The following is a 288358-nucleotide window of genomic DNA, read 5'->3' on the forward strand; positions in this document are numbered from 1 at the left end:
AAATAAGATTTGTTTGAAAAAAAGTAAATGTGAAGAAAGCTGCAACAGATTGCACTACTGAAAAATCCTAGGAGAACCAGAACTGCTGTTCCTTCAGAGAATGTGAGTGATGTTGAATGATTAATAACGTTTGGATAACATTAATTACAGTGATGTTATAAACGCTAGTATTCCAGTTGCCATAACAACCTGCTATATGTTGGTTTTCTAATGACATTTCAAACAAGTGCTGAAATGAACTGCCTCACTTCAGAACTTTGATTGCTGTCATTCAGTGATTTTTAAATTGAATTGTTTTGTTCTTAAAGAGTCGGAATATGTCACTGGCTTCAAAAGAATTCTCAAAATTATGGGGAGCAAATGATACACACATTCCTATACAATTATAGCGTACTCAAGAAAAAGAAATATATTTTTAATACAAAATTAATAGATTTTCTTGTGTGTGTACATGGGGAATAGGAGGGAGAAAAACAGAAGTAAAGGGGAAAGTGTACTGCAGACTTCTCAGACTTTATTCCCTTGGGGAATTACCTGACAATAACATTTTTATAGAAGAGCTTACTGTTATTTTATATTTCTAGTCTTTCTCCTTTCCTTTCACTCCCTTTTCTTCCTTCTGATGGATTCTTGGAACCGATGATGCTAATCAAGATGATGCATCCATGATGCAGATGATACATCTTGTAAGTTAGTAAAGTGACGTCATTTCCACATGGCTCTCTGACCTCTGTTCCGTCTCCTGACCAATCCCCTCCTTTCTTCTCAGGCACTACCCAGAGTATATATACTGCCAGAAGGGTTACTTGCTACTGGCTTATAGTATATTGAATTTTAATATCCCCAACCAAGAGAATATGTTAAGTACATACTGTGTCACTGACAAGAAGCAAAGCATGATTGTAATAGACATGCTTCTAAGTTCTCACTCAGTCCACAGCCTACTTTGCTTCTGCTGCATGTTGGGCACCCACCCACAAATAAGAACTGCTGGTTGAATCACAGGTGAGCACCAGAACCAATTCATCCATAGGCAAATGGATTAGATTATCTCTCTCTCTTTCTCCTCTCCTTTTCTCTCTTTTTTCTCTCTTTCTCCAAACTGAGCTAAGGTAAGAGTTGACCATTTGCAATGGTGTTTGCAGCAGAAGTGTGGTGTTCTGTGGAAAAACTGTGCTACAGGACTCTGAAGTAATAGTGTGCCCACTGCCTCCCCTACACACACACACACACACACACACACAACACATTCCCAGCAGCATTTCAGCCTGTACCCCGCATCTCAGGCAATGGAAATGGCCTCATTTCATGGAAAGCACATCGGAGTGCTCTATAAACCTTGATCCCATGATAATACCCTCTATGTAAGTGTTTATCCCTTGGCCAGGCATGCTGTTAGCATCCTTTCAACACTCCCTTCTCTTCCCTTGCATCTATTCTTAGAACTCACTCCACTTCACCCAGATATCCAAGGGCTTCCATTCTGCCATCCCCAAAGTTCCATCTGTAGAGGCTAATCAGTCTAGCTCAAGCTTTCATTAACCTCCTCAAACCACTGCAGGACCAGGGCCAGGGCTCAGAAAGCAGATGGCGGGGAAAGAGATGCCTTAAACAATAACATCAGCTGGAATTAACAAAGGTCATAGACATTGGGCTCATTCCTCACACAAGAAGCAAGTATGCTGACAACCTTTCCCTTTAAGTCTTCTCTGGATGCTTCTTTCAACCTGCTTTCACTGGGATATATGTGAACATTGTCCCCTGGCCCAATACCACATACCCATAAACGTATAGAAATCCCAGGTGAAAAGAATCTGCTAAATGTTTGAAGATGCATCATATGGGCAACCCCGGGCTTCAGGATTTAGAGCCCTCATAAAAGAGAAAATCCTCCAATCCTACTCCCCTCTCTCCAAGCTTGGGCTCCTGAAGAGAGGTTTTCTGGAGTCATTACACTGAAAGGAAAACCAGAAAATTAAAGTTTGCCACTGATCATGTGCAGCACTGGAATGAGCACTGAATTACTGGAGCACCCCTCACCCCTTTCTTTCTGGCAAACTCCTAATTTTACCTCAAAACTCTGCTTGGGCATCACCTCCTGATGAAGCCTTTGCTGAGTCCACCCTTCCAGCCACATTCTCACTGCCTCCTCTGGACCGCTTCGGCACTGCAGGACTTAGATTCTGCTGCAGGATCACAGTCTTGGCTGATCTCAGGTGATGTGGGTGATTGTAAGGACACTAAGGCAGTAAGGGAGCATAGGCCAGTCTAAGCAGTCCAGCTCTGTGGAGTCCTGAAATAATGTTAAGAAAGTGACAGTAAAAATAGATTTTCCGCCAAACCGGTTTGGCTCCGTGGGAAGCTGCCTAAGAGAGACTATCTGTTGGGTCAGTAAGTTGTAGCCCCTGTTGAGAGTATTATGATATTAGGCTTCCCCAGAGCCATGGTCAAGCCTAAAGATTGTGGCTTTTGGCTAAATTACAAATTCCTGGTTCATTCAATCATGCCTTAGTAACAGGGTTGCATGACAACTTATGAGCAATGAACAGTCGTTGCTACTTTGCTCAGAGGTAATTTGTACATACTTCCATTATTGCCTATGTCATAACATAGTCAAATTATTTCCCCACATACCCAGTCCCCTGAAAAAACTGTAATCCCAAGGCCAGTGACAGCATCTTTCATCTTTGCACCTCCAGCACATAGTTCAATACCTGGCACATGGTGGGCTCTCAAATAAAAGTCTGAAGTTCACTGACCTCAACCCAAATCTCTGCACCTGTAGGTATTTAATATGAATGAATGAATGAATGAATGGTGTGTGGGGAGCAATGGATTAGAAACTGTATGTGCTTAAAATCTCCAGATTGTAACACTTTTTTTTTAAGAATTAAAAATAAGCAGGAAATATAAAGCATCACAAAATATGGTCAAACTTAGTTTCAATAACTTTGGATGCCTAGCAATCTTCTAAGAGCCAAACGAAGGCAAAGTTGACTTCCTTCAGTTTTCCAGTGTGTGTCTCCACCTGCTGTTTATTCTGGAGAGCAGCCAAATCACATTATTTTTCCAATAGTGAGTTTTTCAAGCACATTTCCCTGGACAACCACAGCTCCACCTTAGGCACATGTATTTGCACATGTCTGCAATTACCACTAGAGGGCAGGCTTACACTTATTCCAGATGCACACCTAAGCCTCACATTGCAGCAAGCTGATCAAAAGTAAAAGAAGGAACCACTGGCTTCGTTTCTAAATGGAAAAATACATGTTGGGCATGTCCAGAATTGTATTTTGTCTTCCCTTAATTAGTTATGTGATCCTTCATCTCACCTTTCCTTTTGTTTTCTATTCCCTTTGGATTGTAACAAATAAACCTTTTTTTTAAAGAGACTTAACCCACAAAAATAAATCAAGATGAGGTAACACAACTAAGCACCGCATAATTTAGTTGATGAAGGTTCGAAAGCTGTGACTTCATTTGGGTTTTATATTTTTAAATAAAGATTTTTTTAAATTTTGATTTGCATAATTTTTCATATTTTCCAGACTGGCAACATGAGAAAGGGGAAAGGAGATTTGTTAGTCAGAAAGAAAGAAAAAACAAAGAGACTAAATGTATGTGTGTGTTTTTGTGTGTGTGTGTGTGTGTGTTTGTATGTGTGTGCACAGATGTGAGGGGGTATTTGTAGGGGTGGAGGAAGGGCAGAAAAGCAGATGTTGAGGGTTGAATGGTCACAGAAAGGTCACTGGCCCGTGAGCCCTACTGAACTCCACAAGTGGTGCTGACTCTAGCTCCAGCTAGGCAGCTACCCCTTTAGGAAGTGTTGGAGTAGTAACTCTGCTCACACCTCAGTTGCCTTGTCTGGAATGAAAGAAATGTATACTAGATGGTCTTCTATCTCAAAGATGAGCCTATGTAGAATGAGAGGAAACATGGGAGCAGGAGGAAGAATTCTGAGAATAACCCTTAAACAAAAACAAACAAACAAATCAACTATGAAGTTGGTAGCTTCTTCCAGCCAATCTAAGTGAAAAAGCAGTCCCTCATGCAGACTTCTCTTTGCAATATTTTCTCACACAGCCCAAGCCCTCAAACACTGAGCTGCCCTCTGTCCTGCTGTCTGAACGTCCAGGGATGATAGGTATTTGAGCACTCATGCAAAGGCACAGCAGTGGTGTGGTGGGTTAGTGTTGGTTGGAGCTATAGGGGGAAAATTTCCAGCCCCAAATGATAAACAACAAACATTTTCAATGCCTAGTGACTCATGCCTAGTTAGAGCAATGGTTAAAAGAAATATACTGCTCCTCTTACATGGCTGGTGTAAGCTCTGCTGCTTAAGTAATTGTTGGATTTTGATGACTTTTGGAAAAGGCCACTATCTTTCTGTATTATCTCCACAGTTGCAATTACTCTAATCTTGTAGCATCCTAATAATCAGTTGGGCTGTGAGTTCGGAGCAATTACTGCTCTCTGACATTGTAATAGCCAATTAATTACTACTTACAAAGCTTCAATTATTTTTTATCTTAATACTTCTGAGAGTTCTTGCCAGATAATCACTGAAGAAGGGTTTCCACCCCATTTGGTGATTCCCATAAAACTAGCCCTAGTTGAAATGTAAAAGATTGCTATTTTGCCTAGAATAAATATACCATCCTGTGTCACTTAACGACAGGGATACATTCTATGGAATGCCTCGTTAGGCGATTCTATCATTGTGTGAGCATCACAGAGCGCGCTTACACAAAGCTAGATGGTACAGACTACTAGACACCTAAGCTATGTGCTCCAGCCTATTTCCCCATAGGCTACAAGTCTGTACAGCAAGTTACTGTACTGAATATTATAGACAATTGCAACACAATGATAATTATTTGTATATCTAAATATATCTAAACAGAAAAGGTACAGTAAAAAAAATTATAAAATATGAAAAATGGTACACCTGCAGAAGACATTTAGCAGGAATCGAGCGTGAAGGACTACAAGTTTCTCTGATGGGTCAGTGACCACTATAAATGTTATAAACACTGTACACTTAGGCTACATTAAATTTACTAAAAATATTTTTCCCCCCTAGGATATATGCACCCCTATGTTCATAGCAGCACAATTTACAATAGCTAACATTTGGAAACAGCAACAGCAGATGAGTAGATTAAAAAACTGTAGTACATCTACACAATGGAATACTATGATGCTATAAAAAAGAAGGAACTTTTGCCATTTGCAATAGCATGGATGGAACTAGAGAGCATTATACTAAGGGAAATAAGCCAGTTGGAGAAAGATAAATATCACATGATCTCATTCATATGTGGGATATAATGATCAACATAATTTGATGAACAAGAATAGATCCAAGGACAAATGGTAGGAGAGGGGTTAGAGAGCAACCAAAAAACTTGTATGCATGCATATTAGCATCACCAATGGACAAAGGCGCTGGGGTGGTGGGGGCTTGCCCAGGGTGGAAATGGCTGTGAGGGAGGGGGAGGTCAATTGGGGAAAAAGAAAACATATGTAAAACTTTAGACAGTAAAAAAAGAAAACTTAATAGAAAAAAATATTTTTCTTTCTTTAATAATAAATTAACCTTAGCCCTAACCAGTTTGGCTCAGTGGATAGAGTTTTGGCCTGTGGACTCACATTGGGCTGAAGTTCACCAATAAAAGTAGGATATTTGAGATCATTATCAACAATAAACAAAATCTTAAAAGATTATATTATTCTCTAAACAGTATTTCTCTATTTCACTGGCATAGCAATTCAGGAGAGCATCTTGGAAAAGAAGCTGGGTCATCCATGATTTCTTATTGCTCCTGTAATACACTGGTAATGTGTTTATTAATATGCTTAAAGGCCCTGGAGTTCTCACTGTGTCAGATCACAAAGGATTTTAATTTTTAGTCTGCAGCACTGCTCCAAGCAAGACTGTTACCTCATTCTTAAAAGCCTTGAAACCTGGCATTTACTTGGCCTCCTTAAGGATAAAAATCCTTTCAGGTGTCCATTTCCAGAATAAGGAGCTTTCATCCAGGTTACATATTTGCTCTGGCAAGTAATTTTCCTTCACAGTCTATCTAGAGTTTCCAAAAATTCTTCAGCTGCCTTCACATCAGCATTTGAAGACTCACCACTCATTTTCACATTATGTAATGAATAATGATTCTTGAGTCATGTAAACTACCTAGAGCTAGCAGAAAATCAACATCATAATCCAGTTCAACTTTTTCTCTCAACATCACAAACTTTTTGCATGGTGCTGAGAAGGTTACACTTCTGTGTCTGGTCTTTAATCCAGATTATTAGAAGAATCTCCATTAATCTCATTCTCAAATCTTTGTAGTCTCATTGCCTCCATTAGGCAGATCCTTTGACTGCTTCCATCATTTTGTTCTTGTTTTTCCAGATTGTAGCTATGGTGGAATGGCACATGTCTGACTATCACTGATAACCATCACTGATTTTCCACCTCCGGAGCCCTTAATCATTTTTATTTTGTCCCAGACAAGTCACTCAATGTGGCCTCTTACTAGCATCATTAGCAGTGGACTTGGTATGCTTAGAGGCCATGATGAACAAAACAACAGGAGATAAAATCAAGCACAGAGAAAACGATCCAATCAAGAAGCACGATAAACATGAGATGTATAAGGCTGCTGTCAGCATAACATAACATACTGCTGTTACAATAAACATTTTTCTTAATAAGTATAAAAAGTATACTCTACATTAATGATACAAAAGTATGGTATAGTGAATACATAAACCAGTAACATAGTCATTTATTATCATGATCAAGTAAATGTATTGTACATAATTATATGTGCTATGTTTTTTTACCACTGGTAGTACAGTAGGGTTTTTTTTTCCACCACAAACATGTGAATAATGCATTATGCTGCAATGTTATGACAGCTATAATGTCAATAGGTGACAGAAATTTTTCATCTTCATTATAATCTTATGGGACCACCTTCCTATACGCAGTCTGTTGTTGACCGAAATATTATAAGTTTGTTACTTCTTCAATTTCAAATAGCCACCTCTAGGGGATGCTACTAAGTACTTCACTGGTAATTCTCAGATTCTGAGTCACAAAACACAGATTTATAGGCTGGATAGAATCAGAATCTTTAGGATATGAGATTTGGAAAGTTGTCTTTTTTTTAAATATATTTTTATTAACTTCAGAGAGGAAGGGAAAGGGAGAGAGAGAGATAGAAACATCAATGGTGAGAGAGAATCATGAATGGCTGCCTCCTACATGCCCCCTACTAGGGATTGAGCCCACAACCCAGGCATATGCCCTTGACTGGAATCAAACCAGGCACTCTTCAGTCCACAGGCCGATGCTCTATCCAGTAAACAAAACTGGCTAGGGCAGGAAATTTGTATTTTTAATACAATTCCTGAGTGAATTTAAGACAAGGTAAGTTAGACTATAATAATTAAACTCTTTTTTTTTAATATATTTTATTGATTTTGTACAGAGAGGAAGGGAGAGAGATAGTTAGAAACATCGATGAGAGAGAATCATCGATCAGCTGCCTCTTGCACACCCCCTACTGAGGATGTGCCCGCAACCAAGGTACATGCCCTTGACTGGAATCGAACCTGGGACCCTTCAGTCCGCAGGCCGACGCTCTATCCATTGAGCCAAACCGGTTTTGGCTGATAATCAAACTCTTTTTAACTGGTATAATTTCCCTAAACTCCTTCCACAAAAGAAAATCCTTGTTTAGAAAACAAAATAATTCTGATTACAAAAGGAAATGTGAACATCCACATGAAGTGTATCTATGCCAACCATTGTTCATACCTCTACTGATCACTTCCATCCTTTGGCCGCTAAGTTATTAGAATAGCTTCCTAACCAGGCTTCCATTTCACTGGAATCAAGTCTCCAGGTAGCAGCCAGAGCGATTTTTTTTTTTTTTAAATTCTGTCATCTCCCTCACCTGTTCAGAGGCCTCTAATTACTACCTATAACCCTCAGAATTAAATCCAAAATCTTATCGTGGGCTACAAGGCCCTTTGTGAACAGGCCCCTGACTGCCCCTTCAGTCAGCTCCCAGCACCAGTGGCCTTCCGCCCTTGCTGCTCTTCAACAAACCTCAGCTCTTGAGCCTGCTGTTCCAGAACCTCTGCTCCTCCACAGATCCTTATGGCTGGCTGCTTCCCTTTTTCTTTCAGGTGCTGATCAAATGTCATCTCAGAGAGGCTATTTCCCACCACCTTTCATTAGTTCTGCCAATTAGTGAAGCCAGAGAAGGACTAGGGTTCAGCAAGAGAGAGATTATTATAGGTCCTTTAATAGTTACAAAGTGAGAACACAGTGTATGTTTGTTAAATAAATTAATAGATAACTTTACCCTAAATCTAGGTACAAAGTGGAAAAATATTAAAATATGAAATCTAGGTGCAAATTGAGGCCCTAATATTTCATTATTTAATGGCTTTTTAACTAAGATTTCCATAACACTCAACTTCAACACAAGCAGCCCTTGTCTTGTTTCCTAGGAGTGATTTCAGTAGGAGTTCAGGGAGAGACACATCCTTCTATAAAGGCTTTTCAAACAGCAAGGTACTTACGAAGTTTAAACTGCATATTCAATATAATCACATGAATGTTTTTAATGTTTAATTAATAATACCTTTAATATAAAATAAATATAAAATATAAAATAAAGAAAACAGATTTCAACAAAATCATCTGGCACGGTCTAATCCTCCAATGTTAACAGGAGCCTTTTCATGTAGTTAAAGATGTTTGTACAGCCCTCTGGATCCACACTCCACTCTCATCTGCCTTGCTTCGTGGTCCAGGACACTGATTTTCATGGTCTGCATCATATGAGTTCCCTTGGCCTCTGTCTTATTTGCCAATTTGGCCAATAAGAATCATCAGCAAGAGATAAGAGGATGAGAGAAAAGAGAGGTGGGTTATTCATCCCCCAGCTCCCTCCTGTGGTCCTGCTTTCTGTGATCAAAGGAATGAGTGGAGTCAGGCAGTTCTGCTAACCTACAGTTCTTCTGGGTTCTAGGAACTGTCCCCTCCTCTTGCCTCTCAGGCCTGGGGGTGGCAATGAATTCCTGCAGTTGCGACCTCCAAGGTGTTTCCCTTAACCCTGCCTACACCTTTGTAAAAAGGCCCTTCATTAATCTTTCTTCCATCACACTATTTGCATGAGCAATCTTTCTACTACCAGGACTCAGAGTAACAGAGTTTTGTTGTTGTTGTCTCTTCCTAGAGTTAAACACATCTACACTGCCTAAGTGACTACATTTTAGCCCTTTTCTCCGATTGTCTCATTCCCCTAATTTCCTGAGCTATTCTCATCCACAGTTTCAATAATGCTGACCTATGCCTCTGCCCAAGCCAACACCCTCAGAAAGTCTTAGCATTTGGCAGCTCTACAGAAAATGTGTTGGCTTTTTTCTTTCAGAATACTTATATTTTAAGCATAGAGAGCTTTTAAAATGAATCAACTACTAGAGAGTCTTTAAAATGACTCTCCCACAGCACCTGTCATCCTATTTATTCACAACACCCCATACGCGACACTGCCTTAGGCAATACTGGTTGTGTGAGCATTTAACCAACAAATATCAGCAACTGGGAAGCCCAGAAATAGCAGCAGAGAGGACAAACAGGATGACTCAGTAAGCCTCTGAGTCAGACACAGGGACTGGCCTTCCTTCTTAATTATGGGGCTCTAGACCTATTGTCTCTGAAGTCACCCGAGTTTCATCTAATAATCAGACACGCAGTTTCCTTTGAAGATGTGCAACCTTCCTCCTTGTACCCACACTTAGAATTTAAAGTGTTTGGGCTGACAGGCCTCCTAGAAGAGTCCTTAGCAATTAACTAGTCAGAGATCAGCAGATGTCCCTGCTGTTGGCTGGTTCTAGTCCTGGCTTTGGCACTCTCAATTTGTGGGACCTCAAATATCTCACCTTGCTAAATGTATCCCCTCTACCTAGCTATAGGGCTGTCAGGAAAATTTAAATCAGTTTGGCCAACTATATGACATTGTGGAAAAGCAAAACTATAGACACAGGACAATGATCAGTGGTCGCCCAGAGGTCAGGGATGAACAGGTGAAGAACAAAGTGTTTTAGAGCAGTTAACCTATCCTGTATTTTATAATGGTGGACACATGACATCATAAATCTGTCAGAATTTTACAACCACCGAGTGAACCCTAATATAAACTATGAATTTTGTTTAATAATAATGTACCAATATTTTTTCAATAATTAAATAGATATACAACACTAATGAAAGCTGTTAATGACAGGAGAAACTGTGCAGGGGGAGGGTGTTTGAAAACCCATTGTACTTTCTCCACAATTTTTATGTAAATCTAAAACTCCTCTAAAGAATAAAGTCTTGCCCTGGCTGGTTTGGTTCAATGGATAGAGCATTGGCCTGTGGATCAAAGGGTCCAGAGTTGGATTCTGATCAAGGGCACATACCTTGGTGGCAGGCTCCTCCCCGGCACAGGCCGTGATCTGTGCTCACGCATGAGGCAACCAATCGATGTGTTTCTCTCACATCGATGTTTCTTTCCGTCTTTCCCTCTCTCTTCCACTCTCCCTAAAAATCAATGGAAAAACATCTTTGGGTGAGGATTAACAACAAAAATAAGTTAATTAATTTTTTAAAGAAGAATAAAGTCTTACTGTATGAGATCTAGGGGGAAAAGAAACCTCATAATACAAAGAACAAATTGGTGATTGCCAGAGGCAGGAGGCAGGGCAGCGGTTGGGCGAAATGGATAAAGGGAATCAACAAGTACAAACTTACAGTTATAAAGTAAGTAAATAATGAGGATGTAATGTACAGTGTGGTGACTATCCTATATAATAAAGAGGTAATATGCAAATTTACCCTCACCCCCTCACAAGATGGCTGCCTACAACCAGGCTGGCAGGGGGGTTAGTGAGGAATGACCAAACAACTGAACAAGCAGGCTGCGTGGGTTAACCAGGCCGGCCGGGGGGCAGTTGGGGGTGACAAGCTGACAGAGAAGGGCAGTTGGGGGTGATTACACTGGCAGGGGAGGCAGTGAGGGGCAGCTAGGCCAGCAGGGAGGGCAATTGGGGGTGACCAGACTGGCAGGGGGGCAGTAATGGGTGACCAGGCAGGCAGGCAGGTGAGCAATTAGGAGCCAGCAGTCCAGGATTGTGAGAGAGATGTCCAATCCAAAGGGTCCCAGATTGAATAGGGTGCAGGCTGGGCCAAGGGGATTTCCCCCTCATGCATGAGTTTCATGCACTGGGCCTCTAATTTATCTAGATATAGAATATGTAAATTAGCCAGGATGCTGTAATGTCACGACTGAACAGCAGGGACCTGAGCTGCATGGCACCTGGCTGGAGCGAGGGACCTCAGACTGAGACTCGTTGGAGCTTGAAAGGGGACCTCAGGCTGCATCCCTCGCCCAACGGGGCTGGGTGGGAGACATGAGACTGTGTCCCCACCCAGTGCCAGGCTGAGGGACCTGAGGCTGCACCTCCACACCCAGAATGGCTTGAAGAGGTTGGGACCAGGCAGGTCTGCATCTCACCCAATGGGGATGGGGCCTGCCAGGTCTGGTCCTCCTGCGTCTTCGAAGCGCATGTGGGTGATGGGTGGGAACTTGACTCTAGGTCCTGCAGCAAACTCCAGACTCTGACAGAAGGGAGATTTTAATATGCATTTTACTAATTTTCTTTCATCTCTGATACTTCTATTATAGAGAAAGGGCAAATATCAATATTAAAATATTTCCTCTAATTAATTACTGTCCAATGTGCATGAATTTTGTGCACTGGGCCACTAGTAGTTAATAATACTGTATTGCATATTTGAAAGTTGCTAAGAGAGTAAATCTTAAAAGTTCTCATCACAAGAAAAAAATTGTAACTATGTATGGTGACAAATATTAACTAAACTTGTGGTGATTATTTTGAAATATATGCAAATATGGAATCATTATGTCATACTTCTGAAATTAATATACTCTTAAAGAACTTACTTTTAAAAGTTTGTTCAGAGGTCCGCTGAGAATCTATTTCATATCACTTTTTCATTACCTGTTTATGCCTATGAAGCTGGTCAAGATAAGGGGGTTAGGGGGTGAGACATCCATGGCAATTTGTCTTCACTGCCAACCAAAAAGATTCTACAAAATCCAATGTCATGATACAGTGACTTCACCTTCATAGGACCATTCCTGTGAAAATTCTGCATCAAAACACCTCTTTTAAATTGTCCAGGAAATTTTATTGCAGAATATTCCTCAGCATTTGTTCTTTTAATTCTCTGCCATCCCATTCTCATACTGCCCGATATTTAGCAGTCACGTTTCATTAAGGACACATTTTTCAGAGGTGTGAAAGCTATGAGAATATTTAGGTCAGGATTAAGTTCAGTTAGGTTAGGAAGAAAAGTCTTTCCTCCTTTTAAGCCAGAGAATGCCTAAAATAGACAAGGCTTCTTACAGTGTTGTGGGGAAGGAGGAGCGGGGAGGATGGCTGTTGCTAGAGACTTACGAACATTATCTCTGATGCCCACCGTAAATAACACTGAAAGGTAGGTCTATCAATTATAGAGGAGGGAAGAGCATCACTGAGGTGACAGAACAGGGATTCCAAGTCAGGACAGAGGAAGTATCTGGCCTTGCCAAGTCACCAGCTAGCTAACCTCAGCCAACTTACTCTTTTTGATAATGGTGGCCAATTGCATTACCTCTCCTGGATAATACATGTTCTTTGACAAAAACCTTCAAAGCTTTTGACAAAGACCTTCAGTGTTCACTACATATAATTGCTAGAACTCTTTTCTAGGAGCTGCTATTAGGTTTGTTATGGGGGGCAGGGGGGGGGAAGAAAAAAAAAAAAGAGGTCCTATTGTCAAATAACTTGGAAATGCTACACACGAGGAACTCCTTTGTGAACAGTTCTGATGTATACTCACATGGTAAAGGCTCTGGGAAGCCTGCAGCTAAAAAAGCTACTTAACCTAGTTTAAGCCCAACATCTACTAAATGTACATGAACACTGGGCACTTCTCCTGATACGCTATTAAAATTTACTTTCCTCCAGCATGGGAAAAACTTGCTTTAAAAAATTAATTAAGCCGAAACCGGTTTGTCTCAGTGGATAGAGCATCGGTCTGTGGACTGAAGGGTCCCAGGTTTGATTCCGGTCAAGGGCATGTACATTGGTTGTGGGCACATCCCCAGTAGAGGGTATGCAGGAGGCAGCTGGTCGATGTCTCTCTCTCATCGATGTTTCTAGCTCTCTATCCCTCTTCCTTCCTCTCTGTAAAAAATCAATAAAATATATTGTTTAAAGTAATTAATGATGGAAGTTATAGCCACACTGATATGATTATGAAAGAACCATTTGGGGAAAACAATATCATGTCAGTAGCTTTCCCACCTATCAATAGATGAGTAGGATGTACTCTCCACAAGGTAAAAATAAATATATTGCTCACGTCCTATGACCATGATTCCCCTTGTTGTTGATTAGGTATTAAAAGCACTTTCGGGCCCTAACCAGTTTGGCTCAGTGGATAGAGTGTCGGCCTGCAGACTAAAGTGTCCCAGGTTCAATTCCGGTCAAGGGCATGCACCTTGGTTGCGGGCATATACTCAGTAGGGAGTGTGCAGGAGGCAGCTGATTGATGTTTCTATCTCATTAATGTTTCTAACTCTCTGTCCCTCTCCCTCTCTGTGAAAAATCAATTATATATATATATATATATATATATATATATATATATATATATATATATATATAAAAGTACTCTCAGCCAAGGAGCATTTAGAGGTTACCTCGAGATTCTGGGGTAATACTTAACTGTTGTCAACTGAAAAACAAAGGTGTTTGAAGAGAGGATAGAACAATCTGATGATAGGTAACAAAGGAAAACAAGCTGTGAATTTGACGTCTCTTGTCTTCCTCCCCTTCAGTATCTGAATATGTAGACAGAAGCATCTATGCACACATTTAGAGATCAACAAAGGAATAGATCATCCCTAATGGATGATACTTGAAATCTGAACCACTTTGAATACAAACAGGATACATACTATTTGCACAAATAAGGAAGACAAACAGACAAAGGGAAAGACTTCTTTGCTATATCTAACTATAAATGGGTGTGGAAGCTTAGATATTTGGAATCTAATAGTTGAGGTCACTTTTCAAAACTACTCCCAGTTTCAGAGACAGACTGTTTCAGTCACACAGTTTAGCTAAAAATGTGACTAAAGCAAGAAAGCAACCATTAGGTTTTTCAGAGAAAAAAACATAGATGCATGCCCCTGTGCAGAGTGGGCTCCACAGCTGTCCAGTCTTGGTGCAAGCCTTGTGGGGTGTGGGGCCAAGAGGGTAGGCTGCTATGGGCAGAATGAGGCTGGGCTGCACTGGAATGAGCCACTCCCTCAGAGAGTCTAAATGAGGATGAAGAATTTCTGAACCAACTAGAGACCCAAAGCCATCCAAGAATAGTAGTGGATGGGGCAGGGGCTTTTTAAGCTTCTTCCATAGCAATCCAGATTAGAATGCTATTACTAAGAAGGCCTTGGTTCCCTTGGAAGAGCTTTGGTTTCCAAGTGGCCTTGCTTGCACAAAGAGGCATTCAATAAAGTTTGTTGAATGAATGAGTATTAAGTTTGAATGTATAGAAGAACATTAGATCCCAAGCATGAGTTGCCACAGGACAGAGAGATATCTCAGAAGCCAGAGGTGATTCATGAGAACACGAAGGTACCCAGAGAAGGACAGTAGCCCTGTAGGAAGATGACCCTGCACAGTGGTTATGAACATGGGCTCCAAGCAAGATAGACAAGTTGAAATCAGCCTCACCACTTACTAGCTGTGTGATCTTGGGTAAGTGAATAACTTTGCTGAGCCTTAGTTTCCTCACTGTGAAGTGAAACTAGCTCATTTGGTGATTAAATACAATACACGTAATACAGCCCTAGCTGGGTAGCTCAGATGGTGGGAGCATTGTCCTGATACACCAAGGTTACAGGTTCAATCCATGATCAGGGCAAATTCAAGAATCAACCAATTAAGATGCATAAACAACTGGAACATCAAATAGATGTTTCCCTCTCTCAAATCAATAAATAAAACTTAATAATAGACATACCATACTTAGCTTTGTGCTAGCCACAAAGTAAGGGCTCGATATGGTATAGTTATTATAAGAGTCAAATTTCTCTCTAGGATTAGGTTAGGTGATACAAAAATTAATAAGCAGGTAGGAAATGAGGAAGCAGAGAAAGACAAATTCTCCTATGACTTGATTAAATGTCTATGGAAGAAGACAATCTCAGCAGGGTTGCATCAGGTAAACTGAGTGGGTCCCCTGGCTGTATTTGTGACAGAGTTTATGGCCTCAGCATGATATTGAACTGAGATGAGTGGAAGGTGTTGGAGAAATGTAAGGATGGGTATGACTGAATTTGGGGTGGGTGGTTTTGCTTTCCACGAATTGTTTGGTTTTTGGAGAATAAAAGTGCCAAACTGTGATTTATCATGAAACTAGCATTTTAATCATTTTAAATTTTCTGTTAGAGTTTTAAAAATAAGTTTCAGAAGTCTTCACTTTTTACAATATGTCCTTCAAAACAGGGTTAGAAAGCAGAAAGGAAGACACCAAATTCCTTCCACCAGGTGTTTGGAAAGACAAACTAGAGGTCCCCCTCCAAGCTTGGCTGTCCCTCATTTCCCAATATCCTTTGCTCCTGTCTGCCACTCAGACACCCACCACAGCACTTTCAAGCTCTAGGACAAAAAAGAAAAGCTTGAAGATATTTTTATAGAATACAGTTTTCAGATCAATGGAATGGTTTTGAATGCATTTGCTTGCTAAGGAGAATTTTTATGAGAGGGAAATAAAAGAGAAATTAGTTCAAATTTCCCAAGACAGATGTTTTAAAGAAATCCAAGCCTTCTAAAATGCTATCAGAAAGCTTTTCTATTCTGAGAATGAAACAAAATTGTTGTTAGTTAAATGCTTAATGTTTATTATCACTAGTATATTAGTTTTAGAGCAAATTTACACCACATTGATGTATATATCATTAGTGTCCCAAGTGTAGTCAAAGAAACAATAGGCCCATTTTATGGAAATAATTTTACTATTTTTTTTTATCAGTTTAGAAACTTATGCAGTCATGTATTTTTTTTAAATAATATTATTTTTTAAATAAAATGCAGGCAAAGTAATCTTTTATCTTTATTTTTATTTTTATTGAGTTGATGTGAGTGACTTTGGTTAAAAGACTTTCATGTAAGTGGACCCTCAAAGTTTAAACTCCTGCTGTTCAAAGATCAACTGTAGTTGTTAGAAGAGGCAACTCGACAGTCTGGAAATGGCATTAGACTTGAAATTTAAAAATGAGTGTAAACAAACAAACAAAATAAAAACAGACTCATAGATACAGAGAACAGACAGCTGTCAGAGGGGAGGAGTATTGGGGGTTTGGGTGAAATAGGTGAAGGGATTAAACAAACAAAAATGAAACACACACAAAAAAGCTCATGTAAAAAACAACCTCATGGATACAGACAACAGTATGATGATTAGCAGAGAGAATGGAGGTGGGGAGAGGTAGAAAAGGGTAAATGGGGAATAAGTGGAGACAGGAGACTTGACTTTGTGTGGTGAGAACAAAATACAATATATAGATGATGTATTATAGAATTGTACATGTGAAACCTATATAATTTTATTAACCAGTATACATTTATATCAGTTTGTTCTCTGACCTGAGAATTGAAAAGAACACTACATATTTCTTTCAGGGAACTTTAGAAACAACTGTTCTTTGTACAACCATTTTATAAAAAGAAAGCATGCCCAAATTTGATTTCATAATCTAAATTATGCTATGAAAAAGCCAAAGGTTAATTAGTAAATTTAAATTCTAATTACTGTATAAAAGTGAAAAGAAAAATGGAAACAATCTAAATGTCCACTGCAAAAACACAGTTTAATAAAATACAGCACAAAAATGTAATGCCATGCTATCTCCAAAATGGTCTTATGGAATTATTAATGTTATGGAAAGATGTGCAAGATATATTTGGTCATGAGAACATTACTCATATACATATGCTTAGAAAAAAAAAACCCTGAAAGTATATACACCAAAATGTTATAAGTCTTTGTAACATTGAATTTGAGTAACAAAATATTATTTTGCTTTTGCAATAAAAAGAGTTTTATAAAAATAAATACATACATTTAGTTTTTTTGACAACTGTTTTCCCTGGAGCTGCCATATTTTTTTCTAAGGCTATAATAAGCAACTAGACAGACCTGAAAGGTAAAAAAAAAAAAAAAAAAAAGCAAGCTCATTTTCTTAATTAGTTACCCTTGGCAATCATTATTTGAATTCGTTACCTCCCCCCAAACTCCAAACTGGCTCTTCCCCTGGATTCTTACTCATGATGAGTGGCACTACCCCGCTAGCTGCTCAAGAAGAATTTGTCTCCTTTAAGCCAAATCTAATTGCCCACATCTGTCTAATGGTTTCTCCACAATAGCTCCCAATTCCTAACCCTCTCTACCATCTTCTTGCCCCAGGACTGCAACAAGCACTACACTTAGCCATTCTGCCTCCGGTCTTGTCCTGACTTAGAGTAACCCACATTGCTGTCCTTTTCACGTCACTCTCTGCTTAAGATTCTTCCACAGCTCCCACCACCTTCAGGTGAAGAGATTTACAAAGCCCTTCAGATTTGGCCCTCACTTACCTCTCCAGCCTTCTTTCTCACTGCTTCTCTTAGTGCTTTCTGTCATAATGAGTTATCACTATCCTTTCAAAATGCAATGCTCTTTCACACCGTTCTTCCCTTGAACACAGGGATTCTTCCGCTTGGACCACTTTTCCTTGTTCCCTTCATTGATTCACTCTTTAGTCCTTCAAAATGTCCGACTATCTTCACTACCTTTTAAAGAACCTTCAGGCAATAAGCTTATGCAGGGGAGGTAAGCAACAAACCCGTCTCTTGTATCAGAAATCAGAGACTCTAGAGTCAAACCAGCCTACTTCTGTCTGCTGCCACTGCATGTCCAGACTGTATGCTTTGCTTCTCATCCGTAAATGAGGATGAGGCTCAGCTTCTCACCCATAAGTGAAGATAAAACGACAACCTTATAAAACTATTCTGAGATCAAATGTGATTATGTATATAAAAGGCAAATATGCTCACCCCATGATTTATCTAATTTTCTTTATATTTTATATTTTGATCTGTTTTTCTTTTTTTTTTTAAACATATTTTATTGATTTTTTACAGAGAGGAAGAGAGAGAGAGATAGAGAGTTAGAAACATCGATGAGAGAGAGTCATCGATCAGCTGCCTCTTGCACACCCCCTACTGGGGATGTGCCCGCAACCACGGTACATGTCCTTGACCGGAATCGAACCTGGGACCTTTCAGTCCCCAAGCCTACGCTCTATCCATTGAGCCAAACCGGTTTCAGCTTGATCTGTTTTTCTTAAGCCAACCATCTCAGTTCCTTTTTTAGCATGCTGCAGAACAGACGTAAATAAATGGATCCCAAGTTGTAAAATTCCTCAGACGGTGTTATCTCTGCCAGGAAGTCTTCCTTAACGGCCCCTACCCTCTGCCTGAGTCTCATTTAGATAATCTCCTATGTGTTCACCTATCATCTATGCACATCTCTATGACTGCAGGGCAAAATAATGACTTTCTTCTTTGGCCACCTTTTTCATTCCCTTTCCTTGCCGGAAAGGTTCATGTCTCACGATACGTGGCACCAGCAGATCCAGAGCAGTGCCTGACACATAACAAGCCCTCAATAAATGTTTGTTGAAGGAGCCGGGACCGGTTTGGCTCAGTGGACAGAGCGTCGGCCTGCAGACTGAAAGGTCCCGGGTTCGATTCCGGTCAAGGGCATGTACCTTGGTTGCGGGCACATCCCCAGTAGGGGGTGTGCAAGAGGCAGCTGATCGATGATTCTCTCTCATCGATGATTCTCTCTCATCGATGTTTCTAACTCTCTATCCCTCTCTCTTCCTCTCTGTAAAAAATCAATAAAATATATTTAAAAAAAATGTTTGTTGAAGGAATGAATAAATAGCCATTCACAACTCATGCATCTTACAACCCAATGAACTCTCTTAAGGCACTTCTGCAGGTAATTGTCTAGGACAATTTCGGAATTTTTAGAAATCTCAGAAGGGTTCCCCTCTCTCCTACCAAGGGATGGTGTGTTTCCAGTTGACCCTTGTGCTGTTTCTTGTTCATGCCATTAATCCAAAGAAGGCCTGCCTTTCCTTTTTGCCACTGAAAACATCTCCTCTTTCGTAAAGCCTTTTTCAAATTCTCCCAGTCCACTGCGATCTTTCATCCCTTGAACTCCTTTAACATCTAGATTCTATACCATTAATCCGACAATCAGCATATACTGCTAAGTAACCTCTTTCATATTGTTGTATTCGGCTGTTATGTCTTTTCAGTTTTATAGTTTAACTCTATTATGCTTATTTATATTTCTCCAACAAAAAAAATAGTGTATTCCTTGAAGTAGCTGCCAAGTGTTGCCCATCATGGCCTTTCATGTAGTGTTTTGCATACATGTGCTCACAGATGTTTCCTGGTTGACTTGAAGACAAAGAGACTCCATTTAAGAAGTTGTATTCTTTGTTTGCCATTTCCAAACAACCCTGACTCTCTGACCCTTTCCATCTATTCTCTTCATTTCTCTGCCTGTTCTCCCAGGGAAGCAAACACCTTTTAACTTTCTTATCAGGGCTCCTTTGCTATTTGGCTTCCACCTGGGTTCAGCCAATAGAAAGCACAGACTGGAGACCAATGGTAGGAGGACAGAGTGGTAGAGAATTGCTTTCCTTTGTCAGTTTTACAGTGTTAGAGTCCTTCCAAGGGCACAGCTTCTCTAGGGTTGCCCCTGTCTGTCTGAAGGCTCTGCCTCTCAACTGGGCTCCCATTATATCATTTCCTTCCTTTGCCTTTTCAGGCCTGGTGCTTCAATATGCTTTGTGGACTCCCTTAACCCTGCCTGCACTTTCGTAAATAGTCCCTTCATTAAAATCTCTTCAAAATCCCAGAGAGTGTGCCATTTCTTGCTAGGACCATGATTGATACAAGAGTTTTCAGTTTAGCTGGGGTAAAATTAGGGTAACCTTTTAAATCATCATTCAAACCAGGACACATTTGAGAGTGAAAGGAGGCACTATTAACAAATGTATCATGAAAAGAAATAATAATAATTGTATCATGTCCACAGGCATAATTCAGAACTGCCCCAGGAAGCCTGGAATGAATGGATCCGGGGGAAGAGAGACAACATTGTTCTAACAAAGAAAGAAAATATTTCTAAAAGATAGTATAAGTGCCCAAACAAAGGGGACATCTGTAATACTTTCAACAATAAAGATACATTAGAGGGGGAAAAGATAAGTGCCAAAGGATAGAAGATACTTTCAGAGCGATAGCCATTCCAAGACACATCATTTCTCCTGGGGAAGACATTTGCAATCAGCATGATGCTCAACACTCCTTCTCCAACTAAATGAAGTCACACAATCCATGTTTGCTTGGCCTGCTTTGTACATTTTCTCCAAGAAATTCCATTCTTAGTTTAGACCCCACCTTCACCCCTCACACAGCCAAACATAACTCTCACCATTTTGTTAGTTTAGCTCTGGGTTTTTAGGGAAAGCAGAATAACTTAAATCTTAGCCAATTAGTCTTTATAAAAAGCATCAAAAGCATTTCCAATTCAGCTATAAATCACTGTGAATGTCTAGTGTTTTTTATTCTTTTGACCATGTTTGAGCTTCAATTTGCAAAGATATCTGAGAAATAATTTATAGACATTCTTTACAAACTCAAACATTTTTACTAATAGCAGCATGAAGTATAAAAAGTAACCAAGAAATCTTTTTTTGTGTATGTGTGTATATTTTGCTTCTCTAAACAAAGGACTGGACAATTAACAAATACTCTGAAACTTTGTCTTAGAAAACCCTCAGCAAAGGAAATTTAGACTCATTGCTCTCCTACTTCTAGTTGATTCAAAGCCACTTGGCAAGGAAGTATTTCTAATCCTCATGTTGCTAGTAGAAGCAAGTTGCTATGAGGCCCAGTGTGTGACTTCGGGCTTGCCAAAACAATGCTTTGTTCAGGCATTTTCTACTAATGAGAATAGTTCATAAAAACACCCACACCCCTACCCAGGAGAAGGGAGACCATGTTGATTACTAGCAAGAATTTCTTTTTTTCTACTTCCCAAGCAGCCTGTTCCAGTTAGGGTTAGATCAGTGAAAGCTGGGTTGAAGGGTTCTGTAAGACAAAAGTAAACAGGAGAGGAAAGCAGTAACTGGAGATAAAAAGCAGGCACAAAAGTTTAAAGGAAACGAAACAGATCGATTCGAATAGGTGGGCATAAAGAGAAAAATAAAGTCAGCAAGAGATGTAAGAGATACCAAGCACATCGGCAGCCTCTTATACCACGCTGGCAGGCCATCAGATCTGAAAGGAGCAGTGTACAAAGAGCAATTTTAGCAGGATGCAAGGCTCAGGCATGAGACAAGAAAAAGCTGCAGTGTGACTTTAAGAGCAGAAAAATTAGAGTTAACTTAAGTGGTTTTACAGATCTGTTCCATTTCAGGCCCTATTCAAATTCTCAGCCTCCTGCTCACCTTTTCACCAGGAAGATCTCCAGCTGCTGTGAGGATGAAAACAGAAGCTTTCTTTGCCCTGGTATCCAGTACATGTAGTATTATGTTGGAGGAAAGAGAGTACTGGAATATCCCTGATGCAAATTTCTGGGTCCATATGGGGTGTAACATTCTATCAGCCTGTGAATTTTATAAACCACCCTAGGCCCAAAATTAATCCTTCAATTATGGGCCATTGCCTGCTGTGCTTAGCAAGCATTATGTGAAATGGATTATAACTAATTTTTCAAGGTCAGTAGATTTTATTTACCCATATGTTAACAATCAGTTTGAAGAGGCAGAAACTGTGTCAGCTACTCCATTATAAACATACACCTACTCAAAAGCCCCCATTAGAAACATCTACATTGGCTTTTCCTTTTAAAATTATATTAACAATTTTATATTACATATTCATTGTCTATATATAAATACTTTTATAACATGTTATATAGCTATAGAATTTATATTACAGTATAATATAAAATTACATAACATATTCCTATAAATACTATAATTTATATAAAATAATTTTAAATTATATATAAAATATGCATATAATAAATGTCATATAGTATAAAATTATATGAAAATAACTTTATAGTATTTATAATTTTGTGTTATACACATTTTTATGCAAAGCCTATATAGATGCTGTTAATATGTGTGAATGTGAATTTTAGTAACCTACCATTTCAATAGTTCATTGAAAAATAGTTATTTTAAAGAAAATTGTTAAGCCCCACCTCAGGATATGTTTTTCATTGCTTTTAGAGAAAGTGAGAGAGAGAGAGGAAGAGAGAGAAATCCATTTGAGACAGAAACATTGATCAGTTGCCTCCAGCACACACCCTGCCCAGAAATTAAATCTGAGACCTTTTGGTGTATAGAATGTTGCTCCAACCAACTATGGCTCACATTTTTTTTTTTTTAAATAACTTACTAGAGGTACAGTGTAGGAAATTCAAGCACGGGGAGGGGTGTGTCCCTCAGTCCAGCCTGCACCCTCTCCAATCTGGGACCCCTCAAGGGATGTTCGACTTTCCTCTCACAACCCAGGACTGCTGGATCCCATCCGCTTGCCTGCTTGCCTGCCTGCCTGATTGCCCCTAACTGCTTCTGCCTACCAGTCTGATCATCCCCTAACCACTCCCCTGCCACCCTGATTGATGCCTAACTGCTCTCCTGCCAACCCAATTGCCCCTAACTGCCCTCCCCTGAAGGCCTGATCACCCCTAACTGTCCTCCCCTGCATGCCTGGTCTCTACTAACTGCCCTCGCGTGCAGGCTTGGTCACCCCTAACTGTCCTCCCCTGCAGGCCTGGTCACCACTAATTGCCCTCCCCTGCAGGCTTGGTTCCCCCTAACTGTCCTCCCCTGCAGGCCTGGTCACCACTAATTGCCCTCCCCTGCAGGCTTGGTCCCCCCTAACTGCCCTTCCATGCAGGCCCAGTCACCCCCAACTTCCCTCCTCTGCCAGCCGGGTTACCCCAACTAGCTTCCCTTGGAGGCTTGGTCACCCCCAACTTCCCTCCTCTGCTGACCTGGTCACCCCTAACTGCCCTCCCTGCAGGTCTGACTGCCCCCAATTGCCCTCCCTTGCAGGCCTGGTCCTTTCCAACTGCCCTCCCCAGCTGGCCATCTTATGTCCATAGGAGGGTGGCCATCTTTGACCACATGGGAGCAGCTATCTTGTGTGTTGGAGTGATGGTCAATTTGCATATTACCTCTTTAGTATATAGGATTTGCATTCATCTTACAAACACAATTATGGAGGCTACTATGCAATAGGTACATATACAGCCCAGTGACTATTGCATAGTAGTTCAATTTGAGACAACTAGTTTCCTCACAATATGATAAATGCCTTGATAGATACGTACTCAGATGCCAAGGGAGAGATGTCTGGGAATACTTTTCCAAAGGTGGTCTCAGCAGAAGCTGAGTTTTTAAGGATAAGAAAGAGCTAGTTGATGAGAAGATGAGGGGAAGCTGAAAGGGTATTTGTGCAGAGGGTAGAGGGAACTATATATTGCTAAGCCACTAGCATGGCTCTGACTGATGCATTTATATCCAGGGCTCAGGACAGACATTGAAGAACGACTGCCAATGAGACTAGAGGCAAGGTCCATATCATTAAAGACCTTGCACACTAAACTGGCAGTCATAGGGAGATATTTATGAATTTATTTATTTATTTATTTATTTATTTTTTGCGAGCCAGCCAGGGTAGTCATGAGAGATGGTAGGGGAAGAAAATGATGAGTTTAAGGAGAAGACAATATTGGAGACTTTATAGCACCCATGGGAAAAGGGGGGAAAGACAATGGAAAGAGGTGAGGTGACTGAAGCTTTTTAGGAGGAATAATCTAAGGTCTTAGGACTGCTTGGATATGACAAACTAGTGAGGAGAAGAAATCTAGAACATCTCTCAGAATTCAGCCTAAGATCACAAGGTTAGTAGTCGTGCTATTCATACAGGGCTATTGAAGGATGAACAAGTTGTCACTGTTGATTATTTTCATTTTGGGGTATTTTGGAAGGAAGGCTGTGGAGATAAAAACATTCCACTAGCAATGTTTTGAGAAACTATGACTCTAGACCTCAGCAGCAAAGTCTGAACTGGAAATTCAAAACTGGACATAACTAGCATTTGAGTGATTATGAAGCCAATATAATAAGGTCATCTAAGAAAAGTGAGTATAGGACAGAATCTTGGGGTGCACCATCATAAGGCAGGAAACAAATACAGATTATAAAGTAGCATCTTTGAAATGAAACAGGGAAAAGGGCTCAAGGAGAGAGGGGCTTAGTGTGGCATATGCTACATTGAAATCAAGAAGGACAAAAAAAAAAAAAAGAAAAAGCGAGCATTGTTTTAGCAATGTATTTCAGTGTGTTGAAAAAAAAAATTAAGTTTCTGGTATACAATTAATAGATATATTATATTAATGTGGCAATTTAGTAGTGAAAATCATCACTGGACTTTAATTCAATAGATAATCAACTCTCAAAAATAGGATTGCTTTAAACAATTCATTTTATATGGCGTCACAGGTTGGGTTCTCTAGCAGCAGATGCTGAGAAATGCCAAGATAGAATCTGGGGTGTAAGATGTTTAAGAGAGATCAACACTGAAAGGAAGGAGAGGAAGGAAGACTGTGCCCTATAGTGAGACTTGCCCCTGAGAATGTGTCATACCAGCTGACATGCCTGGGCCTTTGTACCTCCACCTCACCCAGTCACTCATGGGGACTACCCCGGGCAGGGCATTGCATCAGGAGGTAGTTTCTGTAGCTGAGGCAGATTCTGAAGGAGCAAGCAGCTGAAGTGCTCTCTCATAGCGTGGCAACAAGTCCTTCCTTGAAAGGGTCTGGGCAGCACATTTTCATTCGAACCTCATGTGGCTTCAGCGTCTATGGTTAGAGGTAGCAGTTAAAGGATCCAACTATTGGTTCTTTACCCCATATCAGTATTATAAAGCTATTTTTCTGTCAATACAAATATGAAATAATTTTTCAGGTAAAAATATTAAATTATGGAACTACACAGTGGTTAGGTAAGAGTAAAAAACCGCATTGCTAGTATATAAAATATCCTAATCATATTTGCTTTTAGAATTAAGTCCTAGACATATTTTATACCTGAAAAGGTATAGAAAATAAATGAAGTATAATACAATAAGGCAATGAAGGTGTTCCAATAATATCTAAAACGAAGTTTAGGTTACATAGGTTGACAGGAACAAAATTTAATAAAAGCTTTTTCAAAAAGTGCTCCGTTATTGGACAGCCCTGAGGAAACAGAATGAGGTGATCGTATTTGGTTATATAGTGCATTTATAACATTTGACATCTCCTCCTTTGCAAAATAAATGTCCTCTGTGCCAGCTGCAATTAGGTGCTGAGATAAAGCTGCCTTAATATTCTGCATATTTGATCAGGGCTGCCAGCAGCTGTCAGTTCACTGGCTCTGTTCTCATGTACAATGAAAACATCAAAGACATCTGTGGCTTGCCCTAAAATTAGTGCCAGAATTGGCCTTCTCTCCTTTATTGTGTAACCATCTTGGCTGTTTGCATAGGTAACAAGGGAACCTCCAGATATGGTTGCTGGATCTGTGAAGGAAAACTTTGAAAGTGGCCAAATTGTCCTAGTGGCCAGCACAACGCTTCAGGGCATGGGGTTTGGAGTCACACAGACCTGGGATTCAGACTTCAGTTTTTACTTTTTACTTGTGACTTAAGGCATGTAATTTAAACTCTCTCAGCCACAATGTCTTTTTTTTTGTTGATAAAATGGGAATGATAATAAGACCTACTTCATAGGATTGCTTTGAAGAACAATAAAGAAAACCTATGTAAAGCACTTAGTGTATGCTCAGGGCTTAGCAAGCACCCACTAAGTGTTCGGAATATTAATTCTTTTATCTAGTGCCCTTCATAAGAAATAATAATTGTAGTGGCTTTAAAACATTCATTTTCTAGCTTCTGGTCAGGGTGGCAGAGTAGGTAAACCAGTGTGTGTGTGTGTGTGTGTGTGTGTGTGTGTGTGTGTGTGGTGTTCCAAAAAATGTAGACACACTTTAACATCTGATAGCTAAATTAATGTTTCTAACCCACTGGAATTAATAATAAGTAATGTATAATAAGTATAATACATTATTGGAATACCCTGTATATTTATGCATACACACAGATATTAGGATTTTAGTCTTAACTTCTAATTTTTTTCTCACTAGGATTTAATAAGTCCTCTGGCAGATATTGAGTAGGGATTAGTATTTGGTCTAGTTCTCTTTTCTCTTCTTTACTGGATAGTTTCTGCTGATAATTTCTTCTCTGCAGAAATAATTACTTACTTGAATTGTAGTGGCTAATGCCATTGTAGAGAAAATCAATCAATTCCTGCTTTGGGTTGTTTTATTTTTTTTTCATCTGAATTTTGAACAAATCCAAAGTCCTTGTCAATTGATTTATAATGACATTTCTGCAAATGTCTGTCCACAGTGGTGGGTGGTTTCTGTCTATTCACTTGGCCTCCCAGCTCTTAGTGCTCATTCTATTTAATAATCAATGGGAAAATATCCTCAGGTGATAATTAACAGCAAACATAGGTGTGATCAGTCCATATTATAAAATATTAGGGCTGTGATTAAAAAGAAAGGGTGTAGGGGAAGGGGGGGTGGGTTAGAGAGCAACCAAAGGACTTGTCTACATGCATATTAGCATAACCAATGGACACAGACACTGGAGCTGTGGGGGCTTGCCCGAAGTGGGAATGGCTGGGGGGGGGGGGTCAATTGGGGGAAAAGGAGACATATGTAAAACTTTAGACTATATTTAACCTAACTTTTTAATAAGCCAAATGCAAGAAAGGGGTAGCTATGTGTGTACTAATATGGAAGAATGCCCAAAACATAATCATGGGTGAAAAAAAGACAGTTGTATGATGATAAACCTGGTGTGGTACAATTTTTATTACTTATAACTGGAATATAAGTAGTCTAGCCTTGGGATAGGGTCTACTTAAAAAAATTAGTCCTGTTCACATAATGAAATACTATGCAATAAAAAAAATAAGCAGCTCTATATATATTAGTATAGAAATATCCACCCACACCAAGGGTCATTAAGAGAGAAATTCAAGACACTAATCAGTGGATTAAAATGGTAACATTTATATAAAATGAAAAATATGTGTATTCACATATATTTGTATGCACAAAGAAGATAAAAACCCAGATAATGTTTCAGGGAAGGAAAACTCTGTGGGTGGGATACAGGGAAACAAAACCTGGGTTAGGACAGGCACATATTTTGTAATGATTAACCTTTTGTACCTTTGAAAATTTGAATTGACTAGGCAAAGTTTTTTGTTTTTGTTTTTGTTTTAAACTTCAGTCCTGTAAAAGGAAAGGTTAGGCAATTAGAAGGAGAAGGAGGAAACCAAAACCTTTGTTGCAGACATGTTGACTTTGAGATTAGACACCCAAAGGGTGATGTCATGGAGCCGTTGGCCATATAAGTATGGATCTCAGGAGAGAAGTCTGGGCTAGAAATATAAATGTGGGAGTTTTCAGCATACAGATGATGTTTAAACTCAAGAGAATGGATGAAATGACCTAAAAAGAGTGTAAATAAAGGGAAAAAAGGGGGAAATGACCAAGCCCAAATTATTGCAAAATAATGCATGATCATGTCCAAATTTTGAAAATTGTCCAAAAGCACAAATAAGAAATAAAAATCATCTACAATCCCACTTTCTGGAAATTAAATCTATTGTAATTTTGTTATGTTTCCTTCCAGTCCTTTTTTCTCTGCATCTAAAAATATGTCATTATGAACCTCCTTGAGTAAAAATCATAGTACATATTTGGAAATAAAACACAATCTTTACTGGAGTGTCTTTCAGACCATTAAAAGAGCAATTTATATTCTGTAAAACATTTCTTTAAAATACCTTTTCCCTACTTCTCCTCAATCTCTCTCTCTCTCTCTCTCTCTCTCTCTCTCTCTCTCACACACACACACACACACACACACACACACACACACACACACACACCACAGCAGCATCAGCAACGATATGACAGAACTCGAGTTCACTGTTTTCCTGAATACCCCAGCCCTTCTTCTCCTTTGTATACAGGGCTCTGGAGGTTTTTTCCATCCCTCTTCCTGCCTCCTAAAATATATATATTCATAAACATGTTGCACTAGATATCTTCCAATTGCCCTTCCAATCCCCTTCCCTAGCCTGTTCTGTGGCCTAGGAGGCTGACCTAATAAAATGGTATCACCAGTCCCCTGGCTTCCTGTTGTGTCTGCCAGTGGAGACCCTTTGCAGGAAGTTAGAAGGGAGGAGGGTGAGGTCAAGTTATTTTTTGCCTTTGAATCCTCCATGCTGAGTTGTCAGCATGATTTCCAGCAGTAGTCCCCACTCCTTGCCACATGAGGTCTAGGGAAGGTAACAGCTCCCAGTTGTCATTAACCCAGGCATACTTCTGCATCTCTTGTTAGTGGCTTTAAACCTTGCTCACCCCTTCGTAAAGAGTTCCTTAATTAAGCACTTCTCAATGACCCAGCATGAGTTTGCCATCTGTTTCCTGCCTGGACCCTGACTGATGCAAACAACTCAGGCTCCTTTAAGTTCTCTTTTAACTCTTTTTAATTTTCTTCATCTCCACAACCAAAAGCCTGAGTTCTGAGGAGGCAATGACTCTTTGTTCATGATGGGGAGGTTGAGGAATGTATAGAAAATGTTGTGACTATTTCATGGTGGTTTATACCACATGAGACATTAGTATAGATCATATGAATACATTTTTATGTGCACAAAGAAAATCTGTAAGGAGTGGTTAATCCTAAGGAGTCAGGGATTGGGTAGAAAGGGGAAGGCAGGCTTTCACTTTTTTCTTTATGCATATTCTTGTTTGATTTTGACTTTAATAGGTAAGCACAACTTTTAAAAAACATTTATATTTTTAATTGTAAGGAACACAAAACAGGTTCTGAATCAATGGTTCTGGGGTAAGAATCAACGGTGCAGCAATGCACTGAAGCAACCACTCTTGCAGAGCCACTGTGCATTTTCCACTCCGGGGTCCTGGGTGATGGGGGCTGACATCCAGCCTATGATCTTCTCACCAACCTGACATTGATCCCTAACATTGACATTGAACCCTAAGTCCCTGGAAGAAGGAGTGACTTTTATTAACATGCATCTAAGTACCTTCAGACTGGTGCAGCCCACTCCTGTTTGTCTGGATCGGAGCTGATTTTTCTGCCACTTGTAAGTTGGCTGTTGTCTTCACTGCTTCTACTAGGACAGAAACTTGAACTTGAGGCTCAAATTAGATGTTCTTGATACCTGAATCTTGCCTATCCTTTTTCCTGACTCCACTCCCAAGCTGGGAGGCTCCACTTCCTGTCTGCATTCCCTGGGTCCGACTTAGACTAAGGTTGCTCAAATCCCTAGCCCTTAGCCTTGTTCTAGGATTCTCTACTAGAACAGATTTCTGCCCCCAATTTTCCTGTCTGGCTCATCCCATTGTCTCCTGAGCCTCAGTTTAGAAATTGTAATAATTCTCTTGGACCTTCTCTCCAGTGTTTAAATAGCTGTTTAAAAATCTGAATTTAACTTGATTTTCAATCCCCATTAATATTTGGTCTTTTTTTTTTTCTTGAGCAGCTTCCATTTGGAGATACATTGGAGTATTTTCTTATTTTCCTTGTTTTAATGGTCATGACATAATGTCACTAAATCATCTCTGCCATTTCTAGAATAGTCTCATCTAAAAAAAATATAGAATACTCTCATCTGCCCCAACCCTGCTTCAGCAACCTAACATTTTAATAAGCCATTTTATTTTGAGCTATGTTATAATTTCAAAGTAGTCATTGAGAATTATGTATATATTTTCCAAAATAAGGAAGTACCCCTTAATGTCTCTACTATAAAATAATACTTTTAGAAATGATAAATACTACATATGTATGTGGCTGCCTCCTAATTTGTGAAGGTTTCTAAAGAGAGCTGAGGTTCTGTCATGTTTTACAGTAATTCTCTGGCACAGTTCTATTTGACTGTCCCTAAAACAAAGGGGGTGATGGGCCAGGAACCAATCACACCTCTTCATCTGAGATTCACCTGCAAAAGTTGCCTCACCTCTTCTGGAAGCTCGATATCAAATAACAAACTAAGGCTCCATTCAACTTTGGTTCAGTAGACTCATATTCCATTATCTCTCCCTCCTACATAGGAGCAAGATTGAGTTACTCATTAATTTTAAAAGGGATTCTTAAGAAACACCAGGAAAGATTTGCTAGTGATGGGTGCTGACAACTGTGGAAATACTAACAAGGGAAGCCATAAAATCTCTTCCCTGGGAGACTTTATGGAAAGCAAAATCAAATGGGTGTTGTTGAGTAGCAGTATTAGGAGGAGGTGGGAAACTTGAAATAGATGGAGTGTCAACTGATTCTATAATTTTGTAGTAACAGATGGACAACTAATTAAAAACAAGAAGCAACAATCAATTGACAGAGTTGGCAGTTCCTGCATTCCCTGGTCCTTTAACCACAGATTTATGCTAACCACATTCTCACCTTCTTCAAGCTTAATAAAATTTCCACCTGTGTTGCAGTACAGTATTCACTATTATACAAATAGGAACTTGCTCTTTAATATCTGATAGAAACCTATTTACCTCCTCCCATGTACTTCCGACCTCTGGTAGCACATAAAGATTTTTGATGTGGGTAGAATGTAGGATGTGGCTCTTTATTACACAAGTTATTACTATTTATTACCCTCTGCTCAACCTTTATCCCTCTTGTATAGTAGAGTACAAGGCATAAATATAGCTTGCCCACGTCTCTTATTAAATCAAAACAGAATTCAGCTTGACACAAACAGCTTCCATAATTGACCTCTCCATATAACTTACTGTATTAATCACATGCTAGTAATTACATCACTGGATGGCAATCAAATTGTTGCCATCCAGTAGACATAGCTGCAATCTTTATCTTTACCTGTGAAATCAAATATTTTTTTCACTTACCGGTACATGTTTTATAGGTTTACCATTATCAGTATGCTCCTACAGCTAACTTCCCCCAGCCAGAATTTTCTAGAAAAAAAAAAAAAGAAATACAAAGAAGTAGAAAACACCTGCAAAGACCCCATGAGCAGAGGCGAAGTGTTTGAACAGGAAACTATGGGGTCCTTGATACCCAAAATATGGTTACGAAGTAGGAGAACAGGCTCCAAATGGGCATATGCCCTTGGTCCTGTGAGCTTCCCTCGCTATGGAGAGTGGTAAGCCACATGAGGGTCAGAATGGAGGCCTGAGCCCCATTTCTAAGGGAAATGTCAATGGTGGAGATGTAATTTCCTAATTTATTTTACTAACCAGAGATGCTGTGTTGGACGCATTTGTTTCTGAATTACTCCTCTGCATTAAGTTTTCCCCCCAAGAACAATGGAAATAACTTAATTTGCTTTGTAGTGTAGCTTTTCCCAAAACAGAGGCACTATCTGTTACTTTCAGAGGTAAGTTTAAGCTTCATTCCTTAGAAAATAAAAAATGCCTACAACTATGAAATTGCAAATTTTTACAGCTGCCACACCCATTAAGTTTTCTCCCCAAACTGCCATTTTAAACACCCCTTTATACCACAACACTCTCTTGCCTAAACTTGAAATCTTTTGAAATTAACCTTGATTTAAGAGTGGTAAGTGCAGGATATTATTATCTATCTTTGATGACATAAAGAGTTGATACTGCCCAGATGGTATGGCTCAGTGATTAAGCGACAACCTATAAACCAGGTAGTCACTGTTCGATGCTTGGTCAGGGCACAGGCTTGGGTTAGGGGCTTGATCCCCAGAGTGGGGTGTGTAGGAGGCAGCCAATCAATGATTATCATCATTGATGTTTCAATCTCTTTCTCCCTCTCCTCTCTTCTCTGAAATCAATAAAAATATATTAAATTTTTTAAAAAGAGTTGATACACATGCCCAGTCTTTATACCAAAAGACATTTTCAAGATGGAAGGTCTTGAAATATGAAACTATTTCCAACTCATCAATAATACCCACAAACTTTTCCCTGTTAAGTAGGATAAACATTTCCAGAGTGAAGGCTCTAGTTCACTGCTTCCTTGATAACGCCATTGCCTAGGCCCCTGGGCATTTTCTCTTAGTGAATGGCACTATGGTGGCCACACATGGAGTTGTCTGCCCAGACCCCCTTTTCTGGGAATTGATCTCTAGCCCCTGGATTGTTTCCCAGAAGCCAAGTCTGTGTTATATAACCCTGCAGCCCTGGCAACAGTTTCTTGGACTGGGGGTACTGACTCCAAGTGGGTCAGCTTGACTCTCTTAGAATTAGAGAGCAAGAGAGAATGTCTCTCTATGTAGCTGAACCTGAAATATGCAAATTTGGAGCCTGTGGGCCAGCCATGAATTGTCTGTCCCCTGTAGGTTGTCAGACAAGGAGAAGTGAAACTTAGGTTTAGAGAAGAGATATGCTTCCTGCATTCCTACAACAGTTACATTCCTGGCTTTGAATTCTGTGGGTCGCCCCTGGAAGTCTTACAATAAATTGTTTTGGGGGGCTTAAGTTAACTCATAAGAGTTTTGTTACTTTCAACTATTCTTTTTTTTTTTTTACCTGCAGCTGTTCTACCTGGAAGGGCACCTCTAGTGATGATGCACTTGCTTGCCTTGACTCCACTCTCTACACCCCAACCCAAACAGTCAAGAAGTCCAATCCATTTTAACTCTTTATTCAGTCATCTGCTCCTCTCTATTGTCATTTATACATCTTAATTCAAGGTACAAAACTTGAAGTCATATAGACCTAAGTTCAAGCCCCAGTCCTGTCATCTACTACTAAGTGTGTGACATTAAGTTTCTAAACCTTCCTAAAATGGTGATTAAAAATAGTATTTATCTCATGACATAGCTGTAAGGATTGAAAATAGTGCATATAACAAAATGGGACTGGGATCAAACGTGCAACCCAGGTACATGCCCTTAACTAGAAAAAAACCCACAACACTTTGGTGGACAAGCTGGTGCTCTAACCTCTGAGAAACACCAGCCAGGTCTCCATGTTTATTTTAATGACTAAAATAACGTACATAAAAAAGGACTTTTGCTTTATTACACTATATCTAAAGTTAATTTCATTTGATTCAGGTCTTCAAAAGGTAGGAAAATATTTATATTTATAAAGGACCTGTTGTATCAGTTACTCAGCTTTTTACATACATGTTTTATTTAATTTTGATGTCTTGGAAGTTATAAAAATGAGTTACACTGTAAGAAAATATTTTATTTTAAATAAAAATTCAGATGATAAAAATCTCAAAATATTGAAAAACATGTGCTGGATGTTAACAGATAAGCATCATGTTTAATAACTAAATATAATTTGCTTCAATCCCGAAGGAGAAGTAAAGTTCATCTCATTCTTTAAAAACTTGACTAGTAGGCAAGTCACTTGGCCTAAGTAAAGAGAATATAATTTTTCCTACACAGTGTTTTATGTTGAGTTCTGAGAATGCCTGTGCAACCATTTGTATCTTATTTCCCCCCCCCCCAAAAAAAGTTTGAGGGTGCAATTTTATTGTAGTAGTAAAATAAAGACTCAGGAATATTTTAAAATAGAAAAATATCTTTAGTTGAGCATTTTGATTATATTGCAACTACTGGTATTTCTTAATCCTATTTCCCCCATCAGTGTACATTTTCTGTTAAAATTGAGAGTCAAAGAAAGTCACACTTCTGGTTCCTTCTGATAGTGTGAACCCAAAATAGCAGTCAATGAAGGCAAACATCTGTGAAGGCTTAGTCAGAGCATTTACTAGCTAGTGATACCTCCTAAAGTGCCATTATTTTTATTCTCAGGAAAAAAATTTACATGCTTCTTTAGCATCTTGACTAACAACTTCTAACAACCAAAGCAATCTTCTAGGCAAAAAATGTGTGCAGAAAAATAACTCCCTCCTAAAAAATTGAAGTGGGAGATAATGCATACATCCAAAGGAATGTATGGAAATACAGTAGTATTTCAATAAAAATTGGATATAAAAATCAGATTTTCAAATTCAAAACATTTTAAGGCAAAGACCTACTTTCACTGAATATAATCATATGTATTAATATAAGTGGTGTTTTCATGAGGTAAATGTCACTAGTTAAATATGACATATTAATATTTAAATTAATCAGCAATCCACTGCTGTGAAAAAGTTATTTCTTAAAAAAGTTTTGCAGATCGTCCTAAAATATTGAGGGAAAGCATTGACTGTTCCATCACAGCTTCCAGCAATGTCACAATGCCCATGCTATCCATTCATTTATCCACCATTAAACATGATGGTATTCACCCTAGCCAGGTAGCTTAATTGGTTGGAGCATTGTCTTGGACACCAAAAGGTTATGGGGTCAATGCATACAGGAGGCAACCGATCAATGTTTTTCTCTCATATCAATTTTTTTCTCTTTCTCTTCCTTCCTCTCTCTCTAAAAATCAATAAAAACATATCAAAAGGTAAGAATTAAAAAATAATAATAAGAAGAAAAACAAACAAACATTACAGTATTCTGGGAAGGGTCCATAGACTTTATCAGAGTGTCAAAAGGGCTACACACACACACACACACACACACACACACACAATGTTAAGAACCCAAGGATAAAAGAATGTATTATTCTGGTCTATTTACATTTATTCAATTAAAAATATTTATTAGAACTTACTTTGTTCCATGAATAAAGTCCTAATCAAAAATATTTTGAATGAATTTGGTGTAAAGAGTTTAGAAAGGAAACACAGAACATAGTAAAGTATTCATTTAAACCACAATATAAATGGTACAAAAATAGTGACACAAGGAAAGCCATAAATTTAGCTACAAATCCATTTGAAGGATTTCTTAGCACTATGTAATTTGTTACTGCTAAGCTCTGACTACTATATAATCAGGCTGACAAATGACTAATACTGGGCAGGTCCAAACAAGTAAATTCTAGTTCTGTTTGGGATTCTGTCTCCCCATCTTTGTGCAGTCTTATAAGTTAATGGTCCTACCTCCTGTTGGGTTGTCTGTCCCTCTGTTTGTCTGAAAAAGCTTTCTAATTTTTCTCTTCTAAACTACAAAGACTGGATGGTTTAATCATCCAGAAGCCTAGAGCACATTTACTTTGTTTATGGAACATTTTACAATACTATATTCACGAGAGTAGAAAACAGATTTTAGAAAATGTGTGGCATTTTGATAATAATATATCTGAAAAGAAAGATAGAAAAATGTAAATCTGCCAAAATTCATAGAACTCACTTTTAGGAGTTGACCACTGATTATTTAAAAGAAATAGGATCGTAATTATAATGGAAAGTAAACATTGGTATTAATGAGTTTGAATCGAGAAAATTATATCAAAATTTGAACTTCAAAGCAGAAACCAAGTGAATGAATGACAAGTCTGCAGATGAAAGCTAACCCTTGATTGAAAGAGCTAATGGCACAATACCTAGTCCCAGCAATGTGAAAAGGCATGAAGCCCAGAAACATAGTAGCCAACAGAAAAAAGGAACAAGCCAACTCAACAGACAGTGGAGGTGGTTGGCATATGCTTTCTCCTCCCTCAGCCCACACAAAGGCAGGAATGAGCAGAGAACACCAGTGCAGCTGAGATCAATGTTATCTTCAGTGGTCTAAAAAATAGTGACCGCAGTATGTGATAAGTAATACAATGTTTACCTTTGGGGACATTGAAGAAGTGATCTAAGAATAGTCTTCGTTCTTTCCAGTCCCCCACTACACACACGCATAAAACATCCCTACTACTCAGAACCCATTCACCTAATAGTAACTTCAAGTTTGAATGTCCCTTCTCTGACAGTAGGAGTCAAGGTCTGTGGAAGGAGATTAAGTCATAAAAGCAGAGCCCCTATACATGGAATTAGTAGCTTTATAAAAGAGGCCCAAGAAATATCCATTGCCCCTTCTGCCATGTAAGGTTACAGCAAAAAGGCAGACATCTAAGAAGCCAACTTTCACCAGATACCAAATTTGCCAGCACCTTTATCTTGGGCTTGCCAGCCTTCAGAACTCCGAGAAATAAATTTCTGTTGTTTATAAGCTACTCAAACTCTGGCATTTTTGTTATAGCAGCCTCAATAGACTAAGTTACATTTCAGAGATTATTACTTCACTCTGATCATAATTTCTCTTTCTTTTAAAAACTAAATCAGGAACATATTCCTCTACACTTTTACATTCAATAGTTTTGTTTTATATTTTATCATAATAACATTTGTAATGACGGTCTTTACACCTTTTAGAGATGCTTTCTTTTGGGCCAAAGTACACAAAACAAAAAAGAGTAAGTAGCATCAAAAAGCGTTCAAATTTAACATAGGCATTACACTCCCAGCTGCTGATGTCAGTTGTCAATTATTAGCAAATCTACTACTGTTGTCATCAAAATCTTGGAAAGAGGTAGGTGTTGTAAAGGCCACATGAACCCCCCTTCATGGCTAAATAATGGAGTTAACTCTGTAATCTATAGTTTATCTCTTCAGAAACCTTCCTCAACATGTCAACAAAGGAGATTAAAATATTAATTAAACCCTTTTCATTAGATGTAGCCATGAAGACAATGCTTTCATGTTAGCCAGGATAATTTATAATAATAAAAATGTAATATGCTAATCAGACCAGACAGCCAAAGGATCTTCCAGGCATCCAAAGCCACAGAGGCAAGCCACGAGGCTGCGAGGGCTGAGCCCCTTGCATGAATTTCTTGCATTGGGCCTCTAGTGTTGTAATAAAATGAATAGGATATGAGAAATGTTACCCTATCTCAGAGCAAGATTCCAACCAGGCATGATCAATTGGTCTCCACACACCTACAATAATGCACATAGCAGGTCAGAAATGTTTGTTGAGTTGGTGAATAAATGAATAATTTTCAAGGAGAATTTTGCAGATAGTCACTGTTCAGGACCCTCAATTCCAAAAACAGTTTGTAAATAATTCTTTGATAGTAGATTCACTGTGTATTATATATTCTATATTATCTAATAAGAAAAAAAATTGGTCAGGTATTTTTAGGAAGTACCCTAAACCAGTCCTTTTATAGTTTATATTTATTAGCATTTTTATACACACACTCACACACACACACACCTCTAAATATTAGGATGCCTTAATAAATGATTCTCTCTCATCATTGATATTTCAATCTCTCTCCCCCTCCCTTCCTCTGTGAAATCAATAAAAATATATATTTTAAATAAATAAATAAATAAATAAATAAATAGATAAATAAATAAATATCATGATGCCTTATTTTCCAGGTAAACCCTGTGATTTCTGTTTCAAAGAGATGGTCATTGAAAAGAGTGATGTTCCCTGAAATAGGAAACTTAGAAAAGCAAACCTGAAATTCTCAAGTGTGGTTGGTGATTCAGGACAGCTTGCTGGGTTACATGGCAGGGTACAGTTACTTCTAACAGGAACTGTCTGTTCTCAAGTACAATTCATTGCAACTGAGTTGTTGGAAACTTTGTTTTGTTTCATATTACCAGCTTCTGAAAGAGGTCAGTATTTGTGAGGTTTCAAGAAGTTTCCTCTGAAGTCAGCACTCCAATAAAACATGAACTAGATTGACTCAGCATCCATGGAATTGGCCTGAGGACTTATTTCTGTAGCTCTGAAATCTGAGGGGGCTTTCCTCTCCTGGGCAAGTTCCCACTTTTTCACCATTTATCTTAAGTTAGTAAAGGTGATCTAAATGTCATCATGTGATTAGAAAGGTAGTCATGAGACTATGATTGAGTATGATTCCAACCAATGATTTTTTATTGAAAACAATTTTTTTAATACTTGTAAGTTTTAAGCTTTAAAAATTAAAAAATAGGTGAACTGAAAGAGTTTTATTATGAGTTTTAATCTCAGAACTACTTTAAAGGAGTAATAATTAAGCTTTTGAGAATATATCTGGGCTCTCAAAATTCTAAATGCTCTTGTTCTCTAAAAGGATTAGTTTTCTCATTTTTCTAATAAGCAAAATTATAAGAGCATCTAAAATCTTGACAGTAAAAATAAAAATACTTGTAAGTAAAAAAGGTCATTGGACTATGAATATTTATTTTTATTTATTAACTAATTATTTTTTATTAATAAGGGATGGTGGGAATACGGATGATAATTGTATTAAGCCTGACCTGTGAGAATTATTTTGGTCCTATTCAAACAACCACTTTGTTATCATTCTTTGTTTTAATATGTTAATAACTTCAAGGGGAAGGGTACATACTCCATCACTGAAGTTCTTTTGTTACTCCTGAGGCAATGTTGCCTTCAATCAATCTACCCCTCACTCACTCAGGCTCTGTGAAGCAAGCAGAGTTCAAAATGTGATTTTTTTTAAGTAGACTTAAGCTCCAAATGAAGTTTCTCTTTAGGCAGCTTTTCTATCCCCTCGCAGCAAGTAATAAAGATTCATTAAGGGGAAGATTGCCATCTTTAAAAATGTATTAAGAATCAAGTTTTTAAAACCTCAGTGAACCTCATTCTGATTATTTTACCAGCCTCCAACTGCTTTTCAATGAAACTGATTATCATCATCAGAAAGTCAGTGAAGGGAAACATTGGAAGCTGTATTTTATTTATTGCGCTTATCTTTAGCCAAGTCTCCCTCTCAATTAGAACCTCAAGGAAGATTCTCTTGCTTTTTCTATCTACCATGTCCTGGTATCTTGATATGAATTATTTGCTTAATCTCCTTGGCATGTAACACACACTTTACTTATCTCTTGGCCCTAGTAGGAAGTCTTCTTCATAAATAATACATAGCTCTTTGGCCTATTCATTAGAAGCATATTGCCCCTCACAAACCAGCTTCTTGAATATCCCTCAAGTGGATGTGTGTTGCACTGCCCAGATCCACCTCTATGACCAAGATGCTCATTTCCATGGTTGTGGGAGTTTTGGCTACTGAGGGCTCACAATGCAATTCTCCCTCAGGGATTGCTCACCACCAAAGGAAGCTGCCTCATCCAAGGTCCACTTTTCTTCCCCAAGGGGTACCCACATGCAAAAAAGTGACCATGTGCAGGATACAATTGTTCTCTCTTCTCAACTTAAGACAAGTTTGAAAGAACATCCTAGCTTTAAAGCTACCCATGGAATTCACAGAGGCCTTTGTTGTCACTGCCGCACAGGTCCACTTCTCATGCCCAGTCCTGCTTCTTTTTTGTTTGTTTTGTTTGATATATATATATTATTGATTTCAGAAAGGAAGGGAGAGGGAGAGAAAGATAGAAACATCAATGATGAGAGAGAATCATTGATTGACTGCCTCCTGCACATTCCATACTGGGGATAGAGCCCGCAACTTGGGCATGTGCCCTTGACAGGAATCAAACCTGGAACCCTTTAGTCCACAGGTTGACGCTCTATCCACTGAGCCAAACCAGCTAGAGCCTAGTCCTGCTTCTTTACTGTCCCAAATGTGTCAATCCCAAAGACACTTCACAGTGAATTTCCTACATGCTAATCTCTACTTCAGAGTCTGCTTCCTAGGAAGCCTGACCTGTGAGAATTCTTTTGGTCCTATTCAAACAACCACTTTCTGTTATCATTTAATAATCTCAAATTTTGGTGGTGACTTATATAGTTATGGTAGACTAACTTCTGTAATAAACAATTCCAAAATGTTAGTGGTTTAACACAACAAAATGTGCTTCTTACTCATTTTGTGGTGCACAGAAGTTCAATGGTGAGAGGAGCACTTAATTAGGGATCCAGACTCCATCCATTTTTTTTTTTTTTTATAAAATATATTTTATTGATTTTATACAGAGAGGAAGAGAGAGAGAGAGAGAGATAGTTAGAAGCATCGATGAGAGAGAATCGCCGATCAGCTGCCTCCTGCACACCCCCCACTGGGGATGTGCCTGCAACCAAGGCACATGCCCTTGACCGGAATTGAATCTGGGACCTTTCAGTCCACAGGTGGACGCTCTATCCACTGAGCCAAACCGGTTTCAGCTCCATCCAGTTTTTGGCTCCACCCTTTTCTAAGAGTCTTGTCCTGCTGCTGAGAGATAAGGAAAGACAATAAGAAGAATGCATGGAAGGTTTGATGGCTTGAAAGGGGACACATCAATTCTACTAACATTCCATTGGCCAGAACGCAGTTATATGTCCATACTAAGTCAAGGGAGGCTGATGATCACTAGCAGTCTTTGCCACTCATTTATGGGATACTTGTGATTTTCAAATATTTCCTTTTCCATGACAGGTGACATCTTTGTATACCCTTCAACTTGTAAGGACTGAAAACTCTGCCTTTACTAAATACTTTAAAAATAGTCACGATCCCACCACTTTAATAAAAATCAATGTAGGTTTTATATGTGAGTGTACATATGTGTGTGTATATCTTTAACAAATAAGAGCTTTTAAAAAAAAGAGAATCGTAATATTATTATTATACCTAATAAAATTGATAATTACTTACTATGTCTAAGATTTAGTATGTGTACACATTCATTTGGTTGTTCTTCAACAGTCTTTTTCTGAAGTTTTTTTAATTCCTGGACAGTTACTGATAGATATGTCATAGTTGCAGCAACTGGCCATGTCAATGTTCCACTAAAGCCCCTTCTGTGGGATCTATTTACTCCTTCTCTTTGAACTATTCTGACTGATTTTGTCACAATTATAGTCAGGCCATTTTCAAAACCATAAACTAAACCTTTTTGGATTCTCTGAGGCCAGCTGGTAGTTTGTGTTTTCTTTTCTACAGATAATCTTCGTCCATTTTCTTAATAATCACTCTTTCAACCATGGTACTGCCTAGTCCTTCCATAGCAACTCTTAGAAATGTCACAAGGCTGTGGCCACTCCTGCTATAGTCCCTTCAAGACTAATATGATTTACAGGAAATTGCTTCTATACTCTCAGAAAAACCAACCACTTCTTTAAAAAATTCCCCAGTCTGAAAATACAGACATGTGTTTACTCAATAACTTGTTTCAAAAAGCACCTGTCTTCAGGTTATACTTTGGATGTTATATAAAACTGTGGTACATTTACACTATGGAATGCTATGCAGCAATAAAAAAGGATTTCTTTTCTTTTTTTTAAAAAAAAATATATTTTATTGATTTTTTACAGAGAGGAAGAGAGATAGCTAGAAACGTCGATGAGAGAGAAACATCGACCAGCTGCCTCTTGCGCACCCCCTACCGGGGATATGCCCGTAACCAAGGTACATGCCCTTGACCGGAATCGAACCCGGGACCCTCAGTCCGCGGACCGACGCTTTACCACTGAGCCAAACCAGTTTCGGCAAGAAGGATTTCTTACCCTTTGAAACAGTATGGAGGGACCAGGAGGGACCAGGAGAGTATTATGCTAAGAGAAATAAGCCTGTCAGAGAAAGAAAAGTATCACATGATCTGGCTCTTATGTGTAACCTAATGAACAAAATAAACTGATGGCCCAGCCGGCATGGCTCAGTGGTTGAGCGTCAACCTATGAATCAGGAGGTCATGATTTGATTCCCGGCTCAGGGCCTGATTTCTTTGCACTTTTTCAATAATTTGCAAGCAGCCGAAACCGGTTTGGCTCAGTGGATAGAGCGTTGGTCTGTGGACTGAAAGGTCCCAGGTTCGATTCCGGTTAAGGGCATGTACATTGGTTGTGGGCACATCCCCAGTGGGGGGTGTGTAGGAGGCAGCTGGTCGATGTTTCTCTCCCATCGATGTTTCTAACTCTCTATCCCTCTTTCTTCCTCTCTGTAGAAAATCAATAAAATATATTTAAAACACACACACACACACACACACACACACACACACAAAATAATCAATTTGCAAGCAAATAGATGCTTTATACCTCAGTCACAGAAATATAAGAGAATGAGTTCTATTGGACTGGAACTCAGAGTTCAGATAAAACTCCTAAGATTTAAAAAAAAAATAAATAAATAAAAACTTGGTTTGGTCAAATCTTATTTTGAAAGAGATCCTGAACTTAGATTTACAGTAATGTCATTTCTGGAATGTAAAAGAAGTTCTTATTTGTTGTCTTCCCAGTGTTTATATTTCCCCCCCACAAAAGTTATTTCTACTTTAGAATGAAGAAAGTGTTCCTTTGACAAGTATGCCTTCAATGGTTAAATTACAGATGGAGCATTAGTCTTTCAATTATTATTTTTTTTAAGTCTACTTGACTTGATTACTTCTTTTTAGGCTGAAAACTCTAGGTTGTGTGCACTTAACACACATATAGATCCAGTTTCCAGTTATATATTTTTAAAACTGTATATTTGTAGTATTATTACAGAGATATTAACAATGACCAGGGAAAGTAGGGCCCCAAAAGTGTGTTTCCACATATCAAGTCCCAACACTGGGAACAAAAGCCACACGTCTGTTGGTTTTCACACAGTGTTGAAAACAGTTTCCATGGTCTCTGTCCACAAGGCCTTCCAGCGGAGGACAGTCTTGCTGATGTGGTCAAACTAGTCCAGTGACCCTGAAGCAAAGGCACATACCTCAGTGTCACCCTTACGTGTCTGCCCTCTGTCCTTGAGTCATAGTTATTGGCTTTGTGGGCCAAGGCACATAGTCTTACACCCTACAGCAGGGGCAGGACACCAGCCATAGATGCATCATCATAAATGGAACAGTTGCCATAAGATTTCCCTTTTGAGTGTCCAGGAGTCAAGCCAGGCCCTGAAGAAGCGGACCATCATTCCGGCTTAGGGTGGGTGACACCCCAAAGGTGCTTCTCCCCTTCGTCCATAACTGGGTGGCAAACCTTGGCTCAGCTACGCGGGCTGGCCACCTCTAAGGGCCCACAGAGGTGACCCCGGGACGAAACTCGGAGCCTGTGCTGTTCATTGGTCGACCCCTGATTTCGCATCCCTTCGCCCTGACACCTCAGGGCCTGAATCCAGTCCCGAAAAAGCGCCCATTCCCGGGAGCCACAGAAGAAGGCACTGGCGCGCGCGCTAAAATCAAACTCCACGCCGGCTCGCTGGGGGCCGGGCCGCGCGCGCTCCACTCCCCGGTGGGGGCCCGGCCGCGCCCGCCGCCCGCCCGCGCCGCCCGCCCGCGCCGCCCGCCGCCGAGCTGGGCGGGGCCGCCCCGGGGCCGCCGGGAAAGGCCCGCGGAGGAGGAAGCGGCGCGGAGGCGCGCTCTGCGCAGGCGCGCGGTGCCCCGCCCCGCCCCCCCTCCGTCGGCATAAGGCGGGCGGCGCGGGCCCTCCCACTCCTCCCCGCGCCTCCCGACGCCCCTGCCCCGGCTTCACCCCGACGTCCCGGCGCGCGCGTCTCCCGCCGGCCCGCAGGACCGGGGCCTCCGCCCGCCCGCCGCTGCGCCTCGCGGCCCCCCGCTCGCGTTCACGCTGTCGCCTGGGCCGGCGCGGCCGCGGGCAACCGCTCCCCCTCCCGCCCCCACCCCGCCCCCTCCCCGCCTTTTCCGCCCTCCCGTCCCCCTCCCCCGGCCCGCGGCCGCTGCAGCTCCAGATGAGGTGATGGCAACGGCCAACTTCGGCAAGATCCAGATCGGCATCTACGTGGAGATCAAGCGGAGCGATGGTGAGCTGCGCCGCCGCCGCCGCCCCTGCCGGCCGGCTGGGCTCCGACCCCGGCGGTCGGATGTGCCTCCGAGGGACGCGGGCGCCGGCCGCCGCATTGATGGCTCCGCGGGGCTGTGGGGGCGGGAAGGCGGCGGCCGCGGCGCTTTTGTGTGCGGCGTGTGTGTGTGTGTGTGTGTGTGTGTGTGTGTGTGTGTGTGTGTGTGTGTGCTGGCGAGGTCGGCCCGGGGTTCGCCGCCGGAGCCGCCGCAGTGCCGGGGGCTGGGCCGGGGGAGGCCGGCGCGGAAGGCCCGGGTGTCGCGGTCCGAGTGGTTGGGGGCGCGGTGCAGGGTCCCCGGGCCCGGGCCCCTCGCTTCCCCCGCGATCTCCATCCATCCTCCCCGGGGACTCCAGGCCGGGGCGGGGGCGGGGGGTGGGGACGGGCTGCTGCGGTCTCGGTGAGGGATGACCCACCCTCGCGTTTCACCCTCGGGTTCTTCTCATTTTCCGGCCTCATCTCCGAGGCATGAGATGGAGACGGACCGGTGACTTCGGCATTTCGAGGACCCCGCTGGGCCGGGGCCGAGGCGGAGGGAGGAGGAGGCCGAGCTCGTTGGTGTGAACCGCTGTGTGGTTGTCAGGGTTCCTCGGCTTTTCGTTTCTCCAACATGCCTCCTGTTCTGCTGGTCCCTTCTTCCTCGGGAGGATGCAGAGTGCCGTGCTCGGCCATGCAGAAGGGTGGGGAGCAGGGGAGAGAAGTGTTCCATTAGCTTCTCAAAGGCAATGGTACTCGATCGGAAGGGAAGGAGAGGAGAGGAGCCTAGTCCCTGCAAGGACTGGTGACAGGGTAGGGTGGGAGACTGGATGTGGATGTTTTCACCCGCTTAGGAGAAGGTAACAGAGCAAAGGGTAAGGCCAGGTGCAGATACATGCCTAATGAGAGAAAAATCAAGGCCTTTAGGTTCTTGTGTCTTTCTGTATAGGCACCTCTTGGGACAATGTTTTCTGTCACTAGCCTGAGGGGTGGAGTGAGACGCCAGCCAGGCTTGGGGATAATTTATGTTGTCCGGGAGGAATCGCATAGAAAGAATTGGAGGTGTGCGGTGTACATTAGTCTTACACCCATACCTGTAATTTACGGCTTATTAGTCACTCGCCTTGTCAGTAGTAATGCTGCTGTCACTTCCCCATCCTCTTGGTTTCTACCAAGTTTGACCAAGTTATGAGGAACTAGATTGATTTTTTTTTTTAACCTAACATTTGTGACATATTGGAAGATCTATACAGTTAATGATTTTTTTCCTCCTCGGTTATATTTGAGGTAATTTGTATTAACGACTGGGAGCATCATTATCCTATATGTGAAAAGATAAATTATACCAGAGCTTTAGGAGTTACCAGTGACAGTAGTGAGAAAGAGATGTTTCCTTTAGTTGGGTTGGGGTTTCTTTGTATTACTATCTTCAAATTACTTTTCTTAAACGGTGCTGATACAGTCATCTCTTAGGTGAACGTGAGTTCACTGTATACTAGTGAAAGTTAAGATTGGCATATTATTTAAAATTTTGGAGTGGCCCTAGCTGGTTTGGCTCAGTGGATAGAGCCTTGGCCTGCTGTCTGAAGGGTCCAGATTAGGTTCCGGTCAGTCAAGGGCACATGGCCTGGTTGCAGGCTCCATCCCCAGTTGGGGGTGTGCCCCAGGCAACCAATCAGTGATTCTCTCTCATCATTGATGTATATCTCTCTATCCTTTTCCCTTCCTCTCTGAAATCAATAAAAATATATTTAAAATAAAATAAAAATTTGGAGTTAAATAAAAAGTGTAAGTTTAACTATGATTATAGGTGTTTGTTTAAAATCTATATATTTAAAAACAGCAAACAGGATCATGACATTTAGATGGTGTGTGTGCGTGTGTGTGTGTGTGTGTGTGTCTGTGTGTGTGTGTATGCGTATCATCTGGACTAATGTCATTTTATTTAAACATATGGGACTTGAAACAATTTTGGTTCCCTTAGGGTTCTAGGATAGAGGCTTGTAATACCCTTTCAGCCTTCATCTTCTACCTTCACTGGAAACTCATGCATGTAAGAGCTTTGTGTTCCTAAGCAAGTGCTAGTATCCTAAAGTCAGATTTCAAAACAGTTTGCCCATGAGAAATAGTGGAAGTCATTACAGTGTGTATTATCCTAACCTATAGTCATGCACATCTTTGTGCACCTCACAGATGCATGATGGTATTTGATGGAAGGTAAAAGTGAAATAGAGAACTTGAAGAGAATGATTATTTGGATGGTAGTGTTTGACAGTGGATATTGATGTGTTGGAGACTCCCCCTTAAGCTTTGCCTTTTTCACTTTAAAGAAAATGTTTCGTTTCCTCTCACTTAAATAGCAGATCTGTATTTTGGCAAAAGCACTAGTGGTTATTGTATCAAAAATAAACTTTGTAGTTGGATGAGCACTGTTGCCATTGTGTGATTGCATGAGACAATGGAAATCACTAGTGAAGAGGGGCTGCTATTACCTGGTGACTTGATGCTTACTAATGGTGATCTTTGTCCTTGTTTTAGAGTATGCTTTTCCCATCTGTGATGCTCTTTATTAATAAAACATATTCCGAGGGCAAACAGGTAAACTAAGTGGATTTATTCCTATCTTTCAAGATCTTGCTCAAAACTAGTTACTAAAACCAGATGGCCAGTTAGTCTTTGAATTCCTAAGTCATTTTGTATCACTCATGAAACAGCATATTTCCTTAAGTATTAATATTTTGGTTTATTTATCTTAATATTGTTTCAAACTGCACTAGAGGAGGGGTAGAGTAGAGAATGCAATAGAAAGATGGCAGGCTACCCACACTCATTTCAAACAGTGTCTTATAGGATTAAAATAACTAATTGATTCTTACGTTCCCTGAATTCATTTGTGTACCCCCCATGTACCTAGCAGAGTTCCTTGCATGTAGTTTTTTAGTAAATCATTCATTATTGGCTTTTTGGTTTTCAAATATTTTTTCAATATATTTTTTATTGACTTCAGGGAGGAATGCAGAGGGAGAGAAAGAGAAATACCAATGATGAGAGTTACTGATAGGCTGCCTCCTGTGCACCTCATACTTGGGATCGAGCTGGGCATTCAACATTATTTTAATTCAGATGAACTCTTACCAGGAAATGAAATCCTCCATGTATGCTCATCCTGTATTGACACTGCCCTATTCTACCCCTCAACATCCCATACAGGCCTTTTAGTTCTGAATCCCCAGAGTTGGATGAAATTGAGTGATCTGATAAGGCAAATCTACTTCTGGTATTTTAAGGTTAGATGTGATGGAGGTTAGATTTGGACTTCTGAGATTGCTCCCAGCTAAAGGAGATAATATGGTATGAAATAAAACTGGTTTCTGCAAATGGACACTCATGCATAATTTCTTATATATGGCATCCTATTATCTTTCTGATTCAATTCCTTTTTAGAATTCAGTGACTAAAAACTAAACTACAATCTTAACTATTGTGTGGCAATATAGTTGTTTAGGGACAGTTATGTTATTGATGTTGATGGAGTGAGTGGAATGGGGGAATTTATGGATTAATAATTTCCTTTTATATGGTGGTTCCATATATGTATTTGGTAGGCCTTCATAATTTTTCAAACAGTATATCTAATTGGATCCTCACCGAAACAGTATGAGATAAGCAGGGTAGGAAGATAGTAGATTCATCATTATACATGCTCATCTAAGGTTGAATTATTTGCCAAAATGACTTGATTAATAAAGGGCATAGCCTGGACCAAAGACTAATAACTATATTCACTTCTAGCTCTCTCTTTAAGTACTGGCAAATGTTTACTGTTGATGATATGAAGTTATACACTATTGTTTGTTTTTATTTTTTTTAATCCTCACCTTGAGTATATGCTCTATTGGCGAGAGAGAGAGAGAGAGAGAGAGAGAGAGAGAGAGAGAGAGAGAGAGAGAGAGAGATCAGTGTGAGAGAAACATTGATCACTTGCCTCTTGTTCACACCAGGAACTCACAGCCTGGACTGGGAACCAAACCTACTACCTTTTAGCTGTACAGAATGACTCTCCAGTCAACTAAGCCACCTAGTTAGGGCCTTTGTTTTGTTTTTTGAGATACAAAAGATCCTGTAGTAAAATACTTTTTTCCTACTACCACCAGAGGCTCAGAAAACCTACAATAGATAACATTGCTTAAAATTTGCCAAATTGGTGAGATCAAACTAAATTCTGACTATAAGAATTGAGATTCAGCAAAGTACTCAGCCTTTAAAGCTCTTTTCAATCATCAGCCATTACCTGCTTCCAGAATTGCCACAGAAAGCTACGAATCTGTATTCATTACTCAGTCACTTTATTCTCATGACAAAAATTTTGGAATTCTAGTGAAAGGTTGGCTATGTGTCAACTTGTTTTATGTGTCATAATTTTAAAACTGGGGAAAAATATTGTAGCAAAGAACCAGTTAAGCCCGTGTCTGTTCAACCAGGTTGTAATACTTTTCCACAAGGCGTGAGTGTGGAAAATCCAGTACTCTTTGAGAGATCATCTGGACCTATTCTTTATAGTTACAAGTATATTATTAAAATTACATGAATCTTTTGCAAAGCTTAATTTTTTTATTCAGTTCTCTCTTTGGTTTTAACACTTCTGTCCTATAACCTAAAATAATCTTTGAAAGTGTTTGTTTCGATATCATAGTTATGATCTTAATAGATACAATTTTTAAGCCCTGGATAAAACTAATTTTCACTTTTCTGGTTCAGTTGTGGAGCAAGTATAGTTTAGGTTGCCCTTCCATCACATACCAACTCTTTTGATAAAAGTAATACTAATGTTATTATGGTGCCTGAGTGAAAATAGATATTAGAATTTCGGCATATTAAACATTTAAGTGCTGGATTACACAGAGTGCATGCTGTGCCATGTATTTAATATTGAAAGCTATATAAATTCCAGTTTATGGTCATTGGGATTTGTGTAGTGAAGATTTAAACTAAACAAAATGTAGTATCATTTCATTGTTGATAAACCTTAAGTTTTGTTACTATCTCCTGAGAGTAAAATGAGGACAGAAGTGTCCCTTTTAAAAGTCTTGCTTTTAAGGCTAGTCTTCACTTGGGGCTTTTTCATTTTTGATACTACTTACTTTTCTCACTACCCTCTGCAATCAAGTTTGCAGTCAAATGGGCATTTACTTGGGTCTATTTTGGTGAATAGACCTTAGATGATTGTACCATATCACAAAATGATGGGATCTCATATTTCTGTTTTCTTACTGCACATTTAATTAAATGAACTTTTATTAACAGCCTATTATATAACCAGGTATTCTGACAGGTGTTGGAGATACAAAAAAAGAATTAGGCACGCACAATTTCTTTCCTCAAAAGCAACTGAATAAATGATTGATTGATTGATTCATACTGCCATTCTCTATGTACATCATTATTACTTCCCTTTTTAGGTTAGGCTCTTTAGTACCGAAGTTATGAGTCTTCCGGATAGCAAATATATGCCATACATGCTTTTTTTATCTCTTCTACCCATGACCAGTATCCCATATTTCTCATGGTATGCTTTCCAGATGAACCCTCATTCAGCCTCAGAATTTTTTAACCATTTGTATGTCATAGTGTCTGTAGGTGCACACGGTGGACCTTTTTTAATTAAATTCAGAATATCGTGGCAGTTAACTGGTTAATATAATTACCACTAGTCCTGGTAGCCCCTGTCAGTCAATTGAAATTGGCTTTATTTGTCATTACTGGCCTATTTTCTCTTCTCTGATACCCATTTGAATTTTAACTTTATAACGTTTAATCTTTATTTTGATAGCTATGGTAAAGGAAAAGGTTTATTCAGTTCTAAGTTTCTGGCAGACCAGCCACAGGCAGCAGGTTTCTTCCTAGATAATCCTGTGTTAGGGTCTTGCAAACACAGAGACCAAGGAAGCAGAGCATGAAAATAGATTCAGCCGGCTGCTGGTGTTTCTGTGTAATTTGGAAACAACTCTCTCCACATAGGGTGGCCAGGGGACCATAAGAATCAGACACCTCCCTGGGCTCTCATTTAGTTACGTTCAAAGACTTCTCAAGGTTTTTATTGATTGGGGCATGAATTTTAACCAGATTTCACTTGTATAAAAATTTTTAGAGGAAAGACAGGATGATGATGGGGACATACTTTCTGAGTGTCTACATGGGTCAAACAATGATCCTTTTTATTATAACTTTTTAAAAAAATATATTTTATTGATTTTGTACAGAGAAGAAGGGAGAGAGATAGAGAGTTAGAAACATCGATGAGAGAATCATCGATCAGCTGCCTCTTACACACCCCCTACCTGGGATGTGCCTGCAACCAAGGTACATGCCCTTCACCGGAATCGAACCTGGGACCTTTCAGTCCCCAAGCCGACACTCTATCCATTGAGCCAAACCGGTTTCAGCAACTTTTGTTTTTGTTGATCCTCACCCGAGGAAATCTTTTCCATTGAAAGAGAGTAGAAGAGGGTGAGGAGGGAGGGAGAGAGAAGAACATGGATGTGAGAGAGACACATTGATTGGTTGCCTCCTGCACACCACTGACTAGGAATTGAACCCTCAACTCTTCGGTGTGCAGGCCAACACTCTAACCACTGAGGCCATACTGTCCAGGGCTGATTATAACACTTGACCAGAAGCTGTTTACTCAAACTCATCCAGATCACTTGTATCTTCCATACTACCAATTGAATTTTGTTTCTTTCTTAAAGAGTGAATCCAAATGTTACTCTTAATCCCTGAAGGGCTATAACATTTGTGCCCTGATAAGCCAGTTGCTTTGCTAAATGTATAATATGCAGTATCTTGTTTGATTTTTCTACACAAAAAAATGAGAACCCTGTAAGATAGATGGTATCGTCCCCATTTTACAAAAGAGGAACCTCCTATGCTAAAGTATATAACTACTCTATATACTTAGTGTTTAAGTCTTATGAAGGCCCATTTCAGGTAGTATTTAAATTATATGCATTAGTCAAGGCTATGTGGTAAATGTATTATAGGGGTGTGGGATATGGGTATATTTAGAAAACATATTGATAAATGTAGTTATGGAAGTTCTGTTTCTAGTCTGGATTGAGTTAGTAAAGCTGCTCATTCAGAATTACCTGTGGGACTTTGGGGAAAAAAACAACATAAGCATCACCGCCAATACCTGAATTCCTTGTCTAGAGATTGTTTTAATTGGTTTGAAATGGAGCCTGGAGGTCAGTATTTTATTTTAAAACACCTCATATACTAGTGATTCCAGTGTGCATCCATGGCTCTGATGCATTATTTTAGAAAAAGCAGGAACTCTGGAACTCTAACAGTGATGTGACAAGACTTCTTGGAGAGTGAAGTTTAAATGGTCGGAGGAAGATGACCTGTAGATTCCTTGGGGGGAAAGGAGGCGTTCCATGCATGTGGCACGTGTTGGGAGGTCCCTGAGCTGGAAATGGGGGCTTGTCAACTAAAGGGCATTTAAAATAGGTGATAGATGAGGAAAATAAGGAAGGAGGGTAATCTAGGGCGCCTTATTAAAGACTTGGAAACAAAGGTAAGGTGTAAGGCATCTTGGAATTAATTTCTAGGACACTTGGAAACTACTGTAGCACTTAATCTCCTAAAAGCAGTAATAGGAGTTAGCTAGTGCTTAGAGATAGATTAGAGGGAGAGTAGTATTGAAAATGAGAGCTCGCAAGGATAAGATTGCATCAGTCTAGGAGAGTAAGTAACACTTAAGGAACTGGAGAGATACAGAACACTGCTAAAAGAATTTATTTTATATGGTGATATATCACTTATGCTGAATAAAGGACAGATGTGTTAAAAGGAATGGATTTAACATTTGGAGAGTCTGAGTGTAGGTTATAAAGTCTCTTCAGTTCTGTTTAATCAAGCTAATCCTATTCATGAATACAGCATAGAGGGCTGTAGATCCTGTGTACAATGTAATATCAACAAGCATCCAACTCAAGCTGCTTATAGTTTTTGCCACTAATATCTTAAAAGTAATGAGTTTAAGGTGTGAGTCACTACCAGTAAATGTTTACACGTAGATTTGGCATTTACTTAAACTATAGCTACCTGCTTTGTCTGCTTAAGAAGACTCCTCAGTTATAGTGTATTAGCCAAGACCCTCTCTGAATTCTTGGAAAGGAAAAACAGAGTATTTAAAGGATCTGGCTTCAGCTCTTTAAGGGATGGCATGTTTTGATTCTTGAAATGCAATTGTTCTCATTTAACTTTCCTTTGCTCTTATTTTTTTACCTGTTTTTTTCTGCCCTGGTTTTTGTCTTCTGTTTTCATCCTCAAGTCATTTTTGAACGCCATTTCAGTGTTTATAATCTCTTAAGTGCTATTTGCATTTTAGGATTTCAGAAGGGGTGAGGGATAGTAGACAGCACAGTGGATTTTTAGGGTGGTGAAATTATTCTGTATGATGCTGTAATGGTAGATACATGTTGTACATGTATCCCAAACTTTAGGTTGTTAGAAGTCAGAGCTACACTTGAAATAATGGACCAGTTAATAACAAGACTTTGTAATACTTTAAGAATGAGATTAACCATGAAGAGTTTCAATTAAGATACATTTCTTCACTTTTGTTATGTTTATTCTACTGGTTAATAGCAGAAATGTAGGGTTTGCTGATAAAATTATTATAAATGAGCTGTATTCATTCTATTTCTTTACTTTGGTTCATGGAGATTTGAGTTTATAGTTTAGTTGCCTAGACAAATGTCCAAGCAATTTGTTTAGAAGTTTCATCCTTGAGATCATCCAGGGTTGAATTCATCTGAACAAGAGTTTATCTTGTTTTAGTTAAACTATAGGGAATTCCTGCAGGAAGATATGCATATGAAGTCTAATTATGTTGGGAGTACAAACAGCATTCCATTTTTTTTTTTTAAGTTTACATTTTAACCTATAGTTTACTATGGACTATTGCAGAGAAATGGATATAGTGATGATTTTTAGGAAATGAGAATAAATTAGAGGCCCTAATTTGAAAGTCTTAGAATTAATTCACTGATGAAATACTGCTATTGGACAGAACTTGCTTATATTTTTACAATGATAAAATTGATGTGTTCAAGGTCACCCATAAAGTAGATTGTCTGCCTCTAGACTCAATTTTCTTTAGGATTCTATGTATACTGTGGATGTTCCAGACATTGGAAGTCAGTACATTAATTAAATAATGCTTTCATTTTTCTTTCTGTGGTATAGATTGCTTTTGGGCATTTGCTGCATGACCATTATGTGTCCCTTTATCTCATGCCTTTAAAGGAATAAATGTAGGAATTTTTTTGTAGAACAGGCTACTATATCAGTTGCAACAGAATATCAAAAATCCGTTTCACTCAAAGCAAGTGCTCTGTGGCTTTATGATTTATTTTGAAAAGAAATTCTGTCTTTTCCAGGCTCTCTGCCATTGCCTAAGTTTAGGTCCTCCTTGCTTACAAGCTTTTTAAAAGCTTAGACAAGTACTGCCAAAACCGGTTTGGCTCAGTGGATAGAGCGTTGGTCTGCAGACTCAAGGGTCCCAGGTTCAATTCCAGTCAAGGGCATGTACCTTGGTTGTGGGCACATCCACAGTAGGGGGTGTGCAGGAAGCAGCTGGTCAATGTTTCTCTCTCATCGATGGTTCTCTCAATCCCTCTTCCTTCCTCTCTGTAAAACATCAATAAAATATATTTTTTTAAAAGTTTAGATAAGTACTTATGCTCTCAAGTGAAAGAATGTTTATTAGATGAGTAGCTATATTGTCAGGAAAATATAACAGATTATAGCAACTTGCTAGGAGGTCCTCTGGTATAATTTATCAATTTGGGCCTCTCTAGACTGAGTAGTCTTTATTTTTGCAAAAACCCTTGTATGAAATTGTTCTTGGGATAATATATGGGTTGTATTTTTACTCCTCCACCCCCATTATAGCTGATATTGAGAGTTGACTGCAAACAGTATGGCCCTAAATGCAAGGGCACGAGTGTGTGTGTGTGTGTGTGTGTGCACGTGTGTGTGTGTATGTATGTGTATGTGAGTGTGTTTTCTTTGTATGGTCTTTGTGTGTAGTTTTTTTTCTTTTTATTCACCCGAGGATATTTTTTTCTATTGATTTTAAGAGAGTGAAAGGCAGAGGGAGAGACAGAAAGAAACATGGATGTGAGAGACACACATCGATTGGTTGCCTACCACATGCCCCATCCATGGCCGGCAGCCTGCGACCGAGGTACATGCCCTTGACTGGAATCGAACCTGGGACCCTTCGGTCCTCAGGCCAACATTCTATTCACTGAGCCAAACCAGCTAGGGTTGGGTGTGGTTTTATTAAGAGTCATGTGTTACCCTTAACTTTACATGCTTTTTTTGGTTTCATGAAGAGCCATTCTCTTCATGAAAACAAAAGGAGGTGCTTCTTTCTCCATTCTCTAAATGTTGGTGTTCTTCAGGGCTTGTCCTAACCCTGAGGTACTTCTCACACAGTAGTCTCTCTCTCTAGTGAACTAAATGATTCTCTTCGGTCCAGTGTGGCTGCATACATGTACTGTGTGTAATACCTTGGATGTCACATACCTCAAATTTTGTATGCCCAGTATTGAACTCATCACTCACTCCCCCAAATCTACTTGATTATCTTTCTTCACTTTTACTCTATTGCCCAAATTAACCTAGATGTCTTCGTTGACTACTTCTTCTCTCTTAATCTTGTATTCTATCATGAGGTACTCTTAATTCAACTGCTCAAGTACTTCAGTCCATACACCTTTTCCATCCCTCCCTCTTCTGCAGCTTTGGTCAGGCTAGCATTATATCTTGCCTGTACTGTTGCAACAAATTCTTAATAGGTCTCTCCACCTTTGGTACATTGCCCTTTCAGAATAACTTTTCAGATATATAAATCTGACCTCCTGATCACCTGCTTAAAACATTTGATTATTTTCTCTACCTCTATTGCCTTTTGGAAAAACTGAAAATGGAACTCCCATTTGACTTAGTAACCCCACTCGAAGGAACCCAACTCTAACTTGTTTTAGACCCTAAACAATCTGACACCCCCTCTGCAGTCTCATTTCTTGCCTGTTACTTCAGGCACTCCAGACACACTGAAGTCTTCTTAGAACACTCCACCTTCTTAGAACAGATTAGTCCATCCAACCTAACTGCTGTTGCTCCTTTTTGCCTCTGTTAAACATTCCATCCTTCTTTGATTCCTAGGCAAGGATGGTTCCCCTACTCTATGTTCTCTGAATCTAGCTGATTAAATGAACTTCTATAAAGTAGCAAAAAGGTATATATTAGAAAGTCTCTATCCTACCCCTGTCCTCAAGCCACCTGGTTCTCCTTCTAAGAGATATCATTATTACCAGGTTCTTGCATATTTGTGCAGAGATGCTTGTTTTGTATTTTTAAGCAAATGTGTATTTGTGTATATGTATCTATGTAATAGAGATATGTGTAAACATACCTTTTCCTTACAGTTGGTGTATTGTACACAGGTGCTCTTTAATTTTTTTTTCATTTAATAACTATCTTAGAGAACCTTTGAGTATATAAGTAATAGCCTCATTGTTTTTCATAATTGCATTTTATTAGTGATTAAATATACAATTTAGATGGTGCTCAAGCTATAGCTATATAATGCCAATACTGTATTGAATAATCTTGAACTTTTGTTATTTCTTACATACATGACTATATATGTAGGATAAAGACTTAGAAGTAGAATTGCTAGCTTCCTCAAAAAACTGAAAAATGGAACTCCCATTTGATTCAGTAGTCCCACTCGTAGGAATATATCCTAAGAAACTGGAAACACTAATAAGAAAGGATATATGTACCCCTATGGTCATAGCAGCACAATTTACAATAGCTAAGACTTGGAAACTGCTTAGGTGCTTGTCAGAAAACTATGGTACAATTACACAATGGAATACTATGCTGTCAAAAAAAAGAAGGGATTCTTACCATTTGCAGCAACCTGGATGGAATTGGAGAACATTATGCTAATGAGGCCAGTCAGTGAAAGAAAAATACCAGATGATCTCACTCATTTGCGGATAATAAAGAAAATTATAAACTGTTGAACAAAAAGATAGATAAAGAGACAGTAAAGCATCAAATAGAATGTCAAATTACAGCAGGAAGGTTAGGGAGAGGTGGGGGAGATAAGAGATCAACCGAAAGACTTGAGTGCATGCATATAAGAATAACCAATGGACGCAAAACTCTGGGGGGTGAGGGCATGAATGGGAGTGGGGTGGGGGTTGGGGTAGTGGTAAGATATATACACATATAATACCTTAATAAAAAAATGAAAAAAAAAAAGTAGGATAGTTGGGTCAGGGAATTGTATATTTTTAATTTTTATAGGTCTTGCCAGTTTGCTTATATAGAGAGTATATGTTACTTTCCTATCTGCAAAAATGTCTGTTTCCTCATATTCTTGTCCACATAGTATGCAACATACATTTTTGAGATTTGCTAGCTTGGATTATGGAGTTCATACTGTATCTGTAGAATGTTATTGTTTTTTCTGAAGTTAAATAGCCTATAAAAGATAACATGTTTAACTTATAAAACGATGATGAGGTCCAGTTATATAATTAAAACTTTTTAAAATATGTTTTTATTGATTTCAGAGAGGAAGAGAGAGGGAGGGAGGGAAGGAGAGAGAGAGGGAGGAAGGGAGAGAGAAACATTAATGATGAGAGAGAATTACTGATTTGCTATCTCCTGCACAGCCCTGACTGGGGATCCAGCCGGAAACCGGGGCATATGCCCTCACCAAGAATTGAACTGTGACCTCCTGATTCATAGGTTGGCCCTTAACCACACTGAACCACACTGGTTGGGCTAATGAAAACCTTTTAAGTTCTGGTTTTGATAACTAATATAGAAAAACAAGATGGCACGTGTTATATCTTATTGAGAAGAAAAAGATTTCCTTTAATTTAAAATTTTTGAAAAATAAACATTATAGGTTTTAATTTAATAAATTTGAACAGCCTTACTAACAGATTGGGATTTTTCAAACTCTGAACACAATTACATTATGCTAATGATTATTTTCTTATATTTGTATCATTTTGTAGTTGGTTAATTTACTTAAAATAGATTGCTTTGTTATTGAGGCCAGAATTGATTAACTTAATCTCTTAAAGCCAGTTAATTCTCTGTTCTTTAACTATTCTATATTTCCTTAATTCTAGGAAATTATTTAAAACACTGGCCTTTTATTGGAAGGGTGAATGAATAAGAGTATTATATGTGTATTGTTTATGTGTTTATTCAACCAATATGTTGGAGTACTTTAGGCAATGCACTAGGTATTGAGGATACAGCAGTGGGGAAAAAAATCAAACAAACAGAAAAACAGACCAAAAGTTTGTGTCCATATATGGAGTTTTCATTTTTATAGAGGAAGTGGAAGGTACAAAGCTATGCCACCCAAAAATTTGTTCTTTGATTAATGGAAAGAAATCAAATCAGCATATTTGTAGTTGAAGAGAAAAAGCCAGAGGAATGAGAAGAGACTTAAAGAACAAGGGAAGATCATCAATGTATTAAGTTTTTGGAGGACATAGAACAGATACTTTTTTTAAAATTGATTTTTAGAGAAAGGAAGGGGGGGAGAGAAACATCGATTGGCTGCCTCCTGTATGGGATCAAGCCTGCAACCGAGATGTGCCCTGACCATGTACCCTGATCCAGGATCTAACTGGCAACCTTTCTGTGCACAGGACAATGCCACACCAGCCAGGGTGGAACAGATAATGCCTAACATGACCTTTCAGTGCTTTATATGATCAGGTTCTTGCCTTTACTGTCTCCCTCACACACTTACCTTCTTGCTCCCAGGCGTTGCTGGCCTTTTGTTTTTGTTTTAATTCTCGCCTAAGGATACGTTTATTAGTTTTTAGAGTAAGAGAGAGGAGGAGGGGAGAGACTTCCATATCCGGGGAACTGAACCTGCATCCTTTTGGTGCACAGGACACTGCTCCAACCGAACCACCCAACTAGACCTCACTGGCCGTGTGTGTGTGTGTGTGTGTGTGTGTGTGTGTGTGTGTGACTTTTCCACTTAAGAGCTTTCACACAAATTGTGCCCTTCACTTAAAACTTTCTTCTTGCCCACTCTCCCTGACTAAATTTTTGCACCTAGTTCTCAGCTTCAGTATATTTCTGCTCTTGTTCAGAGGGGTCTTTCCTGGCTCTCATACCAAATTTGATCTCTCCTCTTACTCTCTTTTAGTACACTTTACATTTCCTTAATAAGTGTTGTCACACTTTGTAAATTAGGATGATGTTATAGCCCAGTAAATCCATTATAAGTTGAAAATATAAGTCTAAAATGCATTTAGACTTATAATACATACCTACCAAACATCATAGCTTAACCTAACTTGCCTTAAATGTGCTCAAAACACTTCCTGGGATATAACCCCATCAAAAATCAGAAGGCATCTGTAATTGTCTTTCTCTACTCAGCAGAAGCAAAAGACAAGTGTGTTATATATATGGTGACATGCAAAAGCACAAAACATAATATTCAGAAAACACTGGCCATATGACTGAGAGCTGTGGTCACTGCCACTGCCCAGCCTCATGAGAGAGTATCATGCTGCACATAGCTAGACTAGGAAAAGATAAAGATTCAAATTACATTTATACTTAATGTGAATCACTTGCACACCATCATAAAGTTTTAAAAAAATTGAAATCAGACCATTGTAAGTTGGGGATTAACTGTATACACTTGTTTCTGTTATTTTATTTTATATTTTTGAAGGCATAGACTAGGTCTGTTTGGTTCCTTATATATAAACCTAGCTTTTAATATGGTGCCTGGCACATAGCAAGCATTCATTGAATACTGAATGAATTAATTGTGAAATTACCACCAGCAATGAATATATTACCCAGGTCCCATATCTTTAACAATTTAGGTTTTTAAAAATCTTTTGAGCCCAGCTGGTGTTGCTCCAGTGGTTGAGCACTGACCTAGGAATTGGGAGGTCACAGTTCGATTCGTTGATGTTTCTCTCTCTCCCTCTTTCTTCCTCTTTGAAATCAATACAAACATGTTTTTAAAAAAAGAAGAATAGGTAAATCTAGAGACAGAAAGTAGATTAGTGATTGCTTACAATGGGGTGGGTGGTTGGCATGAATCAGGGGGTGATCGCTAAAGGATAATGTATTTTTTTAAGGTGATTAAAATGTTAAAAAACCATTAAATTGTATCCTTTAAATGAATAAATTGTAAGTTATGTAAATTATATCTCAATAAAGTTATTTTTTAAAAAACTTTTTCATAGATGGAAATGAATTGTTTTTTAGATTTGCACTATTACTAATAAAGGTGAATCTTTTTTTTTTTTTTGGTAAAATTTAGTACTTTTTGTCTATCTCCTCCTACTTTTAAAAACTATTTCCTTGGACTTGATTGTACCTTGTTCTTTGAGGTCTCTTCCTATTTCTTGAACTATTCTTAATCTCCTAAATTCTTGTTCCTTGTCTACCTCTTCAATGTTGGTGTTTGCCAGAGTTTTGTCTTTGGTCCTTTTATATTTCCCTAGTTACTGTGACCTATTATATTTATTTTTAATTGAGGTATAATTCACATAAAATTCACCCTGTATAGGCAACAAAAGCAAAATTAAACAAGTGGGGCCACATCAAACTAAAAAGCTTCTACTCAGCAAAGGAAACTCACCAAAGTGAAAAGGCAGCCTACCAAATGGGAGAAAATATTTGCAAATAATACATCTGATAAGAGGTTAATATCCAAAATATATAAAGAACTCCTGACTCACTGTTATTGTCTCCTACCCTATTCCTATCATATTTCTTGGTAATTGCAGCATTCATATATAGATGACCTTACAATCCCTTGGCCTTTCAGAACTTTGAACTTCTTTCCTTCCTTTCTTTCAGTGATCTTGCTGCAACTTGGCCTTAGCTCACTATATCCTGATATCTCCATGCGGTGTCTCCATAATCTGTTTTAAGCATCCCATTTTTCAGTCACCACTCTGTCTTTACAGCATATTTCTTCTTGTATCCTGACTCCACTAATCTTTTAACTTCATCAGGATTTATAATCCTACTACTTTGTATTGTTTCTTACTCCCCCTCATGTCCCCACTTGCTTTCCTATAAAACTTCACTTGTACTACCTTGTTCCTTTCTTGATTGGCCTCTTATATATTTTATAAAATCACTTCTTAATGTATTATAAACATTTCTTGATTGTTTAAAATTGATTGGAGTTGGGTGGATTTACAATTATATTGGCTAATCATTTAAATTCATGGCTTCTTTCTTTGAATGAGCAGTCACGTCTTTGGCCCATTCACTCTTTCCTAACAGACTATTGTCACAAAATAATTTGTTTATTTGCTCATTCAGCAGATGACCTTGCTTGTCATTTTAGCACTGAGAAATAAAAGCAATCAGAAAAGAACTTCTACAAGTTTACCACATCTACCCAAGTACTTGTATCTGCATCTATAATTCAGCCTTTCTTACTTTGGCATGGATAAACTCTTTCTGTTCCTATTTTAGGTCGATTGTCTCCACTTGTACACTAGATTATGTTCCCTTTCACCTGCCCAAAGTTACCACTTCATTTGTTCTGTCTTTGTGTTCCTTTGTCAGTATGTTCTTCTTTACTGAATCACTTTCATAAACATACTGGAATGCTATTATTTTTTTCAACTAAAGAAAATAAAACAAAAAAACCCTTGATTACACTTTCCCTTTTAGGCATTGCTCTTAAATTTTACTTGATCTATTAACATTTGACATATGAATTTGGGGGGTTGGGGAATGCAATTCAGTCCATAGCAAAAGAGTTGTGAGTAAACGTTCTGAATATGGACTGCTGTTCAAGACCACAGCATCACCCATAATGCACAAATACATTATTGTGTGGTGGCTAAGAATGTGACTTTTAAGATTAAACATTTATTTTCAGTTATCTTTCTCCACCATGTGATGATTGATTTAATGTTGTACTAGAGTGACCAAGATTCAGCGTTTTCAATTAAGATTTTATCTATGTTTATAGCAGTTTTATTTTTAATGTTTAGGTGTAAGTACCAGTATTATCTGGTTCAGTCATTTCTTCTTTCTTTTCTGGTGACAATACACATTTTTAGAATATGTGTATTTGAAAATCACTTATGATGTGTTTATAACATTCTTTAAGGTTTCCAGGGAAGCACTTCTGTCTCATTATCCTGGAGACAGGAAAGGTAGGCTACTAGCCTCTATCAGTGAGATGTGTTGTTTTGTGTTTTTCTTTTTAATATTTTGTGATATTAGTCTGCTTGATATCAGTACTACATCAGCAACTTTTATTAAACACTTACTTATTGCATCCAGTCACCTTTTTTCAGGCCTTAAATTCCCTAGGATATTAGAAGGGTAGCTGAAAACCAACTAGAATAGCTGAACATTTTTATGATGTTTTTCTTTGCAGCTTTCTGAGTTATGTTTAAATTTTGTAAATATACATTGTGTGGTATACTGCTGTTGAAAAACATTCTAAAAGATCCTTATCTCTTGTAGGATGTATTTAAGCATAAGAGAAGATAACTGCATACAGCTATGAAAGGGTCACAGTGCAGCTGTATTGGTTTGAAATTCCCTTTTGAGTAAATAAGAATTTAAGCCAGGGAGCAATTAGATAGATAGCATTGCATTATTATATCCAGCAGAACATCTGTAAAAGGCAAAACTTATTTCTCAACCAGTGAATTAAGATACATTTCAGATATCCTGTTACCTAGGGAAAATGTATCGATATGAAGAATGGCCTTTTAATTAAAATGTTTTGTGATATAGTTAGTTAATAAACAGTTTTAAAAAAAAACTGAAATTTTTAATGCTTCCCCCCCCCCCTTTTCACTATTTCAACTGGAATCCTAATCATAACTTATCATGATTTTAGAAATTTAGTTTTTATGTTCTTTTTCACTAGTGGTTTTGAACAGTGATTATCTTTGTGCACATTTAGAATGGAAATTTTCTAAATAGCAACACAATGAGTCCCTCTAAATGAAAATTCTACTAACTTGTTAGTGTGCAGTGTGATTCAATCATCACTGAAACCCTTAAAAGATCCAGTTTTCCTGTCACCCCAAAGAAACTGAGCAGTATTAATTTTTTAGATCCACTTCTAAACAAGGAGGTAAGAATTTGAAAACTAGTTTACAATATGAGTGAAATTTGTTCTTAAAATATATGCACTTAGTGGCCAGATTATTATGATCTCTGAACACATAATAATCTGGCCACTCAGTGTGTGTGTGTGTGTGTGTGTGTTTTGAGGCCCAGTTCATGAATTTATGCATGGGTGGGGTCTGGCCAGCCTGGCCAGTAGAGGGGACGTGGGCAGTTGGCTGAACTCCTAGTTGAGGGGACAATTTGCATAATAGCCTTTTATTATATACAATAGGATGTACACTGAGTGGCCAGATTCTTAGCGGGAACTCGTACAACTTAACAAAAAGAAGATAAACAATCCAATCAAAAAATGGGTGAAGGACCTACATACTAAACACTTTTCGAAAGAGGACATACAGAAGGCTGAGATACATATGAAAACATGCTCTAAGTCACTAATCATCTGAGAGATGCAAATCAAAACAATGACATATCTCACACCTGTCAGAAGGGCTTTCATCAACAAATGAACAAATGACAAGTATTGGGGAGGATGTGGAGAAAAAGGAACCCTCATGCACTGCTGGTGGGAACGCAGACTGGTGCAGCCACTGTGGAGAACAGTACGGAGTTTCCTCAAAAAGTTATTGGAACTCCCATTTGACCCAGTAATCCCACTTCTAGGACTATATCCCAAGAAAACAGAAACACCAATCAGAAAAGATATATGCACCCCTGTGTTCATAGCACAGTTTATAATAGCTTAGATTCGGAAACAGCCTAAGTTCCCAGCAGATGAGTGGATTAAAAAACTGTGGTACATCTACACAATGGAATACTGTAAAAAAGAACTTTTGCTATTTGCAATAGCATCAATGGAACTGGAGAGCATTATGCTAAGCGAAATGAGCCAGTTGGAGAAAGATAAATATATGATCTCATACTAGTAGGTGGGATATAATGAACAACATAAGCTGATGAACAAAAAAAAATCCAGAGACAAGATAACATTGAACAGACCACCCAAACTCAGAGAGAAGGCAGGGAGCAGGTGTTAGAGATCAATCAAAGGACTTGTATGCATGCATATTAGCAAAACCAATGGACACAGACACTGGGATGGTGGGGTCTTGTCCTGGGGGGGAATTGGAAGGGGGCGTCCATCAGGGGAAAAGGAGACATAGGTAATACTTTAAACAACAAAGTTTAAAATAAAGAAAAGAAATATAAATAAAGAAAATATTTATATTTTAGAATATAGATAAAGAAAATAGTGTTGTGAAAGTCTTAAAGTACTGTCAGATAAAAGTAGGCAAACTCAACATTTTTGTGTGTAACATTTATAAGTGATAAAACTGCAAAGAAAAGCCACTGTGCGATTATCTCAAATAACAGATAGCGACCCTTCTGGTGGCGGAGAAAATGGGAGGGGGAAGATCCATTTAAGGAGGAGACATAATGGGGTTCAGAGGTATTGTTTCTTAACCTGGTGATAGTGGATACACAAGTGTTCTATTTTTTTTTTTTTTTAACGTAGAAGTATTTATGATGTAATTCACAATGAAGTATATAGGGAATCAGTATCAAAGGGCATTGTTAGTGAGGATGAAGTACAGGAATTTTCTTAAACCAGAAAAATGGGTTGGTATTTGGAGGGCCATATACCATATTTGGAGGAAGATAGTCTCAGACTCTAAGACATGTCCAATCCTGATTTGTCTCTGAGATGTAGTTCTATATCTGTAGTTGTCTTACTAACACCCATGCATGATTCCTATTAACAACTGAGACTTAGGATAAAGTAGCTTATTGTTCCACCATTAGTATAATTTTCCCAGTCATTCAAACTCAAACCTTTTATATCTGTGTTAACACTAATCTTTTCCTTTGAAAAATCTCACGTAGATCTGTTCCTCTTTATTTTTAAAAAATATATTTTATTGATTTTTTTACAGAGAGGAAGGGAGAGGGATAGAGAGTTAGAAACATCAATGAGAGAGAAACATCGATCAGCTGTCTCCTGCACAACTCCTACTGGGGATGTGCCTGCAACCAAGGTCCCAGAATCGAACCTTTTAGTCTGCAGGCCGATGCTGTATCCACTGAGCCAAACCGGTTAGGGCTTTATTTTATTATTTAACACCTTTGATACTGGGTACTTAACTCTTTGACTTTTGAAAAAAAAATTAAATTTTTATTACAATTAAAAATGAGGTATCTGAGTATATCTTAATTGAACCATATATACAACATTTGGTTTTAAAAACTTTAAAGGCATATTGGGGAAAGTCAGGCTTAAACAAATTTTTTACAGACATCTTTTGGTAAAAATAATAAAAATTCCATGCTGCATAGGAACTGCAGATATTTCTGCTAATCTGATCCAGTGGCAAAAAGCAATCACCTAAGATTTTATTCAGCTCCTGACCTTTTATTCATTTCTTAATTGATAGAATTTTATATTTATTTTTTCTTGAATGAGTAAACTAGACCATAATGGCTATAAGTCAACAGTTTCTCAGTCCTGCCTTGCTAAACTTCTAGAGTTTAGCCTTAACTGGTAGATCAGCTGATTTTACTAACTCTGCTGCTTGGAGCTTAAGGTTTTCTGAGTGTCTTTCTTGGTAATTGGAGTTGTGGAGGTACCAGTCTTGAAAATATTGCCAATATTATGTGTTCTCTCTTTGATTTTCTTTATCCTCTTCATTGCTAATTTCTCTAGGCTGTTTTTGGAGTTTAAGGTCCCTGTGAAATTGTGACCTATAGTCCTAACACAGATTTTGTCCCTCTAGTTTGCCTTTTCTCACACACCTAGTTATCAGTACAATATGTCACCCCTCCCTCCTTAGGAAATAGAGATATTGTGGTAGATGCTTAACTGTAGGAATGGTGGTGTTGGTCTTCCCTTTTGGTATATGCATACACTTTCCCCCATTTTTGTTATTTTGGTAATTCTATTGGTAATTGCATGAAAACCCCTACCTGTATTCCTTTCTTTAACAACCAACCACAGCCTCTTCATGTCTTCCTGGAAGTTTTCCTCTTTGGTAGTCTGGAGTAGTCTTCTTTGGGGTCATTTTCTAATGATGGAATTATATCAGTGTCATATTAAACCATTTCACTTTTCCCCAAAACCTTGTTGTAATCTTCTTGTCCCCACTAGTGGGTATTACTTTCGTGACACTGCCAGGGGTGGTCGGGTTGGGGAGAGAGGCTGCTGGGTCTCAGCCTCACTACTCATGTTGTGGAGATCGTGGTAAAGATAGGGCTTGATGCAAGCAGTGGTAGCCCCTTCTAATATAGTGATGGTGGCCAGCAGGGCAGCTCATGTCTCTGCTGTCCATTCTCCATTTCTACTACAATTAAATCAGTCTTTCTCTTTTTCATATCCAATGTCAATGTTGTAGATGCACTGCTTGGATCTCCTTTTAAGAAAGAACTTTTTTACCCTAGCTAGTTTAGTTCCATTGATAGAGGGTTGGCCTGCAGACTGAAGGGTCCCATATTCGATTTTGGTCAAGGGCACATGCCGGAGTTGTGGGCTCAATTCCCAGTAGGAGGCATGCAGGAGGCAGCCAATCAATGATTGATGTTTATCCCCTCCCCCCCCCCCCCCTCTCTGAAATCAATAAAAAATATTTAAGAAAGAAAGGAAGAAAGAATTTCTTTTACTTCAGGCAGTGCATTTAGCTGCCAGACTTTAGCTGTTAATACCTTTAGGCTCCTTAGTTTTTTTAAAAAAAAATTTATTATAGAAAGTATTACAGATGTCCCATTTTCCCCCATTGATGTCCTCACTCTTGACTCCCCCAGGCCTTCACTATATGCTCCTTAGCTTTTGAGTTCAGGTCTTGCTTTTGCTGGGAGTCCTTAGCCAGTGACTGAGCATCCAGTGGATACTAGGATATTTCTCTTTTGGCCCCGTGTGGGACTCCTCCAATTAGCAGTCTTTGCTCTGGAGCTCTTTGTTGGATTGGCCAACCAAGACTTTGTCACATCTATATCAAGGTTTAAGGCTCTCTCTGCTCAAATCTGCATTTATATCTGTTGGTAATTGCATGGAAACACCATCTATTTGTACTACTTTCTTCAACAACCTCCACAAGTTTTAGATCTCTCTCATGATCTGAAAGTCGTCCATGCCCAGTCCTATTTCTTCCGTCTTTTAACTTTCACAATAGGCCTCTTATCCTGTCTTAACATCTGCTTCCCTGAGGACCCAACTGATATGTAATACTTCTACTGGTTTATTTACTTAATTTCTGTCCAAATCAAATTGCAATGGTATTTCTTTAATTTTTTAAGCCCCCTTTTTGTGTTCTCCCAGTATTTTTTAGCTCATCATTTTCCTCCTCCCAAACATCTGCCTCTCCTCTAAAGTCTGCTTTATGTAAATGGCACCACTATCTACTATTTTGCATTTACATTTTGTCTTTCACATTTAAGTCTTTGATCTATCTAGAACTTTTGAGGGGTGACAGGATGAGAAAGTATTTTTTTGAGACAGGGAGCAGGCAGTAAAATGGAGAATTACCAGTCAAAGATGAATGAGATCACAGAAGAAATGAGTGGTCAGATCATGTAGGGGTTTGTTATAGGTCATGAAAAGATCATTGGAAGAACTTTGGTTTTTACTCTTGTCTGAGATGGGGAGCCACTAGAAAGTTTTGAGCAAAGGGGTATAATATAATCTGACTTAGTTTTTACTAGGAATGTATAGGCTTTCTATGGAGTATAGGCATAAGGGCAAATAGGGTGGAAGCAAGGAAACTGACAAGTTGGGAGAGAATCTAGAATAGAGGCATGGGTGGCTTGCACCAAGTTGCTTGCAGAGGAATCGTTAAGAATTGATTGTCTGGGGCTAAGACTTGGGAATCATCATTTTACTTTGAAAAAGCTCCCTAGGAGTTTCTGATGTACAATGAGGTTTGAGAATCTGTAAATTTTTTTCAGAGGTGTTTTACATAGGCTTCTTCATCAGCTTAATATAGGGAAGTAGAGAAGCATAGTTAAAATAGCAGCTTTTGCTCAGTGGTAGTGCCCACGCATCAAAGGCTCACAGGTTCACTTCCAGGTGTAGAGTTGTGTCTGGGTTGTGGGTTCATTCCTGACCATGTCCAGGAGTGTGCAGGAGGCAATTAATTGATGTGTCTTTCTTACATCAATGTTTCTCACATCCATGTTTCTCTCTCTTTCTCTGCTTCTCTCTCTCCCTCTTCCCCTCCCTCCATCCCTTTATCCCTTCCATTTTCTTTGAAAGAGTGCCGGGAGTGGTGGTGGTGGGGGCAGATATCTTCAGATGAGGATTAAAAAGAATAATAATTACTTAGATGTATAGTTATTACCAGGTAAGATCCACACCTATTAAGAGAGAGAAAAAAAAAACAGTTTAATACATAAAATATAATGTTCTTTCTTCACATGATAAATACTAAAGTCAGCAGAGAAAATAAGGAGTAGAATTGATTTTGATAGGCCAAATGCAGAAAAAGAGCATTTTAGATTGCATTTCCCAACCTTTTTGGACTCTGGTTTCTTTTCTCAATATTTATATTCATATCATTAATTTGTATAATGTGATAATTATTTTTAAGTAAAAAGTATTTTGTATCAGTATAGTATTAAAAATTGCTCTAAGAACTTTTATTCAACGTTCAACAGAGTCATTGTTGACTTACATAGTAAGGAAACTTTAATAATTATAACTACTTAACAGTATCAATTTTCAGGTATTCTATGTCATGGTGTAACCATTTATCATGTATGCTGAAAATAAGTGTAATCCAGTGTCTTGACAAGTAGCAGATTGATTTGCTACTCAGTGTTCATTCACTAATCCCAAAAGTGTGTGGGAAATGTCTTGTAAGAAAAGCAATATGATAGTCTTATTAGTTTGTAAATTATAAAATTTGACAGTGTTAGGCATTCTATAATTTATGACATTTTAAAAAATTATATTTTATCCTTCTTAGGCCGAATACATCAAGCAATGGTAACATCTTTAAATGAAGATAATGAAAGTGTGACTGTTGAATGGATAGAAAATGGAGATACAAAAGGCAAAGAGGTAAGATCAATCACTGAATTAAATCTTACTTTTAGATCTATTATTACTTTTTTTAATATAAAGCAAAACAGAAAAGTGCATAATTTTTATATAGTACGTGTGTCATTCCTTAAAAAGCATTCAACTGATTAAAAAAAAAGTCACTCAAACAAAGGTTGATTTCTCCTGTATATCTTATGTGATTGAACATATAATTAAGACCACAAATTTCAATCTTAAGAGAGATTCTTGCCTAGCTGGTGTGCCTCAATGGTCAGCCTGTACACAAAAGGTCTTGAATTTGATTCCTGGTCAAAGGCATGAACCTGGGTTGCAGGTTCAATCTCTGGCCCTCGTTGGGGTACACATGGGAGGCAACATGTCTCTCTCACATTGATGTTTGTGTCTCACATTAATGTTTCTGTCTCCTTCCCTTCCTCCCTCACTTCCACTCTAAAAATCAATGGAAAAAATAGCCTTAGGTGAGGATTAACAGAGAGAGAGAGAGAGAGAGAGAGAGAGAGAGAGAGAGAGAGAGATTGAGATTCTTTAAATATATATGAGTTATAATTTTAGATAATCTAGCTTCTGAAATAGTACCATTCATTAGGCTAAAATTATTTTAACTTTTTATTCTTTGTAAGTTTATTTGAAAAATAAGAGCTTACTTGTCAAAATACACTGAAAACACATGTGGTTTTTAAAACAGATTGACTTGGAAAGCATCTTTTCCCTTAACCCTGACCTTGTACCTGATGAAGAAATTGAACCCAGTCCAGAAACACCTCCACCTCCAACATCCTCAGCCAAAGGAAACAAAATTGTAAAGGTTAGTGATGAAAATTCAGAGCTCTTATGTGTGTTATGGTTTGAAATTGGCATGCTGTGGAAGTATTTTTTTTAAGTATTTAAGTATTTTTTTTTAAACCTTAATGCTTTCTGCTATTCAAATGCATATACTATATAATAAATCGGTAATATGCAAATTGACCCTCACACCATAACGCTATCATTAGATGGAGGTGCACACAGTGGGGGTGAGGCTGGCGGCCACTCTGCGCAGCTTCCACCAGGGTTCCTGCATGTGTACCACAGGGGCGGGGCCTGGTGTCTGCTGCATGTGGCCTGGAGGCGGGGCAACAGGGTGGCACTCCAGGACTCGGGGCCATCCCATGGCACTCCAGCCATGCCGTGTGGGACTCTGGTACTCGGGGCAGTCCCATGGCGGGGGGTGGGGTGGGGGGGCGGGGGGGTGGTGTCTCCCGGGTCTCACGCAATTTCTCACTAGTGTGTGTGTGTGTGTGTGTGTAACATATTTTCAAGGATTGAGGTTGTCTAATTCACGATTACAACAATCCTATATAATAAAGAGGTAATATGCAAATTGCCCATCACTCCAACATACAAGATGGCTGCCCCCATGTGGTCAAAGATGACCACCCCCCATGTGGACACAAAATGGCCAGCAGGAGAAAGCAGTTGTGGGCGATCAGGCTAGCAGGGGAGGGCAGTTAGAAGCAACCAGGTCTGCAGGGAAGGGCAGTTAGGGGCAACCAGGCCTGCAGGGGAGGGCAGTTGGGGGGAACCAGGCCTGAAGGGGAGGGCAATTGGGGGTGACCAGGCTGGCAAGGGAGGGCAATTGGGGGTGACCGGGCTGGCAGAGGAGCAGTTGGGCATCTATCAGGTTGGCAGGGAAGTGGTTAGAGGGTGATCAGGCTGGCAGGCAGAAGCAGTTAGGGGCAGGCAGGCGAGTTGTTGGGAGCCAGCAGTCCTGGATTATGAGAGGGATCCCAGATTGGAGAGGGTGCGGGCTGGGCTGAGGGACACACACACACACACACACACACACACACACACACCGTGCATGAATTTTGTGCCCCAAGCCTCAAGTCATAAAATAAAATCCTTGCCCAGCAGGCATGATTCAGTGGTTGAGCTTCCATCTATGAACCAGGAGGTCACGGTTCAAGTCCAGTTAGTGCATATGCCTGGGTTGCAGGCTCAATCCACATTTGGAATGTGCAGGAGGCAGCTGATCCATGATTCTTTCTCATCATTGATGTTTCTATCTTCCTCCCTTTCCTTCCTGCTCTGAAATCAATTAAAAAAAAAAAAAACCTTTTTAAAAAATCCTATAAATTGTTTGCCTGATTAGGGTCTTTTCTAAGACTTATAGCTTCTCAGAAGTTACAGGTCAAAACAATTTGCTCATCAGTATTTGTTGAATGAATACAAATGACTTTGATAAAGAAAGGACTGTTTTTATTCACTCCAGTTTCTTATCAGTGAAGATAAACTTTAAAATATGCTATATCCTCTCCAACAGTTTTATCTTTATTGAAAAAAGTCATGTTATTTTAAAAAAGATAATTTTCATTTCTATTGAAACTTCTCACTGTTAAAATTTTGGGGCAAAATACAACTCTTTTCAACCAGATAGTCCTTCAAAGTTGTTGAATCTATAGTTTTTTGTGTGTGTTCGACTCAGCAAGTATTAGTTGATTTTTCTACAGTGTTGATTTTGTCACCCAAAAAGATGAATGTGACATGGCTTTAACCCTATTAGACATACATAGAAGCTTAACAATTATCAGCAAAACCTGCTTTTTAAACCCATGCATATGAACATAAGGCAGATTTTTCAGTTCATAGGATTTCAGCATATTGAGAGTTACTGCTTAGGGGTCATTAGTTACCATTTGTAAACAGACTATTTTTCATATTTGGCTTCACAACCTGAAGGATCTTCATAGTTTACACTTCTGGATATGTCATTAGCAACATTTGCAGTGCTTTAGAATCATCTGGAAATTTTTTTAAATTACTGATTCCTAGGCTTGCTCAAAGAGATGGTTTTATTTTGTCTAAAGAAAGACTAAATAATAATACATTTTTTAAATGTATTTTTATTGATTTCAGGGAGGAAGGAAGAGCGAGAGAGAGAGAAAGAAACATCAATGATAAGAGAATTATTGGTCGGCTGTCTCCTGAACGTCCCCTACTAGGGATCAGGCCTGCAACCAGGGCATATGCCCTTGATCAAAATCGAACCCGGGACCCTTCAATCCACAGGCAGATGGTCTATCCACTGAGCCAAACTAGCCAGGACGCAATAATACCTTTTTAAAAGTACCCATCTGATTTGAATGTACAGTGAGTGAGTGTTGAGAACCACTGCATTATTTTGCATCTTTTTTTTTTAATTAGGTAAATAAAATGAAGGTCTTCTTAAATAATAGGACCAAAAAATTGCTTCCCTAATCCATGTAGTCTTTGAAAGTCTATGAAACCTTTTCGTATAACTAACTGTTCATCTCATAGTATTTTGATCTTCCAGTTTAACAATGGGCTATAAGTTGTCTAAAATTAGTATTTCATTAATTTCCCCCTGGTATCCAAAGATGAAATGTGTTAGATAGTTTTGACAGGATAGCATGATGATTGAAAGTGCACACTTGAATGAAATTACTTCTCTTTGCTTTAGTCTCCTTATCTATGAAACTGGAATAGCAATAATAATGAACTCAGAGGTTTATTGTGAAGATTAAGTGAATTAATACATATAAAATCCTTAGAGCAGTACCTGGCTCATTATTTCTGAATATTTGGGGGCAGAGAATACTCATAAACTTGAATATTAATAGTAATTCATTAGAAGATTATTTGCAGTTTTTCTCCATTTAGTTTTAAGTTATTATGTCTGCCTATTTTTATTTAATTAAATGAAACTGATTATTAAATATTGATGAGGAATAAAGAGAGAAAGTTAAATGAACATTTTTCTTTCATAGAATCGACGGACTGTGGCTTCTATTAAGAATGACCCTCCTCCAAGAGATAACAGAGGTAAAGTAAAAAATTCTTAATTTTGTCTATTGGCCCTGACAAGGTAAATCAAAATTAAATATTACCCTTGAAGCATTGTTCTCAGTCTGCTTAGATTCTGCTCCCAAGCATGTCCTGTTTAGCTCAAATAAATTCTAATAAACTAATAAAAATGTTCTTTAAAAAAGGCAAATATTACTGTTGACTTATTATTTATTTAAACTTTACAAGGGTTATTTTAAGATGGTATCTTCTTGATTTTCTAATATAATGTTGATAATATAAAAATTATTTATAAATTTACAAAACTCCATGATATATGCAATATTTGATTCATCTCATTTGCCCAATAGTTTTTCGGATTTGATAGTATTGTGACAAAGAAGGGAATGGGGAAGTAGTCTGTTGGTTAATTTCACAAAATTTTGACATTTTATATAATTTTTTGGCTAACAGGTTTCCAAAAGGGGTCATGGGTATCTTTGGAGTCAACTTAAAAAAAAAGTGGAACAGGTATAAATTTCAGTTAATGGCAGGTCTTCCATATATTTTCAGCCAGGAAACGTAAAGCATAGTTAATTTCTTGTTTACTATTCAGCAGTTCAGAATGGTACTTTCTAATAGTGATGTTTCTCTGTATGGATGGATGAGGAAGGATGGGCATAGGTATTAGAGAAGAGATCAGAAGTAGAGGTAAAGTTCAGTACTATGCAGTTGTGAAAATTTATATATCTTTGTAAAATGTGACATTTATACTTAATTAATAATGCCTTTCCACATTTATAACATTTACAGTAAGAAACTCTGCTTAAGATATTTATATTTGTGCCGCAAATAATTGGATTTGGAATATAGGGAGAGTTAAAGGACTTAAGTTTTTACTTTCCATAGTTCTGGAATTCAAACTGAGAATGCATTTAAAATTTATATTTTGTACACTTATATTTTTAAATGATTATTAAAAATTAAGGTTGGCTTTGATTTTTATATAAATTATTCCGATTGAGTTTTATAATTAAAACTACATTGGTGGCATTTAAGCCTGCACATATTATACCGAAAACCTCTTAGCTTATCAGTTTATTGAATAAAATTATTACGTTTTCTGTTAATGTGCACATAAGTAGAAAAACTGACAATTTGCTAATGCAACTTTTAAGTTATCAGTTCTTTTCAGTTACCTCTGTTCCTTTAACCAAGGTTCACCTTTATTAATTTTCTGTTCTGAATTTAAAATTTTTGTTCTACTTACAGTGGTTGGTTCTGCACGTGCACGGCCTAGTCAGCTTCCCGAACAGTCTTCTTCTGCACAACAGAATGGTAGTATTTCAGATATATCTCCAGTTCAAGCTGCAAAAAAGGAATTTGGACCTCCTTGTATGTAAATCATGTATCAAGGATTCAGTCATTTTAGGCATACATGTATTCTCTCTTGGTCATCTTTATATATCCCCAAATGGTAAACAACCTAATTGCAAACTTGATTGCAGATTTCATTTTACCACTGTGGAAAAAAATTTTTTCTAGTTAGTTTAGTCTATTGGGTTTTTAATATATATATATATATATATATATATATATATATTGGAGTAAACAATTCTTACTACTATAAAATTGTAAGTATTTCAGTTGCTTTGAATTTAAAATTCTGGACAGATGATAATTTGGTATCTGTGATTCTAAACCAAGAGATGACATGTATCAATATGTTAGAGTCATTTTTCTTGACTCTTATTTGTATATTGTCCTGTTCCTAGTTTTGTTAAAGCAGCTCATTAACTAAAGTTCATGTAGTTGTTACAGGCATGCTTTGTCACTGTGTACTTTATTTTAGTTATGTGATTTAATTACACATAGCATTTTGTTTAAGTACAATACTCTAAAACGATATCTACTACAGCTCATCTTTTTCTTTCAGCACGTAGAAAATCTAATTGTGTTAAAGAAGTAGAAAAATTACAAGAAAAACGAGAGAAAAGGAGACTACAACAGCAAGAACTTAGAGAAAAAAGAGCTCAGGTTTGTAACAGAAACATATTTTGTGTATGTACCAACTGAAGGTCATACTGTCAGTGTAAGTGAGTGACTTAGGAAAAAGTAGTTGAGGCATTCATTTAAAGATTTCAATATAGTCCTTTAATTGATATTGAGGAATAATATAAACTCTCGTGAAAATAAGTTATAACATTTATTTACTACATGTACTTTCCATGTTTTAGTGGGTATGTGTTAGTCCTAAAGTTCGTTCCATTATTTATTTATTTATTTATTTATTTTATATTTTATTGATTTTTAACAGAGAGAAAGGGAGAGAGATAGAGAGCTAGAAATGTCGATGAGAGAGAAACATCAACCAGCTGCCTCTTGCACAACCCCTACCGGGGATGTGCCCGCAACCAAGGTACATGCCCTTGACCGGAATCGAACCTGGGACCTTTCAGTCCGCAGACCGATGCTCTACCACTGAGCCAAACCGGCTTCGGCAGTTTGTTCCATTTTTAATAAAATATTGTGTTATAGAATTCTATTATAAGAATAATAGGATTTTTGACTTTTTAAAAATATCTAAAACTATATTTAGAAGAACATTCAGTTAAAGTACATGATTACATTATAAATTTTATTATTTTCTCATGGGCAATAATAAGGTCGACATAACACATTGAAAGAGGGGAAGTTTCTTGTGTTTCGATTTAGTATACTAGATATGAGAGTTTATCTGTATTATGCCCCTCTGTGTTTCCTTTAGGTGGTAGCAAAACTTTATTAGCAATGGGGAAATTGCATAGAAAATTTGTCTTTTTATCTCTTTACAAGTCTGCTTACATTAAAAATTCTGTTATTATTTATAAAACTCCTCCTTTATGCTTATATGATATAATCAGAACTTGTTTCCTTTAATAAAATATCAGGATTTTTTTATTTTTTACTTAGGAGTATTCTCAAGTCCCCTTGAGGGCATTTGAAAACAATTTTTATTCATAAAGTTGTTGTGTTTGGGAATTGTAGAACCAGCATAATCACCCTGAGTAAATCAGGTTCTATCTGAAGGTGATCTAAGAATGACCAGTTGGGTTAATACACAAAAGAGCTAGATCTGGGCTCTGGCAGCTCAGGACTGAGTGCAAGTAACAGTCACAGTGATTCTTCAGAGGCTCTTCAGGTTCTCTTCTGTCATTCGGTCTGCAATCTCAGTCCATTTGAGGGGGAATATTGGTGTTACAGCAGTGGCATTTAATAAGGAGCTTGATCCTGTACAGAAACTCTTCATGGACAAGATTAGAGAATACAAAACTAAGCGACAGTCTCTGGAGGGCCTGTTGATGCTGGTCCAGAGTATCAGCAAGGCATGGAGAGGGAGCTTTTAAAGCTTAAGCAAATGTATGGTAAGGTAGATATGAATACGTTCCCAGACTTCAAATTTAAAGATCCCAAATTTGAAGACCTAGAAAAACCCCAGTACTAAAGAAATGTAAAATTTATCTGGTCATGTGTCCTAGATAAGTTGTATGACTGATCAAAAGTATCAGAAGAAACATACATTTCAACAACTGTCAAATGTTCTTTCATTCTGATTCCAAAGAAATTATTTGGTGATTTTGAGAAAAAAAAAAAAAAAAAAAAAGAGCTAGATGTACTGATATTTAGCACAGATGCCACCTGGTGTCTCTTATGGGTACTTCATAATATTTTCACATAGCTTTGTGGTATCTTAATTTGCACTTTACATAGTACTTCTCAATTGACATAGCTGGTTAATATTATTTCCTAGGAGTAAGTTTCATCAACAGTTTTTAAGTTTAATTATATTCCAAACAAATCTGCATATGGTATATGAAAAAAAATATGATTTCTTGAGAATGTTCAATAATTTATTACTCATGGCTGGGAGAGGCTATTAACTATTGCTATTTACTATATGTTAATCTGCTTTTCCTCAGTTTTGAAGCAAAAATATAAATTGCAGTTAAGTTTTTCTCCAGGGCTGAGTAACCAAAGAAAGAGAGGCTGCCAACTCCATCATTATATAAAGAGTTTATTGCCTGGTCATGTGACTCAGTGGTTGAGTATCAACCTATGAACCAGGAGGTCATGGTTTGATTCCCAGTCAGGGCACATGTCGGGGTTGCAGGCTCAATACCTCATATGGGGCATGCAGGAGGCAGCCAATCGGTGATTCTCCCTCCTCACTGATGTCTCTCTCCCTCTCTCCCTCCCTCCCTCCCTTCCTCCTTCCCTCTTTCCCTCCTTCTCCATTCCTCTCTGAAATTAGTGAAAATACATACCTTTTTTTTTTTTTTTTTTTTTAAAGCCTAATTATTAAGGGAACTTACATGTGAAGTGGTCTTGGGTCAGTGGCAAGAAGACATAGATATCCATCATGTGGCAGGCACTACGGAGTTATATAGGACAGGGCAGGATGGATAGGGTCCTGGGGTGGAACTTGCCCCAGTAGAGGGGAAAGTGCCTTACATACTTGCCCAATAAATCTACAATTTATTCTAAGCTATATTTTAGTGCTCAATTGGTTAGAGAAGTCTGTTTCTGAGGGAATTTAAGGGGAGCTCTCTCTCTGGTCCATGTCTAAGAGCATCTATTTGTATCTAACAGGAGGGACAGCAGCAATCAGGCAGGGTCAGGAAGTGGTAATGTCATAGAACAGTCTCTTCTCCATAGCAGTCAGTATCCAATAATTTGAATATCAAAATATTTTAAAAATTATCTTGGCTTTTGATTTTTTAAAATTCTATGTCTTATTGATTTGGAACTGTTTTACCATGCCATAGTTTTGTTTTGTTTTTTAAAGAGAGACAGCAAAAATAGAAAATGAATTTAAATTAATCCATATTTCTATTTTGCTGAATCTCACTGGATTAAGACTGGGAAGAAGAATCCAATTAAATGAATATTTCTAGAATTTCAGCTTTTCTAGAGATGAGTACTATTTCGCTTTTGCTCCATTTTCTAGGATAATTAAGTTATATGTATAGCAGATGAATTTTTGAATTATGTCAAGGGTGATTTTAATAATGAATGTTTGGTTTAGAATTAGCAATGTGTATAGACCTACAAAATTGTATTTTTAATTTAAAAGTGATTCTTGAGTATATGACTAGTCATAACTGAAACTAAATTATATCACGTTTTCAGTTTGAATTGAACTAGGGTAAATGATAATCTATTAGTTTAATTTTAATTTTCAAACTATAGCACCAAAGCAACAAATGCTGTATTAACTATAATTATAATAAATGATGATTCTCTTTATCTTCTTGTAGGATGTTGATGCTACAAACCCAAATTATGAAATTATGTGTATGATCAGAGATTTTAGAGGAAGTCTGGATTATAGACCATTGACAACAGCAGATCCTGTAAGATTTTTTCATAAATCATTGTTCTGGAACTCTACTGAAATAAAAACATGTTTGATACCAACTAAATGAATATTGTACTTACTAGATAAATTTTCCTTTCTTATGTGCCCATTCCCTACATTTTAAGAAAAATCAAGAAATCATCCACATTTATGCCTCTCTTCCATAATTGATTATATCAGACATGCTTCCCACAGAGATGTCTCTGTTTCAAAGCAAAGCCTTCCGTGTCTTTGGAAGGACAGAACAACAATTAAAGGAGTTATATGTCTGCACACCCAATTTCCTTTATTTCCTCTTTGGCTTGTGCTATAGATCCCACTGTCCAATTTATTTTAATGTTATTTTGGCTTTATAAGTGATGGTTGTTGAGAACTACAATAGACCAGAAATTTAGTGCTCAAAAAGTTTTCTGTCTTATTACTCAATTCATTTCCTATTGAAGAATGAGAATTTATTGGACAGGGAATGTTTTTATAATTGGTAATTATGAAATAATCCATCTGACCTAGCATATACAGAATGTAGTATTGGGTACACAAAACACATTTGTGTTCAGGAGGTGTATTATTTTGGATTTAATAGTTGTCCATAACATTTGCATCCCATATATTTGGGTACCTCTCCATGTGGGTACCCCTCCTTGCTGCTACCCTTACCTTTGTGTAACTTCCTGTTTCTGAGCTCAGACTTTAGGAAAGGGATTAGTAAAAACTTTTTCTGAAAAGGGTTTGGTGGCAAATATTTTTGACTTTATGAACCATATGATATGGTATTTGTGACAGCTATTCAATTCTGCTTTTGTTGTATGAAAGCAGCCATAAACAACACACAAATGAATGGGGATGACTGTTCTAGTAAAACATTACAAAAGGAGGTAGTGGGCTGGGTTAATCCTGCAGGCCATACTTTGCTAATCCATACATTATATTATTTTTTAAAGGCAAGTATTAGGAACATAAATTTTATGAAAAATATTTATGTGTAAGAATATTCAAATTATTTTGCTCAGTAATCTCCTCGGAATCATATTTCTTGTCTATATAGTTATCTTTGCCAACAAGCTTCCCTATAATCTATCTGAAAATACACGAACTTGTTTTTGTTTTATACGGCACATCTTCAAGTTAATAAGGCAGCTTCTTAACATGAACTTAATGCTCTAAGAATAGTAGTGCCCTCTACAAGGTTATTTCCTAATGGTTTACCAAACAATAAAACAAATAGGGGAGTCTCTATTAAAATGTTTGCAGTTAATTTGTGTGTGTGTGTGGTTTTTTAAAGCTTATATATCCTATTTATGCTAGTATAAATTTCCAAAATCTCTGAAGGAAATGTTGTATAATTTGACTTTCATTCTTTTACATACCATTGATAATCACTGAAATATTTTTTTTTTCTAGATTGATGAACATAGGATATGTGTCTGTGTAAGGAAACGACCACTCAATAAAAAAGGTATGATGTTTATTGAGTTGTAATAAAGGTTGATTTTATCCTATTTGTAAGAGCAGAAAATCAAATTGGTTGGGGACAGTTCATTGTAAATTATTTCATTTGTACATAACCTTTCTGCAGATTTCTATGGTTTATGTATTGATTTGTTACTGTTGTATGAAATGTTGCCATTTCTGGTTCTTCACAGAAATCTTAATTTTTTTATTTTGTTATTGAAATATTCTGTCTTATTGAATGGGATATTTATGGGATATTTATATTTGAAGAACTCCTTACTCTTTTGTACATTAATTCAAAATCTGTAAAAGTTTCTGTGCATTGATTTTCATTTGTTCTTTTAGAAACTCAAATGAAAGATCTTGATGTAATCACAATCCCTAGTAAAGATGTTGTGATGGTACATGAACCAAAACAAAAGGTAGATTTAACACGGTACCTAGAAAACCAAACATTTCGTTTTGATTATGCCTTTGATGACTCAGCTCCTAATGAAATGGTTTACAGGTAGGTAAATTTGTTTTAAATTAAAATTTTGTTCTCACATCATGTGTTTATTTTTACCCTGAAACATATTCATCTTGGCATATCTCTCCAGGATGTTACATGCTTTTGTATTCTGAGTTTAAACAAAGAAGAATATGTAATAAACATTGTAATAACTATTAACACTTGTTCTCTTTAGTGCTCTCCCAAATCATAGTTTCCATTATTGATTAACTTATATACACATCACATAACATGTATATGGATAGGAAATTTATAAAAAATGTTGAAATTTTTGTACCTCTGAGAATGGGAAGTAATTAGAAGAGGAATGTTCTTTTTAATTTCTATACTATAAAGAAATTTGAAATATTTAGCTGTACCACAACTTCAGGGGGGGGAAAGTGCTGTAAATCTACTTGCATTTGTCTAATTTCTATTGTCTTTAAGCTTTGGGATAGTTTTAATACATGAAATTCTTGTATGTTAACATATTCAACTTAGAAAGAGCTCAAATTTATATATGTAATGCACTGATATCTCAAATTGTTATGCCAAATTTGGATTTTCATATAGGCTTTGTAAACATTCACTTCTAATTATTATAACAGGTCAGTTTAGCAGCTTTGTTATTTCAAACTGACAATTTATTCTAAGCTATATTTCAGTGCTCTTTTACTTGATAAATATGATTACAAACAGAAAATTAAAGAGTTACTAAGAGTTGTTCTGGAGAGGTAGCTCAATTGGTTAGAGCATCATCCAAATACATAAGGTTGCAGGTTTGATCCCCTGTCAAGGCACATATAGGAAGCAACCAATGATTGCATAAATTAAGTGGGAAATCAATTGATGGTTCTCTCTCTTTCTCTCCCTCCCTCCTTCTCCCCTTTCTTCGCTCTCTCTAAAATCAATGAATTAATATATTTTTAAAGAAGAATTATTAAGTGTCTTAAGAATTGAAAATGTTAAACGATACAGTGTTGAAACCAACTTCATTGATCTTACGCTGGTAAACTAGAAGTTCAGTTGTAAAGAAAGAGGACAAAATTAAAGGACAAGTGAATACTAGACAGTTTTTTAAGGGAATTAATTATAAACTATATTTTTTACCTTTTCTGAGAATATAGTTTGCTTCTTCCCACTTTTTCTCTTCTTTACTTTCATTCCTGACTATAAAATATGTCTGTTTGCCTTTTATAGTCATTTTTAATAAATCATTATAAGTAAAGATATGTTTTTGTATATGCCAAGTTAGTAAACATTGTGTTTTCACCTATATTTATGCTTCTTAACTTTACCAATATTGACTCTACTTTCTTTCTCTTTACCTTAACTTTTATAGATTAAGGAGTTAGACCTTTTCTTATCTAATCAGACTCTATTTCTAGAAATTTCCCAGTTTCTTTTGTATGTTCTCCAGTTGTGCCTTTAAAAAATATATATCAGTGGGACTAAGGAGGGAAGGAATTGGAGGGATACATCTGAAATACTATCAACAATAAAAAATAGTTTAAAAAATTAATTAAAAACATCAGCACAGTTGTATATAGTGTTTCATATCTATTATTTTGAAGTCTATATAGAAAGTATATTTGTTTTCTATTATACCTTTTAGTGCTCTTAGACCTTTTATGTTGCTCTGCTCAATAAAATATTTCTTTATCTTTTAATTTTACCTCTGGTGGTAATTATACTCATAGGTTTGAAAAATATTCCAAATCATAATATTTTGGAATCCCTTTTTAAATTTTAATATATTTTTATTGATTTTAGAAGGGGGAAGGGAGAGGGAGAGAGAGATGGAAACATCAATGATGAGAGAAAATCATTGATTGGCTGCTTCCTGCATGCCCCACAATGGGGATCAAGCCTGCAACCAGGGCATATGTTCTGACAGGGAATTGAACCATAATCTCCTGGTTCATAGGTTGATACTCTCAATACTGAGCCATGCAAGCCAGAGTAGTATCCTTTTCTTGAATCAAGACTATCAATTCAGAACTCAATGTCTTATAAGCATAAATTATTTTTACCTGTCCACATTCAATGAAATCTTAATATTTTTTTTCTTATTTAGATAGTTTAAGATAATCTCTCTATATAACAGCTTAAGCGACTGTTTGACCGGTTGCTATAATGTGTACTGACCACCAGGGGGCAGACGATCCCTTATGGTCAGTGTGCTCCCACAACAGGAGCACTGCTCAGCTGACCAACGGGCGCCAGATACTGGGCTCACAGCCGGTGAGCACAGCTGTGGTAGTGTGAGCCTCTCCTGTGTATACTCCCCCTCCATACTCCCCTTCTCCTCCTGCCCCCCCAATCTGGACGGGGACCTGCATTGGGACTGACGGCATGAACCCGCAGCTGGGTCACAGTCATGGGTGTACCAGTATCACCCTAGGACAGGCGTGTGGAGATCGCAGTGGAGCGGCAGCGAGCCTGCTGTGTGGGTGGCAGCGGCAGGTACAGCAGGGCCAGGATGAGCAAGAGCAGCGCCCAGCCCGGGCTCAGGCTCCTCCCCTGCTGCCTGCCACTTTGTGTACTACATCCCTTAGGGGATGTAGGACTGCCATTTCAGCCAGGCCGAGAGTCCCCTCCAATGCATGAATCCGTGCACCAGGCCTCTAGTATAAGAATAAACTCTTTCGTGTATTCACAACTTTTTTGTGTGAACCTACTTTTGCCCCACCTTGTATATAACGGAAAATAAAACAACCCTGTATGTTTTATTTGTCTGGCTAATATCACCATCTTTTGTTATTTTTTTTAAGACTTTCCTATGGTCTTCTATATAGCTCAGTTACGGTTAGGTTTTTATTGTTCATTGTTATCGGATCATAATTTATTATGGAACTAAAGGCCTGGTGCACTGGCGGGTGGGTTCCCTCAGCATGGCCTGCGCCCTCTCGCTGTCCAGGAGCCCTCTGGGGATGTCTGACTGGCGCAGTCTGGCCTCCCTCTGTGGGAGGCGACCAGCTGGGCCAATCAGGGGATGGTACCAGCCAACAAGCAGCCAGCCCTGCCCCCCAACTCCATCTCCCCTCCACCTCCGCTGGTAGCCCGCTGACCCCCGATTGCTAACCCCTCCCCCTGCTCACCGGCCCCACCCCCCACCAACCAGCCATTCTGCTGTTCAGTCGATTTGTATATTATGCTTTTATTATATAGGATTATTGCTTGAAATTATTTAAAGAGTTTTAAGCAATTCTAGGATATAGTTATTTGAAATTTTAAATAAATCAATTAGACTCAATTGTGGCCTTACAGTTGAGCTCATTGATTGGTTAAAAATCTTGGTATACATTTTGTTTATTAATACTATATTACCTTTATTTCTTCTTTGCTTAATTTAAATACTGAATGCACATTCTGACTGGCGCATATTATTTTTAAGGTTTACAGCTAGACCACTAGTGGAAACTATATTCGAAAGGGGAATGGCAACATGCTTTGCTTATGGGCAGACTGGAAGTGGAAAAACTCATGTAAGTTATTATAGTTACATCCTGGTATGAAGCTAACTTATTTTTCTTATAGCTTAATTCTTAGACCTAAATTCTTAAGATTTATTCCTGAATAATGTCTGTTATTCTTTACTCTCTTTTTAACATATAGACTATGGGAGGTGACTTTTCAGGAAAAAACCAAGATTGTTCTAAAGGAATTTATGCATTAGCAGGTAACTATGTTTTATGGGTTTTTTTGTTTGTTTGTTTTTACATATCATTTGTAATATTCTTCTTTAATGTATTCAGATGGCTTGAAATAAGACTTGGACATATTATCCAAGAATTAAAGGGTAACTATAATACTATATTTGCTGTGTATTATGTCAATTTTAGCTTATCAGACTACTTGAAAGAACTGTGCAGAAATCTTGATTATATTTATGTCATTGTAATCTGTCACATTGTTGGAGCTTACTGTTTGTTGTTGAATAATGATTTGTGAAAAGATTCCATTTGGTATGGTTATGAGAATAACCTTATAAGGATAGATAGCGTCCTTTTATTAAATAATGAAAGAGAGTGGCATCTAAGCCTTAAGTCTAAAAATAAAACAATTACAACTATCTTTTGTAACATTGATGTTTAGTCTATATTTTCATTATTGATGTTATTGTAAGTAAAGATGAACTGTTATCTCTAAAAAATAGAAAATTTGAAATGCTTTTAAAAAATATTTGTTGCATATTAACAAATTTTCTCTATATGAAATTTTTAATAGCCCGAGATGTCTTTTTAATGCTAAAGAAGCCAAACTATAAGAAGTTAGAACTTCAAGTTTATGCAACCTTTTTTGAAATTTATAGTGGAAAGGTAAGTGGAAACTTACATTTTTATTAAATTATGCATAACATAAAATTTATTATTTTAACAATTTTTAAGTATACAAATTCAATGGCATGTACATTTTACATTTTGGGCAACCATTGCCACCACATCACTTTTATATGTATTTGGATTGGAATATTATGTTAGAATTTTGTTGAGATTTCTTTTAATTTCCTTTGAAACTTTTTAACTCAAATATTGAGCATTTTAATTACTGAAATGGTTCTCAGACTTTGAATGACTAATTTTTATAGAAATGATTCTTTTTTCTTTAGTTTTCCATTTGAAATTTTTTTTTTTAGGTGTTCGACTTGCTAAACAGGAAAACAAAATTAAGAGTGCTAGAAGATGGAAAACAGCAGGTTCAAGTGGTAGGATTACAGGAACGGGAGGTCAAATGTGTTGAAGATGTACTGAAACTCATTGACATAGGTAACAGTTGCAGGTAAATCTTATTTTAATTAAGAAAGGGAAAGTTTTATGTAATTTGGTTATAACAAAAATAAAACAAGGATATTATTCAATGCATCTTAGAAGTAAAAATCATTATTCATAAAAACTTTTGTTGTTACATGTAACTGAGTGATGTTTATTCTATAGATAACATACTAGAAGTGTGCCAGATTAAATTATTTAAATGTTATCTCTCAATATCTCCTTTGTAATAAATGTTGAAAACTGGATAGTTGGTTTTTTTTTGTTTTTGTTTTTTTAATGAAAACACTGCGGTTTGAACATAAATTAAACTATTTTTGTATCAAATGTCTTCCATCACATTGTAGAACATCTGGGCAAACATCTGCAAATGCACATTCATCTCGGAGCCATGCAGTGTTTCAGATTATACTTAGAAGGAAAGGAAAACTGCATGGCAAATTTTCTCTCATCGATTTGGCTGGAAATGAAAGAGGAGCTGATACTTCCAGTGCAGATAGGCAAACTAGGCTTGAAGGTGCTGAAATTAATAAAAGCCTTTTAGCACTCAAGGTAAATAAAATGTATTTAATTGTAAAAAGTCTTTTAATTATATTTATTCAGCTACAAAACAATAGTACTTGTTTTGTCTAGTAATAAGTAGGAGAGGTCATAAAAATTTTGTTTATTATATTTGCAGATACATATTTATATTGTACTCAGAAATTTTCTTTATTTCTGGATACAATATAATACAATAACCATTAATTATTATTAGAATGGGTAAAAATCTGTTGTTGGCTGACCAATTCCAAGGCTTCTTGGAAGAGATTCCAAAGGGCCCTAATCAGTCATATTTTTGTGAAATTGGGCAAGGACCCACAAAACTGAATGAAGAAATCGTTTCTCAGGAAAATGTGGAATTGCTTTCAAAAGTTAGGCCAGTGTTATAGCTCTTTTTTGACTTGAAAAGCAAAGATCAGCAAAACTACAAGAAAGCATTCTGTGTTTTTTCTCTTGTATCAGTTTAAAAGATTCTTTTTATAGTTAATGTTACTTCTTGTCACTTCTTAAACACTAGTCATAGTCTCCAGAAGAACTTTTTGAAATAACAGTCCATTGGTGTGTTTTTTTAATTTCATTTTCTTGGATTAGGATTTATGGCAACATCTTTACTATGATGTAAACCTGTTAGTAGCATTTTTAAAGCTAATTAGGTGTTAAATATTAGAATTATAGTAAGAGAACTATTAAATGTGTTAAGATAAATCCTCTTTATAAGAAACCTAATCTCTAAAGCTTGCTTTCTTAATTTTCAGGAGTGCATCAGAGCCTTAGGTAGAAATAAACCTCATACTCCTTTCCGAGCAAGTAAACTCACTCAGGTGTTAAGAGATTCATTCATAGGTGAAAACTCTCGTACCTGCATGGTAAGTTTATAGGTTTATTTTGATTATTTCTTTTTGTTCATTCATTTGTTTTTTTTTTGTTCTGTTTTATTTTTGTTATTCCTTGCTTGAGGGTATTTTTTCCATTGACTTTTAGAGAGAGTAGAATAGAGGGAAGAGGGGGTAGGTGGGAGGCAGGAAGGAAAAGAAAGAGAAATATGGATGTGAGCGAGACATATCATTGGTTGTTTGCCTCACATGCCCTGACTGGGGATTTAATCTGCATCTTGGGTACCTATGCCCTTGACCAGGAATCAAACCCACAGGCCGATTCTCTAACCAACTAGTCACATTGGCCAGGGCTATTTCTTTTATTTTAATATCAAATGAACAATTATATAATATCTGTGGGAAAACTATAATATACATTAATGACAATCATTTAAACCCTTCTGTTGTTAGAGAAATAGGATATTTAAGATGTGGTCTATGACAGGCCGATAGAGAGGATTATAGTGCAGTTATAATTCATTCTACAATTCTGATATCTGAGTCTTCTTGAAGTTAGTCTCCATTGAATTCTATTTTCTTTGAGTATGATTTATATTTTTTATTCATATTCTAGTAATTTTAGATTATGTAATTTTTATTATGGATAAATATCTTATAGACACTCTGGATTCTGTTATACTCTTCTAAAAATTGATTTTTGTTGTTGTGTAGCAGGAAATTAACTTAGCTGAACTTACTCTAAACTCTTATCTCCCCTGCTGTGGGCAGCAACTGAAATTAAAATCTCTACCTCTTTTAGACTCAACTGTGTGGTTGGAGTCAGCATTGTACATACCTAGTTTAGGAGTCAGCCAGATATCTTAACAAAATTTGGTTATAAATAAGCTTTCCAAAGTGATTGGACAGTGTATATGCATAATTGGAGTTTCTCCTGTAGTTGTCTCTTCTGGGACAAGTTTCACTTTGCAGCAGCTATGATCTCCACCTCTTAACTTTTGTTTTTTAGTTTCTTAATTCTTAATTTAGTTAAACTTAAGTTAATTAGTGAAACTCTTAAGTTTCTAATGAAGTTTTACTTGTCCTGTGTGACAACAGCAGGGCTGATTCTTAGGTAGTAATGTTATTAAAGAGGAGTAGTGGGGAAATCATTCAATGTTATTCCCTTTTTCTAGGTGTTGACCTCCATTTTATACCTGATTTTGATCACTTCTGGTGCATTCAGAGACCTGTTTATATTTTTAAAAAGAGTTTATAATTATCTGATTATGGGCATAAGATAGGAAGTAATCTTGGAGTTCACACATTATTAATACATACATAAAGGGTGAGGCAAATGTAAATTTACAGTTAGTGTGAAAAATAATGCAATCCTATATAATAAAAAGCTAATATGCAAATTGACCGATCACTATGATGTACACTGACCACCAGGGGTCAGACGCTCAATGCAGGAACTGCCTCCTGGTGGTCACTGTGTTCCCACAGGGGGAGCACTGCTCAGCCAGAAGCCAGGCTCACGGCTGGCAAGTGCAGTGGCAGTGGCAGGAGCCTCTCCCACCTTCTCGACAGTGCTAAGGATGTCTGACTGCCAGCTTAGGCCCCATGGGCCTCCTGCTAGAGGGCATAGGTCAGGCTGAGGGACCGACACACCACCACCACCACTACCAATCCTAGTGCATGAATTTCATGCACTGGGCCTCTAGTAATAAATAATAGTATAAGAATAAACTATTTCTGCCGAAATTGGTTTGGCTCAATGGATAGAGCGTCGGCCTGTGGACTGGAGGGTCCCGGGTTCAATTCCGGTCAAAGGCATGTACCATGGTTGGGGGCACATCCCTGGTGGGGGGTGTGCAGGAGGCGGCTGATCGATGATTCTCTCTTATCAATGTTTCTGGCTAACTATTCCTCTCTCTTTCTCTCTGTAGAAAATCAATAAAGTATATTAAAGAAAAAAAAAAAGAATAAACTGCTTCATATACTTACAACTATAAACCTACATTTGCCCCATCCTGTATATTAGTATCACTGTCTTCATCATTTATAACATCTTATTTACCTTTGCATTTTTCCCCCATAGATTGCCACAATCTCTCCAGGAATGGCATCCTGTGAAAATACTCTTAATACATTAAGATATGCAAATAGGTATGAGAAATGGTTATCCATTTTGAAATTTGAGGGAAATAGAGCAGCATATGATTTGACTTAATATCTGATAGTGTAAAGCTTATTACATTTTTTCCAATTTAAAAAAAATTTTGCATGATACTTAGAATACTTGTCAAGTTATCAAAATAATTGGAAATATGCTATGTAATTTGGGGAGAGATTTATATTTTTAGTAGAATTAGTCTTTCTATCCAATCATGTTTTTTCATTTATCCAAGTTAGATTTCATAATATTTTTCTACATTTGAATCATGCAAATAATTTCTAATGTGTTAAAACTCTATCAGGGGGCCAATATGTATTTCATAAATTGTTTTGCTATATGCTGAAAATTATTTCTGATAATATTAAATGTTATATGTACATGGGGAATATAGAGTTTAAAGTAGTGATATCACAGTTCTTTCTGGTGTCTTTTATGGGTTACATTTTATTAATGTCAGTAGTGTTACAAACTTTAGGTAACGATACTTACAGATGAAAGAACAAAAAAGCATTATAGACTACTAAATTATTATTTCTTACAGTCATGAAATGCCCTTGGAATTTTGGATTATGATGGACACATATTTATTCCATAGATTATTTCCATTGCACTTGTTCTGAATGAATATAGTTTTTATTATCACATACTGCATTTGTGATTTTAACCTAGAGATAAAATTCCTCTGTATTACATTTCTAGTGTTAAGATTCTTTTAGTTTTGGTAAATACAAATTTTATTTTTAATCTTTTATTAAAATGTGAAATACGTATGCATACAAGAAAGTGCCCAAAACATGAGAGAATAATTTAGTGAGTACTTATAAAATGAAATTCCTGTCATTAGACTGGGAAAGAAAATATTTCCTCCTCCTCCCAAAGTTCCCCATGTGTCCCTTACTGATCACAAATCCTAAATAACGCCCAAATTCATCAACGTCTACCCCAAGGCAGCAGTTGATTGCTCTGGCTCCTATGGAACATTTTCTTTTTTTCTTTCTTTTTTAAAAATAGTTTTACTTCCTATGAATTTATCCATGAACAACATGAGGTAGCTGTGTTTGAACTTTACATAAATGATATCGTGCCCTTTGTTCTTTTGTATCTTGCTTTTGCTTCAGCAGAAGAGATGTTTTTAAATCATAGTAAAAACTTTAGGAAGTATAAACCTTTTGATCTTTTGTAAAATGATATTAACACATTGCGGACCAGTAGTTTTATTGTTAGCTTTACCCAGTGGCCAGATAAGTTTCTATTGAGCTAGTACCAAAAAAACACATTTTATATAAATGTTAAAGGCATGCTTTAAAATTAAATACCCATTTCATTTTGAAGTTATTTCTTATATGTTCTTGCAAGCTAATATCTTTTTATTAAGTATGATACTTTGTAAAACACTGTGTAATATGAAGCAAGAATTCTTGTGATCCGTCCACAAATGTGTTAAGATAGAACAGCTTCTTAAATATATAACTTTATTTCTAAATTTATTTCCTTTGTAAACTTTGAATTATGAGTTTCTAGATGTAAATTTTATAAGTCTTCTATTTGATCCTTATAAAAATATTTTTTGTATTGTGGGGTTTCAATCATTAATTTAAAATGCCTCTTATTTCAAAGTTGTGTATGAGAGAGATGAGGAATGACTTAGTCTAGTAGAATATTACCATGTCTTAAAATTAAAACAAATAAAAACCCTCCATATGTCCAGACTTCTGGCTGTAAAAGAATTCCCCTAATGTGAAAATGCCCTGTCTGGCCGTTGCTAGTGTGTTTGGGTTCAAGTAAAATGTTCTAATTTATTATCTTGTAATTAATTCATTTGCAACATGACTAACCAGCTGAGACAAATAATTCTGCCTCTTATTTCCAAATCTCTGGGATTAAAGATTTTTTTTAATATCCCTTGATAGTGCTCATTGAAGAGATATAAATAAGTGCTGCATGTAATAGAGTTTAGGTTGAGCAAGAGGAAAAGTGTGTTTAGGGTTTCTAAATTAGGAGATTAACAGAATAAGAAATGAAGTTGGGAGTAAAAAGAGTCAAGTAATATTAGAAATCTAGATTTGTCAGCAGGTGTAGTAAATAAGCTTTCCAAAGTGACTATAAAGCATAAAAGGCAGATGAATCCAGTATTGAATCTTTGTATATACATTACCAATAGAGCAAAGAATGATTGTAGGTAGAAATTTATTAGTTTGATATACATTATATTATTAGTTTGATGTGTATTACTATTTTGACCTATAAAAACAGTAATTTCATTTAGTTCAACCTAAGAGAAATAATGAGAGAAAAAGAAGATGGTTAGTATATAAGATTTATAGTAAAAGCTAAGTTTGAATCTCAGTTATGCCTATTCTCATTGAATGACGTTGGGTATAAGATACTTTATTGCTCTGAGCCATTTCTCATCAGTAAAATGGTGATAATATCACAAGATTATCTTAAATATTAAATAATATAATGCCTATAAATGACTAAAAATGTCTGGTTTATAGGAAGGATTTAATAAATATTACCTCCTACTATGAAATGGGATTGACTGAAAAAGAACATAAGGAATCACAAAAGTTGTGTCAGAAAAACCTCAGTTTTGTTAAATATAACCGAGACATTAGCAAAGCAATTTAAATTCTATTACTAAAGGCTTTTCTCAACCAGTGTGCTCCATCTGAGTCACCAAACACAAAATTATTTGAGTGACTATTTTCTCAATTTGTACCAAAGATGCTTTATAGTTGATACCATTCAATAGGCATAGGAGAAATTAGTTAATTTGTTAAAAACAATGGATATCATTAGGACTTAATTGTCTTGTGTTTAGTTTGAAAAGACTGCAAGAATGTTGAAGCCTCATTAATGCTATTAAAATATTCATGGTATTGATTATACAAGGAAAGTAGATTGAGTGGCCATGTAGTTAAATAAGGGACATTTCAGATTTATTGAAGGTTTAGTTAAACTTCTAGAAAGGGTAATGAGAAAAGAGGGAAATACACAGGAAAGGGAAGACTATGTAGTAATAGGAAACCTTAGGACATAGGAGTTTTTTAATCTTAAAATGGATTATTTTTTAAATATTCTAATACATTAAGTCATAACAATGTTGATATCTTTTGCTAAACAAATTGAACTGAATACTAAGTGAAAGTTTGAAATATGCATTGCTGTTTTTACAAGAGCATTTTATTTTAATCTGTTGCTCTCTTGGTGCCGCAGAGTAAAGGAGTTTGGAATTAGTCCATCAGACATTCCCTTCTCACAGGGTAGTGGCAGTCGCCCTGATCTCTCTCCTTCTTATGAGTATGACGACTTTTCTCCTTCAATTACCAGGTCTAGTTCATTCTATATATAAGATGTTTATTGTAATAGTTTATTTTGAATTGTGCTGTGTATAAATATTTCATTTACATTTCTTTTGTCCTGAGCCATTTTATTTTTCATTTTCATTTTGTTTGGCAGGTGGTGGTTGTACTGCATGATATTTATTTCTGTGTACTTTATTAATTTATTTGCTTTAAAATGTTGATTTAGAATTCAGGCTTCTTATTTTGCCTCATATTTTTAAGGATGATGTCATCTTTGCATATTTACCATTAAAAATGAACTGTCTTGCCGAAGCCGGTTTGGCTCAGTGGTAGAGCGTCGGTCTGTGGACTAAAAGGTCCCAGGTTCGATTCTGGTCAAGGGCATATACATTGGTTACGGGCACATCCCCGGTAGGGGGTGTGCAGGAGGCAGCTGGTCGATGTTTCTCTCTCATCGACGTTTCTAGCTCTATATCTCTCTCCCTTCCTCTCTGTAATAAAAAAATCAATAAAATATATTTAAAAAAGAGAACTGTCTTGTTTAAAATGAAAAGTTTACCTTTATTCTGTATGCTATTGTAAATTTCCTTATATGCAAAGAAATAGCAAGGGTCCTCTACTTAGAAAGTATATGCAAGTGTGTAAATTTAAGTATAATGGGTAAACATTTTTTAAATGATGGAATTATTTTACATTTTATATAATAGAGTAGAATAAGATTATTTCCAAGGTAGCTATTTAAATTGGGCATTAGAGCCACCAAAAATCTGTAACATGTATTAAATTCTCTGATTTTAGCAAAGATTTACTTACTGATCTAAGTGCCATTGTTAGCATTTTTCTGTTCATATAATATAATTTGAATAGCAGTCTCTTACTTTGAAATACTGATTCTACATACTTTGCTGATTCTCACTTATTATGTACAATAATTACATTAAAAGTAATTATAAAGTTACCTAAATAAATTTGTAAAGTTAAACAGCTAAACATCCCTTTAGGGTTTTCACAGACTTCAGGTAAAATTGGTCTGCAAAGCTGACATCATCAATTTTAATATGTTAAATTGAATTGTATTTATATTGAATAAGTTGGTATTTTGTTCTTCTAGATAATTCTTTATTAATTTTAGATACATCTTATATGTTTACAGGGTGAAAGAACTGACTGTGGATCCAACTGCTGCTGGTGATATTCGTCCAATAATGCACCACCCACCAAATCAGATTGATGACTTAGAGGCACAGTGGGGTGTGGGGAGTTCCCCTCAGAGGGATGATCTAAAACTTCTTTGTGAACAAAATGTGAGTGACTTAATATAGTTGTAATTATCTAATCTGAGTTCATGTCATCAGTAGCAGAACTTGATAACTGAAGTCTAAATTAGGGATCAGCAAACTATAGACATACTTAATTTATTGTGCTCCACTTTATTGCATTTCTCAGATGGTATGTTTTTTATAAATTAAAGATAAGACCCTCACTAGCAAAAAGATTAGGACTCCCTTTATTGAAATGTTTGTTTTATTGAAATGGTCTGGAATTGAACTTGCAATATCTTAACGGTGTGCCGGTACAGGCTATGAGCCAGCCATCTGTTTTTACAAATAAAATTTTATTGAAACATGGCTATCCTCATTCATTTATGGGCTATCTGACTACTTTCTTACCACAACAGAAGTGACAAAAATGGGATAGCTCACAAGTTCTTTTTCTCAGATTTTATACAGTTACTAAAATTTGGGAGTTTTTAAAGTAACAGGGAAAAATAAGTTTAATAATTATACTTACCCTATAATATATATAAAGCTTAAAAACAAAATTAACTATGGTTACATGCATATGTATTAAAAGGATCATAAGCAAAAATCAAACCTGTCACCCAGCCAGTTGGTTAGTGGTTGACCGTAGACCTATGAACCAGGACATAGTTTGATTTCCAGTTAGGGTACATGTCCAGGTTTTGGGCTTGGTTCCTGGTGGGGGCCATGCAGGAGGCAGGGGTCAATGATTCTCATCATTGATGTTTCTGTCTCTCCTCCCTATCAATAAAAATAAATTTTAAAAATATAGTTTAAAAAAAAGATATGGATTATACATTTTAAAAATGAAGTTAATCAATTATATATTTTTTATATCTCACAAACAGTAAGGAATCCCTCAGTATATTAAAGTAACTATGTGAAAATATATATTATTTGTGCTTTTTACTTCTTTACACTTTTGTCTTGATACAGTGGGCACATATTTTTTAATATTTTTTGAATAACTGGGAAATCAAATTTTTAAATTACGAAATGTTACTAAACATTTCAAACATAGAAAGCAATCAGATTCAACAAATGATAGCATTTTGACAGGGTTGACTTTTTTTTAAAGAATTGAGACCTTCAGCCCTAGCCAGTTTGGTTCAGTGGATAGAGCACTGGCCTGTAGACTGAAGGGTCCCAGGTTTGATTCCAGCAAAGGGCACATGCCTGGGTTGCAGGCTCAATCCTCAGTGTGGTGCATACAGGAGGCAGCCAATCAATGATTCTCTCTCATCATTGATGTTTCTCTCTCTCTCCCTCTCCCTTCCTCTCTGAAATCAATAAAGAAATATTTTTTAAAAAAGAAGAAGAATTGAGACCTTCAGAACACCAACTTGATAGTCACAGGCATGAAAAACATTATATATATATATATATCTCTTTTGGTGAAAAGAAATTTAAAGACATATATATGACTTTAATTACTAGTGATAATTAAATAATACTGAGGAAATATTTCAGTATATTTATTCTGCAATAAAAATATTTTTGAAAGTTGCATTATTCCAAAAGTGATTGCTTTATTTGGTGGGGGAGGCAGGGGGCAATTTTGCAATACAGTGCCTGGACTCAGTGAAAATTATCCTTTACTGATACACTTAAGTTTAGGATGTCCTTTTGAATGTTACATTAAATATTTTTGACCCATAAAAAGAAATTTTGGCTCTAGCCAGTTTTTCTCAGTGGATGGTGTTGGCCTGCGGACTAAAGGGTAATGGTTTGATTCTGGTCAAGGGCACATGCCTGGATTTCGGGCTCAATCTCCAGTAGGGGGTGTGTAGGAGGCATTGACGTTTCTATCTATTCCTCTTCCATCTTCTCTGAAATAAATAAAAATATATTAAAATTAAAAAAAAAGAAACTGTGGCTTTGCCTTTTATGGTATATTTTAGGAGTCTTCCTCTGTTTCTGAATACATTTTTGTAAATGACATAGAAAAACTGCTCTTTATATTTAAAAATATAAAGTCTTTCTGTCATAATTTTAAAACTTTTTATTTTAAGGAAGAAGAGGTTTCTCCACAATTGTTTACTTTCCACGAAGCTGTCTCACAAATGGTAGAAATGGAAGAACAAGTTGTAGAAGATCACAGGGCAGTGTTCCAGGTAAAGTAAGGCAGGATCTTTCATCAAAATGTTTCTTTAGAGAAATTAACAAAAAACAATTTTTAACTCTCACACAAATCTAAAAAAACAATACTTGTTTGTGTGTATGCAGATATTTATTTGTAAGACATGATAGCTCAAATTTTGAATACAAAATTTGAGCGGTAGCTACAAATAACCTTTCTTTAAAGATCTAGTTTATTTACTACCATTGTCCCATTTTATTTGCATTTGTCAGTTGTCCATTTTTACAGAAGGATTGAACTTTTGCCCTCCAGTACCCCCTTTTTTCATGTTAGGTGAGTATATTGGAGGGTCTTCATGTCAGGACAGCAGTTGAGGAAAAAATTCTTCTAAAGAAGATCAGAGCAGTTGAGGAGGTATCAGTCTACATGGAAAGGAAGGCTTTAGGGAGGGACGGAACAGTAACTGTTCTGACTGAGCTGTCAGTGGCAGATGAGTGAGGGGAGTGGCAGTAAGGCCTTAGGTACAGTATTCATCTCACTGTGTGTTCATCCTGTTATAAACACTTTTACTGTATGATCATTCTTTGCCTCCCCCACCCCTTTAAACAAGAAAGTAGCCTTTTGGGTGATACCTATAAAGAGGTGATGGGAAAGTGAAGAGGACATTTCATATCGTTATGGAAGGCTGTACAGTCAGCTTGCCTCCCCCACCCACCCCTCACCCTGCCTTTCTGCAGTGCTATAAATACCTCCTGAGAAAAAGTGAACAATAGCTTAGCCTCTCCCTATCGAACTGTATTCCTTCTCTAATGTTGAAGAAATCTCTAAACAATTATTAATGCTTCTTTCTAGGCCATTCAAGTAACTGGATGAAGGGCTCAAAAATATAGAAAAACTTTATAATTTTAGAATAGGATATACATTATTAAAACTGTTACAGTTTTAGTCAAACCTTTATTATAATCTCTGGAGGTCTGTGTGTTTAGATTAAATCAAGAAAGGACCCTTGTAATTCTAAGAAAATCGTGTCCTATTGGAGCAAGGTGTCACATAAAGACCATTTCCCATTGTGCCATTTTATGATGAATTCTAAAAGTTTATTTGATTATTGGCAAAACTTCATGTTCTGACTTTCAAGCCAGTATCTTTATAATCCACTTATTGTCATTTATACTTTGATCTGTCATTTCTCAAAATAAGGTTTTGTTTTTTAAAAATTAAGTATATAGCTGAAGGAAAAGAAAAAATACTGGGGAATGTGTGTTTTAATTGACACATATACAGTTTTCTAATAGGTAACTATTTCTAGGTTAACCAGTTCTGTCTGGTGACACATAGTCTAATTATAATTAGCCATTAAATTGCATTGATGTTTGGAGAATTGAAATTATATATGCTCTAACAATCTAGAAAGTATTCCTTTTTTATATCCAAAAATTCTAATTAGAATGATCTGATAATGATACAAATTTTTATGATTCATGACATTATAAGAAAATTAAACTAATAAATTCACATATCTAAAATCAGCTAAGAATGAGGGGTTTCCTTGAACATTTATGAATGGTAAATAGCTACTATTAAGTGGTTCATTTGAGTCTTCTAAGATTGGCTATCCATTGGTTCTTAGAATCACAATAATTTTGAAGAACGAGTGTTTTGAATTTAGGGCTACCTCTTGGTCCAACTGTGTGGCTCCAATGGACATGTTAATTCCAGATAATGTACAAGTTCTAAGCCTATCATAGATGTCATTGGATTGCTCAGTAGCTTTCTTACATCCATTTTTTTCCTGCTTTAGGGATAGCTCTTGAGGTTTTGAGACTCCGCTCATTGATACTTAGTACTTAGGTGTTTCATTCATTCCATGAAGCCATCTTGCTTGTTCTATGATATTTGTATTTGAATCTAGAAATATTAATGTTACTCGGTAAATGAAGATGTTTTATGGTTAGTAATATTTTAGAGAATACCATCTTGAGTGTGTTTGATGATTTTTAACATATGTAGAATTTGTAAATTGGTTTTTTCTTACAAAGTGCCTTACTGGATTAATTGAATTTTTATCCTTTTAGGAATCTATTCGATGGCTAGAAGATGAAAAGGCTCTTCTAGAGATGACTGAAGAAGTGGACTATGATGTAGATTCATATGCTACACAACTTGAAGCTATTCTTGAGCAAAAAATAGACATTTTAACTGAGCTGCGGGGTAATTCTTTTTTAATGTTTTTAATCTGCTTAATATTTGTATGTATTTAGTGGGAGGATTTCATATTGCAAGAGAGCATCTGAAGTGGAAATTATGGGCAACATTTAACATCTTTTTAGAGGTATATAGATACACCAACCATTCTGTTTTTGAAAAAGAAACATGGAGAGTACCATTTCAAGTGCTCTCTAGTCTTTTTTTTCTTTCAATCTTTTGAGAAAATAAGATTAGAAGGAACTTTAAGAAATTTGTAAATTTTATAGACCCATTTATCATTTTAGTTAGTAAGCCAGTGCTTTTCAGAATTATTTTCCTTGGATTAAATCTATTCAGGGTCTTCTTTCTATAGCCACCTACCTATATCCTTCTATGCAGCTTATTTCATGTTTTTCCTTTGAACACTTGTTTTGAAAAAGAGGAAGATTTCAAGAAGTATGTGGCTTGTTCACATGTAATGTGTGCTTGGCTTTTTAATGAGCTTATCTGCAGCTTCAGATATGCATTTATTTACTGTATGTGCTAATTTTTTTAGGCATTAGCAAATTAGCTGTCTCCATTTATACCCGAGTGGGCATCAGTGTGTACATGCAGTGCAACATAAAACCAAAATGAAAATTGAAATTGCTAGTTTTTAGCACCAAATAAGCTGCTTAATTTTAAAAAATAGGTCCTTTGTGAGATTGGTTGATACCATATCCTACTAGAGATTTATGGGCCCTAGTGAGGTCGGGAGAGGAGGTGATGGTTGCCAGGCCGGGCACGGAAGGAAGGGACACCAGTGCTGCCGTTGGTGCCCTGCCACCCCAAGGTTCCCTATCTTCCCCGCTCCTCCTTCCCTTGCCGTGCAATCGTGGCAGGTTGGGCAGGCAGGCGGCCCCCAGGGAAGGGAGAGGACAGGAGTGAGACAAACCTTTGTGTCCAGGGCTGACTTTCAATAGATCGCAGTGAGGGAACTGCTCTGCTACGTAAGAAAACCTGACCTTAGAAGCAGGTTTAGCACCAGGGGCTGATGAGGGCCAGCTGGCTGCGGGGAGGGACCACAGGCAGTTGGCTGGCCACAGGAGGTTGGCTGTGGGAGCGCACTGACCACCAGGGGCAGCTTCTGCTTTGAGCATCTACTCCCTGGTGATCAGTGTGTGTCATAGTGACCGGTTGGCGGGTCATTCCAGTTGTTCGGTCATAACGTCATATATATGGGGTCAGGATTTCCCCAATTTGTTGTGCAAATGTAGGGTTTCTAAAATTCACTAGTACTTTTGTTTTTCATGTTCAAGCTTTGATTAAAGTGTTTTGATCATTTTTCTAATCTTCCATAACTCATAAGCAGCTTTTCTATATGCATTTTATTCAGAAGATAGAGCATAGCATTCAAGTTTTTTTTCTGCTTATATGTAGCTTTCAACTTAATTTACTTCTTTTCCTTAATTTTCTCATTCATGTACATCAAGCATATCTGTAACTTTTAAGGAATTACTGTCCAGTTGTGTATTATTCAGCTTTTTCTTATGTTTTATCATCCAGGCATAATTTTGGCATTAATTAGTTTAAGGGCCATTATATTAGCAGTCAACAGATCGAGAAATCCTTAATTTCCTGACTAAATTTTAGAAAAGTCAACTTTTTAAAAACATTGTTGTATTTCCAAAGAAGGAAATAAATTTGCAGCTTTCTTCTGAAGATATTGTAAGTTGGATAATTCTGTGGAGGGGTGCTGTCCTGTACATTGCACAATGTTTACCCAGCATCCTGGTTTCCAGACTAGATGACAGTAGCACCACTCCGAACTAAAGTTGTGACAATCAAAAGGTTCTGTAGGCATTATCCAATGTCCCCAGAGAAGGAGGGTGGGGCTAAAATCACCCAGGCTGAGAATGATTGTTATAGGAAGATGCCTCTCCCAATTTACTTAGCTATTTTCTATTCTTAAATGACTCTCAGTATATGGTAGTTGGGTAATAGAATTTTAAGACCAAGAAATGCATTACCCTGAAACCCCCTTCTCTAGCCATTATTTCTTTCTTAAAATTCATAGCTTAAAAAGATACAATAGTCATTGGGAGTGAGTAGAAGTTTTCTAACATTGAGAGAAGGAATGTCTGTTCTACAGTTTAATAAGATTCATAATGTTCCTTTTGGACATGAATACATATTTTACATACATATAAAGCCTGTCTACCCTCCGAAAGTAATACAAATTAAAATTAAACACTGTAAAAAATGCCAACCAGAAACCTGTTGACAATAGCAAATGCAAGTATTTCTAGGAATCTATAATGAAACTGTTGCTATGGTTGAGCACTGAATTTAGTTCTGAGTTTTTTGATAACAAAAAACAAAAGGAAAAATCTTGGGTTAAGATTATGAAATAAGAGAGCCAACTTGATACCCATAAGTTGTATACTGTGTTGCCTGTGATGCAATACTTACTCCCTGTTCTTTTCTTTTTCCAAGATAAAGTGAAATCTTTTCGTGCAGCTCTACAAGAAGAAGAACAGGCCAGCAAGCAAATCAACCCTAAGAGACCCCGTGCCCTTTAAGTTGGCATTTGCTGCTAAAGGATCCCCAGAACCCTCACTGTTTTAACATACAAGGTTCAGCTGTAAGGGCCATTTGAAAGTTTGAAATTTTAAGTGTCTGTGGAAAATGTCTTGTCCCTTCACCCGAATGACATTTCAGTTTTGTGAAACACAACTTTGTCTTCAAAATGCTTCTAGTCTAGAAGGCACAACCAAGATTTGGGAATAGTGAAGCATTTTGTTTCATTTCCCCAAATAGTGATTTACTTTTGGAGATCCTTGCCAATTTTATTTTCTACATGATGAAGTAAGATTGTGGACTTGATCCAGGGGTGAATAGTAGGGGAGAGCCACAGCATTTCCTTTTAACTCAGTTCAATTTTCGTAGCAAGACTGAGCAGTTTTAAATCCTTTGTGTGCATGCATACCTCATCTGTGATTGTACATACTGTGCCGCTCTTAGGGACAGCTGTGCTCACCTTTCTGCTTTGTGCCTTGACTAAGGCTATTGACCCTGAATTTCTGATGCACAGCCAAGTTAAATTACATTCCTTATTTGTCATTGTAAATTACCTTTATTGTGTGTACATTTTTACTGTATTTGAGGCATTTTTTTTTTTTTTTTTTTTTTTTGTGTTGCTAGTTAATTTTGCAGGATGTGCCATATCATTGAATGGAACTAAAGTCTGTGACAGTGGACATAGCTGCTGGACCACTCCATCTTATATGTAAAGAAATCTGGAATTATGGTTTTAAAACTTTTAACATGTGGATATAATTTTCTTAGCATTTTCTTTGTAAAGAAAATATAAACTAGTTGGTGTATAATAAAAAGTAATGGAATTCTGAGAAGAGTTTTATCTTAGGATAATACATATATATGCAGTGTGTCCCAGTGTGTTATTAACAAGACTAATAGTGCAATTTGCTCCTTACCAATACCATTACTTAAGTTGAAGTGTCCATTAGCATCCCAAAAGGTACCTTTTAAATGTACTGTTAAAGAAAATTGGCTGCTGATGCATGAACATTTACATAATACATTGGAAGTAGTCTGTAATAGAACTGTTAGTTTAAGCCAAGTATAAACAGTACATAACTCCCTTAAAAGAGAATTAAGCTAAAGAGTTGACTTTGCCATAAAAGGCAGATCTAACTTAAGCTCCGTCCATTACCTAATGTATGATGTTTCACCATTACTTGGTGAGAACCACCAAATTCTCACCAATAAATTGGTCTAGGATGTGCTACTTTTTAAATGGTAACATTTATTTTTACAGATTGCTACTCCAAGGAAGAAAACTGGCTACTTTTCATGTAAATATTTTGTTAAAACAATTTATATATCTCTCTAGGACATTTCCCTCAGCTCCTAGGAGAATCCAGGAGTATATTAACAACAACAAAATCTCCCAAGGATATTTTGTTTTGACTTACTCTAGGAAAGTAATAGCTCATTCCTTTGAGCCACAGGGAAGCTATGAATACTAGTCACATGAGCCAGATTCGCTACTTCACTTCAGACAACTCAGAGGGTAGTTGTGGGAAATCCTAATACCATGGTGAAATGCTCCTCTGTAAACTTGAAATCTAGAACAAATGTAGATTTTCACAATGTGCTTATTAATAAATGGAATCTATGGAATGAGTTTAGAGACCTTTGTTTTGAAAGAGACTCAGCTTTTCTTCAGCTGTAAGATATGTTCTATTTGTGTTTATTTCAAAGAGAAGAGGAAGAATGGAAAACTATTGACCTTGCAGAGGCTGTTTAAAAAGGCAGTTTTTGAGCCTAACCAACCTTCAAAAGACAATAAAAAGATTTGAGTTTGCTTATTGTAAAGCACAACAGATTAGTCTTATTTAAAATAGGAGATAGTGTCTCTAGAAGGTCCCCTTATATTTAAATGTGCTTCTTTATTCTATAATGGCTTCATTCTGATCAGTAATCAAGGTATGTGAAAAATCAGCACACCAAAAAAGTATAATTATACTGGTGATATAATCCAGTACTCATTTTACTGATAGGGAAGCTAAGGGCCAGAAAAGAGACTAAAACTCAGCAATTACTAAGGTTTAGCCTAAGCTGAATGAATACATCTTTAAATTTTCCTGTAAGACTAGAAATAGTACAAGTGAATTTTGCAAAGTAATTTTTTATATTTAAACCTACCCAAGTATAATATTTATATATACCAAAAGTGGCTTGATACAGCTATTTAAAAAATTTTTGGATATGAATTAAACATTCTTTACTTCCTCAGACTTGAAAGCTGGTATTCTTATTAATAAGTAATAAAAATACATGATCATTATATAGGTATGCTTAATATCATTTTGAAGTCATATTTCAAAAAAAAATCTGTTTAGGTACACAAATGAACTTCCTTTTTGAAACACTTCTGTTAGGTATAAAGAATGAAGATATTTTTATTTCTTTACATAAATAAAATAACCAACTATTATATATAATTCTTTATTAAAGGACATTAACAATATTATATTGATAATGATTTAGACATAGTAACTAAGATATGGTTATTACATCTATTGAAATTATCAACCTTACATTTTAAATAGATTATAGTTAAGCATCACGTATATAAGAGTGCTGGAAATTTTAATTATCCAAAAATTATAGGAGAAATTCTGAGAGCCAGTTCTTGTGGGAAAATTACTGGTTGAGTTTTGTTTTGAAATTGATGGGCAGGTATCTTAAATGAAGTTCTGATTTCTAAAAACCTCTGGAAATTTTGTTAAAACTTTTATCTCCACAAGAAAAAAACATACAATCTTATAGTTTATTTTACATTCCAGTTGAGCATCCTTATTTTACAGGTAAGGGATCATTCCCAGAAATAATATGTCTGGCACCACATGGTCCAGGAGCAGACTTAAGCTTACTCAGAACTCTGTAACTGTGATGTTACAGGATAAGTAAAGTGGTAAGTAGGGAGTGATAGAAATTGTATAGGATAAACAGAGAAAGAAACAAAATTAAAATATAAGAACATTGTTTTACTGTACATATGAATAATAAGAAGAAATGATATGGGGAATATGTGACTCAGTTAAGCATACTTAACTTTTACCTGAGGGATAAAGGACTAAAGAGCTGAAGGCCTAAAGAGGTCTTCACAGTAATATATAACACAGAAAACAGAAGAGTAACATCTTTATACAATAACCTCTTAGAAATAAGTTTTAAAGTTGTGCGTATCTACGGCTCTTGAAAATTATCATGTATAGACTGGACCCTGCCCTGTATTAGATATAAAATAAACAGAAAAAAAACCTTGGGAACTTAAATTGACTTAACTACCTTAGAAATTTGAACTAATTACTAGTAACAGCATTAAATCAAAAATAGTCAAGCACAGTGTCCCAATCTTCTCAAATTTTTAAAAATATATAATTCAAGTTTCTTGAGTTTGAAAATTCTGTTTTCCAGATACCTAAGAAAAATGGATACCTTCTGCATTGAATCCATGTAACAATCTGAAAAAAGAAGCCAAAGTAAGATGGTATTGAAAAACTAATCTGTAGCACAAAACAAACAGTGCATATAGTTCCCATGTTATGAATTCTAAAACATGAACACATCAGCAAACCTATGAAGCCCACCCACTCTGAACACTAGTCATAAAAGAAACATTCGCCAACTAAATGTATAAGAGAGTGATTAAAACCCTTCTTTTTAATACCTCTTTTTGTCATAGCCTGCATGTCTTAAATTATGAATTTGATTAAAAGTATCATAGACCTCTGTTATCCCAGACCTAAGAGCTCATTAGCAATTGTTTCAACATGGTAAGTGAAAAAGAAGACTGGAAGAAATTTGGTGAAAATGAAAGAAATATTTCTATTTAGAATGGATGTTATTTTTAGGATGGGTTAAAATGTCTGAAAAAGGAAGCTAGGTATTTATGAGCAATATCTTAACTCCTAGGACTAACACTGAATAAAGACTCAGTAGTACTCCTAACCTGCCAATATAAAATGTAAACCTTACTTGTCTTAGTTATATAGAACTATATTTCCAGCTTAGAAAAGTCAAACCAATGACTTTTGTAACCAAAAGTTTTGTACCCTTGTTCTTTTATTGAACCCCTAATGCTTTAAAAATAATTTAGCTAATGATGCAAAAACTTCTATATTATGTGATGGTTTATGAGGAAATCAAAGTGTCAGTGATTAAAAACTGAATACAGGTTAATAATTACCTGGGGAACTGAAGACTTATTCTAAAATCAAAGTGTCAGTGATTAAAAACAGTGAATACAGGTTAATAATTACCTGGGGAACTGAAGACTTATTCTATTTTCATGAGACTTGTAAAATTCAAGGAAAATAAATTTTGGTGTACATTGCCCAGATAATTACAAAACAAGTAACCATATTACTAAAGCAATTATAAATGATAACCAGATATGATTATAACAAACTATTTCATGCTTACGGTCTATTTAACAATCGCTATGCCAATAAAGAAAAAAGTAAGACCCTTAGTCAGTTTGGCTCAGTGGAAAGAGTGTTGGACTGGGGACTGAAAGTTCTTGGGTTTGATTCCAGTCAAGAGCACATGCCTGGTTGCGGGCTCGATCCCCAGTAGGTGGTGTGCAGGAGGCAGCCAATCAATGGTTCTCATCATTGATGTTTCTCTCTCCCTCTCCCTCTCTGAAATCAATTTAAAAAATATTTCCATAAAAAAGAAAAAAGTGAGATCCAACTACATGTCTTAGGATTCTTCTGCCCACAATAGATTATGAATAAGGAGACAGAGGAGGAAGTTAAAGGGGAGGACCATACACATCCCAACACACATTGACACAGGCAATCTCCAGGCTAGGACTGTTATTTACTACTGTTCTTAAAATGTTCATTCTGCTGCAGCTAACTAGCCTCCATTTTCTACACCAAATACCATTCTATGCCTTGGAAGTGCTATGCAATAACTCCCAGGTAGCACCTTAAACCACTTAAAAGCCTTTAAATCTCTCATCTTAAGGTGTGACAGTCAAGAAATGTAAACACTTAGGAAAAGAAAAATGTAATTACCTGATGAAGTCATCTATGTCCATGGAACGGGCCCGCTTGTCACTAAAACCTGTGCTGGTTAGGATTTGCTGTATTTTATCTGCTATGCTGAAATCTTCTGGTATTATCTATCAAGATTTAGAATAAATGAACAACATATCTTTAATGAAGTCACCTTGACTCTCTTTCTTTTTAGTTCAGTAAGTCATAAAATAGTTACCACCTGTCCATTACTTGCACCTCTCCAAGTGATTGATCTTTAGCACATACCAAATACTCGGAAGTCCTCAAATAAATGAATGGATCAAGAATTTTGTCCTCGCCCTAGCCGGCTTGGCTCAGTGAATAGAGCGTTGGCCTGCGGACTGAAGGGTCATGGGTTTGATTCTGATTAAGGGCACGTGCCTGGATTGCCGGCTTGATCTCCAGTGTGGGGTGTGCAAGAGGCAGCTGATCAATGATTCTCATCATTGATGTTTCTATCTCTCCCTCTCTCTATGAAATCAATAATAAAATACATTAAAAAAATATTGTCCTCATTTTTAAAATCCTTAAAAATCAGTTTCAGCTTTTCATAACAAAATAATTAGAGCTAAAACTAAATTATAAAGCAATTGTTACTCCTTTTAACGAACTATAGAAATGATCCCTGAAAGTATAGTCTTCAATTGTTACTCCTTTTAAAACAACTCACATTTTTCCTGGCACCAATGTCATTTTCCTAACAATTTTTCTCTAAAAAGATGGCCTCTCCGCCGGGACCGGTTTGGCTCAGTGGATAGAGCGTCGGCCTGCGGACTGAAAGGTCCCGGGTTCGATTCCGGTCAAGGGCATGTACCTGGGTTGCGGGCACATCCCCAGTGGGGGGTGTGCAAGAGGCAGCTGGTCGATGTTTCTCTCTCATCGACGTTTCTAACTCTCTGTCCCTCTCAATTCCTCTCTGTGTAAAATCAATAAAATATATATTAAAAAAAAAAAAAAAGGAGATGGCCTCTCCAACCCTTGAGGAATATTAAATATATCAAACTTTACATTTTTCATCCAAAGATTTTCTTAATCTAGCTTAATATTTTCTTAAGCAGTGTTTAATGTTTTTGTTTATAAAAGAAAATGGAAGTAGCAATGTAATATATTAAGCCATAGGAGTCCAAAAATTAGAACGGAAATTTGCTTTTTTCTGTCTGCTCTAATTAATTTATTAGAAAGAACTAATAAATAGTCATTATATATGGATATTAAGAGGCCTGGTGCACAAATTTTTGCATGGGTGGGGTTCAGCCAGCCTGCCCCTACCAAGGCTGATTGAGGCCGGCCAGTGGGGGAGAAGGGCTGGGAGGTTGGCCAGCCAGCCCCACCCCCCTCAGGCTGATTGGACAGCCACACTGTGCATCATAGAGACCGGTTGTTCCAGTTGATTGGCTTTTATATATATAGATGTTTATGTGCTCACAGACACAAAACTGATTAAAGAAAATGTTGCAGTGATAATGATTAAGAGGCATGAGGCTTACAACCAGAAATCTGCTATTCGGTCTACTTTAATCTAGGTATTGACATTTTAAATTTATAGTTGCTATATGAGCAACAGACAAGAAAGGATTGTCATAATTATTTTAAGCTGAGCAAACTGCACATGCCTACACCTTTGAGGAAATAACTCAGTTGAATCTATGGCTGAAACAGCTATCAGCAGTTAAAGAAGACAGAGTGGAATAACTGAGGTTTCTCAGATCTGTTCCACAGAATATACATGAGCACTGACCTGTTAAAGTTGTGCTAGTTATACATTTCTTATGATCTTTTAAGGATTTTATGGAATGTATGAAATTAAAGAATCTTGATAGAAAGGAATAAGAGAGGGAAATTTTAAAATACAAACAAATTTAAATCAAACATTTTCTGCTTACAGTATTATGGACTGAACAGTGAATTCTGTAGTTTTTTTCCAATAACTGCTGTACTGCACTTGACCTGTAGCATAAATGACATTAGTATTATTATTCCAAAATTAGAGATTATCAATTTCCTTTTATTATCAGATAAAAATCTGTTTCCTATGGTGAAATTAAACTAAAAGGGTATTAATATTTAAAACTTAAGAAACAAGCACAAACTAGTTATATTTAAAAAGTAAAGTCCTAATAAACATCTCCAATTCTTAATACGTCAAGCACTAAGCCTGTTTTATCTTCCTTCCCTTTTTAGTCACGGATGACTGACATGGCGTATAACGTGTTAATGAAATTCCAGACTCCACAAAACCTCACCTAAAAAAAAAAAATCTAACCGGGCTGGTGTTGCTCAGTGGTTGAGCATCAAGCTGTGAACCAGGAGGTCATAGTTCAACTCCCACACTCAGGGCACATGCCAGGGGCCTTGGGCTTGATCCCCAGTAGGGGGGTGTGCAGGAGGCAGCCAATCAATGATTCTCTCACTGATATTTCTCTCCCTCTCTAAAATGAATAAAAATATATTAAATATATGTATATATCTAAAATTAAACTTTACACAAAATGCTATTACATTTTTCCAAGTAAATAAAAAACAATGAATCTTACAAAAATGGTGAAGGGGTACCTCATCACTATTTTTCCAAGGAAAATGTAGGCCGATCTGTAGTCAGTTTTTGTTTTGTTTTTTTCCTGTTTTTCCAATAAACCTGATCTAATTCCCAACTCTAGGAACTTCATTAAATTCTGCCTCCCAAAGTACAAAGTCAGTTAAAAGGTAAAGTGTGTCTGGGACATGGGCAGTCATGCTTAGGATATATATGTTCAGGAAAAGGACAAAATTCTAGCAGCCCAATGTCTGGAGCATTGGTCCTTTATTCATTATAAATTAATAAAATACTTACTTAAAAGCAGCAGACAGTGTCTTGTTTTTCCTAACAAACGTGATCCTTACTAGTCCATCCCATTCCTGAAAGAGATGAATATTTTCTTACAAAATGTCAAACTTCTTTTCTAGGCCTGTTAAGTATTATTGTGTCTCCTAACATATAAACCTGGAACAAACCTTCTGGAGTTGATGAAAATGTTCTATATCTTGATGTGGCTGACACATGCCAAAGTAAGATATATACTTTTTTTTTTTTTTTTTTTTTTACTTTTGTACACCTCACTGAATATTTTAACCTCACTGAATATTTTTAACCTCAATTACAAAAAAATACATTCTTCCACATTTTGGCACCTAAAGTGTCATATGCCACCTGTCATTTTCAAAAAACATGATTCACAAATACATGCAAAAAATGAAACTAGACCACCAACTTACACCATACACAAAAATAAACTCAAAATGTGTAAAGGATTTAAACGTACGACAGGAAACCATAAAAATCTTAGAGGAATCCACAGGTGGCAGAATCTCAGACATATGCCGAAAGCAATATCTTCACCAATACTCCTAGGGCAATGGAAACTAAAGAGAAAATAAACTAATGGAACTACTTCAAAACAAAAAGTTTCTGCACAGCAAAAGAAACCAATAAAAAAAAAGAAAGCCCACTGTATGGGAGAATATATTTGCAAATGTTATCTCTGATAAGGGTTTAATCTCCAACATTTACAGGGAACTCATACAACTTAACAAAAGGAAGATAAACAACCCAGTCAAAAACAGGCAATGGACCTAAAAAGGTGCTTTTTTTTTTTTTTAAAATATATATTTTATTGATTTTTTATAGAGAGGAAGGGAGAGGGATAGAGAGCTAGAAATGTCGATGAGAAACATCGACCAGCTGCCTCTTGCACACCCCCTACTGGGAATGTGCCCGCAACCCAGGTACATGCCCTTGACCGGAATTGAACCTGGGACCCTTCAGTCCGCAGGCCGACGCTCTATCCACTGAGCCAAACCGGTTTCGGCAAAAGGTGCTTTTCAAAAGAGGACATTAAGAAGGCCAAGGGAGCCGAAACCGGTTTAGCTCAGTGGATAGAGCATAGGTCTGCGGACTGAAAGGTCCCAGGTTTGATTCTGGTTAAGGGCATGTACATTGGTTGTGGCCACATCCCCCGTAGGGGGTGTGCAGGAGGCAGCTGATCAATGTCTCTCATTTCTAGCTCTCTATCCCTCTCCCTTCCTCTCTGTAAAAAATCAATAAAATATGTATTAAAAAATTTTAAAAAAAGGCCAAGAGACATATGAAAATTTGCTCAAAGTCACCAATTATCCTAAAGATGCATATCAAAATGACAATGCCGTACTGTCTCACACATGTCAGACTGGCTATCATCAACAAATGACAAGTGCTGGCGAGGATGCGGAGAAAAAGGAACCTTCATGCACTGCTGGTGGGAATGCAGACTGGTGCAGCCACTGTGGAGAACAGTATGGAGTTTCCTCTAAACACTAAAAAATAGAATTGACTGGTTTGGCTAAGTGAATAGAGTGTCGGCCTGTGGACTGAAAGGTCCCAGGTTCGATTCCAGTCAAGGGCATGTACTTGGGTTGTAGGCACATCCCCAATAGGGGGTGTGCAGGAGGCAGCTGATTGATAGTTCTCTTACATTGATGTTTCTAACTCTATCCCTCTCCCTTTCTGTAAAAAAATCAATAAAATATATTTAATAAAAATAAAAAATAAAAATGGAACTGACATTTGACCCAGTGATCCCACTTCTAGGAACATATCCCAAGAAACTAGAAACACCAATCGGAAAGGACATATCCACCCCTATGTTCACAGAAGCACAATGTACTATAGCTGAGATTTGGAAGCAACCTAAGTGCCCATCAGCAGATGAGTGGATTAAAAAACTGGTACTTCTACACAATAGAATACTAGCTGCTATAAAAAGGAAGGAACTCCTATCATTTGCAATAGCATGGATGGACCTGGAGAGCATTAAGGTAAGTGAAGAGAAAGAAATATCACAAGATCTCACGCATTTGTGGTACATAATGAACATAAACTGATGAACAAAAACAGATCTAGAGGCAGAGAAGCATCGATCAGACTGTTAAACCTCAGAGCGAAGGCAGGGGAGGGTGGGGTAAGGGGGAGAAATCAACCAAAGAACTTGTATGCATGCATGTAAGCCTAACCAATGGACACAGACACCAGGGGGGTGAGGGCATGAGAAAGGGATGGGGGGCAATGGGGGGATAAGGACACATATGTAATACCTTAATCAATAAAGAAAATAAAAAAAAAAAACATGATTCAAACAAGCATAATTTAGAATATATCCTATGCAAAACATCTAAGCCTCCTTTGAAGGAGTAATTGACAAGCCATTCCATTTACCACCAGTTATTGACTAGACAAGCATGTTCTTATCCAAAGTGATTGCAGTAAGGTTTTATATCAAGTGATCTGGTTTCCTTCCCTTTTTAAATAAAAAAATAAGAGTTTTAATTAAAAAGTATTTCTCATAATATTATTCTAACAACTATTTTCACCTCATCTTGTTTTCCAAGTCTTATTCAAAAAGAAATGTTTTCTGTACCTATAATCCTCAACCAAATGCAATGGAATTCTAATCTTTTGACATTTTGCAAACATTTTCCACGTGCTTGTGTGGTCTTCACAACTATCTTGAGTCAAATTATTCCATCTACTCCATCACAGGATGCATCATAATTAACACTTTACTGTTAGGACATTTAGGTTGACTCAGTATCTCCCAGCTTGGACATTTTCCTACATCACTGAATGACCTAGTATTTAACCTCACCTGAAAATTGATAGGTGGTGGTGGATTCTTAGGTTCTATTCTTACAACACTGGATTCCACCTTGGGTGGTGGTCTGAAGTTATTCTTTCCAACCTGTTAATCAGAAACTGTTTTAGTAACCATCTCAAAAATAACTAAATTAGTAATCAAATATGCTCTCCTTACAGAAGGCACAGCTAGATGCCAGAGAATGAGTTAAGTGACATCACTTACTTTCATTAAATGGTCCACACGGGCTAGCAGCTGTGTGTTAATTGAGAGTCTGCAGTATAACTTATCTCCAGGTTTTGCAACCAGTCGGAGAGCAAATTCTCTTTGAAACATAAGTATAGCACATCTGAAAAGACAACAAAAAGGAATAAGGAAAATGGTCACTTTCAACTATTAATATATTTGAACTTCAACAGATTTTCTTGAATGGGAAACAGAGCAAAGCAACACCGGCAGTTCATGACTATTAGTCCAGCTGGTTAGAAGATAGGTGAACACTCAGCCTTTATTATCGCGAAATGACCCAGTTGGCATTTTTTTTAAAAAATATATATTTTACTGATTTTTTACAGAGAGTAAGGGAGGATAGAGAGCTAGAAATATTGATGAGAGAGACATCGATCAGCTGCCTCCTGCACACCCCCTACTGGGAATGTGCCCGCAACCAAGGTATATGCCCTTGACCGGAATCGAATCTGGGACCTTTCAGTCCGAAGGCCGATGCTTTATCCACTGAACAAAACTGGTTTCGGCCCCAGTAGGCTTTTTCACTTTATAATGGTTATATCTCTCACCCTTTGCCAATGTAAGCCCTCAATGATCAAATGAAAAAGTATTTCAGATCAGCACCAATCTATCTCATCCCTTCTAGGAAAGTAAAACCCAAACAAACAAAATTTACTCAGTAGATAAATTCTATCCATGGGGTGCAGACACTCTGTGGAAGAGCTGAGGCGGGTTGGGAAATCAGTGTTCTGATTTAGCAGATTAAGAAATGAAGATCACCCCCCACCCCCCCCTTCTAATTCAGCCAGCAATGACAGGCTTTTGGAGGCTCGCATAGAAAATGATCATCTTCAAAATTAGGTTTTGACTCAAACTTTTTTGACTGTAAGTCACATTAAGAAATATGTTTGACATTGCCACCCAGGCCATAAATATCTGTATGTATATGTCCTTATGTAACTTAAGCAAAAGTTTTGTAAAACTATAATCACCTGGGCCACATGAACTTAAGACCCTTTAATATATTCTATTCCATATCATTAAAAAAATTGAAAAGATAATCATGACCCACTGAATTTATTTTATAACCACTAAGGGGGTTTTGGCTTACAGTTTGAAAATGATTGATTTAGATTGTCCTAGAAACACCTTAAGAAGCCACTGCATAGATGTGTAGACATGTATCCTATCCTACATAATCCCAATTTTTCTAGTTGTTTGGCAGTCACTTTGGTGTTGGTTACAAACCTGAAAAAAGGTCGATGCAGCAACAACTTGAAGACAAAAGGAGAAGAGATCTATAAAAGAATTAACTAGTTATTTCTGGGAAAGACACACCAGAGAAACATTTAATATAATGTTCCCAACAATCTGAAAGCATACCTGGTAAGGCAAATTTGCTACACAAGCGTCAAAGAATGGCAAATCTGTTTTCAACACATCACCCACCATTACTTGAAGTTTGCTGGCCAGAGGTCTGATAATAAAAACAAAATAACAAAACTTATAAAAGAATATTGTTTTATGAGATTGAAATGCACTTTAATTCCATTATGAATACTCACGTGCCCTGCACCCTTTTGTGCAGTTCAGCTACTAGCCTTGGGTCAAGTTCACAGGCAATTACCTAAATTAAAAAATAATAATTATGGAATATAAAGCTTTTCTTATCTCAATAGTAACTCTTACATGATTTACATGAACTAAATTTCTTTTTCCCAATTCTGTTACCAATATTCTTTCAACTGCTCACTACCATTTCAAACAATGGAAAACACCGCTCAGAAAGGTGGTCAGCTAAAGGACTACCCTACTAATTGACAGAATTATCATGCACATCTGGCTCCATGTTTGTAACTAAAGAGGATGAAAAAAATACACAAAAAGTCTGTGTAGTAAATGTTCCAGACAGACACACAAAAAAACAACTGCTCCTAGAATGAGTGTATCATTTCTTTCACTTATTAAGTTCAGTGTACACAGCATAGATAATTTCTGAATGTAAAGGGATACCAGGTAATTTTAATTCACTATCAGCTGAGGTTTAATGACTTCCAGGAAGACCACGTCTGCGGACTAGATGTATGTGGTGCTTAGTCTATTTGACTTTCAGTTCCTTTCTCCAGCTTTCCCTGTGCCCTGTAGAGTGGTGCCGTTCCCCCACTTGCCCTTGATTTCTAGTTGGGACTAGTCAATGAAAGGAACCAGCGTTGTAGGGCACAAGGTCAGAGGCCGAGTATTTCCTAATGCGCACCCATGCCTTTCAGGTGTTCTGGCAATGGCTGTGTTCCACTATCAGTGGCCCCTCTTCAATGACTCAATAACACAGTTCCCTCCTTTTGTCCCTTGAGTCCTTTCAACTGTTACCTGCTGTCGCTGGTCCCTGGGTCTTTCACGAATGCTTACTGGTTCCCTTAAACCCCATTCCCACACATTTTGTAAACAGTCTCTTCACTAAAGTCTCTTCAAATAAGTGCCTTAAAATGTGCTACCTACTTCCACCTGAGGACAGAACAATTGTTCCATTTCATTGGGAACTGGGTCAGCCGAGAGAGAAAGAAGACACTAGCAGTGGCCAGGTGGTACCCCGAAGTCAGGGGCCTGTGCTTCAGCTCTTTAGGTTCCAAAGTCCTAGGTTCCAATAACTTCCTTACTTTGTTTCCCTGAGCCCAGAGGTGATAGCTGCTTTTTGCAATTATTATCCTTAGGTTCCCTCAATGTTCTCATTTTATTCTTTTAGTCCTGTAACAACCATGCAACCAATTCCCTGTACTAATTTCCCTGTATTGAATGTGGTTTCTGTTTTCCTGACTGATACAGCCCACATTTTCTTTTGACCCCTTTAAAAGAATTAAGATATAGTGGACATATAACATTATATTAGTTTTAGGTATACAACATAATATGTATAGATTCCAAGATAAGTCTAGTTAACAATTTTTTGTTTATTTTATGATTAAAACTTTTGAGATCTACTTTCTTAGCAACTTTCAAATACGCAGTACAGTATTGTTAACTATAATCACCATGCTGTCCGTTACATTTCCAGGACTTATTTTATAACTGGAAGCTTGTTCCTTTTGACCACCTGTACCCATTCACCCATATTTTCTTAGATAAAATTTCTAGCAAAGGATTAAGAGTTACTGTTAAAATAATAGCAATTAATTAAAGTGTTTATATTTATAAACCACCTGAGCTTACTCGTATAGTCATTTCTGATCCCAGACATGAAATCCTTTTACCTTTTTTGCCTTTTCTAGTAACTTAACAGTCATATTGCCAGTTCCAGGTCCAACTTCCAGCACCACATCAGTTGGTCTTAAGGCAGCCTGCGAGCAAACACAACCACTTTAGCTTTCCTGACCACATAATTTACACCAGAATATCCTTGCTAAAAAGCACTCGGTTAAGATCTTTTATTCTAACTCAATTTTTAGCAATTTCTTCATGATATACATGCTTAACAAAATTATCTAACATTTGGTGAAAGTGGAAATCTGACACTTTTCCTAACTTGGGACAATAGTGAGGAGTCAGAAATCCAGAATAGCAGTTCTTTCTAGGATTGACATTTTGCTTTCTACCTCGGAAATGATTTCAATAGCATCTTGTTACCAACTCTGTTATCAACAAATTCAAACTGGAAAGGACTATGTATAATGATTTTGCCAGAGAACTATAGTGTGCTGTACCAGGATTTCTCAATTCTCAACACATGTAAGTTTTCAGGGATGCAGGAGTACCCAGAAATTGCACGCGGTAGTAGATGTTTGTATGCACACAGCTGCGGTATTCTGGACCCATAGCTATTATCAGATGCTCAAAGGAATCCAGGAGCCAAAAATATTAAAAAGCTAGACCCACCCTCATTTTGCAAGTAACAAGTCAAGATGAGGTCCTTTAATTATGCAATGCTCTTTCTACTGCTCCAGGATGCTCCCTTTGTGGCCATGAAAGTAATTTGCACCTCCTACATTTCATGTCCTAGCCTCCCCAAACATCTGAAACAGTAGAGGACATCAATAACACATACAGGACTACTCCAAAGACTTTACATGTGGAACTGCATTGTAGCATAGAAGTTTCTCGGGGGGAACAAACTTCCTAAGATCTCTGTTTAGACATATCATTAGGCTCTGAAGTAAATAAAAACGAACAGTCATGGGTGGTGCCTAGAAAAAGTGATTGGGGAATAATAATAATTTGGAATTGAATAAATGTCCAGCTATGAGTAAATCTATACAAATCTATACAAAGAAAATGATTCGGAACCAGTAGAAATCCAGCTCGACAGAATTAAGCAAATCATGGCAAAGACAGCTTATGAAAACTAGAATATTCTTCAGTTCATTCAGCAAGTCTTTACAGAGAATTTACTTTGTGCCACACAACTTCTGTGCGCTCCAATACTCCTAGTAATAATTACTTAATAACTCCCTTTCCTTTTCCACACCCACCTTATCGATAATGCTGTTAACAATAAGAGGATTTTTCAAAATGTGCTGCCCAATCCCCGTGTTGAACATGAGTCCTGAAAGAAAACATGAAACAGCCTTCATTTTCCAACTATTAGGTATTAGACCGAAGCAGAGAAGAAAGCACCTGCGAAGGTGGACGGAAGAGCCCGGCCTGGCGCGCTCGGTCCATCCCCTCTGCCGGGAAGGAGCCAGAGTCAGCGCGCAGGGCCTGTGGCCCGAGCCCCGGCATCCCAGCACCTGCGCGCCCCGGAGCAAGGACCGGAGATCTCACTGCCCGGCCCCAATCTCGGTCCACGCCCCGGGCCCAGCTCCCTCCGAAGACCCAACCCGACCCGACCCGACCCCAGCTCCCGCGGCGTGGACCCACCTCCCGCGCTCTTCAGCTCCCGGCCCTGTTGCCGCTCGCGGCGGCGGCCGCTCGCCCCAGACTTGATCTTGGGCATTTTTGCCGGCTGCGGGCACACAGGCCCCGGAAGTCAGCAGGGACCAGAGCCCGGTACCTAGGCACGCACCACGTGGGAACCGCCGGCCGCACCACCGCACCACTCCCAGCCCCCTTGGGTGGGAGGGGAGAGGCGAGGGCCCGCCCCCCAGGAAGAGGGCCGGCCTTGGAGCCCAGGGGCCGCCGGGCATTGTAGTCATGAACTAGAGGAAAGCCTCACCTTGGAAGACTACAGATCCCAGAAGACACCGCGCTACCCAGTCTGAAAGTTTGGGTTGGCTAGTTGTGGTCTGGGCGTGGCCTGCCGCCCCAAGGAGCGCTGTTGGTTCAATAGGTTTTGGTGTGGTGCTCAGGATATTGTGGAGATGTACATTCTATGATGCGATTAGGCCTGGCGGATGCTTTGCAGAAGCCGGGTTCTGGGACTGTTGATGTCAAAGAAGGTTTCTTTCTATCACCATACCTCACACCTGATTCCCAGAACAGGTTAGGGTGGGAAACTCAGGATCTTGGGTTGAGGAATTTGCCCCTCTGGGGGAGTGATTTCTCTACTTGCCTTTGGAAAGCAATCCTCTAAAGTAGAATGTAGTAAGTGTCTAGTTTAAGGTGACCAGACATCCCGCCTTTGGCGGGACAGTCTCGATTTTTAACAGTTTGTCCCGCGTCCTGACCCAGGAGAACTGGGCTTCCTTTTTAATCTTTCCATCCTTGTTGTTATTCTGGAATAGAGCGCCCCAGTAAACCCAGTCCTATGATTTCTATGGTTACAGATCACGCCGAGTCCTGGCCCTCCGCGCTCTCCCTACTGCGCAAGCGCACACTGCCCATTCAGCCAACCGGCGCCTTTGGTTTCGAAGAGACAGCCCCGCCCCTTCCTTCCCTCCGCTGTCCAATCGCCTCCTCGGTTGGCCTCCTCCACGCGCCGTGGGAGTGTGACGCAGTATTCGGGCGTCCACATCGCGTGGAGCTGCGACGCCGAACATGGCGCGTTCCTAGAAGCGGCTTTCGGCATCAGTAGGCGGCGGCGAGGGGACTGGAAGGCGTGGAGCGCCGGACCAACCGACGCCGCTTCGTGCTGGGGAGTGAAAGCGGGAGAGCCGGGCTGCTCCGGACCGAACCCACCGGTGAGGCTCCCGCCTGCGATCTCCAGGACGCAGGAGTGGAAGGGAGGAGTGGGCAGGGCAGCGGAGACTCAAGAGACCCGGGAGGGAGGACCGTGGGGCGGAGGGGTAGCAGTGGCGCTGCGAGGGCCTGCGGGCTTGGCGCTTTGCGTAATCCGAGGAAGCCGTGGGAGCTGAGCTCGGGCTCTGCCAGTCGGGCCGGAGCGGGAAGGCTGGCCCTGGGTGCCAAGAGAGGAGAGCGTAGGGTGCCCAAATTGTGGCTGCGGTTGCGGGCCAGGGTGGTTGGTGCATTTGCCCTTGAGGGATGGAGACCGTGATCATCTTTAGTATAAAACCACTACTGCTAATTGCAATGCTGGGAAAGCTGTAATGAAACGTTAGAGCCTTGCTAGCCTTGAATGAACAAGTGAAGGAAGTTTACACGTTTTCTGCGAGGACCTGCTTGCTGAGGTATGGCCGCCAGTGCTCGCTCAAGCCCAGCGATTTGATTTCTGCAGCTTTATATTTGGGGGTCTTGGTGATTCAGCAAATCCTTTTGAGGTTCATTGCATTTATTTGTTTTTTTATGACATGGTGATTGAGGGAAGTATTATTTCAAAATGACTTGACCAAATAGCTAGGACTGGTAAATTGTTTGCTAGTGCCAAGATTGCTGTTGGACATGTTTTCTCCCCACCCCAGTTTAAAGGAGCTCAGCTATAGTGCGGTCAAGTCCTTGAAATTTGGTTATTCTTCACAAGGGAATAAGGAAGAGCGTTTTACAGCCATACTGTTTTGCTTTTCTTTTTCTTGTATAAGGGAGGTCACTCCATTTTCATATTTCAAACCTCTGTTTAGTACAGAGGTTTCAAATTAAGGACAGAGTGACTACAATATAAGATATTCATTGCATGATGTCTTTTCTTACATCTTTAGTCACTGAGGAAGATTTCTGTGAAATTACAATGAAAATCTCTCCTTATTGGTTGTGATAGGATCCCCAACCTAGCACAGGGAATAATAGAAACAGTTTAATTATAGCAATGCATTGTGGCAATATGTTATAGCTCCAGGGCAGCTGGACTGCCCTGTCCTAATTAGACTTCCTATAGCAGAAGAGAATTCTCACCCAAACCGAATTTAGTTATGGTAACACAATTAAAAGTTCTAAACAAATATGTGAAGATTGTTTTATAATTAATGTAAAAATCCATAGATTATGTGATACAGTGAGTGGGTTTGCATTCAGATTAAACCAGAATGCAAAAGAATGCTTGTAGGATGAGATGCTAGAGAGTCTTCCAGAGATAAATACATGTATTTTTCCATAAATAAAAATATTCATATTTTGGTAGCTAATGTTTGATTAGATAAATTTTAACCTTTGAGTTGTATGTATGTTTACTTCTGTGTGTGTGTGTGTGTGTGTGTGTGTGTGTGTGTGTATCTTTGGCTTCTCTTAATTTCTTGTTATTGCTGGCAGTATTATTCATTCCTTTCTTTTTTCTGTCTGCACCAAATGGGGATTGTTAATATTACGTGTTCAAAGGGAATAGCAAGACACACTTAGTGCAGGTGTGAGTCTGAAGTGTCTTTGTTTGGTTTTGTAGTATCAGGCTGATTACAGATAAGCTCACAATTACAAGCTTTGTAGAGTTTGAGCTGGATCAGTGTTCTTCACTCTTGCTACTCAAAAGTCTGGTATATGGCTTCACCTGAGAATTTGTTAGATATACACAATCCCGCCCTAGCCGGTTTGGCTCAGTGCATAGAGTGTCGGCCTGTGGACTGAAGGGGCCCAGGTTCAATTCCAGTCAAAGGCACATGACTGGGTTGCGGCTAAGACCCTGCTGGAGGCAGCTGATCAATGACTCATCATTGATGTTTCTCTCCTTCTCTTCCTTTCTCTCCGAAAGCAATAATATATGCACAATCTTAGCCTTAATCCCAGATCTACTAAATCAGAATCTGCATTTTTAACAAGTGCTCCACATGATATGACACACTAGTTTGGTAAAGAAGACTGAGGTCATGCACAAACCTGCATTAAAATTATAGCATCATTTATTTTGATTTGAGGTGATCTTTTGCTGATTATTGAGTCTCATGTATCTGGTTGAAAAAAACTAAGGCCTACCAAGGGTAAGTGACTTGCATAAGGTCACACATAACTAGATTTAAAACTCGGGTTCTGACTCATCCCAATGCTTTTTGTTTGACAGATTATTAAAACTGAACCAAAGCATTCATGAATGACAATTAGGTATTTGTATAAATCTCTTTCACGACCTGCGTGGAAAGAGTTCCAATTCAGGGTTCTGGTTCTGGAGAAGGGCTGCACACAAATGAAAAGACTTAAGACTTGAAGACATTCAATTTGGCCATATGGGGGGCCAGGCGGTAGTCCAACTGTAGTGGGAGAACTACTACCTGCTCTGGCCCTGCCATCCCCTTTTATTGAGGCTTTGGGGAAAACATAAACAGAAATTTACATGTAGCCCTTAGGCAGGAAATATCAGAAACTTACACAGGACAAACATGGTGGAGGCCTTCAGCTAACAATATCTCAACTAAAGGTTAGAGCAATTAAGGTTGTTGACCAGCCTTCCTGGCTTCCTGTCAACATCTCTTTTTTAGTGAAACTGATTTGTTTTCCAGCAGGTATTCGCTCAACAACAAACATTTATTGAGTAATGGGCAGGCAATCCAATAATCCTGTGTGTCTTTAGTAACTACTTTGGTTTCCTTTGGTGGTTATTAACCCTCCATCTCTCTTCCTTACTCTTTCCTGGATAATGTTGCTTTCTACCTCACAGAGGAAATGAAGACATTGGTGGGAACTTCGTTGCTTTTTTCGTGTTTCATCCTCAAACTGTCTATCTCTACCTGTCCATCTTTAATTGTGCTTTTAGTTTTTTCTCCTCAGTAACAGTGTTTCCTCAGTGATTCAGTTTGCTAGGACTGCCATAACAAAATACATTGGATTGGGGGACTTAAACAACAGGAATTTATTTTCTTACAATTTGGGAGCCTGGAAGTCTAAGATAAAGATTCCAATGGGATTGGTTTCCTGGCCCTCTGCTTGATTTACAGATGACAACCCTCTTTCTGCCTCTTCTCATGGTCATGCCTTTGTGTACTAGAACCTCTGGTATCCTTTACTTTAATGAGGATGATAGCCTAATTTTACCTTAATTCTTCAAAAATCTCATCTCTAATATTGATGAATATACTGGAATCTCCTCCATATCTATTTTGGGGGAACACAATCCATAAACCTTGGTTAATCCTTTTTTTTTTTTTTTTGCTGTGGATTGGCACTAATTTATCAGGATTTAAACACTCATCTTAAATTCTCACTCTAGATTCATCTTCAGTTTTATCTGTAGTTATTTCCTTAAGTTTCTTGATAGTTGTCTATATTCATTTTTTCCACCTCCTTCTTACTTTTTTCCTTCAATATATTGAAGACTGGAAATCCACTTTAGTCACTGAATTTATTGGGGATGATGGTCACCATTGATCTCTTTGTTTTGAAATGAACTGGAATCTTTTATATCATTTGACATTTTGACTAGCTGTCCTTATTTGAAAATGCTCTTAGGTTTCTGCAACACTGTGGTCTCCTTATTTTTCTCCTATGTCTTGACCATTCTTTCCTTGGCTTATTTTTCTGTCTTCTCTGTCTACTGGGATATTTGTTTCACTACTGCCTCTCCCCACTTTCCTTGAATGGTCTCATCCCAAATGACTTCAATTGCTATCTATATTTTGATGACTCCCCAATCTGTCGTTTTAGGACATACTGCTTTTCAACTCTGACATGTTGGTGTCTTAAGAAACTTAAACTCATATAAAAAATTATATATCTCAAACTTTCTGAAGTTGCTTTTCTTCTCCCTTCTGTGATCCTTAATGTACCACTCAGTTGGAGATGCCCAGAATCTTAATTTTTTGTTTTATTCCCCTATATATGCTACCCTTCCCCTGCTTAACTCTCTAATTATTATTTAAAAAAAATAATTTTATTGACTTTTTACAGAGAGGAAGGGAAAGGGATAGAAAGTTAGAAATATCAATGAGAGAGAAACATTGATCAGCTGCCTCCTGCACACTCCTACTGGGGATGTGCCCGCAACCAAAGTACATGTCCTTGACCGGAATTGAACCTGGGACCTTTCAGTCCACAGGCCAAGGTCTAGCCACTGAGCCAAATCAATCAGGGCAACTATCTATTTATCAAATCTTATTGTATCTCTTTCATCTTCCTTTTCCCTTTGGTTGCTATCTTGATTCAGATTATCATTATTATCTGCACTTTTGTATAACACCCTAAATAATTTCCTTGCTTCCAAGAATGTATAATATCCCTCTCCACCCTTCCTTTTTCTGTAGGCAGATTGTGCAGTTCTGCAGTCCAACTATGCAGAGTTTCAGATTAAAATTCAAACTACCAATCCTAGGAAATAAGAACCTTAGTGACTTGGGCTTTGCTTCCTTTTGCTTTCACCTTCTGTTGTTTTCTGCATCTTATTTTTCTGTCATGCTTAACTATTTACAATTCTAACTATTTACAGTTCTTCAGAAATGTTAAGATTCTTTTCAAAATAGAGACATTTACATGTTTGTCTACTAGAATATATACCTGACAGACACCCAACAGCTTATTATAGTGCTTAGTAGAGGCCCTGGGGGCTGGGCGGGCCTTGCCGCAAGCCTGCTGCCCTAGCGGGGCTAAGGGAACGGGGCGCTGCCATCTTGTGGCTGTGGGTGCTGCCCTCTTTGAGAGCGGGGCAGTCATTTAGCATATTCCCTCCTTATTGGCTGTGGGTGCAGCCATTCTTGGGATGGCGTGAGGGTCAATTAGCATACTCCCTCTTTATTAGATAGGATACTATATATTGTAATTGTCTTTTTTCCTCTTTAGATTTGACTACAAAGACTCTCTTATTTGTCTTTCAGAGTAATGCTTGGCCAGTAGAAGCTCTTTAATTGTTGAATGCAAGTTTGTGACTTATAGACTCTGGAGGTTAGAGTGGACTTGAAAAATGTGTGTGTGTGCCCTAGCCAGTTTGGCTCAGCGGATAGAGCTTTGGCCTGTGGACTGAAGGGTCCCGGGTTTGATTCCAGTCAAGGGCTTGTGCCCGAGCTCGATCCCCAGTAGGAGGAATGGGGGTTGTACAGGAGGCAACCGATCAATGATTCTCTCTTATCACTGATGTTTCTTTCTCCCTCTCCCTTTCTTTCTGAAATCAATAAAAACATAAGAAAAAAATTATGCATGTGCGTGTGTGCCCCCTTATTACCAGTTTATATCCTGAGTTCATTTTTGTGCCTTTATACAACTGGAAGCAGAGATTGGGATTTAATTGAACTCATTTATTTAACAAATACTTATTCATCACTTTAAAAATAATTTTAAAACGTGTTTTCATTGATTATTTTAGAGAGAGAGGAAGGAAGGGAGAGGTCACTAATCGTCATCTATCTTTTAAGCCAGATGAAGTTTATTTCCACACTGTTACATTTCATTGACTCCATATATTCTCCCCCTGTTCTTTGTTGGCATCACTGTCCTTTCCAGAGAATTCCCCAGTTGAGTACTGTATAGATACTGAATGTGATCATTTTGGGTTTCTGATGGATTCAGAGATCTTTTTGACAGTTTCTTTAGGAACCTGTTGTGGGAGAACATGGTAGGTTTGTGGGTGTTGGGGAGTCGATGGTGTGGTGAGGCCATTTCGTGTGATAGTAGGAAGAGCTGGGATCCCAGAGAGCTGGTTATGGGGCCTCACTCTGCCTCATGTACTACTCTGCTACACCACCTGGGAAGCGCTCCTGTAGCTGTACTTCCTGATAAAACTGATATTAGTCCACATGCCAGATTTGCTCTTACAGGTTTCTTTGGGATCTTTACAACATTTACTAAGATTTATTGATGTGGTGTTTTTAATAATCCATTATAGGTCTGTCATTCCTGAATTAAGTTCTTTTTGATGATGCACTTAATCTGCAGTTTAGGAACTGATTGCTGCTTAGAGCTTTTCTTGTAAGTTAATTAGTGCTTAGAAATGTTTCCAGCAGAAGTTTATGAAAGATGGTTTGTTTCTCAGACCTAACAGCCCTATTAACTGAGCCACTCATAATAGTGCTTCTGTGGGGGGAAATGTGCTCTGGGTTCCAACTGTTATTTTCGGAACTTATTTTTCACAGTTTGTTTTAATGATAAGAATATTTCTGCTTCCCACCTCAATCTTCCAGGATGAAACAAATCAGTTAATTAGCTGTCACATGGTTCCGTGTGAAGTACTAGATTGTTCAAAAATGGTATCACTGAGAAGAATTGACCTCCAGGCCAGTTGGCTTGAGGATCAGCTGTGTCTACGATGGGAAAACTTCTGTGCTAGATTCACACTTATGGGGCAAGACTTGCTTCAGTGGGGTTTTGGTGCTCACAGAATCTGCCCCTTGTGTGTGTCCCTATGGATCTGAGGAGTTGGAATCTGGATGGTCCTACTCTGACCCCTGGGTACACTGGCTCTTGGATCTCCAAGGAGGTGCAAATTTAGCCTCTGCCTGAGGCCACCCAGCAGGAGCTACAGAGATCTGCAGATTCCTCATCTTAGTTTGGGGTTTGGAGGTGTCCAGATGAGGCCCAGCTGTGAAGCAGTGCAAGTTGCTGGGGGCCTTCGGCCTTCTTTTGCAGGCTCTGGGGCTCTCTGACCCAGGTGTAGTTTGTTAGGTAATTTTAGGTTGCAAAAAGCCAGGCCATTCATATGCAAAAGCCACTGTGCACAGCTTGGGTGGGGCGTGGTCCCAGGGCAGAGTAAACAGCAATGGCTTCCCATCAGCCCTGCCTTAAGAGACTCCCAGGTCTCAGTGTTCTGCGATAATTGCTGCAAGCACCTCTGGTAGAAAGTTCCCCTCGAGTTCTGCCCACTACCAGACAGTCCAGTTTCTCCCCATATGAGTCTGGGTCCCCAGAGTCTGGCCTGGAACTGGAGTTCAGAGCAGTCTCCCTCCTGCTTGAAAAAGCCCACCACATACTCTGTTGCCAGCGCTCTCCATACCCCTGCACTTTACTTCCACACCTCCTCTGAGTCTCAGTGTGCTTTTCTCTTTCCTTCTAGCTGTAGAATTTCCACTCAGCCAATCTTAACTGTGGTTCTAGATGATGTCCGATTTGTCTTTTAGTTGTAGTTTTAAAGTGGATGTGCGATAGAGCAATTTCAGGTGTTTACCTATGCCACCATCTTTGTTTCTCTCCAGATATTGGCTATTATTTTAAAACGTGAACTTTATTTTTATTTTAGCTGGCTAGAATTGAATTATGGGAATTTTAAGTAAGTGTATGGGTGGTGCATAGAAAAGAGAAATTCAGTAGAAACATGAAGGAGTAGGTGAATGATTGAAGTATAGGAGTAATTCAGAACATTGAAACTGTGTTTCTGCTAATTTTTTATGTATAATGTACATTCAAATATGTTAATTTATCATTGCCAGGTTTCCATGGATCTCAATAGTGCCAGCACTGTTGTTCTTCAGGTCTTAACACAGGCTACTAGTCAAGATACTGCTGTCTTAAAACCAGCTGAAGAGCAGTTGAAACAGTGGGAAACACAGCCAGGTTTCTATTCAGTGTTGCTGGTAAGTTGTTCAGACACCATTATATTAACTGTTCTAAAAACCCACTTATATTGGTGTATTAGTTAGTGAAACTGATCCAAATTGATGGCTACCATTACAGTGCCATTTACTATTTAAGGGCATGGCTCTTTGAAAGTGTTTAAGAGATATTTGTTGATGAGTGAATAAATAGGATATTGGTAAGGTCTGCTTAGAAGGTTTACACTACTGATGTTGTGTTGGGGGATTTGAGTACTGCATTTACCTACCTTGCCATCTTGACTGGAAGTTCTATGACTTTTTAAATTACAGTGTAAATAGTGTTTTTACTGTTCTTTTTATTTTCATACACATTTATAATTATCATTACACATTTTTTATAATTTTATTTTTATAAAAAATTAAAAGATCACAGAACATTGTACTTTTCTCCTTTATTTTTAAAATAAAATAATGTTGCATTTTATTTAAAATAAAATAATGTTGCATTTTATTTAAAATAAAATAATGTTGCATGGTTTAGCTTGCACAGTCAATATTAAGGTCTCCCACCGCTTTGAAAAATGAGGATTATCTATATCAGTGTTTTTCAACCTTTTTTGGGCAAAGGCACACTTGTTTCATGAAAAAAATCACGAGGCACACCACCATTAGAAAATGTTAAAAAATTTAACTCTGTGCCTATATTGACTATATATAAAGTAATTCTCTTGAATAGGAATCAAATAAACACAAAGAAAGTATTTTATAATTACTTTATTATGAAATATTAAGTAAACAAAATAGTGAAAAATTATAAAATTCTTGTCTTGTCTGCACCTACGGCACACCAGGCAACATCTCGGTGCCGCTGAACAGCGGTTGAAAAACGCTGATCTATATTAACACTAAGCAGATTTTTTGAGTGTTGGTTAATTTTGAGTTGAAATTGTTCACATCACATCTGCTTTTATGTAACTTAAAAATGTTCTGCTATCAAACTGAATTTGTAAACACTTGTTTTAATGAGAATACTTTCAAATAATTTGTATTGTATCATTTATTAATAACACAAGGTCTTTCACTCCTTAGAATCTTTGAATTTATGTTGTCAATACCTCTATTTTCATTTTTTTATTTAGGTGATTTGTGTGTGTGTGTGTGTGTGTGTGTGTGTGTGTGTAGATTGTGACATATAATGAGGTTTATTTTGTTTTACATTTATTAACAAATAAACATACTTAAGAATAGAATAATGTAATGAATCTCTACTTATCTATTACTAGGCTTAAATAATTAGCATTCCACTAGCAGGTATACTTTCTTATATGAATTAAACTATAGGTATTTAGAAAATAATATGTATGTAGTGATATAATTTAAATATCTATTTATATTTTCTTATATATTATACTTTTAACTTATATGTTTATTCTAATACTATGTTTTTTTATTTACAGAATATTTTCACAAACCACGATTTGGATGTAAATGTAAGATGGCTGGCTGTGCTGTATTTTAAAAATGGAATTGATCGTTACTGGAGACGTGTAGCACCTCAGTGAGTTTCATCACTCTCCCCCTCCCAGTGTAGTAATCCTTTTCAAATTCAGGGAGGTATTGGATGTGTCTGTTAATCTTGATTCTTTTTTTTTTTTTTTCCTTAAAAAAAAAAAAAAGTATATTTTATTGATTTTTACAGATAGGAAGAGGGATAGAGAGATAGAAACATCGATCAGCTGCCTCCTGCACACTCCCTACTGGTGATGTATCCCCAACCAAGGTACACGCCCTTGATTGAAATTGAACCTGGGACCCTTGAGTCTGCAGGCCGATGCTCTATCCACTGAGCCAAACCGGTTTTGGCTAATCTTCATTCTTTATGTAAAAGTATAAGTTTGTGTTTACTTCAGCTGCCCACATATTAAAATTGGAACCATGCTGAGAAGATTAGCCTTTTCCCTGTGTTAGGATGAAATGCAGCCTAGTGTAATATTTTTTTATATTGAATATTTAAAAGAAAAAAATAAATGTATTACTTATTAAAGAAGAAAAGTGTTCTATATAGTTAATTACACATCAGTATCCATATTATTGCTTTTTTTCCATGCCTTTTTTTAATTTTGGGGAGGGCTATGTGTGGCTTTCTTGGTGGCCTACTTACAAGGATTTCAAATTTTATGGGCACAAAACAAAAGGCTGAGTTGAATAATTCATGTGGGAATTTTTTTTAATTTTTTTTTTTTTTTAAAGAAATATGAGGTTAGGAGTTTGAAAAAAAGTCATTGAGAAGGAAATCCTAGGTCATTTCTGAGCCAGCTAGATGTTAATTCCAGTTTGTTTTGCATAATTTCCTTTTGGGAATGGGATAGTATGCATTTGTAATCTCATCAGATTCAGTTGTAACTGCTCTTTAGGTGGTTAAGTGAACATACGTCTCTTGATAATGAATACATGTTATGTAATTGATGGACAGGCAATGCAAACATGACCCTGGAATTTATTTGTTAGAAAATAGTGAACCTTGCTGAAGAAGTAACATAGCCTTTGTTCTCCAGTAGATGGCACCATAGCTCTTATATTTATAAGGTCTTAAAAAAAACAAAAAACTTGTCTGAGTGTATTTCAAAGTACTTATAAAATATGCCCTTGAATAATATTGGAAGCAACTCGAATTTTTTAAGGCTGCACTTAATAATATATAGTAGTGTAAAGCAAACTTACCTTTTCTTATTTTAAAATAATTTCATAATTTTGAGAGAGTGGTGATGAGAAACTGTATTTTTTGATTTATTGGAAACAGTGCAGCAGCACAAATTTTTTTACTGCTTGTCCAGTTAAATTTTAGATGCTTCCTAAAATTGATTTTGTACTGGTTATATGAAGAATATGGTTATAACGAGTATAAAAAGTTTTTAAAAATTACTGTAAGGGAGAGTAAATTATAATTACATATTTCAGATTGTACTTTCATATAAAGAATTAGAAACTGGAATTTACTTTAAATTTAAAAAATTAATAGTGTTATTGTATGGTATTAAGAAGCTAAATCCCAAGCTATCTTTTCTGGTATATATTAAGATGAAAGCTCTAGGAAAAAATCCTTCCTTGTGTATTTTTAGCTTGGTCTTCTTGGCTTGAAGGTGCATCACTTCGATGTCTGCCTCCATTTTCACATACACTTCTTCTCACGTGTCTCCTCTGTGTCTTGTCCAGATTTCCTCTCCTTATAAAGGGCACCAGAGCTTGGATCAGGGCCACCCTAATCCAGTATGACCTCATTTTAGCTTGATACATCTGCAAAACCCCAGTTTCCAAATAAGGTCACAGTCAGGTTATTGAAGTTAGCACTTGAAAGTGTCTTTTTTGGGGGACACAGTTGACCTTAACAGATGCTTTAAAACTTGTCTTTAATTTTCTACAACTTTTGTGGCTGGTTTTATTAGGATGATTCTTCTGCCAAAATGGAAAACCTTAAAATGAGGGATTTAAAATTTAAATTTTAAGTAAACAGTACATCCATATAGTTAAGAAAACAAACTGCATACCATCTGTCTCATACAGCGAATATTCTCCATCTCCGTCCTTTTGCTATCTAGTGTCCTTCCTCATTTGTAGTCAGAATATTGTGTTTATACTTTCCAGATATGTACAATGAAAGATTTTTAAACTAGTTGATTTCTAATAAGTCTTCCATCCCAAACATTCTTTGATTACTGATCCTTTCCCCCATAGAACAACTGCAATCATATTTTAAAAGGAAAGTTAGTGGAAAACAAATTTTTACTTAGTTTTTTTTAGCGAACCATATTTTTTTGTCTGTAATTATTTTTACATCAAAAGCAAACATCAAAATACCACATTCATTATGCCAAGAGAAATATGCTAGTCAGAGAAAGACAAGTACCATATACATATTTCACTCATGTACAATCTAATGAACAAACTAAACTAACAAGCAAAACAGAGACACACACATAGATAAGAGAGCGGACTGACAGCTCAGGGTAGGGCCTGGGGGCTCATAGGAGTTAAGCAAAAGAGGGGGGAAAGGAAGAATTCATGGACAGGGACACAGTGTGGTGACTGCGGTAGTGGGAGGTAGAGGAAAAGGAGAATAAATTGATGGAAAAAATAAAATAAAGAAAAATTATATTCATTACTGTGGATTTGTCTTATATTCTATGGCTTACTAATTTGTGCTTCTTATTCAATTTTGAAGGAATTTTATGCTTTTGAATTACTTGATGTGTCAGCATACAATGGAAATAATTTTTTTTATTTACCAAAACAATCAGGAACACATTGTTTAAAAAGCTTTTTATTTTTAAAATTCATGGAAGTGCTTACCTGCATTTTTTGTTAGGTAACATTATCTTGCATAATAAATACATCTTTTTTTTTTTTTCAGTGCTCTCTCAGAGGAGGAGAAATCTACATTGCGTGCAGGGCTAATCACCAACTTCAATGAACCAATAAATCAGGTTAGTGAAAAAATGAATGCTAATTATCCTTTCCCTTTCCTTAGTTTTTGCTTCTTTTCAAACTAATTTTGCTTCTTGGCATTAAAAAGAAAATCTATTACATAATGTCCATTTGTGATGTTTATACACATTTCTCTGTTGATTTTTGAATTTTGAGGTCCAGTTCTAGCTGTTAAGAATTTTGGCTAGATTTGGCATTTAATTATTTAAAACACAGAAGTCATTTTAAGATATACTTTTATGCATTTTAAACTTCCTCAGCTTTTTAGCTAACATGGAAAACAAATGTCTCTGTATTTGTAATCTTACTGCAGGGAAGTTAAATTTAATGATTTAGAAGATGATCCCATCTATTTGTAAACTATAGGGTGATTTCATGATTTTATCTATTTCATCCATCACATTTTCAGTTCTTACCATGTGGGGGATAGATAGTAAACTATACAGTTTTTTTTTTCTTTTATAGTGGAATTTTTCTTCTAAGAATACAGTAACTTTTGCTTATGGATACACAGCACCCTGTATTTGGTCATGTATCCAGTATAGTTTTATCTCAGCATGTTTAAATGATTGCATTTTTTTCTTTTATAAGTTCCTTAAGGAGGTGAGGGAAGATGGAGAGGAATGGAGTAACTCTTACTGGGTCAGGAGATGATTAGGAAGAATTTGGGTGATCTAGAGGTAAATCATTGGTTAGATGTTCTGTCAGTTAGCATTTGAGAAACACTGATTTGAACTAATACCATTATGTAAATACCTAATATTTGATGTTCATTTCTATTCTTAAGTTAGTGGTTCACAAACTTTGTAATCCCAGAAGTTCCTTACACTGCCAAAATAAAACCCTAAAGGGTTCTATTTGTTGATATTTACTGTATTAGAGACTAAAACTGAAAATTTTTTTAAAATTATTAAATAGAAATAATAAAACAATTACTTTTTAATAGAAATTTAAAAGATGAACAATAGCTGTTTTTCAAAGCAATAGATAAAAGAATGAGAAGAGTTGCATTGTTCTGTACTTTTCCATATCTCTTTAGTGTCTGGTTTTTTAAGAGTAGCTCAATAATTGAGCATCAACCTATGAACCAGAAGGTCACGGTTCAGTTCCTAGTCAGGGCACATGCCTGGGTTGTAGGCTCAATCCCCAGTTGGGGGCAGCTGATCAGTGAGTCTCATTATTATTATTATTATTATTATTATTTTAAAAACATTTTATTGATTTTTACAGAGAGGAAGAGAGAGGGATAGAGAGTTAGAAACATTGATGAGAGAGAATCATCGATCAGCTGCCTCTTACACACCCCCTACTGGGGATGTGCCTGCAACCAAGGTACATGCCCTTGACCAGAATCGAACCTGGGACCTTTCAGTCCACAGGCCCATGCTCTATCCATTGAGCCAAATCGGTTTCGGCAGTGAGTCTCATTATTGATGTTTCTCCCTTTCCCTTCCTCTCTGAAGTCAATAAAAACATATTTTTTAAAAAGATGTCTACATTTTCATACCTGCTTTTTTATTTACTCTGCAGTATATTATTTTGGTAAAAGTTATATGAAGGAAATATGTTATTGGGAAAGGGAGGAACTCACAGACCCTGAAATGATTTTAAATCACCCACTCTCCACCCATAGACCAGACTTTGAGAAGTACTGTCTTAAGCAGTTGTTTTATGAAAATGTTATTCATTTTGTTCAAATGTGTAATAACCAGAAAGGTAACTTTTATCCATTGCTTTTATTTCTGATGATTAATTTTCCCCCTCCAGATCGCAACTCAGATTGCAGTACTCATTGCGAAAGTTGCTCGATTGGACTGTCCCAGACAGTGGCCTGAACTGATTCCCATTCTTATAGAATCTGTGAAAGTTCAAGATGATCTTCGGCAGCACAGAGCATTACTTACCTTCTATCATGTAACCAAGACTCTGGCCTCTAAACGTCTGGCTGCTGATAGAAAACTGTTTTATGATGTAAGTGATTTAATATAATTTGATTATGAAAACCATGCTACTTATATAAAACCATTTATAATTTTACCTAAATATTTTACTGAAAGTTTATGAAATTTTCCCAATGGACTTAAAAAAGGTTCAGGATAATATGTAATAGCTGACAGATTGTAAGCTGAATAGTGACTGACCATAAGACCACTTCACTGACAGTGAGGGGAATTGGTTGGTAAAGAACAGTCTGAAGGCAAAGCAACAGGTTTGAGGCTGCTGGGGTAGTTCAGATGAGATGATGAACCTCTTAAATGAAGCAGTGGTAAAGGGAACAGGCAGAGTTGAAATTTAGGAAGTTAAAATTGACATGCCTGGTTAATGGATGGGCAGATGTAGGAAGGAGCCTGACATAACTGAGGGGCAGTAGTCCTTTATTGCTTGTTTTAGCACCATTTGTTGAAAAGACTCCTGTCTTTGTTCATTTGCTTTGGTGCTTTTGTATTTGTCTTGAACTACCAAAACAGCGATTTTCCCATTGTTCAACCTGACGTTTTGGACTGTACCATATAATAATGGTGAGTCTCAACATATTTTTAACAGTATTCTTGCTTTTCTTTGGAATCCTCATTTTGAGGATAGTGCTTGGGAATCTGCATTTGGCTCCCCAGGTGATTTTTTTTCAAAAACATTTTTTAATTGATTTTTTTATAGAGAGGAACGGAGAGGGATAGAGAGCAAGAAACATCGATAAGAGAGAAACATCAATCAGGTGCTTCCTGCACACCCCCTACTGGTGATGTGCCCGCATCCAGGGTACATGCCTTGCCCGGAATCGAACCTTCGGTGTGCAGGCTGATGCTCTATCCACTGAGCCAAAGCAGAGCACCTCTGGTGATTCTTACATACACTTAAGTTTAAGTCAGAACCACATTATGTACTTTTTATTTATTTTTAGTATTTTATTGATCTCCCCCCCCCCCCCCCCCCCCCCCCCCAGAGAGAAAAGGAGAAGGAGAGAGAATAGAAAAATCTAGAGAGAAACATGAACAGCTGCCTCCTGCACGTCCCCTTCTGGGGATCAAGTTTGCAACCCGGGCATGTGCCCTGACCAGGAATTGAACAGGTGATGACCTCTTGGCTCATGGGTTGATACTCAAGTGAGCCACACTGGCCATGCTGCCCTGTTTGTTTTTAACCCAGTTTCACTTTTTAGAGGACAAACGTCTTCCTTTGTCTGATTCAGAAGAGTATTGGTTACCTCAAGTTCACTTTCTGCAGGGTTAATTCTTCATACGTTTTCTTGCCTTTCTTTTGCAGTCAATTCTTCCAGTAAAATTTTATAAATTTGTTGACAAACCATTAAAAGGTTTTCTTCCTCTTTAAGTAATCTGGTGTGCCTTGATCCAAAAATAATGGATCAAAACTTCAGTTTTCCAAGTTCAGACATCAGCTTTATTAGATTTATTCAGTTCTTAAGTCAGAAGTCCTAAAATCAGGCTGTCATGATGGCTGTGTTCCTTCTGGCACCTCCAAGGGGCGAGTCCGTTTCCTTGCCTTTCTAGCTTCTATAAACCACTTGCATTCATTCCTTGGCTTGTAGCCCCTTTCATCAAAATTACATCACTTCAACCTCTGTTTTCATCCTCACATCTACATTTATGCATTTGTTTTTATATTGGAAGTTTTTCATATAAAAGTCAAATATGTAGAATATTCTGTCTTATAGTTATTCGTTACTACCCTTCTATGGAAGTCTTAATTTTTAGTTTGGTTTTCTCAAGTTGTATGCCCCAAATGTGTTGCCTTAGTTTTCAGGTATAATTTATATTTAGCCTAGGCAATCTCTACAGATTTTATTTTATCAGGGACCTTATTCTGGACGGCTTTCTGACTACTTAGCTTTCTTCTATGTTTCCTTGAAGTATGAAACTCACTTTCATCCCTTCCGTTTGTTCCCCACCTCTTCCCCCCCAGGTGAAATACATCTTTCTTTAGTCCTTTGATTTTATTATTATTAGAATGTGTACGACCCTGACAAGCAGTGTGATTTATATGTTCTTGTCTCTAAATGCTCAATATGAAGAGGCTATTTCCTTTCCATGTAGAATAAAATATAGGTCTACCCAGCATCTTGTACCTATTTCCAGCCCAATATTTCTTACATTGTGCTGAGTTATAATTGTTAACATTCTGAGATCTATTACATTATGAATTTTACGAGAGGACTGTAGCTTTCATTATAACCCTACTCTCAAGCCCAGAAGGATGTACCTAAGTGGTGGTTCTCAGTAACTGTTAAGTGAATAAACAATAGAGAAGGGATACTTGTTCTTATTGGGTCGGCAACTAAGTAATTGCGGGTTTCACACATATATGGCTTCAGTTGAATTTTTAGGTTTGCAGACGTAGTACAAATGTAAAACACATTTTGTATTTGATAGTTGGCTATTCAGCTGTTAATCAGTAAAAAAAGTTTTTTGATCTGTTTTGTAGTTTTTGTTTGGCGTTCGTTGAAAAATGGAAAATCAAAAGGAACATTTTCGTCATATTTTGCTTTTTTATTTCCGCAAGGGAAAAACGCATCACAAGCTCATAAAAAGTTATGTGCTGTTTATGGTGACGAAGCCTTAAAAGAACGGCAGTGTCAAAATTGGTTTGCCAAATTTCGTTCTGGTAATTTTTCACTCAAAGATGAAAGACGCTCTGGTCGTCCAGTTGAAGTTGATGACGCCCTAATCAAAGCAATAATCAATTCGGACTGTCACAGTACAACACGTGAGATTGCAGAGAAGCTTCATGTATCACATACATGCATTGAAAATCACTTAAAACAACTTGGCTATGTTCAAAAACTCGATACATGGGTTCCTCACGAACTGAAAGAATCACAGTTAACGCAACGCATTAGCAGCTGCGATTTGCTAAAGAAACTTAATGAAAATGATCCATTTTTAAAACGACTGATAACTGGCGATGAAAAATGGGTTGTTTACAACAATATCAAGCGGAAAAGATCGTGGAGCAGGCCAGGTGAACCAACTCAAACAACATCAAAAGCTGATATTCATCAAAAGAAGGTTTTGTTATCAGTTTGGTGGGATTACAAAGGAATTGTCTACTTTGAACTCTTACCACCCAACCGAACGATCAATTCTGATGTCTACATTGAACAACTAATGAAATTAAACAATGCAGTTGAAGAAAAGTGGCCCGAATTGACAAATCGAAAAGGTGTTGTATTCCATCATGACAATGCAAGGCCACACACATCTTTGGTCACTCGGCAAAAATTAATGGAGCTTGGTTGGGATGTTTTGCCACATCCACCATATAGTCCTGACCTTGCACCATCTGATTACTTTTTGTTTCGATCTTTACAAAACTCCTTGAATGGTAAAAATTTCAATAATGATGATGATGTCAAATCGTACCTGATTCAGTTTTTTGCTAATAAAAAACAGAAGTTTTTTGAACGTGGGATTATGATGCTGCCTGAAAGATGGCAAAAGGTCACTGATCAAAATGGGCAATACATTAAAGAATAAAGTTATTTAGTTCCATGAAAAAATTGTCTTTGATTTTCTTTAAAAAATCCGCAATTACTTAGCTGCCGACCCAATAGATACCAGTTAGATTTCATAGTATAATATTGTGTAAAACTTAAAAAAAAAAAAAAAAAGGAGTTTGGGAAGTATATACAAATTTTAATATACCTGAAAAAATATTTCAGCTTAGAACCTTTCATTTTGGAATGGAGTTGAACCTGGAAACATGGAGCATAATGTAGCTTAGGAGGGCAGTCTTGTCTGATGCCTTGGGGCACAAGATGTGTAATTTAATTGAAGGTAGTGTTTGTGGGGAAATATAAAAAGCAATTTTGCCAGTTAATAAAGTGTCCTCTGTTATTTTGGTAATCTGAAATACAGGAAAACTTTTCTTTAAATAAATGTTTAGCTTGTCTGGTATTGCTTAGTGGTTGGAATATTGACCCATGAACCAGGAGGTCAGGGTTCGATTCCTAGTTAGGGCACATGCTTGGGTTGTGGGCACGATTCCAAGGAGGGGGTGGACAGGAGGCCGCTGATCAATGACTCTCTCATCATTGATGTTTCTGTCTCTCTTTCCCTCTCCCTTACTCTCTCTGAAATCAATAAAAACATATTAAAAATGTTTACTGTAATAGTTTTAATCTACTAAATTAGTTTTCCACACATACATAAAAAAGTAATCTAGTTGCTATTGCAAAGTAGTGCACTTTGTACTTAAAACTGCTACCTGCTGCTCAATGTGTCCCAACAGTTTTTATATCCTGTTTCCCTTCCATGTTAAATTAAGTTCTTTTCAGGGTGACAAATTACAAAATCAACATTTGAGAGAAAATTGTTTTGCAGTGACAAAATTGAGTTTGTTTTGACACAAAAAAGGAAATCATTTTCTATAAAATAGTATGCCTTTCATATAAACCTGAAGTAAAAATTTTGACATTTTTGGTAAATACAATTAAAGGATTATTTGTAGTTTGTTTTTCTTTGTTTTACTTTGTACCTTAAAGTAAATTTAAGGTACAAATTAAATTTAAGGTACAAAATTTAATTTGTACCTTAAATTTCTTATGAAAGCAAGGGAATTTAAGGTACAAATAGTAATTCTAATGTAATTATGAATGAATTAACCAAATAATATCTAGTAGACATGACATGTAACTGACCAAGTATATGCTGTAGTAAATAAAGTAATCCAAACCTAAGAAAAGATTAAAGATCTTTGGAGAGCATTTTATTTCACTTATTTTTAGAGATATGGGTTAAAATTATGAGAAGCTCTATTTTCCAATGAAGAATGTTTCTTTGTACTGAGCAGCTTTGGAATTTTGAGCAAGGCATTTTAAACTTTGATTCTTTAAAATCTCCTTTCAGTTCTAAAGTTGTAGAATTTATAGTCTTTATTACTTTAGATTAACCTATATAAGCACCATTAAAGTTTTGAGGTGGAAATCTTATAGCACAATTTCAATATAGATGTTTGTGTTTTTAATCTGTTTTTTCCTAGAAGATCTTTGTACAAATAAGACCTTTAGTTTTATTCCTTATTTTATATTTTCTTGGCATAGAGCTAAATTCTTGACCTACTTATCTTATTAAATTATTTGCTATGCACCTATTTATTTCCTATGCCCCCTGACTGGGAATCAAACCAACAACCTCTGTTTTTATGTAGTATGCTAATAATAACTAGTGATGGGCACTTTCATCTGATTTTTATTTAAATAAAATGGCCATGTAGGCTCAGCTAGATTGGTCTTTGACCTTGTGGGAAAAAGGTGAAAATACCAAGGAAGTTGGTTCTGCCTCAGTCTGGGAGGCAGAGGCTAACTGCTCCTCAGTGTGAGACTGAGTGTGGGCTTTAAATAGCAGTAAGTGTTAGAAAAGCAGCCTGACGAGCAGTGTGGTTTGTATGTTCCTGGCTCTAAATGCTCAAAAGCATGATGAGTAAAACTGGCAGGACACAGATATTTGACTCCTTTGTATTTCTTACTATATTGACTTATCTGATGTACTCAGTGATAGTCCATAAATCAGTTTTTTAAACCTAGAGGCAGAAAATAAAAAGTATAAGTAGACTATATCAGACTATAATGCAGGCATTAGGCTTAGTATTGTTTCAAGAAACTAATATTATAGGGTGTGTGTGTGTGTGTGTGTGTTCGTTCATAGCAGCAGCCATGTAAACTATTTATTGCTATGGATTTTGGCTTTAAGAGTTTGAAACTTTGTGATAAATTACTCTTGACTATTGTAAATCTCATTGGAAATGTGTGCTCAATTTAAAAACTGAAATGTATTACTATGTAGGCCTAATTGATTACTGACTTATTTAATGTGAACAAATTTGTTGATATTTCTTTGCAGTTAGCTTCTGGAATTTATAATTTTGCCTGCTCTCTGTGGAATCACCACACAGACACATTCCTTCAACACGTTTCTTCTGGCAATGAAGCTGCAGCTCTAAATTCATTAGAACGAACTCTACTATCATTGAAAGGTGCTGTTAAACTTGATACGTTCATTTTTGAAATGACATACCTCGAAATGGTCACCAAATAGTTCTTCTGGGTGGATTTTCTATTGCTAGTGTCACCAAGAGTATAAGATTAATTTCTCCCTCAGAGACAAGGAATTATTTGTAGTTTGTTTTTCTTTTATGAGAATAGCTCTTTGTACTCTAATTGATGAAAGTGTACAGTAGTTTATGTTTTGGGGTTTTTGTTGTCGTTGTTAATCCCCATCTGAGGAAAGAAAGGGGGAGAGAGAATCACGGATGTGAGAGAGAAACATCAATTGGCTGCCTCCCCACTGTGCTGGGCCCGGGTCAGGGATTGAACCTGCAACCCAGATATATGCCTTGACTGGGAATGGAACCTTCGACCCTTTGTTGTGCAGTCCAACAGTCTAACCATTTGGCGACACAAACCAGAACTATAATAATGTTATATTTACATTATTGTCATCTCATGATTCTGAATATATTCTTTTTAGAATTTTGCTTCTACTTTACATTTCTCATGCATGTAGTATTAAGGGCTGCTACCCTTATTGTCATGCTAACTCTCTTGTCCACAAGGCTTAGTTCAGCTCTATTTCCCAGCTCTTTTGCCTGAGAATTCAGGGTATATCTTTTTTACATGTACTTCAGGCTCACTTAGATTTTAGATGGTACCTGATGGGGTATCATCTTGACTTTTATTTAGCCAATGTAGCCTAAAACAATGAAACTTTTTGATCACTCTTAAGGCATAGTTTAAAGTTTATGGATTAGAGGTAACCTCAATTTCAACCTATAGGAGTTATTACAGGTGAGAAGCACTAACAATTACAGAAATGAAATGAAATTGTGCAATATAGATTAAGATTGTAGCCTTCAAGCTTGATGAGGTTTTGTGATTCTAAGTTTTTACTCTGATCATGATTTTAGTAGAATAAAATATGAAAAAATAAGATGCAAATAAAGCTTGGTTTTACTTTTCAGTTCTGCGTAAGTTAACTGTTAATGGATTTATGGAACCTCATAAGAATATGGAGGTGATGGTAAGTGGAAGAAGTAATTGGTTTTTTTTGTAACTTTAGGAAAATGTTTGGTATTTTCCTAAAAACTTTGAAGCTTGCTCTTTTTACTTAGCATTCATTTAAGTGTTTTTACTATGTGACAGGTAGTGTTTTTTAAAACAATTTTTTGTGTTAATTATACTTTTATACTTGTGGTTTGTTTTCACTGCATCGAAGCAGCTATTGTGTGAAGAAGAGGAAATAGGCCTAAGTTAGTTCTCAAGATGACATTATACATTGAATCTGAATTCAAGTGAACTGTGAATTTGATTGCATTATAACATTACCAGTTGTGTCATATTTATATTCTTGATATGTTCCTTTGTCTGTTTTTGTATATTTAAATGATTTTTTTCTTCTTATAACATCTATACATTCTCTTTGCAATCAATTAAAAATATGTATATAAGGGAAAAACCCCATTCTTGGTAAGCCTAAGTTGTGATATATATTTATTATTACTAGAGTGTCATCTACTCTCTGTATGCAAAAATATATAACTGCATTTCTTTCCTCCCAAAACAAAATGGGATTATATTATTCATACTCAGATATATATTAGTTTTCACAGTGAGTTTAAGTCAGCTAAATTATTGCTTTCTGTGGATTGCTTTGGGGGGCGCAGGTGCACAGAAATTTTTGCAAAATTTTGCAAAAATCGGGTCTTTGGGTCTACTCAAGATTTAACCAGAGCCTTTTTATTTTATTTATTTATTTTTTGCATATTGGTTTTATACTGTCCAGGGTTTTAGGTATACATTGGGGGTCGGGTTTAGGGACTTAATTCCTTTGGATAAGGGGTTTACTGTAATTACTTTCTTGTATTAGACTTGTTTTTAATAGTGGAATATTTTTTACTAAGTTTTAACTTTTTAAGATGATTTGATAGATATGTTTTAGTATCCCTGAAAAAGCATAAGGTACATTTTTATTACAGAATAAATGAAGACACTTTAAAAATTATTTTCTAGGGTTTTTTACATGGAATATTTGACCGTCTCAAACAATTTCTGGAATGCAGTAAGTACTTCCATGGTAGTATTTTTTACGGTAGAATCCTTATTCATTAATATCTTCTTGCAAATCTGGAGAGAGGCTAAAATGTTGTGCTGTGTTAATTCTCTAAAGTTATATAGAAATCTGAGCTTTGTTTTCATACTCAAGTCATCTTATATTGAGGAAACCTTTTAAAAAAAATTTCATTCTGTGCTCATTACTTCTGTTTTTCTACTGCAGACATCCACAACAGTTATACATTGAATAGATAATCATTGTGTAGATTCTCTGCAAATGTTTAGACTTCTTATAGATTCTGTTGCTTTTAGTATATTTTACATATAAATTTCCTTAAATTGTACTTTCATTTTATAAATTCCTTGTTTACTTACCTTCATTTGCTTACCTTTAGGACCCTTTCTAATGCAGTACCCCACAAAAAAAGAATTTATCATTTATATTTGTGTTGTATTATACTGGTGGTCTGTTATCCTTTTGTCTTCCCTATAACTGTAAGCATCTTTGCTTATGACACACACACACACACACACACACACACACATCTTTTGTAGGCACACACAAGTATGTATATCCTATATGTGTATTTTTTTGTTATTGTTGTTAATCCTCATCTGAGGATAACTTTCCATTGATTTTTAGAGAGAATGGAAGGGAGGGGGAGAGACAAAGAGAAAGAAACATCTGTGTAAGAAAGACACTTTGATTGGTTGCCTCCCACATGTGCCCCCAGATCAGGGCCAGGATTGAGCCTGCAACCAAGATATGTGCCCTTAACCAGAGTCAAACTTGGGACCCTTCAGTCCATGATCTTATGCTCTATCCACTCAGCCAAACTGGCGAGGGCTGTATGTGTGTATTTTTGAGGACTTACTATCCTTAGAAGGTTTCTTAGTGTACTAACCTTAGGGAGTTACTGATTGTTTTCATGTAGGTCTTTTCAGTTTAGTAAAAACATTGTTGAGTCTATTGCCAGTCACTGCTCTGGATACTGCGCATACAAAGATATATATGACAGTACATATAATATAGTTTATTTTTTTAAAATGGTTACTTTTCTTGGCCATCTTCATGGGGGAAATAGAAGAGAAATAAATGAGGCAGAATATGAAGAGTATTATTTGAGATCAGTGTAGTTCATGGGCTGATGGACATTATTCTGAATATACAAAAGTTTATCTGCCAGGGAAATTATCAGAAAAAAAATGGTTAGAGATATAGGAAAAATAACGAGTATGTACTAATTTTTGAGTGCTTTGTTTTTACTTAATGCTACTTGAAAAGTATTTTAGCTATGACTAATTTAGATCTTGAAAATGGGACTCATGATTCATGGATAAAATTGTTACCCTTTTATTTTTAAAATGGGTTCAATTTGTATTTTAGGATTGATTTTGTGAAATAGGGCACTGAGGATTATTGTGTCTCTTAAGTGCAAATCTTGGCATTGCTTTATAAAAACTTTGTATATAGTTAATTTGTTTAGAGTCGGGAGTGCACAATAATGAATTCTTAATGCAAAATAAGCAGAAATATATGATAATATTTTTGCTAAAAGTTTAATCATTGTTTTAGTTGTGAATTTATGTAATATTATAAACTTGTACTAATATTTGAAATGTATTTTTAACAGGTAGAAGTGTAGATACAGATACTGTATTTAGAGATAAACTGGAAAAGACCATTATCCTTTTTACTAAAGTGGTAAGTTTTCTTTTTATCTTAATTGTGTTTTTCAAATAAAATATACATATGAACATTTAGCTAGGAAAGTTATGTTTTTATAAGCATATGCTTTGACTTTAGTGTATAGTAACTTATTTTCTGTTTATAGGAAAATTGAAGGAAAAAAACACCTTTCTATCTTGAAGCCTATAATAATTAAATTTATATACCATAAATTATAGTAGATGAGTCATCTTGATGTAAAAAAATGTATCTTAATAAAGTATTGGAGAAGTTGATTCCTCTAAAGCTCATTATTCTTAGGTCCATTGGAAAAAGCAGAGATAAAGAAGATAGTGTAGCCAAAACCGGTTTGACTCAGTGGATAGAGCATCGGTCTGTGGACTGAAGGGTCCCAGGTTGGATTCTGGTCAAGGGCATGTACATTGATTGTGGGAACATCCCCAGTAGGGGGTATGCAGGAGGCAGTTGGTCAATGTTTCTCTCTCATATATGTTTCTAGCTCTCTATCCCTCTCCCTTCCTCTCTGTAAAAAACCAATAAAATATATTTTTTTAAAAAGAAGATAGCTAAGCAGGATGTAGATAAAATGTAGCAGGCAATATAATATTAGTAAGTCAAGTGACTGATTAGCATCATATTGAACATCTTTTGAGCTATCCTACATAATAAAAGCCTAATATGCTAAGTGTGTGGTAGTCCACTCAACCAATCAAAGTGTAATATGTTAATGATATGCTAGGCTGCTCAATTGCTTGCTATGACTGCACTGACCATCAGGAGACAGACGTTCCGAGTAGTAGGTTAGCTTGCTGCTGGGGTCTGGCCGATAGGGACTGAGATGGGCTGGACATGCCCTGGAGCCCTCCTGAGGTCCCACCCTCCTGGGTTAACCTCCTGCATCCCTCCCTCGCCCCCCGGCCCTGATGGTGCACCAGTGGGGTCCGTGGTCTGGTTAGACTCTAACCTGTACCCTCACCCAATCTGGTCTAAGGCCCCCCCCCCCCCCATTTTCCCCCGCAAATGCACTGGGCCTCTAATCCATTATAAAGCTTCCCAACAGTCTTTCCCCTATTGATTTGTGCAGCCATCGGTGATCATGGCCTAAATACATTGTTTGATGAGGGGTTACAAAATGATGGCATTCTATGATTCTCTTTACATTTATTAGCTGGAATCCTATATAATAAAAGTGTAGTATGCAAATTATCCCTTTGACCTGGAGTTCTTCCAGGAGTTTGACCCGGTGGCGGGGCTGGGCGGGGGCAGGGAAGGATTACCTGGCCAGCACCTGGCAGCCGGCAGTTGCTAGGACCCATTTTCTTAACTGTGCAAATTTCATGTACTGGGCCTCTAGTTCTTCTGTAAAGAAGAAATCTCTCTTATCAACTATTTAATGCAATGTCAAATATTTACTAGCAAAGTTATAAGTTGTACTTATGGATGATTATATGCCTATATTAATTTGGGAAAAATACATTTTAATTTTTTTCTTTATAGCTTTTGGACTTTTTGGATCAGCATCCCTTTTCATTTACTCCTCTAATTCAGAGATCTCTGGAATTTTCTGTAAGCTATGTATTTACAGAAGTTGGTGAAGGGGTTACATTTGAACGATTCATTGTCCAATGCATGAATCTGATTAAGATGATTGTCAAAAATTATGCTTATAAGCCATCCAAAAATTTTGAAGGTAATGCTTACAAGTAGTTTTACTTTTTTCATTTTCTTATTGTAATTAAAATGTGAAATACATGCTATTTTTATGTAATTTCCTTGAATTTATCATGTCTGAAAAATAAAATATTGCTGTGACATGAAATAGAGATAAGAATTAGAGTCTTACGTGAATGTCAGCTTTTAAAATGCAGTGCATTTAGTGAAGTGTCTTATGTAGTACAGTAGAAGAGCAGTGGAAGCCCAAGGACTTGAAGATTACAATAACCACTGCAGTTCATGATGTAGGCTGTATTTATTAGTATAATTACAAATTGTCTCTGACTTTGTTTTCTAAGTGGTTACTTCCAGATAGGTTATGTTATTTGTTATTTTACTTGGAATTCATTCATGTATATGTATACCAAGATGAGAAAATCTTGGGAGAATAGAGCGAGAGAGATAAATAAGTCACTTCAGTATTGTGTGATAATATAGCATGATAGTACACAAGCTATAGTGGTAACAAAGAAGCAAGACACACGTGTGAACAAAATAAAGTGTTTTTGTGGTGTGTCCATAATGAAAAAGAAAATTTATATAGCACTGTATTTTTCCCCCCTAAGGGTGTATTTTATTTTATTATAATAATAATCATTATTTTTCCTAAGAGTGTATTTTAAAATTTGTGTTACATAATCCCACTTGGGTAGAATTTTGTCTGTACAATTAACTTGGAAATTTTATTTTTCTAGATAGCAGCCCTGAAACCCTTGAAGCTCATAAGATTAAGATGGCATTCTTCACATATCCCACTTTGACAGAGATTTGTAGAAGATTAGTCTCTCATTATTTTCTGTTAACTGAAGAAGAATTGACAATGTGGGAAGAAGACCCAGAAGGCTTTAGTAAGAATCAGTTCTTTAGTTTTCCCATGGCTTTTCTCCCTTTCATAAGTAGATGTCATCTATTTAATTATTGGTATAGATTGTTTTTTAATATGCCGCTTTTTATCTGATAATCTTGGTTTTTAATGAGTGAGTTGTCCAAGTATATAGAATTTTTCTCCAGAAAGAGACTTAAAATTTTTAGGTATTATTATTATGTATGTATTATGTAGTTTAAAACAAAAACAAAATTAACTGCCTGTCAGTTTCTCCTTTGTAATTCATTCCATTTTGTTTTTTTTGTAGAAATACTTACTCTAGAAAGATATTTGGAGGTGAAAATTTCTGAATTGCTGAATATTTAAATTTTACATATTTAAATTTTACATATTTAAATTTTAATTTAAAATTAGTTTTTTTATGATTAAAATGTTTTTAATCATCCAAATTATTATAATGTGAAATTTGTAGATCTTTTTGTCTATTTGGATTTAAAAAAATATATATATATTTTATTGATTTTTTACAGAGAGGAAGGGAGGGGCATAGAGAGAAATATCGATGAGAGAGAAACATCGATGAGAGAGAAACATCCATCAGCTGTCTCCTGCACACTCCCTACAGGGGATGTGCCTGCAACCAAGGTACATGCCCTTGACTGGAATTGAACCTAGGACCTTTCATTCCTCAGGCTGGTGCTCTATCCACTGAGCCAAACTGGTTTTGGCGGTCTGTTTGGATTTTAATAGTAGATTGAGAGAATAAATCTGTCAAGGTTTTTTGCTCAGAAAATCGAGCAATTGTGTACTTATTGAAGTATCTGTGTGTGAATAACTAGTTATGGTCAGGCATAGGCTAGATTTTAGCCTCTACTGATCTCTTTGGCTGAGTGCCTTTATATAGTTACACAAATGTTTCCTAATGTTTTAAGAATGTCTTAATTATTTTGGAATTATTATTTTTCTTTGTCATTTAAAAACAAACTTAGATCATAAAAATATAACTGGACTGTACAGTTCTTTTTTATTTATGCCTTTTCTCTTAGCTAAAATCTTAAATGTTTTATATTGCCTTTTTATTAGAATATATAATATTATAACATGTAACACTGAATCCCCATATTTTTAAAAGTCTCTGAAGTATTTTACTTTATATGTAGGACATTTATAGAAAATTTCACTGATTCTTTAACTTGTAAAACATGATTATTGTATCAAATGAAATGATTCTTATGGTTGTAATGATAGTTTATCAGGTGATATTAGATATTCTGCAAGGGACAAGTACTTTGAGCTTTCCTCTGTATAGAATTTTAAAAAAATATATTTTTATTGATTTCAGAGAGGAAAGGAGAGGGAGAGAAAGAGAGAAAAACATCCATGATGAGAGAGAATCATTGATCAGCTGCCTCCTGCAAATCCCCACTGGGGATTGAGCCCACAACCCGGGCACATGCCCTTGACCAGAATAGAACCTGAGACCTTTCAGTCCGCAGACTGACGCTCTATCCACTGAGCAAAACTGTCCAGGGCCAGAATTTTTAATGAGAATGAAAGAATGCTTATGGATGAAAGCACTTGATAGGTGTCTATAATGTACACACATATAATCTGTAGCTTCTAGTAAAGAAATCTGGGTTTGCTTTCAGTATTAAGGGTTTGCTTTCTGTGTTATTAAACTCATATTATTTAAAATCTTGGTTTTCCAACTGGGATTTTTGAAACATCATTATTGCATTTCAGGAGAGCATTATTTATCATTTTTTAATTGCAGCAGTGGAAGAGACAGGAGGGGATTCTTGGAAATACAGTTTAAGGGTAAGTGTTGATTGAAAGAAATATTGATAGGGAAAAGCTTAATACTTCTGTAACTGTTGGTAGAGAATGAAACTTTTTTGAAGATTCCAAGCATTAAGTGGGACTGGTAAGCTATTCATATTTATAATAATCTATATTTGAGAGTGTTGCTGGGGTTATTGTGGTCTCACAAGGAAAAGCATTTCTAGGGACCCACAGAGAGGATGAGATTTGGTGGCAAGCTTTGTTTATGGTACAAAATCAAAGGAGTGCCTCAACCATGTGGATCTAATAGCCACCTGGGGCCCACAGTAGACTGTGTGGGCTCCCAAGGATGATGAAACAAACTCAGTACTGCCTTTGCCTTGTGACATTGGGAAGCTAGGAGAACTCTGTTGATATTACATCATAAGTAAATCTGCATCCTTGAAATGCTTTTTCTTGAGCTCTTATGGAAGAGCTGTTTCTCACTGACAACAGTACTTAGAAAAGTGATGAACTTTAATCTGAAAAATATATTTTTGGTTAAATTGGCAGTTTGCAAACTGATTTTTTCTTCATTTTGCAGTCATATTGATTGGGAAATAATTGTCATTGCAGAATTACAAGGCCTTTTATAAAGTGAAAGCTAACTCTCTTTGGCTATAATCATTTTTTATTTCCTCTGAAGTATTTCAGTAATTGTAAAACTTCTGTTGATACCTTATTTTTCTTAGCACCTGGTGTAATTGATTTCAGAATCCAGTCCATTATTTTTAGTTTTAGAATGCTTTTTAAACATGCATTTATTGCCCTGGCCAGTGTAACCAGTGGTTGAACATCAACCCATTAACCAGGAGGTTATGGTTTGATTCCTGGTCAGGACACATGTCCAAGTTTTGGGCTCAGTCCCCATTGGTGGATGTGCAGGAGGCAGCCAATTAATGATTCTCTCTAATCATTGATGTTTCTATTTCTCTCTCCCTCTCTTTCCTCACTGAAATCAATTAAAAAATTAAACAAATTTATTGATAAGGCCAGCATTTGAGGAAAATTTATCAAATTTGGTCTTTGAACTATTCTTATTATAAAGACTTATGTTTACATAATTTTCAATTATTTTTCTAAAAATGTATAATTGTATTAGTTTTATAAGCTTACATAGAAAACCAGAAAGATTATAAATCTGACAAATTATTAGTGCTTTAATTTAAAAAAAAAATGTATTTACTTATTTTAAAGAGAGGAAGGAAGAAATGTTGATTTGTTCCACATATTTATGCATTCATTGGTTTTAGTTCTTATATGAGCCCTGATTGGAAATCGAACCCACATCCTTGTCGTATCAGGGCAATGCTCTAACCCAGTGGTTGGCAAACTCATTAGTCAACAGAGCCAAATATCAACAGCACAACGATTGAAATTTCTTTTGGGAGCCAACTTTTTTTAAACGTAAACTTCCTCTAACGCCACTTCTTCAAAATAGACTCTCCCAGGCCGTGGTATTTTGTGGAAGAGCCATACTCTTAAGGGCCAAAGAGCCGCATGTGGCTCATAAGCCGCAGTTTGCTGACCACTGCTTTAACCAATTGAGCTATCTGGCCAGGCTCAGCTAGTGCTTTAAAATATTTTAAATAATTTTCTGCTTTAACATTACTTAAACTTTATTTTAAGAAAATTTTTATATCAAAATGTACTATAATATTATGAACCCTCTGAATCCAAAACCTAGTTTATCAGTTATCCAACTCATGGATAGACTTTCATATAAGTACATCCTCCCTCCCCAGTTGGATTATTTTGAAGCAAATATCTGAGCTGACTGACACTCCTTCCATCTGTCATTTTAGTGTTTATGTATATGTGTATGTGTATGATTCTTTAACATAAAGCACAATGCTGACAACATTTAGTTATAATTTTCTCATGAAACATCTAGTGATTTAGTACTTTAAGAATCAAAATGAATCATTCATATTGTGTAGCTAACACTGTGACTTCTGCTAACATTTGTATTTGAAGAAATACTACTCTGGTGAATTGAACTCATGAATTGTTGTTGACTTATACCATTGTTAAGAAAATATATAATTTATAACACATTAATTCCTGTACACATTCGTAGTACCAAATCTTTAAATTAATGTGGCTCCAGATTACTTTTTAATTTAAAGAATTATTAATTAAAGTTGTAAATTATTTCCTCTTTGTAGTTTTATATTTTTGAGTGCATAATACTAAATGATTGAAATAGTGAAATAAACTTTCTATACGTTATGATTATTATAATGTTATAAATTATAAAAATAATCTTTAAAAAACTAAGGATTTGAAACATTTTCAGAGGTTTAGGATCTTAAAAATGAGTACTCTTTGCTTTATTTTAGAATTAATCAGTTTACTATACCATTGTTTTTGTTAAAAAATTTTTTCCTCTTCAGCCTTGCACTGAAGTACTATTTATAGATATATTCCATGAATATAATCAGACTCTTACTCCTGTACTTCTAGAAATGATGCAAAGACTTCAAGGTGAGATATATTTTTGATACTTTGGTATATCTATTGGTTAATGTTTAATTAAAATCGTTTGCGAGTACCTACTATGTGTAATGCCTAATTTCCTAAGTCATTTAAAGATAGGAACTTGAGAAAAACCAAATGTGTTCTTTTCTGAAGGGTTGTCTCTGGGATAGAGAACAGGTGTGGACAATTCACAAAAGAAGGCCTTGGATAGGCCTTGAATATGATAGATGTTACTATTGTAAACCTAACAACAAAAGCAAAATTGCAAGCAATTAAGTTTATTGCTTGGGGAAATAGTCCATTTGAAGCATGTTGTGACAAGTAGTGTGTGAAAAGGTTAAAATAATGTTAGCCTCAGAATGGTGGCAGTGGGAATTGGAAGAAGGTATTGGATTTAAGAGAGAATAATGAGATCTGGACATAATTATACTAAGTGAATTAAGCCAGCCAGAGAAAGATAAATACCATATGATCTCACTTATATGAGGAATCTAGTGAACAAAATAAAACTGACAACAAAATAGAACCAAAAGCATGGATTTATGGAACAGTCTGAGAGAGGTCAGAAAGGGGTGTGGGGAACTGGATAAAAGAATGGGAAGAGAGTAGCCAAAGAACACATAGCCCATGGACACAGACAACAGAGTGGTAAAGGCTGGGGAAGGGGTGCAGGGGCTGGTGGAGGTGGGCAAAGGGGTTTGGAGAGGGTAATGGGGGACATCTGTAATAGTGTCAATAATAAATAAATGAAGTGATGAAATTTTTAGCATTATACTTTGTACACAAAAATTAATTATTACTATTATTAATTTAAATGTTTATTATTTATTTAATTATTAAAAGGGATTTATCATTTTTTACTTTTCTGCCATGCTCTACATTCAGGGAGGGGGCATTGATCACATTTGTTTTTTTCACACATTATTCCCAGTGCCTGGCACACTCAGTAACTATTTGTTTATCCATTGACTTTTGGCAACTATTTGTCTATACTAGACAAAGGAAAGTGAACAAAAATGATCCTGAATGTTAGAGTCTTAATGACAGGGAAAGCAGCTATTAGTAGTGGTTAGAGATGGAGCTTTACTTTTGGACTGTATATAAGGAGCCTTGGGAGAAGAAATAGGTTCCAGGACAGAACCTGAGGCTTTCATCTTCAGAAATATGAGGACACGGAGGCCTTGCATCAAAGCTGGGTAAGAAATTATCGCAGAGATAAAAAGAGAAGTATGAGGGTAAATCTTGGAGAAGAGCATGTCAGAAGTGTCCAGTGCTGTGAGAGGAAAGAAGCAGAATCTTCTGAGACAATAAATTACTTGATTGATTTGGCTAGGAATCACATTGTAAGGGATCAAGGATTGAGTCAGTGTTGATGTCAGGAAATAACAACACGGTAATCTCTGTAGGGAAGGAGATTCCTGATCGTGTTTGGAGTAGTTACAAGACAGCTCTTTTTAGCCTTTTATTACCCCAAAAACTAATAGTGTTTCTGTTTAAATTATAAATCAGGGAAAAATGAGCTACCGGCCAAGTTTTACTGTGGTAATTTTTAAAGATAATTTGAGTTCTAATTGTGTTTTCATATGAAAATGAAAATATATTTTGATATCTAATGTATAGCTATTTACTAATTTCCTAATGCAGGATTACAGGTTTTTAAATTTGATAACATTTATACCGCTTCAGTTACCTTTTCTGTTGAGTTTATAACTTTATTTCTGTTTTCGCCTATCCATTTTATTTTTTAAATCACTGAAGGGAAGTGGATAATCTATTTAAGTTACACTCTAATAAGTTGCCGGGTGCTGGTAAGGTTTTCAGTGATTTCAGAGTTTAGTTCTTTTTCTAGTTCTAGATTATTTGATTATTTATTAGATTATTTAAGTATTTATTGTATCTTATTAGACTAGTGAGCTTAAGAATTCATATTTAATATGAGAAAAGTGCTTTGACAAACTTGTTAGAAATCTTGCTATTCTGAAGAAATGTACTTATTAAATAAACTGTTTTTCATGTCTTTACCATGGTATTCTCTTTTCTGGATCGTATTGCAATGACTGCCAACTTCATATTCTAAAGTTTCACATTTGAACTTTTAATTTTGTTGTCACTTTCATAACCTGATTTTATTTTATGTTTAGAGTGTATTGTATGAATTGCCCATTCTTGTTCTTTTTTCAGGGGAGGGAGACTCATATTTTTTTAAATTTAAGAATTTTCTTATATAATCAGGGTATAACAATAGTTAGCAGTGTGTGGAATATATTTTTCTGTATTGTTGCTTGATATAAAATTTTATAAATATGTTATATGTTATGTTTTTTTAAATTGTAATGTGGCCTTACATCATGTACCTGTGTTCTCTAATGGTGATAACAAAACTTAAGACTTTCCCTACACATTTGTATGTATATTTAATATTATAAAATATATTGTGCTTAACTGAACCAAGAAACTAACAAATTGAGTTTAAATTAATAACTAATTTTATTTACTTTTACTGATACTTATTTTTTCAGGGCCCACTAATGTGGAAGATATGAATGCACTATTAATCAAAGATGCTGGTATGTTAAACTAAAGTGATTTAGAAACATTTATTTCTTCAGTAGATAATAGGTCTGTTTTGTGGCAGGTGTTATGCTGGGAGATAGGATATAAGGGTACCTAATACATTGTAACTATCTGGTGGGGAGATAACCAAGCAAGCAGACAACCGATTATAACATAGTGCCAGTTGGTTAATGCTAAAGTAGGTGATACTCAGGTAGTACTGTGAAAAAAACACAGGTAGTTTTGGTGTGTATTGCAAAAGACTCGTAAAGTGTGTAACATGAGATCACAATAATCCGTGGGAGTTAGTTGAGGAGAGGGTGGTGTGGGAAGACCTACAGTCAGAAGCAGGAGCATGTACAAAAGGGAAAAGGAGTGAGCACAGTTATGTTTTGAACTGGGAGCATTTCGGCTTAATTGAAACATAGAAGTTAGGGGTTTATGAGAGATGAGGCTGGCAGGAGAATAAGTAGAGATCAGATCATAAAACACTGGTACCCATTTGGAAGCAGATGTTCTTTTATAATTTTTATACTGTGACTTAAATATTTTAAAATAAATATAATTTTCTGTTTGAAAGCACTCGGACTATTTAGGAAAAGCAGAGAATAAAGTAACTTAATGCCTAATGTTTCTGAAATGCCTATTTAAACAATTTTTATGATTAGCATATTTTATATTTTTCTTTATTAGCACATCTCATGTTTCCAAGTAGTTGCTAATACTAAGTTTTTTCTAAGGGTACTTGCATTTGGCTCAGTATCTGATATTTAATTTTTTTTTCCTTAAATCTTCTCCTTAGTGTATAATGCTATTGGATTAGCGGCTTTTGAGCTGTTTGACAGTGTTGATTTTGATCAGTGGTTTAAAAACCAACTTCTTCCAGAATTACAAGTCACTCACAATAGGCAAGTATAAAACTGTGTTTGTTATATACTTATTTTACCATAGTGATTTTCTCATGAAGATAAAGCAGAAAATTTTTCTGTAGAGCCAGTGGTGAATAAGTTGGATTGTTATTCTGCTCTCAGGAAGCTAGTGAACCTCTGATAGAAAGAAAGCCTTCGGTTTGTCTCAGGGGAGGCAATCGTGCAATTTGATTGTCGTTAAACCCTAGAGGCTATTTAGTCTAGACCTGCGCTGTCCAGTACAGTAACTATTATAGTATATGTGGCTATTGAGGACTTGAAATATACTTAGTGCAATTGAGGTAATTAATTTTAATTAACTAAAAATTAAATATTGCACCAATGTAAAATATATATTGATTAGATGTTGAAATGGTATTTCAGACGTATTGAGATAAAAATACTATAAAAATTTCACTTCTTTCTTTTTACTTATTTTAGTGTGGTCCCAAAAATTACACATTGGCTTGTATTATATTTCTTTTGGTTCAGTATTTCTCAAACTTTAATGTGCATATGATCACCTGATGATCTTGTTAAAAATCCAGGTTTTGGTTTATCTTTTGGGTTGGGGTATGGGTCAGTTTGTGTGATTCTGTCATGCTTCTAGGATAATGATGCTGCTGCTCCAAGGACCACACTTTGAGAAGCAAACTGACCCTAATCTTTTTGTATTTTAAGTATGTTTTTATTTATTTCAGAGAGAGGACAGGAGAAGGAGAGAGAGATTGAAATATCAGTGATGAGAGAGAATCATTGATTGGCTGTCTCCTGCATACCTCACACTGGAGATAGAACCTGCAACCTGGGCACCTGCCTTGACTAGGAATCAAACCATGACCACCTGGTTCATTGGTTGATGCTCAACCATTGAGCAACACTAGCCAGGCTGAACTCTAATTTTAACTGTGCCCAGAAGTGACTATGATCTTGCAATTTGACCTTGCAAAATTTCATTCTTTTTATCTGAAATAGAATGTTGAGTGTGATAATCCTAAAGGTCTCAGTTCCAAATTTGATGGTTTTGTGGTTCCTTCATTAACTATAAAAGTGTTTACTTCCACCTCTGTGACTTTCTTCAAATAGTCCATATCCATTGAACTTACATTTTTTTCAAAACCCGCCTCCCCCAGAATACTCTATATCTTAAAAGCTGTTCAAATCTCATCTCCCTCTTCCCAGTGTTCTCTTTTCCTTTTCTGAAATTCTAGTATAGAGCTTTGCATTCTTTAATTCTTTTAGGTGTATGTATGATAGACTTTTTGAGGGCAGGGATACTTACATTTTGCATCTTTGATGAGTAATTCTATGTGATTGGTCATCTTATAAGATTGTAATTTTCTTAAAAATGTGATGTAGTCATTATTCTTTTTCATTTACACCCAGAAATACATTTTTGTAACTAAAATTTATTATACTATCAAGAAGAGACTTTGTGGATGGAATTCCTAGATACAGTTGATTATAATTATAGCTTTGTGATTTTTCTCACTGCCTAAAGACTGTCATATCAAAAAAGATAACCACAGAAAATAAAGTATGTACATGCTACTGCAAATGTTCTACAATTTCTGAATTATGTGATTAATAGAATTGTAATGAAAAATTGAATACAGGAGCGCCTTTATTACTTATCAGGCTTCACTATCCTTATGATTTTGGGAATAGGCTAGTTATGCCTAATTGAAATAACTGTTTTTGGTTGCTTGAGGAACAGAAATAGAATTGTTTTTTATTTTTAATTTAATTATACAGGGTGTCCCCACAAAAATGTATACACACTTAATGATTTATAAAGTTGGTGTTTATTAACATCATTTTAAAAATTAATGAGTTATCAGCTGATATACACACTTTGAATGATTATAAAGTCATTGTTAATTAATATACACTTCATTTTCAAAATTAAATGATTTATCAGCTGTTAAAGTAAATTTACTGTTTTTGGGACACATTATATATTTATTTTTTAAATTTTATATTATTGATACTATTGCAGATTCTCTCCCACTTCTACCCAGTCCCTGTCCCCCTTACCTTGGCCCTTTCCACACTACTGTTTGTGTCCATGGTCTATGCATATATGTTCTTTAGTTAATATCTTCACCTTCCTTTATCTAGTCCCCCTCTCCCTCTGACATTGCTCAGTCTGTTGAATATATTCATGCCCCTCTCATGATCCCACCCTTTCTACCAGTCTCTAATTTCTTTCTGCCCTTGTTAAAAGTCTCATCTTCAGCTAGTCTTCAGTTGGTAATTCAGGCTAAATGTTACCCTAAGTTAGTTTTATTTCCACTTTGGTTCTGGGAGGAGGTACAAACACCCATCTACTCTGTCGCCATCTTGAAATCCCCGGACGTGTTTTTTATGTCCATATCTAGGTTATAGTTCTTTAAAACAAAATAATAATACTTATATCTGCCTAAGTTTTAAATTTTTAGATCAGCGCTTTATTATTAGGATTTGTACTGTGGTACATTTAGAAATAGCTTTAAATCTTTTGCATAAGAATGTAGGTTGCTTTATATTTTATATTTGAACAATGAAATATACTGACTGAGTGAAATAGATTTCTTAAAATATTTGACATTCTAATTTAATGATTTTTTTCCTATCTAGGTATAAGCCATTGCGACGCAGGGTGATTTGGCTCATCGGTCAGTGGGTTTCTGTGAAATTCAAGTCTGACTTAAGACCCATGTTATATGAGGCAATTTGTAACTTACTTCAAGACCAAGACTTAGTGGTATGTTGTTTAAATATCTTAAAAGAGTTATTTTTATAAGTTTAATCTATGTTAAACTACAAACTGAGAAATTGTTTATATTTATTTTTAGACTGGGACTCCATAAATTCTATAATCTCATAGGCCACTGATAGAGCACATCTTTATCTCTGATAGTTTCGTGAAAGTTGAACATTATTGTTTGATTTCAGAGAATATAATGCAAATTGAGTGAATTTTCTTGGTTATTTGAAATTTTTTTCAGTGTTTAGAAATTTGATTTATTAGTATGAAATACCCAAACTTTGTAAATAAAAATTTGATTTAGGCATAATGGCTACTTTGAAATGTTTTACTTTTGAGCTTCTTTCTTTTTTAAAAATTCTTTTGTTTTAAGTATTTTAAGCTTATTTCTGATTCATCCTTAGAAAAGGTAGGCTTTTAATTTTTTACTTTTTAAGAGTTAAGAATTATGTCAAGAAAAGAGAAAAATTCAGTGATCAATAACAAGCCATCTATATTCTTTCCATCCAGTTTTCCATATTTCCCCCACATATTTTTATTGTATTAATTTTTCATATATATTTAAGTATTTTATTCAAGAATAAAACATTAAAAGTGCAGTTGAATCTCTATTTTTTAAAAATGTATTTTTATTAATTTTAGAGAGGAAAGGAGAGAGTGAGAGAAACATCAGTGATGAGTGAGAATCATTGATTGGTGATTGGCTGCCTCCTGCACATGGACTGAGCACACAGCCCAGGCATGTGCCCTGACTGGGAATAGAACTGTGATGCTCAACCACTGAGCCATGCTGGCTGGGTTCCCTATTCCTTTCCACTCTCATATTGTTATTTTATTGATCAGAGATTTTTAATTTTAATGCAGATTTACTGATTTTCTGTTTTATTTTGTTTCTTATTTAATATTATTTTTGTCCCCCTTGGTTCTTTTATTTAGAATTTATTTTTGAATTTGATGTGAAGTAAGGTTCCATTTTCATTATGTTTTTTATAAGACGACAATGCTACAATGCTTTGTTGAAAAGTCCATTTAAAAAAATATCTTGTACATGCTCTTTTACATCTATCTATCTTAGAACATGTTTCTTAGCAGATGCAATGCTTATGGCAAGTTTCATATTTGAGGATCCTATTTTAAAAAAATATATATTTTATTGATTTTTTACAGAGAGGAAGGGAGAGAGAGAGTTTGAAACATCAATGAGAGAGAGTCATCAATCATTTGCCTCTTGCACACCCCCTACTGGGGATATGCCCGCAACCAAGGTACATGCCCTTGGACCAGAATCGAACCTGGGACCTTTCAGTCCGCAGACCGACGCTCTACCACTGAGCCAAACCGGTTTCGGCAGGGTTTTCTTTTCTTGCATGTATTTATTATTTATTTATTGAACAACTAGTTCTAGGAATTGTTGCACTCTCTCTTATCAGTTATATGTCACATTCTCCAACTCGTTTTTATATAAATTCAAGTTCTGATTTTTTTCCCCATTGCTATGAATCACTGGGAAATTCTCTCTCTATGTGAGTGCTTTCTGTTTGTTTTATTAATAGTTTAGGAAGAGCTAATTTTTGTCCTTATTTTTACTTGTCATATTTTAAATGCTCCTCTTTTCTTATACTCTATGTACTTAGCATTTTTAAGCTCTTAATAAGTAGAGTGTCCTTTTATTTTTAGATATTAATATTTTCTTTGACAAATATTAACAAAAGGAGTAAAGAACGTTATTTGGAATCAAGTTTTTGTCATTTAATATAAATGATGTTTTGTAGTTATGGAATAACTCAAAATTTATTATATATTTTCTTTTAGGTTCGTATTGAAACAGCTACAACCCTGAAGTTAAATATCCTTAAAATAATTTAAAAATACTTCATTGTGAAGAATTTTAATACTTTGAAATTGTTAATTATTCTGTTAAATCAATTTATGAGGTAGTTTAAAATGTAATTTTTATTGGTTTATTATAGTTGGTATATATGTGTGTGTGTGTGTATATATATATATGTTATTTTTTCTCCCTCTGATAAATGTCATATATTCTCAGTATTCCTTAACTACTCTTTACCTGTTGATGATTTTGAGTTTAGAACAGATCAGTTTCTACCGGTAAGAATATTTCTAGTTTTATAAAAAAATTTCTGCTTATGTGTTTTGAATATTAATTATTATTTTGTAGGTGGAATTAAATATAGATTATTTATTAAAGCTGAATTTAAAAATATATTTAATTATTTTGAAATAGTTGGTAACTTATATTTCAAACAGTTTGCTTTTATTCTGCCTTTTTTTGTTTGTTTAACTGTCTCATCTATTTTGGCTCTGGCCCACCTCACTAATCCTGCCTTGCCTGCCACCTTCTAATTAATTTCCTTTCAATGTGCATATATCCATGCACAAGGCCACTAGTTATATGCTAAAATCTCTATATTTCATGGGGGAACTTATATAGCAGAGATTTTTCTTTGTTCAAAGAATCATTAGATTTTTTTTAAAATAAAAGACATTGGTTTAAGAAATTTGATAAAAATGAACCAAATATCTGAAAGAATGAGTATTTGTTTTATGTCTTGTGATTTAATTCTTGCTATATTTTAGCAATATGGGTTTTAATAGCCAGACATAGGATAGTTTTCTATTTTTGAATAAGAGATATTCTGTCGTTCTTAGAGTTACAGAAAATTTTCATCTCCACGCAGCATACATTAGGTCCATATCTTATGGTACGTAAGTGCCATAATTGGTATTCCTTTTACTCTAATTAATAGACCTTGCACAACAGCAGGCATATGTGGAAGAGCAATTCAAGACACTGTTAACAGTATAAAATTTAAATACAAAATCTTTAGACACAGTTTTCTTCTGAAAACATTGTGGATGAATGAAATTCTAAAACAGGCACAACATTTAGCAGCCATAAAGAAAAAATTTCCTAAAATTGAGAATTTGAACAGTTTGAAGTTGTTTATATAATGCTAAGATTTTGTCTTTGTCTTTTACTTATTGCTTTGACATTATTTCTTTTCTGTCTATATTGAAAGGTCTTACATTTCTGTTTTAAACCTTTTTTTTTCTTTTGACCTGCAGTATTTGGAAACCATGTTCACGCTACTTTTTCAGTTACTGCAGCAAGTCACAGAATGTGACACAAAGATGCATGTTTTACATGTCCTTTCTTGTGTGATTGAAAGAGTCAACATGCAGGTAATTTTGTTTTAAATCATGAAAATAAATGTTAGCGGGTAATAGAGTATATGTCAAATTTTTAAATTGCTTTTCATATATTGTTTAAAAGTTAGGACATACATTAAAATGCTTCTAACTTATAGTTGTGATATCTATTGTGTGTATTCAAAATTTAACATGCTTATACTCAAGTTTTTAAAAAATGACTTACAAATTTAAAATTAAAACATTGGGTTAGCAAGATAGAGGTGTTTAGAAAGTAGAATTTTATATATCTTGTCCGATGTAGTTTATAGTTAACTAGAGGTTCCGTTGCCTCCTATGCTCGCCTAGACTGGGGATTGAACCTGCAACCTGGGTATGTGCCCTTACTAGGAATTGAACTGGCGACCTTTCGGGACATGGAACAATGCTTAACAGACTGAGCCATACTGGCCAGGACTGAACAAATATTTAACTTATTTTTCTGTACATTACCTTCTGGGGTGGGGTGTGAGGGATACAGATTCTACAATTTTTTTTTTTTTTACTACCTTTAATTGTATGCTATTTCATAAGCAAAATAAATACTTTTTATTTTTTTTATTTTTGGTAGCAGTTTTTAATTTTAATCCATGGGATTGAAATAGGTAGCACTGAACTGAAAGTCTACTATTTGTTTTATCATCAAGGACACTGAGAACAATTCCAAATACTTTGACTAAGCCTAGAGCTGGAGCACTGTCCAGCTTCAGCGTAGATCCATTTTATTTTCCATGAGGCTCATGTCAAGCTGTGCTGTGTGCTTTAGGGTATATTTTAAAACTGGTTAACGAAATGCATAGTGGACTTGACAGTTGTATTCTTTCTTCTCCTGTGTTTCCACTGTACCTCCTGTACACCTTTAACATTGCGCTTACCCTTTCTCATTGTAAGGGTTGTATGTGTAGCTTTATATCCTTTTTTATCTGGTGCCTTGTGCTTGGGGCCTGATACTTGGAAGATGCTATCATATAATTGTTGAATGAATGAATGAATGAATGGATAAATGCTGTTTTTAAAACAATGTATTTCCAGTTAAGTAAGCTGTTTTAAGAAAGAAGCGGATTATAGCAGCATCTTTCTCTTAAACCCTAAGTAAATAACTCACCATTATATATTATTTCATATTCCTAAATTTTATTTCATGTTATACATTTGGTAATTGTTTTAAAATACTTACCATAGCCCTGGCAAATGTGGCTCAGTTGGTTGGAGTGTTATCCTGTACAATGAAAGATTGCAGGTTTGATTCCTATTCAGGGCACATACCCAGGTTGTGGGTTTAATCCCTGGTTGGGGTATATGTAGAAGGCAGTCAATTGATGTTTCACTCTCACATGGATGTTTCTCTCTGCTCTCTCCCTTCTTCTCTCTCTGAAATCAATAAAAGCATATCCTTGGGTGAAGATTAATATATATATTAGTTAAATATATAAGGTCAAGTATCAGCTCAGTGTCTCTGTGTAATGTCTGATTTATCTTTAAAAGGATATAATGCTTACTATATTACATGTAGTATATATTAAATATTTGCTCTCTGGGACTTAAATGGGTCTTTCAGTGTTTCTTGAAGTAAGGTGCCTTTTTTTACTAATAGAATTCTTTTACTTCTCCTACTTCTGTTGTGATAGATACGGCCGTATGTAGGATGTTTGGTGCAGTACTTGCCTCTTCTTTGGAAGCAGAGTGAAGAACACAATATGTTGAGATGTGCTATTCTGACAACACTTATTCATCTTGTTCAGGTAAGATACTTCTCCACAGTTTCTTAGTTTAATATTTTTTTTCTTCTTTAAAATTTTTCATTGTTTACATACAGTGTTTACATACAGTGTTTTATGTTAATGTTAGTGAAAAGCCTCACATTTTATGTCCCATGTGATCTAAACAGTTTTTAAAACACTGTATATTTAGACTTTAGACATTTTTGACACATGAAAAATTTCCTCTATTTTTTAAAGATGATTTCTTTCATTAGATGTAGTGGTCCTCAATGATGATAAACCCGTCGAAACCGGTTTGGCTCAGCGGTAGAGTGTCGGTCTGCGGACTGAAAGGTCCCAGGTTCGATTCCGGTCAAGGGCATGTACCTTGGTTGCGGGCACATCCCCAGTAGGGGGTGTGCAAGAGGCAGCTGATAGATGTCTCTCCCTCATCGATGTTTCTAACTTTCTATCCCTCTCTCTTCCTCTCTGTAAAAAAAAATCAATAAAATATATTTAAAAAAAAATGATTATAAACCCACAATCTATGTAGTCCATGGTACCTTGCAGGCTGCTTTCTTGTTATTCAGGGATTTTCTGCATAAACTTAATGTTTCTTTCATAAATTTGAAAGGCAGAAGAACAGTAGTTGCTTTTGAGATAAGGAGTGAATTTGATTTCAGACATCTTGACTTTGAAGTGCTGGGATGTGCATTAAATAGGGAGGAACCCAAACTTCAGGGAAAAAGAATGAGACTCTAATTCTCATTTGAACTGAAAATGACAGAGTCTGATGTGAGAGTATATTGAGAGAAGATCTTAACCCTAGACTATCTCTGAGTGTATGGATGCTGCAGTGATTTTTACTGCCTTTGCTTCAAAGTTTGATAGATTTTTCCAATGGGAGATCTCTCTCTAAGAATTTTTACTCTAAATGTTCTAATTAGTTTTAAAAGTATCCTTTCTACTATTAGTTTAGAAAAACCTTTCTCAGGCACCGTGATACTTTTTGAAACGTAAACTACTTGTTCAGTAAATATTTATGGATGGGTTTTACAGTTACAAATTTTTGTCTAAGGCAGTTTTAGATGGTTGAATGGTGATATAAATTGAAAAAAATACTTTTACTGATTTCTAAGAGGGAGAGAGATAGAAACATCAGTGATGAGAAAGGATCATTGATTGGCTGTCTGTGCATGCCCCCTACTGAGGTTAAAGCCCACAACCCAGTTTGTGTCCTGACCAGAAATCAAACTGACCCGGTTAGAAAGTTAATGCTCAACCACTGAGCTGTGCCTGCTGGGCGATACAAATTTTTTTAAATGCATTTTCTCTTTAATAAGTGTCTAGCCTAACATCTCTTTCTGTCAACCCTGTAATTCTTGTGATTATCCTGAAAAATTACCTCTTATTTATTTTTTATTTTTATTATTATTTTTATATAATAATAAAAATCCGTGGGACATTGTCTAATGACAGGGAAATTATGTTTAAAGATCAGAGAACCGAGTTGGATAATGGTTACATCTATATTTCAATGTCAATGAGTTGGCTTTTTTTGGGGGGGAGTATTAATAACTTTAATATTTTTTTCTTTTTAAATTTTTATTTATTTTTATTAAGGTATTATATGTGTACATATCTTACCATTGCCCTCCCCCCCCCCCCCACTCCCATACATGCCCTTACCCCCCAATGTTTTGCACCCATTGGTTATTCTTATATGCATGTATATAAGTCCTTCGGTTGATCTCTTATCTCCCCCACCTTCCCGCTATAATTTGACAGTCTGATGCTTTACTGCCTCTGTATCTATCTTTTTGTTCATCAGTTTATAACGTTTTTTATTATCCACAAATGAGTAAGATCATGTGGTATTTTTCTTTCATTGACTGGCTTATTTCACTTAGCATAATATTCTCCAATTACATCCAGGTTGCTGCAAATGGTTAAGAATTTCTTCTTCTTTATGGCAGCATAATATTCCATTGAGTAGATGTACGATAGTTTTCTGATCCAGTCATCTGCTGACGGGCACCTAGGCTGTTTCCAAGTCTTAGCTATTATAAATTGTGCTGCTATGAACATAGGAGTGCATATAAACTTTATGATTAGTGTTTCCAGTTTCTTAGGATATATTTCTGGGAGTGAGATTACTGGGTCAAATGGGAGTTCCATTTTTAGTTTTTTGAGGAAACTCCATACTGTCTCCACAGTGGTTTCACCAGTCTGCATTCCCACCAGCAGTGCATGAAGGTTCCTTTTTCTCAGCATCCTCGCCAGCACTTGTCGTTTGTTGATTTATTGATAATTGCCATTCTTGAGGATTTTGGTTGGCATGGCTGTTGGGTCCCGGGGCAGTTCCAAGGCCTGTCTGTTGGTGATGTTGATGAATTCTTTAAAAAGGCTGCTCTTCCCTTCAAAATGGCATGGTCTCTGTGCTGGAGTCCCGCAGTCCAGGGAGTGCCCACAGAGGTGGTAGTCTCTCCTAGTCCAAGAGAATCTATCTGCCAGCCTCTGCTGCTCCTGAGAGATTTAACTGTCCCTTCCTCACTCTCACACGCACCACACACATCCACACACTCCTTTCATACCCCCGCTCACTGCTTCTCCCTCACCTCTGTCCTGCCAGCCGCCATCTTCCTCCCCCCTTCCCCTATGTCTTAGGTAATGATGGCACAACATGATTTTCCCTATTTAAGCATTTCTGATGATTTTATTAATAACTGATTAATTTATTTTTGAGCTTTTAAAGTATTGTAGAGAATGTCTTGTAGTTATAACCATTGGTCAAAAGAATGTTCCGATTTAAAGCTGTATATCTGGGATTGTACAAGTATTTGAGGCCTCTAGATTATACACAGAGAGTCTAAAATATTTCACAATTGCTTCCTTTAGTTTTGTTAATGCTAGTATATTGTGCTCATTGGGATATGCACAAAGTTGATAGATTCTAATTTTCTTAAGAAATTTTAAGCTTACTTGATAATCAATATGAACTTGACTAGTTTTTCTTAATGTTCTTTTTTCTATTAAAGACTGTTATGGAGAGTAAAATTTTAACTGAATATTAAAGCCCAATATACTATTATTTTTACTTTATTAAATATGATATTTTTATAGTTCTCTTTGGAAAAATCTTCAATAAGGTCTTTCACCTTATTTTTAGTTATAGAAAGGGCCAGACTTGTACTTAATGTACTTAAGGGTAAACTTTATATATTTCCATTGAAGTATCTTACGTTCTGATACGGATTGAATTTATTATAAACATTTCATTAAAAGGGGAATATATATTTTTAAAAATATGTTTAATTCAAAAAAGAAAAATACATAAATGTTTTATTGCATTGTAATTTGCTCTATGTTATATTGACATTTGAATTATTTTCTAAGTGAGGTGATGTTTGGTTATTTTATTTCCTTTCTATGTTTATCAGATTATAGAGATTACTAATGGGTTAGAAATGGACTTTCTATCCTTTTTATTTTCTTTTAAAGATTGGTGTGGTACACTGAGTCAACCTTCATAATACAGTAATTAGGCAAAATAGATTTTAGATACAATGCCCACTATTATCTCTTTCTTTTTTTTCTTTAAAAATATCAGTAAAATTGCCGAAACCAGTTTGGCTCCGTGGATAGAGTGTCATCCTGTGGACTAAAAGGTCCCAGGTTTGATTCCAGTGCTTGGTTGTGGGCACATCCCCAGTAGGGGGCATACAGGAGGCAGCTGATCTGATGTTTCTAACTCTCTCTCTCCCTTCCTCTCTGTAAAAAATTGATAAAATATAAAAAAAATCAGCAAAACTATCTTCATTAAACTAATATGTACATATTTTTATGTATATATTTTTAAAAGCTTACAGAAAAGCACACTTACAAAAAACAAAACTCCTTTATACCCTCCAGTATTATTTTCCCTTTCCATATTTACCTAGTGTTAACATTTTTTTTTCTATTTTCTCTGAAGAAACATTTTTATGCATTTACCACATATTCAGAATTATAGCTATTTAAAAAATATTTTGCATGTAGAATTATTATACACGCTTCTGTACTTTTAAAATCCAGTTTATAATTATTTTGAAATTGCTTATATTTCATGTCTAATCCTTTCTCATGGCTACTCAGTATTCTAGAATGTTAATGTACCATAAGGTAATTATCTTACTGATAATTAGTTGAGTTCAGTGTTTATTATCTAGGTTAGATAATTTATAGAATTTAATATTTCAGTGTTAACACCTCTGTAGTGTTCAGAGATGGGGAAATAAATATTTATATGTAGAAACTCTTAAATGAACAGATGTCTATAGGCTTGGTATATATTATTTTACTACCATTAGGCAATTGAATGGTATTTCTTTGCTACTTGCTTTCTAATTGTAAACAACTTTGTTTTAGTAATGCTTGTATTTAGGGCTATCCTTTAAAATCTGATAAATTTATTTTATAAGTTGTTTTTTAGAGTTTTTATATATGATAGATGATATTTTTTTTGGGGGGGGGGTGGTGGTGGTGGTGGTGGTAGTGGTGGGACCTTAGAATGTCTTATGTTAAGTTTTATTTATACTTCCCATAGGGATTAGGAGCAGACAGCAAGAACCTATACCCCTTCCTGCTCCCAGTTATTCAACTGAGTACAGATGTTTCCCAGCCTCCACATGTTTATCTTCTGGAAGATGGTTTAGAATTATGGTAAGAGGAAAAACTAATACCTTGGACCTTTTTTTTTTTTCTTTCTCGATCTTCCTTACTCTCAATAAAGCAAAGGCCATGTAACAGAGCTTAAAAACTCAACACCTATATATATATAAAGCCAGTGTTCCTGAGCATCTCTTCCTCTCTCCCTCACCCCGCCCCACGACCGGCCGAGGAGTGGGGTGGGGCGGGACTGAAGACTGGTGAGCGGGCTGAAGGCTGACCTCTTGGTCCCTGCCCCCGACCCACAGGCCCCAGTAGATCAGTCATGGTGAACAGGGAATTGAGGTAAGTAGCCGGAGGACAGGGCTGGCTGTCAGGCCGTTGGGATCACCAGCTCATCCCAGCTGCTCTAGCAGATGGGTTCCCTTGCCCTGGCATGCGGGGATTGGGCCAAAACCAGCAGACTGACATTCCCTAAGGCAATGGTTCTCAACCTTTCTAATGCTGCAACCCTTTAATACAATTCCTCATGTTGTGGTGACCTCCAACCATAAAATTACTTTCGTTGCTACTTCATAACTGTAATTTTGCTACTGTTAATGAATCATAATGTAAATATCTGTGTTTTCCAATGGTCTTAGGCTCTACAGCAGCGGTTCTCAACCTGTGGGTCGTGACGGCTAGTAGATTTTGCTTTATCATTATAATTATACATATTTTAGTGTGTAGACATTTTACTGTTTTTGCCATATATATAAAAATAATATTACATGATTTGTAGGTAAATTTTTAATTTTGATGAATTTGGTGATTTTTTTTAAGAGAGATAATTTTATGGCTTTTTGTATTATCTGTTTTTCTTCTTTTACATGGGGCAGTTTTTAAAATATTTTAAGTCGTGTTGTTACCCTGTTTCCCCGAAAATAAGACAGTATCTTATATTAATTTTTGCTCCCAAAGATGCGCTAGGTCTTATTTTCAGGGGATGTCTTATTTTTCCATGAAGAAGAATACGGTACACATTTATTGTTAAATGAAAATAAAGGAAATTTATTACCTGTATACGGTACGGTAGTACGGTAGTTGTCAACACAAACCAGACAAACTGAATCTTACAGTATCAAGAATTTACTCATTTATTCAATGACAATCATGTCATCATCATCTGGAACATTATCATAACAATCCGATTCCTGAATTTCCTGGTGAATTTCTTGTGACTTCATTTCTTTCAGAATCAGTGGATCAAATCTGTCATGTTTAGCCTGGGGGGGGGGGGGGGGGCTTATTTTCGGGAGGATGCCTTATATTTCACTCAAAAGGAAACCTTTAAGTAGGTCTTATTTTCAGAGGATGTCTTATTTTTCGGGGAAACACGGTAGTATCTTTAATGGTTACAGAGAGTGATTTAATCTCTTCCCCCCTAGGTTAGTGACTTTGGAAAACAGTCCATGCATTACACCAGAGTTGCTTCGTATATTTCAGAACATGCCACCACTTCTTGGTAGGTATTAAAGCATAAACTTAACTACTGTTTTGAATGCAGCCATAGTTAATAGTTTTTAGATTTTTTTTCTATGCAAGTTTTAAGGATAATTTCTGCTTGTAAAAGATCAAAAAATAAATTTACTAAATTACTGAATAAAAATAAAAAAGTTCTCAGGAAACTACAAATTAGGTTTGAACTCTGGTAAAGTTTTTGTTTGATAGCAATTTTATAAGGTATTTAAAAAGTCATAGTATAAGGCTGCTTTTATGTGTAAAGAAGTTTTATCCAGCTTCTTTTATAATGTGATTTTGTGCTTTTCACAAATGAATTCTGTACATAATTATGATTTAGCTAAGAAACTATAATATAAACCACATATAATGAAAATTATTAAATAGTGGAAAATCATATTATTGTTTGTTGAAGTATTACATGTGAGCTGTGAAATAATGAAGCTAAATGTTATTGAAGCAACGCTTTTGGTACATGAAACCATAGAACTGGACAGGGTTCTAGAAGTAGGCTTTTTGTCTCATTTAGGCCACCTTGGATGAAATCCAATTAGATTTTTTTTTTCCAATCTGAACATGTATTCACATGATCTATATCTTATTTATATAAAAGTCTAATATGCAAATTGTTCCCGCTGAAGTTTGACTGGGAGGCTGATTGCTCACTATGACATACGCTGACCACCAGGGGGTGGTGCAGAATGAAGGAAGGCCCTGGCTGGCAGCCAACAGCCTGCAGCCAGGGAAGGGAGGCCCTAGCTGGCAGCCAGAGGCCCCAATCAACCCTGATTGCTGGCCAGGTCTAGGGACCCTATCCATGCACAAATTTTACTTACTGGGCCTCTAGTAAATAATAATAGAAAATTAATACTTTTCTTTTACATATCAACCACCATTCACAAGTATGTAATAGATTTAATTTAAATTTTTTAAAATATATATATTTTATTGATTTTTTTTTTACAGAGAGAAAGATGATAGAGGGATAGAGAGGTAGAAACATCGATGAGGGAGAGACATCGATCAGCTGCCTCTTGCACACTCCCAATTGGGGACGTGCCGGCAACCAAGGTACATGCCCTTGACCGGAATCGAACCTGGGACCTTTCAGTCCGCAGGCTGACGCTCTATCCACTGAGCCAAACCGGTTTTGGCTGGTAATTACTTTTTAAAGAACCTTTTTTATGCATAGGGGAAAAGAACCACAAAGTCTAAGGATTGAGAATATTTAAGCACAATATAATTTTGGGGGTGTAATGGAATTCTTTTCCTAAGTAAAATAAGATAATTCTTATCACATGAACACATTTAAGCAGATGTCCAAATGTGATGGTAAAACAATTCCATTGCATGTTGTTGGCCTTCCAAGAATTAGAAATATAGTTTGAGTCGAAAGATTGGGTCATTTGGTTATGTAGTTCTTTTCTGAAAGGAACTTCACGTTCTTCTCTAAATTGATTTAACAGTGGGAGATATATGAGAAAGCATTAAGCTATAGGTTGGTATCGGGTTTTAGATAGTTATCTATATACTAGAGGCCTGGTGCACAAAATTTGTGCATGGTGGGGTCCATCAGCCCAGACTGCACCCTCTCCAATCCAGTACCCCTTGGAGGATGTCCGACTGCCTCTCACAATCTGGCACCACTGGCTTCTGACTGCTGGCCGGCCTGCCTGCTTGCCTGCCTGCCTGACTAACCACATCTGCCTACCTGCCTTATCGCCCCTAACAGCTCCCCTGCTGGCCTGATCGCCCCTAACCGCCTCTGCCTTGTCCCAAACCTGGTTCCAAGGACCCGGGCTTCCCTCCCTCTGGCTAGTTGCAGGAACCTAGGACCCAGCTGGCTTCACCCGGCCGGCTTCAGCCACGGGGGACCGTGGGCCGGAGGCTTTGCCCAGGCTACAGCCTCAGGTGCTGGTGCCTTGGACTGTGGGGCTAGTGGCTTGTCCCTCTCCTGCGCCACAGGTGCTGGCACCCAGGACCGCAGGGTGTGCGGCTTGTCCTTATCCTGGGCCGCAGGCTTAGGTGCTGGTGCCTGGGACTGTGGAGGGGGCAGCTTGTCCTCTCCTGGGCTGCAGGCACAGGTGCAGCTGCTGGTGCCCGAGACCGTAGGGTTGGAGGCTTGTCTCTCTCCTGGGCCACAGGCACAGGTGTATCCACTGGCAGCCAGGACCACAGGGTGGGTGGCTTGTCACTCTCCAATGCCGCAGGCACAGGCGCAGCCACTGGCATCCAGGACCCAAGGGCGTGCGGCTGGTCCCTAACCTCTCTCCCCAGTGTTGAGTGTCTGAGCCATTATGGTGTTAAGGCATGAGGTCGTGATGACCATTTGCATATTAGCTCTTTATTATGTAGGATTAGTATTCTGAATAGCATTTAGAAAAGTTTATGAAGAAGTATAACTTAATTTTTCATAAGTCACTTTATTTAAACTAACAGAACAATGAATTAGCTTATCCTTTACAAAATATTTATTATTTTGGTAGAACAAAGTTCAGAAAATCTCAGAACCTGCTTTAAGATCATCAACAGTTATATCTTTTTATCATCAACAGAATTTTTACAGGTATGTTGTTATAGTTTTTACATTGTAAAAATTTATACAGTTATGATTTTGTTTCTCATTGAAATGAGGAGGTACCTTTATAAAATTTAAGTTATTGATTTTTATTACTTTAAGTGGGGGAAAATTTTTATAAGCATTGAAAACTGCAGGGCAGATGAAATGCAGTTATTAATTAGTTTTTTAAACCCAGAAAATATGTCCTTTGAAAAAATATATCCTCATATTTCTATAAAATTAGCATAGAGAATAAGTTATACTTTTATTCTCTAAAGGTTTCCTAAAGAGTTGTAATTGTAACTTTAGTATATAAACCTCAAATAGATTATAATGAGTCCCAAATTGAATTTTATATGACTTTTCAGTATTGTAGATACATTCATATATATATTTTGACCTTTGAATTTCAGACATATGCAGCAGGTCTGTGTCAGTCTTTTTGTGAGCTGCTAAATGACATTACTACAGAAGGTCAAGTTCAAGTGCTCAAGGTATTGTCATTTTAAAAATTATTGTTATAAGTTTATAAGATTATCTGTATTTTGTGAAATTGGACCTTTATTTGAGTTTGGATGATTGGCAAGGAGAAGAGTAATTCTAGATAGTAATTTCTTTTAGCAGTATTCAGTTGGTCTAATACTTAGGGACCAGAAGTCTCAAATTTGCCTGTATGTGCAGATCACCTGAGGATGTTGTGAAAGTGCAGATGCCACAATTTTAAGACAGTCCCCCCCATCCCAAGACCTCCCTTTGTATAGCAAGGCTTTAAAAACTTTATGAATTATCCAAAGGCTGGTGATATTTGATACTTCTCACCCCTCTAGTTTGTTAGCCTATTTTTGGATAAAATTTTTCACATTATGAATTGTTACTTTTAATTTGGGTTGACTCTCAGAATGCCAGGTTTGTATGAATTGTGTAAAATTAAGAACCAGTATCAAATTACTGTATTGTACACCTGAAACCAATATGTATCAGTTATACTTCAATTAAAAAATAAAAGCCCTAGCTGGTTTGGCTCAGTGGATAGAGCGTCGGCCTGGGGACTGAAGGGTCCCTGGTTTGATTGTGGTCAAGGGCATGTACCTTGGTCTTGGGCACATCCCTAGTAGGTGGGATTTGGTCAAAAGGATGCAGAAATTAACTGTATAAAAATATTTTTATTGATTTTTATAGAGGAAGGGAGAGGGAGAGAGAGATAGAAGCATCAATGATGAGAGAGAATCATTAATTGGCTGCCTCCTGCACACTCCCTACTGAGATGGAACCCGCAACCGGGGCATGTGCCCTTGACTGGAATTGAACCTGGGACCCTTCAGTTCGCTGGCTAACGCTATATTCACTGAGCCAAACCAGATAGGATAGGGAATTAACTGCAGAGGAGCTCCCACTGGCCAATTATGGACAGTTTGAACATTAAAACAAAAGGAAACTGAGTGGATTAAAACACAGCAAACAAGTTAAAATCCCCAAGAACATAAGATCTCCACCAAGAGGAGTAAGTTGTCCTTTAAGTTCTGTTAACATCTGGAAATTACCTTACTTTTAACTACTTATTAGTAGTTGTGTTTAGTGTTATTTCCTTCTTGGAGCTTTTTGGCAATAGGGGTGCACATGTATTTAACTATACAGAATTAAATTAAAATTCTGTATTAAAATATACAGAATTTGATATTACTATTGAAGTCAGAGATGCATTTTTCAAAATTTTGTTAGAAGTAAAAACTATGCTCCTGGTCAGAATGCTTGGTATGAGTTTGACCATTATGGAAGAACCTTGGAGATAGTTTGAAATATGGCTTTTAAGTCACAACTGCAAAATATTTCTTGGGAAATGGATTATAGAGTGTCATGTGTATGACAAAAACGTAGGACCATTCTATATGGATTTTCCACAGGCATCTCAAAGTTCAACATGTCCAAAATCAAACCTCATTATAACTAACACCACCATAATTTGTATCCATTGACCAAACATGAAAACTAGGAGTAATCACAGACTTCTTCACCAACAATCTTAATCTTCCCTAGCTATGATTCATACTGTTTGAATATAAAGACTCCATTTTAGTTCTGAAATATTGTAGTTCTTTTACACAATAGTGACTATACCTTTATATGTAAAGAATATGTATAGCAACAGTTTGCTTGCATTAAATGATAGATACATTTAAATGAGTTTATATTTTAAAAGGTCATAATAATCTAATTTCTTTTCTACACAAACTTTTGTAATCCTTTGGTACTAGTCAGATGTTTTTGGTGTAATTTTTTTATACCAGGTGTCTCTGCTCAATGTGTTCATACATAACGACCCCACCAGGTATTTTATTACTTTAATTTTCCTGAAGAAGTCTCTTCTAAATGCCTTTTAAATTTCTTCTTTGTAGCCTTCACTATTCATCTCTCATTTTCTTTATCCTTTTAAAAGTGTCACTTTCCCTTTTATCTTTTCTTATAATTTTAGTTGGGCTTCAGGAGGGAATGAAGCTAAGTTTCTGACAGTCAGCAGATGGCCTTACTTTCCACTCATAGATAAAATGGAGATTGTCTACTGACATCATCCTCTGAGACTCAGTCCTCCAGTGTATCTACATTCCCACCTTAATTCCAAATGCCTTCCTCATCTCTATTCCAACTCACATTTTTTTAAAACAAAATAAGCCTTATTAAGATCATATTTAATTATGTGCTGAACCCCCTGTAGCTTTTAATCAGGAACTGTGATATCATTTATTCTGTGTCTTTTAGTAGATAGCACAGTGTGTAGTCCATAGTAAAAAAGTTTTTATATTTTTAAGCTTGTCTTGTCTTTGGACATCCCCCTTTACTTCTTACTTAAAATTAGAAAATGCTATCATCTAGGTGGCTCAGTTGAGTCATCCTGTACACCAAAGGTTGCAGGTTCAATTCCTAGTCAGGGCAAATATGCAAGTTTTGGGTTCAGTTCCTGGTTAGGGTACATACGTAGTCTGCAGGTTTGATCCTCTGTTGCAGAATGTATGGGAGGCAGCTGACCAATGTTTCTCTCTCACATCGATATTTCTCTTTCTCTTTCCCTTCATCTCTTTATTTTAAAAAATCAATAAACATATATTTACCCAAGGATGAAAGAAAGAAAGAAAGAAAGAAAGAAAGAAAGAAAGAAAGAAAGAAATTGTCATTCCTGGGTACTTTCTGTTTATCTTTATTCCTTAGTAAATAGGAGACTCCTGGCCTTTTGATTACTAGCCCTGGAGCACTAACATACCATTGGTATATTTACAGAATATTCCTCAAAAGCTACAAACTTTGTCATATATTATAAAATACATTGTTAATTTTTTTTAATATTAAAAAAATTCACTAGAGAGAAATGTTATATCATCATTTCTATCCAAACTTGCATTACCCCAAGGTCAAGAAAAACTACAGATATAATCATTTCAAAAACAGAAACAAAGGAATGAGCCCAATACTTTTATAGATAAAAAAAATATCCTAGAGTTCTCATAAAACTAGGAGTGTGGATTAGAATCAGTTTAATTTCAGTTGAATGCAACTTCAATTCTGTCCTTTAATTCATGAACAGATGGAACACCTGCAGCAAAGAGGTAACTATATATCGCAGGGATCAGAAGTGGACAAACACTGAGTTTTAAAATAAAAAAACGTGGGCTCTGACTTTATCTAACCTCTTCATTTTGGGGCATGAGGACTCTAAGGACATGGTTTGACAAAGGATCCATGGTTGGTTAGTGTCCAAGCCCAGAATGAGAACCAGAACCTTGACACCTGGTCCAGTGTGCTCACTCCCTAATCACTCAGACTGCAGCAGCCATCCTTGGGCAAAGCCAGTCCTCACTGTGTCTCTTCAGCCCAAGGGATATTATACCAACTGTGAAGTAGCATGAATCAAAATCCCTTTTCAATGAAACCAGATGTGGGGCTGTTAAGTTCTCCTCTGGCCTTTATCCTCAGGGGTACATTGCAGCATTTGGATAGGAGATGGGAAGATTACAGTGACCCTCACAATCCTATATAATAAAAGGGTAATATGCAAATTGACCCTAAAGGTGGGATGACCAGAACAATTGCTAGGCTAGTCACTATGAGGCTCACTGACCATCTCTTGATCCTCTTCCACAGCTGGCAGGCTCTGATTGCCTGATGGTGAAAAGAGAACCAGGGGTGGGTGGTGGGGGATGTAAGCAGTGCCAGACCAAGGCCCCTGCCCCACCCATCACCCCCCACACACACAGGGCAACCTGCAGCGGGGGCAGGGCTGGTGAGCGGGTGGAAACAGCCAACCTCTCAGTCCCTTTCCCTGGCCATCAGGTACCGGTCAACCAATGGCAAAAGGGGAAGTGGGGGGTGGGGGTGGGGGGTTGGGGCTGACTGTGGGCATCCAGGGAAGATGGCCCTGATCATGGGCCAGGCCTAAGGACTGTACTCACGTACGAATTTCTTGCTCTGGGCCTCTAGTTATAATAATAAATCTCTCTGCATGCCCAATGTAACAGTATGTGGTTAAAAAAACTGATCAAAATCCATCTTGTGTGTTATATCTTTAAAGCGTTTTGAAATGTACGGAGGTGTATTTAATTTTCCTTGTGTTTGGAGCATGTTATTGGTACATGATAAGTCCAGACTAAAGATAGTAAAAGCCCCTCAATGCATGGAATAGTCCTGCACAGTAAATACTTGTCCCATTTAGAATGTCAATAGTTAGTCTTGAGAAAGATTGCTTGAAGTTTAAAGGGAAACCTGGCTCTGCCTTGAGACTGGTGCTTGCCCACAAGCCTCTTAAATGGTGTCTGATTTTCTTCCTCACCGATGCTTCCTGACCACTGCCTGTCTTACTCCCTAAACAATAAAACAGCCCTGGCTGGTCAGTTGGTTGGAGTGTCATCCTATGCACCGAAAGGTTGCTGATTCCATTTTTTCTCAGGGCACGTGCCAGGTTTTGGTTCAGTCCCTAGTCAGGTAGGGTGGGTATGGGAGACAACCCAATTGTTTTCTCTCTCACATTAATGTTTCTTTCTCTCCCTTCCTCTCTTTCTAAGAACCAATAAAAACATTCAAAAAATAAATGAAAATAAAACAAAAGTAAGCAAACAAAATCACACCCCACTCTGAGTTTTCTGCTACCTTTGTTATGAACAGAACCCATCTTAATCATATAAGAATAATTTTTATAATTTTTACCTATAACAATCAATGCTCATGGTTAATAATATACACGATCATATTACAAATGAAATAGGATTCATTTAATCGGTATCCTATCTAATAAAGAGGGAATATGCTAATTGACCCTCACACCATCACAAAGATAGTGGCACCCACAGCCAATAAGTAGGGAATATGCTAATTGACTGCCCCACCCTCAAAGATGGTGACACCCAGGCCTCACAGCCACGAACCTGCCTCCAGAGTCCCTCAACCCCCCAGCCACCCAGGGTCAGCACGAAGCACAGGCAGGCCTTGGATGGTGGCTGCCCAGCCCACTGGGGCTGCCCAAGGCTCAGGTAACCAGGGCCGGCTGAGGCTTGCACTGCCAGCAGCAGAGGTGTGATGGGGCATCACCTTCCCCTGATCACCAGGTCACCTCCCACCCCTGAGGGCTCCCAGACTATGAGAGGTGGCAGGCTGGGGTGGGGGACACCCTCCCCCCCTCTAGTGCATGAATTTTCATGCACTGGGCCTCTAGTTCAGTATATATACAACATGCTTTTTTCTGTCCTATTTATTGATAAATTTAAATGTAGATTTATTTTGGGGCATTGTGTACAGTTACTAATTTTCTTTTTCACTATGAAAAGCCAATATTTTGATAATGCCTTTTGCTACCTCTATTTTAATGTTTTATAAATTTTTTTTGTTTGTTTAAAATGCAAAGATAAGAATTCCATTAACAACATGATACCAATGGTATTGGGATGTGATTAATTATAATTCTATGTAAGGTGTATAGCTGTGTCTAGATATTACATATTTTATGTCAAATTGCATTTTTAATGAATTATTTTGTAACTGTATGTCTAAAGCCAGAGTATCAATTACCTACCTCATGTACTTATTTGTATCTTGGATTTGGTGTGATATTTAATACATTGTTTTCCTTCCCTGTGGCTTTTGTTACTGCCTGCAACCAATATGTCTTTATAATTTTTAGGTTGTGGAAAATGCCCTTAAAGTGAACCCAGTATTAGGCTCACAAATATTTCAACCGATTTTACCCTGTGTTTTCAGAGGTATTATAGAAGGGGAGGTAAGATTTTTATTAAGTTTCTAAGGACAGTTCTAGACCCTGAGACTTGTAGTTTTAATTATTTTCCCTCCTCATTGGAAAATTATTTCTTCATTTTCTTAAGTAAAAGGAAAGCTTTTAAAACATATTTGATTATTTTGAAAAAAATTAAGTAAATTTCAGGTATTCATGCAGCTTTGTTATTTTTCCACATAGGGAAAGATAGATTTCCTTTGCTATCTCATCTCTCACTCACATGTTCTAAGTCCAGCTCTTAAATTGATCCATTTAACTATGTATGTTAAGAACATTTAAAATAATATAAATATATAAATATACCATTGGTAAATATCCTTTCTCTGTTCTTCTCTCTTTATTATATATATACACATATATTCTATAAATATATATGTAGTACAAATATATTACTTTGTGTGGCATGTTCATTTAGTAAGTTAGATTCAGGTAATGTTGACAGTTCATTTTAAAGAAGCAACATGGAGGAGAATATTGTTATGTATGCTAACATGTCCTTGATTATTTATAATTGCTTAATACAATTTTACATGTGCTTTTTTAATTGCACAGAGGTATCCTGTAGTGATGTCCACGTATCTTGGAGTTATGGGTCGAGTCATGCTACAAAACACGAGTTTCTTTTCTTCACTTCTTAATGTGATGGCACATAAATGTAATCAGGAGGTAAGAATCAGTTTTTGTTTTTTTTTTTAATTGAAGGAAGTCTTTATCTAGATAAAGATTGGAAATAACTTATTGAAATAATGATTTTATAAAAGTCTTATTGTATTCAAACCTATAATTTGGGAGAAGAAAAAAGAATCTGTGAATGGCAGTTGAAACTTATATTTTCTGTTTTAAATGGACAATTTTATTCTTAGTGATAGGAATACATTAAATGAAACAGGGATACGTATAATCGTGTGCAGTTTTTGTTTCATTTCTTTAATTAACTTGTTTTTAATGCAGTACAGTAAGTTGTTTTTACAGTGTCAGCATTTTTGGGGGTGAATAACTTGATTATAAAGATGCAATCAGCCCAGCTAGTGTTGCTCCGTGGTTGAGTGTCCACCTGTGAACCAGGAGATCTGGTTTGATTCCCAGGCACATGCTCAGATTTCGGGCTTGATCCCTGGTGGTGGGCATGCATGCAGGAGGCAGCAGATAATGATTCTCTTTCATCATTGATATTTCTCTCTTTCCTTCTCCTGTCCTCTCTGAAATCAATAAAAATATTTTTTAAATTTTTTCAATTAAAATATATTTTCAAAGATGCAATCAGGTGTTTGCAGCTGAATTTAAGTAACATCTATTTATTTCCAGCTCACAGGCTTACATCAAGATAACCCAAATAGCTCAAGTAGGGAGCTACACTAGATTGCCAAGCCCAGGAGACCTGAGAGATCACACCAGTAAGCCTGTGAGCTGGAAAGGTACAACTGTGGTGTCTAGAAGTCAGCAGCTGTGGAGAGGGGTGTCCCAATTTTTGCTGTGTTTGTGCCCTTTATAGAAATCACATATGTCCAGCGGGGACTCACAATGGCACCCAGGAATCGCCTATTGGGGTTTTGAGGTTCAGGGGGTCTGCGTTCTGGAAAGGGGTGACTGGTATCCAGAGTTCTATAGTTGTGGGGTGGGCAGACCCAGCATTTGCTGCTGCACCTGTGGTGGATATGCGCAAGCTCCCAGTGGAGGGGCACCCTCTGTGCGTTTGCTATTAAAGGGCACTGAAGTACTCTGACAGGGCCTGGCACTGAATCTGCGTAATTGAGGCGTCTTTGTGCAGGTATCCGGGATGAGTGAATTCAGAATTTCTACTGCCAGGGCTATGAGTCCATGTTTGTCCAAGATCACACCCAGCAGGGACTCACAGCAGCTTCCACAAGCACCCTGCAGATAGATGGGCTCAGCGTGCCTGCGCATTGGAAAAGCGTGCGCGGACTGGCAGAGCATTTGCCTGTGCAGAGCTCTGACAGACTTTGAGGGGCCCTGGCACTGAAGTTAAGCAGCTGGGGTGTATGTGGGCTGTTATTTAGGAGGAAGGTGGTCAAAATTTCTACTGTGGGGCAGTGCGTTCCTGTTTGTACAGAGTCACACCCAGCAGAGGCTCAAAGCAACTCTCCAGAGGACCCTGTGATATATGGGCTTAGGGTGCCTGCCCTTTGGAAATGTGAGTCTGTGCTGGTGAGTTTGCTGGCGCAGAGCTCTGATGAAATTTGAGGGGCCCTGGTGCTGAAGTTAAGCAGCTGGGGTGTCTGGGCAGTTATTCAGGAAGAGGAAATTCAGAATTTCTACTGCAGGGCAGCGTGCCCTTACCTGTACAGAATGACACCAGCGGGGGCTCCCAGTGGCTCCCAGGCTCTGCCTCTGGAGTGGTGTGCCCTGGATCCCTGGGCTGTTGGAAATGCGCGAAAGGAAGTGGTGTCTGGCATTCTCCTGCTGGGGAGGGGGAAGGTGCACTTACTGCTGTGGGAACAGTGCATCTTTGCAAGTGGAGGTCCCAGGGTCCGCAGGTCTGCAGCTGGGGCAGCAGGATTTTGGCTGGAGTGGCTGCTGGGTCGCAGGCAGTGTCAAAGCCCTGTCGGGTGGTGGTGCTGATGAGTTCCTAAAAAATTTTGGCCATTCTCCTCTTCAAGATGGCGTGGGCTCCATGCCCACAGCAGTAGTGGTCTCTCCTTGTCCAAGAGAGCCTGTTGTTCCTGTGAAATTTAACTGTCTCTTACTCACTCCGCACACATCCACACACTCCTTTTATACCCTCACTCACTTCCTCTACCTCACCTCTGTCCTGCCAGCCGCCATCTTTTCTCCTCGCAAATCGCAAATTTTTATTATTTTTTGTCTGAGTAATATTGTTTTATACATGTATCACATTTCGTGTGTGTATTCTTCTATTGATGCATAGCCTTGAAGCAGGATTTCTTCTTTTCTGAAAAACCTTAATTTTTGTTCTGAAAACTTTAGACTGATTGAATTGCATTACATAAGGTAATCTCCTGTACTTAGAGTAACACATTGTAAATGTTAATCAGACCTATAAAATACTTTTACAACAGCATCTAGACTGGTATTTGAACAATTGGATACCTTAGCCTAGCTGAGTTGAAGAAGTAAATCTATTTAGTCCACAGAATTAATTGGCTCTCAAGATTAATTAAAGTTGGTTTGCTTTAATTAAAGTTGGTTTGCTTAAATTGTTCCTTTCTGGTTCAAGGCTTGCTCCAAATTTATATCCTAATTCTGTGGTTGCTGGAATTGAACTTTAACCATGCCTTATGAGATTTTAGCCTATCCACAAGTACATAGTATTTCAAATATTTTGAGATGCCTCTTGGTCTTTTTTTCCCAGATGGATCAGCTTTTGGGAAATATGATTGAAATGTGGGTTGACCGTATGGATAACATTACTCAGCCTGAAAGAAGAAAACTTTCAGCTTTGGCTTTGCTTTCTCTTCTGCCATCTGATAATAGGTGAGGAAACGTTTTCTTAAAATTTGTTTCTTTAAAGCATCAAAATTTTAGCACTGTTTTGGCCATTTGGTATTGCTGCGTGTTTCTGGACAGTGTTATTTAATGTATATGTATGCCAATTTTGTTAGTAGATAATGATGTGTGGAGTGTTAGTCTAGATCTAAAAATATATGAATGGGAGTGTTGGGCACTGCAATGTAATGGTCATATTCATTTTACAATTTATGTGATTCTTGTCTGAATTTACATTTTTTATAATAACCAGATTTTATTAAGGTCCTCTTTATATTTAGAGGACCTTAATGAAATCTTTATATATAGAGGACCTTAATAGAATCATGGGCGCATATATATAGTTGTTGGAGTTTGGGGAAAATTTTCTCCTTTCCACATCCCCAGTGATGTTCCCTGGTTAATTTCCCGTGTAATAGTAATTTCCTGTTTCTGTGTTTCTTTTAGACTTTGCGGTATAACATTTATTTATTTCATAAAATAAGCAGGTCTAGAGAATAACGTTGGTAATGATTTTCTTAACCAGGTTAAATTGGGAAATGCTACTTTCTTCTCTTTTCATTCTAATGGATTTTCAAGTGCAGAAATATATAGAGCATCGGTTTGCGGACTGAAGGGTCCCAGGTTCAATTCCGGTCAAGGGCATGTACATTGGTTGTGGGCACATCCCCAGTTTGGGGAGGGGGGTTGCAGGAGGCAGCTGGTCGATGATTCTCTCTCATCGATGTTTCTGGCCCTCTGTCCCTCTCTCTTCTTCTCTGTAAAAAATCAATAAAGTTTATATTTTTTTAAAAAGAAATATATTGTTCTAAAGCAGGGTTTCTCAGCCATAGTTCTAGTGACATTTGGGGCCAGGTGATTATTTGTTGAGGGGCAGAATTGTGCATTGTAGGATACTTAGCAGCATCTTTGTAACTGAATGATGGTTAATTTGCATATTGCCCTTTTACTGTATAGGATAGGATGATATAATTTTATTTTCATCTCTTAAAAGAGAATGTGTCTCTTACACCTAGGTCATGTTTTCTTATTTCGCATTTTTGATATATTTTTTTTATCTATAAATCCTTAATATAATATTTTAGTAGCTTTTCTACAGTAAAAATTAGTTCTTAATTTTTTGTCTCTTACAAGAAGAATGTCTTAGAAACATCTTTGTGTGTGCATTATAAGCCTTATTGAGATATAATAACTCACAGACCATACAATTGACTCATTTAAAATATACAATTCAGTAGTTTTCAGTATATCCACAGAGTTGTGCAGCAATCACCATGATCAGTTTTAGAACATTTTTGTTATCCCCAAAAGAAACCATGTACTCTTTGACACCCCTTATTCTCTCATACTCCCCTAGCCCTAGGCAACCACTAATCTACTTTCAGTCCCTATAGACATGCCTATTCCAGGCTTTTCCTTCTAATGAAACCAGACAGTATGTGGTCTCTAATTTAGCATGTTTTCAAGGTTCATCCATTTTGTAGCATGTATCAGCATTTTATATCTTTTTTTGTTGAATAATGTTTTCTTGTACAGATATACCTACCACATTTTGTTTATCATTTGGATATTTGAGTTGTTTCTACTTTATGGCTATTATTATTAATGTTGCTATTATTTGTATAAGTTTTCATTTAGATGTGTGCTTTCCTTTCTTTTGGGTATTGCTGGGTCATATGATGACTCTGTTTTACCCCTTGAGGACTGCCAGACTATTTTTCATAGTGGTTCTAATTTCTCTATGTCTTTGTCAATACTTGTATTTTTTTTAATTATTATTATTATAGCTACTTGAGGCCCAGTGCACAAAATTTGTGCACTAGAAGGGGGGGGGCATTGTCCCTCAGCCCAGCCTGCACCCTCTCCAATTTGAGACATCCCTCTCACAATCCAGGACTGCTGGCTCCCACCTGCTTGCCTGCCTGCCTGCCTGACTGCCACTAACTGCTTCTGCCTGCCAGCCTGACCATCCCCTAACCACTCCCTTGTCAACCTGATCATTGCCTAACTGTTACCCTGCTGGCCCTGTTGTCCCCAACTGCCCTCCCCTGCAGGCCCGATCCCCCCCAATTGCCCTCCCCTGCCGGCCTGGTCATCCCCAACTGCCCTTCCCTGCAGGCCTGGTCACCCCTAACTGCCCTCCCCCACCAGCCTGGTTGCCCCCAACTGCCTTCTCTGCAAGCCTGGTCATCTTGTGGTACCATCTTGTGTCCACATCTGGGCGGCCATCTTGTGTGTTGGAGTGATCGTCAATTTGCATATTATATCTTTATTATATAGGATGTTAGTAGTTGTGATGTGGAATCTGATTGTGGTAGGTACATTTTTTAGCTGGTTGTTCTTGCACCATTATCACCTTTGGGACTCTTAACTTGACACAAAGACTTTTGACTATGAGTGGAATGGATTGATTAACCTGTGCAGATTTGAGAAAAGAGCATACAAATTTAATTTGTTTTACATGATACTAGCTTCTTAATAAGGAAATGAAGACCAGGAGAAATTGTTAAACCTCTGTGTTTTTGTGGGTTTGATGCAGAGTGGATGTAAAGTTGTGGAAAGATGTAAGGGTATGAGGTAAGTAAGTGTACTAAAGTGGAAGAAATTGTGTAAGACCTGTTTGTTTGGGTTCTGGCCAGAGTCCTTTTATCTTTGGCGATAAAGATGCTCCTTTCTTCCCAATATAAAGCGGGCACCTCTCACGTGAAAGTTTTATAATCTCCTTCAGGATTGTAGGGCAGAGGGTATGGGGGTATATCTGAGAATTAGAGGGTCAGAGAGAGACCATTTTGTTTCTGCTATTTTCTTAAAACTCTTTAGCTTAAAATATTCTATGTAGCTACATTTTGGGGTAGCATGTCCTGAACCCCATATATTTAAGTTGTATGATGCAATTAAAAAACAATAGCCATTCACAAAGGATATTTGTGAGAATTGTAGATCATTTGATAATGACCTGTTATCCAGTATGAACTTCTATGTGTGTTTTTTATTGTCATAGAAAGATAGTGCTTGGTATTATACAAAGTAACTTAATATGGAAATAATTCATATTGTTATCTGAAGTAATTGTCTTGATGTGAAGTAAAGTTGCTTTAATATTGAAAAGGGAATTTTAGTGTACAATTATATATTATCACTAATATTTTAAGTGTATTGTTAGAATATTGGTAAGATTAATAAAAGTCAGAATTAGAAAACCTAAGCAATCAGCTTTTTGGAAAATTATGACTAAATAATATATATTATAAAAAGTTAATAGTTCTTTAAATCCTTACCTTAAAATATTACATTATAGCTCTTGTCAGATGGCTCAGTTGGTTAGAGAATTGTCTCATATACCAAAAGGTTGCAGATTGGATTCTTGATGCGGTGTGAGGGGTGCATGTGGGAGGTGGCTGATCAGTGTTTCTCTCTCACATCATCCTCTCTCCCCCTTCCTCTTTGTCTAAAGTCACTGAAAAAAATGTCCTTGTGGGAGAATTAAAATATATACATGTTTATTCCTAAAAGATTCAAAACTTATTCAGATGTAGTAAAATGTCATTTAAGGGCCTCTTTCACTCTCCCCAGTTTTTCTCCCCTAAAATATAACTTTTGTCAGTAATTTGGAATGCAACTTGATATCATTATACACTGTGCAGAATGGGCCTTTAATATATAGGGTGGAGCAAAAGTAGGTTTATAGTTGTTTGTATAGAAAATCATGCAATAATTTCTAAATAATAATACAAGAAAAACTTTTGTATATTTACAACTGTAAACCCATTTTGCTACATCTGTGTATTAAAGCACTAATTAGTAGTATTCATTATTTATTATATCCCCAGTTTTTCTTTGGAAAAATTAAAACAGAATGTAAAGAATAGTATAACATTTGTGTTCATTATTCTAAATTGCTTTTTTGCTGTTTTTTTTTTTTAAATATATATTTTTATTGACTTCAGAGAGGAAAGGAGAGGAAGAGAGAGATAGAAACAGTGATGAGAGAGAATCATTGATCTGCTGCCTATTGCACACCCCACATGGGAGATTGAGCCCATACCAGGAATTTTGCCTGACTGGGAATCGAACCGTGACCTCCTGGTTCATAGGTTGATGCTCAATCACTCACCTGTTTTTTTGTTTTTTGTTTTTTGTTTTTCTTTTAAATATATTTTATTGATTTTGTACAAGGAGGAAGGGAGAGAGATAGAGTTAGAAACATCGATGAGAGAGAGTCATCGATCAGCTGCCTCTTGCACACCCCCTACTGGGGATATGCCCACAACCAAGGTACATGCCCTTGACCGGAATCGAACCCGGGACCTTTCAGTCCCCAAGCCGACGCTCTATCCCTTGAGCCAAACCGGCCTCGGCCACTCACCTGTTTTTTAAGGAATAAAACAAAGTTGAAATTTCTAATATGTATTCAAAACAAGATGAATATTTTAAAAATTCACAAAAATTATATTACTCTATTTCATCTTATTTCAACTTGCTTTTTCCACTCTATAGCTATCTGTTGTTGATGTATACAGTATTTGCTCATTCTGAAAATTTTAAATTTTCAAGTTTTTTCTTTTAAAAATAGTTATTTTTTAAATTATGCAGTATTTAGTTGTGTGCATTAGGAAAACTCAAATTAACTGCATTCTGAAAAATAAGTTCCTGAGATTTCCTTTCAACAATACTTTTGAAACAGATAAACTTACTTCCTGTCTCTCAGTTTCCTGTATCCATGGCAACCTCTGTTTCACACACTGACTGTGGAGGAACTAATGTGAAGAGTGGTGTTTCCTGAGCAAACTGTGATTTTAAAAGAAAAAAAAATTGCAAGGGTGGAGGTCAATGGTGCCACAGAAAGAAATGGAGTTTAGAAATTTCTCTCTGCAGACTTAGAAAGAAAAACTTTACCTGAATCAACCGAGTGTTAATAATATGAATGTCCCATTCTTGGTAAGACTATTTATTTAATATAAGCTTTTAGCTAAAACAAAACAAAAAAATAATTTGTTTGTGAAAAACCGTAGTTTCAATAGAGTTTAATTGTTTTGTAATGAACTTGTATTTTTATAGTTTGTAATGTTATTTAATTGATATTAGACTTTAAATTGATAAAAGGACATATTATTTCTGCATCTTCATTTGTCACTTTTCTTATAGTCAATTGTAATATTTTAAATGAACTTAGCAAATATTTTATTTTGCAGTTAATTAAATTTGAGTTATCATTTTGTCAAACAGTGGACTAATGTAAAGCATTCAGGTCCTAATAATCCTAGAACATATTCCAAACTCATTATTTTATGCTATCATTGTAGTATAACTTATGTGTACTTAGTATTATTGGTTGCTTCTAAATAAAATATAGAATTTTTGGTATTGTAAAACTTTCATTTTAAGAACATTTTTATGATTTAAAGTTTTACCTTCTCATAGCTCATTCGGATAGAAACAGAAACATCAAGAACAGGGCTTTGTGCAGATTACATTTTTCTCTGCCTTGCCTATGACCCTTTCTTCTTGTTACCTATTAATAATTCGCATTATTAATCCATAGGAGATAGTTACTTGTGTGTCTGTTTGCCAGCTCTGCACTGGGAGACAAATTAACTGCCATGATTTAGGCCTTTCAAGTATTTCTAGGAATTTTTCTGAAATTACCGTTTTTCTGTACCTGGCAGAAATAACTTATTTCATATAAATAAGTGAATTAACAGGGCTTCATTCTCTTGTAGCATTATATTAGGATAATGCTGGCATTGTGTGTGTATATCCAAAAGCCTTTGTTCTTTTGAGGCACCTCTATTTTCTATGTCTAAATAGTAATTTTATGAAACATTTGGATCCTGGAACATTTGAGGGGCTTTCCAGTCTTTGTAATTTATATTTACAATATAATCAATACCCTTTGTTCCAGGAGGAGTATTTAATGATCTAGTTTCTGTTCAGTACTTAAATCTGCAAAGAAATCACCTCACTCTCCTTAGGAGTGGTACTTTGTTGGCACGATTGTTCTTCGGATAATTGATTTATCTAACAACATTTTGAGGATATCAGACACAGGCTTTCAACATCTTGGAAACTTCTATTATTTGTATCTAGAAGGTAATAATTTAGCAAAAGTACCATCAGATGCTTCTGAAATAATTAAGAGCCTTAAAAAACTTTCTTTGTCACATAAAAGCAATACAGTCCTTTGCATTTAAAGAGCTTGTCAACTTGGGACATTTGCTTCTGAAAACTTAAAGAATTAAAAACATTACTAGGGATGGGTTTAATGGACTTAATAATCTTAAACATTTGACCTTAAGTCATAATGATTTAGAAAATTAAAATTTTGACACATTTAGATTTTTAAAAAATTAATTTACCTTAATTAAATTAGAAGTAAAATAATCAGCATTGATAACGATACAGTTGAGAACTTGGGAGCATATTTGAAGTTCCTTAATCTGTCATTTAATAATCTTACAGACTTACATCCAAGGGCCCTTAAGCCATTGTCTTCATTGACTCATCTTCAGGCAAATTCTAATCTTTGGAAATGTAGCAGCAAACTGTTGGGCCTTCGCAACTAACTGGCTAGCATCTTCAGCCATTACCTAAACATCTATTGTCAGAACCCCCTCATCCATGTGTGGCAGAGCATTGCATTATATTAAGTGGACTGACTGTACAGATTGCGATACATCTTCGACAAATGTAACCAGAGCTTGGGCTATCAAATCTCTTCATATTCATCACAAGACTACTTCGCTAATGATGGCCTGGCATAAAGTAACCACAAATGGGAAACATTTGGAAAACACCGAGACCATTTCTATCGGGGAACAAAGTTCACCTTCCAGTAGATTTTTTCAAGAGAATACCTTTGCTAATCCACTAGAGGCTACTGCAGTGCTACCTGTGAAATTACAGCTTGCTTCTTCTGTTAACTTGAATTTGGAAAAAACCAGCGCTCTACCAGTTGATGCTACTTCAGTGTCAGGGAAGACATCTCTAATTTGTACACAAGAAGTTGAAAGGTTAAATGAGGCTTTTGACATTTTGCTAGCTTTTTTTATCCTAGCTTGTATTTTAATCGTGTTTTTGATCTACAAAGTTGTTCAATTTAAACAAAAACTAAAGACATCAGAAAACTCAGGGGAAAATAGACTTGAATATTACAGCTTTTATCAGTCTGCAAGGTATAATGTAACTGCCTCAGTTTGTAACACTTGCCAAAATTCTCTCGAAAGCCCTGGTTTGGAGCAGATTCAACTTCATAAGCAAACTGTTCCTGAAAATGAGGCACAGGTCATTCTCTTTGAACATTCTGCTTTATAATTCAACTAAATAGTGTCTGTAAGAAACTTTAGTGCCATGGGCATGAATAAAACTGAAGCTTCCTTGTAGAATTATAAACTTTATTTGGATATATAATGAATTACATGAGCTTAGCATTAATAAATAATGTTTTTAATAACTTGTGAATATCATTTATTCAGCAAATATTTTCTTTGATAAGCACTGTATTAATTATTAATAATAGCTAACATTTTTCTGTACCAAGCACTCTACTAAATACTTGAGATACTACATTTATCTTTAAAAAGCCTTGTAAGGCCTGGCTGGTGTGGCTCAGTGGTTGAGAACTGACCCATGAACCAGAAGGTCCTGGTTCAATTCTCTGTCAGGGCACATGCCTAGGTTACAGGCTCTATCCCCAGTAGGGGGTGTGCAGGAAGCAGCTGCTCAATGATTCTCATCATTGATGTTTCTATCCCTCTCTCCATCTCCCTTCCTCTCTCTGAAATCAGTAAAAACATATTTTTTTAAAAATGACTTGTAAGGTAGTGCTGTCTACATTTGACAGATCAGGAAACCTAGGCAGAGTGAGTTTGAGAAACTCCCACATTCTCACAGCTTTTGACACTTTCTAGATCTGTCTGACTCTAAAGCCCATGCTCTTAATTTCATGCTACACTGCTGCTTAGGCGCTAAGGTTATAATTGTGAAAAACATAAGCACAGTTTCTTTTCTTGGTAGAGCTTAAAATCTAGAGGAGGGAACACGTGGTTACTATACAGTACTTATTTAGTTTACGTGTCTTTATATTTTGTTTGAGATCTCATGGAACAAAGATTTTTATGTTATAATGTAGTTTCCTCATGTTTTGGCTTTTAAAACCCCTTATCTTCATTCATCACTTTCGTCTATGAAAGACTCCTTAAGCACTGTTTTCAAGTCTTCTAGAATGGGGACCTGTGAAATAATAGAAAATACTTAGCACTTATGATCCTCCCAGACCTTGTCCTATGTATATCTTTATCTGGATGTTCATTAATATTCTTTAAAAAACTGGTAAACGAAAGTATTTTTTGAGCTGCTCTAGCAAATTAATGGAACTCAAGGAGGGTGTTGTGGTCAGAAGCACAGGTATAGTGTCCTAATTCTCCCTTTCTCTCCATACACACACATTCATGCCCTCACTCCCCTGGTGTCTGTGTTCAATTGGTTAGGCTTATATGCATTTATACAACTCCTTTGCTTGATCTCCCTCTAACCCTCAGCTTTCCCTACCTTCCCTCTCAGGTTTGATGGTCTGATAGATGATTCTCTCTCTTAAGGTGTGTTTTTGTTCATCAGTTTATATTGTTCATTAAATTCCACAAATGAGTGAGATTATATGATATTTATCTTTCTCCGACTGGCTTATTCTACTTAGCATAATGTTCTCCATGTCCATCCATACTATTGCAAATGGTAAGAATTCTTTCTTTTTTACAGCAGCATAGTATTCCATTGTATAGATTACCACAGTTTTTTAATTCACTCATCTGCTGATGGGCATTTAGGCTGTTTCCAAATCTTAGCTACTATGGTGAATTATGCTGCTATGAGCATAGGGGTGCATATATCCTTTCTGATTGAAGTTTCTAGTTTCTTGGGATATATTCCTAGAAGTGAGATCACTGGGTCAAATCGGAGTTCCATTTTTAGTTTCTGAGGAAACGCCATACTGTTCTCCACAGTGGTTGCACCAGTCTACATTCCCACCAGCAGTGCACGAGGGTTCCTTTTTCTCCACATCCTCACTAGCACTTTGTTGATTTGTTGATGATAGCCATTCTGACAGGTGTGAGATGATACCACATTGTCGTTTTGATTTGCATCTTTTGGATAATTAATGACTTTGAGCATGTTTTCATATGTCTCTTAGCCTTCTGTTTTCTTTCAAAAGATTCTATTTAGGTCCATTGCCCATTTTTTTTTATTGGGTCATTTATTTTACTTTTATTAAGTTCTATGAGTTTCCTGTTGTATGAGTTTCTTGTACATGTTGGGGGGTTAAACCTTTATCAGTGATAACATTTGCAAATATGTTCTCCCATAAATGGGCTTTCTTGTTGTTTTGTTGATGGTTTCTTTTGCTGTGCAAAAGCTTTTTATTTTGATGTAGTCCCATTTGTTTATTTTCTCTTTAGTTTCCATTTCCCTAGGAGCAGTATCTGTGAAGAAATTGCTTTGGCATATGTCTGAGATTTCTCTGCCTGTGGATTCCTCTAGTATTTTTATGGTTTCCCATCTTATGTTTAAGTCCTTTACCTATTTTGAATTTATTTTTGTGTATGGTGTAAGTTGGTGGTCTAGTTTCATTTTTTTGCATGTCCAATTTTCCCAGCACCATTTATTGAAGAGACTATCTTGATTCCATTGTATGTTCTTGCCTCCTTTATCAGATACTAATTGAGCATAGGTTTGAGTCAATTTCTGGGTTCACTATTCTATCCCATTGGTTTATATGTCTGTTCTTGTGCCAGTACAAGGCTGTTTTGAAACAGTGGCTTTGTAATACAGCTTGATATCTGGTATTGAGATTGATCATGTAACACTGTTTTCCAGAGCACATTATTTTCATTTTGGTCTGAGCTCTATGACATACAGCACTTCCCAGGAATTTAACTCCAAGCCACAAAAATCTTTTCATATAACTTTAATAACATTAGCACACTTGGCTTTACAAAACTTGTCCTGAAGGGGTGTGTGTGTGTGTGTATTGATGATTTACCATGTAATTATTTATTGCATAGCTTTGTTTCCAACAATGTCCAATATACACTGAGTGGCCAGATTATTATGATCTCTGAATGGGCCTATTAGAGGCCTGGTGCATGGATTCGTGCATGGTGGAGTCTGGCCAAGCCTGGCTTAGGGGGGGTGGGGAGGGGCATGGTTAATTGGCCGGTCTGCCTGCTGGTCGAACTTTTCGTTGAGGGGACAATTTGAATATTAGCCTTTTATTATATAGGATATACATTGAGTGGCCAAATTATTATGCATTCAGGGACCATAATAATCTGGCCACTCAGTGTATACAGTAGTAAGGTCATACCTCATCCTCATAATTACCAAATGCCTAGTAAATTCTTTTACTTTTTTTTATAAAACAAGAACCAATCTGTCAAGTGAACTCTATAAACATGCAAAACAAGCATTTCGTGGGTTTCTTCAATGGAATGTTTTTCCCAAATAGTTCCATACAATCTTTGATCACCTCCTTTTTTAGTAGAACCTTAGTATGTCTTCATTTGGCAATGTTTACTTCTTAAAGCAGCCTTAATCATGAAAATCACATAATATAGCAGTTTCTTTTCATAGTTGATTGTAGTTATTTTTCATTGTCTTAATAATCACCTTTTCCCCCTTGTGTATGTGCATTGAAAAGTTATTTAGGGAAATGGTTTATAATGTAAAAGCCTTTGTACGTGTAAAAAGTTCAATTTTCATTTTAAAATAACTTAGTGAATTTCCACTCTGATTTTTTTTATTCCATTTCCTTTCCAGTATTTGTCAGGGGTATTAGATTTATTAATGTACTTTTTCATTACCATGCAGAGAATTGCCCTATAGAAAGACTATATGATTCCATTTAAATGACAAAAGTATTTGCAGCCTTGGTCCTGGAAAAATATTTAATGGATGCGGGAAAAACAAAGCAAACTAATTTTAGTGTAAATGTCACCACTTTTGTAGCCTCTGTTATGGTAGAAATTTTGTAATAGGACTGATAAATCAAGGCTTTTTTTCTGTTGCCATTTTCTTTCAATAAACTTGTTTTTTGATAAATCCTATTAAACAATATAAATAGAAAAGTATAGTTAAGAGGATATTTTATTTGGTTGTGGCTCTTAGTGCTTAAAAATTTATTTTCTTAAATTATCCTAATTGCACTGATCTATATTTAAGATATAATGATGTGAAAGTAACTTCAAATATTAAGTGTGATATGCAGATAGTATCATTATGGTGTGGTTAGATCAAAGAAAATTCTAAAGTTATTTCTTTCTTTCTTGGGCCTGCTACTATGAAACACTGTAAATCAGCAATTTTATATGATGACACTGTTTAGAAAACTGAAAATTGTGTTTGTTTCTACATGACTGTTTTCCTTCTAAGTCCAAGAAAATGGAGATGTGATAGAAATATGTAAATCTATCACAGAGAAGTAATTTAAAGCACATAATTTATGATGAAGGATCGGTTATATAAACATGGAAATGTAAAATGCTCACTAGAAAAATACTAATAAAACTTGGACTAGAAGAAAGAAACTAAAGTCATGTTTACATTCAACCTAAGTTGTTTATTTAGGATAGCCAAATGAATATTTCATTTATATGTGCCCTTGGGGATTAAAATTTTTTCTTTATCTTTCTAAAGGCATTTTGTTTTCTGAACACCTGTGTTTGGGATCATAATCATACAAAAGGATAGAAATAATTTTTAAGACTGCATTTTTTTAAGGGAGGTAAATAAGCACAAGAAAGTTGGATTTTCTTAAAGTACATCTTTTTATAAAGCAAGGAAAAAATCATTTTGCATGAAGTTTCTGCCATTGATATACTTTACAGATAGATGTTTTTATAGACCCAGAGAATGCCTTAAAATATTATAGCTTTAGGAAATACTAAGTCAAGATTAATGTGCATTTGACTGAAAAGACAGATTACTGAAACTGTGAAATTGTTTTAAAATATCAAATGTCTCCCTACTGAGCACAGTGTTTCATGTCTCACCTATTTATTTAATGTTTGTTTGTGTGTAACATAGGTTACCACATACTTGAAAAACAAAACTAGCAATCTTTGAGAAGGCCTGACTTCTTCCTGTAGTGTCTTTGTAACTTGTGTCTATGCAGATAAATTAATATATCAGCCAAGTCTGTACAATAAGAAAAGGAAAAGAGTGTGTGATAAGTAAAAAGGAAGAAAACGTTCTGGTTACTAATATGTTTCCTTTTCGATTTTACTTTCATTCTCCTCGTTTACATTCATTCTTCTCTTATCCGTGGTGTTAAATTTTCCTTGCACTTCCTCAAATGACTATTTCAGAAATAGAGTCTAACACAGCTAACTTTCTATCCCATTTTCTGCCTCATGTCTAGTGTAGAGTAATAAGCTGTAATATGTTATCTGCAACTCAGCTACCCATGCTTGTAATTTAAAAGAGAAATAAGTAAAAACATTCTGAAAAGAAAACGAGCGAGGACTTCGGGGATCATTAATTCCCATGATTATTTATTGAGTATTCACATTATGCATAATGGTAATCTATGAAACATAAAAATGTTGACATAACACATAGGCTCTGCCTCATGTTACTTATAATCTTAGGGAGAGCAGGCCTGAAGAATTAAAGGGCATTAGGAGAAGCCCTTTAGGAGAGGATAGTAAAAAAAAAAAAAAAAGATGCCACATTAGTTGCATGCCAAATGGATAGTGCAGAAGTTTTAGGTTCCTGGACATTCAAAGGACAGAGTGCTGCTCACTTACAGTGGGTAAGAGTGGTCAGGGAAGGCCCCACGAAGGAAGGGTGAGTGAAGGTGAATAGGAAATGGAGGGAGAGGGAGAGCATTGGAGGAGCAGGAGGGGAGTAAGCAGATGGAGGGTCCGGAACTCTTATGTCCAGGTGGTGCTGACTTAATGGGTTGAAAGCTGAAAGGAAGAGTAATGCAATGTACCTGTGGAGGGGTGGGTTCGACAGAGAGTGCAGAGGTTCTTGATAGCCCTTGACAGTTCTCAAAGCAAGGAGAAAGAATGAAACTTCAGAGACTGGAGCAGAAAGCACCATTTGCCTCCTTGAAGCCCTCAGTAATAAGGAAACAATCAATTTGACTCCATTTAACAATGTGGAATGAAAATAAGTTTAAATCAAAATTGGGGCTTCTTTAGGAGGAGCATCTATCCTAATGCAATCAGTGAAAGATGAGTTAATGTAAAGATCCCACGTTTCTGGGGCCAGAGATGAGAGAGAATAATGATTGGCCAGTGCTGCTTTAGCACTAGCCAGATGATAGGATTCCCTGACTTCAGATAAGTGCCAGTTAATGAGTCAAAAATGCCTGTAAGAACTAGGAAAGGCAGTTAATTATTCAAAATATCATAATGATTTAAAACAAAGAAAGGAAATCTCATTTGTTGTTTAATTTCTTTGTCCTTCTTGCAGACTGTTAGTTAGTTCATAATCAACTCCTTAGCTTGCACAGTGCTTTCCTCAGTTTACCCCTCTAAATCATACAACAAGTACCCTGTTTCCCCGAAAATAAGACAGTGTCTTATATTAATTTTTGCTCCCAAAGATGTGCTAGGTTTTATTTTCAGGGGATGTCTTATTTTTCCATGAAGAAGAATACGGTACCCATTTATTGTTAAATGAAAATAAAGGAAATTTATTACCTGTATAGGTACAGTAGTACGGTAGTTGTCAACACAAACCAGACAAACTGAATCCTACAGTATTAAGAATTTACTCATTTACTCAATGACAATCATGTCATCATCTTCTGGAACATCATCATAACAATCCAATTCCTGAATTTTCTGGTGAATTTCTTGTGACTCCATTTCTTTCAGAATCAGTGGAACAAATCTCTCATGTTTATCCTAGGGAGGGGGCCTTATTTTCGGGGATGCCTTATATTTCACTCAGAAGGAAACCTGAAAGTAGGTCTTATTTTTGGGGAAACACGGTAGCATTCACAAGTGCAACACACTTCCCTGTGTGCATTCAAAATTATGTGCCCTAGACTTTTAAGCTTTCTTGAGTTTCTGAGTTCTCTGAGGGTGGCGCCTTTATCATCCTGAGGCCTATAGTGATGGTTGACACATTTTGAGGGCTCATAAAATGTTAACTAAAATTAATGAACTTAACTATGGTGAGCTATTCTTTAGGAAAGGTTGGCCTGGATAATATGACCACTTTTTCTAATCACACCTTTCTTTATACATTAATTGGTATTTCTGGTGTAAATATACCTCCTGTATTAAGTTTTGTCTAGGATATTCAATCACTTTTTGTTTTTGTTTTTTTTACTGTATTGTAGAAGCTAGTGTAGAATTTAGAAAGTCTTTTCGGGACTAAATTACTATGTCCTAGTTAATGTGAAATATCACTTATTAAGCACTGGTTTGAGGTATTAAGACTGAATGAAATATAAAATTACATGTTTTTTTTTTGGCTACCTTCCCTTTTCCACATTATACTTGGTGATTTGAATGAATGTGCATGAGAGGACAATTAGAGGATGATACACTGAGAAGAATTCTAATACAGTATTACTCATAACTCCAATAACACATATGAGACAAAATTCTTGAAGTGTTGAAGTGTTTTTCAAAAGAAAATACAACAGAAAGTAATATCTTGTTGTGTTTAAAGAGATAGTGAATATAAGATTATCTAAGTACTTGCCTTTCATCATTTCCCCTTTTTCCTCCAAACCTCTTTTCATTTCATTCCTCTGAGGGTTTATAGCTCTCTTTTTATTGGTTCATTTTAAATGTCTAATCACATATTAAAGCATTTTATTCAGATAATTTGTATATTATAAAAAGATTGATTCTTAATTTATAAAAGACAAGGTTGAGAGTATTGTGAATAAGTGAAGCAAAGACTAATATTCAACACTTAATATTGAATACTGCCTGAAAGAACTAGATTTTTAAACGCTTCATTTTGAAATGTTACATTTACACATTTGGAGGGAACACTTTTATAATACAAAAGGAGAACAAGAATATACAACTTCTTAATGCTTATTTTCTTTCAATATGTGTTCTATATGTCATGAAAGTACAAGCCTCTTGTGGCTTTTTGGGGGGTACTTTTCCCAAACTGCTGAGTGAGTGTACATCCTTTCGTTGTTTTTTGAATTTGAATGCCTTGAAGATAATCATTGCTTAACTTCTCCTTTCACTCATCCCAGAATATGGCTTCTCCCTTTCCACTCTTTTTCTTCAGTCCTCCTTTTCTAGAATTAACTCTTCCCATTCAAAGCCAGCTCCCATGCCTTTCCTCTCCTGGCCATAGTCATGTTCCCCCTTTCTGAACGGGATGTCTGTGCCTCCTTCCCTCTGGCACTTAATAAGTACTCCAGGGTGAGCACGGTGTCTCCTGTTTACTGGTCTTCACCCCAAACTCCAGCTAGATCTCTGCCTTCTGTGACCTTCTCTGTGCAGCAGGTTACATACACTCCAATGAAAAGAATGACTGACTGAGGCTGCCTCACCTCCCTCCCTTTATCCCTACTAGATAGCCTTCTTCCAAGCCAGTTGGAGGCAGGGGAGGAAGGAGAGAGTAAATTCCAGTGATCACATGACTGACTTCTCTAAGTCTGAATAGCATGTGCCAGGGCTATAGTTTTCTCTCTGAAGAGTATGGACAGGCTGAGCAGACTATTGTCCTCTGGCCTCTGGCCATTCTGCTGCTCTAAATATCATTAGCCATTCTTTTGTTGCTGTTAATCCTCACCGTAGGATATTTTTCCATTGATTTTTAGAGAGAGTGGAAAGGAGGGGGAGAGACAGAGAAAGACTGATGTTAGAGAGCCACATGGACTGGTTACTTTCACACACGCCCGACCAGGGCCATGGATCGAGCCTGCAACCGAGGTACATGCTCATGATCAGAATCGAACCCAGAACCCTTCAGTCTATGGGCCTGTGCTCTGTCCACTGAGACAAACCCGTGAGAGCTCATTATCCATTCTTGATTCTAACTTTTTAACACTTTTTTTTTTTTGTCATCATTCATTAATTCTTTCTTTTGGCTTTCTAGAAATCTCAAGTACCTGAACACATTAGATTTGCCTCAGAACTTTTCAAGATTTATTCTGGTCCCAGTAGTGTCATCTAACAGCCTCATCATTTATGAGAAAGGGGTGAAGTTACTGCTTTTGGCAAGAATTGTGCAAAGTTTATTTTATGCTGCAGTCTATCAATAACTGTTCTTAGACATAAAGGCTAAGTCTTAGTAAACGACTTGAAACCTAATGCTCTAGAATTGCTGCATTATTTATAAATTCAGCATATTGCTAATTACTTCTTTATAATTCTATATAATAAAGATATAACTTCTTACCTTCTCTTCAAAAAATGTGCTCGTGATGGTAGCACCACATTGATCAATATGATAATTTGATGTAACAGACATAATCGAATGAGCTGGCTATCAAATTATACATTTTTATCTCTAATATACTTCCTTGTAATTCATACTCACCCACGTACCAGAACACAGTCATTTCCTATGTGTTAGGAAAACTCACAATGAATCCTTTGAGAAAACGCACAGTATTCAGAAATTCCATTGATTTTTTTGTGTGTGTGAAATTTCTTGGTGCTTGGAGGTGATGTGAGTAAGAAGGCAGCTGCCTGAATGAATTCTTCCTAAATAATATTCACACCAGCCCTATAGAGAGCCTTGAAAGCTGTAGTTTAGAGGGTTTTTGTATTTTTCAGCTGATTGAGATCAGTGTTGATAAAATGCTGGATGTTCAACAAGAATCTCATCCCTGCTTAGCATGCTGGGATGGCTTAGTGGTGAAATACTCCACAGTGAGAGGGGGAAATGGCTTTATTTCCTGCCATGTGTTTGCCATCCCCGACTCCAGCCTTCATTTTACAAACAGAGAAACCAACACCTCAAGAAATAAGTAAACTTCAGTAGGGTTGCACAGTTAGTAGCTGAACTTTCAGTGAAAAGTTTTGTTTTTTTCATTTTAATCCCAGTGTTTTTCAATAAGTCCTAATAAGGTAGACCGTATGTTCGTTTCTTTAGAGATTTTTTAGTCTTTTATAAGGGAAATATATTAACATCAAGAATATATGCTCAAACACTAGAGTATATATTATTAGAATAGATACTAATAATTAGAGTATCAACTGGTTATTGTTTGCTCATGTGGTGATTTCGTTTTCTAAAATCAGATCCCATTTGAATTTATAGACAAAGAGTTTTGACTTTACAAAGGTGGGACTGTGGCCCAAAGTGTGAAGACTTTGGGAACTGCTTTACTGAACATCTTAAAAATTAGTTATGCGTGTTAGTGCAGCATGAGAACACTGTGTCCCTGATAGAGATGATACTATAAGTTCCCTGGAGACAAAAGTTGTAATTTATTCAGTTGGTTTTAAAATCAAATATTATAATTTAGTGTGCCAGTGGATGGGTATGTATTCCCACTTTTTTTAAAGTCAGGTTTATTAAGGTATAGTTTACCTGTAGTAAAACCTTTTAAGCATAGTTTTAGTAAATGTAACCACTACCAAGGTATAGAATATTCTCACCACATCAGAAAGTTCCCCTGTGTTTTTGTCTGGAAGCCACTGACCAAATAAATAATTTTGTCTTTCTGGAAAGTGGCATAAATGGAATCATATAATATGTAATCTTTTGAGTCTATTTTATTTCTTAATGTAATGTTTTTGAGATTTATCCAGGCTGTTTCATGTATCTGTAGTTTGTTCCTTTTTATTGCTAACTACTATTCCAGTGAATTAGTATTCCACAATTTGTTTATCCACTCACTAGTTGATAGACATTTGGATCATTTGCAGTTTTGGATTTTAATGACTAAAGCTACTATGGATAGTCACATACAGATCTGAGGGTTGGTCTTGGGTAAGTTCCTGCAAATGGGATTATTTGGTTATAATGGAGTGTGCCTAACTATAAAAATTAGCCAATGTGCTGAAACCGGTTTGGCTCGGTGGATAAAGCGTCGGCCTGCAGACTCCCAAGGTCCCAGGTTCAATTCCAGTCAAGGGCATATACCTTGGTTGCGGGCACATCCCCAGTAGGGGGTGTGCAAGAGGCAGCTGATCGACGTCACTCTCATCGATGTTTCTAACTTTCTATCCCTCTCCATCTCTGTAAAAAACCAATAAAAATATATATTTTTTAAAATTGCCAATGTATCTTCCAAAATGAATGTGCCATTTTTTATTCTTACTTGCAATGTATGAGAGGTCCTATTGTTTCTCAGACTTTCGAGCACTCAAATAAGGTCAATCTTTATTTTATTAAAATCTCATTGTGGTTTTATTTTTTTTTTTTTCTCATTGTGGTTTTAATTTGCATTTCTCAGATAACTAATGACATAAGACATTTTTTTACTGATATATGACATCTATATATATTATATACATACTAGAGGCCCAGTGCACAAATTCATGCACCAGTGGAGTCCCTCTGCCCGGCCTGTGGGATCGGGCTGAAACTGGCTCTCCAACATCCCCCGAGGAGTCTCAGATTGCAAGAGGGCACAGGCCAGGCCAATGGACCCCACTGGTGCATGATTGGGGCTGGAGAGAGATGCGGGAGGTTGGCCAGCCAGGGAAGGACCATGGGAGTACTCCAGGGCATGTGCAGACCATCTCGCTCAGTCCCAGTTGGCAGGACCTCAGCAGCAAGCTAACATACCAGTTGGAGTGTCTGCCCCCTGGTGGTCAGTGCACATCATAGCAAGTGGTTGAGTGGCCTTAGCATATCATTAGCATATTATGCTTTGATTGGTTGAACAGCCGACTGGATGACCAGACATTGGTTGAACAGCCGACTGGATGACCAGACACAGCTTTTATTATATAGGATATATTCTTTGGCAGAATCTCTGTTCAAATATTACCCATTTTTAAATTGAGTTATTTGTCTTAATGAGTTTTTACTTTTGTATATATTCTGGTTCCAAGTCTTGTCAAATACATGTTTTACAAATGTTTTTTCCTAGTCTGGCTTTTTCTTGATAGTGTCTTTAGGAGAATAAAGATTTTTAATATTTAACATTTTTGTATCTTTACCTTTTTAGTTATAAAGTCAGCACAAGACTATTATAGTAAGTTAAAGAATATTATAAAGCATCTCTTTTCTATCTAATCTACCCTGTTTCCCTGAAAATAAGACAATGTCTTATATTAATTTTTTCTCCCAAAGTTGCGCTAGGTCTTATTTTCAGGGGATGTCTTATTTTTCCATGTGCTAGGTCTTATTTTCGGAGGATGTCTTATTTTTGGGGAAACATGGTACCTTTCTAGTATCAAAGCACACTAATAATCTAGTGAAAGAGAAGTCTTAATATATGCACAAGATAGAATTTCTGCTTTGAGAAATATATTTTGAAAGTTTTCTTTGAATTTTAAAACTAAAATTTCTCTTCATGTTCAAGAGGACAATTAGAAAAAAGAACACCTATTGAAATATTTCAGTTTAACCTGTTTTGCTCTCCTTTTATCTAGTGTTATCCAAGATAAATTCTGTGGAATTATAAACATTTCAGTGGAGGGCCTCCATGATGTCATGACAGAAGATCCTGAGACAAGAACATACAAAGAGTAGGTGGATCATTTAATTAATTGCACTTGATAATACTTGTGGGGGAGGGGTAATTAATTATATCCTGCATGAGTTTTGTTCACTATCACCATATAAAAACAGAATAGCAACTGTTTTAATTTTGTCTTCTATGAAGAAAAAAATTTTTTTTTGCTTATACTATTGTTTAAGATCAGCTTTATCTTGTTAGAGCGAAATTCTATATTGGGCTTTTTATTTTATTTTATTTATTTTTTAAAATATGTTTTTATTGATTTTTTACATAGAGGAAGAGAGAGGGATAGAGAGTTAGAAACATCGATGAGAGAGAATCATCGATCAGCTGCCTCTTGCACACCCCCCACCGGGGATGCGCCCGCAACCAAGGTACATGCCCTTGACCGGAATAGAACCCGGGACCTTTCAGTCCGCAGGCCAACGTTCTATCCACTGAGCCAAACGGGTCTCGGCTATATTGGGCTTTTTAAATCTTAATTGTTATTTTATGATTTGACATTAACTTAAAAATAAAATAAAAAAAACAAGTGTATATTAGCATATGAATTCCTTTTTAAAGATTTGTTTTTAATAGGTTGATTTTTTTCCAACTAACAAAGTTTCTTCCCCTTTTAGGCAAGTTATGGGGTAAAAGAGATGGATAAGCATCCTCTTTTTGTATTTGCCTGGTGTAAGCATCACTGGCACTTTTAAGATATTAGAGGGTCACATGGTACTTGACTAGTTTCAAAGAGAATATTAAAATTATATTCTTTGGGAGAATAGTTAAAATCATTATCAGGAATGCTGATAATCTCATTTATATAGTTATTAACTTGAAATTGTTTTAAACAATCATTTCATTCTTTTTTAATTAGTAGAATTGCTTCAACTTTTCTCTTATTACTGTTGAAAAAGGACATGTTTCATGTAATGATAAGTAGGGCTTTATGAGATTCCAGGTCACCTTGTGGTTTCCTCAGTAAAGTATTGAGCCCATTTACCATCTGCAAATGGGAAAGATTGCTGTTTGAATCATATTTTGTTGAGAAATATTGAAAAGCATGTTGAATCTTATTAAACATACTGGAGGCCTGGTAGATGAAATTGGTGCACTGGGAGGAGGGTGTCCCTCAGCCCAGCCTGCACCCTCTCCAATCTGAGACCCTATGAGGGATGTCCGACTGCCTATTTAGGCCCGATCCCAGTTGGACATCCCTCTCACAATCCAGGACTGCTGGCTCCCAACTGCTTGCCTGCCTGTCTTCCTGATTGCCCATAACTGCTTCTGCCTGCCGCCCTGATCACCCCCTAACCACTCCCATGTCAGCCTGATCAACACCTGGCTGCTCCCCTGCCAGACCAATTGCCCCCAACTGCCCTCCCCTGTAGGCCTGGTCACCTCCAACTGCCCTTCCCTGCTTTCGAGAAACACCATCCGAAGGATGTAAAGTTTCAGTATGGTGATAAACTTGTCCGTATATTCTAAAACAGTATGGCCCATATTCTGATGGCGATGCAATATTTGCACCCATGGAAGCAAAAGCAAAAGAACTATTTATGGAACTAATATTTTCCATGAAATTTTTACTGTCAGAATCTCCGTTTGTCATTAATCTTTTTAAATATGCCAGGTATTCTGGAAAATGTATATAATTTGGACAGACTTTACTTTTGCTACAACATCAAGTAAATTTCCCATCAGATGGTTTTTCATCAGAGAAATTTAGTGAGAGGCAAAATTGACATCTAACAGTCATTCCACCACAACTATGTTCGAAAATTGCATCGTCATGTACTCCATTTTCGCTCAGAAGGCAGTTCCTACCAGTATTGGTAGCACTTGTTGATGACTGTTCTTTAGACATATTCTGTAGTCACCACTGCCTTTTTCAACTTCAAAGGCATGTTGGTCTTGACACATTTTCTGTCAATGATGCCGGCTTTTTTCAGCTTCAGAGCTACATTTTGCCAATAGTACAATAGTTTTTCAGATACATTCTGCACAGGCACCACCTTCTTTCAAGATCAGATGCACGTTGGTCTTCAGACATTTTCTGTCGATAACGCTGGCTTCTTCCAGCTGCAGAACTACGTTGTATCAGTAGTTGCTCTTTAGACATGGTCCACCTCCCTGCTGTCAGAGCCTGAGACTCAGGTGAATGAGAGTCCTGGCTGTCAGGCCGTTGAGAGCTGTCTGACCAATGGCTGATTCTGGCTGATTCTGTGGGGGTGGGACTTCCTCCTCCCTGCTGGCAGAGTCTCTGTGGGGCAATGACGAAGTAAGCATTCCACCAGGCCTCTCACACTGCCCGCTCTCAATGGCTGCCCCCTCCCCCTGAGACTGGAGGACTCCTGCAAGGCTACGAGGACTGGGCGCAGCCATCTTGTGGCTATGGGTGCCACCATCTTTGTGACGGAGTGATGGTTATTTTGCATATTATCCTTTTATTAGATAGGATACAAATAAAATATGTCTAGCACTTAACTTTACTACAAAATGTAAGAGAAACCAAGCTTTTTAAATTTTTTTATTGTTTAAAGCAGGGGTCCTCAAACTTTTTAAAGTGGGGGCCAGATCACGGTCCCTCAGAGAGCTGGAGGGCCGGACTATATGAACTACTAATTCCTACTGTAACACCTCGGCTGCGCCCACTGCCCAAAAAACCTGGCAGGCCAGATCAGACTCCTCTGCGGGCCGCATGTGGCCCGCGGGCCGTAGTTTGAAGACCCCTGGTTTAAAGTATTACATGTAAAAAAAAAAAAAAAATATATATATATATATATATATATATATATATATATATATATCCTTTTTTTTTACCCCCCATTGACTTTCCCCCAGCCTCCCCCACCCCCTGTCACATGCCTTCATCCCACCTTCCCCAATGTCTTGTGTCCATTGGTGTGCTTATTTGCATGCACACAAGTCCTTTGGTTGATCTCTGCCTCTCCCTCCCCAAGACTCCCCAGCCTTCCTGCTGTAATTTGACAGTCTGTTCAGTGCTTTACTGCCTCTGTATCTATCTTTTTGTTTATCAGGTTATAATGTTCTTTATTTTCCATAAATGAGTGAGATCATGTGGTATTTTTCTTTCATTGCCTGGCTTATTTCACTTAACATAATGCTCTCCAGGTCCATCCATGCTGCTGCAAATGGTAACAGATCCTTTTTTTATAGCAGCATAGTATTCCATTGTGTAGATGTACCATAGTTTTCTAATCCACCCATCTGCATTGGTTGGGACCTATGACTGATTAATTACTGAATTCCACTCTTCTACACTAGGAAACAGTGAAGTTTGTTTCCACCAACTTGATACACTAGACACTATGCATTTCTGGTCTCCTTGGCACCAGTGTTGACTGAGTGGGAAACTGCATTTCTGTCATCTCTGCTAATGGTGAAGAGCAGTGATGCAGATATTCAAAACAAAATGATTCAGGTCCAGGTGCCATCAGGGACAAGTTCCTTGTAGCCTAGTGGTTATATCATTTGGAGCATAAAGTTGATTGTTACATAATCAATAGAGTTTTAATGATATTATGTTTTAAATTATTACTACTGTTATGAAACGTATAATAATCTACAGACAAATGAAATTTAGTGGTAAAAGAATTTGTATTAATTTTAAGTGTTTGTAAGTATCATTTTTTAGAAAGACATAAAGTTTACATCTAACTGCCAAGAAATATATGGTTCAAATTTTACTTATAAATAAATACCTTAGAGTTTACTACCTTAAATGCTCAAGTAAAATGCTCTAAATTCTTTTTGGTGTAGCCCTTTTTAAAGTGAGATATTGTTTTGTAATTAAATTTTTTAAATTTATAAATCTAATTCATCTACCGTGTTTCCCCGAAAATAAGACATCCTCCGAAAATAAGACCTAGCGCATGGAAAGATAAGACATCCCCTGAAAATAAGATCTAGCACAACTTTGGGAGAAAAAATTAATATAAGACACTGTCTTATTTTCGGGAAAACAGGGTAGCTATTCACATTTTTATATATAAAGTCATTAATGTTGTCAGTGATTTTGAGGATTTGTTTTTAGTATGCTAAAAACTTAAAAATTTATTAAAAACATTTCTTAAAAACTGTAGCTGTATGTTGATGTCTCATCTTGAAGAACCAAAAGCAACAGAAGATGAAGAACCACCCACAGAACAGGATAAGAGGAAAAAAATGGTAAGTTACAAAGGTAGCTTCTAAAAATTTGGGAGAACCATATATCATCATATTCTGTAGGCTTGAAAATATCTGTTAACCCATTCCTCTATCCCTTATTGCAAAATTAAGGTAAGCTAGCTGAGCTTTGAAATTGGGAGTTTATTCCTGAAACAGATTAATTTTATTTCTTGATATGAAATAATTGTTTATTGTCTTAGCAGAGCAGTGGGTTTGTTCTTTTACTCACAGAAAACACATGGCCCTCAAATCGTGTTTAAGTTGTAATGCTGATTCTTTTGTTTTGAGGAGATTCACTGACGTTACTTCATTCCAGGTTATTTCTTGGATTTTTTGCAAATGACTTTTTTTCGATATACATTACAGACTTTTATAAAAATGCCTTTGAATTAATTGCTAAATTGTTTAGAAAACTATTACTTTTTACTATAGGAATATAATAAGAAAAAAGAATAAAGAATGGGAAATGCAAAATATCTTTCCTCTTTTTTAAATCCTCACCTAAGGGTATTTTTCCATTAATTTTTAGAATGAGCGGAAGGGAGGGGGAGAGACAGAGAGAAACATCCATGTGACAGAGACACACTGGTTGGTTGCCTCCCTGTAAGTGCCCCAACCAGGGTTGGGAGTGAGCCTGTAACCGAGTACGTGCCCTTAACTGGAATTGAACCCAGGACCATTCAGTCCTTGGGCCGATGCTCTACCTACTAAGCCAAACAGGCTAGCGCTAAAATATCTTTCCTTTAAAATTATAATATTGAATTTTTTTTTAAAGCTCACCCAAGGATATTTTTCCTGTTGATTTCTAGAGAGAGTGAAAGCAAGGGAGAAGAAGGGGAGAAACTAATAGAGGAGAACATTGACACACAATGGCAGTAGAGTACCATGTACAAAGCTTTGATAATTAGTATTTGTAATTAGTATTTCCTTTGTGAGCTTGAATATCTGCTCACAGAACTTGTCTTCTGGTGATGATGAAACATACAAAAGGCTGGCATCGGACAGACAACTTTACCTAAGGCTGCTTTTATAAAAAGTAGTGAACATTTCAAATGGTAGATTTAATATAACTTTCCTTACAACTGAGACCATCAAAAGCAATGTTAAACTTTCCCAAATTTAGAAATACACAGTTTCAGTGATCAACCTACAAGTGACATTAAAACAATCCAAGAGGATAGGAAGAAATGAATTTAAATAATCCAACTGAGGTATAATGAAGACTCAAATTGATAACCAGGCAGCCTCCTGGGTTAGCAGTTCTTTCTGTTGTAGGGCTACAATATTAATAAAATATAGTTTGAGATCCAGAGGTTAAGATCTTTCACAGTGGCCACATAATAGTAATCAAAAGATACTGGAAAGAAAATTATCTTGAAAATGCCCTTGGAATTAAATAAAGCGATGGCTTCTGGTTTTTGTTTTTAGTTGAGATTTCAGATTAATTGCCTACTGACATCAGTATTGTTCTTGAGTATTACAAAGCAGGCAACCTCATTATTTCTTCATTGTTTACTTGCATTGTTACCAGAAACCTTAATCAGGAAGAGTTCAGCAACTTTGCTACTGGTCCCTTGGAAACTTCAACAGTGTGGCATTGAGTCAGAGTAAATAAAGTCTTCGTGTTTATAGATGAAAGATGTGGCCTACTTTGGGAGAACTTACTTTCAGTAACTTAGATATCATTCCAGTGACCCTTAGATTGTCTTCTTGGCAGTTCTTCCTACTTTCATTCTCACTTTTCCCTTTTTGCAAAGCATTGTCCTACATAAGGAAGTTCCTATTTTGAAGAGGTGTATTTTTATTATATTTTTATTGATTTCAAAGAGGAAGTGAGAGATGGAAACATCAGTGATGAGAGAGAATCATTGATTGGATGCTTTCTGCATGCTCCACACTTGGGGATGGAGCCTGAAACCTGAGGCCAGAATGTTTTCTGTTGATTGTTATCTTTAGAGAGTGGAATGATGGGCTATTTTTAATTACATTTCTTTTGTTTTTCAAATATACCAATGGGAAAGAGTACTTGTTTGTTTTATTTATCATTTATGTTGTTTATTATTTTTATTTCTCATTTTAAACCAGAAGCATGTAGTGAATGTGAATGGCATAGCAATCCAGGATGGGGTGCATTTACTGTGGTCCTGCCACAGTAACTACCTGGCTTTCCTAAGAGAAACCCTGGGCAGTTGTGTTTAAGGGTCTACAGCATGTTCTGTTCCTTTTAGGGTCCTTTCTACCAGGTTTTGAGTCTCTAGATGGATGAACCCTTAGTTGTTGGGAGATTATGCTAATCTTGCAACTCCATGCTCAGAGGCCCTAGTTCCTGAGGTTAGACAAACCAAGTGAGTTTCATTTGACAAACATTTCCACCATGAGACTGTTTGGGAAGCTCTTGTGAGAAGGGAGGCAGGGGCAGTGTGTCGCTGTGGGCGAGGTTATGAGGAATTTTAGACAGGCGCGGGTAAGAGGGCCTGTTTTGCCCTTTGACGCAGTATGGTCCTCTCTGCCCCACAGCTGGCCCTGAAGGACCCGGTGCACACCGTGTCCTTGCAGCAGTTCACCTACGAGAAGCTCAAGGCGCAGCAGGAGCTCCTGGGCGAGCAGGGCTTCCAGTCCCTCATGGAAACGGTGGACACGGAGATCGTCACCCAGCTCCAGGAGTTCCTGCAGGGCTTCTGAGAGCGCAGGGCTCTCTGGCTGCCTCCGCTCCGGCGGCCAGCCAGGGAACCCACCTGCCATCTGTGAGCGCCTGCTGAGACATGAGGAAAGCCTGTGTGCGAAACAGAAGCAAAGACCACACCTTTTTACTACAAAATGCAGTGACTGAATGTAAATCCCGCATAACTAAAACCACAAACCTATTCCTCAAAAGAATTTAATTTTATATTTATGAGGGGCCCTGTGTTTACTAGAGATAGATTTGATGGTATAGCTGCTTAGTTTCCTGATAAGAGAAGAAACTATTTGATTACCTTTTAATCATGTGCTCTTAATGTTTGAGAAAATGAAAGTTAATGTCTGAGATGTTTTTCTGCAACCAAAATTAGTAAAATTTGGCTGCCTTATCTCTTTTTTAAGCTAATGACACTACTAGTTTGAGAAAGGACAAAGCTGTTCAGATGTAATTTAAAGAAATTAGTGCACCAGGCAAAACTCTATAAATAGTGACAAATACACATTACTAGATTAGCTTGCAAGGGAGTTGCTTTCATCTGACATAGAAAACGTGTTTTATCAAACGAATGCTTTTATTTTCATTCTAGTAATTTGTTACCATAATTAGTAAAGGTATTTTTTTTTCTCATTTTATGTTCAGTGATTATATTTAGTCTTTAAATACTCATTGTAAGGCCTGCAGAAGTGAACCTGTGGTGCTGCAGTACCAGGTGGGAGACCCCGGGTCAGGATTTGGTCCTCGTTCCTGTGTTCCTCCAGAGGCCCAGGGCCACCAGGAAGACCCAGGCGGCCAGACCCATGCTGCAGCGCGGCTGCTCCCACTCACCCATCCCAGGCCCCTCAGGCGCAGGGCTGCCTCAGGGGCATGGTGAGGTGGGTGCCAACACTGATGTGACAAGTCTTCCTTGTTCCTCCAACATGCAGCACCACTAAAGGGGAAACGGGAGAAGATACAGCCTTTGTTTCACTTGCCACTTGTTATTAGGAACCTTTAAAGCATTTGTGAGGAAACACTCAAAAACACTGTTGTAAAATGTCTGGTCTTTCTGTGGAGAGTTGGTACAGCGTGTCCCTGCAGGAAAGCACCGCCCCTCTGTGAGTTGCGGATCCCAGAATGTATAGAAGTATTGGATGTTTTCAGCAAGAGAAAGAAAATGTGGTCCAAATTAAATTTTCCAAAGATATCTTACACTTGATTTGACTGCTTATTTCCCCCCCACACACACAAAAACAGAGTTCATAAAAATTGCCCAGTGAATTTTAAAGGGAAGTTTTCTTTCATGCTCTGGTGTTGGCACTGTCCAGGTAGGAGGCAGTGCTGTGTGTAGCAGGTGCTATTTCCCCTTAGTTTTCATTTAATTCTAAGAGCTTCTCTATGCTTTTTCTTTATCACCATTCCTCAGTCTGCAAGACTGATCTATGGAGAACAATTTATTTTTGTTGTCTTAATTATTTTCATTTGAGGCGCTATTCCTATTAGTGTTAATAAAAAATTTTCAAACATACTCCAGTTTTTGAGCTGCAGTGATGTGCTCATCTTCCCAGTCCTGACAGGTTTCATTATAGTGTTACAGCAAATATTACTAAAATAGCCATTTTGGAAAAATGTAAAAAACTTAGCTCTTGGAAAGAGATTATTCATTTTTTTTAAAATCAAAGATTAACATAGGCTTTGTAAATAGCTCAGAAGAAACTCCATCTATCTTGAATTTTTAAGTGCTTAAGACATAAAATTTAAATATTGATTTATAGAATTATGTTTATTAATGCAGTCTTCTGGCAAATATCATTTCTGTTCCGTAAACATAATCCTTTTCTATTACTTTCCAGAGAGTTCTCCCATCCTCTGACAAAGGCCCAGATAGCCAACAATAACATTATAAAGTTTTTGCTATAAATGGTTTTTCCTCCCCTTCTCTTTCTCATATTAGACGAGCTGCATCACTACACATTAAAAAGACATAGTTTTCCTTGAAAAGTCTTCACCTTGGATCTGTATTTTACCTATCCCTTTATTCAGCAGGTATATGCAGAGTTCCGGTTTTGTACCATGGTGCTAGGCTACCTTCTGGGTTAGAACGGTACTTACCTCACAGAATTTTACAATTTAATGGAAGCACTCACCACCCGGGTATTAGAAAAATGTGGTTCTAACTAGTGTATGTTCAGGAATAGCAGGGGAAGAAGATTACTTACAAAAGAGAAGGCTGCTGGCACTGTTTAATTTTCATTTGATGTCCATTTAAAATCTGCCCTCAAACAGCACAGTTTGGTGAGGGTATTGCAAAGTAAATGTCACTGTGCTAAAACTGGGTAGCTGTGATTCCAGACTCAGAATTGCTTGAAATTACTCTGACTTACAAAATCATAATTGAGATTTTGGAAATGTTAGAAGCTCTGTAGCCTAACAACTAATTCCTGATTCTACGAATTACAACTTAAGGCTCACCAACTACAGACAGTGGGTTTCTATTCTACAGACCTTATCAATCTCAAGTAAAAATTTAAAAGTCGTTGCAAAGAGCTGAGGAAAGGATAAGATGCATGCCATGAAAAACAAAACTAATCCCCCTACCTTAGAAAGCAAGTTTAAATCTATAGAGCATTCATACACACACACACACACACACACACACACACACACACACAGATAGTATATGCACTTTATTTTATTGAATCATTTGAAAGTATAGACCTTTCACCTCCCAATTCTTCAGCATACCTCTAAGAATGGCATTCACTACATAACTACTAATCATTATACCTAAGAAAATATTAATGCACTAATCTATATATATAGATTATATATAATATATTACATATATACACACATACATATATACATATATATATATACAGTATATATATATATATATATATATATATATATATATATATATACACACACACACACACACACACACACACACACATATATATAAAGTGTCCGGCGATCCAACCTGTTGTGCACTGGCCATTTATAGAGAAATGGCATCATGGACCTGGCACCAACAAAGTAACACTCTGCCTCCTCCAAGTGGGACACAGGCCCTGCCACCAGCCTGGAATGACAGCCCACCAAATTGCAGCCAACACTGCCGAGACCCCATGGTGCAAAATGTAACCCACATCCCAGCCCAGTAACGGTGGCTGTGGATGCCAGGTAGCAATGTCTGACTTCCTCTCCCTAGCGACTATCCTCCGTGGAGTTTTCTATAGCCCAGGAGCACGACTTGCTTTATATCCAGGTGGAAACATTTTACATTTTAACCAAATGTCTATGAAGCGTTTTCAGGTGCCGCATCTCATTTGATCCTCACAGAAGTCCTGGTTTAGCTAAACTTTTTCCACCCCAGTGAAGCACCCCAACTTCTCTTTCAGGTAATTGTCAGCAGCACAACAGTAAATATCAACACAAAGCAGATTCTTATTGTAGAACATGCAGGGAGGCAAAGGGTAAAATATTTGGTAGGAGACTCGGTAGAATCCTATTTTATTTTCATTAGCTAGAAAAGGGAGATTTAGAAAGTTTAGAAACTTGACCCAACTGAAAAGAAATAAGAAATGGTGGACCTTGAAGCTGACTAAAGGTTTTCTCACTGTGCAGAATATAGTCAAACACTGCTGCAGTTAAATATTTTACTCTTTGTCCTCCCTGCATGTTCTACAATAAGAATCTGCTTTGTGTTGGTATTTACTGTTGTGCTGCTGACAATTACCTGAAAGAGAAGTTGGGGTGCTTCACTGGGGTGGAAAAAGTTTAGCTAAACCAGAAAGCAGGTCTAATTAAGCAAGTTTATTCTATAATATAAATTGCTAAGTTGACTTGCACATGCTTGTTACATGTAACACTCTTGCACCAATCACATGTGTTTCGATCTGTCAATGTCAGTTGTGGATTTGGTTGACATTTCTATTATAGAGACAGGGCAAATAGCGATATTAAGATATTTCTCCTAATTTACTTTCAATGTGCACAAATTTGTGCACCAGGCTAATAAAGAGTTTGATTTCTATTTCCCCCAAAGCCCTACAGATATCTCTTCTACGATGCTTGGTTGTTTCAAGATCCAGAATTTATTGACATTGATACATTGAATTTAGCTGTTTAGTTTTGAGATCTAGAATAGTCCTTTTTTCGTGTCTTTTTCATTGCCTTTTTTGAAAAATCCAAAACAGTTGTCTTACTGTATGTCCATTATTGTGCAGTGTTCTATTATTCCCTCATGATTGGGTTCAGATATTTTTTGGCAACAGGATTCCGTATACTTGCTAAGGCATCACATATCAGGCATTCATTGCTTGTTGTCTCTCTGTTAATGGTGCTACAGTGGATTAAGTGTAGCATCATTAAAGGATAAGTTGTCAAAGAGAACCTTATAGTCCTAGAAATTTCCAGTATTGTTTTATTTATTGTTTGTTGTTAATCTTCACCCAGGGGTATTTTTTTCATTGATTTTTTTTAGAGAGAGTGGAAAGGCATGGGAGACACAGGGAAAGAGATTCAGGGATCAAGACAGGTTCAGGGATCAAGACAGGTCCTTGACCGGAATTGAACCCAGGACCTTTCGTCTTCAGGTCATGCTCTATCCACTGAGACAAACCAGCTGGGGCCATTTTACTTTTTTTAAACCTTTGAGCGATGGAAAAAAATGTATTGAGCCCAGCATGGGCTCAATCTTCAGTCTCTGAAACTCCATTATTGTTATGGCACAGCTCTTAGCGAAGAGTCATTAGCTTCTCTCCCACTCCCTTCCTCTCTTTCTCTCACCACACCCTGTGTTTAAGAGGTACGTTTATCTTTGTGAAACTTAAACTCACCACTAAATATAAAGAAGTGGAGGCAAGCACTGCCTTTCTTGTTTCATTATCAAAACATAAATTTTGGATTTGTTAAGTACTTGATCATATTTGGGCTGAACTTTAAAAGGTAGACAGGCCTGACTCTAGAGCGTGTTCTTTTAGTGCGGTTTATGGTGAGAAGCAGTATGTATCAGCTGGCAAGATGGGGAGAGCAGAAAATAATCATTTCCTTAAATGTGAAACTTTGGTCTTGGTACCTCCATTGGCCTATGACGTCAGGAATAGCAGTTTAAAGTCACCTCTCGCTCCTTAAGAGACTACATACTGTCCCAAATTGTCAGCAACACAGAACCTGATGTTTATGAACTGGTGCAGGCTGCTCTGTGGGCTACAGAGCTGGAACTTTCCCACAGCCCCAGCTGCTGTCTGAAGTTGAGTGTCAGAGCCCTGGGGGGTGAAGATCTTAGTGTCCTGGAAAGGACTCTAGGTGTTGGTCTGAGTCTCTCTGTTTTTACTTCTGGGCAGTTGAACTGGCCCGAGGGACTCCTTATTGTCTGAAGCACTTGGCTAAAATTCAGAATGGAGAGTCATTGCCTACATTTTTTCTTGACTTCTTTCTTACTCTCTAACAAATAGAGAGTGCCCTGTTAGCCCCAGATCTTTAACAGGCACCGTTTGCTCCTTGTTCCAGCGGATGCCTGCATCCAGCTCATTTGGGCCTGTTGAAGTTTGTTTAGCCAATTGTGCTTTGAAGAACTGTCCAATTCAGGGAGGAATGTATTGATGTCTGGTCACACGGCCCTTTTTTTTTTCTGAGTGAAGCATTGATTTTCATGCCACTTTTATTTCCCACTAGGGCAAAAAGAGAATGCAAGTAACTGCTGGAACAGGTAGGTATGAGTCCACTGAGGCTTAAAGCATTTATGTCTGCCCCTAGCTAGATGGTTTTAAAGTTGGAAATTGGCTTTATGAGTAGAATTCTGCTTGTTGGAGATTTTTATTGCAAAACCTTAGAGCAGCAGAGTCTGGAGAGGAGACTGAGTATTTTCTCAGTAGCTTTACCTCAGGCAAGATGAGTATCTCATTTCCGAAGAGGCAGGTCATTTCCACAGTGCTCTCCAGACTAACTCCAGAGTGGCCCTTTCTTTGTTAACGAACAGTGCCGCTTACGCAGTAATGTAGAAGAGCAAAACTTTGTGATTGACAGCGAAGTCGTAGCTCATAAATGTGCATACTGAGCTCAGAAGTGTATTGATAGCAAGCCAGGGCAGGAAAGTTTATTGACAGATCTGGAGGTAATCACAAACTGATTATGAGCTCCATTTAGGCCAGGAAGGCAGCTCAGTTTATTTCTTTCTTGGGTTGAAAGACACATGTCTTGTGCTGCCTCTGGCAGTGAGATCAATATGCAAGGCCTTTTCTTTTCAGCCTTATTGTGCTTTGCTATAGCACAACGCATCGAGAAATGCTGAACCCAATATTTTATTATGTTTACCAGATAAACCTGCTAAAGGTTTAGTATGAAAATATGAAAACCTAAACTTACTGAAGCAATAGATCAGAGAATTGGTTATTTTAAAGGTCTATACTTTTCAGAAGGCTCTTGTAGATACCACTTCTTGTAGATTTTTCATAAAGGAAGAAGATAGGCTCTTATTTATTTTATATATTTTAGTCATAGAAGTTCAGAGCAGGAAGGGAATCAAGGTAATCTAATCTAACCATACCATTTCACAGATGAGGTAGGCCCAAAAGGCCTTGAATCCCTAGTGCCTCCTCCAATGTACTTTCAATTGTATTTGTTTATTTTAAATGTTAATGGTTACCTAGATTTACAATATTTATTTTACACTAATGTAAGTCCACCTTCAAAATAATACCTCTTTATGTGTAATGAAGGTACTTTTTAACAGTATTCCCCAGTCCTCCCTCGGGTCCCTCATGATGTTACTCTCACTCATTTCACTTATCCACATGCCATAGTCATCCAATACACTGTTACTATTACTTTAAACAGTTACTTTTTAGATCGACTAAGGCTTTTAAAAAGGCAAAAGAGCCGAAACCGGTTTGCCTCAGTGGATAGAGCGTCAGCCTGCGGACTGAAAGGTCCCAGGTTCGATTCCGGTCAAGACCATGTACCTTGGTGGCAGGCACATCCTCAACAGGGGGTGTGCAAGAGGCAGCTGATTGATGTTTCTTTCGCATCGATGTTTCTAACTATCCCTCTCTCTTCATCTCTGTAAAAAATAAAATATATATAGCCAGCAGGGTTGGCTTCTTCTGAAGCCTGTTCTACTGTAGGGGGTTGCTGCACTCCTTCAGGTTCCTAGGTTTGTGGGTGCATCACCCCCTGTGCCTCCTTCCTCTTGAGAGGGAATCATTTAAATGATTACACCTGCAATGACCTCATTTCCAAAATAAGGTCATATTCCGAGATACTGTGGGTTAGAATTTCAACAATTCTCTTGTGTGGGCACACAATTCAACCTGTAACAGAGGGATTTAAAAAACCCTCACTAATATTTCTCTGTTCACATCATCCTGATGATATGAACATAGCTTGAATGTGGGAACAGTATGGCTGAGTTTTGCCTTGATTTGAGGCTAAATCTGTGGCCGTGGGGAGTCTGAGTGGCTGGTGAGCACAGCCCCTCAGGAGTCCTCTCACTCCCAGAAAGGGAACCCTGTTCCAGGCGCATTTACTCATCTTGCCTCACAATGGTTGCTTGGGAGTCTCAGTAATTGATCGCCACGTCTTGCAGATGGCCGTTGGTTTCCATCTTTTTCAGTCTTATTTTTTAGTGACCGGAGCCACATTCAATGTCTGGCACTATCCCAAAGTGTTGCAGTTGCACAGGACCATGTTTCACTGAGCCTGAGGAGGAGGCAAAGTAAATGGCAATAAACAAAATCCACATCACCATATTGTTACATTTAAAATGATCATGGAGCCGAAACTGGTTTGGCTCAATGGATAGAGCGTCGGCTTGGGGACTGAAAGGTCCCGGGTTCGATTCCAGTCAAGGGTATGTACCTTGGTTGCAGGCATATCCCCAGTAGGGGGTGTGCAAGAGGCAGCTGATCGATGACTCTCTCTCATCGATGTTTCTAACTCTATCTCTCTCCCTTCCTCTCTGTACAAAATCAATTAAAATATATTTTAATAAAAATAAAATGATCATGGAATTCAGGCTGCTTACAGTGCTCTAAATTCATGCTTTTTTTAAAAAAAATTTTAAATATATTTTTATTGACTTTAGAGAGGAAGGGAGAGAGAGAGAGAGAGAGAGAGAGAGGGAGAGAGAGAGAGAGAGAGAAGAGAGAGAGAATCATCAATGATGAGAGAGAATCATTGATCGGCTGCCTCCTGCATGTCCCCTACTGGGGATCGAGCCCGCAACCTGGGCTTGTGCTGTTGACCGAAATTGAACCCGGGACCCTGCAGTGGCTGACACTACCCAGTGAGCCAAGTCAGCTAGGGCTTCATTCTTGATTTGGCCCCAGAAAACAATAGCAATGGCAGTCCATTGAGCTGCGTTGAAAACTGCCTGAGCTCTCTCTGCATCCAAGGGAGGGTGGCTATTTTCCTAGCAAGTCTGAGCCAAGAGCTGCTGAGGTTGGTGGGAGTCCACACCAGCTCCCCCTCCTGAGAGGTGCAGGTTTTGAGTTATGATTCTCCCACGTTGGGCAGGTGCAGGGACTCAGACTGTGTCTGCCGACCCAGGGGCCATCCCACCTCTCTGGCAGAGAGAAGTTTATTTCAGCTTCTGTTTCTCCATTAGTTATGACTCATTCACAAGGATAGAACTGAATTCAACCTGGCTGAAGAAAAATAGGAATTCATTGGCTCACTGAACTTGACTGTTGGGAGAGATTGGCTTCAGGTGAGCCCTGACCCAACGGCTTAACTGTGTGGAGAGGATCCAATTTCTTGGCTCTGTTTTCCATAGTGATGGCTCAGATCCAGGTATATGTCATCTCACTTATGGAAATTTCAGCAGAAATAAGCAGTGCCCTTTCCCCTACTGCACCAACAAAGCGCTTATTGCATCTCATTGCTTCTTCCTGGGCCACAGACCCAACTCTGAGCCAGTCGCTATGGCCACACAATGTGCAGTTCTGCTGGGTAGCCAGGTCTGAGCCACATGCCTACATACAGAGCACGGTATAGAATCAGAAGGCTGCGGACTGATTGCTCTAGGATTAAGGAATCCTTAATGCTCTGGGATTCCTTTCTAGGTTTTTCCAAGTGGGCGGTGTACATACTGCTGTTTGCTCATTTTTAAGCTTGACCACTTGTGGTCATCTAGGTTTTGTTTTGTTTTGTTTTGTTTTGTTTTTAAACCAGTATTTCAGCTTCATTGAAATCATGACATTTGCTTTTTCTGGTTCCTTTGATCTTGAACTCACGAGTGTCTCTCTCCTGTTCTCGCATTGTCGGAACCGAAAGCTGTTCTCCAAGGACCCAGTGCTGTCATCTCTTCCAAACTTGACTCGTTTCAGGATGCAGCAGATGATGTTCCCTCCCTTCACCCACCTGGACCTGAAAGAGTTAGCTGGTGGATAAACTTCTATGATCCAAGATGAGGGGATCCAAGTCATTCAACTCTTAAACCCTCTTACAGAGACATTGTGGCATTTCTGAGTAGGATTAAAGCTGCCAAGATATAAATATAGTGAATCAATCCTATGACTACGGTAATAATATAAGTGGGGCCTGCTCATGGAGAGCTTTCGGGGCCATGCCTGGCTGACTGGACTCATGTCCTGTTGACAGTGGCAAACCATTGACTATTTCTGAGTAGGAGAGAGATATCTTCCTCCTCTTGACCATCATTCATTGAACACATACGAAGTGCCAAACCCTGAACACATATCCTTTATATATGTGACCTTATTTCACATCCACAGTAATTCTGCAGGAGGAGAATCCCCTTTTCAAATGGCACCTACTCACCTGAAATCACACCTCTTGGCCAGGATCCTTAAAAACACAGAGGACATGCAGAAACCAACCATCCAACCTCACTCAGTGCACATGGACAGCGGTGGCTGGCATGTGGCCATTTCACTCTACAGAGAGTTAGGCTCTGAGGGAGGAGTTCATCTTTCTCCATTTGTTTGGCAGTTAGCTGAGAAAGACATCATGCAAGGTTAACACAACAGTGAAGAGGAAACGATGCAATTTCCTCACAGATTAGTTGCTTCCTGCTTCTTTGCCTCCTGCTTTTCCAAAGTGGAGATACATGTGCCCCCTCATTCCTTCCTCTTGGCGCACAATCTCATCTCTCTGTTGTTTGTTTCTCTGTCATTTCCCATCCGGTACATCCGATCTTCCCATGGTCACCTCCCTTCCTCTCCAAGGCTCTTTTTACCACAGAGTGGCTCCTTGGACTGATTCAACTCTGTCCCCCACCCCGGCCAAGTCACTTCATGCCTGTCTGTGTCACTTTACCTACCTGTTTGTCTCTCAGTGGGATTTGTGGCCTTTGCTTGACTTCCTCCCCCCCCCCCCCCCCCGCCTTTTTTTAAGTTCATACCCTCTTGTCTGTTTTGAATGATTTACTCCCCAGTGGAATCGCTCTTCCTGTGCTGCTTATCTAGTGTTGGCTAACTTTCCTTTCCGCCAAGGACAGCACCCTGTTCCTGGCTGCATCCTTGCATTTTGTTCTTGATCTTAAGCTTTACCACGTCCTGGCTACATGGTTCTGGCAAAGTTACTTCTCTATGACTCTGCATTTCCTCTGTTACTATAAATATGATGGTGTTACTATTTCTCTTGTAGGGTTCTTATGAAGATTAAATGAGCTATTATGGAAAGTATTTAGAACATAGGCTGGCACATAGTAGTCAGCTGATAAATGTTGGTTCTTACCCTTATGTTGGTGGTGGTATTACATTGTTCTGACATTTTGATTCATGAGAGTTCCTTAAGAACACCAGTCAGAATGTCTGTTACCAAAAGGCCAACAGATAACAAGTGTTGGCGATGTTGTGGAGAAAAGGGAACCCTTGTGCACTGTTGGTGGAAGGGCAAATTGATACAGCCATTGTGGAAAACAATATGGAGATTTCTCAGAAAGCTAAAAATAGAACAATGATATGATGCAGTAATCTTACTTCTAGATATTTATCTGAACCAATATAAATCACTAATTAAAAAAGATATCCACACTCCTGTGTTCAATGCAGCATTATGCGTAATAGCCAAGATATGGAAGAAACCTAGCTGTCCATCTAAAGGTGAATCAATAAAGAAGATGTGGTATATATATTCAATGGAATATTACTTAGCAATAAAAAAGAATGAAACCCTCCATTTGCAACAACACAGATGGACGTAGAGGGTGTTAAATTTCAAGTGAAATAAGTCAGAGACAGACAAATACCACATGCTTTCACTTATTTGTGGAATTTTAAAAATCAGAACAAATGAACAAACAAAACAAAAACAGACTCAGAAACAACAAACTGATGGTTACCAGAGGGGAAATGGGTAGAGTGATGCTGAAAAAGGTGCAGGGGAATATAACCAATTGTATGGTAGCTTTGCACAATGACAGACTTAGTGTAGTGAGAACTTTGTATGATATCTAAATGTCAAATCACCATGTACACCTGAAACTTAAATACTAGTATATGGCAACTATACTTTAATTCAAAAACAGAGCAACACACTCAGAGACAGCTCCATGGTGGAGGGACATTGGGCAGGTTTGGGGATAGCTAAATGGTAGGACAGTGTGTCTGCCTGGAGCCAGCTCAGTGTCTCCTGGCCTCCCTTTTGTAGACCTGAGAGGAAAATTGCTTGTCCTTCAAAAGACAAGAAGATACCATTCCTGCTTCTATCACATATATAAAGAGGTAATATGCAAATTAGCCGGGATGCCATAACAGTCACAATCAGCTCAGGAGGAGGCTGTGTGCATGGATAGGTGGGAGGGGACTGCATGCACGGTGAGCCAAGCCAGGGATGGCATAGGTCCGGAGACAGGGTGGCCTTCCCAAGCCGCCATGGTGCAGCTGGAGCAGGCCTGGAGTGGAGACAGAGATAGGGGCCTGGCCCAAGCTGCCACATGCCAGTAGTACCACCTCTGCATGTGAGCTGCAGAGGAAAAACCTTTCCTTGCAGCTCATTGGCTAAGCTCCCCGTACGCCACTCTCAGTGTTCTTGGTAACTTGGGTTATAAAAAGGTGATCTAGGGTTTTTCCACCTCACTTTTGGAGGGGAAAAAAATGAAGGTCTGCTGCTGGAGGGGCTAAAAAATGTCATATCCTGCCCTAGCTGGTTTGGCTCAGTGAATAAAGTCTCTACCTGTGCACTGCAGGGTCCGGGTTCAATTCTGATCAAGGGCATGTACCTAGGTTGCAGGCTCCTCCCTGGCTGGGGCCCAGGTGAGTGCTAATATAGGAGGCAACCAATCGAAGTGTCTCTTTCACATTGATGTTTCTCTCTGTCTTTCCCTCTCTCTTCCACGCTCTCTAAAAATCAATGGGAAAATATCCTCAGGTGAGTATTTAGGAAGGAAGGAAGGAAGGAAGGAAGGAAGGAAGGAAGGAAGGAAGGAAGGAAGGAAGGAAGGAAGGAAGAAAATTATTATATCCTATGAAAGAGACATCTTGAAAATGTCTAAAGAAAGTTATTATTTTTTTGTGGTGAAGGGGCTGGAGTCCACATTGATGAAAACACTTTTGTAGCTGACAGTGGCAGCAGCAGCGGGGTGATGGGGTGGTGCCTTCCGCTGATCAGCCCAGTCACCTCCTGCAGAAGAAGGAAGACTATGGCTTAAGACATCCCCTGAGGGCTCCTGGACTGTGAGAAGGGGCAGGCTGGGTTGAGGGACCCCTATGAATTTCTTGCACTGGACCCCTAGTCATATATATAAAAGCCTAAGAGACCATTATGATCATTCAACTGAACAACCAGTCAACTGATTACTATAATGACACACTGACCACCAGGGGGCAGATGTTCAACGCAGGAGCTGCCCCCTGGTAGTCAGTGCACTCCCACAGCCAACCTCCTGTGGCCAGACAACCTTCCCCCTCCCCCTGGCCAGCTGGCCCCTATCGGACTTGATCATCCCTGATCACCGGCCAGGCCAAAGGACCCCACCTGTGCACGAGTTTGTGCACTGGGCTTCTAATATAAGTAATAAAGTGAAAAATAAAGTAGTTTGGGTAAATACTGAGTTAGTAGAAGTTTCTTTTCAGTGAAATGAAACTAAAACAAGCAATGCTCAGTAGGACTGCCACTCCATCTGTTTTGTTCCCTCTGGTGCACCACCAAGGTTTCTAAATGCAGTTCGGATTTTGAAAACATCTGGAATCAGCCAAGCACATTTTTGAAGCTGTTGAGCACTGACATTATAATCTATTTCTTGCTGCTTAGCTGTGCCTGCCTACTGTGCATTGACCTCCAGAGATGAGGCCAGTCATGTGCTCCATTCAGACAATGTCTAACCTCAGACTATTATACTTATGGGTACTTCGTGTGTGTGTGTGTGTGTGTACTTTGTCTTTATTTCTGATTATAAAGGTAATGATGTTCATTATTGAAACATTGGAAAATAAATAAAAGGAAAAAGAAGCATTGGCACTAATAATCCAATCACTTAGAAAGTACATAGATATAGATATAGATAATGTAAATATATCTTAATTTTTATTCTGCTACCTATATACAATTCCATATAGCCATTATAGCTGATGCTTTCTTATTAAGTGAAAAAAAGCAGCCTATTAAAGAATATCCCAATTTTATATCCAAAATAACAAAAGTATAATATGCTAATTAGACTGGACAGCCAAACAACCTTCCAGACATCATTATGGATGTCCTTCTGGACAAAGCCATGATAGCAGGGGCCGAGGCAGAGGTGGTTAGGGGTGGTCCAGCAGTCAGGCAAGCAGTTAGGGGCAAGCAGGCAGGCAAGCAAGTGGTTAGGGGCCATCAGGCAGCAAGCAGGATGGTTATGGATCCAGCAGGCAGGCAGGTGAGCAGTTAGGAGCCAGCAGTCTCAGATTATGAGAGGGTGTAGGCCGGGCTGAAGGCCAACCTCCCCATGCAAGAATTTTGTGCACTGGGCCTCTAGATAAAAATATAAAGATGTGGCCCTAGTTGGTTTGGCTCAGTGGATAGAGTGTCAGTTGTGGACTATAGCGTTCCAAGTTTGATTCTGGCGAAGGGCACATGCCTGGGTTGTGGGCTCGATCCCCGTGAGAGGTTTGCAGGAGGCAGCCAATCAATGATTCTCATCATTGATGTTTCTATCTTTCCCTCTCTCTTTCTCCCTGAAATTAAAAACAACAACACAAAAACAAAGATGCATAGAAAAGAGATCATAAACAAAACAAAGAAATAAAAAAAGAGATCAGCAGATATGTACGATAAGGTTAACAGCAGGTGTTCTACTGTAGATATTTCTTTTTATATTTTTCTATATCACTTAAACTATCTAAAATGAACATGTATTGCTATTATAACCAGGAAAGGAAAGCTTATTTTTCAAAGAGGTTCTGTTGCCTAGATTGAGCAAAACCAGTTAAAGAGATGCTTTATCAAACTCTATTTTCATAGAGCCTATTGTTCCAGTGTTTGTATATTTATAAGAAGTATTTGCTGACTCCCTCGCTTTGAGTTCTGGGAAGGAATGACTTCTAAGGACTGGGAGTGGTAGGGGAACTTTGAGAGCGGGGGGGGACCAGGGCTAGCTCTCAGTGTTGGGAAAGATTTTACTAATGGGGCATGTGTCCTGGGATGGCCCACCCTGAGTGCACTTGATCTTCTCTATCTGCCCTTTCCTCTTATTCCAAACCCATAGGACTAATTCTCAATGCCTGACTTACAGAAGGCAGTGATAACCCACAAAGGCCTACCAGGGCTCATCTAACACGTGTCACGTAAAACGCCTGCATTTGGGGGCGGCTCTCCTGGCTTGTCCTGAGCCCAGAAGACTCAGGTCCCAGATGTACCCCGATTCAGACTCCTCTCTGCCTTTGATGCTTCTTAAAGAACACGTAGCCTCATCATTTCACCTCCTCCCACCACCTCCTGCCCAGTTCCCTTAGTTCACATTGGTGGGCCTGACTCCAGAAAAAGGTTTGGAAATAAAAAAGAATGTTGTCTAACTTGAAAGGAAATCACATTTTTCTCCATTTACCTACCAGAGTTTTCAGGAAACGTGTCCTAAAAGTGATACTGGTGAAGCATCTAAATAGAGCCGCAGACACAGGATATGACAGACATCTTACACTTGGCATGGTGTGGGCGGGCTGGAGAGCTGGGTTTGGTGTGTCCTCTTCCTGATATTGTCCCATCCCTGCTCCGTCTCAGCCACCCAGGCAGATCTGGGAGATACTGTTTATTAAACGCAAGGTTTTCCTTTGTTGTTTATGAGACGAGGAGGAGCAGGAAAGACATGGCTGCAGGAAGCCGGAAACTCGACGTTGCCTATGACGTCTCCTTCCAAGTGTGGACTTGGGCTTTGTGGGAATACGGATAGCGCCTCTTCCTGAAGACCCACTGTGTGCCAGACATTGAACTGAAGGCTGTACCTGCATCGTTTTATTCACGCTCCGTGACAACCCGGTCACCATCATCTCCGATTTACAGAGCAGGGGCGGAGGTATGACTTGCCTAAAATCATGGACCAGTGAGCCCGAGCTCAGACCCTTAAGCCCAGTCCTCCTTCCTGATCACAGCGCAGGACTAAGGGCGCACATGGCTGTGTGTATCCCAGAAAATGAAAAAGGCGCTCTGGGATTCAACATTTCCAGAAAAGTCATATGTCTTTTGCAAGGATGCTTCATGGTGCCGAAACTGGTTTGGCTTGCGGACTGAAGGGTCCCAGGTTCGATTCCGGTCAAGGGCATGTACCTTGGTTGTGGGCACATCCCTGGTAGGAAGCAGCTGATCAATATTTCTCTCTCCTCCTGTAAAAAAATTAATTTTATATACATATATATATAAAGGATGCTTGATAGTAAAATAAAAAAGGTGAAGTATATGCCCTCATAATGTGGCCGAAGACAGGTACCCTCTCCTAAGAGCAAGTGACCCCTCGCAGCATGTTTGCAGGGTGAGGTCTGGGCTGGTTTTGTTTTCCCAGCTCTGCTTTCGCGAGCTCCTGGACGGCTCTGCTCAGAGAAGCATTTTCCCATGGAAGGTTCTGCTGTGGAACTGGCTTCCCCATGTACATGGTGCCAGGGGCCATTCGTCAGCCTGTTTTTCTAGCTTGAAACCCACTCAGAATGTGTCACTTCCAAGTTTCCATGTAACCTTGGGGTTTAGGAATGTCAGTTGTTTTTTCCTGTTCTTTCTGGAAATCTCCGTTTTAAATTAGAGAGGAAAAGGCCAATCAGGTGCTCACAAGATTTATTAAAAGCACCATCTGGCTTTGGTAAGTGACTGCAAGTGACGCACAGGTCCCCTGAGAACCTGGGCCCCACAGTCACCAGTGCATCATGGTTGGGGTGCAGGGCCGAGGTGAGGAGGCCGAGGACTGAAGCTGGCAGAAGAAAGACAAGCGCTCCCCAAGGGAGGGGTGGGTGCCCCTCCACAGTGCCCTGGTGGCGTTCTGTATTTCCCCACTCAGGCATTAAAATCACCAATTCTCTCCTCTGTTTTCCCCTGAGAATGGCGACTCCTGGAGGGTAATGCCTGACATTTACCAGGTGATCGACAAACATTGATCGAAGAAATGGGCAAATGAATGAGTTCTGATCTCCCATTCTGGCCAAATAAGTAAATATCTCAACACTCCCCTTAATCCTCCCTGTAGAAATTAATGGAGTCTGGAACAAATCCATTTGATTTGATATTTATATGCCCAAAGGGGTGCCTTTATATTATTCTCTAGCAGGGTTTTTATTCCTAGCTCCCTCTGAGATGCTAACTTAATTGGCCTGCAGTGGGCCTACAGAATTCTACATAGAAAAGAAAAATACTTCTTTCTAGGTGTTTCTGTTGTGCAATCAGGGTTGAAAACCACCACCTGCCTATATTTGGAGGAGTGAGGGCCTTATGGCTGCCGTATAGAATGAGGATGGATCATGTCCTGCAGAATCTGAGACTTATGGGAAAAAAGGTATTTTGGTCCAAAAACATTTTCCCAAAGTTAGACGACAAGGATATTTCTGGAAGCTCGGCCGAGGAGCTGTGGGTGCTTGAGGTGCTCAGGCTCAGGCACTGCTCCTCGTAGGGCATCTCAGCAGCCTTTCTTCTGTGTTTTCTCTGAGAGTCTCAGTACCTTTCCTGTGTCCGCCTTCTCCTCCCCATGTTCTAGTCTAAGACCAATGGCTTATCTGACGGACCTGAGGACAAGTTCAATGACAGGGATGGCTTCTGGTGGGAATGCTGAATTGAAGACATCTCTCTTGCCATGAAAATGGGGGTTTTGAATTCAGTGTGAAAACGTGGGGATACCTGAAAAGTTCTGCATATGTAGCTCGTGCAGCAAGGACTATGGTTATGCTAAAGACGTAGAGCTCTCTGGCTTCACTGATGTTGGAGCCTCTGTGCCTCTGTGATGGCATTTGTCATGGACTGCTCAGGGCCCAGGCCAGCTTCCTTTCTGCTCAGTGCTGCAGCAGGGGGAGGGAGGGACGCCGGATTGTGGGGTGGGGAAGGTAAGGGGGAGCACAAAGTGGAGAGGCCTGCATTTAAAGCTCTGTGTTCTTATAACTATATATATAGCCCCTCTTCTTTAATGATTTAAAAACTGGATTGGGCTCCACGCCCATGTCCTGTGTTCTTTAAAGGACAGAGAAGGTTGTGTGCAGATGTCACTGCCCTGGAGTTCCTGGGAACAGGGCAGCTTGCAGAGGAGCAGACTTTTTCAGACACTGAGCAGCATCCCCTCCTTGAGTGTGGCTGATAGTTTTACATGCAGGAGTTTTGATTAATTGGTGCCACAAATTGTGAGAGGTCAGACATTGTGCCCTCTTGCGATGCAACAAGTTAGCCTGCCAACAAGAATTTAGCTTAAGTTTTATACATTGCAAAGTTCTGCACCTCCATGCACATATGTACTCACACAGTCACACACATACACAATACTACACACACACATACACACACACACACACACACACACACACACTGAAAATTCTTGCAAAGGAGTTCAGACAAAGACACATTTTGGAGAGTGGGACACTAAAGTCAGTAATTTAGCAACTGGGATGACTGCATGTTCTTTCTGGGTACCGTTCAGAACTAGGCCCCATTCAGCTGCGGGTCTGAGTCCAAGTGTGTGCACTGAGGTACAAATTCAAGCAATAGGTTCAGGGAAGCTTCTCTGCCCCTTCTCCTGACCGCTCCAAACACTCCAGCTGCTATTAATGCCCAAAATGTTAGTAGCAACAGAGTCTTCTTTTCATTCCATATTAGAAATAAGTTTAAGTTATAAATTATATTCAGGAGAGGTAAGAAGGTGGGCAACATGTTTACACCAAGAAGAGGCGGCAGATTCTTGCCGTCCTTTTGCGGATGTTGCTGAGATATGGGAAGGCCTTTGTGCAGCCTCGGTGGACAGGGGGCCCCAGTTCTTGGAGAGATGGGAGGTGAAAGTCAGTAAAATACTGAATTGAGAGCTGGCACAACCACCACATCAACATTTCAAGTTTTGCTGACTCATGCTCTCTCCCCAACACCACCCCCCCCACCCCCCCAGTTCATCTCCAGAAAACAAGTATAGGAATATCTTTGGTCATTCGAGTTCGTGTTATTGTCATGAGTTTGTATCAAGTTTATTTGAGTTTTCAAAGGGAAACTGATTGTGAACACAGCTCTTCCTTTTCAGAAATAAGTGTAAATAAACCTGGTTTGGGACTTTCTGGCAAAGCCACACCGAGATTTCCCCAGGGGAGAGGGAGAGGGTTGAAGTTTTACAGAGTTATCCTTAGAGCAAAATAAGCAGATGGCTGGGCTGGGCGGGGCCACTAACCCTCATGGAGGTAGATTCTGCACTTGCTACTTGATGACAAAGTGGAGGGTCTGCAACCTTCTGAGTGTCCTATGAGACAGCCCCCCTTATGAGAGAGCCCCCCCATGAGATAGCTCCCCCATGAGAGAGCCCCCTCATGAGATAGTCCCTCTATGATACCCCTCCCCCCCAAGGTGCTGCTTTGAACTGTAAAGCATGGTAGCCACATCCACGTGGTCAGGTTCCTAGGGGAAAGCCCTTTGGAAGATCATGGGGAAATATTTTTTAAAAATCAAATGCGAAAACATTTAAGACAAAAATTTTCCAAACATTAGAAATACTGAAGCAATTAGAAAGGGCTTTATTTCTTGATTGAAATGAAAAGTTCAGGGAAGTTCTTTAGAATGAGAATGAAGGGCTTTTATTAGAGGGTTGACACAATAGTTGTTTTACTTTTTGGAGGCCACTCGCGCTGCATCACTGCAGGAAGGTTTGCTAAGTCACAGCTCAGAGCATGGAGCCTAACCAGGATGTGCTCAACTGAAGGATGTGATTAGCTGACCAGTTTATTGAGAGAGGCAACCCCCCCTTCAACAGATTCTGCATTCCTGAACTTGGAAGAAGATATGAGAAAGTTAAGATCATTGGGACTAATTATAAGTTTGAATGGACACCAAATGGGTGGAGAAGGTGGAAACACCCGCATAACTTCAGTCTTTTCAGGGCTATAAAATAGAGAAGGGGGAAGGGACATATTTTTAGCATTTTGCATGTTGACAGCCACTGGTTTAAAATAAGTACAGACTGCAAAGCCCACTGTCTCATGACATCTAAGACAAGAGGTTTCTAGGTGATCAGCAGCCTTTGGCTTTGCCTATGCCGCCCTACAGGAAACTGCCAGAGAAATGACACTTCTCATTGTCGCTGTGGCGCACTCATCTCTGTAACATTCTGAGGATCTCCTTTCGTCCCAGGTCACCCGCCTTCTAATGCTGCCCCTGCTTTCCAGAGAGGGGTCTTTCCAGGGGCCAGCCCTCTCCCCACAGCTCCTCTGTGGTCCCACTCCTCTCTCGCATTCTTTCCCTTTCTAGCTCCTTGTGGACTCTAACTCATGGACACCTATGTTCCATTTTATTGGATTCCTGTTACCTCACGGATTGCTGTATCACACCTCCCTGGCAGGGTGGTGACACGTTAACACAGAGCATGTTGAGACACACGGTGGAAAGTTCCTGCCCCCTAAAGGTTTTGGTAAGGTGCTACTTTGGGACTTCTCCAAATGTGGATGATCGCCCTCGTCCTTCACCGGCACCTGGCCCGCTTCTTTCAGTCCAGACTGTGACTCACAACCAAGGCACTGGAACCCACACTGAGCGCTGCCTTGTCTCTGCTTACATAACAGGGAAGGTCAGAAACCACCGCCTGCTGGCTCTTCCACTCCCCAATTTCACAGCAAGCCATTGGACGTAGTTCTGCTCACACAGGCCCTCACCGAGCACCTTCTGCAGAGTTAGACTCCATGGGCCCGACATGGTGGGGTTTTATTTTATCTCCAGCTCTTGTCTTCCCAGAAAAGAAACCCATGTTTTACTCTTTGCTCTGTGGGGTCTCTAAACCAGTGTTTTTCAACCTTTTTTGGGCAAAGGCACACTTGTTTCATGAAAAAAATCACGAGGCACACCACCATTAGAAAATGTTAAAAAATTTAACTCTGTGCCTACATTGACTATATATAAAGTAATTCTCTTGAATAGGAATCAAATAAACACAAAGAAAGTATTTTATAATTACTTTATTATGAAATATTAAGTAAACAAAATAGTGAAAAATTATAAAATTCTTGTCTTGTCTGCACCTACGGCACACCAGGCAACATCTCGCGGCACACTAGTGTGCCGCGGAACAGCGGTTGAAAAACGCTGCTCTAAACATCACTGGATGCACAATATTCTAGTAAGAGACAAGAGGATTCATTTCACGATTAAGTTAGGGAGAGCAAAATCCCAGCTGGGTAGATCACTTGATTGACAATCCCATGGGCCATTGTTTCCAACCTTCCCTGTTAGGTAAGAGTGGATGAGGCAGTGCGGATTATGGCCCTGGGCCTTGGATGTGTGAGTCCTAGTCTGGACTGAACGAAGCCGTCCACACACACGACTTGGACTTTGGAGGACTGGCTCAAGCCCAGTTCTCCCTTTGGAGGCAGCATGGTGAGTGGGAAGCTATGGGTTTGGGGTCATAAGGACTGAGCTCAAACCTCTGCTGACTTTCTGGGAATGTTACTCTGAGTAAGTTGAAAAAACCTTCTGAGCTTCAGTTTTTCCATATGAAAAGTGGGAATCCTATCCTTTCCATATGTCAAATGGGCTGTTGAGTAACTTAAGTAATGCCATAAGAATCTGAAGCAGCTGGCATCATGCCCAGTATGGGGTAGACCCTCATTTAATTGGGGCCTATGACAAGTGTGCCATCTGCTATGGGGGCTTATGGTGGTGTGCCATCCCCTGTGACGGGCAGAGCCTTAGACCCTGCTTGGCATGTGGGGGGAAGACAGACAAGAAACCAGGGATGATAGGCCTGAAGGCTCCACAAGGAGCCAGCGCAGGATAGAGGTGCCCTGATGCTCTGAGACAGGGACACTGCTGTGCTGTGTGTGCTCACTGTCTGACAGGAGATAGATCATCTCTTGTTTCCCAGCTGCATGAGGAGAGAAAACAGCAGTCCTTTCTCCAAACAGACTTGATTCTGACTACCCCACCCCCTTGGGGTGAGAGAAGGGATGGATCTATTTTGGCTGCACAGGGAGATATTATTTAATATAGAGAAGGGTTCAGAATGCCTTTGAGCAATTGGTTTTTCTTTAGGGAGTATGGAGAAACTGCAGATCAATTCAATCATTCTTCCTGGAAAAGAAAAAGAATGCAAGAGGAAAGATAAGGAGGCAATTTCATAGCCCAGAAGGGACTAGGGAGCAGAGTGCTAGCTCTTCTGAAATTCATTTCAAGGGAACAACGTTAGTCCTTGTATTTCATTGCACTGCTGTGTAGGCTTGATGCCCAGAGCTATAAAAGCCTAACCCCAACTCTGTGGCCACAGTTTATAGGATCAGAGACAAATGCCTTTGGGTATCTTTTCTGTCGTTGGAGGGAGTGAAATTCTGACCCTGTCTGGTAATATGAAAGTAGCTGCTGCAGAAATTGTTATTTTAAAACAGCAGAGGGGTTATTAGAACTCCAGGGTGTTGAGAAACAGGAGACCTCCATACGGGACATTTGCCAATAGAACAGTGGCACTTTGTGTCAGAATGTTCGATGCACAAGTAATGGCTGAGTGGAAACGGGACAGGTATCAGTTGTCCTAAATCAAGGTCCACATGCTGGGGCCGGAAATGCAGACTTTCAGGTGAGGTCTGAGTTTCTCAGAGACACAGGCACTGCCTCCTGGCGACACTATGACGCCTAGGGAAATGACTTGCTGGTGCTCTGGAGGGAGGAGGGGAGAGAGCTGTGCCTGTCCTTTCCCCTCAACTTTATAAAGTTTCTTCCCTCTTCAATTCATCCTCCTCACTTCTGCCAGATATATCTTTCAAGATACCAAATCTTGTTCTATGATATCTTATCCTAAAGCCCCCACAGGTTCCCTTCCCTGTTGGTTATAGGATGAATTCCAAACCTCAGAAGGCCTCCTCTCTTACCAGGCTGCTTGGAACACCTGCTCCAGGCAGAGCGCACTCCCCTGCCTGCTACATGCCACTTTCTCCCCCGAATTTTGCACAGTAGGTGCTCACGCTCAGGTGTCAGTTCCTCATGCACCTTCCTCCGCTCTTTCAGGACTGATGAGCCTCTTTCTTTCTTTGGGTATTTCATAAACCTTGCACATACCTCTTTAAGAGTCTTTTCTACAATGTTTTAAAACATTGTAGAAAGGGCACTGTGTCTGACATCTAGTATACCAGTGGGTAATAGATCCCAGTGGGTAATTTCTGATTGGACACATAATAGGGGCTTGCGTTGTTCTGTTTTTCCTGATTTACTTTATAAAGGTTTTGCATAATTGACTGCTTCTGATAAACCTGGCGTCACAGAAATGTTTAATGATGCATGCAAGTATATATAATTAATACCCTAGGATTTTGCTATTTTTGTTGTGAAATTCTTAGCATGTATCTTACAACCATTTAGATCTAGTCTTGAGTTTTAGAAAGTCAGAAAGAACTATGAGGAAAAACTCAGGATGCCTCAAAGAATTTAATCTTCTCTGGGAGATGATGAGCTAAGTGTTGAATTGTGGGTAAAGAGAAATACAATATGCACATAATATGTGTTCAGTAAATACTAGCTCACTGACCCCTGTGTGGCTCACTGACACCTGTGTGAAACCGGGAGCAGACAGCTGTCAGAAGGGGGTATTTATTCCTACTTATGAAATGGTCAGAGCCTTCTGTTTCATACAAAGAGAAAATGAAGTTCTCCAGATTTTGAGATGGATAAAGGACTTCAGAAAAAATTCAGAGAATCGCTTTAGTGCTTCTCATGGAGAGGCCTTGCTCACTTCTTTGAAGGAGATTAACTGTTATATTTTTATAGAAGCCCTTCTCTGAAGGGCTCAAAGTACTGAACTGTACGTACCAAGGACATAATTTTTTTTATACTTTTAATTTGTATTTCTCTTGAAAATAAACCAAGGCCCAATGTTTTATAATTTAATGTTTAGGACCAGAAGCAAATTTGCCTAAAGGACTTTATTAATATCTGGGGTTATCAGGAGGCCAGGATCTGATTGGTGCACAAAAAAAGGTTGGGAGGGTAAGATAAAATGTGGAAAGGGTTGGAATGGGAAAGGCTGCGGAAAGGCAAACCTTTGTTCAAGTATTATGTCTGAAGAAGTAGGCCAGCTGAGTAACTGTGGAATTTGGGGTGCTATGAAGAAACCCATTTGTTTATTTTTGTGTTCCACATGTGTTAAGCTCTTTTCATATGTTAGGGCCTACACACTAGGCATAGGAATACCAAAAATGAAAGAACGGAAACTCAAGGTATTTGTAGTCCAGTGTGGGAGAGAGGCATAGAAACAAAAGGTTGGGGGACTTTGGACACTGTAGGCTAACTCGAAAACCTGGTGTCTGAAGCCTTCACCTAAGGAAGGGTTGGGGAATGTCCATCCTGAGGGCCATATAAGGCCCACAGAATCATTAGGTCTGGCCTAGGCCAGTCGAAGGAGAATTCAGAAGACAAGACTGGCGAAGAGGGGCTGACATGCTGCCCAGCCCAGTGGGGGAGCCTGGGTTGGAGTCTGAGAGTAAGAGATCAGAGCTGGGCCCAGAGGAGAAAGAAACCCATACGGCAAGTCTGTTGACTAAGTCTGAAAGCAAACAATGAATATATTTCTCTGAGGTAGGAAGCCGAGTCATGAAAGCTCCTTCAGATTAGCTAGGCTGTCAGCTGAGCAGAGAACTCAGCCAGACCCTGCAAGTCCAGCCGGGGTACTAGATCAGCTGTCCACTGTGATTTCAGAGCAGCCATTCATTCCCATTTACTTTTCCTGGGATCCTACTGAGTATGAATGAGGTTTATGCTTCCAAGAAAAAAAAGCATCATCATGTCTGGGGTCATGAAAAAGACACTGAACCAGAAGACTTGGATTTAAACTTGACCTTGGTTGAAGGTGAGTGACTTCCTCTGAGAGGCTCTGTGCTTCTCATCTATAACTTGGGTTGTGACACATGCTCTAGAAAGGATGATGTGGGAAGGGAAGAGTGCCTTGTTCAGAAGCGGGCAGCACACACAAGAAGTCACAGTCACCAGTCATTTTTATGTAACCAGGATCCCTGGAGGAACATCTGCTAGAAGCCAGGACATTCTCCTGACTTCCTTCTTCACTTCTTGCCCAGATGGTGGTGTTCCAGCAAGGCTCTAGGAACAAAAACCATAGACCATGGCTGCCTGCAAACTCTTTCCCTAATGGGTTCTTATTCCTTCAGCTGTCCCTGCCCTCCCACCAAGCCCGCTTCTCCCCTTCTCCCCATCCTCCTGGCCTGGATCGCTGAACATGAGTCTAGAGAATAAAATTCTTTACGTTTTCTTAAGCAACCTAATTTTCAATTGAGGAGTATAAAAGATGCTTTCTCCGTGGCTTGAATATTTTATAGTTTAACCAATTATTGATGGAATTAGGATTGATAGGTAAATGAATTGAAGGTAAAAGCAAGATCACATATTTAGAAGCCCCAAATGTCCTAAGACAAACACAACAGAAAGAGTCAGAGGCATCAGAGCCTCAGCCTGCCACGGAAGTGAGGAGCTGCATTTGTTTAATGCAAGATCAGAAGGTGGTTGAGGCTTTGGGGCTGAATTTAAAATTCACATTGTGAATAAGTGACTAGAGCCAGGCTCCCTCTAGTAGTTGCTGGCTAGGGTTATTGCCAGTCCCAAGGAGACAGGCATAATAATGTCATGAATCAACCTCTGACAGGTGACGTGCATCCAGAGAAGAGACTGAAGTCGAATTCCCCTCTGGGGAAGCCTAGGTCAGTGGTCAGCAAACTCACTAGTCAACAGAGCCAAATATCAACAAACAACGATTGAAATTTCTTTTGAGAGCCGAATTTTTTAAACTTAAACTTCTTCTAATGCCACGTCTTCAAAATAGACTCGCCTAGGCCATGGTATTTTGTGGAAGAGCCACACACAAGGGGCCAAAGAGCCGCATGTGGCTTGTGAGCCGCAGTTTGCCTAGGTGCTTTTCAATCGGACCCCAGTGACTCTCAGTCTTTTATTTACTTGAATCATGTGTGTAGCCTTTAAAGTACAGATGCCCAGCCGAAACCGGGTTGGCTCAGTGGATAGAGCGACGGCCTGCAGACTGAAAGGTTCCAGGTTGGATTCTGGTTGGGGGCATGTACCTTGGTTGCGGGCACATCTCCAGTAGGGGGTGTGCAAGAGGCAGCTGATCGATGTTTCTCTTTCATCTATGTTTCTGACTCTCTATTCCTCTCTCTTCCTCTCTGTAAAAAATTCAATAAAATATATATTTTTAAAAATAAATAAAGTACAGATGCCCAGGTCTAGACCAATTAATTCAAAATCTTTGAGGGTGGGAACCACCTTGGTATGTTGCCATAGCTCTCAGGTGATTTCAGTGTGCAGCTAACTTAAGAGCTATTGGTGTAGCCCAGTGTTTCCCAAACTTCTCTCATGATGAGAATCACCTGGTGGAGTTGTTAAAACACAGATTCCTGAATCCCAACTAAGAAGTGCTAAACTAGAATTTTTGGGAACATATAGGTAAAATTGCATACCTAACTTAGTGCTCTGTATATAACATCTGTCTTAGAGCACTAGTTAAGTATACAATTTTACCTATATGTTCCCAAAAATTCTAGTTTAGCACTTCTTAGTTGGGATTCAGGAATCTGTGTTTTAACAACTCCACCAGGTGATTCTCATCATGAGAGAAGTTTGGGAAACACTGGTGTAGCCTATAGATGGGAGAGCTAATCTTTCCAGACTCCCCCTTCTCAAGGAAATATCCTCCCCCTTCGCAAGGAAAGGGGTGTATCTGGGGCTATAAGTCTTAATTCTTAGGAGACCATGAGTAATAGCATCTGCTGGATAAGTGGATATCACGTGGACAGTCCATAGCAAAGGACTAGAGATAGATTAGGAAAAGCTATTGCTTTTTCACATTGATTGGCTCAACTCTCTTTCCTTACGTTTGATGGGAATGTAGAAGGCCAAGGAAATACATTTAATTCCAGACTTGGTTCTGGGAACTTCACATACAGTATCTCTTGTAATATTCAAAAATGGGTATTTTTGTTTCCCATTTGCAGACGAGAAAGCTGAAGCTCAGAGGAGGTAAGTGGCTTGTGCAAGTGCCAGATAGAGGACATAGCTGGGATTTTAACCTAAGCCTGTCTGACTCCAAAGCCCAGTCTCAGAACACACTACTCACACTTTGGTGAAGTTTAGCATCAACAACTGGTAAAAGCTGCTGGGAAATGTTAAAAGAAGTTAACAAGCAGCCTTGCTTCCGGCAGCTGGGGCGTGTGATGGAATCAGCCGCATAATTAGCACGTGGCCCTCCCAGGCCTATCCCAGTATCTCAGTAGTCGGGAGTCAGCCACAGGGAAGCTTGGGATTCTGTCGCCTTGGCTTCAGGGAGGCCCTTGTCTGAGGACCTTGGGCACCATCAGAAGAGAAAACCTAGAGCAGGGAAATGAAATAAGGAGGGAAGACTAGAAAGTACTGCCTCATTGACCACTGCACAACTCTGTTCACCGTGGAATTTAAAGAGCCAGCCCTACCTCAAGCCCAGCATTCCTTGTTTCTATGAACAATCAGGAGGACCTCTGCTAGACTGGTGTCGCCGGGAGGCCTGAGTCTGGAATGGGAGTTCATTTCAGGTGAGTGCCCTCTGCCTGCACCAGTCCCAGGTATGTGGCGGCGAGAAAAGCACTGGTGAAATGGTCATTAGTTGAGTATCATGAGAGTAGCCTCTCAAATCTGAGTGCAAACTGACCCTGCTTGAAATCCCCCGTGAAGGTTTGAAGATGTGCATCTGGACTCTCTGTGGTCCCAGAAGAATATACCTGTGGAACGATAGCCTGGGAGCAAAAACAAGTGAGCCTGTTTACCCCATCTTAGCAACAGAACTGCAGATGGCTTCCCACCTGTGTCTGGACTGTAGCGTTCTTACGCCAGATCACTCATTACTCCAGATAATGAAGCAATGAGTGGGCCACGCAGGCAGCCCTGGCATGTCAGGGCACTTTGCTTTTGAGCTCCTATTTCCTTTTTACAGCAAAGGGGAAAGTGCTCTCAGACTTCATTTGTATCTGACCACCTGGAAAATGAGGAACATGTACTGCCTAAATATATGTGTCTCTGTATGTTACAACTGTAGTGCTTGGACGCGTATTACTAGATAAGACATAAGAGAGAGCAGGGAGTTATACCACTGTTCCACAGAGTGCGGCTCACTTGTTCTGGACAAGCTATTCAGAGTTGTGATTTATGGGGCTATCCATAAGGAATCTCGCAGACATACTGGACATTTTTAAGGATGAAAATATTCTAGGTAAGGATGTAATTTATTTAAAAATGAAGTACTCTTGCTTCTGAATCAAAGACTCTGAGCAAGAAACAAAAATGTGAGAGCAGCCCAGCTGGTATTGCTCAGTGGTTGAGCAGCAACTTAGGAACCAGGAGATAGCAACTTAGGAACCAGTCAGGGCATAGGCCTGGGTTGCGGGTTTGATCCCCAGTGGTCAGCGTGCAGAAGCCAGCCAATCAATGATTCTCTCTCATCACTAATATTTCTCTCTTTCTCCCTCCCTCTCTGAAATCAATAAAAAAATATTTTTTAAAAATGTGAGAGCCAAGATGGCTGCTGGTCTTCTCCTTGCCCCTTTCAAAAGCAGAGTGACAGCAGGAGTCAGTTCCTACAGGGATGGAGAAAGGACACTGGGCTGGGGTCCAGAGACCTGGCTACCAGGACTGATGGCTCCAAGTTGTAGTGGGGATGTGGGTGGGTGGCTTCATCTCGCTTGCCAATCTGCTCACTGCGTAAGGGGAAGTAATAATGGCTTCCCTCTGTAGCATCTGTGTTGTGGGAATTAGCAGTGTTGTGAGAATTAGCAGTGTTGTGAGAATTAGCAGCAGTGTTGTGAGAATTAGCAGTGTTGTGGGAATTAGCAGTGGTGATGTGAGAATCCCATGAGAGATTTATAGAACTTAAAAAGACTGATGTGCCATGTGAGTCTAAGATTGTTAAACTCAACTGCCTCCTCCCTGTTTGCTGTGCAGATGTTAGTGGTTTCAGTGTGCTGTGGGCTGACAATAGTGCCCTATGTGGGGAATCTGGTTGCAACACTAGAAGGAAACAGTCAAAGTTGGTTGGTCTGGCTGATTAGAAGGAAGTCCTCCCCTTTCGTCCTGGCCTTGTGGTTGAAGAGAGTGGTCCTTTCGGAAAGAGGTGGAGGGAACTGTGTCTCGGCCGGCGTCGGGCTGCTGCGAACAACAGATCTGAGTCCCTCTCTAGAACATAGCTCCTTAGGAGACACCTTTTCCTGATGCAAATCAACCTGCATGTGAAGCATTTACCATTTGTTAGGTACTTACTGGACACGGGAGAATGAAAGTTACGGTTTGGTTCTTCTCTACTGGGATGTTATAGCTGCGGCAGAGGACAGGTGAGGTACAGGAGAACCTGGGATAGGGAGGAAGTCAGGATCTTCTGAGACAAAGTGTGAAGGGCAGTGTGTCCTGACCTGAAGACCCGCCTGCAGCGAGGCAGGCTCCAGGCTCCCCCAACGGGACACCTTCTGACCTGCATGGGTCCTGCCCTGCAGAGGCAGCAAAGCCCTCTGCCGGGACCTCAACCCCCTCCTCACAGGGCAGGTCTCAGGCCCCTTCAAAGATGATTGAGGGTTCTAAAGAGTTTTTATTTTATCTCTCAGTCTTTACCATATTAGAAATAAAGCCTATTTAAGAATATTTGTTTCTTTAAGGATTATAACAATAAGCCCATTACACATTAACATACAATAGATAACAGATGTTTGTGAAAAATCACTGTATTGGCCAAAACAAACTGGTCATTGAGGAGAGTGGCGTGACCGGTCTACACGAGGAAGCAGCTAGTTCTGCTCGACATGGTCCTTACAGTGCTTTTCCTTCAGGCAACCTCGGGACAGCAGAAATGCCGTATGTGCACTTCCAACTTCAACACACAGCTTATTAAAAAGATGTATACTCAGGGCTGAGAGTTACTAAAATTGCATTTTTTTTTTTTTTGTACTGTCGCACCCAGAAGATTTAAAGTGAAAACTATCTTTTTTGTTGTTGTTGTTCCTGTGAGTCATGCTGGTGAAGGATACAATGACCACTAGTACAGTTTGGCACCACTGCCCTGGTCTGTGTTAAAATACCAGCAGGTTACCCACTGTTGCTTTTGCAAGTGTCAGAAACGGTGAAGAAGACAAATCACGTCTTAATGTCTGTCATTATGGAAATGATTTTAACCTCATGGGCCAGCTGACAAAGTCTCAGGGGCCCCTGCGGGCCTGGGAGCTACATCTGGGAGCTCCCTCAGGTGATGTGCAGAAGTCTGTGGTCGTGGTTGTCTCTCAGACCTTTGATGCTGAGCACAGGGGAGGACAAAGAAACAAGAAATTTGTGAAGAATTAACACAGAGGGGTTTAGGGTTAGGGTAGTGAATGGTGAAGAAGGATCTAGGCAGATTAGGGTTATTTAACAAGGTTTGTGGGTACAGATTTTTTTGGACCCCCAACTTCCCATCTGGGGATAAGAATGTCTTCCTCCTGGCACAGGGAGGGGCCTTTCACAGGGGAGCAGCAGGACCTATTTCCGGGAAGGAGAGGAAGGAGGTCAGAGTGACCTTCTGCTTTTGCTCCCTTTTCCCCCTCAAATTCCTTCAGTTTAAGATACTCAGTAAGCCAAGCTGTCATATTTAGGGTAGTGTGTCCTGAACCCCATCAATCCTTACTGGACAAAAATGTGCAAGTTAAATTCTGCTCAGACAGAGAAAAAACATCCCAGACAAATAGAAAGGCAAACATAGCACCACACGGAACACTCGGTAAGCCTTCTTGCCTATTTTGAAAATTTGGATAAATTTTTCTGATAACTCCAAGCCATACATGGGGAATCTGAGTCTCAAAGAGGCTAAGGAACTCATACAATGCTATGTAGCTAGAAATGGCCGAGCCAGAATTCAAGTAATCATATGTCTGTGTTCTTTTCATAGAATCTATTACCTGCACTCATATAGAATTCACTCTTTAAGGAAATAACTAGAGTATACATACACAATACAAAGAACTGGTCTCTGAGAGAGGGGAGAGGGAGCAGGGAAGTTAGGGATAAATTTTCAGAATTCCTAAAACACAACAGTGTTGCCAAACTGTCCACCATTAGCAAAAACGTGCCTCCTTTCCCCTCTCCTGCTTTTAATGTTTAAATGAGACAAAATGAATTTAAGGGCACTGGCAAGGGGCAATGTCCAAATATGTGTGAAATCACTTATACATTCTGATGCTATTCCTGGATTGAATAAAAGAGATGTGTTAGTTATTTAATGACTCAATTCTGTACAATTACTTTCAAATGAAAGTCAAAATCTTTTTATCATATTTAGAAAAAAAGATTGGCTCATTTTTATAAGTACCCAATTGTTGGGTTGTTATTAGGAAGAATAAATTTTAACTTCTTTTTGAAAAAATATATTTTTATTTATTTAGAGAGGAAGTGAGAGGAAGAGAAGATAGAAACATCAACAATGAAAAAGAATCATTAATTGGTTGCCTTCTGCATGTCCCCTCACCCCCTCTGGGGATCTAGCCTGCAACCTGGGCATGTGCCCTTGGCCAGAACCCTTCAGTCCACAGGCCAACACTCTATTCACTGAGCCAAACTGGCTAGGACAATTTTAACTTCTTAAGATAAGTTTGAAATGGAGGCAGTTGGTTACTTCATATTCCTTTTTAACTTTGTCAAAACATGATGTAAAGCAAAATGCATAGTGTAGGTGAGTCAGAGTAGGTTTATTTATAAACAGGAACTTGAGCCAAAAGCAGCAGTAAACTAAAAAATAGAACAAATCACACTAATTGGTTATTAAAAAGGAGGGAAAGTGAGCAGAATTTAAAAAAACAACCCACAAAATTAAGGAACCAGTTTAAACCAGATTTGAATAGTATTGGGTTGGCAGCTTAATTATTGGCCCCAGAAATCTTAGGGAGGCCATTGTCTTCATTTAGGAAAACCTTTGGGAGCCACTGAGGGAGGGAAGGTGATGCCCTGCAGGGGCCTGAGGACCTTCCTGGGGCTCACACCTATGTGTGCGGAGGGCAAGGCCCCCTTGCAGCGGAGGAGCTTGGAGCTTTGTGGGCGAGATGGACCACCAGGTCTTCCCCAGGGAGCAGTGAGCAAATCATCTTAAGAACAGGAATTTTTAACATTCTCTTCAAAATTATTTGTTGTTTGTTTTGCTCCATTGCAACCCCCTCTGAATTCGCTCCTGTCACCTTAGGCTGCATGTGCTCATGACTTGGGTGAGTGGTGTTTGGGTGTTAGTGTTGGCAATGGCCAAGTTGCTGGGGCACTCAAAGGAAAATGACTAATTTCCAAAAGAACAGCCAGGTGACAAGGCCCAGAATTTATAGAAGTACTGTCAGGAAAAATCGGGAAAAACAAACAAATAATTGATTATGGGACTGAATGAATTGAAAATACTTAATAGGTTTTTTTCTTAATAACTTTTGAAAGTATCACTGAAATTCCATCATACTTTTGAAAGTATCATGAAATTCCAGCAAAGCAAATCTTTTTTTTTTTTTTAAAAGCCTATGTAATTGTTATTCTTATTGTCTTCATGCAAACAGTCAGGCCAAATAATAACTAGACTTAATACAGCCCGGCTGAGCTGTAATGTTTTTAAAACCTGCTTTTTGCAATGGGCCTTTTCTTTCTTTACCCTGCATCTGTTTTTCAAATAGGTCTTTCTCACTCCTCCACTGTCTACTGAATCAGGGAGCTTTTATGCCATCTCTTTATTCTTTCCTCAGAATTTTGTTTTTGAGGGCTGCCATAACAAAGTACTGTAAATGGCTGTAGCTGGTTTGGCTCAGTGGATAGAGTGTCGGCTTGCGGACTGAAGGGTCCTGGGTTTGATTCTGGTCAATGGCACATACCCCAGGTTGTGGGCTCGATCCTCAACCTGGGGTATGTGCCATTTGTAGGAACCATCTGTAGGAACACTGTTGAGCCCAAGCTCGCACTGATCCAGCGCTGTCCAGCGCTGTCCAGCGCTGTCCCTATGACTGTCCTTTGTGGGCATGCTTCAGTGATCGGGCTGAGACCCTAATGACCAAGTCTGAGTGTGCACCCTCGTGGCACAGGCCAGACCCATATCCTGGAGATGCTCCTATAGCACTTGAGGTTTTCCACACTACTTGTGTGTATTAGGTTCTTACTGCTGCTGTAACAAATGACTACCAACTTGATGGCTTAAAACAACAGATTTTATTCTCTTACAGTCTTGCGGTTCATAATTCCAAAATCAGTTTTACTGAAGTCAAGGTATCAGCAGGGCTGGTTCTTGCTGTACGCCCAAGGGGAATATCTTTCCTTGCTTGTTCTAGCTTCTGGAGGCTGTCTTGACATTTCTTGGCTCACAATCAACCCCTTCCTCACATCATTCTAATCTCCTGTTTCTGGCGTAACAACTCCAACTTCAACATCAAGGCTCCCGGGGCCTCCCTCTGGTATGGACACTTGTGGTTATCCCTGGGGCCCACTCGATAGTGCAGGATATTCTCCCCACCTCAAGATCCTTCACCCAATTATATCTGCAAATTCCCTTTTTCCCATAAGGTGTAGCCACAGATGCTGGGGCTTTGGATGCGGACATCTTTGGGGCCATTATTCAGCCCGCCACACTATGCTTAAAAGCAGGGGTAGCGGCACCTCTCTTGAGTTTGCCCACTCTGGTTTCTAAGAGCCTCGTTTTCTTCTTAAGGAAATTTTTTTTTCTTCTTTCAGCTTTATTTCCATACCTTCTGTAATTTCCTCTGGCTTTCCTGCTGTTCTCTTCTGACAATAACATCCTAGTTCCTCAAGTCTGGGCAACTCTGCCCTCCTAGAGATGAGTTAGACTGAGCAGATATCATTTTCATTTTTCTATAACACAGTTGTTACTACAGTGTGAAATCAAGCAAAAGCTTACAAAAATCCCAAACCAGTACTCCAATCATTTCTCATTAGAGATTTGCCAGTGTTCCCCCTGGCCTTCACAGCCTTCAGGGGAAAAGCCTGTTAGGAGTGGGGAATGGCAGAGAGAACTGACTGAGCGCGAATAAGCTGCTCACGCAGGAATGCTGACACGAGACCTTGCATTTATGTTCACACCAGTTTGGCACGCTCTGTCAGATTTCTCGAGTAGGTCTTAGTTGCCTGCGTATAGATCAGCAATTTTCAAACCTTTTCATCTCATGGGACATAAACTAATTACTAAAATTCTGAGGCATACAAAAAAATATTTTTTGTTTGTTTTTGTTTTTGTTTTTGTTGATCTGACAAAAAAAAAAGATATACTTTTGATACATTCACATGGGATGCCTATTGTTGGCTGTTGTCATATTTTTATTTTCTCTTGACAGTCTAAGGGAGAAGAGGCCAGTGCCCCTGACTAAATAGTCAGGTATTGCATGTTTTAAAACACCAGTTGAAAAGCTGGTATAGATAATAAGAAGGCAGACGGCAGTCTGGATCTGGGTATGGCTTTGCCTGCGGGGTGGGACAGTAGGACAAAGGAACAGGAGAGTGGAGTGTGCTGGGGAGGGTATTGTTTTACCCTGGCTGGGCAGAAAAGTTTATTTCACAAATTTATATAATGACTACACAGTACTAAGTGCTTTATTTTTGATTCTCACAGAACCTACTCAACAGTGCTATTAACTTATTTTACACAGGGGGAAAGAGAGACCCAAGGCCTGTAAGTGGCAGCGGTTAAGTGCAGCCTGAGACTTGACTCCTCATCCTCTCTTTTTGTCCTGAGCACAGGAGTTTGGATGATGGACTGGGAGTTACAGGGAGGTCTCCAGGGTCTGAGTGTTTCTATATGGTCAGAGGAATGAAAGGCTCAGGAAGCTTGTGGAGCATGGATATGGAATGGCGTGAGACGTGGAGTAGTTTAGGATTATGGCAAAATCTGGATGGTAGCTGTGGATGTGGGTCACTGGAAAGGAAAGGAATTGAAGGCCACTGACCTTCAGGGGTCAGGAAACTCTGAGGCCAGGTGTTGTTGGGACATCGCACAGCACTGAACGGCTTTGGTATGTGAATCTACTTTTCTGCTGTAAATTTTATAAAACCTAGATATAGACCAAGTACTTCCAGCGAAAATATAAGCATCTAAGTTGAGATGTACTATAACATAAAATATGTAGTGGATTCTGAAAAGTTAATGGGAAAAAAATGTAAAGTAGCTCATTAATAATTTTCTTGGTGACATGTTGATGTTTGGATATATTGGGTTAAATAAAATATATTATTAAAGTTAACCTCACCCATTTCTTTTTACCTTTTTAAGGTGACTATTAGAAAATTAATTTGTTATTTAAAAAATATGGAATGCTTCATGAATTTGCATGTCATCCTTGCGCAGGGGCCATGCTAATCTTCTCTGTATCGTTCCAATTTTAGAAGCGAGCACACTATTAGAAAATTTAAATTTAGATGTGGCTCACATTGTATTTATATTAGGCACTGTTTTGAAATCAAGGAGGACAGGGATGCCTGCCTTGAGGTCTGAAGTGGAGCACTTATGTCATCAAGAGGAAGTGAGAGCAGACACATGGTTGTGGGATGGTCTGTGATGGTAGTGTTTCAGGCTTCATGGAGTCCAGATGTGGTGGCAGATGTATGGCTGGAATCAGGAAAAATTATGAGCATTTTGTTTATAGGAGACATTCACATGTACTAATTACCCATCTTCTAACTAGAGAAGTATTTTAGAAAATTCTTGGAAAGAAAAATAAAGAAATGACTTAGGGAATTGGGAAGAAGGAGGATCCAACTCATGAAGGAAGAAGCAGAGAATAGTAGAGTGAGGGCTTCAGGTATGTACAGGTGGGTCAAAGTGCTTTGTACCATTCTTGGAAGATGTCAAACTTTAAAAGAGAGACAATGCCACCCTAGTTTAGAGAGAGTCATTAGTGGGCCAGATAATAACACAAATTGTGAGAAACTAGTCTGTTAGTGATGAGAGCTAGGAATATTTTGTTGGTTCTAGAAAATGACTTGCTCAAGAAAGGGAACAACAGAATTCCTTGGTTTCTCCCAAGGGAAGTGGTTCTTCCCATGGAGAGCCTTTAGAGAGAGCAGAGATTTCAACTTTTGTAAACAATACTTCCCTCTGAATGTGGAAAAGAACTTGTCATAATTAACATAATCAACATAATGAAGATTTGTCAGTTTCCTTTTCTCCCGGTACAGCCAAATGCCTTGGGGCAGGTTGTCAGAGGCAGTGGCTGTCCAGTAAACTCAGAGCTGGCTTAATTCTGGACTGTCACTCCTAACAGATGAATGCAGGTAGGCTCTGAGGTGAGCCCTGTTTGCTTGAGGATTTTATGGGTAGGAATTTCTTGTTCTCCTATCCAAGTTAACCTTGATTCTTCTCTTAACAAATGCTCATAGGTATAGGGATAATCTGATTGATACATGTGGCCATACTGATTGTGAATACCTGCAAATAGCATGTAACACAACCCACTGTCTGCTTTCAAAAATAAGTCTTCTAGGACTCATCTCAGAGGCTCCAATAGGGGGTTTCCATCTGGTAGTCAGAGTCAGGGGAAGATGTTTCTGGCCGGGCCATCTGTTAGCTGTGCCCCTCAAATCAGAACATGGGGAACCTTTTCCAAGATGCTTCTTCATCTACAAATGCCCCTGGATAGCTCAGAATAGGAATAAGATAGATGGCGGGGACTAGAGCCAGGAGAGCTGATGTCTTCCAGCCATGAGCATCCTCCTGGGCTGGGTGAGCTATCTGGCTGCCCCTTCTCTGGCACTTTTCACGATGGAATCAAAGACACAGAATACCCTGAGATACTTGGCTTCCTCTGCTTTGAGATAAGACCAGTTGGCAATGACTTCGATTCAATCAGAGCGTACCATCTGCATTATTAGCTTTTCTATTTAGTACATTTTTGGACCATACGTGAATTTCCCTTTGTAGTCAAACTAAGCTGAGCAACGGGAGTTCTTTCTAAAGCTCTATTGTCTGGCATACATTGATTTTTATTTTCAACCTTTTTGTATATGAAAGTGATTCATCAAACCAAATGTAGGTGCAAGTTGAGGAGGGCAAGAGGAATCTTAAGCTTCTGTGTCTTGGAAACCTGCAAGTGATAAATCTACACAGTGAAAAGGAGCAGGAACCAAACACCAAATGGGCTGATGGGAGGGGTTTGAGATGCGGCCTTTAAAAAAAATTAATCTCTATTGTTGAAAGATGTCCACTACCCCCACTCCCATTGATCCCCTCCACTCCTTTCTCAACCCTCCATAAATCAACAAATAACAAATGCTGGAGAGGATGTGGGAAGAGATGCAGCTTTTACTTGAGTTTGATGTGACCATGTAATGGCTCAATCCTGCATTTCTAGCCCAGTGCCAGCACCATGGGAGAGGCCTGAGAAAGCTTTGTTGTTCTTTTGGTTATCCCTCGATTTCTAAGGAGATTTGCTAGATGGTTTCAGAGGAGTTTATCATGTTCTAAAATTTTTCCTAAAAAAGAAGCCTCCTGGATCCCTGATTAGCCCATATTCAGCTGTGAGGGAGCCACTTGGAACATTTGCCTGAATTCTGTAGGTACTGTTTTCTGGCTGTTTTCTCCTGCTTTGGCTTCAGTGATGCATGTTTCTTGGGTTTAATTCTTGATTAAGGAAAGCCTTAATTTAAATTACTTCAGTTTTTTTTTTAAAGCTGAATGTGAGATTTTGTAATGTGGGATGAAACCTCATTTCCCCCAATCATCTATGTATTCTGTATCCTTTATACATATTGACGCAAAGCCTATTTTAAGTCTTAAATTCAGGATTATTGCTCTGATACATGCATATATGTCTGTCTCTTTCTTCTCCTCCCTAGACCATTTGCTTAAATTTTATACAAAGAAATATAAAAGTGAATTAGTTATATCAGTATCTTGGCATTATTGGGTTAGAATTACCATAAAGCTTGATACAGAAACTTTTAACTCTGAAGATATTCTCCCAAAGTTATAATTATTGTTAATTATTGTTTTTTCCCCTTAATTTTCACCTGGTGATGAATGGATATATATATATATATATATATATATATATATATATATATATATATATATATAGAGAGAGAGAGAGAGAGAGAGAGAGAGAGAGAGAGAGAGAGAAAGAGAAACATTGATTGGTTGCCTCCTATACATGTTCCAACAGGAATTGAACCCAAAACCTAGGTATGTGTCCTGACCAGGAATTGAACCTATAACCTTTTGGTGTGCAGGATGGTGCTCCAACCAACTGAGCCACCCATAACCACTCAAGGGCCCATAACCACACTTTATTCATAAAAGAAGTAACTTATTTAGAAAAAAAAAAACCAACAATAAAATTCCCCAAAAAGATAGATGCTTTTTCCTTCAAATCTGAAACTCTGGTGGAACTACACACAGTTTTAAGGGACTTAAAACCACTTTCTTTGAAGGTTATGGTCTCACCTGACTCAGAGGATGTGTTTTAAATTCTCTGGGAGTGTCCTCACTTCATGGCTCTGTGAATTGTTGTGCTTGAAAGAGAGTAGTGTCCTATATTAAGGATTGGGGATGAGAGAATAAAGGAGAGTAGAATTTGGAGATTCCTAAACTACTTAGTGGAGAGAATAAAGCAAAAGTATATGAAATCATATGAAGATATTTTCAAAGTGGTTTGAAAATTGTCCTCAGAATCTTCTATCTTTTCTGTTTTGGCATTTGGTTCCCCAAATACCCTCACACACAACCCTCAGCACTTGTCTAGCTGCTCAGCCACTCTCACTGCACTCCCTTTTTGTGTGACAAGTTCTCCATACTCTTGATAGGTGTTCCCGTCAAGGTATACCTGTCTTACATCTCACTCCCTTCTGACTCTATTCTCTTCCAAGAAGATAATTTAATGGAACACAGGTTTTCTTCACTGATAAGGTCTTACTATACCATCTCATCCATTATGTATTTGCATTTTAGCAGCTACCTTCAGGGATATAATCCAAAAAAGTTGATGATGAGGAAATGGAGCACTATGCCTGTCTAAGGGTTTTTCCTTCATAAGAACCTTCTTCAGCACTCTTCAGATAGACTAAACAAACAGCTTTCTCCTCCTCCAAAGCTTAACATCAACCCTAATTACAAAGCCACCTCTGCCACTTGACATGCCACAATGTAGGTGGTTCAGGGCTTTGCCTAATCTGAGGAGGAACCACATTTGGGGAGAAAGAGTGGAAAGGCCTGATGACAGTGGGAAGTGTCTAGAACTCCACTGTACAGTGTGGAAGCCACTAGCCACATTCCCATCCCCATATGAAGTCTTATTTTGTAGCCCATCTAGAAAGTGAGGAGGGCATTTTAATTCAAGAAAAAAGGCAGTGAGGAAGGTGATTCTTCTTAAGGAGATAGTTCTACCTGTGAGTGCCAAGATCTCCTCATGCCTGGTAGGCCTATGGGTTATGATCTCAACGGGGGGAAAAAAAGTACATACATCATTTTGATGGATCCTTATTTAGGGAATTAGTTCTTATGACTAATTGAAGGAAGGCTATAGCTTATGTAGATTTAGTAATAATGAATACTGTTCTCTCCTCCCATCCCCTTGATTATCTTTTTTTTTTTTAATTTACAGAACTTAACCTACTTTTTTCCCATTGAAATGACTCTTCAAAGAAGGTGTATTAATATGTAATCTACATTTTACAGATGAGGACACTGAATTTTATGGAACATAAAGTAACTTACTTATTTACAAATAAGGCAAAGGCTATCCAGTGAATCATTGAAAACAACTGCTGGCCCAGGCCTTTCTTTCATGCATTTGGTTGTACTCAAGGCAGTCCAATACAACCATTTCTAGTGTTGCTATGACCTACCATTGACCAGAAGCTTCTGCTGTGATGGTCTGTCTTCAAACTAGTTTGATGGGTGGTGAAGCTCCCCAGGTGAAGCTTCCTCCCTGACCAATATGCAGGCAGCTCTGGCCAAGAGTGGCTGTGTCCTGAGAGTGGTATCTTGAGGTGGTTTTCCCTTTCCCCACTGGCTTGTTGAAACAAAAAAGTCAATAAAACAACACAACTCAGACATAAGAGCATGGCTGGTATTTCTGTCTTGTGTAGGCCTCTGGCCTTTCACAGTTGTCCCAGGCTCTTTGTTCAGCTGAGCAGACAACAGGTGTGGGCCAAGCTTTCATTTCATGCTATAGGTATCCCTTAGAAAAGTCTGGTCCCTTCCATCAAATCTAGCCCAATCACATAGCTCATTTCTATTCATAATAGGTGCTGTTCTCTTTCACAAAATCCCATCTTGGCTAAATGAGCCCACTGGGCTGGCCATATCATTTCTTTTCCAGCTGAGCACAGTTATAATCAAGTTCTCTGTGCAATAATGCTTCCTCATTCCACATTGGAACCAATCAATAGGAACAGAAGATGCTGCGTTGTATCATTCGATAGATGGGATCTAGACAGTCTCTTGGTAGGGAACTCCATTGATTCATCTTTAGCAGTAGTCAAAATGCAATTAGGTAGGAATATAGCCAACAGAAATTAGGGTATATGTACCCCAAACCTTGAACAAATACATTTATGGTAGCATTGTTTGTGATAGCCCCAAGCTTCAAGTGGCTCAGATGTCCCTCAACAGTCTGATGGATGAGTTGTGGTATATTCACACAGTGGAATGTTACACAGCAGGGAGTGAGCACATTAAAGCCACAAACAACAACGTGTATCCTCTCACAGACATAATGTGGAACCAAAGAAACCAGATATAAAGGGGTGCAGTACTTCAGGGTTCCAGTTATGTAAATTTCAAGACCAGGCAAACTAATCTCTGATATGTAGCCACTTTTGGGAGGTAACTGGGAGAGGACACAAAGGATTCTTTAGGGGTGTTGGTAATGTTTAATTTCTTGATCTGGCTGGTGGTTTCATGAGTGTGTTTACTCAATACAAATTTATTGAGCTATATAATTGTCATGTATGTCTCTGTATATATATTTTATTCCAACAAAAATTTACTTAGTAAGTATAACTAGGGTCCATGCTGGTCTGTTTTTATCTTTCAGAAGGTTTATTGCTGAAATGCAAGTAGAGAAGGATGGGAGATGAGATTGGTCCCTTCTCCAAGTGAGTGAGGGTATGGGGTGAGGTATGTGTGTGTACCATTTTAAGGAGATGCCTCCTCGTGAAGATTGCAGGAAAAGTTTTCCCCAGCTGTGTAGATTCCAATTGTATCTGTTTCTAAAGCCTTTACTTAATCCCAAAGAATTATTTCAAAGTAGCACTTCAGACCAGCAGAATACATATTTTAAGTTCCTGGCTTTTGGGGGAATTTGTCAAGTCATCCAAATGGGTCCCCAGTGCCTGGAGACACTCAGTTATAAGGGCCTTTCCCATTTGCTGCACCTCACTGGAAATCGATGAACCTCTCACCTGATTTCAGAGATTCACGAGTTTGTCGAATGGTTTGTGGCTGCACATCCATCAACAGATGAATTACAGGTTAACGTCTCAGGATATTGGAAAACCTACGTAATTTTTGATTAATGAGGACTTAAGTTGGGTAGTTGGCTTCCACTCTGTATGTATTGAATAATATTCTGATTAATTGATTGTTTTGGGGATGGTGGATACATTTATTAGGGAATGGAAATTTTCTACAAATAAAAATGAGTAATTTTTTGCTAGAAACTCTTATGAGAGAATCAAAGCTCTCTCTGAGGTTCTTTCCTTACAGTGCCATCAAAAAGACAGGAATGGCTTAAAATAACCAGAACTCATGTTTAAAATCACAAATTCAGCATTCAGCACTGACAAAACCCTCAAATGCACAGGCTTGGCTGTTGAAGACGACTCACCATCAACTTTATCAAGAGTGGGTTTGTAGGATATGCCTAATTTGCAAGAAATCTTTGAGTTCAGAGAACTTGCTTAGTTGAAATTTCATTCTGTATAAAGTTGTTCATGTCTGGTTCAAATACCGGAACACTGTAATTTGCCAGCTGTGGGTTGAGGAAAAAAAAGTCTCAGTTTTAAATGGGAAGACCAAGGCTAGGTCACCTTTCAAGGCCAACCCAGGACTACTTAAACTTTGATCATTAAGCAAAGAGACTGTTGAAATGTACTCATTTTGAAGGAAAGACACCAAAATGTGCTTCAGTGATTCTTAAAAGCATATTTTTGTACAAAGTTCTGATGTAGATTTTGTTTCTAGGTTTCTTTCCCCTATGGTGTCTCTTTTGCCTTCCCTTTGGCCCTACCCCTGCTCTAGGCTTGCTCTGACTTGAACATGTTTGTTATCTGTTCATTTGTTTGTCCTTCAGTTCACTCATTTATCCATCTTCCTAATGTATAGGTTTACTCAGCATATGCTATACTAATGGAATGGAATCAGTCTTAAGAAATAGATAATTTATTTTGGGTCTTCTAGAGATGATGTCTATCCTTTTTGGGTTTTATCTGTTAGTGATTATGAAAATAATTCCATTGGTTGACTGAAAAGAATACAAATGGCAGGTTGATGGGATATCTCTCTGTCAACATCCTGTGGTCTTTGGACTTGACTATGGAGAGATATTTTTCTTTTCTCGTTTTGTGGTCTAACATGTTATGTAAAGAAATGTTAGTTTAGCCGGGACCGGTTTGGCTCAATGGATAGAGCGTCGGCTTGGGGACTGAAGGGTCCTGGGTTCTATTCCGGTCAAGGGCATGTACCTTGGTTGCGGGCATATCCCCAGTAGGGGGTGTGCAAGAGGCAGCTGATCGATGACTCTCTCTCATCGACGTTTCTAACTCTCTATCTCTCCCTTCCTCTCTACAAAATCAATAAAATATATTTTTAAAAAAAAGAAAAAAAGAAAAAAAAAGAAATGTTAGTTTATGCCATCAGTTCAGCCATCAATTTTGTACTTCCCAAAATGGCCTTCTATAATACTTAGAGTCAGCACCTTTTCCAGGGAGCTGAATGATGCCTCTGTTCTTTGTAGTTGGGTATAGGTCTCCATGACTTCTCTTTTATCTCTCACTTGTGTGTAAAGCATGGCTAGAATGTGAATAAGGAAGATAGTTACTTATGATGATAAGAAGCACAGCTGGATAGCAGGAGCCCAGAAATCCAGAGCCAGAGTGGCCCATTGTGAATGGACTTTTAGGTTTCAGAGGATGAGTTGAAGGTCTAGCTTCCATTCTGGAGATTATGCCACCAGTGATTATGCAGTGGGTAAGTTTCCAGGAAGTGGGTGAATTCCAGATGCTGCTTCTGATCAGTATATTTAATGTCTATTAAGAGACTAAAAAAGACAAACCTACAGACTGGAAATGAATAGTCACAGAGCATCTACACTAATAAAAGAGTAAGATGCAAATTGACCATACCTTTGTGATGCCCACCAGCCAGTCAGGAGTGAGTATGCAAGTTAACCCAACAAAGATAGTGGGTTAATTAGCATATGCAGGCATTCCACACTGCCCCAGCTACTCGAGGCCTCTGGGCAGTGTGGGAAAGCAGAAAGGAGGTTAAAGCCAGAGTGAAGGTAGAAAGGAAGGCCCATTCTTGCACGAATCTTCATGCATTGGGCCTCTAGTATGTCTTATAAAGAGCTTGCATCCAGAACATATAAAGAACTCTCAAAACTCAATGGTAAGCAAACAACCAATCCAATTTTTAAAAATGAAAGATTTGAACTTCATCAAATAAGGTATGTGGATGGCAAATAAGCAAATGAAAAAATTCTCAACATTAATCATTACAGAAATGCAAATTGAAACTATAGCAAGGTACCTCTACATACCTATTAAGTGGCAAAAAACATAACATGTATTGGTATGGATGTGGAGGAACTGGAACTCTCATATGCTAGTGGAAGAAATGTAAAATGGTTCAAAAATATGTGCAATTTATTGTCAATTGTATCTCAATAAATTTATTAACAATTTTTTTTAGAAAGGTCCTCAGTTCACAGGCTGGATCCCACTCCTTCAATCTGAAGTCCTCAGCAGGCCCTGGTTCTTGCCACTTGGCCATTAGCTCTTATTTGCACACGTCTGCATTGAGAGAATGGGGAGGGCTGTTGCTCCACAGATTGCAGCAGGATGTGGTTTCTGAACATGATGCCCTTCAACTTTTCAAAGTGGAGGGAGCAGTAGCCCTGCTCAGGAATCTCGGACTCCTGGTTTTCCTTAGGCAGAGACTGATGGGCAGTATGTGCCAGAAATCCAAGGGGACCTGAGCCCTTGTCACATGGGCAATGGTGGAAACAACTAGTGTGGGGGTGTGGAGAAGACAGGCAAAGGGAACCTCAGTGGGCAGTTTTATCTGACTTTATACTGCCAGAAGTGAGAAACAGGACATAAAACATGTATATGGAATTCTGTAAATAGAATCAAAGATCAGATATTTGTTTACTAGGAAATGAATTCTCCAATCTCCTTGACCTGGGTGGAAATGATCTTTTAGTTTATATAAGATTCAGTTTCTTTTCGTTTCCTTCATTCTGCCTTTTCTCCTCTTCTGAATATGTTCTTGTGATATTTGAATTATTTATTTAAAAAGGCAATTTCTAGTTCAAACCAACTTGGGGATCAAATCTCCGACTTTTCTGTTCACACTTTAAGTACCAGGTGATTTTGTTGGACTCATTTCAGTGACAATTTTCTTCTCAGAGTCTTTGAGAGATGTTTTTTTTTTTATTTTTTTTATTTTTTTTAAAATAAATTTTTATTGTTCATATTATTACAAGTGTTCCTTTCCCCCCCCTTCCCACCCCACCCTCTGCCCTTTCCCTACCCCCCATTGTCCTCATCCATAGGTGCACAGTTTATGTTCAGTCTCTTCCCACATTCCCCTCTCCCCTTTTCCCCAAGAATCATTAGTTCACTCCCCTTCCATACCTCTGAATCTATTATATTCAACAGTTAATATTGTTCATCAGATTTTTTTTAATTTAATTTCCTTGGTTTTTAGATTCACTTGTTGATAGTTACGTATTTGTTGTTCATAATTTTTATCTTTATTTACTTTCTCTTCTGAAAGAACCCCCTTTAGCAATTCATATAATTCTGGTTTGGTGGTAATGAACTCCTTTAGCTTTTTTTTATTAGTGAAGCTCTTTATCTGACCTTCGATTCTGAGTGATAGCTTTGCTGGGTAGAGTATTTTTGGCTGTAGGTTCTTGCTATTCATCACCTTGAATATTTCTTGCCATTCCCGTCTGGCCTGCATGGTTTCTGTTGAGAAATCAGCTGACAATCGTATAGGTGCTCCTTTATAGGTAACCACCTGCTTAGCTCTTGCTGCTTTTAATATTCTCTCTTTGTCCTTTGCTCTTGGAATCTTAATTATTATTTGTCTTGGTGTGGTCCTCTTTGGATTCCTCTTATTTGGAGTTCTGTGTGCTTCCTGGACTTGTAAGTCCAATTCTTTCCCCAGGTGGGGGAAGTTTTCTGTCACTATTTCTTTCAGTATGTTTTCGATATCTTGCTCTCTCTCATCTTCTGGGACCCCCATGATTCTGATGTTGGATCGTTTGAAGTTGTCCCAGAGGTTTCTTACATTATCTTCAATTTTCTGGATTCTCTTGCCTTCTAGCTTCTGCAGAGGAGTGTCTTCTGGCTCTTTATGTTCCAAATCTTTGACTTGATTCTTGCGATCTTCTATTCTGTTTTTAGGACTCTGTATAATATTTTTTATTTCAGACAATGTATTCTTTATTTCTTGTTGATCCCTTTTCATATCCTCATAGGTCTCATTTATTTTATCGGCCTTTTCTAGGATACTCTTGAAAAACCTTATAAGTGTGGTTTTGAACTCTATATCCAGTCGCTTTTTGTCCTCTATTTCTTTCGTTTGTGATCTATTTGGTTTAGGCATTTTCGCAGGCAGCTTTTCTGATGGGGCAGAGTTTGAGGGTGGAGCCTACAGCCTTGGCTTCAGTCAGCCCCGCCCTATGCGACTCCTGAGACTCAGGGTCCTTCAGTACTTGTTGCAAGTGCCTCTGAGAGAAAGGTGCCCTCGATTTTCGCCTGCTGCCAAACTGTCTATGCTCTCCCGCAATGGGCCCGAAACTGGGGTTCAGTTCAGTTGGAAGTGGAGTTGGAGATGGCGTTCAGAGCAGTCTGGAGCCCCTGTCTCCTTCCTGCCAGGGCAGTCCTATGGCACAGCCGGCCGACCCTTCTCTGCGCGCAGTGTGCGCGCCTCTGGGACCTCCTTTCGCCGCTTCCCCGGGTTCCGCCTTACAGCCCAGCTCCCTCTGGATGAGCCTGGGTCCCCGGGGTCTGGCCTAGAATGGGGGTTCAGAGCAGTCGGGGGCCCAGCACAGTCGGAGTGTTTATCTCCTTCCCCTTAGGGAACGCCAGCCAGGCACTCGGCCTCCCTCCTCTCCGGCTCCATCCTCTCCACGCGCGCTGCGTGTCTCCGTACCTTGGGCTTATACAGCTCCTCCGCGCCTCCTTCTGGTTTTTCTCCTTGCTTCTAGTTGTAGAATTTCCAGTCAGTCGACTTTCCTGTAGTTCTGGGTAATGTCCATTTTATATTTTAGTTGTATTTTATTGAAATCGTTGCGTGCGGCTGCGGCTAGGTGCCTACCCGAGCAGCCATCTTGGATTCTCGAGAGATGTTGATGTGAAATAATATGTCAATGTTTCTTAGAGTGCAGGGTCCACATTCTATAGTGTTAACAAAGAATTGTGAGCTTATGTAGAGTGCTAATCTGTTTTGACACCAATTTTATGTGGTGGTGGTGTGGGGGGAAATTTTCAATATTCTTAGAAGAAGGTAACCTTAAAACTTCTCATCTGAAACAAGTGTGTGATTTATGGATTTGGGTCAATTTAATTGTATATTTGTATAAGAGAGGAATAGCTGGTTTGTGGGTATTTGATTGGATTAATTACTTTAAAAAAACATTTACTGAATATCTATTATATGCCAGGCATTGTGGTGGAGGCTGTAGGCACAGCAATAATTAGACCTCTATCCTTTTATTATTCTGGTATATTTGTGTGTCCTTGGATTTATAGTTGGCTTTTTATTTCATGTTTAAAATTCTTGGGGGGATGTATTTGGAAAAATATGGAAATAGGACATATTTTCCCTAAGAGGCAAAGTTGAAGCAGGAGGATAGAAACTCAGATTTAAGAGTTTCAGTCTATACGCACCATTGGCTTGCCGGTCACCTTGCACAGACTTTGTTTTCTCAAGTCCTCTTCCCTGGATGGTCTCGGATGAGGGAGCTCATAATTGTTTGCATAATATCTGAATCTTCAGAATCAAGCCACCATAAATGTAAGATGATATCTGAAAGACAAAGGATTTGGGGCTAGTGTTGGTTTTTCTTTTCCAAATGCAAGTACCTGTTAAGTTTTTGTGAGAATAACTAGTCAATGAAACATGCCAAATATTTATGATACTCATTTCTTGCTTTGTGACTTGGATCCTATGAAAGGATTGTTGATTATTCATAATTATTTACTTTTTGTGGGTGACCTGATTGTTTTTTTATTTCTGTTTTATAATGACTCATTTTATTGTTACAATGTTGGAAGCATGAAGCAAATGTTCTTCAGAGTTTTCAGTTGTCTCATTTCTACTTCCCTCTGCCTGGCGAAACAACCAGAGTGACTGCTCTATTTTCAGGGGTGCAGCCACGTTGGGTGGGCTCAGCCCAAACACTAAGACAGAATGTTTCTTCTGAAGTGTCTAATCAATTTTTCCACCCACTATGGTAGAGAGTCCTGGGAGCATTGCTCATAGTCCTTTCTCACAGAGTTTGATCCTGTATTATTTACTAGAGGCTCGGTACATGAAATTCATGCACAGGGGTTGGAAGGTCCCTCAGCCCAGCCCATGCCCTCTCTAATCCAGGATCCATCTTGCAACCCGAAACCATGGCTCCTAACTGCTCACCTGCTTGCATGCCTGATGCCCCTAACTGCTCCCCTGCCAGCCAGATGGCCCAAACTGCTCTCCCCTGTTGGCCTGATCCCCCTAACTGTTCTCCCTACCTGACCTGATCACCCTAACTGCTTAACTGCTCTCCCCTGCCAACCTGTTCCCCCTGACTGCCTATCTTCTCTCTGCTGTTGACCTGATCACCCAAACTGCCTATCTGCTCTCCCCTCCTGGCCTGCTCCCCCTAACTGCCTCTGTGCTCTTCTCTCCCAGCCTGATCCCCCTAACTGCCTATCTGCTCTTCCTTCCTCTCTGTGACTTTTAGATCCCTAGCACAGTTGTGCTGAGATCTCTCTGCTGTGGCACCACCCCTGTCCTGATGGGCCATTATGTGATGGCATCCAGGCCAATTTGCATACTCCTCTATTAGTATAGATGCACTAGAGGCCCGGTGCATAAAATTCATGCACTGGGGGTGGGTGGAGAATCCTTCAGCCTGGCCTGTGCCCTCTCGCAATCTGGGACCTCTGGCTTCTTACCACCTGCTGGCTTTCTGCTCCTTAGCGCTGCTGCAGAGGTAGGAGTGGCTCCCACCACCTCTGTTGTGCTTGCCAGCCATGAGCCTGGATTCTGGCTGAGTGGTGCTCCCCCGGGTGAAGTTCCTGCATTGAGCACCTGCCCCTGGTGGTCAGTGGACATCATAGCAACCAGTCGTTCTGGTTGTTCCACCATAATAGTCACTTAGGCCTTTATTATATAGATTAGGGGTGTCGAACTCAATCAGAGAAGGGGCCAAAATCTAAAATCCAGCCTAAATCGCGGGCCGAATGGTTTACTGAACAGTCATAAACTGACAATGTCATAAACTGACAGCGGAGTGCAGTGATGACAGCGCGGTGCGGGCCACATTGCAAGGCCTGGCGGGCTGGATTTGGCCTGCGGGCCTTGTGTTTGACACATGTGATATAGATTATTGTATTATTTCCCATACGAACAACTGTAAACCTATTTTTGCCCCACACTGTATATATGTACTAGTATATGTACTAGTATATGTACTAGTATATGTTGATGACAACATGGGCCCCAATTAAGTCATAGTGTCAGGAAGAAAAAGCATGTGAATATTGGCCACTTGGAGTCTTTTCTAATGACCTTGAGAGGAGAGAATGTTTGCAACATCTCATTGTAAAGAACCTTTTGGTTTCTGGTTCCACCAGCAGTTAGGGTACGTGGGCACAGTGTAGGTTTGGATCCACTGGCATCACTGACTGTGCTGAGAAGGTGCTCTTTGCACCTCATGAGCCTGGGGCCTCCACCGTAGGGATTTTAGTTCAACTCTGATCAAACAATGCCAGTCTGGAGGAACCTGGCTCTCTTTTGTTATTTTAGTTTTTAATCTGACCTTGAAATTGTTTTGAAAAATTATATTTAAATATCTACTACCCAATGCACATAAGCTACCAAGAGTCATCGGGAAGGTTTTCTTGAGAAGTCTGCTATCTGACATTCATAACTGAGTTTTGATTTCACACATTCCCTTTCATTTCACAGAAAAACCTGTCAAATTTGTTCTCATAAATTGTTTGAATGCAGCTGCCTAACAGTTTTCTTTTTTCTTTCTTTCTTTGGGGGAGAGATACTTAGCTACAAAGTTATAAAACTTGATTTTAACCTTGCAATTACTTTTTAAAAAGTACTTTAAATTTGGATATATTTTCCCTATTATATTTCTCTTTCTGGCTATTATTTGCAAAATATTTTTTGAGGGGGGGGGGCAAAATTTTGAAGTTTAATTAAAATTACCCTTCAGATAGACCACTGGCAAGATTATGTAACTTCTTTAAGTTTTATAATATTTACAGCAAAAACATGAGTGTTTAATATGTTGTTTTAACCTTTTGTATGACTTGGCCTGGGAGATTAGGATGTTAGTGGATAATGACTTTCATTGTAACACTGAGAGAGATGAGACATTTCTGTAACAGTTTAAGATTAAATTCTTCCATTAGAGCCTTTTTAGTCTTGTTTCTCAATATTTAGCTTTTATAATTAGTTTCAAGTTTAATCCTGTATAATTTGACAAGGAAGAGAAAGAAGAACTTAATGTGAAAATTTGCATTTGCAACCAGACTATTTTCAGCTATTTAACACAGATCTTTGATGATATATTAAGACAGAGTTGCCCAAATGAATAAACAGGTTTATAGTCATGCTACAGCTGTGGAATTACACTGGCTTCCTCGAGAGAGAGAGAGAGAGAGAGAGAGAGAGAGAGAGAGAGAGAGAGAGAGAATCTGGAGGCCAGAAGGTTGTCCTTAACAATAGGGTAAATGTCTTTGGGTGGGTATGGAACTAAATTTATTCTGTTGTATAAAAATTCTTCATATTAATGGAATGTACCATGAAAAGAGGTGGCCTGTAATAGATAAGAACTAATAGTCTTAATATGGACATTAAAAATTCTTACCCATCAGTAAGGCAGAGATGAATGCTCCATTAAAAAATGATGGATTGGTGGATGTCAATAGTGAAGAGAGATACATAGTTAATAAATATAAACATAAATATTTAATTTTATCAGTAATTAGCAAATAAAAATGAAAACAAAGTAAGATGTCACTATACCTGCTAGATTTGAAGAGCTCAAACAGATCGATAATATACCATTTATAGTGAAAGCAAGGGGAAGCCAAACATTTATGATTCAAGCAGGGTGAGACAAGGCTTCATAGAGGGTAATGTAATGTGCACATAAGAAAATCTTTCAGGCCCTAGCCAGTTTGGCTCAGTGGATGGAGCATTGGCCTGAAAACTGAAGGGTCCTGGGTTCGATTCTGGTCAAGGGCACATGCCTGGGTTGCAGGCTCAATCCCCAGTGAGGAGCATGCAGGAGATAGCCGATCAATGACTCTCTCTCTCTCTCATCAATGATGTTTCTATCTCTCTTTCCCTCCCACTCCCTCTCTGATACCAATAGAAATCTATTAAAATAAACAAAGAAAATCTTTCAAATAAATAATAGGGCAAGTCCAAGAATGGTAATGGTGGCTTTAGAAACAAAAGTTCTCTTAGGACATTAGTTAAAGGTATCACAGAACACTGATACAATTCAATATGTAGCCACTTAAAAGAATGAACTATATTTTGCCAGGAACCTATTTTCCACGAGTCCCTTGCATTTCGGCATGTTCTGAAAGCAGAGGCACTGATTGCCTTTGTTTCAAGCTGACTTTAAGCATGGTGGTCTAACAGTCTGGGAAGATAGAAATGTCTTCCCCCAGAGCAAAGAACAGCTCTGCTTCCTGTCTGGGATAAAAGATTCAGCTTCTTAAAGCTCAGGGTTATCCTCTTGTAATACAAGCCAGAGTGTGCGTGAGTACCATCTAGCCCACTTTGAGGTGCCCTGTGGGAGTTGGGGTTGGGTAATGGGTATAAGAAAATGCTGACACTCTATTTCCATTTATGTGACTAAGGGTCCTTTATCTCTGACCCAGAAGTCTTCTGTCTTCTGTCAGTATTCATGAAACTGTGCCATGGTGACTTGTTAGTTCATAGTGTAAAATGTCAGCCTTACCCTTTACTAATTAAAATTTTCCTTCTTTTTTATCAATGCTTTTTAAAAATTTAAGTACTATACAAGGGGTATAAAGATGAAAAAGCAAAAATTCTTACCAAGAACTCTTTCTAGAAATACACATTATTCTGTAACTTGTTTTGTCATGGGTGCATGAAGAAAACATTTCTTTAAAGGTGAAAATCACTTACAGAAGATTAAACTTTTATCAGCTACTGAGAAAGATATTAGAATAGTTAGTCTTTTAAATGGCTGTCTATACGTCCATTGTATGGAGGTTTGTAATTTAACCACAATCCCATTGGTAATTCCAGTTCTGGACTAATTAGGTTACCTTAAATCTTGTACAGATACCATGGTGGGTTCATAGGCTACACCTAGAAACTAAAATACAAAGCATTCTCAGACGTGTGCTGAAGTGTTTTGACCACAGTAATCAGTTGGGAGGCATAGGCTCATTTCCTAGTACTAGGTCAAAAATGACAAAACATAACAAAACAAAAAGCTATTAAATGGTATGTGTTATGTGTTTCTGGTTAACTCTGGGTTGTGAGATTAGTATTAACCTTTATTTTCTCTTTATAATATTTCATATTTTCTGTTTTTTCCCTTGCACTGAGCATGTATTACTTTTATAGTCAGATGGGCAATAAAACTACTAAAATTAAGAGAGAGAAATAGGATTAGGGTGAAAAATGAGACATGGACACAAGTCATCAAGAGATATGAATGAACAGTTTTCTGTCAAAGACATTTAATTAGTTTTTAATTAGAATTGTTTTATGCAACCTCAGCATTTATTGACTTCAGAGGAAATGTTTCCCAATAAAGCAGATGTAGGTCTTTGCGAGAAGCAGAGATTAATTTATTTATTTACTATTCTCCATGTTTATATTACCTTTTCCTACATTTATTAATCCTATTTCCAAATAACTACTCTATGCCTAGTCCTGCTTTAAATGCTGTATCAAATTTTACCAAGGAATTTCTCATAGTTTGTGGTTAACTGAGAGCTTTATTTTTCTTGTGGGTTTTTTTTTCTTTTCCTTTTGATCATTTTATTCTCATTAGTCCATTTTCTAAAGTGTATGGGTGTGTGAAAGGATGCAGACCTAAAATTAAGAGTCATCAATTTAGTCACATACTGATCCAATGAGCATCGTCAGAGAAATTCCAGTGAGTCCCCTGACAGGAGAGCTGCTCATCTGGGGAAAGAATGTGTATGTGTGCATGAAATGACTTATTGATTGACAGAGTGCTGGCAGTCTAAATGGCTATTACCCCTTAGTTAGCAGCTTACATGGCAGCACTAAATAAAGCCTGGGATGACAGACTACACAGGCACTTTCTTGGTTGGCAATAATCAGATTTAGACCCCACGCTTTGCCTCTGTAGGAAAGACCTAGTTCCTATTAATATTCCTTTTTTAAAAAAAATCTATCCTCCCATCAATAAAAATGATTTCCCTGATGTTCATGGTTTCCATCTTACACCTGCCCTTCATTTGGTTGAGCCCTTTGTTCTAATACTGTTCACAATTCTGACTTCCTTCCTAGCATTTTTTTTTTTTTTACCTAGTACCCCTGGAAAGAATATATCCCTTCAGTTCAGAGAAATCCCTGGGAGGTCAGGAAGCATTTTCATTTATTTAAGGGGAGACTTTCAGATCATGCTGGGGAAAGTAGTTAATTCGCACATTTGTGGTAAGACTTTATGCTAACATTAAACTTTACAGAGTAGTTGATGCCATTTGGTCATATTTTGGTCTCCTAAAAGCCCCTGGCTGACTTAAAAAATAAATCATTGCAGACAGACCATTAAATTTTATGAACTATGAATGTGCTTAATAGTCCAGGATAACAAAATGCTCCAAATTTCTCCATGAGCTATTGCTTCTACCTGAGCCCTTGCACACATTTCAAATACCTCCAACCATCATATCAAAGGTAATTATTTTGATAAAGTGGTAGTGTAGTGGGGCCTTTGTAAAGCACTGGATTGTATTTGACCTCTTGGTTTATTACTGATAGAGTTTGTTAATGCTAATGATTTTTGTTTTGTTTTTTTGTTTTGGTTAGGGCCTAATTAAAACCACTTCTGCCTGCATAAAGGCTATGGCCTATGAAAAGGATGATTAAAAGGCTTGATTTCTGCTCACAACATTTAAAAAAATGAATTGGGAAAAATTTAATAAGCATCAAATGCACTTTACCCTGATAACCGCAATACTGAATGGTGATGTTTTAAATATTTTTTCAGAAAAGGTTAGTGATTTTTTCCCCCCTGGGAAACATGGAGATGCAACTATGAGCATCAGAATGTCTGGTATAGGTTACTATAGTTCAATTAATGCTGATATCTAAACAGGTGTTTACATTTCATGTCTATAATAAGGCAGACTGCGAGGTTCTGCATCACTGAATTTTAGCAAAAAGAAAAAAAAAAGGACTGCTAAAGTTTAGAAGTGCAAACCCATAAACTCTGCATTGAGATCACTTTTTTGCTTGAAGTGCATCTGACTTAAGAATACAGGCAATTTTCTTTCATGATTGCTTGGAAAAATATTTTTGCAGTAAGTCTTGTGTCTTCTTTACTATTATTGGTTGTTTTTTAAGAAAGATGATCAGCTCTGTGGTTTTCCACAGTTGATAAAAAGATCCATCAAAAATATCACAATTAATTTAAAGAAAATGTTGGTTATCAAAGGCTGTAGAAACAGGGAAGAAATAGCACTTCTTATTTTGTACTAAAGGCCTGGTGCATGAAATTCGTGCACAGGGGAAGGGGGGTGGGTGTCCCTCAACCCAGCCTGCACCCTCTCCAATCTGGGACTCCACTGGGGTCAGGCCTAAACGGGCAGTCAGACATCCCTCTCACAATCCAGGACTGCTGGCTCCCAATTGCTCACCTGCCTGCCTTCCTGATTGCCCCTAACTGCTTCTGCCTGCCAGCCTCATCACCCCTAACCACTCCCCTGCTAGCCTGATTGATGCCTAACTGATCCCCTGCCAGCCTGATTGCCCCTAACTGCCCTCTCCTGCAGGCCTGGTCACACCTAACTTCCCTCCCCTCCAAGCCTGGGTCCCCCCAACTGCCCTTCCCTGCAGGCCTGGTTGCCCCCAACTTCCCTCCTCTGACAGCCTGGTCACCTCTAACTGCTCTTCCCTACAGGCTTGATCACCCCCAACTGCCCTCCCTTGTAGGCCTAACTCCTCCCAACTGCCCTCCCTTGTTGGCCATCTTGTGGTGACCATCTTGTGTCCACATGGGGGCAGCCATCTTTGACCACATGAGGGCAACCATCTTGTGTGTTGGTGTGGCAGTCAATTTGCATATTACTCTTTTATTAGATAGGATAAGCACAAACACTTAAAGCTAATCACATTGCAGGTAAATCTAATACAGTATTAGGAAGATCCATAAGAAAGAACAAAAGACCCATGTTTACTTTCATTGCTCCAATAGTCAAGCATTAGACCTGCTTGAGAGTTGCCCTAGAGCAGTTTGCTGGTCCGATTTAAGAGTTCAAAGTCCTTTTTGTATATTTGGTCCTATGATATCCACATCCCAGATAAATTCAGTTAAAAAAAAAAATTAGGGCAATGACTTCATAAAACAAAGCACAAGAGTATGCTACTAGGAGTTGCTGTCTTTTTTAAAAAATATATATATTTTATTGATATTTTGCAGAGAAGAAGGGAGAGAGATGGAGAGCTAGAAACGTCAATGAGAGAGAAACATTGACCAGCTGCCTCTTGCACACCCCCTACTGGGGATGTGCCCGCAACCAATGTACATGCCCTTGACCAGAATCGAACCTGGGACCTTTCAGTCCGCAGACTGATGCTCTACCACTGAGCCAAACCGGTTTCAGCAGGAGTTGCTGTCTTTCCATGGCTAATGCAGACATAAAAACTTTGGAAGCAGGAAAACGACACCATCCAATAATTCCAGGAGTGAGGATGGTTCTTACCATTCACTGCAGAGAAACGATTACCCCGAAGCTGGAAAGTAGGATCATGGGAGGAAGACGGCATCCAAGGACACTTGCCACACACCAAATGAAACACCTGTCATGCTCATTAAGTTTAATAAAAAAAAACCCTCCTAGACGCCCAATTGCACCGACCCCCTCACAAAGCCAAATCAGGTTTTGCCAGCCAGGAACCATGTGAGTCTAAAGGCCAGGCAGAAATCCGTGGGTCTTGCCAGAGCAGTCTCGTTCGTGATTCTGCCATCTGCCACTGTTACTGATGTGACACTGCTAGCGTCTTGGGCCAGATGTGGTAGAAATCCATTCCTAATTCTAATTCTTTTAGTAAAGCTGGCTCATCCTCAAAGTTGTTTCCATAGAGTGGCGGCGGAGTCGTCGGAGCAAATGTCTGAGTTGGTGGAAAATCTGCCTGGTGTGGGGCTGTTGTGGCTGCATCAGGACTGGAGGGAAAGGTGGGCTTGCCAGTAGTCATGGCCAGATGACTGTGTGCTGAAGGTCCTCTTCTTCCTCCATAATCATAGTACTGCTGTCATTGGTCACTGATGCTGTTACACTTTGCTTAAATGATCAAAGCCCAACATTGCAAATGATCAAATGTGGAGGCGGGGACAATAGCTCCAGCAGCTTCCTGAATGGGCACTGTTGCTGTGTCACAGGCCAAAGAATTCCACAGCATTTTTAATTTTTTTAAATATATTTTATTGATTTTCCACAGAGAGGAAGGGAGAGGGATAGAGAGTTAGAAACATCGATGAGACAGAAACATAGATCAGCTGCCTCCTGCACACCTTCTACTGGGGATGTGCCTACAACCAAGGTACATGCCCTTGATCTGAATAGAACCCGGGCCCCTTCAGTCTGCAGGCCGACACTCTATCCACAGAGCCAAACTGGTTTAGGCTCCACAGCATTTTTTAAAAGGCAACTCCAATGCAATTCTAGTTTTCTGTACACAGAACAATGACTTACATCCTAATGTTCTTTATAGCACTATACACAAAGTGACCTAGGTTCTTGTTTTATAAAGTCTGTGAAAAGAATGGAAAGGGACTTATGGTGGTTAGTAACTGAGATTGTGTTCTGATTCCACTTTTTAAGCGGGTTGACACTGATTTAGTTACCTAGATCCTTTCAGGCTTCGTCTCTAAAATAAGAGTAACTTTGGGACCATTAATGATCTCAAATAAGGCAATGCCATAAAAGTAAACATATAAGTAACTGTACATATGTGAATATGTACTGCTATTGCTATTTTTGCCGATATTTGCATAGCACCTGCTAATTGCTTATAAATTTGAAAGATCCTGGGGGTGGGCATAGGCTATCTAGTCATCAGTCATTTTGCAAAGAACCTTAATATTGCTCTGGTCACTGAAAGCAGCATAAGCCAGGAGACCGCAGAACCTGAGAATTGGATGTTGTCCAAGAAGCAGCCCCATTTTCTTTCTTCTTTTTTCTTTTCATTTTTTTTTTTTTTTTTGTCCTTCTCATTTGCTTAAAAAAAATACTCCTTATGCACAAACCCTGATTGTTAAGACTCAGCTTGTGGCCAGGTAACTTTATGACCTTTGTTAAGACCCACTGACCAAAGACCATCAAAAACGTATCTATAGTAAAAATAAATAAATAAATAAATAAGGTTTAATATTTAAATAAACTTTATTTATTTATTTATTTATTTATTTATTTATTTATTTATTTATTTTTAAGTAGAGAAGTATGCATACCAAAAGGCAAGTTAGGGAGGGATGCTTCTAGGGTTTGGGGAACTAGAGTTAGCCACTAGTCTTGGTGTGGGGATTGGTCAGAATTTATAAACTGGGTGATTCTGTGGCTTTAGCTTGGAAGATATGGTCCGGATGAACTTAGGTCATTAGTCTTGCTGGCACTATTTCTTTTATTTTTTGTGTGAGTCATGGCACAGTTTTGCGAGCTGAGGGTCCTGTTCAATTCTCAGTTACTCTCCCCTGGTCCTTCTTCAGCGTAAGCTGAAGGAGAGGCCACGATCTCTTGGACATGATGAGCCTGAGGCTGTGCCCTGGTCCGGAGCCTGCTGATCAGAAGGGAATGCAGAGGAGGTTGTCTGCGTTGAACCAGAGTCAGTCCCGCATGTTTTCTTAGTTGCAGGGTGAGCTACTGAATCACCTGATGTGGCGATGACTGCTTGGCAGCATTGGAGACTCTGGAGACCACATACTTGATACCAAAATAGGCAAAACTAAGACAAGAATTATTATGGAAGTTCCAAGCTTGGCCATGTGGTCCATAATGTTCAGATACTCAAAAACAGCATATTCTTTTAAATGTAAAAAAGTGAATATGTTTAGACTACTCTTGATAAATATTTGTTTTGACTGAAAAATACTATCCAAATTCAGAAGTGGCTGACATTTTTGACGAGAGAACCCAGATCTTGATCCTAATAGTATTAAAAGCTTATTTATTTATTTATTTATTTATTTATTTATTTATTTATTTTATTTTTGTTTCTTTCTTAGCTGTTATCCTGGTCCAAATGTTTGTTATTTGTTATTCAAGTGACAGTTTTAGCAGAATCTGAAGATTTGTCCTTATAATAGTGTGGAACCAGTTCAGAAATAAGTTTAGTTCCTCTTGGCATTTATTTGACAATGGGAGACCATTATTGGGCCGCAGGCTCACATCTGTCTAAGTTATCTTCTAATTACCCTGACATATGCTTTCTGAGGCATCATTTTCTCTATGCCAATGGTCTCCCAACTTTTAAATTGTGCCTCCCATCAGCAAAATATTTTGAAAATGTCTCTCTACAACGTGTGTGCATGTTCTTTTTTTTTTTTTTTGAATTGTATACACATCCTATTTTCATTCTGTGTGTTAAATATTAAGAAAGTCTAATTTCTCATTTTTGAGATAAAAATATAAACAGAAATTCTATTATTTTTAAAACATATTTTCTGGGAAATATATAACCTTACTTGGGAAACCACAATCGTATACTGTGGTTCTTAATTTTTATGCTCTAATATTTCACTGGGATACATCTCACTTCTATTTTGTTACCACTGGAGCAGCGACTGCCACCTGAGCGGGAATCTGAGAGGAGATACATGAGGACCGTAATTTGGAAAAGGCCTGAGGTGACCCTGATGCTATGCCCCCTGCACCACCACACTTTCCACCAGGGCCACCTCTCCTGAAAATGGCGACTAGAAGTCACAACATGGCCTCAAATTTCTTACACAAGCAAATAAATTTGAGGCCATGGCATGACTTGCAGGCTTTTTTAAATTTTATATATTTTATTTTTTAATTTATTTTTTAATGCAGCTTGTTCTTAGAGAAATGTGGTAGCAAAACAGCAAGGTAAACCAGTAAAGCAAATATTTAGTATCATATTGAAAAAAAATACAACCTTATGTGAATTTTATAAACATTACAGCTGTATAATTCAAAGCAATGGTCACCATGCAAGTCCATATGTGATCCTGTCCTGTAAGCCAGTTTTCTTGACAGTTTTCGAGGAAGTACACTTGTTTTATTGTGTAAATGGGACCATCTTTAAATGTGCTGTGGGAATCCATGACTGAAGGTTTTTGGGGAATCTCATTTTGTGATGTAAATAGTCATTTGCTTTTTGGGGGTGTATGCTGTTGGCCTAACAGGTTCTCTAGCATAGAAAATACCAGGTGGCAGCAGGGAGCTGATTCCCAGAGACTCAGACGCTTTCACTATACAACAATTAAGGTGGCTAATTGAAGCAAATATCCAGATAATTTAGGCCAAAGTCCCCCTTTTTGTTTGAAATATACTGGGGTGAGTTGTTAAAAAAAAATCTCAAATCTGTGTTTATTTTCTTGGCTATAATCTTAGCATCCTGAGTGATATTTCTGAGGAAATGTTCTAATGGTAGTCCCAAGGCGAAAGTCCTGAAAAAAGGTTCTGTGCTCCAATACATTTAGGAAGCACTTCTTCTTGTCCCTTGCTGTGGAAAGTGACCATGCATTAATGACTATGGAAAGTCCTGCAGTAAAGAACACTTTTGAACTTAGTTTAACAGTGTTTCCTAAACTTTTTCTTAGGGAACCCTTCATTTACATAGCATTTGTTAACTTAGTATAACACTGGTGTTCTTTGACATACACTTTGAGAAATGCTGGTGTAAATATGTAAAATAAAATATAACAACATATGTCTGGAATCACAAATACTGAAGTTGAACGCCCTCATCAATAGTCATGTATTGGAGGAGGAGCCAGTCATGGCCGGAACATGACTAGTCCATTGTCATCTGCTGCTGCTGCTGGTTTGAGGGACTTGCCAAGGAGATTCTCTAGAAAAGCACTGGGTTTGATAAAAATTCTGCTTTAATCCTCAAGAGAAGAATAGCCCCCTGGTGCCCTGGATAGGGCTGTTGGACCCATGGTTTTCCCAGAGCCTCTTTTTCTCTGGAGGCCTGTCCACATTTTCACTGTCTCTTTGTGGGGAGAAAGGAGTAGTGTGAAGAGTGTGGAGCACGGTATCTTTTCCTAAGTGGAGAGGTGCAAGGACTGTCAGTGACGTCAGACATGATGAGATGGAATAGAGGAAAAGCCTGGAGCTCCCCTTAGAGGTAAGTATCTGGTCATCACTACTGTGGCAGGAAACTTGAATATTTTCTTTTCGGCTTGCATATCAGGGGTCTTACTTGACGTTTCATAGAAGAATCACTCTGATATTTTATGTTAAAAGGCAAACAGAGCATTTATCCTTTGATATAGTGCTTGTTTGAATTTAGATGTTATTTGACATTGGCCATGTTTATGCAAATAGCTACTTCTATCTAAGGGCTACAGACCAGTCAGAATCTGCATCTTTTTTAGGCGAAGAAGCGATCATGCACAGATGGCCAATCTGATCTGTAAATACTGTGTTTTATTTAAACACAAATTTGGCTAACGTGGCTTTTATGAAGTAGTCTTATGCAAACTCCTTATCTTTCTTCTCCAGCTGAGCCATAGAAAGCTTATCTGATTTATTGTAAGTGATTCTGTTTAGGAAATGGCAGGCCCTTCTCCTAAATGTTATGACATTAAGAGATGCTTTCTCCTTAAGATGCCTAGAACACTTGTAATTCCTTTAAGAATTACGTTGTCTGTTTTATGATGTTTATGAGGAAGGGGGCTGGTTCAGCACATTCTTCCCCACACTGATTTAGAGACATTCCTCTAGCTTCTCTGGGCCTCACAGGTTATACAATATATTTATAATGAGATGCTGCAACACCTCAGCATGGACCCACACTATCATTTGTGCTAATGGAAAGACAACTCCCCACGGGTAGCAAATTGAGGCACATTTATCCTGAAGTGTCTGGGGAAGGTGCCAATGGGTAGGCAAAGTCACAATTTAATCATGGCACATTTCCTTAGAGATTTCATTTTCTCAGAGATTTAGGAGGGGCAATATTATTTTTACATGAAAGCAAAGACAAATTTGCTTGAGAGCAAATTAGAAAGACATGAATTTCTAACATAAAACGTAAGAATGAATTTTGAGGCCTTCCCCAACCCAAGGGCATGCACTCCCTTAGCCGCAAAGGTGATTTCTACAAAATGGCCTGAGAAACACTGACCTGCACTTGTAGAGCCTGGAAGTGACTTTGAACATGATCACACCATCATCTGCCTCAGGCTTACTCACTCTGGGTCACTCCAATATTTACTCTTGCCTTATTCTTTAGAGTGGTTACATCTATACAGTTCTCATGTGCCAGGCACTGTGTCAAACACTTGACATCCTTTACTTCATTTAATCGTCACAAGATTCTTATAAAGTAGGAACTATTATCCCATTTTACAGACCAGAGAGCCAAGACGCAAGGATTATAAGTTTTTGGTTGAGTCAGGGAATGTCAGAAGCAGAAACTGCTGAGATCTCCAATGTGCTGTTTCCCCGCCATCCCCTTGGGAAGGCGGACTCTGCTGCCCCCTGGAGGTGAGGAGGTGGGAGTGCAGGACAAGGAGTGCAGCTGGAGAAACACCCCTCTCATTCAGAAACTAAATCTTAAGGGCTGAGCTCTATCAGTGGTGGAATACCACGACTACATTATCAATATGCCTTTATAGAATCTAGGAGATTCCATTGCACACCTTAGTCTAAGTTTATATTTCAAATGGATTTACCATTTTGCCCAGGTGTGGTAGGCATAATACCATCCGGCACTACAAGGTCAAAAGAGAGAAATCCTAGATAGATAAAGTACCCTGAGGTTTGTAGTTATTTTGTGCTGTGAAGATAGAAAATAAGGGCAGTTTAGTTCGACTTAAGGAGCATGTGTTAGGCACTCAGTATATACCAGGCACTGGGTCCTATTGTCTAGTTAGAAGACACAGACATGTATAGAAATCACATTTTTGCAGGATTTATTAAGTGCTACAAGCAACATTAAATAATAACCTTGACCTTGTGTTTCCTAGTTCCTGATATTAAAGAAGAAGAACCCCTTTCCCATTGTTTTTTGAGGGGAATATGAGCAGTCCATATGCTAGGTCACAGGTCCTATCATTTGTTGGGGGCAGTTATCTGATATCATGGTTGCTTAGGGGTTAACCCTACAACAGATTGATATGGGGAAGGCATCATTTATTGAAACAATTCCCTTTGGGTAGCACTGTACTCTTGGCCAGATGAGGGAAAATGGTAAGAAATGCTGGTTGCTTCAGAACTTTAATTTTCTAATCTGGCTGTGCCCTTGCCTCTGCTAATGTTATCTGTCTCTCAGGGTTTGAAACGTTTGGTTTATTAAGGAAAGCCCGTATGAGGAGCTTCGTCAGTGCCATCTCCCAGACCCTGCCTGTGGTTTCAGGAGGAAGTGGTTTAATAGGCTCTGGTCCCTTTAGGAAGCTTTATTTGAAATTCATTTGGGCACAGACAGTTTATGGGTGCAATCAGAGCCAGGCATGGCTTAATGATGCTCCAGGCAGGATGTGTGGTGACTGATCCACACCTTAACCAAACTGCGGGTAAGCTTCTCTGATTCCCATTAGTCTTTAGAAAACTAGAATCTATGACCCAAACTATAACTAAACTAAAGATAATGAAAAACAAACACATGTTCTTTTTCCCTTAATTTTTCTTTTTTCTTAGTAATGAATAATTTAAACTGCGACTATAGCATCTAAATATGTGTATTTTGAATGGGCAAAGTGTGGAGAACAATGTGAAATCATCAGCAGGTTGATGTATTAGAATCTTTTCATGAGAACCTTAAAAACATGTATAGCATAACTTTTCTATTTATTCTTGTGAGAACTATTGCTTAGACTAAGTTAGTGTTATACAGGGTGGGGCAAAAGTAGGTTTACGATTGTTTTATAAACATAAAACAATAATTAATGAATAATGATACAAGAATAAACTGTTTCACATACTCACAACTGTAATACTACTTTTGCCCCACCCAGTATTCTCTATTTACCTTGTTCTTCTTTACATAGGGCTTTAATGTAGCAGAAATTAGGTTCTAGAACAGATGCTCTGACACTGGCACTATCCTCTCCACTTGTTATGGAAAATACTGAAATTTAGAAAAGAAAGTAACTTGCCTAATTTCACACAGTCGTAGATCTAGGAAGGAAATCCATATGTATATATATGAAATCCATATGTTTTAACAGCTACTCTAGGGTTTCCCCCTCCACCTCAAAAACAATTTGTTTCTCTGCTGTGATGATTTCATTTTGGTTAACAGGCACATTGGTTGCTACTTACATGAGATGGTCACATCTGGCTTGATGTTCTTGATGCTGTAGTAAGGCCCTGGGCACTCAAATATCCGCAGTGCCAGGGCTTACATGAATGAGCGTGGTGGGGAACAGAGAGTGGTGGGACTGTGGCTCACCCGAGAGCACACCCCCCACTTGAAGGAGCCTGCCCTTACCTGTCTTTACTGGGCACACTGGCCTGGCACTGCCAAGTCTCTGACATTTCTAAAAGGAGCCAGAGATCTAGGTTTTATGTGAAATCTTTCCAATTGGCAAATTAAAAATGTTCTTTTTCTTTTCAACTCTGGAAGCCAAACAAAAATCAGGGAGATTCAGCCCATGACTGGGAGTTTATGACATGGAGTTAAAATAAAAATGTGCATACAGAGAAGGAGTGAACAAATGAGGGCAAGTCATATACTCAGACAATAGATACTGACTTTTCCCGAAGCCAGGAATTCTAAGCAAAGCTGGGAGCTCCACTGTGAAGTTTGGCTGCTCAGGTATGGGCATTTGGGTGCCTCCTCCTTTTTGCAGAATTATCTAAAATAAGGAAGGCTTCTTTATTAGGGGCTGACCACTGGGCACCCACCCTCTAGCATTGCCCACACTCCGACACTGGGTTGAGTGCATTGTTTCATACATTTTCTCCTCATCACTCCTGGCCTCTCCTCGGGGAACTGCACTTTCAGCTGCTGATGAAACTGAGATCAGTACCATTTGCAAACTTCCCAGACAAAAGGCTTTCGAAGAGGGCAAAGTTGTTGTTTTAAACTAGATTTCTTTTGTTTGTGTGATCTGTGGATTTTTCTTTATCAAGTTTTCTGTCCTGTAAACACAGAAAATTGAAAACTAATTTGATTAAATCTTTCCAAATGCAATCTCATGTGTATTTAATTTAATTTAAGGGTTTTTGAATTTTAACCAAATCTGGTGCAAAGTGACCATGTCACTGTTATTCGTCCCCTGCAAATGAAAGCACAATTCTGAGATTTTTTTTTTAAAATTATACACAGCATATTATGGCCTTGGCCTGTGAGATCCAGTTGGATGGATGTCATCCTGTGCACAAAGGGTTGCAGGTTTGATTACCACTCAGGACACATGCCTGGGTTGTGGACTTGATCATTGGTGAGGGTAGTGCACGAGGCTGCTGATCTATGTTTTGCTCTTACATCGCTGTTTCTCTCTCTCTCTCTCTCTCTCAAAAAAAAAAATCAAAAGAAAGCATGTTATGGAGGAAGTTCAGAAACTCTAGAATTGAACATTATTTGCTGAGCACTTACTATTTGTCACACACTGTGCTAAGCATTTTACAGTCATCTCTTTAACCCATCAATCCATATGTAAAGCTAGTTCCACCTTAAAGATGGGGAAACTGAGTTTCAGAAAAGTTCAACACCTTGACAAGGTCCTATGGCCCGTAAATTCAGGTTTATTTGATCCTTGAGTGCCACCGTGATATATAGCATCTTCCTCAAAGATATGATTATACCCACTGCTTCAGGGTCCTGCCACAGAATAATAAGCAAGCAGAACTAGCTGTGAGACATGAAGATTTTGAGACATGAAGATTGCTCTACGTAATTAAGATGATATCAATTATTTAGCAAAGCAGGGCACACTGGTCATAATTAGCAGGGCGATGAATGCCACCTACTTTTTGGGACTGGTGGCCAAGTAGGTTCTAGAAATGCTAGCGAGGGCAACACACCCACCTTGCTTGATTAGTAATGTCTGGGCGTGAAATACATGAGAGCCTCATGCTGTCAGCTGTCAATGACATCAGATGCTAAGCGACCATTGGAAAAAACAATGTCAAGTTTTGTGATAAGGTGGAATATTGACTTATGTCATGTTTTGTATGAATTCAATGCCTGCTTTGCGTTTTAGTCTATGAATGCTCCTTAACTTATTTAACCAGGGCACTGTTCTAAGGTACAGAGAATTCAATATCTGTATATTTTGTTCTCCAACAAGTTGTTGCCTTAACTAATCATTTTGAATTGAACCCCACCCTCTATTGACCTCTGTTTAGATGCTAGATTTTGATAGCGCATCAGTCATGGTACATTGCATTTGTGAAAAAATAAATTTAAATACCTCTTCTTGGCAATCTGAGTTATGTGTGATGTTTTATCTCAGCATGCTCCCGGTTAACAAGAAACCAGCCAACATCTGCAGTTGAACCTATTCTAGGTGCCATCTGCTTCTATACAAACGCACGCCTGCCTTGATGCTAAAATTGTTTGCATCGAAACATCTATATAGCCTGATGGAATTAGCATAACTGAAAAAAAAGAGAAGAATCAAGTTATAATCTTAAAACGTCTCCCTTTTGGATCAGCCTTTAAATTAAGCTTTATCAGTCTTCACTGGTAAAGTATCTGCTATCTGTTGGCTAAAATGCTCACGGATTTTAAAGTGTCTGGTGGGACAATTTGTGTATATCTTTCTAATTGGATGTATTTAACTTTCAAAAGACATTAATGAAGCCAAGTTGAAATTGATATTCTATGCCTGATAACTGTTGACTTTTTTTTCCCTTTTGCTACTAGTTATTAATATAAGCAGCAAGCAAGATAAAGGGAACAAAGAGTTTAAAAGTAATAACTGTGGAGGAAATTCCAGACAGGGCACATTGGGGATCGCCAGCAGTGCCCTTGTGTGATAAAGTTATTGGAGTTATTATCATCTCAGCCTTTGCCTCCGTTTGAGATATAGTGAAATGAGGGTGGTGACTTATTTAAGTATGTGCTCAGTAATTTGGGGGAGGGAGTCAGGCTGCTGTGAAGACCAGGGCTTCGCTCTGAGACTGGGGAGCTGTTGCAGAGTTTGAGCAGCAGAGTTTCAGGTGACTTCTGCTTCAGAAGGAAAGGGGCAGGGTGGAGGCCGGAACACTACTCAGCGGCCATGGTAGCAATCCGGTAGAGCCATGTGGCAGCTCAGAGAGGGCCGTGATAGGTGGTGTGGTGTGGGCAGACTCTGAAGGGTTCTGTAGCTACTTTATAATTAGGCTTAGCACATGTTTTATCTCCAAATTGGGGGATAGGAAGAGAGCAGGAAAGCATGTTCAGGCACATGTTTGTGGGCAGCAGTTGTGACCAGCACCAGGAAATGCAATCGGAGTAATGCCTTTGGGAGGCTTGGGAAGAGTGGCTGAATCATGTGCCCAAAGGGTAAGCCTGATTTCGTGTTCTTTTCATTAAATAAACTGCGGGCAACTCTTTCTCTGACCTTTCAGAGGTAAAACTGTTGATGAACCCCTCGGGGAGAAAAGGTATCCAGAGGAAAACAAGTATCTTTCCTTTCAGTTTGAGGGAATGTATGTAAGTAAATATCATCTTTTTAAATTTATTTCATTGTGAATGGGCAAATGGCATCTTCTTAGCTAATACAGGGTTCCCCAAATTTAAGTAGTTCTATGAACCATGATTTTAAAAAAAATTCCATTTAAATATTGAAGTTTCAACAGTTGAATTTGAAATTGCTTTTTTGTTTGTTTAATCCCATATAGCTGGAGAATCAAAATAATAAGCAGTGTTTTGATCATTCTACAACATTATGAAATAATTAATTTATATGTTGACTTTTTATTGAAAATTCAATAAAGAATTAATGGTGGTCCCTTGGCATAGTACTAAAAAACCAAATGTTATAGTTGTTTCTTAGGGTCAGTGGATGCTTCTATTTTTAAGACTGGTTGTTGAATTAAAACATGGATCTGTAACAGAAATGGTGACTTATCTTAATGTTGACATCAAAAGACAGTTATGAAAATATTTTCGTGAAGAGATATAAGCTCTGCTTGGAGAAAATCCATCCATTTTACATTCACATATTCCTCAAGGGCCTACCATGGGCCAGGCTCTGTTCTAGGCATGAGAGGACACCGTTACTGGTGCAAAGTCATTGTGCCCAATGCTTCATTGACCCAAACTCAAACTGTCAGAGTTTGGAGTAAGGGAAAGATTTACTGACTGAGGAGCCAATGGAGAAGATGGAGGCCCCAGGGGTTCCCCAAATTCATCTTAGGGAAGTACAGAATTCAGGCTTCTTTTATGTCAGGAGGAGGGGTAATAGGAGGAGCTGTTTCTGTAAAACTCAAGCTGCAAGCAGAACTCTTCTAAGGGTCAACACGTCTATATGCAAGACAAAGCAGGCTTGCGCAAGCTGGAGTCAAAGAGAGACCTAGCATTTCACTCTGATACTACATGAGTGGACAAAGCGATGTTCCTGCCTCCTGGAACTGACGTTCCAGGGAGGGAGACAGGAAACCATTCATATAATATCAGGCAGTAAATTCAACATGTCATGGAAATAAAGCATGTGAGTAAACGGAGAATATGCTGGAGAGGATGGTCAAGGCAGGTCCCCATGAGGGGCGGGCATTAAAGCGGAGGCTTGAATGAGAAGTAGAGCTGTGAGCCATGCAGATGTCTAGGGCATGAAAGTCCCAGTCATGGGCCACAGCCAAGGGCAGAGTGCTGAGGGGCTTGTACAGCTCTCAGCATTAAGCCCCAATATTTGCAGAAATTATGTAATTTCTTTTTCCGGGCTAAATCCCTTAGTTCCTTTAATAATGTGTCTATAACATGGTCTCCAACTCCCTTATTTATTTGTTGCCATTTTTCTGTCAAATCCTTTAAAAATGGGGTGCTTACAACCGAGTGTGTGATCTGGATGTGCTCTGCTGAGTCTCAGGATGGAAGGATTGAACTGTCTCAGGAGCTGAGCACTATACTTCCTTTATCTGAACGCTTTGCTTTTTATTGTTGTTGTTGTTGTTAATCTTCACCTAAGCCTATTTTTTCCAACCTGAGCTGGGGACAGAGCCTGCAACTAAGGTATGTGTCCGTGACCACAATCAAACCTGAGACTCTTCAATCAGCAGCTTGATGCTCTAACCACTGAGAAAAACCGGCTAGGGCTGAATACTATGCTTTTAATTACTGTATCATTTAGTTTAGCATCTGCATCTTATTATTAATTCATAGGTAGCTTGCAAGCAAATTAAACTCAACCTCACTCAAAAATGAGACAGACAGCCCTGGACAGCTGGTTCCATCAGTTGGGGTGTTGTCCCATATACCAAGGACTTGCTGTTTGATTCCCAGTCAGGGCACATAACTAGGTTTCGGGTTCAATCCTTGGTTAGGGCACATTCAGGAGGCAAAAGATGGATGTTTCTCTCTCATATAGATGTTTCTATTTCTCAAAAACCCCCAAAACAAAAAGTGAGACAGACAGAAGATATAAATTTAGACTGTACTGTACATGTCTTTAAGCAAGTTATGTTTAACCTCTCACAGTCTAAGTTTTATATTATGTACAAATCTCATTTATTCCTCACTTGATTATTGTAATAAATAAGATGATACATAAAAAATGTGAGAATTTTTGGAGGCCTCAGTATAGTTAACTCCTTTCAACTTACACCAAACTCTGTTCTTTAGGACCAAGTTCTCCTGTCAGTTAGTGTACTAAAAGAAGAAAGCTAGGCGTCATCCCATCTGCCCAGGCTATGTCTGTATTGTCCAGTGACCCCTTGAGAAGGTAGACCTGGCACATAGTGGGCCCTCAATAAATACATAATTATTGATTGATTTTATTTCAGGAAAGAGGGATGAATCACTGAGCTGGCTGATGAATCCAATGGGTGGTGGCCTTTTAGTTTGCCTATTTGTAGGCTTGGCTTTGTCTGCTTATCTTTCTCACAATTAGGAAGGGTTGGTGAGATAGCATAATGAGTGTCATTAGTACATTATAAATGAAAGGTTATATTATAAATGGCTGCTTACAGGGCCATTAATTCAGCCTGGCTACCAGAGGGCCATTTAGCGCCTTGAAATGGGTAATTTGTTAAATGACACATAAGAAAGTTGAAAGAATTAATGTTGCTCACCAAAGGGCAATCCACTTTTTCTTTTTCATTCAGACTACATAATTATTCAGAGCCTTGGGTTCCTTGTAAGAGAGAAGCTATAAAATAACAATGTCATCATCTCTTCTTTATTTTTCATGTAGAGCCATAAGACTGGAGGAAGAAACATAATATGCAGAATGGATATTGGCACATCTGGAGGAATTTCTGCAGAGAACAGAAGCTTGCCAAACTGGATATAGGAAATCACAGATGACATGTACAGCTTTGGAAGAATATTAGAATTTGCATAGAACCTTGTCACCTTCATGACAGCTAAACCCATTGCACTTTTTATAATCAAGAGCACTAAGCACAGCTGCCAAGGTGAATTTTAATCCTGGCTCTTTGGGAGACTGTAACCTTCCAGTGTGATGGGGTGTGGTTTGTGTCATAGGCACAGAGTTCCTGCCATCAGAATAAGGGATTATCGTTCTCACCCTCTGAGTAGCGATCATCTGAGACAGTTAGTTCACAATGAGCCTGAAGAGGAAGAATCTGTGGGTGTCTGCAGTCTTCTCAGACCTGTCCAGACTGTTTAACTACAAGAAAAAGTATTAGTCCAAGTTATAACACTAACTTCACAGAGGCACTTAACCAAAATAACTCAGCCTCGAGAAGTCTACTGTCTTAAAGAAATTTGGGCCAAAACCGGTTTGGCTCAGTGGATAGAGCGTCGGCCTGCGGACTCAAAGGTCCCAGGTTTGATTCCGGTCAAGGGCATGTACTTTGGTTGCGGGCACATCCCCAGTAGGGGGCGTGCAAGAGGCAGCTGGTCGATGACTCAAAGAAATTTGGGCAACTTAAAAAGGCAGACTTTTAAATTAATGCAATATAAAGCCTACATATATCACTGGGAATATCAGACTTGTGAGTCTCACATTGAAAACATGACATGAAAGGCTATACCCGGAGATCCAAAGGGAAATGTGATGCAAATTACAACTGAGAGGGTCTATTTACCGATGTGGATATTTGATGAATCAAGCATATAATGCTCATCCATTCAGCTGTTTCAGTAGCTTTGCCTCCTCCCCTGAAAATGTCATCCAGGAGATCATGAAGGAATAATCTGAGAAGTTTCACCATCAAATGGATTTTTCTCCAGGGGAGTCACTTTTCACTTGTCTTTTATTTTCATCAATCTTTAGTCTAATGAAGGACTCGGGTAATAAGTGGGATTAACAAGGATAACGCTCTGGGGTCCAGAGATCCTCAGGCAATGTAATAGTGGGCCATTTATCCCAATCCCAAAACTGGACACATGGTCAGATGACTAAGGTTACTTGGTTTTTTTGAAATAAACCTACCCTGGAAATGCTGCCTGGAAATCATTGGCCAAGAGAGGGCAAGAGTGCTGGCTGTCTTCCATACCTTAATGAGTGTGTGCATCCTGCTGACTGCACCAGCATAGACCAGTGGGCACATAACCAGTCTTTTCCCATAGCCTGCTTGTGCTTGTCATTCTCGTGCTCCCTTTTCTTTAGTTTCCTGGGCCAGGCCACATGGATGAGGAACAAGCAGGACAGAGCGAGCCCCTCTCACCTTGGGTTCACCCACGTGCCAAAACCTGGCTTCCTAGCCACCTCCCTCTGATTGTTCCAACTCCTTTATTGTCTCCAATTTTGACATCCCCTTAATGAATAGCTGTTTAAAAGTCTACTGAAAAGTACACGCAAGTCTCAAATCCACGTGCGTCAGCTTCGATGCAGTAAATGATGGAGGAAGGAACACCATCCAAAAGGAGTGATGAAGAGTGGAATCCGATAAAGGGAGGTAAGAGAAGGTAGTGTGGAGCAGGAGGTTGAGGCAGGTTTTAAGATCCTGGTGTTGGTGGGCACAGACGTAGCTTCTTTTGAGACAGGCCTCACATTGCAGTCAGCATCATTTCTTTCAAAAGTGCTGGCAGCACTTGACTCGTTCTAAATTGCAGGCATCCCTGGTTTTTATGCCAAGAGACACTTTCTCCAATGTGCTGCGGGAAGGCCAGATGGCCTTGTCATTGTGCTAGTCAGTGCATTGTGGGCCCTAGAGAACGTGCTGAGGACTCTGGCTGTGGCTAATTAGTGCAAGCTCCCAGTCACAGGCAAGAATTAAGCAATCAACTCCTTTCTTGAATTCTTACACACTTTGGAAGTGTGCCATGATTAGCATGGTCTGAAAATAGAAAAAATAAAATCTGCTTGGGCTAAGCAGGGAATGACAGGAAAACTCCCATATGAATTTGGCAAAAACTTAGCTGAGATGCCTAATCAGGGCATGATAAATAAAACCAGACAGTCAAATCTCTAGTACTTCTATGGAGGGGGGATGTTTATCTCTATTGATTGAGTAAGATTTGAAGAGGAGCTGGAATCTGACGGCCTCTAAGGTACAACTTAATATTTGATATTAATATTTAATATTTGGTACAATATTGAGGAAAATAAAACCGCTATTACCAGTAGTCTAGCAGATCTTTTAAAGGATGGAAAGATGTTATAAAATAGTTTCATAAAGATATTTCTCCTTTTCTTTCAGTCATTTTTGTGTTTATTATTTCTGTACTAGACGCCCAGTGCATGAAATTTGTGCATGGGGGTGTGTGCCCCTCAGTCCAGTCTGCACCCTCTCCAATCTGGGACCCCTTGAGGAATGCCCAACTGCCTGTTTAGGCCTGATCCCAGTCGGACATCCTTCTCACAATTCAGGACTGCTAGCTCCCAACCACTCACCTACCTGCCTAATTGCCCCTAACCACTTCTGCCTGCCAGCCTGATCACCCTCTAACTGCTCTCCTGCTGGGGGAATTGTTGAAATAAAGGAAGTTGCACTTGTCTGCCTTCTCTACCAAGTGATGGCCCCCAACTGCCCTCCCCTGCCAGCCCAATCACCCCCAACTGTCCTCCCCTGTCTGATCACTCCTAACTGCCCTGCCCTGAAGGCCTGGTTGCTCACAACTGCCTTCCCCTGCTGGACTGTTCACCCCCAACTGCCCTCCCTTGCTAGCCATTTTGTGGCAGCCATCTTGTGATGACATGAGGATGTTGCACAAGGCAAGAGGATCACCTAGATTTTTTTTAAAAAAATATATTTTATTGATTTTTTACAGAGAGGAAGGGAGAAAGATAGAGAGCTAGAAACGTCGATGAGAGAAAATCGACCAGCTGCCTCTTGCACACCCCCTACCGGGGATGTGCCCACAACCAACGTACATGCCCCTGACTGGAATCGAACCTGGGACCTTTCAGTTCGCAGATCAATGCTCTACCACTGAGCCAAACCGGTTTTGGCATCACCTAGATTTTTATTAGTATAGATTAATAGTGTTACTCTAGACCCATGGTCAGCCACATGCTGCTCTTTGGCCCCTTGAGTGTGGCTCTTCCACAAAATACCATGGCCTGGGTGAGTCTATTTTGAAGAAGTGATGTTAGAAGAAGCTTAAGTTTAAAAATTTTGCTCTCAAAAGAAATTTCAATTGTTGTACTATTGATATTTGGCTCTGTTGACTAATGAGCTTGCCAACCACTGCTCTATACCAAGTTGTAGTTCCTCCTCTATTTGTCATTTATCTGTTCTTTCCATATTATAAAGTAGTTACCATAAGATGCAAGCCATTACCCAAGTAGCCAGGAGTGGTGTTTTCCAAGACTTTAACTCTCCTTTGTTAAACTCCCAGTAAGACCTTCCTCATCTTATCAGTCAAAAGAATGCTATCTGCTTTCCTCCTCTTCATTCTTCTCCCTCTACTCCTCTTACCTCTACTGATCTGTAGTTTCTCTTGAGTTAAATAATTAATTCATGTTATTTCTACTGCCTCACCTTGACATATTTCCTGCTTCCAATACATAATAGATTTCTCCTTTGAAACCCCTCCTCGATCAATACAGAATATAATTCACCTTATATTGATGTGATATTGAATACAGCCTAATGTTTCCAGGAGGGAAAAGCACAATTAAAATACAAACTATAGATACTTTAATTTGTTGCTATACACATTTATTTTAAATTTAAAATATTTTTTTAAATACAGTATTATTTCTTGACCAGAGATGTGACTGTGTTTAAGTACAGTGAGCAAACTGGGTATGGGAGAGATGTGGGCATTAGAAATGGATTTACCATCAGTAGTTAAGGTGAACAAGAGACTATTGGAATAATTAATAGGAATAAGCAAACGAAGGGGAGGAGCTGGGAAGGTGCAGAAAATGAACATCTTCATTAGGCATGTTAGTTATGGAGTGCTGGTAGGCATGAAGTCAAGTATTTTGGTGAGCAGCTACAGATGGACACTTAAAAATTAAGAAGACATACTATCTATGCTAAATTTTAAATATGTGTTATAATCTTCGATTGCCAAATTCCCTAAGGACATCACCTGTAAGCCGATATTGCAAGAGTAAACCATATTTCAATTTGTACTGTTGAGAAAATGTCAAAATTTGCATAACATTTTGTCCAGCAAATGTCAATTCATTCTGTCATATTTTAAAAATATATATATATATTTTGATTTTTTACAGAGAGGAAGAGAGAGAGCTAGAAACGTCGATGAGAGAGAAACATCGACCAGCTGCCTCTTGCACACCCCCTACCGGGGATGTGCCCACAACCAATGTACATGCCCTTGACCAGAATCGAACCTGGGACCCTTCAGTCCGCAGACCGACACTCTACCACTGAGCCAACCGGTTTTGGCCATTCTGTCATATTTTTAAAAAAACAATCAAGGGAGATAAATATGATTGCTAGATCATAAAAAGATTCAGCATTTGTTCATTCAGTGTACTTTAACACATCAGATATGTATTGCTCTTTTATCAAAGCATCTCAGCTACTTATATGAGCAATTTTCAGAGGAGTAGCCTTATGAATATTCAAACATCTACAATAAAGCAAGATGTTCCAAATTTGCTATAGTTAATCTTTGAAATAAACAAAATGAAGTTCATTACCTGGACATTGCATTTATGGAAGAAAAGCACATCTCCACAATGGAGGTAAATTCAGACTCACTGTCTGAAGCTGCTGTCAGCCTTTAATAAAGTTTACAAGGCAGATACTAGTCCTGATGATCATGTAGAGTGTGATTGCAGTATTCATTTGCTACAGTGCTGCACAGTAAGTTTACATTCATAAGTAATACAACAGGAAAGTCTAAGAATAAATTTATACTACTTGACCCCTTCCTTTTAAAATATGTGATTCCTAGCACTTTGATATAAAGGATAGCCATGGTAAGGTCTGCTGTGCTAAAATCCAATTTGTTATTAAGAGCAAGTTCTGAGGTAACTTCATTTAGACTTTTTATTTTCCTCTAAAGCTACTGAAATTCAAGAGAGACTGTGAAAGAGTGGGGTCAGAAGGGTAGGAGAGAAAAGAATTCAGTGTGAGTCTTATTTGAGAAGGAAGGATTGGAGACAAGCTAATGCTTGAGTTAGTTGGGAAAACTATGAAAATAGATTCCTGATTGAGGTAAAATGGGAGTCAGATATGGCCTAGTCAGGTAGAGTTAAAGTAGAGCCAGGCTTTGCGTGGGAGTTAGTTAGTTGGGGGAACTGTTGAAATGAAGGAAGTTACACTTGCCTGCCTTCTCTACCAAGTGTTGGGCACCCTCATACTGTGCCCCCAGCTGGGCCCTCTGTGATAGAGAATAAAGGATTTGCTAGATAGTGTCAGTGCTGCCTGGGGAACCCAGCTATTTGGGCTGTGGATTGTCAGCAAGGGGATCTGGATTATTTATTTTGTGCTGTTATTGCTATCATGAGGCTGGAGGTTCTAAAGGTTAGTGTGCTAAGAGTGATATAAAGGGCTGTTCCAAATTAAGATTCCTGGCTAAAGCTCCTGTTTCTAATTCAGTAGGTCTGTAGTAGGACATGCATTTGCATTTTAAATCAGATCTCTAGGTATTTTGATGTGCCTTTGGTCTAGTTCCTGATAGGTGAGAGGGAAGGCTGAATGGAAACAAGTGCCAAGATAGCGTAGGAAATTGTGGCCCATTTGCTCCCCTCTCCTTGTTCTCTGCAGGATCTGGATCTGATTTGCTCTGCTTGACCTTTCTGCTCCAGGAGAGTGAGTGAAGGTGAGTGAGCTCACCTAGGAACCTGGCTGAAATGTAACGAATCTTCTCTTGATAGGAAGCCCCATTTTTATTGGCTGTATGTAGAAGGAGGAATGGTTTCTACCAGAATTATGCTCTTGTCTCTCAGAATTTGCAAGGTTCCAGGAGGAGAAAATTTGCATAACTTTTGGGCAGATGGCTCAGTACACAGCACATTATTACCAAGTTTTAGTATGACTTAGTATACTGAGTTAAGTAATCATCTCACAGAAAAACACACACACTTCAACGGAGCTAATCCTGACCTATTTGAGTGTTCATAAAGGAATCATAAAATTATAACTGTGCAGGAGGAACTCCAGAGAGGATATATATATATATATATATATATATATATATATATATATATAAATATTTGGATATATATATTTGGATATATGTATATTTGGATATATATATATATATATATATATATATATTTGGATATTTATATTTTGTATATATAAATATATTTGGATATTATATACATTTGGATATATATATATATATATATATATATTGTATATATAAATATTTGGATATATATAAATATATATATATATTTGGCAAAGCCTGAAAATCAGTCTCCAGCTCTAATCAGCCCATTTAAAAATTGTGCCTACTAAAGCTCCAGTATAATACATCTTTATTTTAAGAGAACTAAAGGCTTTTCAGATTCTACATAAGACTCTACTGCATGAATAGCTCCTTAGTGGGCAATTAGTCACCTTTTTAGCCATTCATTTTTAAACCACTTATTTCAGAATTATTTGTTCTCAATCCTGCCTGTCAAGAGTACATATGCATTAAGGTACCTAATTGATAAAAGAGCTGAGAATGACAGAATGATCTGATTGAATGACTTTATTTTCCAATTGTGGGTTTCCAATAAGGGGATTAATTCAAAGGTGAGTTTTCACCTTGATAAATACAGCAATACTTTAAAAAGTCTGGAAGTGCAGTGCTTGTACCTGAGAGCAGGAGTGAAAAAGGATTTTGGAAGGCACTTTCCTGGCAGAGAAGACAAGGAAATCTGAGCACGGAAGCAGCCACCTAGCAGGGTCAGCCTACAGGCAGCTGTCTGCCTTGGCCTCGGCAGCCTTGTCCTTATGCTCAGTGGGGTTAACAAATACCCAAGATGTTGAAGTAACACCTAGGAAGAAGAATTGTGCCCCATAAATTATAACTTGGGAGTCATTGATGTCATGCTCAGAAAGGGAGAAATTTTGGTGAAGACATTAATTGGGCCAGATGGTGGTAGGATGTGGCAAGACCACAACTATAGATCTCTGGTTCAATTGTGTTAAGATCTGTTTCATCCTCTTTCAAATAGTTTAGTTCACAGGTTTATTTTTGTTAAGTGCTAATTCTAGGAATACAGCTTTGATTTGAATTATAACTTGAGGGAAATGCTTAGAATTCTTTTTTTATTTTTAAATTATAGTTGCTATATAATACTAGAGGCCCAGTGCACGAAATTCATGCACGGGGGCGGCGGGGGGGGGGGGATTTGTCCCTTACTTAGCCCAGCCTGCACCCTCTCCAATCTGGGACCCCTTGAGGGATGTCCGACTGCCTGTTTAGGCCTGATCCCACCAGATCGGGCAGTCGGACATCCCTCTTACAATCCAGGATGGCTAGCTCTCAACTGTTCGCCTGATTACCCCTAACTGCTTCTGCCTGCCTGCCTGATCACCCCCTAACCATTCCCATGCCAGCCTGATTAATGTCTAACTGCTCCCCTGCCAGCCCGTTTGCCCCCAACTTCCCTCCTCTGCCTTCCTGGTCACCCCTAACTGCCCTCCCCTGCAGGGTTGATTGCTTTCAACTGCCCTCCCTTGAAGGCCTGGTCCCTCTCAACTTCCCTCCCTTGCAGACCTGGTCCTTCCCAGCTGCCCTCCCCTGCTGGCCATCTTGTGTCCACATAGGGACAGGATCTTTGACCACATGGGGGCAGCCATATTGTGTGTTGGAGTGATGGTCAATCTGCATATTACTCTTTTATTAAAAAGGATTATAGTAGGTTCAGGTGTACAACATGGTGATTCCACACATATATCTTATGAAGTGATCACTGCAATAAGTCTAGTAACCATCTGTCCCTATACATAGTTTTTAGTCTTCTCCCCATCATCCCTTTCCATCCCAGCACTCACCTCTCCTTCCTTCCCCTTTCCTCCCATCCCTTTCCTCCTCTCTCTCACATACACATTTCTAGCAGAGGCTTCAGTGGACAGTGATTGAAGCCTCAGTACATGTGGTTCTTCAATAGACATAGATGTAGGCTAGTTTAAGTAAATATTGCATTTTCTAGACCAGCTAAAGCCAAACGTCATAGACACTAAAAGAGCTTCAATGCCTTGGTTCCCCTTCCCTCTATCTTGGACAGCTTATTATACAGGTCTCCCTGCCCTAGTCCTTTGTGCATAAATAAGAAAGTCCAGCCTTATGTGACTTTACCCCAGGGTTGAGGATCGGAGGGGTGCAGAATGGTGATCTCCCCTTTCAGGGTCTGCGTTCCACCCCCAATGAGGTACATAGTTTCCCTTAGAACCGGAAACCTCCAGACCCTCCTTCTGAGACATTTCCTGCCCAGATGCTTTTCACCGGGATAAACACCAGTAGCCTGTCCCTGTCCTCAAGGCCTCACAACCTGCTTCTGAAGTTGCTCCCCCCAAGATCAGGGCCTTCTCTGGGATCTATGAGTATCTCCCAGTACCCACCTCTAAGCCTTGATGTGAATTTCCAGAGATTCTTTCTTGAGCTAGAACATCTGGAAGAAAACAGATACATCATTTAAAGGTGAAAGAGATTGCAGTTCTAGAGTTAGTAGCAACACAAATTGTCCTTCTGAGATAACCCTAAATCCATTGACATAAAAATACATTTTGTCCTATGTTTCCCCTCAAATTCTGAGGCAGGAACAAGAGGAATAATTTTCGTAATTATAATGAAAATTATTGTAGGAACAAGAGGAATGATTTTCATAATTGTAATGAAAATTATAACAGTTAATTTGTAGCCAACTTTTGAATAAAATCAATATTTTGTGAAGCTAGGGCTACCTGTAGGGCTTTATAAGATTCATATGTTTATCAAACTCACAAATATATTACCTTTAGCCATAACCACATCACTTATTGGGGCTTTGGAGTGATATAAAATTTAGGCAGTGAAGCATTTTTCATATAAATTTGATACAGTAGCATCTGGTTTTGATGATTTGTTCGATAATTGTTTGAGTTGTGGATTACAAAATTTGCAAAGCATTACAGATTTCTTTTTAATGGGAAGAGTCTAATGAGGGAATGAAAGGCAAATTTGGTTTTGTGAAATGCAACCAAGAGACAGGCAGTGGGAGTAAACTCAGTTCTCCACAGCAATATTTCATTTCTTGCACTTTCATCCCCTGTTAGCATTTCGCAGGTTCATTTCCCAGTGCTAATTTAGAAGAAAATTGATCTCCATTAAGGAATTAATTTAATAATTAATTAGGGTTGGTGTTAACAGCAACCCTACAACACATTTGTTAGAGTAGACATTTAGAGGTTGATTCTCTAAGTATTTTTGGTTACCGGCATTTTCACAGCATTATATATTCCTTCTATTTCCCTTTTCTCTTTGCCCCCTAAATTCTGAAAGATAAAACCCAAAGAACTCACGCTGTTCATTTATTAGCATAACACAAAGATAGCTAGGAAAGAGAGGCCCTGTCAGTACTCTTCAATATGGTTACTGTCATAATCCCCTTTCCCAAGGAACAACCACACTTCACCAGTATGTTGTCAAATTAGAGTCAATATTTTGTTTGGAACAATAACAAATATATGGATGTGATCATTATTATAGGTTCCTGATTTACTCATTGATGAAACATCTTGATTTTAATTATTTTGAAAGATAAAGAAAACATTGACTACTTTATTTCCAAATGTGAAAAGACATGCCTGGTAACTATAGTCATCTGTCATACCTTAAAACTTTTAGACTTGCGTTTGCTGTTGCTTAAAAATAATCCAAGGAGTGATTCTAAAAGTATATATCTGCCTCAGGGAAAGTGTAAAGTGAAAACCCCCTGATGGTATCTGAACATCTTTTAAACATGAGTCATCCAAGTGACACAAATAGTATAGTGATATCCCATATTGAATCCCACAGAGGAGGCTTTTGTGGAATCTGTGAGTTTGGAGGATGTTAGAGGCCTCAGCCAGGGGGACATTTGGTGCAGTGGAGAGAGCAGTGAGCTGGGAAACAGCCTCCGGGCCCTCCTGGGAGTGACTACACCACCTCCTCTGCACAGTCACCAGTGTTGTCGCTGGCAGAGGGTGGTGTGGCATGACTAGAAGGGGACTCACTTTCCAGGGGCTGGTAACATTCTGTTTCTTGATGGGTGGGTTCATTTTATGAAAACGATTTACACACTTTTCTGTATGCATGCAACATTCAATAAAAAGTTTAAGAAAATTTGATGTCTGATATTAAAGGGAAAATTACAGCCATGGCTTTGAAAGCGGCAACAATAAATCTACACCTATCCTATTCCCACTGTATCCTGTGCTCACTTCCAAAGCTGCATTTTCCACATTGCATTCTAATTATCTGTTGCATGACTGTCACCACTATTCCACTGTGAGTATCAACTCGGGAGGGAAGAAAACAGTTTGGCAGAAAATGCCTAGAGCAGCGCCTGGCACTCAGTTGGGTTCCCTGGTTGATTGCTTAGTACATCAGTGATTTAATGACAGGAGAGATAGACTCTGGTTTTTCACTCTGCCCCTGGGTAACTGTGTTACAATATGCACACACCCACCCACCCACACACACACACACACACACACACACACACACACACACAGAGAGAGAGAGAGAGAGAGAGAGAGAGAGAGAGACTCTCTGGGTCTACTTGTCATGTAGGAAAAAATTTCAGGATGTCAGGATGGTTAAGACTTTTTCCAGCTTAAAAATTCTATGAGAAAATATTGCTGGAAATATTTTAGAGAGTTAAACATATCTCACAGGTGATTAAAATGAGGGAAAGATAACTAAAAAATAAAAACTCTAAATAAAGGATGGTTTTGAAATATAACTCTAAATAAAGGATGGTTTTGAAATATTCAATCTTTCATATTCTATTAGAGTAAAGGCACTTTATATGACTTGAATTTGTGATGCTAAAGCAAAAATAAGAAGTAATGAGCCAATTTCTCTCTTTAAAAATGTCTCCCTAGACAAGAAAAAATAATAGAGATTGGGCTTATCCTCTCATCTAAACACTGGATACAATATAGGAAATGCTGTTTTCAGACATTGTATACCAGGTGATGCAGGACATGGATCTCTGTGAGTGGGAAAACCAACAGGATGAACCATGTGATTTCTTCAGCTCAGTGCTTCAAGTGAGGTTCTGGGCCACAGTGTAGGGAACAGGAACCCTAGAGAGCCCAGTTATATACCTGATTTGAAAAGGTGGAGCTAGAAGTCCAGAAAGGCCAAAGAGGCCTAAATTTACAGGACCGAGTACTGGTGAGGACTGAGCTGAACAGAGGAAAAGCTCTAGAGACCTGTAAACAGTCCTCTAAGTTTCCACCTAATTGCTGATCAGAATGTGCTTTTGGGAACCTAACCAAATCTGGGAAGGAAACGACTGAAAAGGAGCAGAGGGAACATTTGTGGAACTCATACAGAGCTGGGAATAGTGTTCCTCCCAGCCAGGGTGGAAAATGTCCTAATCCAAAGGACATCAGAGAAATAAGACTACACAGAAGGGTATTGCCTCAGTGTTGGAACAAATTTAGATCTAAACAAAGATGACTGAATTCCATCTCATCATCTTATCATTACACCTAAGAAAATCATAATTTCCAAATAATATAATTGCAATCCAGAACAAAGTTTGAGAATATAGGCATTCAAAAATATTCAGCACTTATCAAAGAAAAATTTCCCATGTCTTGCATCCAATAAAGAATTACCTGGCATATAGGAAAATGTCCATATAAAAACAAATATTGGTCAATAGAAACATGCACATAAATGACACAGATAATAGAATTAGTAGCAAAGACATGGAAGCAATTGCTATAACTGATTTCCATGTGCTCAAGAAGATAGAGGAAATGTTGCATATGTTAAGTAGAGACTTATAAGACAGCTTCTGGAGATGAAAGTGTAATGTCAAAGATGAAAAATTGAGATAAAAGATTAGGTATTTATAGATGAAGACATCATCCCTTGAACACAGAAAATAAGGCTCCTACCCTTCCTCTGGCCTTCTTCTCCATTCCTGCCCCCTACTTTCCCTATCCCATAAGGCAGTTAGTTATTTTCCCATATTTGGCTTTGCTTGGAGTTGAAAGAATATACTGCTTTTAACCACCAACCAAAAGGGAAAGACAAAACCACCCCATCAGTTAGAGCTAAGTTAGACAATTTTTTCCTGTGTTTCAGAAATATATCCTTAACCCCATTTCAGTATTAGAAACACTACGCTTCATCATCTGACTGTCAGCTGTGATCTTGTGTAGGTTTTAGTGGTTCCCCCGAATATTTCTGATTTTCTTCCCTTCCATACCCATAGGGTTGTACTTTTCAGCCACTTGGGCATTCTTACCTCCAGGACTGTGAGAGAGTAAACTGGTGGTGTTTAAACCATGCAGTCCATGGTGTTTTATTACGGTAGTTCGAGCAGACTAATAGATATTAATTCATTTAATCATCACAGCAACTATCTCAAGTAAGGAAGACAATGACTTGCCCAAGGTTACTGCAAGTCCATGCTCTTAACCACTGTGCCATACATGAGGACACAAATAGAAATTGTCTGTTAGCAGTGACAAGCTCACTCGAGGAGGAGTCTGCCATCTCAGTAAGGTGCCCTCACTTTTTGTGCTGTGTATCCTCATGATTTCAGGGTGTAATGCAGCTTGTGGCGTCATTTGGTTGCTGACTTAGAATTATCTGCTGTAGTTTTGAGCCCAGAGTACAGGCCTCTATTTGGGGACATGGGATGAGAAGAGAGATGGACAAGACACTCTATTTGACTCCTTAAAACTAAGATGGCCCTGAAGATGAATTTTGTGTACTCTTGCTTGGGTAGCTGCAGAATACCTCCAACCACAGTGCTCATGACCTCGAGGTCAAAGTTCCCAGAGACACACATTTCCGTACTAAGGAGGCTGAAGCCTAGTCAGTGGTTTTTTTCATTCTATCTCTAAAAGTAGGCTTGCTTTTCAGGCAGACATGATGCTAATGCCATTCTCTTTCCCCTCCATGCAGATGGAACATTTGGAGGACCCAAGTGGTTTTGTGGTGACCTGAGGATACGACGTTAGGAGGAGATTGTACTAATCTCCAACTCGCAGGCTTTGAGACAGAGTTCTGTGTAGGTAAGTATACAATATCTTTCATAAAGACTAAATTAAATGCAAACATATTTTTGTATTGCTATCCCTGTGAAGAGATTTATCTTTCAAAGCAAAGAATTATCTCTAACTCATAAATTCAGTCCATGTTTCACTTAGAAGAGTATTTGTTTTTTAAAAATCTAATCCTCAGTAATCAGCCACGAGGTTCTCAAATATTTCAATCTTGTTAATGGCACTTGCTTTAAATTCAAATCTCATTTCTCAATATCTCTCTGAAATATTGTCATTTTTCAGTTATTCCTAGTATAAGAGAATTTTGTAGTCATCTGTTCCCTTCTTAACCCTCCCACAACAACTCTCCATAGAGGGAGGAGGGTTAAAAATAGGGCCCTGGACTTGGGGAAGATGGACTGTATAAATTGGAGATGCTGTTAGGGTTTGAAATAGAGGGCATTTTGGTCACAAACATGCTACTCACAATTTAGTTTTCTAAGAGTAGATGTTTGACTTAGGAGTGAAGATCAGAAAATGGGTAAGACAGTCACCATTTACTGAGTATTCACAAAATACAAGGTGCTGAGCTAACTGCACGGACATGTATCTTTAATTCCTTATAATAATCCCATGAGTAAGTATTATGATTAATCATAATTTAAAGGTGAGAAAATGGAGGCTTAGAGGGGTCAGATACTTGCTAACTTGCTGACTTAGGAGAGATAAGGTTGCAAAGCTGGTTAATGGCAGAATTTGAACTCCAGTCTGCCTGAGCCAAACATCTTAGTTTTGGGTCCCATGCAATGCTCCATTCACTCAACAGGTTACTGAGGTGAACCAAAAGGAGGCATCAGAGGAAAGCATGTTCTCACTTCTACACACAAAAGATAGCAAGATGCTCAGTTCTTGACATTTATTCAGCAAACATTTATTAAGCTTCATGACACATGTGCTCTGATAGGTGTGGCGTGTTAGACACTGTTAGGCAAACTATGTTAGGGACGCCCTACTAGGAGGACTGGCATTCTCAGACATGTACTCTAGTGTAAGAGAATCTCTCTTTCCACGTATGTCAAGAGCAGAATGGAAACAAAGAGCTCCCTAATCCAATGGGGACTGAAGTGCTGGGACAGTTCTAAATAGTTCTTCAGACTCTCTTGAATCTTCCTTGGGGATATTTCAAAATTTAAGTGTTTAGTAGGTACTCACGCTATGCCAAGCAGAGGGTGGGTACCAAAGAGGCAGGGATGAGTAAGGAGTCTTCCCTGTCCTTGAGGGGCTCTTGGTATAATAGGGCTATTTATCTGTTCCAGGTGCAAATGCAGAGATTCTGTTAACTCAGAAATAGACAAACAGATGAATGCCTCTATTCAGGGTAGGGTTTGAAGAATATTACATAAACAAAACAAATTTTAAAGTAATGAGGAAAAGGGAGAAAAAAAGGTTAGGGTAGTGAAGTTAGGCCTGGGAAATTACTAGTACATGAGCCAATGCCTAATGCTTTGTACAATTCTTGATTTCTTTCTTTCTTTCTTTCTTTCTTTCTTTCTTTCTATTTTTTAAATACTTAAAGTATTTAATTACAGTTGATATACAATATTATGTTAGTTTCAGGAACACAGGGTAGTGATTAGACATTTATATAACTTATAAAGGGATCACCTTATAAGTCTAGTATCCATTTGACACCATACATACTTATGACAATGTTATTGACTATATTGACTATGCCACTGCTCTGTACAACTTTTGAGGTCACCTTGTCAGTAGCTCCCTAGCTGTCAAAGCAAAATGGGCAACATGACCAGTCACAAGGCTCACAACAGCCACATAAACATACCTGTTCCTTAAGAAAGGCATATGTTTTCCTGTCTTCGAAACCTGTGGAAAGTTTTTGCTGTGAGTCTTCTTAAAGGAGAACCATCTGAAATAGTAACCCATATCCTCAATACCACACCTCGTTCGAATGAACACAATCAGCGTTCTCAAGTGGCAGTTTATTAGCACATCAGCTGAGTTAATAATGCCAAAGTGGAACTCTGAAATAGACATTTATAAGGGCCAGAGTGGGAAATCCAAGAGCCAAGGTGGCCATTGCTTTGGCTTAAGCTGGGGCCAGAAATTCACTTTTGGTCTGGGAGGGATATTCTGAGACAATCGTGGTCCTAACTTATAAGCCCTGAAGGGAAGAGGAGTTAGCTGCTTTCCTTTTTTCTATACTGCATACACTCAAACTTCAGTGCTCCTGGCAGCTTGATTTCCTGCTGATGGGTTTTTTGTGGATCTCACATCCTTGGGAGTGAGGCAGGCTGGGGTTTGTTTCTGCTCAGTTACTTCAGCTGTGTCACCTGGGCAATTGCTCAGCTTTAGTTGTGAGCTGGGAGGGTAATACCTGCCATACAGGTTTGTTGGGGAAAAACAGATGACCTGTCCAACTATAAAGCTCTGTGCTCGAGGCAGAACAAACATGTGTTTTACGGTAGCTATCAAGACAGTGAAACTACTGATCATGTTGGTTAAAATGTCACTTGCCTTCTTTGAATCACAGAGGGATATCCATTTTCTCTTTTAAGACTTCAGTGCGATCAAAACTTTCATTATATTAGTATTATTTTGCTAGGTTTTGTTCCTGCTAAGAATGTAATATATTATGTCTAATGCTTTATCTAATTTAAAAATTTTATATAATCTTAAAGTTTTTTGTGGTGCTAATAACCAAGACAAATATTTGTTTATCTAAGGTTTGTGAAAGAAAATGCAAAAACCAAAAATGAAATAAAACAAAAGCCCTTCAAACTAACAAAAGCTTCCCCAGGTTTTCCCAAGACCCTAGATAAGCATCCCATAAAAAATAACATCCATAGTTTAAATAAATGCACAGGGGTTGGGGGACTGTGAGGCGGTAGGTCTCATTTTAATTAAAATGAAGATTTTAGAAGGAGTGATTTTGTTAATGCCCTTGGTTAATAGACAAGTACTTATTTGCATATCTGGAAAATGCATATTTAAAGCAGGCGATGAAGGCTTGCTATACGAAGGCTCGAAAAGCAAATAACGGGCTGACCTTGGTCACCATGTGCCAAGTTCACAGTTAGAAATGTGTGCTTGCTCTGTTTCTCTTACCTTGCTCCTTCCTTGCTCTTTCAGCAGAGGTCTCCAAAAGATCCCCTCAGGTTAGGTGACACAGGTACCAGCTGAGCCAATGAGTCCATTCTCAGGGGACGCATCCCTCAGTAGGCACGCAGGGAAATCTGGCTCAGCATTATATGGCTCCTGTCGAGTTTTCCTGAAAATAGGAACAATTTGAATTTCAACAATGATGTGGTGGGAACCAGAGCCCTGGGAACTAGAGCGCATGTGGCTGTGATGAGAATGCCCCCGGGATGGCATAAGGTCATCCTGTGTCAGTCCTAGTTCATGTTTTGATCTGGAAGGTGGACTAGAGAAGATATTACATGTGCAAATTCAGTCACCTTGAGTAAGGGCTTGAGTACTTGGGAGAAAAAGACTGGATTTCAAAGTAATCTTAGAGAATGAGTCAGACAGAGAGGAAGTTTGGAATGATTTTACATATAGGGTGGACAAA

The 288358-nt window shown here is 38.3% G+C and overlaps 4 protein-coding genes and 1 pseudogene across 8 annotated transcripts; 4 read left to right on the forward strand and 1 right to left on the reverse strand.

Annotated features, from left to right (window-relative positions):
* Positions 1-43508: 43508 nt before the first annotated feature.
* KIF2A (kinesin family member 2A) lies at positions 43509-100650 on the forward strand. 4 transcript variants are annotated; one of them, XM_084880627.1, is made up of 21 exons: positions 43509-43877; positions 68057-68151; positions 68840-68959; positions 71922-71976; positions 73210-73275; positions 73874-73974; positions 77235-77330; positions 78737-78791; positions 79133-79295; positions 82675-82765; positions 82896-82959; positions 83508-83599; positions 83917-84059; positions 84397-84601; positions 85348-85458; positions 87509-87576; positions 90806-90919; positions 92048-92198; positions 94208-94309; positions 96351-96486; positions 98938-100650. In XM_084880627.1, exons 1-21 carry the CDS (start codon positions 43814-43816, stop codon positions 99021-99023), a joined length of 2178 nt encoding a protein of 725 aa, XP_084736753.1. In that variant the 5' UTR covers positions 43509-43813; the 3' UTR covers positions 99024-100650. The 4 variants fall into 4 exon arrangements, with proteins under 4 accessions (XP_084736753.1, XP_084736755.1, XP_084736756.1 ...); XM_084880630.1 differs by having other exon boundaries at positions 43542-43877; positions 73210-73332; XM_084880629.1 differs by lacking the exon at positions 90806-90919.
* Positions 74180-75535, forward strand: LOC311621018 (ATP synthase-coupling factor 6, mitochondrial-like; annotated as a pseudogene). Its single transcript has 2 exons — positions 74180-74183; positions 75091-75535. The product of its transcript is annotated as an ATP synthase-coupling factor 6, mitochondrial-like (transcript).
* A 1136-nt stretch (positions 100651-101786) lies between the features above and the next one.
* On the reverse strand, positions 101787-115006 carry DIMT1 (DIM1 rRNA methyltransferase and ribosome maturation factor). Its single transcript, XM_084880631.1, has 12 exons — positions 114782-115006; positions 114394-114467; positions 113179-113265; positions 111499-111560; positions 111317-111410; positions 111182-111231; positions 109931-110054; positions 109718-109810; positions 106891-106955; positions 105944-106007; positions 104058-104164; positions 101787-102497 (listed from the first exon to the last, which is right to left on the reverse strand). The coding sequence occupies exons 1-12, from the start codon at positions 114855-114857 to the stop codon at positions 102455-102457; spliced, it is 939 nt and encodes a 312-aa protein (XP_084736757.1). The 5' UTR covers positions 114858-115006; the 3' UTR covers positions 101787-102454.
* A 773-nt stretch (positions 115007-115779) lies between these two features.
* On the forward strand, positions 115780-203869 carry IPO11 (importin 11). Its single transcript, XM_084880784.1, has 30 exons — positions 115780-115980; positions 123460-123603; positions 125022-125122; positions 127973-128045; positions 129814-130017; positions 135900-136032; positions 137017-137075; positions 138065-138113; positions 139741-139811; positions 141294-141486; positions 142205-142357; positions 144110-144153; positions 146553-146643; positions 149157-149204; positions 149993-150098; positions 152718-152844; positions 154660-154693; positions 154916-154956; positions 155935-156051; positions 157686-157799; positions 162343-162458; positions 163832-163908; positions 166391-166470; positions 166878-166958; positions 172625-172720; positions 173288-173401; positions 176067-176188; positions 195742-195837; positions 199922-200006; positions 202524-203869. The coding sequence occupies exons 2-30, from the start codon at positions 123466-123468 to the stop codon at positions 202686-202688; spliced, it is 2928 nt and encodes a 975-aa protein (XP_084736910.1). The 5' UTR covers positions 115780-115980; positions 123460-123465; the 3' UTR covers positions 202689-203869.
* LRRC70 (leucine rich repeat containing 70) lies at positions 181936-183642 on the forward strand (the record flags this gene model as incomplete). The annotated part of the gene is given in 6 exon segments (XM_084880823.1): positions 181936-181941; positions 182173-182290; positions 182660-182757; positions 182759-182786; positions 182789-182808; positions 182810-183642. Coding segments are annotated over 6 exon segments (972 nt in total). The 3' UTR covers positions 183512-183642.
* Positions 203870-288358: the final 84489 nt, after the last annotated feature.

The sequence above is a fragment of the Pipistrellus hanaki genome, assembly GCF_964339955.1.
Source record: "Pipistrellus hanaki genome assembly, chromosome: 4".
Lineage (NCBI taxonomy): Eukaryota > Metazoa > Chordata > Mammalia > Chiroptera > Vespertilionidae > Pipistrellus > Pipistrellus hanaki.

Excerpts from the sequence above, each read along its gene's own strand:
- KIF2A (XM_084880630.1), top strand. The coding sequence starts at position 43,814 with ATGGCAACGGCCAACTTCGGCAAGATCCAGATCGGCATCTACGTGGAG. Across the intron at positions 73,975-77,234 it reads TTAGAGAAAAAAGAGCTCAG|GATGTTGATGCTACAAACCC; the intron begins GTTTGTAACAGA and ends ATCTTCTTGTAG. Across the intron at positions 87,577-90,805 it reads ACATTAAGATATGCAAATAG|AGTAAAGGAGTTTGGAATTA; the intron begins GTATGAGAAATG and ends TTGGTGCCGCAG.
- DIMT1 (XM_084880631.1), bottom strand. The coding sequence starts at position 114,857 with ATGCCCAAGATCAAGTCTGGGGCGAGCGGCCGCCGCCGCGAGCGGCAA. Across the intron at positions 110,055-111,181 it reads CTGCATCGACCTTTTTTCAG|ATGTGCTATACTTATGTTTC; the intron begins GTTTGTAACCAA and ends TTGTCTTTTCAG. Across the intron at positions 104,165-105,943 it reads ACTGTTCAGTCCATAATACT|ATAATACCAGAAGATTTCAG; the intron begins GTAAGCAGAAAA and ends AAATCTTGATAG.
- IPO11 (XM_084880784.1), top strand. The coding sequence starts at position 123,466 with ATGGATCTCAATAGTGCCAGCACTGTTGTTCTTCAGGTCTTAACACAG. Across the intron at positions 130,018-135,899 it reads ATAGAAAACTGTTTTATGAT|TTAGCTTCTGGAATTTATAA; the intron begins GTAAGTGATTTA and ends ATTTCTTTGCAG. Across the intron at positions 166,471-166,877 it reads CATCAACAGAATTTTTACAG|ACATATGCAGCAGGTCTGTG; the intron begins GTATGTTGTTAT and ends TTTGAATTTCAG.